Source organism: Carcharhinus amblyrhynchos, chromosome 5 (genome assembly GCF_965287045.1).
Source record: "Carcharhinus amblyrhynchos chromosome 5, sCarAmb.v2.hapA, whole genome shotgun sequence".
In the NCBI taxonomy this organism is placed as follows: Eukaryota; Metazoa; Chordata; class Chondrichthyes; order Carcharhiniformes; family Carcharhinidae; genus Carcharhinus; species Carcharhinus amblyrhynchos.
Genome location: NC_137328.1, coordinates 47,042,818 through 47,331,175, shown reverse-complemented (window position 1 = coordinate 47,331,175; position 288,358 = coordinate 47,042,818). Strand labels below are relative to the sequence as shown.

Below are 288,358 nucleotides of genomic sequence, written 5' to 3'. Positions count from 1 at the left end.
GTCTGGAATGCGCTACCGAGTAGGGTGGTGGAGGCAGGAACGTTGGACTCGTTTAAGATGCAGTTAGATAGGCACATGAGTGAAACGAGAATGGAGGGATATGGTAGAGGCTATTAAATAGGGTTAAACCTCGGGAGACACCGGAAGGGCAGGCTGTATGATTAATATTTTTTGTCTTTATTCCACAGGTGGAGGTCCACCTCGTGTCAAGCGAGGGGCATGCACACGGCGGGTCGTGCGTGGGCTGCTCTTGGAAGTCCAGGAGTGGCCTAGTACTTCATGTCGGTGTGTGTGCTTGATCCTGGACCGATAGACGGGCGCCGCAACAGCTCAGTGACTAGCACTGCTAGCTGTGCAGATACATGGATTTGGGCCTGTGTCTGTGGGAGTTTGCGCATTCTCCCTGTGGATGCGTGGGTTTCCTCCGGGCGCTCCGGTTTCCTCCCACACCCCAAAGATGTGCTCTTAGGCTAATCGGTTTCTACCAAATTGACACTATTTCTTCCCTGAATCTGACTGAGTAGGGTCCCATTCGTAGACATGCAGGGTAGAATAGGTGTAGGGTGATGCGGCGGCGCGGGCTCGTTGGGCCGAAGGGCCTGTTTCCCGTGCTGGGTTGTTCTTTGTTCTTTGTTCTTTGTTCTATATTTAAAATTTTAACCTTTATTTCATCACAGCACTCGCAGCACGAGGAGAAAGCTAATAATGTGGAACAAGAGAAAGTTAACTACCTTCTGCTCAATTACGATAATATATAGGATAACAATGGATTAGGAAATGATAGCAGACAGAAGTCCAACATGAGTTCCTGCACAAACCTCCTGTTGCTCTTTCCATGGTCCTAACCCTTCTCCAACTAAGCCACTTCCATCGCTTCCTTAGTGCTAGGCACCAACTGAGAAACTTCCACTCAGGGACAATTAGGCAGTATTAGTGAGGATGTGGCATTGACTGATTCACAGATTATGAGGAAGGAATGCTACATCTTCCTAGTGGAGGCTGAGGAGAAGATAACTTCAGAGGCATGTCTACCTTTCTGGATGTTCACCTGTAAAAAAGGATGCATGATGAACATTTTGACTGTGCAGATTCTGAGATCAGTTTCATCCATCACCTTAAAGATTCACAATCTCCACCTGTGACACAGTGGCAGCAGTGTGTACCATCTATAAGATGCACTGCAGCAACTCACCAAGGCTCCTTCCACAGACCCTTTCAAATCCAAGGGCTCTAGCACCTGGAAGAACAAAGACAGCAAATATGTGAGAACACCACCACCTTTTAGTTCACCTCCAAGCCACATACCACTTTGACTTGGAACTATATTGCCATTCCATCACTAATGCTGGGTCAAAATCCTCAACTCTTCTGCAGTTCAAGAAGGCAGCTCATCACTATTTTCTCGAGGCGATTAGGGATGAGCAATAAATGCTGGCCTAGCCAGCGATGCCCATATCAAATGAATGGAGTTAAAAAACAATTCAGGAACTGTTCCTTTAGATTAGAAAATTGTACACACCACTTGCTATTTAAGAGACAACAAAAGGAAAATACTGAATTATAGAGCATTTTCTTAATATCTATGGACAGAAAATTGCTAGATTCTACAATTAGGAATAGCATACCTGAACATCTTGAATATTTTCAAACAATCACAGAGAGCCAGCGTGGATTTGTGACATGTGGACCATGTCCAATGAATATGATTGACATTTTGAAGAGCTGTCTAAAGCAGTGGACAGAGGAAAGCCTATAGATGTTATTGATATAGAATACATACAATACCTACAGTGCAGAAGAAGGCCATTCAGCCTATTGAGACTGCACAAACAACAATCCCACCCAGGCCTTGTCGCCATAACCCCACATATTTACCCTACTAACCCCCCTGACATTCCCCCAAAACTATGGAGCAATTTAACATGGCCAATCAACTTAGCCCGCACATTTTTGGACTGTGGGAGGAAACCGGAGCACCCAGAAGAAACCCACGCAGACGTGGGGAAAATGTGCGACTTTCACACAGATGATCACCCAAGCCAGGTGATCAAACCCAGGTCCCTGGCACTGTGAAGCAGCAGTGCTAACCACTATGCCACCGTGCACCCCTTCCAGAAGGCATCTGATAAATGTTCTCATACGTGACTGCTAGCTAAAGCTAATAGGGTGGAAGGAAAATTATGAACCTGGTTAGGAAATTGACTGAATGATAGGAGGTATAGAATATGAATAATGGGCAGGGCAGGGTTAGGGATGTGACTGGTGCTGGAGCTTCCACTATTGATTGGTCAGGATTTTATGAGCAATGCAGAGGTTCAGGAGACAGGGTCGGAAATTGGTGGTGTTGCTTCTTCTGATTTGATCCCTGATTGCATTGCTATTTTGCACTGGCTAACCAATCAATTGCCAGCAAGTGAACTGGCCAACCTTTACAGGATGGAGATAGACATTCAGGCAGTGCCATGATGGAGGCTAGTACTGATGCAACCTCCTCATTCCCAGCAATTCTCCAAAATATCTGCACTTCACTAATTCTAGAATCTATAACGTTTCTGATTTCAATTGTTTCACCACTGGTAACAGTGTTTTCATGTGCCTAGACCCTAAGTTCAACATTTCTTGACTTCCCTGTAATCTGTCTGTCCCTCCATTTTCATTCTTCCTTCAAGATGTTCCTTAAAAGTCACCTGATCTAAAATCTACTTATGTGGCTCGGTCTCAAATTTTGTTCCATAATGCCCCTGTAAAGCACTTTGGAATGTTTTGTTACATTAAAAACACTTTTAAATACAAGATGCTGGAGTTGCTGTTGTATAATGAAATAAAACAGTGTTATGAGCCAGAACGATAGTCTTCTGGCAAAATAGAACAAAACCAAGTACTACTAATGACCATCCTTGCTATGCAGCAGAACTAAATGAGACTGAAAATAAAAATAACCAGCCCTGAAAAAGCAGATTTCAGGTGAGCAGGAGTGAAGTAAATACAAAATACATCCACGGGCATAAGTTTAAAGGTCTCATTCAGAGAGCTGAAAAAGATGGAAAGAAGTAGCTGGCTGATGAACTGGGGAGGGAGCTCCAGGACCTTGCACATTGGGTTAAAATGCCATGATGGTCACATTGGCATTTTGACCAGTGGCCCCAAAATCAGAAATCTGTAAAAACATAAAGGCTTCGTTCTCACCTCTCATCCTATGTCAGGTCATAAAGCAGAATTAGGCCAATGCGCAGATCAAGGAAGGATCAAGTTGTGCAATAAATTGAAACTAAACCATGAGTAAGTCCGATCAAAATTGGGCCATTAAGTAAAGTAAAGCAAAATAAAATCAGCATTAAATAAAATCTATAAATGTATCCGGGAATAAAAATAGGCAGAAATAAATTGCACTGTTAAACAAAATCAAGTGTGAAATTCAACAGTGCACTAAAAAAAATGAGTTGTAAAATGAATCAAATTAGACTGTGAAATATAGGGCAATAAAACGTGCCTGTTAAATGGAATGAAACAGATGAAATTCTTTTCATGTGTTAGGACCTATCTTGTACTTAGCATCTATGAATGGGCTTTACTGAGGCATCCCGAAGCCAGAGTTTGACTGTGCAACATATATGCATAATCTTAAAGGACTAGTTCTTGTGTTAAATGTGTGAGAAATATTATAATTCTTATGTATTGACTAATTTTTTTTTGAGGGTATATCTTCTCTTCTTTTTCTTTCTTATTCTCATGTACATGTTAGCCTAGATATTCAGTTGCACCTTATTTTGAGAATGTGGAAATGCAGAGTTCTACCTCTGCACCAGAATAGTGAAGGTCAAGATATCCCCAATATTTGGGCCTTTTTTACAATGAGATGGGAAAGCTGTGAAGGGTAAGAGGCAGCTCACCCAGCAAAGCACTGTTGAAAATTGGTCATAGCGATGCTAACTATAGGCTCCACTGAAGTCTGGTGATCAGTAATTGCAGAGTGAGGCTTGTTGGCCAGGCCAGTGTGGGTTGGGGCATCGCTAACCAAGTGGAGCAGAGCACTTGGTGATTGGAAGGGGTCATAGATCATTAATAGTTCATTAACTGCATTTAACCGTTAGCAAGTGGTGGACATTAACTGGGGATTCACTCATGTCCCTATGAGTAGGCACTGACTTAAACTGCAGTCATTGGGTTAGAAGGTTCCTGTTTGTAATCTAACTGTGTAAATAGTTTGGGGTGGCACCGTGACACAGTGGTTAGCACTGCTGCCTCACAGCACCAGAGATGTGGGTTTGATTCCCGGGTTGGGTCACTCTCTGTGTGGAGTCTGCACGTTCTCCCTGTGTCTATGTGGGTTTCCTCTGCATGCGCTGGTTTTCTCCTACAGTCTGAAAGATGTGCTGATTAGGTGCATTGGACAAGCTAAATTCTCCCTCAGCATATCTGAGCAGGCGCTGCAGTGTGGTGACTCGGGGATTTGCACTGTAACTTCATTGCTATGTTAATGTAAGCCTACTTGTGACACTAATAAATAAACTTTAAATGTTTATAAAACTGTGTAAAGATAATATCCAGTTAAACCTTCACCAACTGGCTTCCTGGAACATATCACTGGTGGCAGTATAGGGAGGTGATTAGCTAGCAGGGATTAGAACACCATCCCACATGCTTTTAATCTGGGGTTAGGATGGCACTCTGGTTCTCCCAGCTCCAGGTAAGTATGGGGCCTTCCTACAGTTACTGCCACATTATGTTGTGCAAGTTCAGCAAGTGAATCATTGGATAGTCAGAAATCTACCCATGGAACCTGCTGGAAGTCATGATGTGGGTGTGCCGGCGTTGGACTGGCGTAAACAGAGTGAAAAGTCTGACAACACCAGGTTTTAGTCCAACCCATTTATTTGATAATATACTCACACGCTTTCGGGGTTAGCCCCTTCGTCAGGTAACCCCGAAAGCTTGTGAGTATATTATCAAATAAATGGGTTGGACTAAAACCTGGTGTTGTCAGACTTTTCACCTGCTGGAAGTACAGGACCCTCATTTAAATAAATTATTTCCGAATTTTAATGTTCCTAATATATGTGCCTGATGTCAGCGCAACCTTCTGGAAATATCAGAATTGGGTGTAAACTTTCTCTTCACCGTTTGGAGATTAAGGAAGCCTTTTAGCTCCCATTTTCAGTTGACAATTAAGGTAGCTAAGTAACCTGCTTTTAGTTTTCCATTAATGGTATCCTGAGCAAGTAGGTGATGAATTAGCAATTCAGAGCTAACTTTGCTTTTGCTTTATTTATTAGTGCCACAAGTGAAGTTACTGTGAAAATCCCCCATGAAAATCCCCTATGAAATTATTGTGAAAATCCTTAGTCGCTGCAGTCCAGCGCCTGTTCAGGTACACTGGCAGAGAATTTCGCATGGCCAATGTACCTAACCAGTACATCCTTCAGACTGTGGGAAGAAACCAGAGCATCTGGAGAAAACCCCCGCAGACACAGGGAAAACATTCAAACTCCGCACAGTCAGTGACCCAGGCCGGGAGTCGAACCCAAGTCCTGGCACTGTGAGGCCTGGCATTGTGAGACAGCAGTGCTAATCACTGTTCTCAGTTGCAATCACTTATGACAGGGAAGTAGCGGGTGCGATTACCATCTGCTTGCTGCATTATTTAAGCTGACCTTGCCTCAGACCTAGCTATCAATTTTAAATTCAAGATTTGAAACAGCGGTCTATGCTGGTTATGGGTCCTTGATGGACGTCTGACACCAATGGTCAGTGAGTTAAAAAGCCCAGCAAATTACTGCTCCATCAGTCTATCCTCACCATCAGCGAAGTGATGGAAGGACTCATCACCAATGCTTTCACGTGACACTTGCTCACTGACGCTTAGTTTGGTTTCTGCCAGGGTCACACAGCTCCTGACCTCATTACAGCCTTGATCCAAACATGGACCAAAGGGGTGAACTCAAGAGGGGAGTGACTGCCTTGCCACCACAGCACCATTTGATGGAGTGTAGCATCAAGGATGTAAGCAAAACTGAAGAAATGGGAATCAGGGGAAAATGCTCCATTTGTTGAAATCATACAAATAAAGAAAATCATGGTTATTGGAGGTAATCATGGCAGTTCCAGAACATCGCTACAGAACTTTTTCAGGTCAATGTCCTCGGCCCAACATCTTCAGCAGCTTTATCAATGGCCTTCCCTCTGTCATGTGTGTTCATAACATAGCCAAACAGACTGAGTATCAACTTGTAAATCCTTCTGACATGCTAAAATGTAGGTGGACAGAGCGGGAGAGATACCTGGTGAGTATGCTTGCTGATGAGTTGCATAATGTTCAATACCACTCATGACTCTGAAGGTACTAATGCCATTCATTTCCATATGTAACAAGACCTAAACCCATTCAGGCTTGGGATAATAAGTGGCAAATAACATTCGCACCATACAATTGCCAGACATGGATGTCTTCAACAAGAGAGAATCTAACCATCTATCCTTGACATTCAATGGCATTACTATCACTGAATCCCCCACTATCAACATCCCTGAGATTACCGATCAGAACCTGAATTGGACCTGCAATATAAATACTGTAGCTACAAGAGCAGATTAGGTGTTAAAAATTCTGCAGTGACTTATCTCTGGACACAAAGCCTATCCATTATCTACAAGGCACAATTCAGAGGTGTGATGGAATGCATGATTGCAGATCTAACAACACTTAAGAAGCTTGACACCATCCAGGACAAAGCAGTCTGCTTGATTAACGCTCTATCCGTCACCTTAAAAATCCATTCCATCCACGACTGACGCACAATGACAATGTGTATCATCTACATGGTGCTTTGCGGCAACTCACGAAGGCTCTTTCGACAGCACCTTCCAAGCCTGTAACCTCTATCACCTAGAAAGTCAAGAGCAATAGATGACGGGAATACCACCACCCACAAGCTACCCTCCAAATCACACAATCTCCTGACTTGGAACTATATCACTGCCGTTCCTTTTCTGTGGATGTGTCAAAATCCTGGATCTCCTTTTCCTTACAAAACTGAGGATGGGTCTACAACACATATTGCAGCAGTTCAAGAAGGTAGCTCACCATCACATTCCTAAAAGCAATTAGAGATGGGTAATAAATGCTGGCCTAGCCATCTTCACTGACAAGTCTTGAACAAATAAATAGCAAGGAAAGTGGCTGACCAGGTATCTCTCCCACTCTGTCCACCTACCATTTTAGCATGTCAGAAGAATTTACCTGTTTGGCTATGTTAATGAACATACATATTTGCTGGCTGTATTTGCTGTATCTTATCAGCCCATCCTTGGATCACTTAGTGAGAGAGCATTCAGGACTCTTCAGCTTCGCTAGTTTCATCCCTAATTTGCTTCAGTGTTACGTTCACAAGCTGATGCATCTTTACACCAAGATCTTGTGTTTCTCATGACAGTTGAGATAGGGCAGCTGCTAGAATCACTTCTCTTCCTGGCATGTATTTCATGGTGAAATCATACCTCTGAACCTTCAAGAGTAACCGCTATAGTTTTGCTGGTGCTCTGTACAGATTTCTCTTGTAGACCTGCTCCAATTGATGATGTCTACTCCCTGCTATGAATTTTTTTCCTTAAGAGATACGTCTGGAATTTCTCACATCCACACACAATTGCCAAAAGCTCTTTTTCTATGTTAACTTATTTGTCCTCAGTTGATGTTAGAGCTTTGGATGCAATGCTACCGGTTTTCCCTCTTGTACCAGGGCTGTTCCCAGTATTTCTGTAGAAGCATCAACTTGCAGAGTAGATTTCTCTCTATTGTAATATGACAGATTTGTTTACTTGCATACGACCTCTTTGAGATTGATAGAAATCATCTCACATAACTGACCAATTGTACTCAGAATCTTCTCTCATCAGATCTCATCATCTCTTGTAGGTTTTCTGTGTGTTCTGACATGTAAGGTATGAAAGCTCAAGCCAAGGAAACTTCTCAACTCTTTCCTGTTTCTTGGAGCTTCCATGTCAGAGATAACTGTGACTTTTTTAGGACTTTGCTTGGTTACACAATTCTGAAGAACAGGAATTCTGACACTTTGACAATGCATTTGTTACTCTTGAGCTCAATCCCACCTTCCCTGGTTCTCTCCATGGCTTTATGTAGGTGGTCACTATTATCTTTTTAGTCTACTCGACGTATCTGGATATCATCTGCTGTACTTACTGCTCCTTTGCATCACCTGTATGTCTCATCTACTTTCTGATGGAACACATCTTGACTCAATTTACAGCCAAAATATAGATGCAAGGATTTCTATTGTCCATATGTCGAATATTGTCAACAGTGAAGATTTCTTGTTAAACTTCACATTCCAGTAGCCATTCCTGGCATCAAGCACGCTGAAAGCATTGCTGGCATGATCTCTTCAGGTTTGGAGCAGCGTGGTGATTCCACTTATGGCTTGATTTAAGATCTTTAGGATTCAGGCAAATACTTTGCCATTCTTTTGGCTTCTCACTCACAACAATGGAATTCACCCAATCTGTGGGCTCTGTGACTTTGACAATCATTTCCTTTTTTTCTATCTCTTGGAGCTCTCTTTCAGGATTTTCTTTTAGTTCCATTGGAATTTTACTGGAGCCTGAATCACTGGTTCAATAGTCATGCAATAGAATCTTCAAAGTCTCTAATCACCTCTACAAAACATTTTGCATGCATTTGTATCAGAATTCTTTTGCTCCTATGAGAGCAATTTTCAACTTTAAAGTTTCAAAGTTTATTTATTAGTGTTACAAGTTGACTAACATTAACACTGCAATGAAGTTACTGTGCAAATTTCCTAGTCGCCACAGTCCAGCGAGAGAATTTAGCATGGCCAATGCACCTAACCAGCACGTCATTCGGGCCGAGGGAGAAAACCGGAGCACCTGGAGGAAATCAATACAGACGTGGGGACAATATGCAGACTCCACACAGACAGTGATCCAAGCTGGAACCAAACCTGGGTCCCTGGGGTTGTGAGGCAGCAGTGCTAACCACTGTGCCACCATGCCACCCTTCAGTGAAGCCTCCATCTTATGGTTTACTAAGATCAGCAGCAGCTCTTTGCAACTGTTCAACCCCAGGGTAGCACCACCATCTGTTTCAGTGGCATAGAATACAGAGTTAACACCTTATCCTTTGTATGCCCCTCTGACTTGGGTCATTTCTCATTGTCAAATCTCAGTTCTTCCGAATGCTGTCAACATGACATTGCTCACTTTCAGGCATTTTTCTTTGGGTAACCATTTTCATTCAAATTTTCAGGAAAGGCCTTCTGGTATAGTCTAAGTAGGATGAATGTACTCTGCACTCCAATGTGCTTAAACTGGACCATCTCGAGGGCAACATGACAGCTCAGAGACTATCTCTGTTGCTGTGCGGACACATGGATTTGGGCCTGTGTCTGTGGGAGTTTGCACGTTCTCCCCGTGGTTGCGTGGGTTTCCTCCGGGTGCTCCGGTTTCCTCCCACATCCCCCAAAGATGTGCTTTTAGGCTGATTGATTGGGTACTAAAATTGTCCCTAAATTGGACCTCCCTGATCCTCGCACGTTAGGCGTAGACTAAAATCATGAATAGGTCACTGAGATAGTAGGACGGCGGCGCGGGCTCGTTGGGCCGAAGGGCCTGTTTCCCGTGCTGTGTTGTTCTTTGTTCTTTGTTCTTTGTTCTATCAAGCTTCAGATTTAGCTTTTAGAATATGGGCTTATTTCTCATCATTTTCCTGATCTAAATAGTTGTGTGAATTTCTTTTCACTGGGAACTATCACATCCAGACATGTCACGTAGGTGCATGGTCCCTATATCTATTGTATCCTCAATCTCATCATCATCTTCTGAGTCATGAACATTTTGGTTTCTTTGTTTTCTCATTCACGCTATTTCGGTACTTCTCATAACTCCTTTACCATCTTCTTTCTTTGTGCTGAACATCCTTTCCCAGTGTTTGGGCTTCCCAATAGCTCTGCTGGACATTTCCTTCTATTTGTTTACTCATGTGATTGCCCATGGTGCTTGTACATTGTTCTGTCTGCCTGGTAGAAATTCCTTTGCTGCTGTCTCACTGCATCCATCCTGTTGCCTTTCCCTGGAACTTAGCTGAAGGCTAGCCATTTGGCTGGTTATCTGTCTACTCATAGTTTCATGTGCTTAGGCTGTTTCAGCCTGTAATGCTATGAGCTTGTCTATTCCAATTATTTTGGTAGATCACAGTATGAGATTTTGATTTGATTTGATTTATTATTGTCACATGTATTAACATACGGTGAAAAGTATTGTTTCTTGCACGCTGTACAGACAAAGCATATCATTCATAGAGAAGGAAACAAGAGGGTGCAGAGTGTTGTGTTATAGTCATAGCTAGGGTGCAGAGAAAGATCAACACAATGCAAGATAAGTCCATCCAAAAGTCTGACAGCAGCAGGGAAGAAGCTATTCTTGAGTTGGTTGGTATGTGACCTCAGACTTTTGTATCTTTCCCCAGTGGAGGAAAGTGGAAGAGAGAATGTCCGAATGCATGCAGTCCTTAATTATGCTGGCTGTTTTGCTGAGGCAGCGGGAAGTATAGACAGAGTCAATGGATGGGACCTTTTGAAGTTTGCAATGTCTTGTAGTTTCTTGCGGTCTTGGGCAGAGCAGGAGCCATACCAAGCTGTGATACAGACAGAAAGAATGCTTTCTATGGTGCATCTGTAAAGGTTGGAGACAGTCATAGCTGACATGCCAAATTTCCTGAAAATTTCAAATGAGCTGATTCAATAGATAAGAATATAGGAACTAAGTGCAGGAGTAGGCAATTCAGCCCCTCGATCCTGATCCACCATTCCGTATGATCATGGTTTATCTCATCTCAGCCTCAACTCCACTTTCCTGTCCATTCTCCATAACCCTTCAATGCATTGTTAATTAAAACTCTGTCTATCTCCTCCTTAAATTTACTCAATGTCCTGACATCCATCACACTTGGGGATAGTAAATACCACAGACTCTTAACTCCTCTTCATCTCCATTTTAAATCTTCCACTCGTCTTATCCTAAAACCATGACCTCGTGTTCGAGATTGCCCCACAAGAGGAAACATCCTCTATACATCTTCTTTGTTAATCCCCTTTATATATATCTCAATTCAATCTCTTCTCATCCCTCTAAACTCTAGGGGCAGAATCTTACCAAAAAATGGCAGATTGTTGGTTCTGGCACAAAAATTGGAGTGAATCCTGCTGATGGCGCCAGTGTGATTTTAAACCAAATCTTATGCTTCAATCATAAAATCTTTACGCACACAAGAATCACACCAGGCTGGCAGTGTGTTCCCTCTGATTTGCCCACCCTGCCACAATTTATTCACTGCAGTCCCTGGGGAGTTCCATATAAATGGCTCCCCAATACTCCTCAGCACTTGTTTCACAACAGCTGCAGGGGCTGGCAGCTAGGAAGCCTATACTTTGCTTTTCAGAGGAGGCCCAGACCAGAATGATGGATCGAGTTCTACAGAGAGGGGTAAAGGCCTTCCAGCAAGGTCACCAGCCTTGCTTGGGAAGCAGTGGAAGCCCTTATGAACATAAGCACTCTCCAGAGCAGGATGGGACAGCAGTGCCCAAAGAATATGAATGATCTTCTTTGCTCACCTTCTTTGAGGGTAGATAAACCACCTCCAGTCTCCCTCCGGACTGCCTTGCACACCCCTTGCACCTCCAACTCCATCCCTCACCCAGCCATGTTGGGTGTTGCCAACACCAGGCAGGAGATACTCCGCCCCCACCCCCCCCACCCCCGGCCCCCCTGCTCCCCCCCACTCCCCCACAATCACCATGTTTCCTCCAGTAGTTGCTATGCTCCTCACACTGCAGCTCCCATTCAATCCCCATGCTTGCCACACCTCATCACCATCTTCAATTTCAGGACTTTGGCTTACATTCTCCCTCTCTGTGTCATTGAAGGATAAAGCAAGTGGGAGTGGGCGCAGCCAGCTAGAGTCATGCCAGAGTCCTCATGTATGTTGAGGAGTGAGCCCTCGAGCTGACCGAGGAGGAGGAAGATCGCGCCTGCGCTGCTGGTGATGTAGGGGCAGCAGACAAACATGGAATCCTCAGGACACACTGTCATTCCTCAAGTCTCAAGTGAATAATTAATTTTCCCTCCATATCCCCTTTAATGTCCCTTCTCTTGCAGGCCAACCAGCAGAACAGCTGGGCCACTCTCGTAATCCCTGGATCCATAGGACTTCAGCAGATCAGAGGGGAATTCCTCTAAACCCACTGTTGAAGAGGCGTCACAGTTGGCACCTGCAAGCAGCACCAGCGCAGATACTCACACCTCAGTGGGTTCACTAAGTAGACAGGCTTCTGGGTCACTCACTGGTGAGTATCTCACAGCTGCAGATCCACAGTAGGCAGAGGCAGGGATGTCCCAGGGATTCGGCACTTGAAGGGATGCCAGAGGCCAAGACTCTGCTGATTGATCCCTGGGCCGAAAAAGTGCCCCTGGATACAGTCATCCTGTAGCTGATGGAGCTGCAAAGGCAGAGTCATGATCACTTCTCAGCCTTTTGGCTAAGATCAAGTGTAGTATCGACATGCTGTGCTTGGTTGAAGTCATTAGGTTACATTTCAGCTTCATTTGATGCAATTTTTAAAAGCGGCATCTCGGCCTTTTGGCTAAGATGCAAATGAGATCAAGCCTTGGAGGAGGAACTACACCTACTCCAATCAGCTTGGATTATGTAGGTCAAGTCCAAGACAGGAGGTGAGAGCCCTGTCTTGTCAGCTTGGATTGGGAATGGGTCTCAACTTGTTGAGACTTTGAATTGGACTTGATTTGATTGAATTGGAATAAAAACAAAAAGAAAGAAGGGATGGCAGCCTCCCTCCTCAGACTGCAAGGCTGGGAATGTGAGCTCCATGCTGCAGGGCTTCAAATCAAAATCGTTCTCAGAGATGAAGGTTCAAGGTTCATGTTTATATATAAACCTGTTGTAAATGGCGTCAAAGGCTGTGAAGTCACGCCAATACGCCATGAATATCCAGTGAGGCAGCGTGAGTTCCAGAGAGAATGCTGGCTAATGACATCGTAATGTATTAAAGTGAGGTTCCTTGGCCCTGAGGCATGTTTTATACTACTCCTTCAACAGGGAGCCTGGAAGTTTGGAACTCGGAAACTCGTTGGCTCAAATTGTGTTATCTGAGACTCTCCAGATTTTGTGCATGTGCCCCTGATTCCACCCATGAAGACTGTGGGCTCAAAATTGCCTGCTAGAGAGTATAGGCCTAAACTACTCCATCTCTCTTCATAGGACAACTCTCTCATCTCTGGGATCAATGTAGTGAACCTCCTCTGAATAGCGTCCAATACAACTGCATCCCTCTTCAAGTAAGAGGACCAAAACTGTACCCAATACTGCAGGTGCGATCTCACTAACATCTTGTACAGTAGCAGTAACACTTCACTCTTTTATATTCTATTCCTTTAGCAATAAATCCAAATTTACATTTGCCTTCCTTATTACCTACTGTACCTGCATACTGCAATTCATGCACAAGGACACCCAAATCCCTATGCATCAAAGCACTCTAAAGTTTCCTTTCATTTAGATATTAAGTTGCCTACCGAACCTTTCAGCTGTTTCCTGGACTTATACTTGCTAGCTACATTTCCCAATCTTGTTAAAAACATTATCAACAGGCTCAGCTGATTCTTGCCTCGGGCTTTGATTTGATTTACTATTGTCACATGTATTAACATACAGTGAAAAGTATTGTTTCTTGCGTGCTATACATACAAAATATACCATTCATACAGAAGGAAATGAGAGAGTGCAGAATGCAGTATTACAGTCATAGCTAGGATATAGAGAAAGATCAACTTAATGCAAGGTAAGTCTATTCAGAAGTCTGACAGCAGCAGAGAAGAAGCTGTCCTTAAGCCGGTTGGTACGTGATCTCAAACTTTTGTATCTTTTTCTGAAGGAAGAAGGTAGAAGACAGAATGTCCAGGGTGAGTGAGGTCCTTAATTATGCTGGCTGCTTTGCTGAGGCAGCAGGAAGTGTAGACAGAGTCAGTGAATGAGAGGCTGGTTTGCATGATAGATTGGGCTACATTCACAACCCTTTGTAGTTCCTTGCAGTCTTGTGCAGAACAGGAGTCATACCAAGCTGTGATACAACCAGAAAGAATGCTTTCTACGGTGCATCTGTAAAAGTTGAAATTCATGACAGTGGATCCAATAGTCTGACTTTGGCTAGAGATCTCAAAACTTTAGTGTGGGCTTTTCTTATCATCCTCGCTTGTTTTCCAGCTATTAAAAATGTCTAAACCTTTCTCTCTTGTCCATAAAACATGTAACTGATCCTTTCCTCTTCATGAATGCTTTTAAAAAAATGATTGAATATAGTCTTGTAACTTAGTTTAAGCTTCTCAAATTCCTCCACTTCATCAGCCTGCCAGTTGATTGCGGGCAGGAGCTGTACATTCATTACTGCAGCAGCCATTTTGTTTTCATACAATTCACTGATGTTTCCCTCTTTGAATTGGAGTTGATTTTTCTCAATTTAATTCAGCATTTGTTTTGTTTGTAATAGGTTTTACTCAAATACACCTTCTGCCACATGTTATGTATAGCGATTCCTCGAAATAATCATTTGTTCAGGTATAAATACTGGAGTTAATATTGAGTGTATTTTTCACCAGGTGCTGCGGAATGAACATTTTTTCTTACAGTGCACAAACTGTAATGCAATAGTGAGTGATGTGGCATCCTGGACACTTATGTACAAATACACATAACAATATAGTCGTTAACTCATTTTAAATAGTATAACCACAAAACAAGGTTTGCGTGATTTTTGTCTATGTTTGGATATGCATCCGCCTTTATGCATAGCCCACGCTATTTAGATATTTTAGCGATATTATTGTCAAAGAAATAAAAACGGTGCAACACCGCTGCCCCCTGCAGGAAATATTTTAAAGTAAACATTACAACACTGTCAATGTTTATGCGAATTGAACTTAGCAACATAGGTTGGTGGGTGGGATGAGCCGGTAAGATCCTGAGAGAGGTGAAGAATTGCATTTGTGTTCAATTTCTTGCCTCTCACAATCTTACTGGGTCCGGATTTCCAGCCTCACACCCTTCTCAATATTTAAATCAATGCAAATATTGTTTTAATTATTAGTATTGAGCCTGGGATGTTTGCCTTATCACTTACCTTAGTGGCCTCGCCGGTGAACGTCCTTACCAGCAAGGATCACGTATGCTCCCCATCAATGGGGACTTGACGTGATGGCCTAGCTTGTAGGACTGAAGGCCACGAGGCCCCCTTGCATGTCAGGGGCAGCAGGGCAGTGCCCCTTGGGCAGTGCAAGCCTGATACTGTGAGCCTGGCACCCTAGCTATTCTAAGCCAGCAGGACACAAATGGGAGAGGATGGGACCTAAGGGGAGAGGCAGGGCCTGGATGGGAGCTTGGCCTAAGGAGAGGTGGGCAAGGGGAAGCCGCACATTCTGCGGATGGCAATTGACCAGTGTGTGTGTGTGTGTGTGTGTGTGTGTGTGTGTGTGTGTGTGTGGGGGGGGGGGGGGGGGGGGGGGGGTGGAGGGGGGTGGGGTGGGAGCGGAACTGCAGTGATCGGCAGGGCTGGAGATGGAGTGGGAGGGGGAGGGGAGTGCAATTGGCCAGGCATTAGACTTATCAGCTTTTTCAGGACCTAGAGTGGAAGCAAGTCATCCTTGCTCCTGAGGGACTGTCTCAGACAGGCATTTCTAGATTGCAGATGGTTTTTAGACCAACATGAGCTTAGCCGTTGTCCTGGATGCCATCCCATTGTCATTTTGGATTGTTTCCAACCAAAGCAATGTCTTCATGCGGTTTTTGGACTAATCCAGATCTCATCTTTAATTGTGTGAATTACATGTCACAGTTGTGATGAAATTCAACAACTCCAATCTAAACACATCAACTTTGTGACATTAGCTAACATGAAATATTGATATGTGAGTTTTGATATGTGAATTTTACAATTCAAAAGAGGCCCTACGACCCATCGAGTCTGCACTGACATGCGAGAAACACCTGACCTCCCACTTAATCCCATTTACCAGCACTTGGTCCATAGCCCTGAATGTTGTGATGCGCCAAGTGCACACTCGGATACTTTTTAAAGGATGTGAGGCAACCCACCTCCACCGCCATTCTAGAACGTCACCACCCTCTAGATAAAGAAGTTTTTCCTTACATTCACCCAAACCTCCTGCTCCTGACCTGGAACATATGGGCCATCATGACTTCAACTATGGGGAACAGCTGCTCCCTATCCACTTTGTCTATACCCTTCATAATCTTGAACATCTCGATCAGGTCGCTCCCTCAGTCTTCTCTGCTCCACCGAAAACAACCCAAGCCTATCCAACCATTCTTCATAACAAATATTCCACCGCAGACAACATCCTCATGAATCTCCTTTGCAGTCTCCTTCAGTGCAATCACATCCTTCCCATGGCGACTAGAACTGTACACAAAGTACTCTAGCTCTGGCCTCACTGAAATTTTATATATGACTTCTCTGCTTTTGTATCCTATGCCTCATTTCATTAGGGCAAGCATCCCATATGCCATTTTCACCCCTCTACTAACATGTCCTTCTATGTTCGGAAAGGTCTCAACTGTGGACCCATTCTCTGCGTGTCAAGATACATATTTAGCTGTTATGAAAAGCTCACAGCTGTACAAGGAGAATTCACCAAAAAGAAAATTGTACATTGTTAAGAACTCAAAGATCATGAAAGATTGAGTGAATGCTGACTTGACATACAAAACAGATTATCGTCTGACATTCATCATAGTGTATTTTGTACATGTATTAAGATTACAGTTTGAAAATATGAAAAATGTCTACTAAATTCCCTATGGCCTATTTCTGAAATTGAATGTTAGAGCACATTCAATCTGTGCAATACTTGTGGTCCATTCCTATTATTGGGTCTTGTGACGTTCCATGGGATTTCACTGTAAGCTGGAATCAAGGAAAAACTCAATCATCCTCTACAGCCTACAGAATGGAAATGAAAATAGACAGTTGGAAAACCTTGCAAAGCGAACATGTCGCATTTCATAATGTACAGGATATTCTCATTACTGTTATTAGTCTTTTTAGTTCCATTGGAAATTGACTTATGATTTTGTAATTTCTTCTGATAGTTAAGGATGGATATCACCGAATGATAGTTTATGCAATGATTTCATACATTGTGAATTCACTAACTGATGCATTTTAGCATTATTCTAAAATGAAATACAATCAGTATTTGATTAAACATTGCATTTCCTTCCAGAGTATCAGCACTGTGCTAGTATTTCTTCAACTGATCATTCAAATAATTTCTTTCAGCTCTGTTAATCTATTGTCAAAGTTAAATTGGCATGAATAGTGCCAACATACATCATATTGGCACTATTCCAATCATGACAGATCCTTGACTATTTTTTCCATCGATCACAAATATTGATCAAATTTGTCCTTTTCTTCTAAGGCTTCTCTCTATAATTTTTGCCTCTATCTGTTATTTTCCTGAAGCCATTGTGACTCCATTCCATGCTTATTATTCAGCCTTTGGTACATCCAAATGAACATGATCCATGTGTGAGCCATAACAAAGACTGTTAGCAAAACTCTCAACTGTGGAAAGCCACAACTCAATAGTCCACACAAGTGCACTTTTTGCAGTGGTCAACCTGAGCAACAACTATTGTTTCTTCTGCGCAGTTCATGAAAAAAAAGATTTCAACAGCAATTATCACAGCAGCACAAAGGTATAAATGATAGACAGGAAAGAAAAAGGGAAAACAATCAGGAACCTGGTTGAAAGAGAAGGATTTAGATGACTTTTAGAAGCATTTATGCAATGGTTTAAGAGAGGCATAAAGGAATTTGATAACAATGATGAGGAACATTAAATCAATTCACTCAGGTTGGGGGTACAATTGGTAAAGCCAAGTTTGTGAACAGAAACATCACAAGGTTTGAACTGAGCTGCAATTTGTGCATGTAGGAAATCCAGATAGGAATGCATTTGCGATGTGAAGGCTGGAGATAATGTGCAGGAACAGAAGCCTTGCCTGAATTTCTATTCTCTAACTAATGGTCCTAAGCCCCAATTATAATGTTCCTATCACAACCTTATCTATGATTAGCTGACTCACTGCAAACTAGATATTGAATCTGGAAGCTTTCCAGCCTGTATCATATAATTGCAAATTGGATAAACTTACTAAACCACTATGTAGCCAGTTACAATCTTCATTGTGAACATCAACGACTCCATGTTAAATTGGGATAGCGTAATTGAACAACACATCAGGCCTTTCTTTGTGCTTCATGATTCTGTTCCTAAGTGGCCTATGTCTAATTTTAGGATTATGCTCTCTTGTACTGCATTCATCCACAAGAGGAAACATTGTACAAACATCTCTGCGTGGAAAAACTTGGGGAGAAATTTTCGGCCCTAACAATGGTGGGTTTCGTCATAAGTGGGTCTGGAACATTTAGAGGTCTAAAATTTTCCTGCCCAGCCCGCAGCAATGCCCAGTGATGGTGGAGCTGGAAAATCCCAGCCTTTGTGTTTGGTTGGATCAGTAGTAATGGCCCATTATAATAAAGTGTTGAACTTAGTATACCTGCTAAAACTGGAAAAAATATTTTATTTCTAAATGTATCTTTTTTTTCATCATGGCAGCCATTTCACACAGTTCTATGTGCACCAGTATTGCCTCAAAATCTTATTAAGTAGCTCTTCTGTATGTGTGAGAAGGAAAAGAAAGGCTGGCATCCGAACAAAGCTCTTATAAGTGTCTCATGGTGATTCATACACTTTAAAGTGCAGTAACTATTAATATATTGGCAACTATGGTGACTAATTTTTACATAGCAAAATCCTACAAGTAGCAATGAGATAAATGAGCACATTTATTCTGGGGTGTGTTAGTTGTTTGATGAGCCCAGCTTGCCTCCATTCTGCACTCTCTCCTTTCCTGCTCTGTGTATGGTATGCTTTGTTTAAATAGCATGCAAAAAACAATACTTTTCACTGTATACGAATATATGTGATAATAATAAATCGAAGCAAATAGAATCCCTACAGTGCAGAAGGAGGCCATTTGGCCCATTGAGTCTGCACTGACCACAATCCCACCCTGGCCCTATTCCCATAGCCCTCATAGTTACTCTGATCATCCCCCTGACACTAGGGTCAATTTAGCATGTCCAATCAACCCAACCCGCACAGTTTTGGACTGTGAGAGGAAACCAAAGCACCTGGAGGAAACCCATGTGGACACGTTGCGAATGTGCAAACTCCACATAGACAGTGACCCGATGGGTCCTTGGCACTGTGAACTGTGAGATATCGATTAATCACTGTGCCACCATGCCACCCACAATTGTAGACTGACAGTCAACTATGTTATTCATTATGAGGATAATCCTACTGTGATACACTGTCTACCCGTATTCAGGTTCAAGTGGGGACCATTAAATAGTGATTAGATTGGACAGTCTGACTGATCTTCCTCCTTCCCCGGCCCAAATGACATTGAAGACAATTGCAGTACCCTCTTTTAAGACTTAACCTTGTAACCACGCAGTCAACAACTGCTTGGCCACCAGTCACACAGAGACAATAATTATATTAAACAAAATAATGTTCTGCAAGTAAAATAATTCCTTTTGTCACTCCAAAAGTTTAATCTGCAGAAATAAAACTAAAATGTTTGATGGGTTAACTTTGCTTGTTCTACAATTTACAGCCTCACTCTGCTAGGTTTTCCATTTTCACTATTCTCTTTATTTTCCAATTTTGTTGGTGTATCATGAGTAAATTATTTATTTCAAGGTATTTAAGAGGCAAGGCCCTCAATTTTATTTTGAATATCAATGAACTTCATGTAAGGAAATATTGAAAATTGTTGAAAAACTATAACATGTGCCTTCTTATAACGTGTTTTAACATCTGTTTATTGCATATCATGGGGGAGGGTGTCTCAGAGACTGGTTTCAAGTTGCAAAGGAAGATTGGAACAATGGTTTGTTAGTTGTGGCTGAAGTAAGTCATTTTTGTTCGTTCAGTGCCACAAATTAGCTTTACATTGCAGCTGTTGAAAGATAGGGATTGAGATCAAAGGACTATAATGGCTAAAACATTAAAACAGAATGCAATATAAAAGAAAGTAGAGAGATCTAGAGAGATGAAAATGAATAAAAACTGGAAGATAAATTACAATGAACAGAGTGATACATCAGGAAAAGGCAACTTCTTTTGAACGAGTATGAGCCTTTAAAAGCATACATCTTCAGCTATATGCATCACGCAATACCTTATTTACATAGTTTAATGAATTGCATATGTCGCATTTTCATAGATGGTCTTTATGTGGAAGTAAATGAAAAGTGAGGCACAGAGTACATGAAAGTTGAAAAATAGTCTTAGGCATTATGCTGCCAGCAATCATTATTGGTTGAAAGGCATGCAAAAAGACTGCAACATAGAGCCCTGGTGCCATATAAACCTCCAGTATTAGGAATATGTTTATTCTAATATAAGCATTCTAGGAGCATTTGAAGATTATATTACTCAGAGGTGCATGTTCCATCTTATTTTATCTCATATTTGACCTTTATGTTTTTTCTCTCTGCTTTTGAAAGAGCAGGTGCTGACCCATACTGCAATGCTATTCTATCCAGAATCATAGAATCCCTACAGTGCAGAAAGAGGCCCTTTGGCCCATTGAGCCTGCACCCACAACACTCCCACCCATGCCCTATCCCTGTAACTTCCCATATTTTTCCTGCTAATCCCCCTGACACTAAGGGCAATTGAGCATGACCAATCCACCTAACCTGCATATCTACATCTTCCCTCAAGTAGTTCCTCCAAATGAGATTGAAGTACAAGTCTATGCAGAGAAAACCAGGAAACTACTATACAAGGAAGGGTGTCATCACTGAGTTTAGCACTGCCCCATCCGACATCAAAGCCCACAGTTAACAATAGGGACCACTGGATAATGACTGGAAATAGGAACCCTGGCTGGCTTTTCTCTAACCTGGGAAACTGATGCCAATGACAATGAATCAACTGTTAACCAAAGATGAGATTAACTAATGATGAGCAGAATGGAAATCATAGTTAGAGCATCCTGCTTTATATGGCTTCATGTTACTTTGGACTTTACTCACTAAACCAACAGATTATTTAAAATAAATATTCCAATCTTTAGGAACATTAATTTTTGGGTGCTCCCTTAATTGCCGCCATATTTACCATAATATACCATAAAAGACCCTAAGTATGTAAATTTTCAATGCAATAACAAAGAACACTGTTGATCTATATCCCATCATTCCGATTTGGATATTTTACATGGTTGAAGGAATGCCGTTGCTTAGAATCTAGAATTTGTACAATAATTTTTCAGACACTTAGGCTGGAATTTTACTGTCCTGCCCATCCCAAGAATCGAAGCAGGTGAAGGGAGGAGCATGGGAAAGTCTGTTGACCTCAGGCAGGGTTTTACTGTTTCATAAGAACATAAGAAATAGGAGCAGGAGTAGGTCATCTAGCCCTTCGAGCCTGCCCCGCCATTCAATAAGATCATGGCTGATCTGTCGTGGCTCAGTTCCACATTCCCGCCCTCTCCCCATAACCCTTAATCCCCTCGCTTATCAAAAACCCATCAACCCGCGTCTTAAAAATATTTAGCGAGGTAGCCTCCACCACTTCAATGGGCAGAGAATTCCAGAGATTCACCACCCTTTGAGTGAAGAAGTTCCTCCTCAACTCCGTTCTAAACTGCCCCCCCTTTATCTTGAGGCTGTGCCCCCTAGTCCTACTGTCCTTTCTGTCCTTTCTTTCAGGACAAGTGAGGCCATAAAATCCCACCCTTAAATGCAAATACTGGAATGCCAATAGACAGAACTTTTCCTACCAGGAAAATAGAGCTGAGTGATTTTCCATTTCATTCTTAAGCTTTGCAAACTATGAAAATATTTAATCATTCATTTTAATTTCTCATCCAGTTTTCAGCAAACGCTTTGAATTCTTTCTCCATAATTTACACAACATGCTGCATCAAAGTATAAATAATGAGAGGTGAACATGGAATTATAAACATGTCCAACATGGAAAAAGGTCATCGAGCTTATTGTGCCTTCGCCAGCTCTCTGAAAGTAAGCCCAGTGGTTTCTCAGCATCCAATAATTCGGATGAGTTCTGGTTGATATATAGATAAAAAGCTAGTTCATAATTTCATAAGATATAGGAGCAGAAATAGGCCACTTGGTCCATCGAGTCTGCTCCACCTTCGATCATGGTTGATATATTCTTCACCTCCATTCCCCTGCCTTCTCCCCATAACCCTTCAGCCCATTACCAATTAAAAATCTGTCTAACTCTTCCTTACATTTACTCACTGTCCCAGCATCCACTCCACTTTGGGGTAGCAAATTCCACAGATTCACAACCCTTTGGGAACAGTAGTTTCTCCTCAACTCTGTTTTAAATTTGCTATCCCTTATCCTAAGATAAGGATCTCTTGTCCTAGAATGCCCCACTAGAGAAAGCATCCACTTCAAATCTACTTTATTCATACATTTTATCACCTAATATACCTCAATTTGATCTCTCCCTCATTCTTCTAAACACCAGAGACTATAGACCAAAACTGTTCAATCTCTCTCCATACAACAAGCCCCCATCTCAGGAATCAATCTAGTGAACTTCGTCTGAACTGCCTCCAATGCCACTACATCTTTCCTCAAATAAGGGGACCTAAACTGTGCACAATACTCCAGGTGCTGTATGAAAAAGGCTACATTTTGCTGGCTGAACATTCAACAAAATCAATGGTTAAGATTTTAAAATGTTTTACCCATAAAGAGTGAACTGTTAGTAGTGCAGCGAGAGTAAAAGGAAATCTGGAACTTTGACAAAAGATGGGACCAACAGTGTATCTTCTTAACCAAGAAGATGAAAAAGTTGAGAAATAAACAGAGAAAGAGGAATTAGAGTGTGAATTCAACATCAAGGTGAGGGGCAGAAAGAGAAATAGGCCAGAACTTTACCATCCCACCAGCCTTGGGAATCAGAGCCGTGGACTAGGGACAGACCATGGAAAGGTCTGTTGACTTCAGGCAGAAATTTACGGTTTCAGAATGAGCAAAGCCATAAAATCCCCCCAATAGACAGGGGGGGAGGAAAAGATTCAATTATAAGAGGGCTAAAAGAAAGAAAGAAGTGAATTAAGTTTTTCTTTCATTTTAACTTCTACATTTTATAAATCCCCTAAAATTATTCTCAACCTGAAGAAATGAGACCCTACCTCATGATTGTTTACTTTCTGGGCAGTAGAGGTCAATTGGTCATCATTAACAATTATCACATAATTGAAAGGGTACTTATGCTGGTAATTACTAGACTTAACTGTCTGTGCCAAGATTAATGGAGAATTAATTGGAATATGCAGCAATTTCATCAAAATCAAGGAGCGGTTTTCCAGAAGGTAACAGCCAAGTGGCTCAAAACAGCCAGCAACTTGTAATGATTTACAGTTCATGCGGCAGTACTTTCTCGTTACAAGTTATTGGCCAAACTGCACATTAATGATCATGGGCATCGTTCAGATCATTATTCTTCCAGCAAAATTGGAGCAATAAAAAGAATTCTAAAGGGCTCCTGCCTTACTCTTTATGTTAGCTATGGGTTAGTTACATGCATCAGCTCTAATATCATCCAAGCAATTATTTTTCCACAAGCTTTGAAATGTTATTCTGGACCTAGTCTGCAGGCAACATTTACTTATATTATTCAACTGAGGTTCATTCAAAATAAACGATTTTTAACGAAATGGTGGTTTGGGTGCTTCTATTCTCATGTGTCGTACATATATTAATGGTTTCTGATTTTAAGGTAAGAAAGTTCTATCAGGATGAAAAGTATTCTGCAATTGTGGAACATGAACCTAATGTATGAAAACATCATCAAAATATAATTTTTCAGACTGCCACAGATGTAAAAAGAGATTCAGGGAGTTTGACTTTATTTATTCTAACTGGGGCTGACAGTATTGCTGCACAAACATTGTGGGGCCACATCGAGAGTGTGTCACATTTTCTAATAAGCAAAACTCGCAACCTTCCAGCAGCAATAATTTTTCAAGAAGATAAATTTGTTAGTCATAAGACAAACTAACTTATTTCCTCTTCAACTGAGTGGTGCTATCTCCTTGTATTATATTGTTTCATTACTGAGAGATATGCAAGTAAGTTAAGGAAATCTACTCTTTCTTGTGTTATTTCTCATCTATCTAATAATCCTACCATATATTAAATAGTTCCATACTTGTAGGCCTTCTATTTTGAAGTTGTTTGAACACAGGCACGTAGTCACAAAGGCCTACTTCAGGGTTAGTTGCAACTGATTCTCCACAGGCTGCTTTCCGCAAGGTCTCCAAAATATCATTGAATTGGTCTGAGGCAGCAGATGTATCCTGTGCAAGTGTGCACCCAAGGAACTTGAACACTATCATGATTTCACTGACCCAAATGGCTGACGCATTGCCAGGATACAAACTTGAGTCAATGTCTGTGCAGGCATGGTCTTTGCTAATCAGTCCTGAAGCAACAAATATTGTGAAGTAAGGTGACACCTGTATTTAAACACCCACTCAACAGGTTGCTGAAGTGCCTTTTGGGCTTATTTTTGCTGAGCAAAGTTTATGAAAGTACTGCTGTGAACTGCTGGAATAATTTGGAGGGTTTTATTGATCACAGGGAGGAGGAAAGGCCAGCTCCTTATGTATGAATGTGGGTGCTTGCCACTGTCCTGCTTTCTCCACTGCATGAGCAGGACATAGAGAGGGGGAGGCTCAGATGCAAGGTCCTGTGAGGAAGGAAGAGAAAAAGGGGATTCTCCATAGAGAGTATTCCAGGAATGCCACTTCTACTTAGCGATGTGCCAGAAACAGTTCTTGAGGAAGGCATCTGGAATAGGAGTAGGAATAGATCATTCAGCCCCTTGCGCCTGCTTTAATAGATAACATGAGCATGGCTAATCTGATGTAGCCTTAACTCTGTTTACCTGGCTGTTCTGAAAGACAACAATTGTCGGCAAATGCAAAATTCAAATTCATGGTCAGGATTTGGGAATGATGGGGTTGCCCTTCTCTCCATCCAAAGAGTCAGTGAGGATCATTGCCTGCCCACAGCCATTTCACACTGCAACAAGCATGAATCGCCCAGTGATGGGACTTCCACCCATCACCCGGGAGGAAGCCCTGCCTCGGAGAACTGTCAGCCTACCTAATTTGTCAGCAGCTCTCCAATACCTAGAGCACCAGAAGATGCAACGGACAGGGCTAGGACAGTATGCAGTCCACAGTGTCAAGTCCTGGGATTCCAGGAAAGGTAAGCTTTGGGGGTTTCAGAGTGGGAAGGATAGGGAAGGCCTAGGGAATAGGTAGAGGGTGAATTGGGGTGTTGACAGGGAGATGGCAATGAAGAGGGAGGGTCCCGAAGTTATCAGACATAAAATGGTTGGTGGGAGGTACGTAATGTTAAAAGGAGGCTGCTGACGCAGGCACCATCCCCACCACACACTGCTGCCTCACAGCGCCAGGGACCCAGGTTCGATTCCTGGCTTGGGTCACTGTCTGTCTGGAGTTTGCACATTCTCCCAGTGTCTGTGTGTGTTTCCTCCAGTTGCTCTGGTTTCCTCCCACAGTTTGAAAGACATGCTGGTTAGGTGCACTGACCTTGAACAGGTGCTGTGGTATGGCAACTAGGGGAATTTCACAGTAAATTCATTGCAGTGTTAACATAAGCCTTACTTGTGACTAATAAATAAACGTTAAAAAGGAGCTGAACCTGATTATCTTCAGGCTTCTCCAATTCCTCTGAACTCCTCTTGCCAGCCTAAAAACTCACCACTTATGGGCTTCAAATGGGGCAAGGCGAGACAGGCTGGCTGAGGCTTCATCTAACCCAGCATAAAATTGCAGAGAGACAGTGGCAAGTAGGAACCCAGTGGGATCCAATCCAGGGAATTTTACGCTCACTCTCTCACCTACAAAGATGTTGGCAGGGGAGTGTAAAATCCTGCCCCATGCTTCCAAAGACTAGCTAAGAAACATAGACATAGAAAATAGAAGCAGAAGTAGGTCATTCAGCCATTTGAATCTGCTCCACTATTCATTTTGAACACAGTGGATTGGCCATGCTAAGTTGCTCAATAGTACTGGGGGAATAGCGAGGGTAACTGCATGGGGCTATGAGGATAGGGCCTGGATGGGCTTGTGGTCGGTGCAGACTCGATGGGCCGAATGGCTTCCTTCTGCACTGTAGGATGCTGTGTTCAAATCAATATCCTGATCACGCCTTCCCCCTTATCCCTTAATCCCATTAGCCCCAAGAGTAATATCTAATTTCTTCCTGAAATCATACAATGGTTTGACCTCAGCTATTTTCAATGGTATGAATTCCACACATTCCACACCCTCTGGGGGAAGAAATTTCTCCTCACCTCAGTCCTAAAATGTTTACTGTTTATCCTCAAACTATGACCCCTAGTTCTGGACTCCCCCACTATCATGAACATTCTTTCTGAATCTACTCTGTCTAATCCTGTTAGAATTTTCTAAGTTTCTGTGGAACTATTTATTCATTTACTTTTCACAATTCTACGATCATTGAATGAGAGTTCTGAATTCATTGGAAAACAAATATTCATTTCAATTTGCAGCACTTTGTATGCTTCTAGGCTCACAAACCTTGAAATAATGAGAATTAGAAGTGATTATGTTTTGTTAAATAGCCCAGCTATAGAGTTAGATATGAAGTGTTGCTTTTCACAATTTTCTTGCCTCCCATACCTGAGAAGTCTTCCCCTTTTCCCATTTCTCTCTTGAGGAATTCTAAGATACTTTTGAACTAAAATGTCCCCCAATTTCTACAGTCATCTTGAACCTCTTTTACCTTCGTCTTTCCAAGGTTTTGTAGCTGAACATGTGCACAATCCCACTCAGAATAAAATCTCCAACCATTTTGGGGATCTACATCTTGTGAGGCAAACATCCTGGGATGACTCCACTACTGACACCACCAAAGATCATTTGCTCAGCGAAGGCCCCTTAATTTCATATCAGTGGTGGGTACCAGTAAAAGAAACACCAATGGATCCTGCATAAAGTCTGATGTCTGCTGCCAGCTTTCTTGCAAGACCTTCCATTGGCTCATCTAGTTTCTGCCATCCCCTGATAGCCCTTCTTTGTCGGCCTGATGGTTAGGATATACACTTGATTTTCCTGGTCAAGAAACTATCAAGATGTAGTGAGGTGCCCATCCAGTGCTGACAACTCCCCAACAAACTATTAACGAGGACTGGTGAATAGGCACAATAGGTCCATTGCTGATATCATGCCCGTTCAGTTCCACAAACTGAAAGTCTCTCCTACAGTCAGTAGTCAACTGGGTTTTGTGAAGAGAGCAAGTGGCACGAATGCAAAAGCATGGTGGCCACACGATGTTAGTTGAGCAATCTCTATATGGTATATATTTTGACAACATTTGTCTGTGCCACTGCAGTATCTGTTTGTATATATTTTCAAAAACTGATAATCTTCCCTCAATTTATGTTCTTTGCTCCATTCTTTTCAACTGCATTTCTGCCTTAACTTAGTTCTTCTCTTTAACCTAAGCATCTTCTGCATTCATAGAATCATAGAATCCCTACAGTGCAGAAGGGGGCCATTTGGCCCATCAAGTCTGCACCAACTCTCCAAAAGAGTATCTTAGCCAGGCCCACCCCATCCCCATAATCCCACATATTTACCCCACTAATCCCCTAACCTACACTAAGGGCAATTTATCATGGCCAATCCACTAACCTGCACATCTTTGGAGTGTGGGAAGATACTGAAGCATCCAGAGGAAACCCACATAGACATGGGGAGAATGTGCAAACTCCACACAGGCAGTGACCCAAGGCTGGAATTGAACCTAGTCCCTGGTGCTGCGAGGCAGCAGTTAACCACTGTGCCACCATGCCAGGTCCTTCAAATGAAGGAGATATTACTGATGCTGTCAATATGACTGATATTATTGTTGCTTTCTTTACATATGAGGTTATACGCTATATAAATATGCTCCCATACTTACAAAATCCTGTTCACTCCATAACTGAATTTGGCTCTATACTGCTTTATTTCCATCATGGTAGCAATGGCTGCATTTCATTGGCTGTAAAACACTTTAGGAGCTGCAGTGATCTTGGGCCACAACATGTAAATGCAAGACTTTCTTTCTTGCTCTTGTTGAGCTGGTCTCGAGTTCTGTTCCCCACTTTCAGAATTCCAAATGATTTACAGGTTCTGGTACTGGATAAAGACTGCTTTCTAGATTCATGGGTTTTTTTTCAAAATTTGCAAGGATTAAACTACTTCTGACTGTTGCAGGTGTGTTATTATTGGCTGCTGCTTTTACATTGCTGTTATAAATTCACATTCATCACACTTACCACTTAGAAATACCTTCGATGTGACAATTTTATTTGATACGTTAAATATGCTGTAAGCATGATTTCCCCTCCCAACACTGCAACCATTATGCATTATAATAATAAAGTTTGGAATCCTGGCTGGTTCGCTATGAGTAATAAAATGCTTTATAGTTTCAGACGTCATAAAGCACAATAGCAAAGCTATACAGGCATCACCTAAACCACAACTTGTCAACTTGCATGCTTTCACTAAGATGGCCTTTTTTTGTCATTAGTTAGTCAGTCCTATTGGCGTTAAGATTAGAGTTGAACTGACATTGACTCATAACTCTCAGAGTCAATTGTCAGGTTATCACTACGGAATAATAATGTTGGTATGATGAAAGTGCACAATGAGGCATTTGTTTTGCAAGTCTGAGGGAATTAAGAGTCTACTGTATGTTACAATGATACTGTACTATTACCTGGCACTACTCTGAATGAATATATCCTAGATGGACGAGTGGTACCAGTGTGCACTTGTAAAGAATTTAGGCCGGGATCTTCCAGGACTACCATGACCCGCCATGGAAAATATGGCAGGTCATTCAGAAGTCCATTGACTTACAGCGGGACTGGATGACACCGGCAGCAGATGGGGCTAGAAAATCCTGCCCTATTTCTAGATCCGAAAACAATATGCTGGATTGGTAGCAGATTACTTGGTCCAGCTTTTGGTAAAAAGATGAGTACTCGGAAGACAAATTTGAGGTTGCAATCTCTCATGCCTGATCTCCTCTGGAAATTCATTGGCAGCTAAATAGGTGACTCCCAAATGCCCAACGCACCTGTCTGAAACATGCATCATGGAGCTTGAATATGCATATCAGGGTATTAATTCAGTTCAACTGTCTTCAAAATTTTTGTAAAGTGAGTATACCCTATACCGTGCAACCCAGTCATTCCAGGTTTTTAGTGGTGTAACTAACAATCCTTAAAGCTGAACACGAACAAGATTAGTAGTTTTTCCCAATTTTATTTTTGTGGGGCCAGGGAATCCTGGTTACCTTCACACACCCCTACCACCCCTTGCCAACAACCCCCCCTCCTCCCCCCCAACCCCCCACCTCCGCCCCCCAACCCCCCCCCAAACCCCCCAACCCCCCCCTCCTCCCCCAGCCCCCCCAACCCCCCCCCTCCTCCCCCCAACCCCCCCACCCCCGTTTATGATCAGAACTCCCCACTCACCTGACAAAGCAGCACAGCCCCAAAAGCTAGTGGCTTGTGCTACCAAATAAACCTGTTGGACTTTAACCTGGTGTTGTGAGACTTCTTACTGTGGTCACCCCATCCAACGCCGGCATCTCCACATCATGGATGTCATTATCTCAGAGGACTGTATGATTGATGGACATTGCAGAGATAGGAAGATGCAAGACTTTGGAGGGATTTGAAAACATGGTGCCTGGCCAAACTAATCCCATAGCAGTTGGTCATTTCAATTGGGTGGAATAGGAAAGCATGTCATCAAATCTTTTTTGTGCTGGCCAGGATTTCGGTGTTGAATAGATGCTGTCATTGAATCCAAGCCCTTTAACCCACAGTGACACACTAGAAATGCACAGAAATTGGAGCTTTTGAGCCTCATGTTAACTTATTTTTCTTTCTCATTGGTGCCACAGATTGGGAAACTTTAGGAAGGCAGAGGCTAGGTTTGCTGCTGCCTGCATTCTCGCATACAAGCACAAGAGAAGGCGGAGTAGAATGCAATTGAAACACCAGGTTCACTGAGGGAAGAGCTGAACCCTCAAGAGCAAGGGACAGCAGGGACCCTCCCTGTGTGCTGATGAGGCTAACAGAAATGTGGTGTTGAGGCAGCTGTCAAAACCGAGGTCTTGTTTCATCTACATGTGACTGAGTGACAGTGTCACCAATGCCTCATCATGTCTAGTGATACGGTGACTCTAGGAACTGGTGCCATGGGGATTACTAATGGCTCTGAAAGTCACCGCCACACTGAATTTCAATGTGAAGGAGAAAAACAAAGAGAAGTTAAAAGGAAAGTTAAAAAGTTAAAAAGAAAGAGAAGCTAACAATATCTGCTAACATGGGCACCATGGGAAGCTGCTTGGTGAGCAATTTAGTTAGAATAGAATTGAGGTATTTTCAGAGACAAAATGAGCTCAGAGAGGGCAAGGTGGGAGATAGGAGAGAATCAAGGGAAAGATGTGAGTTCAGGGCTCTGGCATTGGGTGTTTTAGAGGAAAGAAGGCTAATGGAAGAAAGGGAAGCAGCAGAAGCAGCTGACTGAATGATCTCAATCTTACTGACAACGTTCATTCCATGAATTCTTGGTGCTTATTGTCGGAGGGGTAGAGGAAGATGGTTCCATTGAGTCAGGGGTTATTTCTGATATAAATTCTATAGTCATTTACCTTAATGGACATTAGCAAATGAAATGATACAAATAGATCAGTTCATGTTATTTTAAAGCATCAAAGCAATTCAAAACCATTTTCGTTAACGATTGTTGTGGCTTATGTTTTACTTTCTCCCAAAAGCTTCTAAACTGGAAATTTCTGTTGCACATATTGACAGGTCAGTGATTACCACATTAAACTGCTATGCCACAGGCTCATTTCAATCCATGACCTGTGGCATTTTCCATAACAAGTACTAATACATCAAGCTGGTCACTACAGCTTTGTTTGTTGGGGCAAAACTTATGTCCATTTTTTATTGGAAAGAAGGAAACAACTGGAAAGGGTCTTGCAGTCTGCCTTTGGCTGAATTCGCAAAGACGAATGGCACCATTAATGGCATCTCTACTACCATGGGAAGAAAATAACTGAAATCCTGTGTATGTACAAGTGATACAATATTTTCTTCAATCAATGTTCCAGGCACTATCGGATCCCTATAATGGAATAATGCAGGCTACTGAAGGATAGCCCAGTAGTAAACATGACATTTTAATCTGTGTCATAGTAGTTTGTCACCCTTTAAAAGAGTATGCCAAAGAGACAGAGTGGAGAGCGAGGCAGAACTGCTGTCCTGTTAGCAATACAGTCTGGAAACTGACAACTAATGAAATAATTGAAGCGAGCCTCATGCATTGATTTGTTCTCTGCAAGAACAGAGCTTTGGGATATTGCTGCAGTTCTTCTGATGTCTGAGCAGACTAGATGGAATCCTATTTAGCAGCCCTGTGAAAGTATTCTAGAACATTTGCGTTTGCTATATTCTGTACAACACTAGAAAAAGTTAGAAGGGCTGGAAAGTGAGCCTAACCTCTGCTTGCAGGAGAAGAAGTTGGGTGATGAAAGAGGAAGAAGGAAAAATTGATCGAGGTAGACTGATATGTCAAGGACTGATTGACAAGTTTAATTAAATGCATCCCCAAGCCCCGGTGTGGGACTCCCTGTGCTCTACTCGCCCCTCACCCCATGTCAAAGATGCCTGGATGAATTCCCTATGCCTTCACCACCATCTTGTGTGTTTGATCCCATTATAATCAATTTTAAGCTCCTTTTAGAAAATAAATCACCGAACATTTCAAAGATACTGCTGTTTATTTCTCCATTCAACTTATGTGAGCCCAGTTTGCCAGTATTCTCCCTTGGTGAAACCCTAGGATAAGTATTATCTGGGTGCAATGAATACCAGGAAATCAGGTGGGACACCATAAGGAAACCCTTGTGATTTATCTCCAATTCGCATAATGTGTCTCAGCATTGTTCCAGGAAAATGTCATTAAGCACATTATAAGTCTAAATTTCACTGTTAATTATCTGCATATAGCGACATGTCAATCATTGATGATCACTTGCAATAAACTAGAGAAAATTGTAGTTTTTAACTCTTTGCTGTAAGTTTCATCTTGGTGTCTGGCATAACAACTTTCAAGAATATTTACAAAGCAGCAATTTCATTTAGTGTTTGGATGATAATTATAAGCTTTTTGAGTGTCACTTTTATGACTTTGTCAAAGCGTTTCAATACCTCAAATTACACTTGCATTTTTGCTGGACCTGGTGGGTTCTTCAAAGTAAGGCATGTCGGTGCTAGGAATGAAATATTTTTCCATATTTGAGGCCAAGTGTCAGTGTCAAGCATTCCTAAGTGAGGCATAAAATGGCACAATAAAAATAATCTCATCCTGCTATATTCCACTAGGGTTCTTTCAACTAATTCGTTCAGGAGAACAATCTTATCCTCCTCCATTACATCCTTGTTTCCATTTCATAAACCAAGCATTTATCTGAGTAGACTATTAGTTCAGTCCTAATGTGTACTAGCTATGGATTGTCTGAAAGGTTAACACATCTCCACCGGAAACACACTAGCTGGAATTCTCCAACCATTCACTCCGGCAGGATTCTCTGGTCACACTGGCAGCGTACCCCCATCCATGGTTTCCTGACAGTGTGGGGTGGATTCTATGGGAAATCTCATTCGTAGTAGTGGGACCAGAGTGTCCCACTGCCGGTGAATGGCACATTGCTTCCTGCTGCTGAGAAACATGCAGATAATCCCGGTCACTGACAAAAATAATCATTTTACATACGATCCTGTTAGCGTATAAAGATGAAATCTGAACAATCAGCAAGTAACCAACAGAGCTACGCCATATGATGTCATGTTTTTAAACAGAAACAAACTTTGTGTATCAAAAAGAATTAAACAAAGCAAGCACCTTTAATTTAACACTGCAACTTGCAAAGAATTGTACTATAAAACCAGTTCTACTTTTTATTTCCCCCAAGAGTCCTCTTATCTTACAAACCTACAAGATTCATTGACATTTCCTCTCTGTGGCCAGACCAAAGGGTGATATACCCTTCTCTAGAATTCACCCTGATTTCTCTTTGTATTCCAGCTATTTGCAAAGGTACAAGATTTCATGGGGGTTCTCCCATTGGTTTTAACTAAGCGACCCTCCAATTCTTTTACCAACCTCACCACTCTGGATTTCATAGTTCCAGGACAGCCCTCCCTGCAACTCCCGTGCAGTGGCTTAACACATCAGAAAACACCTTTGTTTTCCAATAGCCTGCTGCTATGGTTTCCAACTGCAACCAAGCTAATTACTTCCAGAACTCCAACTGCGACAAGGTTAACTGCCTTGTGTTGTGAGGATTACTGTAGATTTCCTCCTTTAGCTTCCAGCTAAACAAATATTCCAGTTGTTTTCCCTTTTTCTAAATTTGTCCTACACTGAACAGCAGCTTCCACAAACAGCTGCGTCATGGACAATAGGTCAAGCATTTAATCTACTTCAGGTGCAGATCATGGCTTTATCTCGTGACTTCCAAGAAGCAACAAGCTACATAAGACCTAAAGCTGACAGTCTTTTTGCTGTTTCTCTCAACCAGAATTGCCTGCTGGCTATGCCCTAAATGAACTCGCAGAGGACTTTTGAAAATTGTGTAAAGTTTGCTCACTAATGGCCCAGAATTTGCTGGAAAAGGTAATGGTTTGAAGGAAGACATGCCACTATTAATATGCAATCAGCCAGCAACTTGTGGTGAGGAAGAGATACCCAATGAATTGTGAATCGCTGGGCTGCATTGTGCCACTCTATCCTTAAGGTTCACAACAGCTAACCTTTAACTTTCATGTCAGCTTCATGAGTCATAGAATCATAGAATCCCTACAGTGCAGAAAAGGCCATTTGGCCCATCGAGTCTGCACTGACAACATTCCTACCCAGGTCCTACTCCCATAATTCCACATATTTAACCTATGAATCCTTCTGACACGAAGGGGCAATTTTGCATTGTCAATCAACGTAACTTGCACATCTTTGAAGGAGCAACATTTGTTTGTTAATTCCCCATTACTCTCTTCCCAGAAAAGTTAAATCCAACAGTTATCCACACAAGGCCTCTTTTAACAGGGTGATAATTACTAATGCCAATAAACCTCACTGGCTCAGAAAGTGACTAATGAAAACTGTGGTGTTTTATTCCTTCTGTTTCAAATTGATATTGGAGGTTTTAAAAATGTCAAATAGTTAAAAAAAATCTACTTTCCCGTTTTCTGTTTTGTCTCTCTGTTTGTCTTTCTTTCCCTCTCTTTATTTCCTTTTCTGTACCTCATTTGTTCTGCATCTGATTTGACACTAAATTCACTCTCATTCTCCATCCCTCCTCTGTTAACATCTCAATCCTCCCCTTGGCTAAGGGGACACACTGTTGGTCTTATTGTTCATGAAGGACCCAGTGCCTTATTACCTTGCAAGAACTCATACTCCCAGCAAATTATAGTGGAAAACATTGTTGAACCAAAGTTGCATTAAAAAGTCTTATATAACCTGGCAATGACACAAGATGCACTGCAAATTCTGGGCCAATATCATTTGTATGTATGCAAAAAGATTGCTCAGCATGCAAATTTCAAGCGTTAAGTAAATGACAGACAGCAACAGGAAAGGACCATTCTTAAACAAGAGGGATTTGAGTTATTACGATATGCTTCAGTTCCTTTTATTCCTTCCCTGCTCAAGTACACCCTGAAGATGACAGCACTGTCTTCCAAAAACTCAGGAAACCAATTAGTTTCCTTAGGGATAAGGAAATATGGTGTGCAACATAAAACAATTTTTATAGCACTGTAAGTTATAGCCAGGGCAAGTTGGAAGCAGGGAAGCAAGAAGGAAATATCAACTGATGCTTTTAATGACCTATAACTTATTGGAGTCTCCAAGGATGACCTCTGTGAGGCCTTCCTCTCTTTTAACATTTTCCTTCAGTTGGCCACCTCTGTGAAAGTCTGTATAAACGTTGACCGCAGCATCAGGAGAACTTCAACTCTTCTTTGACAACAGCAACTTGTATTTATATAGTGCATTTACCATAATAAAACATGCCATGGTGCTTCCACAGGAGCAGCACAGTGGGTGGCATGGGACCACAGTGGTTAGCACTGCTGCCTCACAGCACCAGGGACCCAAGTCAAGTCCACCCTTCGGTGACTGTCTATGTGGCATCTGCACGTTCTCTCCATGTCTGCGTGGGTTTCCTCCAAATGCTCCGGTTTCCTCCCACAGTCCAAAGATGTGCAGGTTAAGTGTTTGGTCATGTTAAATTGCTCCTTAGTGTCCCAAGATGTGTAGGTTGGATGGATTAGCCATAGGAAACGTATCATGTTACAGGGATAGGATGGGGGACAAAGTAAGATATTCTGTCAGAGGGTCAGTGCAGACTTGATGGTCAAATAGCCTCTTCTGCACTATAGGGATTCTATGACACTATAAAGTAAAATTTGATATTGAAACACATAAAATAACATTAGGACAGAGGGTTAAAAGCTTAGTCAAAAAGGAAGATTATAAGGAATGCCTTAAAAGAGGAAAGGAAGGAGGGAGGCAGAGATGTTTAGAGAGGGAATTTCAGATCTTAGTGCCGAGGCAGCAAAAGGCATAGCCAAAAATGGTGAAGTAATTAAAATTGGGAATGTTCAAGAAGCCAGAATTAGATTGCACAGGTATCTCGAGACGTGAGGGCTGGAGCTGCAGGAAATGACAGAGCTAGGGAGGAGCAAAGCCTTGGAAGGATTTTAGACAACGATAAGAATTTTAAAATTAAGGCGTTGCTTGACTCATTGCCAACATTAAGAGGGTTGGAGAAAGTAAGAATATGAGGAGCAAGGTTTTGGATAACCTCAAGTTTATGGGAAGTAGAATGTGAGAGGCTGGTCAGGAGCAGGTTGGTCTTGCCAAGTCCAGAAGCAAAGTCAAGACTGAGGTTTTCAGTAACAGATGAGCACAGGCAAGGGGAAAATCAGGCGATGCTGCAGACATGGATGTAAGAGGTCTGATATGTGCTTGAGGCAAATCTCACAGTCAAATCCAATACCAAGGTTGTGAATAAGCTGGTTTAGCTTCAGACTGTTGCCAGGAAGAGGGATGGAGTTAGTAGCCATGAAACAGAGTTTGTAATGGGGACAGAAGATATTGGCTTCAGACTTTCCAATATTTAATTGGAAGAGATTTCTGCTCTTCCTTTATAGATGTCAGATAAGTAGTCTGATAATTTACTAATACAATGGGGGATTTGAGGGAGGTGCTGGTAAAGCAGGGCTGGGTTGTGTGAGCACAGATATGAAAACTGATACATGTGTTATTTTGCATGTTCTCACCAAGGATCAGCCATGGGATAAGAAATACGAGGAATCCAAAAATAGAAGAGGGATACCAGAGGTAACATGTGGGAGCAGGGAGGGAAACCATTCCCAGTGATACTCAGGGTATGACTCGATCAATAAGAATGGAACCAGATGAGTGCAGTTCACCTCAGTTGGACAATTGAGAAGCATTGGAGGAGGATGGTGCAGCCAACTGTGTCAAAGGCTACATGATGTGGGAACGCCGGCGTTGGACTGGCGTAAACACAGTAAAAAGTCTGACAACACCAGGTTTTAGTCCAACCGATTTATTTGATAATACTCACAAGCTTTCGAGGGGACTGCCTCTTCGTGACGAAGAGGCAGTCCCCTCGAAAGCTTGTGAGTATTATCAAATAAATCGGTTGGACTAAAACCTGGTGTTGTCAGACTTTTTACTGTGTCAAAGGCTACAGACAGGTTAAGAAGAATGAAAAGGAGAAGGATCATTTATCTGTGTTACAATCGCCTAAGATATAACTTGACAAAGTGCCTTGGAATCTTTAGGTCCACCTGAGAGGGGAGAATCTTGTCCAGGCGTTTTTAGGTGCAGAATCAATGTAGAATTGAGTGATTTCTTTGAATTGTTTCCTTTCTCAAACTAATTTTCCCCTTGCACTGTATTGAAATCAATGCTGGTGATACCAATACCAAGAATTCTGAAATCCACTGGTGGCAGTTAACACTCACCATCAACTTCCAGCTCATTTGTCTACAAACATTTAATATCTTGCACACTTCAGAAATAGTCACCGTATGGATGACGAGGAATACAACTTCTTTGATCTCATCTCAGATTCTCAATCAACTGGTTTTGCAAACATTCCAGCTTATCAAGAGCATAAGGAGGTTATGAACTGCATGGGAATTAATGAATGCAGTCTAAAGGCTGATATTAAATCATAGCATTCAAGTTCTGAACACCTGGTTTCCCAGCTAATGGTTGCCTGCTTAACATAGAGATGTCGCGTATAGCTAGGTGTTAAGTGGCAACTGGGACTGTAAACAGTTAACCAAATCAGGGGCACAAAAGCTAATCACAGTAAACTGCTTTTAAACTCGGTAATTTTAACCTGACCTGCCCAGTGGGAAACTAACAGGATTGAAAGCGTTTCTTGTTTTACGGCCAGGCTGATTTTAGTTTCCATTGAAGTAAATGAAAAATAGTCAGGCTGGATGTAAAATGGGTAGCTGATTCGAACAATACCTCATATTCTCACTGAACAAAAACCACCACAGCATTGTTTCAGTGGAATATATTATTGAAAGGGGATTGAGATGATCCCAAACCCTGCAGAGATTTGCTGCAGAATCTATAATCATGGGTGTAGAATGCTGTAGAATTCTAGGGCCCCTGCCTTTAGTTACAGAAAACACAAACAGATGTGAGGCATTCAATTATGATAGCTTGCAAATCAAAACTTCACTTCCTTGTAGCATGAACCTCCTGCATTCACACAAGCTGAAACTTCTTCACTGCTTGTGGGGGAAGGGGAGATTTCTGTCTTTCAGGTGTTCAGGCCCTTTAGGCATTGCAATACCCCTTTTGAATTATTTATTGTTCCTCTCTTAATCGTTTCACCACAGGTCTTGTAAAGCTTGTTCTCAATGATTGAGAACCTTTGTGCGATAATTTGCTTGTGTGACCCGAGGGATTACAGTGACCACGGTGACCTGTATTATATTTTGCTTCACTGTCTCAGTTACATTTGACTGCAGAAGTATCAAATACAAACTGAAGTTTTTAAAAACCAGCCTAACAAAAGTTCCTACTCACAATTGTTGTGCAAAAAGTGAATCGCAAACAAATACAACAAATTATGAAACAGTTGCCAAAGTGAAAAGTATCTTTTGTTAAAAGCCAAATGCCTGCCCCCTTCACCTCCACCTGCATTCAATGACTCGTCTAGAAGCATTAAGCTGTAATGGCAAACAAGGTCCTTGAAATTATTCTTTTGATTTCATTGTAATACAAGGGTCTCTGGCATAGAGTTAATGTGGGACTGAAAAACATGGTTGCCCATGGAGGAAAAGACATCCAAGTGATGTAAGACTTGAGACTAGGGTCAGCCTTGAGCTGGGCAGAGACCTGTGTAGAAGCAAGCATGGAATTAATTCATAGCTTGGGCTATACACTATACATTTGCACATAGTTATGTGTTATCAATAAACACTTAATGTTAAACTATACTAGACTCAGAACCTCTTTGAGAGACTTACTCAACATAGATCCTTTGACTCTGGATCGTTTGACTCCTAGGTCCAAAAATATGCAGATTAGTTGGATTGGCCACGCTAAATTACTCCTTAGCATTCCAAGATATGCAGGTTAGGGAGATTAGCCATGGGAAATGAGTGGGGTTACTGAGATAGGTCCTGGGTAAGATACTCTGTTGGAGAGTTGGTGCAGGGCTGATGGGCTGAATGGCGTCCTTCTGTACAGTAGGGATTCTATGATACAACATGATGATAGCTAATGGAAAAACACGAACCTCAAAGGAGCTGGAGCAGAAATTCAAAATGTAGAAAATGCAAAAAGTCATGAATGTAGCCCAATCTATCATGCAAACTATTGATTCTGTCTGCACCTCCTGCTGCCTTGGCAAAGCAACCAACATAATTAAGGACCCAACACACCTCAGAAATGCTATCTTCCACCTTCTTCCATCCAGAAAAAGTTATAAAAGTCTGAGGTCATGTACCAACTAACTCAAGAACAGCGTCTTCCCTGCTGCTGTCAGACTTTTGAATGGACTTACGTTGCATTAAGTTGATCTTTCTCTACACCCTAGCCAAGACTGTGATGCTACATTCTGCACTCTTGTTTCCTTCTCTATGAACGGTATGTTTTGTCTGTATAGCATGCAAGAAACAATACTTTTCACTGTGTGTTAATACATGCAACAATAATAAATCAAATCAATCAAAATCAAATCAGAAATGCTAACCTCAATGAAAGCACCTGAAATTAACCTACACAGAAAGAGATCACCTGAAAGAAGCTCCATTGCAGAATTGGAAGCAGAAAGGTAGAAGAAAAATCTCCACTGTGCAGCTAAGGACTCCATAAGATCTCACGGAAGTCCATTGTGAATGCCCAGAGGGCAGAGTCAAAGGACCTTGCAAGGACGAGTAAGAAAAATATAGTTCTATTCCAGGACTAGTTAAAAAAGTTTTAATGCTGAAAAAGAGTGAGAGCAGCCCACTTCCTAAGGCACCGCAGCCAGTCTGGGTTCAGTATCAGTGCCGTCCCACTGGTGACAGAGCTTGTTGTAAGTAAAATAGGTGGAGGATTTAAAAACTTCAGCCAAAGCAGGAAAGGTTCCAAGTCATCGATTTCACAAATTGCTACACAAAAGTAAATGCCAAGGCTGCCATTGTCGTGGCAGCCTGCCAAAACATGAAAAGTGTGGGAAGGCTTTAAAAAAATGGTAACTACAGCACCAGCTTTAAAACCCGCATTTCCCCAAACTTTAAAGCAACCTTGGACACAAATCAACATTACCAGACAAATTAAGTTGATTTAAGGGTCAAATCAAACCCAAAATTGGGGTTTTGGTGGAAAAGATTTCAGAGACACATGACAGCTTCAGGACTGGAGGAAAAGACAGAAGCTGAACAAGTGAATGCTCAGCTTTATTCAGTAGGTCTGATACCCAATGATATTATTGCAAGGCAGGGAATAAACAATTCCTCAAATAAATGTGATGAAGTTCTAACATATTTTAATCTAAGCAGCATTTTAGAGAGAAAGTGAAATTCAACAAACGCATCTAACAGCCTGGAGAACAGGTGGACTATTTTATAAGCAGTTTAGACAGATTAATGAAAGGCTTAAGTGGCCTTAATTCAGAGCTCAAGGGACAAAGTTGTTGATGGAATGACTGACGATGCCCTTTTGGATATATTACAGGCCAAGGAAGATCTGATTCCATTAAAGGCCAGCCAAATAGACACTTTGGAAAGCTCTGCAATGTTAATACACCCAGGCAGGAGGAGGACCGCAAAACAATTCAGGAGATTGAGGTGCCACACCAGGCACAGACCCAACCCTGCTTCTTGGGTGAGGTCAAGGATCCTGGATTCTCCTTTTGGAATGCAGGGCGCTTAGTAAACAGTCGCATCACCAACTTCAGTTTACGCAAGGGAGCCAATGTTCTGGTTCTTTCAGATAAAGAACAGTGGCTGAGAGAATTCTGGATACAAATGACAAATACACCGCTCTACAGGGCTAGAGGAATCTGACTTCTGGTCATTGGCATGATCGCTGAATCACTAAGGCATAGCAACAAGATAGTCATCCAAAACAATTCTTTTTCTCTTTTGAACAGAGAAGACTGTGTCACCTTAACCTTCTTCAAATAGCAGAAGATGTCAAGAATTTCTGTCATTAGCAGGTTCTGCACTGCAAGCTCCTGAGAGGTCCATCGGTGAGGATACTCTCAACTGGGACTCTGGAATTGTCTTAACTCAGAGCCACTTTGTCTAATTTCTTTGCAGGCAGCAGAAACTCCTCTTTGATCAGAACAACCAAACTTTCAGATAATAACCACTGTACCTTGAGTGGAGGGACAAACAGGAAGGAACATTACTAGCTACAGAAGAGTGAGCCCAAACCTTAGGGTCCGTTGGTTGCTGTCACACCAGCTGTAAACACCACGGCACAGACACTGCAACTTCCAGTCAATGTGCAAAGCCACAAGACGGTGCTGGAGCAAGGAACCAGCAAGCATCAACGCCTCTGTTGGCCATCCACCAACAAAGCAGAGAGGTTCAACTCAAAGGAGTGGGAAAAGTGTATCAAAAGAAGACAACCAGGTACCAGAAACAAACTACAACTCAGCTCTGAATCAATAAAGATTTCTAAAATCAATAGGGCTGACCACTCCTCTGTATGTGACCAGAATAAGATGTGGAAGAAACATCAAGCCTCCAGACCACCTGAATTTATAGTCAGAGACTTGGGGGGGGGAGGATTTTACATGAAAAATCCTAAGTGTCCACCTAGCGTGTACACAGGAGAGATTCAGATCTGCTTTTTGGGCGAGTCCTTTCTACCAATCTTATGGATTTAGATAATGAAAAAATGGGCCAGATGTTTCCAATCATTGGAGGCAGTGGGCAGGGCTTAAATCACAGCCAGCTTACTCTAGCAGCAGAGGAAGCTATTGTGCATGTGCAGACCTCTGTGGTTGCACATGCACAATTGTAAAAGCAGAGGTTTGACAGAGGGAGAGAGACATATCAGGCCTTTTCTGCTGCAGCCAGCATTCACCCAGTCGCCCCCTCCTCCCCAGTTATTGTGGGGGCTGGCGGACGATTATCAGCCTCACACCATCCACAAGTATTGCCCCCACCCCATTGCCCAGACCAATCGCATCACCTAGCCCACTTGCCCCCCACTGATTGACTGCCAAATGGCAGCGGGGCCCCAAGGCCCCCTTCACTCGCAATAGTGATTGCATGCAGAGTATGCAGCAGACCCCCTCCCTCCCTGATCAGGCTGCCCCATCCTGGTCCCATCCCTTCAGGCCCCGCACCCTGGCACTATGTGGTGGGCAGTACCAAGGTGCCCAGTGGGCAGTGCCAAGGTGACAGGATGGCACTGCCCAAGGGGGACCACCTTGATCTCGATCTCCCTGGGGAGGCTCAATGATTTCCAGTTCTACTGGTGAGGCATCACGACTGCTCCCCATTGCTGGGGACCAGGTGTTTACCAATCCCAGTGAGACCACAAAGGGAAGTGAGTCCAGACAATTGCATCTCGGGCTTGCTAATCACGTGTTAATGATCAATTAAATAAATTCAAATGATATATTCAGCCTCTCGCTGGAAATGGGTGAGAGGCTGATCACGCCAGATAGCCAGTGCTGGTAAGATTGTGAGAGCCAAGAAATGGTGGCAGAGTCCAATATTTGCTCTTTTTTAGATGAAGAATTTCTAGAAAATGTTGCTTGAATGTTAGTAAAATCTTGACAAAGTCTCCAGATGTGCTTCAGAGTTTCCCTTCAAAGTTTCCTCAGCAATGATCATGAAATGGTGAGTATCCCTTTAAGTAGCACATGAAGTCGAAGTCAATACTGTGTTAATTCCCAGACAGCTGGCTACTAGTAGGAGACAAATGTCACTGAGTTATGCTGAGGTTGCAGTCAGCTCTCCAAGGGCAACCACATCAAAACTCTGTACCACTTCCCATTCCCAACTTCCAAGCAGAGACCAGGCATCCTACCTCCCTTACAGTAGTGCCCCGGGGCAGCTGGGGTCAGGACAACATCTCTTGCTAGTTGGAGGGAACCAGGAGTGAGTGAGCCTTTGATCTCTCCAAACATTTAAATGCACCTGAAGGAAAAATTTAGAAGTACCTGGGTCAAACGATTCATTTTACGAAAACAGGTTTGTGATTGTACTAAAATTTTACTTCATGCAGTGTATGAAATCTGATTTCAGACACTCAAGTGAGATTGTTTCACATTGGTGTTCCAAAATGTCGACTAGGAATCGTCTCTATGCTTTTCCCAACTTCAGCATCACAGCAACTTGGAGACCAACTTGCAACAACAAAATGTTTCCTGGGGGGCACAGTGGCACAAAGGTTAGCACTGCTGCCACACAATGCTAGGGGCCTAGGTTCAATTCCTGGTTTGGGTCACTATCTATGCAGAGTTTGCACATTCTCCCATAGTTATGTTGGCTTGCTCGAGTTTCCTCCCACAGTCTGAAAGATGTGCTGGTTAGGTGCTTTGGCCATGCTAAATTCTCCCGCAGTGTACCCGAACAGGCGCTGGAACGTGTCGACAAGGGGACCTTCACAGCAATTTTGTTCCAGTGTTGAGGTAATCCTACCTGTGACACTAATAAATAAACATCTAAAAAAAAGTGCCCTTAATGCTTCAAACTTGGTTTTCTGCAAGTAGCATACTGGTGCATGAATTACCACCAACTTTCTTTTCTTACAATTGGTGTGATAGCTAATGGAATTTTTAATAAGGTGACCATATTGCTTTTATAAAAAAATCATAAGGTCCTTACTGACCTTCACATTTGAGAGTATTGCAAGATAACAGGCCATCTATTAATCATGCAATTTTTGCAAAGAAGCACTGAGTTCATTGACAACAAAGATATTGGCTAGACATTGAATGATGTCAGACAGAAGACTTTATTTTACTCTTTGGTTCCATTACTATTAATGGCAACATGTCAGTGGATCTATTAAGACTCCGTGATGTATGCACTGAATTTGGCCAAATACCCTTTTCTGCAGATATAAAAAAGCTTGAGCAGCTACAGCTGTTTTTCACTCTTTAGGATTTCCTGGCCAATACTGCCACCCCATGGTAAATTGGGTATTGCCAATGATGGGAAAGCATTTTAGCCACCTTTCCCTTTCTCTCCTGAATGTGATTACTGACATGGAGCTTACCCTTTACACATGTAATTAAGTTTCATTCTGCGCAAGGTGATGGTCATGCTCCAAGTACTTCACCTGAGGAACTAGCCTTCAGTTATGTAACTAGACTGTGAGTATTGGCAATTATTTGACTGTGGGACCGCGACAATTTGAGGGTCGGGGCCAATAATAGGTCCACCAGTGCACTTTAAAGCAAGAACTGTTGGATAGCAATCAATAAGAAGACCCCTGATGAACCTCCTGGTCCCTTGCCCTGCTGTGTGGAATTATAGCAGCCTTCACTCTGGTTGAGACCCATTAACTTGGAGCTGGCAATGATTCAAAATGGGAACGTCATGTTTGGGTGATTCAGGTTGACACTGGGTAGTGCTTATCATCTGGGAGATAGCCGAATATAGGCATACATTAAACTCTGAAATTTACCTAAATGTGTATCTGGGAGAGTCTGCAGTCTCTTAAGCATTCAAATTAACATCACAGAAATTTCAACATTGCACAAGGCAATGGTCAGCAACAATAACAAATTGAATTTATATCATGACTTTAACAGAGCAAAATGTCCATGACATTCCACAGGAACATTATCAAATAAAATCTGACAACAAGACACATAAGGAGATATTAGGACATTCACCAAAAAGCTTAGTCAAAGAGATAGATTTTGAGGGGCATTGTAAAGGAGGAAAGAGGAAGAGAGATAGCAAGGCTTACGAGGGCAATTCCAGAGATTAGGTCCTCATCAGCTGAAGGCATAGCCGCCAATGATAGAGCAAATAAAATCAGCTATACGCAAGAGGCCAGAATTGGAGGAACCTGTGGATACCTTGGAAGGTTATAAAGCTTGAGGAAGTTGAAGGAATCCTCTGATACGTATTACAGCAGCTGTGGGACAATGCTGGAATCATAGTCTACATCATGCTAAACTCAAGTGGTTTGAGGATATTGCTTTCAATAGTCTCTCACATTGCTGAGAATGATAAAAATCTATTCATGTACATTCTGAGTTTGTCTGAAACATCAAAATCAGTCAGCTATCAATTGAAGATTCACTATAGATGCTTCATGGGTTTACCTCTCCCCGTTTGAAAATTCTTCAGATGTCTGTTTACTTTCACTCTTCCATTTATTCTCTCCATCTCAACATTGACCTGCCATATAACAGGAATGATAGATAGTGTGCTCTCACAGTTGAATGAAGTGATCTGTCTTGGCCCATCTAACCTGGAAGTGTTTGAGACTGGCATTTGGTATGTGAGAATTGGAAGTGATTAAGCCCTGATGAGCATAGGAAGATATGTTTTCAATGTCAGGAGGGTAGTAACATAACTGAGAAAAAGTATTTGTCTTTTACTTGAAATATTGAAATTAAACACACAATATGTAGAGAATATAAACATAAATTTTCAATAGCAAATTATAAAATCAAACTTAGTATGATTCCAGTTGAAGTCGCAGGTTGCTTTTCTTTTTCCAGCATCAATCTGAGAAGAGTCAGCAGGATGCTTTCTTGTCTTCATTTCAACAGTTCCTAGGTACGTTCTGAGTTAAACTTCTAACTTAGTGCCAAATTAGGGGCAGCTTTCTGCCCATTACAGATTGAACTGAAAGAACCCAAATTCTCCCCTCATTACTCTGAAGCCCAATGCATTAACTCATGGAAATATAGATTGGTAAACTCAACAGATCTGCTCACTGACAGTATATGGCAGGCCAAACAGGAGTCAGCCAGTATAGAAATACCACTTCCATCGTAAGAAATGATTTTTCAGCTAACAGAGGACTGTCATTCTAACTTGTTATCTGTGCTTTGTATCAAAAACGATTTCATAGGCTATGAAGCCCTTTGAGATGTAAAAAGCACTATGTCTTTTTTTTAAAAAATGCCAAACACTTTACTGTCATTTAGATTATTACTAAAATCACTTGATCACTTTAGTACACTCCCTAGCTATCTACTATCATGGACATAACACATGCATTTTTAGTACTTCAAACTGACAACCAGGAGAAATAAATGTACACAAATCTCCATGGAATGTTTAATTAAAAGCCTGTCTCTTTGTAATTTTTTATGGAGAAGTTAGTTTTGAACCTGTAGAAGTTTTTAAATTTATTTTATTTAATGTTTATATTTTATATAATTATTTTATAAAACTTAATGTTTTACATTAAATTGGACACTAATCTAGTGCTATACAACAACTATGTATGCTAATAGTATTGACAACTAGGACGGAATTTTCCGTCTGTTAACGTCCATTTTCTGGACCCATTGCAGTGATTGGAAACTTGACTGAGCACCAAGTTCTCTATCCTGGCTTGCAGCAGGGTGTGAACGGCCAGAAAATTCCGACCATGCGTCTATAATGATTTTATTCAGAGGAGGGAGGGGAAAGAACAATAGGAAGCATTATAAAGTCCTGACATAAATGCAGGAGATAGACTGTTTCTCTTTCTCTACAGGAACAGGAAACAATTCAATAAATTGTTTTGACTGCCGTTGTGACATTAATATTATGTTTATGGATTAAAGATTGATAGTATACATGCGCACTTTACACCTAAAACTCAAAGCTTGATAAGCATAGACATTATGTTGAGTAATTATTGATTAGTTGGAATGCTAAGCAGTATTATAGCAAAGCACAAATCAAAGCAGAAGAGTTGGGAGCTTGAGGCACAATGTCTTCTAATGTAAGGGTGTGTCCATGTTTTCACATGTAAAAGATCTCTATTACTGCCAAGTTGTCCAGCCTGGTGTATGCAAAGGTTCAATAAAACAGAAAGACAAACATTTCAGTAATATCCTTTCATTGGCCTAACGACAAATGCATTGATCCAATCCATTCCTTTATTGCAATGTAATTAGTTGGCAATAAGTTTGTGGTTTTCTTGTGAGTGCTCTCTAATGGCTTACAGTTTTGCAAGACAACCACAATGTTTTTACAGAAGCTCTAGAGGGAAATTTTATCCAAAATAAGTAGCGATAGCTAGTTGTACTCATTCAAGGAAGATTTATCCTTGGCTAAGAGAAGCAGAAACATCACCTTGACATCTCTGCTCTAAAGCATTTGAGAAAATCCCTCTGATAACATTCATTGAATCACCACAGGCCGTATTCACTTCCACAGCATAAAATGACGATGCTTATGCATTGCAACATGTTTAATTACATCTTCATCCAGACAGACAGTAATACCAGCAGGTAGCTCCAATCTGGGGTGTTCTGAGAATTTCCTGTTTTGGTGACAACTACTCTATTCAAACTCCTCGTCCAGCTGACATTAGCCATTGTAATGGTCATTTTGTGAGGCCACCAACAAAAAAAATGTATTTTGTGGAATACTCAATGGAAAAATAAGCATTGAGCATTTTATAAGCTTTTTAAGTAAGTGCTTTTGTTACCATTTATACTCAGGACAAATATCCATCCCACTGACCCACCACCATGTACAAGTACGTGACAGCTGGCCACAGAAAATTTGCAGGTGTTTGTGCATTAACTTGCTCTAATCTAGCATGGCACTTTGGACAAGAGGTCTGTGTGTGTATGACAAGCAATAATGAGGCTCTTCTGCCCATCAGACTGAAGAATCTTCGCTGAGAATGCAGAATTTGAAGTAGGAAGTATAAAGCAGCATATCTAAATTAGATTTAAATCAGGTTCAGTAAAAATTATAGAGGGGGAAGTCACACTTTCAGGTGGGGAGCACAAACAAGATGATGGAGGGACAGAGGGTGAGAAATCTGATAACCACAAGATGGTCGCCAAAGCAGCAGGTTATGTGAATGTTTGGATGGTATAACCTTGTAGGTATACCTCGGTAGTAATTAATCATTATAATTAGACAAAGATATAAAAGCTGTAACTGGTTAATTATATTCACCTGACATTGTTAAAGTAATCAAAACTATTAGTTGTAACTGAATATCAATGATTTCAGAACAAATGTACATCTGTGTTAGGTATGTGTGAATTACTTGTAAGATAAGCATAGGTATAATTGCTCATGCCATGTCTAACTCTGCAAGTCTGTATGCTACCTTATGGAAGCAGACTTCCTTACTATATCTTGAGAAAGGCTGATTTAAAACTTCAAAGGCTTTGAAGGTCTGGTAAGAGTACGAAGTATGAATTTCACTTGATAGTAACAAAGCTCTGTATAAAAATCTATCCTGGGCTTTCTTAATAAACGCACAATTGCGTGATAAGGTGGAACAATGGAGTTGAGAAACATATCAGCCATGATCAAATGGTGGAGCAGATGTGATCAACTAGATGGGCTAATTCTGTTCCTATATCATATGGTCTTATGGACATAAATTATCCCCCAAATTATTGTTTCTCGAAGATTCCCCTTCCCACCAAAGTTAAACTAACCAGCCTGTGATTGCTGCTGGACTTAGCTTTAGTCCTCTGACACTACAAGGAAGACTGGAAAATTATGGCCAGTGCCTCCACAATTTCTATCCTCATACTTCCCTCAGAATCCTTGGATGCATCTTTACTGGTCCTGGTGCCGGCATCCTATCTAATACTTCAGTTATCAATTATAAACCATTCAAGTGTCTGAATTACCTATCCTTTCACTATGACTTGGGAATGAGCAAGGAAGTGGGATAAATTGAATAGCTCCGTCAAGCTGCTAGCATTGGCGTGATGGGATGGGTGGCCTCCTCCTGCACTGCATGATTCAATGAATCAAGAAAATTCCTAAAAGTAGAACATTGAATGTAAGGGGCAGCCACATGAATTATTGGCTCAGATGGCTTTCATGTCTACTTCTCTCCTCTTAATCTCTCGTCTACATTTATCCCTTTTTTATAGATCACCATTTTTAAAGTTTATTTATTAGTGTCATAAGTAGGTTTACATTAACACTGCCATGAAGTTACTGTGAAAATCCCATAGTCGACACATTTTGGCACTTGTTCCGGTACACTGAGGGAGAATTTAGCATGGTCAATGCACTTAACCAGCACATCTTTCAGACTGTGAAATGAAACTGGAGAACACCGAGGAAACCCATGCAGACATGTGCAGACAGTCACCCAAGCTGGGGATCAGACCTGAGTCCCTGGCACTGTAGTTAGCAGTGCTAACCACTGTGCCACCGTGCTGCCCCACACTTCATTACCATTATCATGCATAGACAAAATGTAGTTGATGTGAATGTGTTCTCAGAAAGCTTGTGATATAGTTTCATATTGAAAGAGAGAAAGACTTGAATTTGTATCATACCTTTCACAACCTCAGTATCCTCCAAAGCACATTACTGCTCGTGGAGGTGTGTTGTTACTCCGTAATGTGAGAAACATCATAAGATTAGAAACAGATCACATTGGCAATCAAGGATGAAGGCATCATGGGAAATCATTGTTGGATGGAAAATTAACTTAAAAGATGAAAATAAACAGAACATTTGTAGAACATATAAATAAATTACTTTCCATCAGTGATCTGAACACAAAGTGAAGATTTGGGCCTGCACGCAATTCATTAGAAATTACATCATTTTTTCACATTGAAATGAAACTCTTACCTAGTTTGACCTGACGATTTATAGACTCCCTCAATGATTTCCCAATTCCTGTTCAGTCATTCTGCTCCATTGCAACTGGCCATTTGATATGGAAAATCTATCTTCAGGATAACCAGAATCAATAACTCATCTGGCGAAAAACGTCCAGTCAGCCTGTATAATTGTAATATATATGTATGATTCTGTAGCTCTATACTGGACTGGTTCAATGTTTGTCTTGCCCTTCTACAATTCCAGTGAAAATTTCTGGTACAACTGGATTTGTTCATGAATGAGACAATGGTTGGCAGCAACCTGAATGTCAGAAGTCAGGTGTAAACCAGTTTGACAACTGTGGGAAATCCTGATCATTTCTGATTGGCAATCTGTGAATGACTTGTTCATGGTCTGCACGGTTGAATGTAAGGAGGAAAAAGTTGCACTGCCACTTGTGAAATCCAAATGGGAAATAATGAGGACTTCTTTTCTGACTGGAATGATCTCACCCTCCAACACACTCCAGCACAAAAACTATGTCTGTATTCCATATGTGTAGCTGGCACAATAATACCCAAATAGTTATAAAATTGCCAGATTTTGTACAAATTTAAGTTGACTGTACATTAACAGCAGCAATGTCCTGTTACCAGGTCAAATTAGGGTTTTTTTTGTTCTTTTCTAAGCACAAGGATTTGGGTGGAATCTTTTGGTCATGCCAAAAGCAGGAATCAATGAGGGCAGGGGCATTTATTTAGTTGACAGGGGCTAACTAAAGTGGCATCCTAATAGTTATGAGCCAGCTGGATGTCAATCATGCTCAGTTGTGTTCTCCTGTCTATGGTGAAGGTCAAATGGCAGCAGATTTGTTCCCAACTCATGGGCCTCATAACATCGAGATCCCAGCAATGTCTACTTAGCCATTTTCCAGCTGCTGCAGGTAGAGCCAGGGCTGAAGGAAGGGATGAATAGAGGGAGATGGATGCCTCCAAAGACATGGCTGTTAGAGTAGCAGCTAACTCACAACTCCAAACCTCCATCCTCTTGGTCGAATGGTCATGGCTGACAAGGGTTCATGTAGTTTGTCTTTCTATGCTGTCAAGGTAAAGGTTTCTCCATAGAGTCTCAAGAGTAGTGAAGGTAAGTGTAATAATGTCAGAGAGAGTCTTCTCGCATAAGGCTGTCATCACTCTGATCAAAGAGTAATGTCTCCATGTATAGTCATATATGAACAGCAGAATCACCCATCTCTGGTCCTCCAGAAGGTCCTTCACCTGGAACAGAAGGGCCAGGTGAAGGGCTTATTACTGGCCTGCTGGCTTTGTGATTGAGGGAAACCTGTAAAGGATATACTCACTAAATGCAGCACCACAATTCATTCACAGATCTTGGATGCAAGCTGCAACCAGCATTGGTAATAGCTCTTATCCAGATGAGGGGAAGGAGGGCCATCACAAGTTGGCACAGGACCAGGAATGGAAAGAGCCTAACCAGCAATAGGCAGTGGGGTCTTAAGAACATCAAGATACTGATTAATAGGCAGCATTGGCCGGACCATTGATGTATCGCAGGCAGTGATCTTATCTAAAAGTGAGTGAAAGGCAAACTGCCTAGGTGTTATTTAAATATGGAGCCGGAATCTTCAATGCCATGAGGTCAACTTCCTGCCTGTCCCATTATGAGGTGGAGCACTGTGCCCCGCTGTGCTCCTCCTGGATGCCTAATGACGTGTAGAGCAGAAGATCGCATGTGTTCAGCACTGCTGCCCATCTGGAATAGCTCCAACTTCCCCATCCACTACCAGATTGAACTCCAGAGTGGACAATTCGGCCCTTTATCTTCACATCTTTCTGTCATTCACTTATCCCTCACTACCAACTCATAAACTAAAACAATCTCTGAAAGACATTATTTTCCCATTCAAATGTAATGAACCAGAAATTTGTCTGGAAAGTAATCTGGTGGTTAGATAAATTATTCTACTTTGTTATTTTTATTGTTTGGCTCCAGTCAGTTCAGTTGTGAGTTATTTCACTATTTTAAACAAGAATGCCCAGTAGGAAGCACACTGTATAAACTTAAAATGTTGCATTTGTGCCTTAATCAGAGCTTATCTCCACATGGTCACAACAGTTGCTAGAGTATGAGAGCAGACTTGTGGAAAGCTGTCTGCTGTGGTGAGAACAATTTTTTGTTATTCATTCGTGGGGCATGGGCATCACTGACTGGGTCAGTATCAATTGTTCATCCCTCGTTACCCTTGAACTGAATAACTTTCACATCATTTCAGATGGCAGTTGAGAGTCAGCCACATTGTTGTGCTTCTAGAGTCACATATAGGCCAAACCAAGTGAGGATGGCAGATTTCCTTCCCTAAAGGGCGTTAGTGAACCAGATGAGATTTTCCTGACAATCGACAATGGTTTCACAGTGATCAGTAGATTCTTACTTCAAGATATTTTTTAGTGAATTCAAATTCCACCGGCTGCTGTGGTGGGATTCGAACCCAGGTCCCCAGAACATTAGCTGAGTTTCTTGATTAATAGTCATGCGATAATGCCACTAAGCCATCTCCTCTGCACTGTGAAATGGGGAAGTACATGTTTGATATGCGCCACAACCCAGTATCATCAGGTTGCCATCTGTGAGATTTAATGCATTCCTGGAGGTTTTGTTACATGACTTGCCTCCATGCTCTTGCCATTAGTCATTAACACATTCATTCTAGTGACAGTCTGCTTTCCTACAACAGGAAAGCAAAAAGACTCACTATCCAATTGGATGATGTTTGACTTTTTTGTTCATTTTCAATATTTTTATATATGATAAAGAGAAATTTTCAAAGAAAATGACAAAGAAAACAATGTTTTTAATGTCCCGATGATCTTTCTCCAGGATTACACTTGGAGGTTGACCTTTAGCTTTTGGTAACAAAGTTTGGCAATGCAAGGTGAAGTAAATAAGGGCTGAATGGTGGAAAAGTACTGGGAAGCCTCGCCAGATGGCTCCTGATGCATTCCCAGTACCAAGAAAGTCTTCTAAGGGCAAACTACAAAACAGATTGACTGCCTGCTGAATGGAGAATGGTGGTCAAATTATATAATCAAGATCCCATTTGGAAGGATCTAGTGGACTGTCTGGCATTTTGGCAGTGACAGAGTAGCCCCCTCAGTGAGTGTGGAGGTCATATCTCATGGAGTCAAATACACTGTGGGGGCCCTATATTCCAAAAAGTAGCACACGGATTAAAACATTGCTGTCAAAGGGGTTCCACCATCTCTCATATTCATTCAACTTACCACATACTGGTTATTTATTCATTGATGTTCTGATCAGTGAGGCTGCCTTCAAGTTGAGGTGCACTTGTGCTTTTTAGTCTGCATCAGCCATGCTCCTCTCTCCCTGTGGGGCAGTTGCTCCTCTGACTAGACCAGTGGCATCAATAATCTGCCTGCTGCCTTTAATAGGGTGGTGAACATAGGCACAGCCACTTAAAAGACCTCCAAGCTGGTATCATTGCTAGTATGTGTGGATTCAGAACCATTTGGACCTAATTTGGAGTCCCAAAGCCTGCAGTAAAATCCTATTCCTCGTCATAAGGTTTGAGTCAAGGTTGAACTCTTTGTTTATGTTATTTCAGATCTGAATTGGGTTATGTCATTAAACAACATCAAATATTTGTTATTCTTAATATTTAAAGCTCATCAGAAAGCAGGTATCATTCTAATTGGTAATGTCAATCATGTCAGATTAATCCATTCCATTTAGTTCATCTTATTTTCAAGTTAAATGTTACTGTGCCGCATTTGAATTTCATTTGTATTCTTCACTATTAAAGTGATATAAACTATTTCAGCTGCCCTCCTGTGTTTATAATGCCATCTCTGTTCTCAATATGAAAACATGAATATGTGAGATCGGAACAGCCTGCTCTGTCATTCAATAAGATCATAGCTGATCTGTTATGGTTTTAGTTCCAAAATATTGCCTACCCCTGAAATGTTTGAATCCCTTGCCTAACAAGAATCTATCTATCTGTGCCTTAAAAATATTCAATGATCCCACCTCCACAGCTTTCTGAAGCAGAGAGCTCCAAAGTCTACAAGCCTTTAGAGAAAAAAAACTCCTCAACTCTGTCCTAAAAGAGCAACCCCTAATTTTAAAGCGGAGCCCCCTCAGGTCTGCACTCACCCACAAGAGGAATCCACCCCCGCATCCATCTTATTGAGACTGTTCAGGATCTTACGTACTTTAACCAAGTCATTCACACTCTTCCTAACTCCAGTAGAAACAAGTCCAGTTTGTCTTACCTTCTCTTATAAACAATATGTTAATTTCAGGTATCAATAAGTAAACCTCCTCTGAACTGCGTCTAATGCATTTACATCCTTCCTTAAATAGAGGGTGGCACGGTGGCACAGTGATTAGCACTGCTGCCTCACAGTGCCAGGGACCCAGGTTTGATTCCCACTTGGGTCACTGTCTGTGCGAAGTCTGCATGTTTCCCCATGTCTGCAGAGTGTGCACATTCTCCCTATGTCTGTGTGGGTCCCCTCCAGATGCTCTGGTTTCCTCCCATAATCTGAAAGATGTGCTGGTTAGGTGCATTGGCCATGCTAAATTCTCCCTCAGTGTACCTGAACAGGCGTCGGACTGTGGTGACTAGGTAACTTCATTGAGGTGTTAATGTAAGCCTGCTTGTGACAATAATAAATAAACTACACACAGATTTGAGATGTGGGCTGGTATTTTACGACCTCACTTGGGCTTTTTATGATGGTTTTTTTATGTTCAATTCCTCTCATAATAAAGCTTGGCATTCCATTCGCCTTCTTAATTACTTGCTGTACCTGCACATTAACTTTTTAGAACATCTAGATCTTTCTGCACTTTGTAATTCTGCAGCTGTTCTGCATTTAAATACTCTGCTTTTTTATTCTTCCTGCCAAAGCTTCATCTGTCAGATTTTCATCCTTTCATTCAACCTAACTATATTCTTCTGCAACCTCCTTACGTGCTTTTCATAACATACTTTCCTACCTATCTTTCTGTTATCTGCAAATTTTGCCGCCATGCCTCACTCCCTTCTCCCAGGTCATTGACATAAATTGTAAAAAGATTGATGCCCAAGCACAAATCCCTACAAGATTCCATTTGTCACATCATATGAATCAAAAGAAGATCCATCTCTGTTTTCTACCAGCCAGCCAATCTTCCATTTATGCTAATATGTTACCCACTGCACCATGAGTTTTTATTTTCCGCAATTATATTTGATGTGGCACCTTATCAAATGCCTTCAGTAAATCCAAGTACAGCACATCTACAGGCTCCCTTTTATACACTCCGCATGTTTCTCCTTCAAAGAACTCCAATACATTGGTTGAACATAACTTTCGCAAAACTATGTTTACTCTTCCCTATTACTTTGAGTTCCTCTAAGTGTCCTGCTACAGCTCCTGAATGATCGTTCCTAGCATCTTCCCCATGACAGATATGAAGCCAGCTGGCCTATAGTTTCCTGTTTCCTGCCTTCCTCCCTTCTTGAATAGAGGGATTATATTTGCTACTTTCCAGTCTGATGGAACCTTTGAAGAATCTAGGGAATGTTGGAAAATTAACATCAGCACATCAATTACCTCATTAGTCACCTCTTTTAAGGCCCTAAAATGAAGTCAGTCAGGACCCAGAAATTTGTCAGCCTGCAACTCCATCAGTTTGCGCAATACCGCTTCCCTACTGATTATAATTTTACCAAGTTCCCATTTTCCTTCCACCTCTTGATTTATAGCTATTACTGGAATGTTTTTTGTATTCTAGATAATGAAGGCAGAAGCAAAATATTTGTTAAATTTATCTGCCTTTCCTTACTATCTACTATTAATATCATAAGAACATAACATAGGAACATAAGAAATAGGAGCAGGAGTAGGCCATCCAGCCCTTCGAGCCTGCCCCGCCATTCAATAAGATCATGGCTGATCTGTCGTGTCTCAGTTCCACATTCCCGCCCTCTCCCCATAACCCTTAATCCCCTCGCTTATCAAAAACCCATCAACCCGCGTCTTAAAAATATTTAGCAAGGCAGCCTCCACCACTTCAACGGGCAGAGAATTCCAGCGATTCACCACCCTTTGAGTGAAGAAGTTCCTCCTCAACTCCGTTCTAAACCTCCCCCCCTTTATCTTGAGGCTGTGCTCCCTAGTCCTACTGTCCTTTCTGAGCAGGAAGAGCCTCTCCACCTCTATCCTATCCATCCCATTCATCATCTTATACGTCTCAATGAGATCTCCCCTCATTAATCTAAACTCTAACAAGTACAAGCCTAGTTTATTCAGCCTCTCCTCATAACTCAACCCCCTCAACTCCGGTATCAGCCTAGTAAACCTCCTCTGCACTCCCTCCAAGGCCAAAATATCCTTGCGTAAGTACGGCGACCAAAACTGCGCATAGTACTCCAGCTGCGGCCTCACCAATGCCCTATACAGCTGCAGCAAGACCTCCCTACTTTTATATTCAATCCCCCTCGCTATGAAGGCCAGCATCCCATTCGCCTTCCTGACCACCTGCTGCACCTGCAGGCTGGGTTTTTGCGACTCATGCACAAGGACCCCGAGGTCCCTCTACACCGTCGCATGCTGCAGTTTTTCGCCACGTAAGTAATAGTCCTTCCTACCATTATTCCTACCAAAGTGGACCACCTCACACTTGCCAACATTAAATTCCATTTGCCATTTCCTGGCCCATTCACCCAGCCTATCTCGATCCTTCTGCAGACTCTCCACACCCTCCGCGCAATTTGCTGTTCCACCAATCTTGGTGTCATCAGCAAATTTTGACACCATACACTCGGTTCCCTCCTCCAGATCATCTATATAAATGGTAAATAGCTGACGCCCCAGCACCGACCCCTGGGGCACTACACTAGTCACCAACCGCCAATCCGAATAGCACCCATTAACCCCCACTCTCTGCCTCCTATTTGACAACCAATCCTCTATCCACGCTAACACCCTACCCCCAACTCCATGCCCCCTTACCTTCTGCAATAACCTCTTGTGAGGTACCTTGTCAAACGCCTTCTGAAAATCAAGAAAGACCACATCCACCGGCTCTCCTCTATCCACCGCCCTAGACACATCCTCATAGAACTCCAATAAATTTGTCAGACACGACTTCCCCTTAACGAAACCGTGCTGCGTCTGCTCTATCAAGCAATTCCCCTCAAGATGCCTCGCTATTTCCTCCTTGATGATGGATTCTAACATTTTACCTACAACAGATGTTAAACTAACCGGCCTATAATTCCCTGCCTTTTGCCTGGCACCCTTCTTAAACAACGGCGTAACGTTAGCTGCTTTCCAATCTTCCGGCACTTCCCCGGAATCCAGCGACGTCTGGAAAATAACCACCAAGGCATCCACTATCACCTCCGCCATTTCTTTCAGAAATCCCATTGTATCCCATTGTAACTCTTTAGAGGACCAACATTCACTTTACTTACACTTCTTCTTAAAAACCCATAGAACCCCTTACAACCCTTTTTTACATTTCTAACCCTCCTCCTCTCATACTCTAATTTTTTCACCTGATCAACCTTTCAATCATTCTTTATATTCTGACCAATCACCTGATCTACCACTTAACTTTACACAGTCACATGTTTTTCTCTTAAGTCTGATGCTTTCCCTAACTCCTTTAGTTAGCCACAGGTAATGGGTCCTCCGCTTAAAAGATTTCTTTATAGTAAAAATATACTTATGCTGAATATTTGGAAATATCTCCTGAAATGTTTGCCACTGCTTCTCTGTTGATTAATCCTCTAATCTAGTATCTCACTTCAGTTCAGCTAGCTCAGCTTTCATGTCAACATAATTGCCCTCAGTTAAGCTTAAAATACTAGTCTTAGATCCACTCTTCTCCAGTTCATATTGGACATAAAATTTAATCATATTGTTGTTGCTGTTGCCTTTACTCTGAGGTCATTATTTAATCCTGTCACATTACACAATACCAAGTCCAATGTAACCTGCTCTCTGGTTGCTTCTAGAATGCACTGCTCTAAGAAACTGTCTCAAAAGCATTCTTTGAACTCTTCATCCAGGTTATTACTGGCAACCTTTTTTTCTAGTTTATATGTAAAATAAAATCGCTCACGTTTATTATCATCCCTTAGTTACAAGCACCCAAAATTTATTTTTATATATTTTGTCCTACATTGTGGGGACTGTTCAAAGGCTGCAGACCACTCCCAACATTGATTTCTTCCTCCTACTATTTCTCCTCTCTACCCAAACCAATTCTACATCCTGAACTCCTGACCAAGGTCGGCCAGAATTCTCCAGCCAGTGGGATTCTCTGGTTCTGCCAGCAGCACTCGCCCTGCCCGCGGGTTTCCCACAGACATGGGTGACGTCAATCGGAATTCCCATTGACAGTAGCGGGACCAGAGAACCTCTTCACTAACAAACAATGCACCACCTCCCACTGGCGGGAAACACGTAGCTGGAAGGCCAGAGAATCTTGCCCCAGATCTCTAATTATTGCACCAATGTGTCATTGAAAGGCAACAGTGCCAGCTGATGTCTGCTCTGCTACTTAGAAAAGTGAAGAGAAATGCACTGATTAAAGTCACAAGCACACGTTGTTGTCCACGTAGAATCATAGAATCCTAGAATCTACAATGCAGAAAGAGGGCATTCGACCCATCAAGTCTGCACAAACTGCAATCCCACCCAGGCCCTAATCCCGTAACCCCACATATTTACCCCGTTAATCCACTGACATTAGGGTCAACTTAGCATGGTCAATCAACCTAGCCTGCACATTTTTGGACTGTGGGAGGTAACCAGGGAAACCCATGCGGACACGGGGAAAATGTGCAAACTCCACACAGACAGTGACCCAAGGCCAGAACTGAACCCATATAAAAAAAACATACAATATTGAAGCAGCTTCTTTGTCATTTATGACAAGAAAATGAAGGTGAATATTTCAGGCAGAAATGTTTCTTCAGCACTAGAAGTATAACTCCTTAACAAGGCATCAAACTTGGGGTGTGGCAGTGAGAGCAGCAAACATTGGACCAGCAGGGAAACTAATTCCTTGAGGATTATATTTAAGTTTTATTTTCCTTTTCATCAGCTTTGTCTGCCTTTATGATCTAATGCATCTGCCACTGACTTGGGGGAAAAAAAACTGATTTAAATTGTTTTTGTTTTATTTTGACTACATTCTTTAGTTTATGGATTGTTAACCATTCTGTACATACTGTTCCTGTCTCTCCCCTCTTTCCTTCCTGCTCCCTTCCTGGATGATTGGAACCATCAGATGCTTTGTCTCCTGTTGCTACTTATACAAATATATGACCAAATATCTGAATGCCTGCTTCCAATCAGTGCACAGCTGCCTAAGTTTGGTGCGTCTCATTAAATTCGGCACAGCATTAACTTGCTGAGTTCAGTAAACCATTTAATTCCCATTGCATTTCATGCAACCGTACAAGGAGGGAAAAGGAAAAGATGTTTCGCTGCATTTATGTTTTTGCAGCTGCTCTAGGCTGTTTTGTATTGGGCAACTGCTTCTATGTTTAATGTATGATCCTCCGTTCCTGTTTCTCTCAGTAGTTGCTATCTAGTTTCTGAAACAGAAGAAGGTCACTCAGTAACAACTAAAAGTGTTAGCAAAAACAAACTCTGAAAAAGAGCATTTTGTTATCTGACTGGGACGAAATGTTAAACATTAAATGGTACTTTCTGGTGAAACTCACTGCCACATTGAGACGAGTGAGGTGAAGAGCAAAAGTGTATTTCATGATAAGCCGGATAAACATATGAGGGAGAAAGGAGACGGGGTAAAGTGCATTGGGAGAAAGCTTGAAAAGCATCACACAAATGATGTATTTCTGTGGTTTAAATTCTGTATGGTGAACCTTGACCACATATTTGTCTCCAGCTTTGGAAAGATTATCTCATAGAATCCCTGCAATGCAGAACGAGACCATTTTGCCCATTGAGCCTGCACTGACAACAATCCCACCTAGGCCCTATCCCTGTAACCCCATGTATTTACCCGGCTAATCCCTCTGACACTCAAGGGCAATTTTGGCATAGCCAATCCACTAACCTGCATATCTTTGGATTGTGAGAGGAAACTGGAGCATCCAGAGGAAACCCATGCAGACATGGGGAGAACGTGCAAATTCCACACAGACTGTCACCCAAGGCCAGAATCAAACTCTGGTTGCTGGTGCGTTATCCCAAAATGTTATTTTCTGAAAGAAATATTTATATCATGCACATGAATGAATCAATAATGACTGTTTTCAATATTTGCCTATGGAACATTGTTCCACAGATTGACAATTCATTCATTGAAATTCTGTTCTATTATATTTCAGTAAAACAGGAGGAATCTCTCGTATCTCATACGGTTATGTAAACTTTTATAAATCTAAAAGTTAAAAGTTTTGTTTTTAGTCACTAATAGGCCTATGTTAACACTGCAGTGAAATTACTGTGAAAATCTCCTAGTCTCCACACTCTGACATCAGTTTGGATACACTGAGGGAGAATTTAGCATGACCAGCATGTCTTTCAGACTGTGGGATGAAACCGGAGCAAACCCATGCAGATATGGGAGAATGTGCAGACTCCACACAGACAGTGACCCAAGCCAAGAATCAAACCTGGGTTTCTGGCGCTGCATGACAGCAGTGCTAACTGCTGTGCCACCATGCCATCCTCCAGACGCTCCAGTTTTCTCCCATAGTCCAAAGTGCGCAGGGATGAACTAGTTTCTTACCTTAAGTTTAAGGGCGATTCAGTTGGGAATATCTGACTGAGGGTAATGTGACCTCACTTTCTACAGATAAATAAGAGGAGCTGTAACAGTGCCAGGCAGTGAAGGACGCATAAGTACAAAGTGTTCAAGGAAAAAAAATTAAGTGATTGATGGGGGAAATCTATAAATGAAATTAAAAAAAAGCTTGTTGTGCAAAACCAAAGCAAGAGTGTTTCAAAATCTGCTGTTTATGGGAGATGGAGGAAACTGAAGATGATTGGGATTTGCCTGGTACAATTGAAAATAAAATCAAATGCAATGCTAACCACTGTGCCACCGTGCCACCCCCTCATACTAGAACTGCTGTCCTTCAAACGTCTTTACCTCATCTCATCTCAATTTTCCATCACCCTCTCCTGACTCATTGTCAAGTAAAATTTATGGTCAACAGACATCTTCCTTTAAGGGACTATGCTTCAGATTTGAGGTTAGACAGTTAAATGGCAACAGGTTATTTGACAATGGTAGTGGTAGGGGGCAATCACAACCCAGTGAAATTCTACCCTTACCCTGTGTTCAAGTCCAGTCAGTTTCGAGCAGTATTGGGTACTGGAGCTGCTGGAAAGTAAAGTGGGACAGGGTTTGTAATGGACAGTCAGTCAGATCCCATCAGATCCACCGAGGGGATCCTCTGAGGTGCTGTTCTTCAGACTATAGAATTCTATTTCATCATCTGTGAGACTTATTTTACACACCTGAAACAACAAAACTCACATTGTCATACACTTTCATATTTACTCCTACTCTCATCACTTTGGTACCACCTATCATTCCCCAGTGTTTAATTACTCCCTCTCCTTGCTTCCATCATTGTTCCTACCTCTTACCCTTTGAATGAGCCACTCAGTAATTCTTCACTCTGCCATAATTCATTTTACCGTTGAATATCTTTCCACACTTTTACTCATTTCCCCTCACCATCACTATGAAACTATTTTTATTCTCTCCTGTCTCTTCCTCTATCCTCCATAGAGTTTAGTTTACTTTCAGAATTCATTTTTCTTAATTTGAATCAATCTCAAATTAATATGAGGTTAGACACTCCAACTATCTTCTTCAGTGTCTCAGGACACTGTAAAGTTTTTAAACTTTACTGAAAGCTCTTTGTATGATTGTGAATTACTAGAACTATTTTGTTAAATCTGTGCTTCTGGGAGCAAAGAAATGGATATTCATTCACCAAGACTGTATATCTGAAATAATACAGACCATGATGTCCAAAGCATTCATTCTAATGAATCTGTGGGCATGCACACCTGAATTTTAACTGCAGTGTTGGCAGGTGAGTTTCCTGCTAGGAATGTAACATCAAGATTATATCAGCAATGCCCATATAATGCTCTGGTAGCCAGTTTCTAATAATATACATTGCGTCAACATTTAAAATTACAATTCATAGAATCCCTACAGTGCAGGAGGAGGCCATTTGGCCCACTGAAAATAACAATCCCACCCAGGCCCTATCCCTGTAACCCCTAGTACTTTCCCCACTAATCCCCCAACACAAAGCAGCAATTTTGCATGGCCAGTCAACCTAACCTGCACATCCATGGGCTGCAGGAACACCCGGAGGAGAACTTCACACAGTCATCTGAGGCCGCAATTGAATCCAGTCCCTGGTGCTGTGAAGCAGCAATGCTAACCACTGCACCATCATGCCATGTTATTAAGGGCATATTTCCATTTGATGTCCATAATTTGTTTATTATCTTGACTTGTCCCCAAATTAATATGGTGAAGACTTTATACTGCTGCAATAACACCTCAGTTTTATGCAATTTTTCTCAGTTCACTTTATCTGAAACAATAGATTAAGCGCTGGTATATAATTTCATAATTTTTTTCAAAGCATTACTGATCTCTTGGTAGTTTTTGCATTTCAGTGTGCATTTGATTTTGTTTTCAACGGTACCAGGCAAATCCCAATCATCTTCAGTTTCCTCCATCTCCCATAAACAGCAGATTTTGAAACACTCTTGCTTTGGTTTTGCACAACAAGCTTTTTTTTAATTTCATTTATAGATTTCCCCCATCAATCACTTAATTTTTTTTCCTTGAACACTTTGTACTTATGCGTCCTTCGCTGCCTGGCACTGTTACAGCTCCTCTTACTTATCTGTAGAAAGTGAGGTCACATTACCCTCAGTCAGATATTCCCAACTGAATCGCCCTTAAACTTAAGGTAAGAAACTAGTTCATCCCTGCGCACTTTGGACTATGGGAGAAAACTGGAGCGTCTGGAGGACGGCATGGTGGCATAGCAGTTAGCACTGCTGTCATGCAGCGCCAGAAACCCAGGTTTGATTCTTGGCTTGGGTCACTGTCTGTGTGGAGTCTGCACATTCTCCCATATCTGCATGGGTTTGCTCCGGTTTCATCCCACAGTCTGAAAGACATGCTGGTCATGCTAAATTCTCCCTCAGTGTATCCAAACTGATGTCAGAGTGTGGAGACTAGGAGATTTTCACAGTAATTTCACTGCAGTGTTAACATAGGCCTATTAGTGACTAAAAACAAAACTTTTAACTTTTAGATTTATAAAAGTTTATATAACCGTATGAGATACGAGAGATTCCTCCTGTTTTACTGAAATATAATAGAACAGAATTTCAATGAATGAATTGTCAATCTGTGGAACAATGTTCCATAGGCAAATATTGAAAACAGTCATTATTGATTCATTCATGTGCATAATATAAATATTTCTTTCAGAAAATAACATTTTGGGATAACGCAGGGGATTTTAACAGCAAAAGAATGGTTGGGATCAAGTGTATAATCGAGTTCGACGAGAAATACTCATGACCAAAATCTAGCTTTAATCTGTTAGGTTTCTCTGAGAACACATTTGGTTACTAAAGAACAACATGCTCACCAGAGTCATTGTGGTTATTAGTGCAAGATGGTAGGTAACGTAAAACTCATTCACAACAATAATTGGATGCAAATGAAAGCCTTTTCTCAAGAATTCGTAGGAGACAGGGGCCTTTCACTGGAAACTTGGCTCATTATTACTGTCAAGAAGTCCCAGATGTGAGGAGGGGCAGGCACACTTAAATTCAACCCACAAGACCATCAGGCCTAGACAATGGCCTAGTGGTATTATCGCTAGCCTATTAATCTAGAAATTCAGCTAATGTTCTGGTGATCCGGATTCAAGTCCCATCTGAGCAGATGGTGGAATTTGAATTCCATAAAAGTTATCTGGAATTAAGAATCTACAGGTGAAGGAAATATGCTTGTTGGAAAAATCCATCTGGTTCACTGATGCCCTTTAGGGAAGGAAATCTACCGTCCTTACTGGTTTGGTCTACATGTGACTCCAGATCCACATCAGTGTGGTTCATTCTCAACTGGCCTTTAAACAAAGGCAAGTAGAATGGGCAATGAATGCTGGCCAGTCAGTGATGCCCATGTCCCATGATTGAATTTTAAAAAAGTATATCATCGAGAACATTATTAGGTGAGCTTCAGGTGTGATAAGATGTACTTCAATATTCACCAGTGATGGTCTCCAAAATAATTGTGGTGTGCTGTTTCCATTGTTTTACAGGTCAACATTTTTCATGCTCTCTCTCTGCTTTCTTAACTTCCTCTTAATTTCAACCCCTGCACTTTTTACACTGCTCTGGGCTTTCTGCTGCATTTAGCTCTTGATATCTGACATTAATTTCCCATCTTTGCCTTGTCCTTCTCTGTTGGCTTTTCTACAATTTAGTGTACTTACTTTTCGTCTATCTTTTCCCAAGACTGTCTTAAATCTAATTTATGATCAGTACCACAATATGTTCTCCAGCTGATACCCTTTCACCTGCTCAGCTTAATTTCCTATAACTAAATCCAGAACCACCCCTCCTCTTGTTGGGCTCCTACATATTCACTAAAAAAAAAGCTCTCCTGACACAATCTTAAGAATTCTGTACATTCTATACAGTTCACACTGAGTTTATCCCATTTAATATTAGAGCAGTTGAAATCCCTTATTACTGCCTTACTGTTTTTGCATTTCTCAGCAATTTGTCTATTTGTTCCTCTATCTCCTCTATTTACAGCTCTGTGAAATAAGTCCAGTAGTGTAATTGCCCCTTAACTGTTCCACATTTTAATCCATTTGGCCTCATTTAATGCACCTACTAACATAATCCCTCCTCATGGCTGAGATTGGTTCTTTAGCCATTATTCCCTTCTCTACATCATCTGAAAATCCTGTCACCGGGAATGCTGAGCTGCCAATCTTGCCCTTCTTTAAGTTACAAAGTGCAGGACATCATGCCAGGAGCAGCACCAGGCATACCTAACAATGAGGTGTTAAGCTGGTGAAAGTACAACATTGCTAAACAGCAGAAGCAATCTGCAATAGACAGAATAATCCTACAACCCAAGGATCACATCAAAGCTCTAGGGTCCTTCACAAATAGTCACAATTAAACAAGCAACAGAAGGAGGAGTCTCAATGGACGTCCCTAGCCTCAATGATGCTAGAGACAGCAGTGCAAAGAACAAAACACAAAACTTTTGCAACCAACTTCATCCAGAAGTGTCCAGTGGATGATTGATCTAGGTTTTCTCCTGAGGTCCCTAGCATCAGAGATGCCAGTCTTCAGCCAATTTGATGCTCTCCACATGATATGAATAAATGGTTGAATGCACTGGACACATCAATGGTTTTGGCTTCCATTGTTTGGAGGCCAGCAGGGAAACACAAAGTGAGGTTATTATCATGATAGAAGGGGTGGGGGGGTGGGGGAGGGGGGTGGTGTGGGAAGAGGGGCTGCCCCCCTACTGGACTTTTGCCCCTTCTTCCTTTCCTCCCTTTTAAACAGTTTCCTTTATAAAAACAGTCTGCCCACTCCTGTCCACCAGCCCATGTCAACTGTTTTTTTGGTGTGGGCAGAATTTTATTTTGGTCAGTTGGTTGGTTGCAGACTCAATTGTCCATTAACTATTTATTTAAAAATGGTGATTTCGCTGCTGAATTTGGTTTCTGCCCACCTACCATGTCATGGTAGACTGTTTGCATGTGGGTGGGGACATGGTGGGCTTGAACCCCTTGTATTTTTCATACCCCCTAACAAAAATACACCTGGCAATCATAAGATCCATTCCATGTCTCCAGCTGCACATCAGAAATCTCAGGAGCCCTCTCTTTCTTTCCTGATGCTCCATTTGGTGAGCTTTTCCTTGTAGGCACTCCTTCCTGAGACAGTCAGTAGTAGCTGCTTTGGTAGAAGTTTCTGAAGGGGATCAGGCCAACTTTAATACATGTAGCCTAGAAGATATATGTACCAGCCATGCACGCTCCTTGCTGAATATGCCGCCAGCAGAATGGTGCTGGACTGCCCACTGAAATCGTTGAAGTTAGACCCCCGTGCCTGAAGACGGGCATGCTCGAAATGTTCCCCCCATACATTCTGTGGAAATGATTTGTCGGTTTAATTGTTCACCAGTGTTGGCCATTTTTTCTCATTTGCGTTCAAGAAAATAATTGATTGCCAAAGATTTGTTTGTTCCAGTTTGTTTCACAGGCAAGCACCTAGCAAGATAAATTGTACAGCTGCTGGGTACTATAATGAAACAATGTTGACTGCCTTTTACCTGGATAGGAAGCAGTGGAACAGAGAAACCAGAGCGTTGCTCCTGTTCCTTCTCAAGCCTGGCTGATTTCTATCATTATATGAGTTGTATAACATGAGTAAGCTGACCACAAGCACAAAGCCCCACAACTTTACAAATCTGGCTCGTTCTACTGAGAGTTGGATTTAAACAACATTGAAATAAACTGGGATATTATTTAATTTGTCGCAAACATTTATTTCTGCATCAAAATATTTGAATTTCAATACTGCAGCATGAAAAGACATTTGAGTTATTTCTCCTGTTTTCATTTAATCTTAAGATGTTGTAACATTGCAGCCTCAGTCTCAGGGGTCTGAGTTGAGTGAGCTACTTTCCAATATTCAGTTTTGAAACATACAACCAAACTTCCTGTGAAATGAGTGCACTGTGGGTGTCCTACATTCCATGCACTGACATATTGTCTGTAACATTTTGGCCAGCATAAGCACATGAAGTAGCATAACGTTGCCACCATAATGTCACTAAAAGTATAATAGAGTTGCTTACGCATGGTATTGTCAAGATTCAATACAATGATGTTACCACCAAAAACAACACTGCAGTAGCACATTTCTTAGTCTCAATAAAGCCAGCTGCAGCCGAGAGGTCCCAGTAGGAAATCTGCCTTTCTCACTACTAATCGAAAAAATACATCAAATTTCCATCAATGTGGTCGCCAGCTGTCCCTCCATTAAAATTTAAAGGTTTTTCATTCTTCTTTCATGGGATGTGCACATTGTTAACAAGGACAGCATTTTGTTGCCCATTAATGAACCACTGCTCCTTGGACCACCACAGACCATCTGGTGAGGATACTCCCACAGTGGCGAGTTCCAGGATTTTAACCTAGGGACAACAGAGGAATGGCGATATAGTTCCAAGTCAGGATGGTATGTGTCTTGGAAGGGAATATGCAGGTGTTTTCAAGCATCTGCTGCCCTTGTTTTCCTTGATGGTGGAGGTAGAGAGTTTGGAAGATGCCGTTGAAGGAGCCTTGATAAGTTGCTGTACTGCATCTTGTGTATCGTACACATGTACAGTGCTGTCATTGGTGGAGGGCGTGAATGTTTAATATCCGTGGATCGGGTTCAGATCAAATTTTGTCCTGCATGGTATTAAGCTTCTTGAGTGTTGTTGGACCGACAGTCATCCAATGTTTTGATAAAATATCATCGACCTGAAACCTTGGCTGGAATTCTCCATTGTTGTGTGTCCTGCCAATGCTGCCAGCGAGAATAGAGAAGTTGGCACCCCTAGTTTTGCTCTTCCCCACAAGAGGAAATATTTTCTCTGAACTCACTCTTTCAAGACTTTTCTTCATTTTGGGCACCTCTATTAAGTTACCCCTCAGCCTTGGGGCTTCTTGAGTGTCACAACATTCTGCAACAGATTACTAAGGTTGCTGAGATCTGCCCAGGAGAGTGATATTAGTTCCATGGGGCATGTTGTGCTCTCTCAGGATGATAGTATTTTTGATTCCACTGTTACTACTCCACCAGTGCCCTTGCTACTGCCTATCTGCCGGCCAGCTAGCCTAGATTGCTGCTGGCCATGCTGTGATATTGCATGCTGAAACTGGGCTGTCTAGGCTCAGAGCTACTGAAAGTTTCTCTCCAAGAGCCTTTTTGGTCTCCTTTACTGAAAGTAAGCAGCTTTTCACCAGCCCAACTGCAATCACTGGAGTAGTTCTTTATTGGGCATGCAAAGGCACACAGAAGACAGGCAATATATGGGGATGCACATGGGCTATTAGTTTAAATTAGCAACATAATATGATTTAATCTATGAACTTGGGTTGAAATGTCCATTTTGAGCTGCCTTTTAATTTTGCATTGTGGCCAAGGGGAGGACAATTAACGATGCATCATAACCATTTTTCTGATTTGAAGTTATGGCTGAAATTAGCTGGCATACTGTACTGCTGTAGAACAAAGGCATCATGGCTGCTGCCAGGGTATCAGGCATTAACCTGCATGGTACAGAGCCTATGGACACATGCCAGCACACATTAAAGGTATGCAATCTGCTTTGGTTCAGCCATATGGAAAAATTAACATGAGCTACAGACAGAGCAACTGCCTGGGGTTAAAGGTATCTGAACTATGGAGAAGTTTGCATTTCATACAAACTTTCATGCTCATTTCTCCCTGGGAAGAACGAATTAAATTAATGAGTCAAGAGCCTCAGTTATTTTGCTTGTGCAAAAATCCACTGTGAATAGCAAATGTTGCTCATAACTGCAGCACCATCCTGTAAAGAGCCAGATGCAAAAATGTTCATTGCCATGTTTCCTCTTCACAGCCATTGACAATGTGGTCTTTGTCTTCTTTAACGGCTGTACTCTTAGCTACAGCAGGTGGGAGATTTCAATGAGGATATCCTTAAAGAGGCACAGGTGTCTCACACATTGTTCCTCACTGAGATTAAAGTCAGAGAATTGCTCCCTGGGTTGATATGGGCTCCAAAAGGGAAACATTGTGCCCCCGCCGCCCTCCCTGGGGGGGCGGTGGGGGCACTTTGTCCTGTTCTGCATAGCCTCTCTTTATTTTTCCAATTATGTTCAATTCCAAATAGAATGCCTTTTAGTGGGCAGTGTAATGTTGTGCCAACATTTCCAGCACTTGTTGCTTTTATTGTCTGCAGTGATTATGAATCCAGTGAATTTTAATCTTTGAAAGCTGGAAGCTTCTAAATGTGGTCTGCAGTATGTTTCACCAGTCCTTCACTGTAGTTCTAATGGGAAAGCAACTGAATCCAATGGAAAATTGTGCTGGAATTGTCTAGCTTTCCATTTAAGACAAATGCTGTCTGAGGGCTAAGAACCTGTGATTCTGAGAATTCCAGCTTCTTCAGTGCTGGACTGGAGGCCAATGATGCCTCATGGCCTATGACTGGGCAAAGGGTTTGCGTGTGGGTGCAAAATCTGACCTAGATCCTCAAAAACTGTTAGTTTTGAAAAAAAGTCTTCTTATTGAGATTGGTCCCCTTCAACAGGGGATTGAGGGATGATCTGGAGTGGTCCACAAAGAGTTTCCAGTTACATTGTGCAGGTGGGCACTGTCGGTGAAAGGAGAACCTGCGAGCACCATGCCTTGTTATGGATGTAATCCCAGGTCAACTGCTGAGAATATGGGCCATGAGTTTTTTGGGCTAAATGCCTTTGTCTGGAGTTTCTGTTGTACATATATCTTTGAATTTGTGCCAACCTTTGTTCTAGTTCCTAATTTGCTTATGCATGTGAATAGTTTAATCCAATTTTGACCAATTTAAATTGTTACTCATATGAGCAAATTTAACTGGTTAGTAGATTATAATATCTCAATTATCACGTATCATGAAGTTTACTTTTTATTGAATGTGTAATTTAATTTGCAGGATTAGCCCACACAACTCTTTAATCATTTCAGCTTTAATTTAAGTAAGTCTCTAGTTCTTATCAACTGAGGTCTGTACTTGCTGCATGTTGGTAAGTGTTCAGATTTGTTTGTCTCTCATGTTTGGATTGATCAGCCTGATGCTGACTTAGTCTGAAGGCATTTTATGTATGAGAATTTTCGAGTTAACTTCGTTAATAATGCTCCCTTTTACAAAGTGCCTTATCATGTTGAAACATCTCAACACTTCACAGATTTAATTACATTTGTTTTGCAGTCCACTGATCAAACACAGTAGTCATTCTGCTCCAGCAGCTTTGCATAAGCACTCAATGAGATCAATGCCCAGCACCCGAGTTGGTAGCATTAGTTATATAAATATGGAGATACTTATTTACTAAAGCACATGCAGAACATCCTTTTTTTAAAATGTAATTTAGTGGTCATCTGAACCACTGAACAGCAGAACAGGATCTCAACAAGTTATCTGAAGCATTATTTTCTGGATTGGCTGAAATTGTGTCAATTATGTTTGTGGCATGCGTGGACTTCATTCAGAGTACAAAATTATGGAAATAAGGGCTGATCTATCCTTTCCCTTCACGTTTCCCATGGTTTGCTCCAGAATTGCTGCTTCGCTGCTGCACACTGTAAAATCCAATGGTCTGAAGCACCAAAGGGTTTAAACTCACTTCAGCAGAGGACTAAATAGGCAGCAGCATATCACTGTCCTGAATGACAATATTGCTGTCATTCTGTTCTGAGGTACGCTGGTGAATTTACATCCCAGCTGTTGAGTAATCTCTCTCAAAACAAACAGACCTTGGGAAATCTCATGAGGTCCACTCCATATGCTCACTCTCTCCCAAGCACTGCTGCTTATCCTGAGCAGCACATTACTGCAGGTTTTTATGACCAGGTAAGGAAGGGTTGAATGGATCCCCTTTTATCCTTCTTCTCTTTTGACTACAGCAAGTTTTTCTGCTTTACAAAAGTTACACTTAAGTGCATACTGAAATGGCAACTAACTGTTGACACAATGTAATCATAAAATAACCAATTGGACAGGCTGAGTTTAACAAAGAAAGAGGCTACGTTCTGATGTACGTAAAATAATAGGATACACTCTGATTTCCATACATATTAACGTGTGCATGCACACATTAGAATAGGGGAGACTGGTCATGTTAGCGTTTATATTAAAATAATAAGCTCAGCTTGTAGCTCAAAAGTGGGCAGAATCCACTGCTCTCGCTTTTAGTGGTAAAACTGTAGCTGGGTTTTCCGGCCTTCTGGACCTATTGCTGTGGAATTGAGTTTTTTCTTTTAAAAAATTGTCTCTACTGAAATATAGTCAAATTAGTAAGACAGGTTCCAAGATTGTTAGTTGGGTGGACAGAAAGATAGTCAGGTTGGTATCGCAGCTGATTAACATCAGTACCTCGCCTTATTAACCTGGATTATGCACTAAACTAACACTCAAGCCTCAATCTTTATGTGTGATGGGTAAAAGTGCTATCAATGAACGAAGGCTGATACACAAATAAAATAGTGCTCACTGGGAGACAGACAGTCAATAGTACTTTTTTCAAAAAGTTTACCATAACATTTTACAGCACAACTGCATCATTGGAGATATGTTAGGTAGAACCTCTGTTGACCACCTGTTGAAATCACCAAGGCTCCATCCACAACATCAGGACAAGGTCATTCAAATAACAGACAAGGTATCCAAGCACAGAACTATAAACCAGGGAAGCCCACATTAAGGAGCATGCATAATCTTGGAAGGTGTCATTCCAAAGGAGGAATCAAAGGCCAGATTGGGTTTATCCTCCCCAGCCCTAATCAGAGCCATCATTCAGACAGACCCACCATCCTCCCTGCTATCATTGGCCCCTTCTCTCCCCACCTTCCCTTCCACCTGCGATGGCCATCGCCAGCATCTCCTACTCATCTGTCCGCTCCCAGCCCACAACCACATTTAAATGAACACCCCCCAACCACTCTTCCCCCCACCGAAGCCCTTAGTACAGGTTGTCATTCCCAGGTTGGTACTGCCAAGTTACACAACAAGTGAGGAGTTCATGGATCTTCTTTGTCATTAAGCTTAAGACAATCTGATCAGCTGTTTCTGTTGCTTCCCTTCCTTCCACTAGCCCACCCGGCCAAACTGTCTTTATAAGTGGCAGTGCCAGCAGCATTGCAAAGGCTCTGCATGGCCATGTCCCCCATCCCCCAGGGGCTATATCTACCTTCACGCCCTCAGGATGACAGGTTCACATCTGTGCAAGCCTGTTGTAAATGATGCCAACGTGACGTCACGTCAGTATGGTTTGAAGATAAGGCTAGAAATCAAACAAGGGTGAGGAGCTGTGTCAATTATATTAAAATCCATAGAAATGTATGTAAATCAGGTTCAAATCCACTGATGATTTCACTGGCGAGGGGTGAGAAAGATCCAAAGTCATGTTCTTGCAGTTGAAGGGTAGGGGGTTTTAGTTAAGTTGGATAGCATGGTCGGTGCAGGCTTGGAGGGCCAAAAGGCCTGTTTCTGCACAGTAATTTTCTTTGTTCTTTGAGAATAGCAACTTCAACCCCTGCCAGTGACCTCACTGACAATGAATGCAGGCTCAGGATACCATGTTCAAAAAAATCTTAGTCTGTCACCTGAGAGGAGGTAAGTGACTAATTGGTAAGTATTTTTCCTCTGCTCTCTCTGAAGCTGAGAAATTAAAAATGTCAATCGCGTGACTGTGATAGAAAGTGAATTAATAAGAGTAGAAGCACAGAGAATGTGCAGAGGGATTTACTTTGCTAGGGCAGCCATTTAAACTTGTATTGGGAAGATATATTTGTTTTGGGAACTGCACTTAATTTACAGCTTAACTAGTTAAACTATTTTAAAAACTATAAATAATTATTCAGTGATATTCCTAAGCTTGAACTCAAAGTTAAACACGATAAACATATTACAGCTGCAACACAACACATGACAGCGTATGTGATGTATTGCAGCTGTAATATGTAGATACTGGTGAGCACCTGAGATCCATAGTAACCATATTTGCAGTAAGTGTCAGCAGCTCCAGGAACTGCGGGAAGAGTTGAGCTGGAGTCTGAACTTCAGGTGCTGCAATGCATCAGGGAGGGGTGGGGAGTTATCTGGACACACTGTTCCAGGAGGCAGTCACACCCCTTAGGCCAAGGACTCCATATATTGTCTGTAGTCATGGACAGGAGAGTTTGACTACAACTGAGATAGAGATAGGATCCAATGAAGGAGTCTCAGTCCTTACACTTGTTCAAAAGATTTGATGTTCTTGCAGCTTGTTTGGACAAGAACAGGGGTTGTAGGGAAGATGAACCAATTGACCATTGTACCATTGTGCAGGAGGCCATTGTGCAAAACATAAAAATGAATACAGTTGTAGGATGAATCAGTGTAGTTAATGAAATAGATATTGTTCTCTACAGCTAGAGCAGAAGGCCCAAAGGCTGCCAGTGCCAGAGTTAAGCATAGCTCCTAGGGACTGGAGAGAACTTGGAATGGGGAGAAGGATGCAGTTGGTGTGGCCACACAGGTACCAATATCAGAGGTAGAATTAAGAGGTTCTGTTTAAGGCATATATGCAGGGACTGGAACTATGAGCAAATTGGCAAGGGGTAACTAAGATCAGAGAGCTGAGTGCATGGCTCAGAGCTTGTTATGGGGGATGTAGGTTTTGACTCATGAGGCACTGGTACCAGTACTAGGGAAAGAGGGAGCTGTTTTGGTCTTAATTGGGAGCAGAGTCCTGGTGGATAATAGGAAGTTCTGTCCACTAGTACAGACAAAAAAAACACTATAATTCTAGAAACTAGAAATATAAAAAAAATGCTGGAAATATACACTTGAAAAGATAATCGATTGGTTAAAGGGGCAAATCTGGAAACAAAGGAAAACAAGGCCTAAAGATTTTCAAAAAATGGGCCTTTTGATCAGCAAAGTCCAAGGCATAGTTAATACTGGGTGATGGATCACATTATCACTAATTTGTGGGAACCTAATAGGTGCTCAAGCATTTCAACTAAGAATAAGACAAAGTTCAGGCCAATATGATACCTTAAAGAGGAGTGATGAGAAGGAGAGAAGCAGTAATGAGGGAAGGGATTTGGAAGGGTGAATAGCTATTAACTGTGGTTGGAAAGGGTAACAATAGTACAATGTGATAGTGATTGTCACCACCCCAATCAGTAATAGTGATGGCTCAGATGGTTTTAATGTGGACCAATGAAGGAGCATGGGGGTAAATTTGACTCTGGGCTATAGTATAATACAGGTGAGGGCAAATCAGAATCCTACATCAGTCCAGATATTTTTATTTGGGAGAAGTGTAAACCAGGCTGCTGAGTTTCTAGCACGGATATCATATTTTCGCACAAAATCAAAATGACCCCACAAGCTCCTCTAGGCTTCACATTCTGGTAAATAAGTTCTAAACACACAGCTTGTCAGTTGCAGCCTAGAGCGGTTCCTTTAAGGATCGGCTGTAAGATTGCATATAGACATGCTTTTTCTGAGCACAGCTGGACCCCTCCACTTTGGTCTCCAAGTACTACTTACTCTTCTGTGTAATCTTTTGTAAGCAGATGTGAAAGCAACATATTAGCAAAGAGGACTGTGAGATGAGTTGTTGCCAAATTGCAGAGGAAAACTGGCACTTTATTTAAGTTTCTGAACATCCAGCTGTGAGTAATCCCGCGTTGTCATAATACTTGCTGTTTGAATCTTGACCCATTAATGACCAACATGGACAGCACACTGATATGTCAACATGGCCTAGAGAAATAGAAAACAATGAGCAAGCCTATACTTTTACTGGATCAGCAGTTGGCAAAGTGCTCTGATTTCTACTTCTTTGAAGCTGTTCCAAGGTTGGCAAAACGATCTAGTAAAATGTCATCACATGTTTGCTCATTTATCTTGACAACCTGGATTAAGCAAAGAATTTCTTCCTCACTACCATCTAGGTTAAGGTTAAGGGTCAGATAGCTTCGACACAGGTTCACCACCTCGATTTATGCTGTTAGGCCTATACTTGTTAGTGCTGGGTGGTCCTCCTCTCCACATAGGCCTCCCTGATGCTGCCTTTAGGGCCTTCAGCAGCATGGCCTCCACCATCTAACTGCTTAACCACACCATTCTGTGTTCAGACATTTGCTGCTGTTTGATTTGATTTATTATTGTCACATGTATCAACACACAGTGAAAAGTATTGTTTCTTGCACACTGTAAGGACAAAACATACTGTTCATAGAGAAGAAAAGGAGAAAGTGCAGAATGTCATAGCTAGGGTGTGGAGAAAGATCAACTTAATGCAAGGTAAGTCCATTCAAAAGTCTGACAGCAGCAGGGAAGAAGCTGTTCTTGACTCAACTGGTATGTGACCTCAGACTTTTGTATCTTTTTCACAAAGGAAGAAGGTGGAACAGAGAATATCCACAGTGCGTGGGATCTTTAATTATGCTGGCTGCCTTGCTGAGGCAGTGTGAAGTGTAGACAGAGTCAATAAATGGGAGGCTGGTTAGTGTGATGGATTGGGCTACATTCATGACCTTTTGTAGTTTCTTGTGGTCTTGGTCAGAGCAGGAGCCATTATCAAGCTGTGATACAACCAGAAAGAATGCTTTCTGTGGTGCATCTGTAACAGTTGCTGAGGGTCATAGCTGACATGCCAAATTTCTTCAGTCTTCTCAGAAAGTAGAGGCGTTGCTTTCTTAACTTTTGGTGACAATTCCAGATATAAAGGCAACCAAAAGCCATTTAGAAATCTTGTCCCCATGCTTCTAGTGTATCATGCACTACAGACTCAGAGCAATGTCAAACTGTTCAAACGAGGTCAAATTGTCCATTTCTTTCTTACATGGTTAATACATTATTAAACTGATATGGAATCCCTCATCATGAGTAATTAAATAATATTTATTATACTATATTTAGATTATACAATAATTTATCTTAACAATAGCACACCTTTTTTTCAGTCATCATGACGATGTAACTAATATTAACAGGGTCAAATAAAAGACTGAAGGAGGAAGAAAAAGCCTGTCATAGGGAGCAGTAAGAATTGTCAATGGCTTACCATTTATAAGGAGAAAGTTGCCAGTTGCCACATAAAATAGCTTAGCACATTTAAAAACCTGAATATGGCTCCTGACTTGATCATGCTTTTGCTACAATATTTTAGTGTGTTCGGGTACAGCTATTTTTCATTTTCCCTTCTAAAATCAGAAATTAAACCACGTATAAAACATGGAAACATTGACTGGAATTTTACTGTTCAGCCCGCCATGGGAATTGGAGTGGGCGAGAGATAGACCACAGAAAGTTCTGTTGACCTCGGGTGAGATTTTACGGTTTCAGGTTACCGTAAAATCTTGCCTATTATATTTGGTGTTCTATTTTTGCTAATTAGTAAATTAATAGTCTTCGGCTGTTGTGATTCTGTGAGTAGCAGTATATTCCATGATTTCTCTTCTATTGTTCTATTTATATAATTGTGCATTCTCTACCTTTATTTATTGGCCTTTCCTCCTCCTCTCACCTGAACTGGCTGCTATAACACCAGTGAACAAAAGCTATTCAGCATTAACTAGTGGGAATCCAATATTCTAACGTTCAGGGAAGCCTTTGTTTACGTTTAGAGGAATTGCTTGATAGAGCAGACGCAGCACAGTTTCGTTAAGGGGAAGTCGTGTCTGACAAATTTATTGGAGTTCTATGAGGATGTGTCTAGGGCAGTGGATAGAGGAGAGCCAGTGGATGTGGTCTTTCTTGATTTTCAGAAGGCGTTTGACAAGATACTTCACAAGAGGTTATTGCAGAAGGTAAGGGGGCATGAAGTTGGGGGTAGGGTGTTAGCATGGATAGAGGATTGGTTGTCAAATAGGAGGCAGAGAGTGGGGGTTAATGGGTGCTATTCAGATTGGCGGTTGGTGACTAGTGGAGTGCCCCAGGGGTCGGTGCTGGGGCCTCAGCTATTTACCATTTATATAGATGATCTGGAGGAGGGAACCGAGTGTATGGTGTTGAAATTTGCTGATGACACCAAGATTGGTGGAACAGCAAATTGCGCGGAGGGTGTGGAGAGTCTGCAGAAGGATCTAGATAGGCTGGGCGAATGGGCCAGGAAATGGCAAATGGAATTTAATGTTGGCAAGTGCGAGGTGGTCCACTTCGGTAGGAATAATGGTAGGAAGGACTATTACTTACGTGGCGAAAAACTGCAGCAGGCGAAGGTGCAGAGGGACCTCGGGGTCCTTGTGCATGAGTCGCAAAAACCCAGCCTGCAGGTGCAGCAGGTGGTCAGGAAGGCGAATGGGATGCTGGCCTTCATAGCGAGGGGGATTGAATATAAAAGTAGGGAGGTCTTGCTGCAGCTGTATAGGGCATTGGTGAGGCCGCAGCTGGAGTACTGTGTGCAGTTTTGGGCGCCACACTTGCGCAAGGATATTTTGGCCTTGGAGGGAGTGCAGAGGAGGTTTACTAGGCTGATACCGGAGTTGAGGGGGTTGAGCTATGAGGAGAGGCTGAATAAACTAGGCTTGTACTCGTTAGAGTTTAGAAGAATGAGGGGAGATCTCATTGAGACATATAAGATGATGAATGGGATGGATAGGATAGAGGTGGAGAGAGTCTTCCCGCTCAGAAAGGACAGTAGGACTAGGGGGCACAGCCTCAAGATAAAGGGGGGGGGGGGGCGGTTTAGAACAGAGTTGAGGAGGAACTTCTTCACTCAAAGGGTGGTGAATCTCTGGAATTCTCTGCCCATTGAAGTGGTGGAGGCTGCCTCGCTAAATATTTTTAAGACGCGGGTTGATGGGTTTTTGATAAGCAAGGGGATTAAGGGTTATGGGGAGAGGGCGGGAATGTGGAACTGAGCCACGACAGATCAGCTATGATCTTATTGAATGGCGGGGCAGGCTCGAAGGGCGAGATGACCTACTCCTGCTCCTATTTCTTATGTTATCAGTGCTTAATGGTTTTGAAGTTGTGCTTATTTCTGAAATGCTGTTGTACGCAAAGAAATGATTATCTGTGGAGCTGCTTGTTTTCGGAGCTTGTCTGCTATTGCTCATTGTTAACTTTCATACAAGTATTGAAGGGTTACAGCAAAGGCGGCCATTTGGTTCATCACATCCACGCTGGTTCTCCACAAGAGATGAACTTGCATTGTTCCACTCCCCCATCTTTCTCCTGTAGCCCTACAATATTTTCTCTTTAAATAATTATCCAATATCCTTTTGAAAGCCATGATTGAATCTACCTCCAGCACACATTCAGGCAATGCATTGCACATCCAAACTACTTGCTGCATCAAAAAGGTTTTTCTCTTGTCCTCATTGCTATGTGTCCTCTGCTCCTCAAATCATCAGCCAACGAGAAAAGTTTCTCGCAATCTATGCTATCCAGATCCCTCATTACTTCCAATACCTTGATTAAATCTCCTCTCAATCTTCTTTTCCGCAAGGAGGAGAGCCCCAGTGTCTCAAATCTATCCACATAATTGAAGTTCCTCAGCTCTGGAACTGTTCTCACATATCTTTTCTGCACCTTCTCGAATGCTTCACATCCTTCCTAAAATGGGATATAGTAAAACTACAACACAAACAGGCCCTTCGGCCCACAAGTTGCGCCGATGATATCCTTACCTACTAGGCTTACCTATAACCCCAATTTTATTAAGTCCCATGTACTCATCCAGAAGCCTCTTAAAAGACCCTATCGAATTTGCCTCCACCACCACCGACGGCAGCCGATTCCACTCACCCACTACCCTGAGTGAAAAACTTACCCCTGATATTTCCTCAGTACCTACTCCCTAGCACCTTAAATCTATGTCCTCTTGTAGCAACAATTCCAGCCCAGGGAAAAAGCCTCAGAATCCACCCGATCTATACCTCTCAATATCAAATACACTTCTATCAGGTCACCTCTCATCCTTCATCTCTCTAAGGAGAAAAGACCAAGCTCCTTCAACCTATCCTCATAAGGCATGCCACCCAATCCAGGCAACATCCTTGTAAATCTCCTCTGCATCCTTTCAATAGCTTTCACATCCCTCCTGTAATGAGGCTACCAGAACTGAGCACAATATTCCAAGAGAGGTCTGACTAGGGTCTTATAAAGCTGCAACATTATCTCCCGACTCCTAAACTCAATCCCTCGATTGATGAAGGCCAGTACACCATATGCCTTCTTAACCACATCCTCTACCTGCGAGGCCGATTTAAGAGTCCTATGGACCCAGACCCCAAGGTGGTGCCCTGAACTGAATATAAAATTCCAGCTGAGGTCACAGCAAAGCTTTCACGTTCTTTCTGACAGATTTGTACTCTATTCCCCAATTCATTCAATTATTACATGCAAAAGTGAATTTGATAGATCTGAGTAGGGAAAATAAAACGGGGATATGGGAGAACGGCAGGGACTAATTGGATAGCTCGTTCAAAGTGCAACCACAGATAAGAAAAGCTTAATGTCCTCCTTCTGTGCTATACAACTTAATGACAGGGAATTCCATCAGTGTTTTCATTTCTAAGCATAGAACATTGTCTCACATGTACCTCAGTGAGTTATCTAGTTCTTTTCAAAATAATTGCTTCTATAAAGCTCCTCCATCATTTAGTTAATGCTTAGCAGAGAGTGAAAATAAAAGTCACAACTCAGTAAAGGGATCAAAGCGATCATTTTGACTTATATCAACACATGAATCTCCAAACTGTTAACAGCATGAAATGGCAGCAAACTGTGCTCTCGGAAACAGAGCTCCCAATGTGAAAACAGGTTTTAAAGGAACACATGGAAGTGATATACGAGGAAGAACTTGCTATTGTTTAGTATCTACCAATAAATGCCTTCTTTTTAAAATGATATGAGATAAATCTACTAAAGGCCAAGGAGCAAAATGCAAACTTAAAACAAACAAAGCAAAGCCTAACTGTGAGGTTAACCTTTTACAAGCTGTAATCTTCTGTGATTTATTCTGACATTTTATTAAATTCCAGTCATACAACTCCAAAACAAAATATGGTTCTAAAATTTTATTGAGAGACACAAACATGTAAATGTTTAATAAGCTGCATGAAATTTCTATCTCCACTTTTTTGTACACAGCTTCATTTAAATGAGTTGATATCACATGGAGTAATTTCAGGTCTACTATCTACTTCTTAATCTCCAAATTCCAGTACAGTACAAGATGATGCATAGACAGGTCAAAAGGGTTTGTTTCTGGAAATAATTACTCTTAGTACAATTCTCCTCAATAATATTAACCACGTTATGAATGAATCTAACCACTTACTTTAGATTTTCAGGTATTCAAAATTGTATATAAAAAAAATCCCAGATCCCACTTGTACCACTGTCTGACCTAGGTAACACATTCACATGTAACATATGCTTGGACACTGCCAAGCTTTTCAATATTAATTCACCCTTCACCATTCCCTCCCTCAACAATTCTCCTTGTAGTCCTCCACTTAGACACACACACACACACACATACATATAACAACACATTGTATATTCATGGGGCATGATTTCTTAGAAGAAAATCACCAACCTTCAACATATTGAGAATTTCTTTGCAGTTCAGTTGAACAATACAATATGATACAGACATTTGTTCTTTAACTGATGATGGCCATGAAATTTATCAACCTTCTTCAGTCCATTCCCACATTGAGAGGTGTCCAGAGATGTCCTATTTTATTGGAAAAAGTGCAATGGCATGAAGAATGGGAGCAATGTCCTCATCTTGGGAGTTCATCCCATTTCAGGGCCAGGTAGGAACAGAATTAATTGTTCCAAAGTTACTGATGAAATAAAACAGCCATTTAATTCCATAGATAAATGACATAAATGTTAATAAATGTTAAAGACCTCAGTATACACAGATAGATTCTAATCTAACGTCTGCTCAGTTGGCCATCCATTGATGGACACGTTGACTGGTGGAGAACAGCTCGCATTAAATGAGGCATTTAAACCTAAGAAATGGCCCAGTCTAGGTCAGGCCACATGCTACCAGTGATCTGATGAATAATGCATTCATCCAGACTGAGGAAGACCACGTTTGTTGCACACTGCTGCATACATAAGAACATAAGAAATAGGAGCAGGAGTAGGCCATCCAGCCTTCAAGCCTGCCCCGCCATTCAATAAGATCATGGCATACAGCAGGTCATAATGTCCAGTTTTTCAGGGCAAAGGACTTTTCCAACGAACTCTTGTTGCACATCATAAAGGTAGATTATCAAAACTAAAACTGCATAATAAATTGTCACTTCTGGCATGCGATTGATTATGGCCTGCAGAAATGGAAAGAAATTCATTTCCCATTTAAAATATTAACAACTTAAATTTTGCAGTTCAGATGACAGAAATGTAATACTTTAATACTGGACTATGTGGGTTGCTTCTCTGGCATCTCCCTAAAATGTATTGTACAGTAGGAGGACTAGATAAAGGACCAGAGGACTAGATATCCAAGATGGCACTGGAGCGAAGTGACTTCTTGCAAGCTGTGCCCAGCATACCTTCTAATTCTATCTTTTACTCTCATTCTATACTTACTTTCTGCACTCTCTCGTTTCCTTCTCAATGAACGGTGTGTTTGTCTGTTTGGCGTGCAAGAAAATACTTTTCATTGTACGTTAATACATGTGACAATAATAAATCAAATCAAAAAATAAAGCAAGCATTAAAGCTCACTAAAGGAAGATGGCATTAATAGGCTTTCATATTTGGCTTACTGTAAAGACAGCATCATTCTTGGTCTGAAATACCTATTAATTTCATTCAATTCGACTGCATTTATAAATGATTAATCAATAATTAGAAATTGGAAATACTATAAGTGTGGGTATCAACAAATTATAATTCAATTACCAAATTTAACATCTTTGTCTCAAAGCTTTACTCCAAGGCAGACAAATTTATAGATAGCTTGAAATGAACTTAAGTCTACCAATTCACAATCTCATTGTGTGCCACACATTTTTATAACTTGGCACGCAAGCACATTGCAAAGGCTATAATTATTATAGTAATGATTAAAATTTCCTGGAATGTCTGGGAGACTCCATATCCAGATGCTCCTACTCTCCTGGCACAGTAAGATTCCAACTGCTTAGAACTTTGGATTGGCTGCCACATATCATGGAATGTGTGTTGTGAATGTGCATTAAAATTGAGAATACCATAGAACATTTGATTCAATAACCTCTGAAGCTTATTTTAATCTCAGAGTTGTGCACGGGCTATAATTTGATGCGTCAGGGCAGCTAATGGCATCTGCAATTAGCTAAACTTGCTTGCTCTTGTTTAGGTTTTTCAATTTCTTGAGCAATGTGCTGAAAGCGTCAGCTGATTAGGTTGCAGAAATCAAAACTCAGCATCTTGGATCTGAACAGGGCAAACAATTGCATATCTCCTTAACCAACTAGATTGAAGGACTTTGACATTAACATGAGAACTAAGAAATATAAACCAGTCTGGGTGAATTCAATGTTTAATCAGGTACGGAATGAGAAATAAAGTAGGTAATTTTATACCCCAAAGTGGGTGGGATTAAGTTGGATGGCAAGTTAAATTGTTAAAAAAAAATCTGAAATAGAACCTGCCTTGAACCCACTCACTTAGGATTTTAACTGCAGTTTTAACCTATCAACTCTCAGAAGGTGGGTCAGCTATTAACATTAGATAAAAGCACATTATTGCAGATGCTGGTATCTGAAACCAAAAGAGAAAATGCTGGAAAATCTCAGGTCTGGTAGCATCTATGATGGGTCATCTGGACTCGAAATGCCAGCTCTTTTCTCTTCTTACAGATGTTGCTAGACCTGCTAGATTTTCCAGCATTTTCTTTTGGTTTCAGTGACATTTTTTTGAGGAGGCTGGAAACCTTCATTTTCGTTTGCAAACACTGTTGCTGGGACTCAGGAAGCCCGTAGCAGCTAAAAGGAGGCAAGAAAGGTTGGATGCATCAAGTTAGTATCATTACAGGCCTGCTTTTGAGCCAGAAAGAGGAAAAGAACAAATTTATAACTACTCCACCAACTCCCCAATCTCCACACACTACTGTGATTACTAAAGTGTCTGCCACTGCCCCCACCCCCTCAACCCAGGATCTATTTTTAAATTCATTCAAGAAATGTGGGGGAGCAGGGGGAAATCATGGCACTGGGGTTTAGGCAGTAAGAAGTCTCACAACACCAGGTTAAAGTCCAACCAATTTATTTGATAGTAAACTCACAAGCTTTCGGGGTTTGCCCCTTCGTCAGGCGAATGGAGAGTTCTGGCCTCAGACAGAGCATATAACAGCACACACAGTTTACAGATTACTGATTAGATCTGTAAATCTGTAAACTGTGTGTGCTGTTACATGTTCTGTCTGAGGCCAGAACTCTCCATTCGCCTGACGAAGGGGCAAACCCCGAAAGCTTGTGAGTTTACTATCAAATAGATTGGTTGGACTTTAACCCGGTACTGTGAGACTTAATACTGTGTTTACCCCAGTCCAACGCCAGCATTTCCACATCATGACAGGGGTTTAGGCCAGAGGAGGAGAGAGGCCTGATCTCCAAGGTCCCCAATGGCAGGGTGCCCCAACTCTGAAGAGGCCTTCAGTTGAGGTGAAAGGGGCAGGCCCTGTCCATCCACGTGTGAAAATGTATCTGGGTTTGGACAGAATCCTGTTCATTCAGTTTTATACTCCTATCCCCTGCCTTAGCCAGGAGCCAAAACTCCTGTCCTAGGTCTTTGCTGCATTTAGGCATGGATTGTTTCAGTATGTAAGGAGCTGTGAGTGGTGTTGAACATTGTAAGGGACATTTAGCACTTCCATTTCTGGGGACGGGAGAGATGGGGGAAACAACAGCAGGAAATACCATAGAGGTCCCAAAATGGTGTTTATTGTAGAATCACAGAATCCCTAAGGTGCAGAATGAGGCCATTAGACCCATCAACATCAATCCCACCCAGGCGCTATCTCCATAATCCCATGTATTTATCCTTCTAATCCCGTTGACAATAAAGGTCAATATAGCATGGCCAATCAACCTAACCCACACAACTTTGGACCGTGGGAGGAACTGGAGCACCCAGAGAAAACCCATACAAACGTGGGAAGAACCTGCAGACTCTGCACAGACAGTTACCCAAGGCCAGAACCGAACCTGGGCCCCTGGTAGTGTGAGGCAGCAGTACTAACCACTGTGCCACCATGCTGCCCTGTGCGATGTTGGCAGGATTTCCAGTTTTGATTATACCCCAATCCGCCACTGCCAGTGATGCAAAAGGATCCCCATTTGAATACACTTAAAATTATCAGTCCTTCACACCTGATAGTCCCTCTCACAGAAAAGGCCCTTCGGCCCATTAAGCCTGCACTGACAATAACTACAATAAAGTCACGCTAATCCCATTTTTCAGCACTTGTCCCATACCCTTAAAATGTTATGATGTTTAAAGTGCTCACCCAACTACCTTTAAATTTGTAAGGTTTCCAGCCTCCATTACCTTCCCAGGCAGTGCATTCCGGATTCTCACAAATCCCCTGTCCCTCACACTAAAACTATGCCCTTTCATGATTGACCTGTTACCCAAGAGGAACAGCTGCTTCTTATTCACCCTATCCACACTCCTCATGATCTTACACACTCGAATCACGTCCCCTTCAGCTTCTCTGCTCTAAAAAGAACAATCCATGCTAATCCAGTCTCTCTTTCCAGAAAACATCCTGGCAAACCTCCTCTGTACCCCCACTAGTGCAATCACATCCTTCCCATAGCGAAGTGACCAGAGCTGCACACAGTACTCCAGCTACTGCCTAACCAACCTAATCAGCTCCAATTTTACCCCCTTGCTCTTGTATTGTATGCCACGACTGATAAAAGCAATTGTCTTACATGCCTCAACTATCCTATTCACCTGCTCTGTCACCTTCAGGGATCTGAAAATAAGTATCCCAAGATCCACCTGTTCTTCTGAGCTTCCACTGTCTTCACAGTTTTGCTAGGACTCCTTGATGCCACATTCAGTTAAATGTAGCATGATGGCAAGGGGGCATTCACTCTCACCTCCCCTTGGATCCCCTCATGTGACCGCTGATTCTTATCAACTCTGACTTTCCATCTAATCCACTCAGTATTTCCTCCACTGTCTCCTTGATCCTCCTCTAGCCCCCATTTCAACTGCTTCTCATTACAATTCATGATCATAAATCACGCGCTGTCCCCAACAGCACTAAAGCTCTTGGATTCAGCCTCTTCCACAGCATTCCCCCAGCTGATCGGTAACTAAATCTATCAACATGCTATCTTCAAGGAAGAAATCCTATGCACTGTCACTGTGGAGCTAAAACTCCACAGAGTTCACACATGAATATAAGAAACAAAAGAGCAGAAGCACTATGTATTCAGCCTCTCAAGTCTGCTCCGCTATTCAATAAAATCATGGCTGATCGGTTTGATATCTAATTTCACATTCAAATCTACCCTTTAGAAGTTCTGATTCCATTGCCAGCAAGAATCTATCCAACACCGCCTTAAAAATATTCAGTGACCCTGTCTCCTCCGCCTTCTGAGGCTGAGTCATAAAGTCACACTAACCTCAAAAAAGAATTCACATCACTGCCCTAAAAAGGAACCCCTAATTTCAAAACAGTGCCATCTGGACTCACCCACAAGAGGAAATATCCTTTCCACGTCCACTTGTTGAGACTGTTCAGGATCTTGTCTCCTTCGATCACATCAATCCTCATTCTTCTAAACTCCAGTGGAAACTTCCCCAGCCTGTCCGATCTATCTTCATGAGGCAACTCACTCATTCCAGGTATCAATCTGGTAAACCTCTGAACTACCTCCATGCAGTTACATCCTTCTTTAAAGACAGCAAAACTGAATACAGTATTTGAGATATGGTTTCACCAATGCCTTCAATAACTGAAGCGTATCATCCATATCTTTATGTTCAATTCCCCTCACAATAAATGATAGCATTCCAATAGCCTTAACTACTTGCTGCACTTGCATCTTCCACAACCTTCCTCTGATAGGAATTGTTGCCCTCATAAATATTGGGGTAAGGATTGGGAAGGAAAAATTGGATTATGAGAGAAAAATGGCAAAAAAGTATCTTTAATTAAATTCTTAAAAACTTTTAAAATCTACAACAATGAGTAGCTGAAGACTTGAGAGCCACACTTGTAGTAGTTAATTTTCACATTGTTACCACTGGAGTCTCCCAATGATCTATTCTTGGCTGCTAACAATTTCTCAACATGCTATCATTCAGCACCATGATCCAGAAACATAAGTTTTATACCCACCCTGGTGACACAGATTTCACCATCTCTTGAGCTCATCACCTCCAAATTGTCACGTAGCTTGTTCAACATCCAGCAGAAATTAAATTTCTCCAATTAAATATTGAGGAAACGGAAGCCGTCCTCCTTGATCCTCACTACAAACTCTGTTCTCATGCCACCAACTCCATCCCTCTCCATTTCAGGGTAAACCAAACTATTTGCAACTAATACATGGTATTTTGACCTTGAGCTAATTTTCTGAACCACTCTCCTCTCCATCACCAATATAGTCTATTATCACCTTTACAACATGGCCAGTCTTTGCTCACCTGCATCTGAAACATTCATTTTATCTTTGTGATCAAGAGGCCAGATTATTCCAACACTTAGCTGGCCTCACGCATGGTGCCCTCATGCCAAGTTCTGCAGCTCCAAACATCACAAAAAAATTATTTTATGAATCAATAGAAATTTTCAGGTCTCCTAATGATACAAGTTAATATAAAGTCAACTGTTGGTGCTTTAAAATTCCAATCTTCATTTTCTATCCTTACTGCTTAGAAGCTGTTATGTACACTGCACTGTCCTCTAGAGCCAAAAATTAGTTATTGCAATATTACAATATTTTTCTCAGTCAAATCCATACAGCAGCAAGTGTATGTCATTCTATTCAGCAAAGCTGTCCTATTTTGGTTGGTCATGGCTGCTGTATTTCTTTACTCTTGATTCATACCTGTTCTGCGTATCCCTGAACACTTAAATCACCAACTCTCTTTAAGCAGCTCTATTGACTTTCTTTTATTGTCTTTTGAAGGCAGCTTGCCCACATCTCAGACCCCTGTGTAAAGAGGCTTTCATCAGGTTTACTTTGAAAATAACTACAAAGACTTGCGATTTACTTTGTGTTCCAGTACTAGCAGGGCCAACAATTTACATTTATATAGGAAGAAGTCTCAACATATTATAGCATTTTTCTCATGTCAACCTTGTTGGTAACACAACTGAGCACGCTATTCTCAGAACTTTCAACTTAATGCCTCGAGTATACAGGTAGAAATTTAAGAAGTTATCCAGCTCACAGGCAAGTAGCAGAAATGGCCAGAAAGCAAAGACTACAAAGGTCTTTTCCACTTAACACAAATGTAAATAGTTGAATGCGCTTTGAGTGTCTAGTTTCTTAAGCAGGGAAATAAAGCTCTTGGAAGCTAGGCTTCTGGGTCAGGCATTTAAAAGGAATTTAAATTTGAATCTAAGGGGAGCAGGGTCAAGGGTTATGGGGAAAAGGCAGGAGAATGTGGATGATAAAAATATCAATCATGATTGAATGGCAGAGCAGACTCGATGGGCTGATTGGCCTAATTCTGCTCCCATGTCTTATGATTTACAGCAGAGGGAAGATGTCACATAGATGGAAAATCAGAGGCCTCACATTGTCCCATAAAATGCCCAGTGGGCCAGCTGTGCAAATTAACCCAAATGAAGCTGGAGGAGTAATAAAAACAGAAGTTGGAGACCTGTAGATGCAAGATTAAGTTTTCTTATAAGCTTGGCAAAGTCAGCCATAAGTGAACTACTGCTAGGAATTCTACAAGACAAATCTGGAGGGAATCCAGAGACTAGTTAAAACACAAGGGATGATTAGGGCAGTTACAATATAACATTTAGATACAGAACGACTTCAAATGGTGGATGGAGTACATATGGCTGCTACGAGACAATAGCTGCTCTTTCACAATAGTAAATGACACTTGAAAACCACTACACAAAAGATAGAGGTGCTCATATTGTGGAATATTGCGAAGCATCTGATATTAAGATTACACAGATAGCCATTGCCTAGTATTTGGCTGTATTATTTTGATTGCGCAACTGCAATGGAAGTGGGAGCTTTTTTGTCCATGTCACAATGGCCCAGGTACCAAGGGAGTTCAGGACAACCAATTCAGGGGAGGGGAGATCAAGGCATTGCAGCACTAGGTGGGCCTTCTTGGCTGAGGGTAGGCAACTACATAAGTCCCCAAGTTATATGAAGTCCAGGGCTTCCCACATCTGATGCCACTCCAGAGGCTAAAAGGCATTTCAAGATTATGTCTCACCCGATTGGCTGAAATTCACAGAGGAGCAAAGGGCAACAGCAAATAGTGCACCAAATAAATTTTGGCATTTCAGTCTAGGGATGCCTGGAAAGTGCAAACTGAGGGCAGATGGAGATGGTGCAGTGGCCGATTAAATAACTGAAGGAAAAGTTGATAATGCCAGATGGAAAGGGGAGTTTGTGGTGGGGATGAGTAAGAATAAAGGAGCAATTTGTGATAATACATACCACAAATCAATAGCAGCTGGATATGGTGAATCTGGCTTTCCAGAAGGCATTTGACAAGGTGCCGTGTCAAAAGCTGCCGCATTAGATAAAGGTGCATGGTGTTACAGGTAATGAATGGAGGATTGGTCAACTAACAGAAAGCAATGAGTGGAGGTTAATGGGCATTTTTCTGGTTGGTGATCAGTGACTAGTGGTGTTCTTCAGGGATCAATGTTGGGACTGCAATTGTTTACAACTTACATTGATGATTTGGAGTTGGGGACCAATACAGCGTGTCAAAATTCGCAGATGACACTAAGATGAGCGGTAGAGCAAAGTGTGTAGAGGACACTAAAAGTCTGCAAAGGGATATCAGTAATCTAAGTAAATGGGCAAGGATCTGGCAGATGGAGTACAATGTTGGTAAATGTGAGGTCATCCATTTTGGTAGGAATAACAGCAAAATGGATGGTTATTTAAATGGTAAAAAATTGCAACATGCTGCTGTGCAGAGGGACCTGGGTGTCCTTGTGCATGAATCACAAAAAGTTGGTTTGCAGGTGCAGCAAGTAATTAAGACAAATGGAATTTTGACTTAATTGTTAGAAGGATGGAGCTTAAAAAGAAAGGTTATGTTACAGCTTTATAAGGTGCTGGTGAGGCCACATTTGGAGCACTATATACAGTTTTGGTCTCTTTACTTGAAAGAGAATATCCTGGCACTGGAGGGGGTGCAGAGGAGATTCACTAGGTTGATTCCAGAGTTGAGAGGGTTAGCTTACGAGGAAAGACGGAGTATAGACTGGAACCACATGTGTTGGAATTCAGAAGAAAGACAGGAGATCTTTTAGAAACATAAGATTATGATGGGAATAGATAAGAAAGAAGTAGGGAGATTGTTCCCACTGGCAAGTAAAGCTAGAACTAGGGACATGGCAATATAATGGGAGAAGTTTTAGGATTGAGTTAAGGAGCAACTTGTTCACCCAAAGGGTTGTGAATTTGTGAAATTCCCCTACCCAGCAAGGCAGCTGAAGCTACTTAACTGAATATTTTTAAGGCAAGGCTAGATAAATATTTGAACAGTAAAGGAAGCAAGGGTTATGGTAAGTGGAGCTGAGTCCATGAAAAGATCAGCCATGATCTAACTGAACGACAGAGCAGGCTCGAGGGGCCAGATGGCCTACTTCTGCTTCTAGGTCTAACGCAGAAATGGTTGAACAGCAATATTTTGCGTCACTTCCTTTGTTTATTAGCACTCTTGCCCTCACAATATATTTTGATAGAAGTTTGTTTCAAACAGAGGATATTCTCAGGTCACTTTTGAAGGGGTGTAATTAGGGATACTCTTAATTTTGGTTACAATTAAGTCCATAAATTGTTTGCAGTGAGAAGAGGAAGGAAACAGAAGACTGGGAATCAAAGAGAAAATGGTTGGTATTGCAGAACAGAAGTTTGGAATTGGATCTGCTTCCCATAATTATAATCTTAATTTAGTTTTGTCCAACCCCCTCATGCTTTACTTCAGTTGGATTATTATCACATGTATCAGGATACAGTTAAGTATTATTTCGTGTTCTAGACAAACAAAACATACTGTTCATAAAGTAATGGAGAAGGAAAGGTGAGGTTGCAGAATATAGTGTTGCAGTTACAGATAGGGTGAAGAGAAAGATCAACTCAATATAAGGTAGGTCCATTCAAAAGTCTGATGACTGAATTCAATTGCAATTTATACTAGGCCCTTGGACTTTAGGCTAACAATTACAACTAGTTTGGCTTCCTCCAATCATATCAAAAAAAATAATTTTTATATAAAGATGCACACACACTATATTTTAAAGCAGTTTAATTGAATGCAATGGTTTACAAAAGTGATTCCACAGAATAGCATGTAGTTGCATTTACAAAGTGCACAAGTAATCAAACCAGATACTCCAGGGGTTGCAATATAATTATCTTTCACTTTAATAAATAGGCATCTGTTAATGCTACCAGAAATACCACTCCATTACACATAGTATCTGTAGTATTTAAAACCTGCAACAGACAGACAGCAAAGATGACTACAAAAAGACCATACTGGTACCTGAACCATTTTAAGCACTTGTGCTTGATGTTCTTCTGTGATGCCAGAATTTAATGCGGCTCCAGTTCTTTCAGGTGACTATTTTGTCAGTCAACACGTCTGGATGCTTTTTGTTCCCTTTATTTGTTTAGACTTTGGAAAGCAGCCCAGATTCTGGTGCACTTGCTTTAATGAGGTTTTGAACTTCCTTGAAATGAGGATGATCCTTATCAGCAACTAGTTGCAGGAGCACAGCTTCACTGGTAGTGATTATAATCCCGGTACGGGCTAGACGCTGTGAAAAAAAGTAAAATATTCAAATACAATTCAGTGGTGTCAATTCGCAAAAGGAAAATTGTTATGATTCCTCTCCCTCATCAATTTTCTCCTCTCGTTTACTGACGATAGTAAATTTTGCTAAGGTACAGTTTCAACAGATTCCAGCCACCAAGGACCCATCAAAGCACAGTCTTGCTTCATGTGTGAACCTAGACTATGCAAGCCTGAGACTCAAAGCCATGCCTGATCCTATTCACCCTCAGTCATTGATAGTGCTGAACCATGAATCTCCCTCCTTCCTCAACAAGAAATTCTGATTTCAACTTTGACAGCCAAGTCAGTGCCAAGGCTGGAATCACATGCCCTGCACAATTCAAAGACTGGATTTGGAATTTTCCAGTCCTGGGTGGCTCAATGTACCACTCATGACATTTATTCAATCAGGCATCAGTTTTCAGTCACCAAATTTCCATTTTTTTGTCAATAACTGCTTACTGTTACCCAATGTCTGTACATCTAATATTGACAAGGAAAGGACACAAAGCTGGGTAAATGAGGCCTACCTTGGTTTCTGGTGACTGTAGATTTACAACTGATTATTTAACAGATTCAAGCATGAAAAAATTGAAGTACCAGAAGACACTGTTGGTAAATCAATTTTCATTGACCCTGTCCAGTTGTTAATTCTCATGTTACGTAAAACAGCTTTGTTTGAAAGATTTTATATATGAAGACAACATTAGAGAGCTTTCAGATTTGGCAGTTAAATCGCAGAATCCCTACAGTGCAGAAGATTCAGCCCATCGAGTCTGCACTGATAACAATCCTACCCAGGCCCTACCCTCGTAACCCCACAGATTCCCCCTGACACTACAGGGAAATCTTACCCAGACCTGGTTTCTGTAACTAAGTATTTACCCCATTAATTCCTATAACCTACACATCTTGGGACATTAAAGGGCAATTTAGCATGGCCAATCCACCTAACCTGCCATCTTTGGAGTGTGGGAGGAAACCGGAGCAGCCGCAGGAAATTCACGCAGACACGGGGAGAACGTGCAAACTCCTCAGACAGTGACCTAAGCCAGGAAACAAATCCAGGTCCCTGGCTCTGTGAGGCAACAATGCTAATTACCGTGCCATCGTGCTGCCCAAAATGACAAATTAATTTAACAGAAAGATGTGAGGTTATTCAATTTGAGAGGGAAAATAGAAATATCATCTACACATTTGAAAATAAGAACTTTACTGATGCAGGGGAGCAAAAACATCTTGAGCAACAGGTGAACAAATTATTAGACATAGCATCACAAGGCAGTAAAACAATTAAAAATGTTAATAAAACATTAGGATTTATTTCTAGTTGTATAGAATTCAAAAGCAATGAGGTATGTCAAACATCTTATTCAGGACCCTGGTCAGGCCACACTTGAGTACTGCACACATTCTGGTCTTTGCACCTACAGCTGTCCCATAGAACATTGAAAAGATATAAAAATATTTAAAGGATAGTTTCAGAATGGGGAGATTCTAGCTATTGGGAAAGATTGAACAGTTTGGGGCATTTCTCCAGTAAGACTTCAGTGTTGATCTGACACAAACTTTTAAAGTGATGAATGACTTCAACAGAATGGAAATAGAGGGAATGTCACAACTGTGGAAAAATCCAAAATCTGAGTCCATGCATATCAGATAGTTACCAATGAAACTATTGGGGAAATAGAGATACTTCACTCAAGCATGGGTTAAAATGTGAAATTAGTATCACAAGTAGTAGTTGAGGCAAACAATTTAGATGTATTCAAGAGTAAACTGCATGAGTACATAAGAAAAAGAGAACAGTAAGATATGCCAGGAGGCCAAGATGATGTACATGGAACGAGAAGAGACATATGTGACATACGAGCATCTGAACAGCCAAATGACCTATTTGAGCTGTAAATTCATTGCCATCTTCAAAATTACATAAGGAGGAATTTAAAACAAAGGCGAGAGCAGTTACAGCAGTAAGGGCAGTATTCATTAAACAACTAATTATACAGCTAGCTAAAATAACCAGCCTCACTGACGCTATAAATATTAACACAAACAAGTGCTGTCATCTCTGGCATGTAGCCCGTCACTTTTGCCTTTATAGCAGGAATTCAGTTTCTTCCTGAAGTATTAATTTTTAAATATATTGAGATTAATGAGTCAGGGAATCACAGAGAAATTTAGATTAGCATAATGATAAATTATTAAAATATTATAAAGCATTAAGTCAGGTATATCAGCAGCAGCCATGCAGGAGGTAAATCAACACACAGGGACTTATTGCTGAATCATAAATGTGCGTCTGGAAATCACTGCTGCCCGAGAGGTTTGAACAAATCTTAACAAGATTGCTTTATTTAGATATCAAACATTTTTTTAATCCTACATTATTTTTATTCTTCAGCTGGGAAGAGCTACTGAGATGGATTCAGCATTTATTGCGTCAGTTAATATCTTTTGCCAAAGAGGTTTCAAACTTTCAACACAATCCTGTCAGTGCAGGTACAATCTAACAACTCATTTCTCCAAAGGAAATTTATATTTGACTTTATCAATACAACTATAGTTTTAACTTCCCCAGCAAGAAGAGGTATGGTAAATAAAGTGGAATAAAATGAGAAATATTTCAGTCAGTTCACATTAGCATTCAAACCATTGAGTATTTAACTTCGGAACGAGTGTGACAGAGTTATAACAGAAGGAAAGGGGCCTCCTCTTTTTCCCCACTTCTGATTCCCTCCAGTAAATACAATACTGAGATGCGAAGGTAAATTTTCAGACTTAAATCAACCCGGTATGGTCTACTGCACACAGTTCCAACCATTTAAAATTAATGGCCAGATGACCGTCTGCCTGAATTTCTGACTCACATTGTGGATGAGGCTATTCACTGCAAGCTTGAATTCAGGAAAATATTTCAATGCTGGACATTTTTTTTTTAAACCATGCCTGAACATGAACAAAAAGAATAAAGGACAGGATAAATTATGGGCTGAAATTTCATGAATGCAAACAAGGAGCTTTGTACTTTCACCCGCTGCCTGAACTTTGTGACTATAGACCAGTTTTATCTTTATGGATCATTTACAAAATACAGACTGGGTACTTGGCAAGATCTCAACCATCAGAATGAATTCCTTTACTAGTGAAAAAGTGAATGTGGTGATGGGGTTCTAAATGTGTTCCAAAGATGGTGAATGATTGTGTTTAACAGAGGGCCTGGACTGGAAAGAGCCCAGAATGGAGGGAGGGAAGGAAAACCTCTACTAGGCCCTCTCCATTCAAACAAAATCATGTTAAACCAATTTACTGGAGTTCTTTGAGGGAGGCACATGGGCTGTGAATAAAAAAGAACCTGTGAATGTACTGTACTTAGATTAAGCTGCCACATTAAAATGAATTCTGAAAATAAAACCTTACGATGTGGGGTTAGCATTGGCATGGATTGAAGATTGGAAAAAGAGTGTTGGCATAAATGGGTCTTTTTCTGATTGACAGGATAGGATTGGTGATGTCACAGGGATCAGTAGTAGGACCTCAACTTTTACAATTTATACATAATACTTGAATGAAAGGACTGGAGGTATTTTCCAAATCTTTTGATGACACAAAGATAGGTAGGAAAGTAAGTTGTGAAGTGAACATAAGGCAGCAACAAAGGGACATAGATTAAGTGACAGGGCAAAGATCTGGCAAATGAAGTGTAATGTGGGCAAATGTGAAAATTTCCATTTTGGCAGGAAAAATGAAAAAGCTCTCTAAATGATGAGGTATTGCAGAGTTGAGGTTCAGCGGGATCACAACAGATTAGTATACAGGCACAGCAAGTAATTAGGAAAGACATTAGAATGTTATTGTTTATTGTGAGAGGAATTGATTACAAAAGTAGGAATGTTATGCTTCCCTGGTAAAGGACATTGTTGAGACCACATCTGGAGTATTGTGTACAGTATTGATCTCCTAATTTAAGAAAAGATGCAGATGCATTAGCAGTCCAGAGAAGGTTTAGACTAATGTGGGTGGGTTGTCTTCGAAGAAAAGGTCGGAATAGGCTGGGTTTGTATCCACTAGAGTTTAGAAGAGTAAGCGGCAACTTGATCAAAACCTTTAAGATTCTGAGGAGTCTGGACAAGCTGGATGTAAAGCAGGTGTTTTATTTTTGTCAGAGAATCTAGAACTAGGGGTCATCGTGATCCTTTGGAACTCTCTTCCTGAAAACGCAGTGGAAATGGAGTCTTTTGATATTTTTAAAGCAAAGCTAAATTCTGGATTAACAAGTGGTGAAAGGTTATTGGGGTACGCTGCAATGTGGGGTTTAGGTTACAATAAGATGAGCTATGATCTACTTGAAGGATGAAGCAGACTCGAGGGGCCAAGTGGCCTATTCCTGTACCTAACTTAACTGTTTGTGTGTAAAATAGGGGCTTGCCATCACTAGTCAAAGACCACTGCTACCTCACTGATCATTGGGTGTTGGCTGCATCAGAGGTGGCAAGATGGCAGACAAGACAACTTGTAGGATTCTCCCTCCCCACGTTCATTTAAAGGCAGCACATTGATAAATGACAACCAGTGGCTTTGTCACCACCAGCGGGGAAGAAAAAGGCAAAATCTGGCAGTTGGTCTCCCCTGATTTGGGATGGTATAGTTAAAGAAAATCCAAACCCATAAATCCTTATGTAAGCAATATACTAGAACCACAATCCAATCTTACTATCCAATCCTAGCTTCGTTATGAAATACATCAATATATTTATGAAAATGGAGTTGTAATGTTATTGCGTGATACAACCATTAAGAATGATTACAGAAGCACCATAGAAAGCACTCTTTCTGGTTGTATCACAGCTTGGTATGGCTCCTGATCTGTGCAAGACTGCAAGAAACTATAAAAGGTTGTGAATGTGGCCCAATCAATCACGCAAACTAACTTCACATCCAGTGGCACTTCCCACTGCCTCGGAAAAACAGCCAGCATAATTAAGGGCGCGACGCACCCAGGACATTCTCTCTTCCACCTTCTTCTGTCAGGAAAGGGATACAGAAGTCCGAGGTCACATACCAACCAACTCAAGGACAGCTTCTTCCCTGCTACCAATAGTCTTTTGAATGGACCTATCTTGCATTAAGTTGATCTTTCTCTATACTGTAGCTATGACTGTAACGCTAATTCTGCATTCTCTCATTTCCTTCTCTATGAATGGTATGCTTTGTCTGTACAGTGTGCAAGAAACAATACTTTTCGCTGTATACCAATACATGTGACAATCAAAATCAAACTACAAATTAGAAATGCAACATAATTGAAGACAGATCAGTTTTAAACAGTGCTCAAACTTATGGCATTTTCACATTAATCCAAAGTAGTTAGAGATGCATAACAATGCAAAAGTGGCATGTACAAGGTGGACGTTCCAGGTGATGCATATTGGCAATAGCAGGCCTCTGGCAACACTTAGCTAACAGTCTGCAATAAGCATTATTCCCGTTTCACCTTGTAGAGAAAGCATTGTGAAATCATACAGAGGTCTTGGAAATAAGAGGTGAGAAATTTTAATCAGGGCCCTCACTGCTTTTGAGAAATAGTAAGAAGTCTCAACGCCAGGTTAAAGTCAGGGTTTGCCGGGGGCAAACCATGAAAGGTAGTGGTGTTTACTACCAAATAAGCCTGTTGGACTTTAACCTGGTGTTGTGAGACTTCTTACTGTGTTTACTCCACTCCAACGCTGGCATCTCCACATTTTGAGAAATAGGCCATTACTATGACCAAAAGCCTGAATGGAGATGGTGAGCCAGGTAGGTGAATCCCAGTGCAGAGTTTGCATGCCATTACTTATTTTGGGACACTGTAATCTAACATTATCAGAAGAGGCTGTGCCATATCAGATGTCTATTGCAGTCAAAATAGTCACTTTCAGTTCCTTATTTTCGCACTGTCCTTTTTACAGCTTTGCAGGATGTTCTCAGGCTTCCAAAAAACTGATATTTTCTGGTACTCAACTGGAAGCAAATCTCATGAGTAGTAACAGTACACCAGAAACCCTTTTGCACTTATCAGCTCAAACCCATCCATCCTCGAAGGTTTAGGCACTGAACAGAGGATAGCATGAATAGTGAGCTGAAGTGGTGGATAGAGGTAGAATCACATGATGGAAAAGCAGCAGGAAACCCATTGTGAGAAGGTTAAAGTTGTAACCCTTTCCATCTAACAAGGTCAGAAAAACTAGAACCACAAAACGCAGCTCTATAGCACCCAATGACTTCAGGCCAGTTCTAGTGTGGTCCACCACTTTTGAACTGATCTCCATGACTATCTTCTCCTATTCCCTTCAGAGTGAGCACCTTTGGACCTCAAAGCCCCTTGCAAAAACATGGTCTCTCTCCTCCTTGCCACCTCCTGGACTATGGCCTCTACTGCTAGAAACTGTGAAATCATTCAATTATTGTGCAAACCCATCTGGTTCATTAATGTCCTTTAGGGAAGAAAACCTGCCATTCTTACCTGGTCTGGCTACATGTGGATCTAGCCCCACAGCAATATGGTTGAATCTTAAAATGCTCTTTCAAAGTGAGTCACGCATTTCAGGGACAATTACAAACGGGCAACAAATGCTGGCCTTGCCAGTGATGTTCACATCACACAAAATAATTTTTAAAAACACAGAACGTAGAAGAACTCACTCTGGTTTTATTTCTTCTTTGAAGCACTTTTGGAGACAGTTTCTGTAAAACCTTTATGAAGTACAAGGCTAGCTTTGACTGATGGTAACCATACATGTATCTGAGCCACCTGTTGATCACAAAGCCATTCAACAGCACATACAGCTCTGGGTTGCACAGCCCAACACAGCATAAAGTTTCAACACTACCTGCATTACCTCAACTGGACATAGGGTACATAATCCCCATTCTTGCTAACGAACCTGATTGAAATTTAGCCCCAGCTCTCAATGGTTTAGCTTTCAAGAGTAGAATATTATCTGAACACAAGAGGTTGATGGACACATTAAGTGACCCATCTTGAAACTTTCAACGAGTGGCAAGTAAGGAGGGATGCAGCAAATGCAGGAGCGAAGTACCAAGGGCTGGCAGAATCTACAGACAGCAACTAACAGCCATTTTCATCTATGATCTACAGCAGAGTCCAGTAAGAAAAACTGCAACTTCTGCCTTTTAGGGTTGGACTGTATGCATGCAACATCAGTGGGCAGAATTTCTGATGAGTTTACCCAAATGAGACACAAGGTAAGAATTAACTTTCAAGATTGGATTGTTACCATCTCTTCATGACCTATGATCTGCAGGTGCAGTAACATGGAGGTTCTAGCAAGGAGTGGGGGAATGCATCATCTCGCAACTGGCGGCAACTATTGCTCAAGTCTGAAAGTGGTTCTGAGAATAAAGATCCCTCTAAACTCAATGTTTTAAATATTTAAAAAAAAACTTACCTCCAAAGCAAACATTCGGTCCATCATACTTCTTGAAGAAGTGGCATCAGCTATAATATGGACTTCAAGGCCTCTTCCAATCAGATCCAGGGCAGTCTGTTGTATGCAGACATGAGTCTATGTTGGAAAAAAGGGGAATTAGTAACAACTTAAGCATCAGTAAATCTACAATTTTATAGAGAAATTGCAGATTATAAAAAAGGGATGGAGAATAAATGGAAGGATTTAAATAAGAGGAGAATGTCAAATTTGAGATTGTGGTGTTCCAGAAGCCAATGTAAATCAGCAAAGTTTGGTATGATGGATATAGGGCAGAATGAAGAGGTGAAATTAACAGAGGATGAAAGATGGGAAGCTGGTCAGAAAAGCACTGAAATGGGCGAATCAGGAGCAAACAAAGCCACGGATGAGGTTTCAGTGACAAGTGAGCTGAGACAGGGTGGAGACATTAGGGATGAGCAGGTGAATTCAAAGGTTCAGTTTGAAGTCCATCAGGCACTAAGTATGTAAACAGCCTAGTACAACCCAAGGTTAGGAGGGGGTGCAATTAGTGCTGAGTGCACTGAATCTATAACACAGGGTCCAAACACAGCCTTTTTTCCAATGGTTAACAATCCAATATTGGATATCACAAGTCATTTAATAACACTGAGGCAATGGAGCACCTGAGAGTCTGGGTGGAACATTAAGGACACAGCTGATGGCAAACATCAACTTCTCCCAAATCCCAGAAGGGAAACTTGAAACAATATCTCTCAACTTACTTTTGAAATTTGGCATAATATGAGGTAGACTTTGAAATCCAGAAAATTAAGTCCCAGACATTTTGTGATAATTTTAAATAAATGTTTATTACACATTAAAATAAACAATAAAGTATACCACAAATACACTTGACTAATACAATGGCTATACACAGCATCACTAAGTTTACACAACAATTTTACTTCACTACCTTCAGAACTAATACTCCCCCAAATGTTTCACAACTTATAGATTTAAAAAGCTTTAAAAATCCAGTAACAGTTACCACACCAGGCAGTCACTTCCCTCTGGACTTGCTTCTAAGGTAGAACAAACATTTGGCTTTTCAAGGCAGGCTTTCTTCACAGACACTGCTTGGCGCTTAAACAGTTATTTCTGCTGTTTACTGAAATCAAATAACCAGCTTCCCTGCATAGGTGTATTCATCCCCATATATACAGTCTTCCTCTTTGAACTTCCCTTACGAGCTAACTTCTTCGAAGTCACATGTAATTACCTTCATTTATTGAGCGTAGTTTTGAGTGGAAACACACAGTGCATTCACTTTATGACCATTTCTTCATATCTTGTCCCTTCCTTTGAATCTTTAACCCCTTCTTCAAATTCCTTCCTTTTCTGTTCCCCAGTGTTATCAACTTGCCTGAGGTAAGCATCTATTGCAGTGTTGATAAATTCGTCTACATCTCAGAGGCACTAGTTCTATTAAGATAGCCAAGCTATTTCTGTCTTAAGCCACTTACATTTTCCTACAATTTTTAAAATATAAAACTAAGAGAAAATATTAAAAATTCTTGAATTTCCCTGATATTTTCACGTCATCACTATTTTCCTGGTGGGAGTGAGGGAGTTGGGTGAAATTAGTGTACCTACGCAAGTTGACCCCATGTCTGCTGATCGATATCATCATCAAGTAGCTGCCGCATGTAGGTGAAGAGGAGCTGAAGGCCAAGGACTGGTCTATTGTGAATTCCAGAAGTAATGGTCCGAGGTCAGAAAATGACGCCATTAATGAAGACGTTCTGGATATGATTGGAAGATTGATCAGAGTGGATGCAAGCAACGGCAATGGCTGGATTCAATTTTTCATGAGCAAAAAGGATAACTGAGCTAGATAATGAAAATAAGTTGTTGATAGGATGGCAAACTTTATCAAAGGTCAAGGAAGATGGATGGAGTCCTAGTAAATGTCATTTGTAACTTTGACTGGGATTGCTGTGACATGGAAAAATTGAATTGCAAAGGAGAGCAACAAGGATTTATTCATCTGAATGTGAACAGAGAGGAGTGGAAAGTTCAAATTGTGGCAGCAGTTTGCCAAAACAGAGGTTTTAATTTTTTTTTGTAAAAGCAGAAGGAGTGATGACAAGTTATTTGAAAGCCACAGGGATAATACTACTACTAATAAACAATACTACTAATAAACAATACTACTAATAAACAATACTACTAGGGAACCAGTTACAATGTTAGCTAGCATGGGGGTCAGCAATGAAGTTGACTGGTCAGCAGTCTAGCTAAAATGTATGTCAAGGGGGCGAGAGTTGAATTTTATGGACAAGCTGAGTCATTTTTAAAAATATATTCACAGTATGTGGACATCTCTGCCAGACCAGCATTTATTGCCCATGAGAAGGTGGAAATGAACTGTCTTCTTGATCTGCTGCAGTCCATGTAATGTAAATACATCCACACTGCTACTGGGGAGTTGCAGCATGGAGAAGGTTCGAGACAGATGAGACAGGAAATATAAATGTTTGTGAGTGGGCCTAGCTTTCTTTTTGTCTGCAGTGATACATAACTGACACTAAATTATACAACAAAATGAACTGATGCTGCACCAAACCAGTTTTTTCAGGAAAATGGATAAAAATCATGGAATCCTATTCTCAAAATACAAGTAAAATCCAGGTGTTTCATGATATAAAGACAAATTTGGCCTTTGGCCAATGAACGTGGAAACCCAACAAACAAAAGATAAACTGAAATCATATCACAGGGTGTCAGAATTAGACATAATACCAGGAGTGGGCAAAAAGGAACAAACACAGGAAATATAGCTAACCTCTGGAAAGTTGGCTCACCCAATTTAGTTTTGCTAATAAGCACATCAGCAAATAAAGACCACGTGATGCAAGTGCCTTAACTGTTCAGGTTTCAACATGATTAATTTCTCCACAGTTGAATAGCCCGGGTGGCTATACAGTATAGGACTGAATGCAGGGGAGTCCCAGATTTGATTTTCAATCCTCCTTTGGCAAGCTGATCTCAGCTGGGGCAGTGCTATAATTTTCTTTTTGACTATTGGTGAGGGAGAGCATACAATCTTATTCTGCATGTTGAGGGAAGCAGATGGATTAATTTTTAACTTGAATGCCCCCCCCGCCCCCCCACCCACTCCTAGAAACATAATACTGACTGGAGTTTGGGAAACAGGTTATTTGCTGGTCTTGATAAAAAAAAGTTATATATGACACAAAGAAACATAAAAAGGCAAAAGGATGGTTTAAATTTAAGAAGGATGAAAACACATACATACTCTGAACCATGGCCTTTTTTTTGTAATTCAATAGACCACGTGGTTTTAATCTCATCTGGAGCAAACTAAAAATAACAGAAGCCAAGATGCTTATTATAAAAAAAATTAGAAAAGGATCTTGGCACGAAGAAAATATATGGCAAGTAAAGGGTAAAATAAATATACATAAAACCAGATGGCTACATACCTCTACTCCAAACAACACAACACTTTGAACCCCTGGCATCTCATTAAGAGCATCTTCCACCTCTGGCACAACCATTGAAAATTTAGTTTTCGGTACAACCATTTTTGCTGTTGTGACATCTATTTCTGCTACAGTACTCCCAAGTCCTTTTGGATATTGCTCAGTGACAATAACAGGAATTCCCAAAATGTGGGCACCCTGAAGCTGAAAGTGTGTTCAAAATAATATTAAGTATACATACACACAAGTAGATAGCACAAAAATATTTCTTACAGTACAATTTAATAACAATGCCATACATGACACATTGCTGGAGACACCTAAACAGATCCTAAAAATATGAAGGAGCACTGTTAGCATCATCAAAAATATAGAAACTCCATGCAGACTTCTATACGCGAAACGGAACAATTAAGCATCAATGTTAAAGATCTATTAATGCCCAAGACTACAGCATGAGCAATGTGTCATTAATCACATTCATTTTGATTATTGGTCATTTGAGTTCTAACATTAACCTGGATTTTGGGGTAGTAACGTCAGTGAAACCAGCGGCGCTCACCATCATTTGATACCAACAGAACAATTCAGAAATTGCTGTCAATGAATCCATGCTTCTCCATTGTTCACACTGTTGAAGTAATCCTACACAGCACTCAACTAAAATTCACTGTATTGACGAGAACTTGCCCTTTAACAGTATTAAGTCTTGCTGGTAAAACCTTGAAAAAAAGTTATAATTTGTTGTACAAGGAGAAACTGCGTTTTTAAAGGTGTACTAATTTCATGACTGCTGATAAACCTTTTTGGAACATTCCTTATGAGATCTATGCAGTAATTTATAAAGGCTTCGCATAACTTTCCTGCTTTTGAACTCCATTAAATCCCAGTCACCTCCAAAGGTTTCTGTATATCTTGTGGGTCTTCTTGTCCTCTAAATATCTTTAGTTACTTAGTCCCACCTACCATAGGGCATGGCACATAATATTCTTGGATCATGTGGTTCTCACTGCATTCTCACCATATTGTGGCTACTAAGGTCTACTGCACAATGATTTAAGAATTCTTGCACTTTGAATAAATACAATGCAAATGAAATTTCAAAGAAGAATCTAGCAACTGCAAACGTGATTCTTATAAAGAATCCATTATGGAAATAATGCCACTATGGAGCACACAGTCTCTGAAAAGATTTGTATCACTTCTGACAGGAATAGCTGGTATTCCAGCAGCATTATTACCGGTGGGAATTTGCTCTGAACATTTTCCACTTTACTGCCATAACAAATGCATAAAAATTGGTTTCTACCAATCCTCTGCCAAGGTTATAAGGGGAAATTCCCAAGGAAATATCCAGTGCATGAGTTTTTGTTGAGTGCTGCTACAGGACATGAAGACAGTATGAAGTCTCACAACACCAGGTTAAAGTCCAACAGGTTTATTTGGTAGCAAAAGCCACTAGCTTTCGGAGCGCTGCTCCTTCGTCAGGTAAGAGGGAGTTCTGTTCACAAACAGGGCATATAAAGATGCAAACTCAATTTACAAAATAATTGTAAGTACAGACAACAAGTGGAGAGAGGGTTAAGCACTGGTTAAAGAGAAGTGTATTGTCTCCAGCTGGGACAGTTAGTACGATTTTGCAAACGCAGGCAAGTCATGGGGGTTACAGATAGTGTTACATGAATCCAAGATCTCAGTTAAGTCCGTCCTCATGTGTGCAGAACTTGGCCATCAGTCTCTGCTCAGTGACTCTGTGCTGTCGTGTGTCGTGAAGGCCGCCTTGGAGAACACTTACCTGAAGATCAGAGGCCGAATGCCCGTGATTGCTGAAATGTTCCCCAACAGGAAGAGAACAATCTTGCCTGGTGATTGTCAAGCAATGTTCATTTATCCATTGTTGTAGCATCTGCATGGTCTCCCCAACGTACCATGCCTCGGGACATCCTTTCCTGCAGCATCTCAGGTAGACAACGTTGGCCGAGTTGAGAGTATGTACCGTGCACCTGGTGGATGGTGTTCTCATGTGAAATAATGGCACCCGTGTCGATGATCCAGCACATCTTGCAGGGTTGTGTGGTTTCGTGGTCACTCTTCTCCTGAGGCTGGGTAGTTTGCTGCAGACAAAGGCCTGTTTGAGGTTGTGCGGTTGTTTGAAGGCAAGAAGTGGGAGTGTGGGGATGGCCTTGGCAACATATTTTTTGGCTTCTGATCTTCGGGTAAGCGTTCTCCAAGGTGGCCTTCACGACACACGACAATGCAGAGTCGCTGCGCAGAGACTGATAACCAAATTCCACACACTTGAGGACAGTCTCAATTGGGATCTTGGATTCATGTCACACTATCTGTAACCCCCATTGACTTGCCTGGATTTGCAAAATCTCACTAACTCTCCTGGCTGGAGACAATACACATGTTTTTAACCTAACCTAACCCTCTCTCTTCTCACATTGTCTGTACCTTGAAGATTTGATTACTTGTAAAGATTTGAATTCCAACCACTATTTTGTAAACTGAGTTTGTGCCTTTATATGCCTGTTTGTTAACAGAACTCCCACTTACCTGATGAAGGAGCGCTCCAAAAGCTAGTAGCTTTGCCACCAAATAAACCTGTGGACTTTAACCTGGTCTTGTGAGACTTCTCACTTGTTTATCCCAGTCCAATGGCGGTATCTCTACATCATGACAAGATATGAAGGCCAGTAACAACTGAAAGAAGCAAGCATTCTGAATTCAGCAAGATTCTTTGGTGGTTCACAGAAATCTTTCTACAAGCACTAAGAAACAAAGACACCAATCAAAACAAACTTCTCTCATTGAGAATTGACAAAAACAGCCACGAAGCAGGTATTCAATGATTTCAATAAGCAATTGGGTCTGTTGTCATGTTGCTTTGGTCATAGTAAGACTTAGTAGCAAGGGAGGAATGATGTTACTTCAGATGGGATACATCCAAGCCCTTGTGCTAACATTTTCTCCAGCCTTTGGCAATGCCAAAAAATGTATAACAGACCATGGCTGCAGTTGTGGAAGATCCTGCAGCTGGTACAAGTTAAGGCATAATAGCTGACTGGGCCTGAGGATGGTGGGAAGGAATAATCACCTCAAATTCAAGCCAACCATGACAAATACCGCTCTTAAGGTAACACCTAGATAAAGCAAAGGATCAAATTTTCACTGACAAACATCACCTATTGTCACCAAGGGGTAAAAAAAATGCAGAAGCAAACAATAGACACTCTCATATAACACAAGCAGTTATTAAAACATTTCTTGCACTGAAGCTGAATGTTTGAACAGGTGGCAAAAATAGAAGATGTGGGAGTTCAGTGTGAGATTTAAACATTGTCGGTAGAAGGTATATTAGTGGAAAGCATGGGGATGGTGTAGACAGAACTGTGAAGGCAGTGGGCATATTTCCAAGCTACTTAGTATTATATCAAAATTAATACATAGTCACTTTGTGAAGTTCATTGAGTATTGAAATAGCAACACAACAATAATTAACACAATAGCTCCTGAACACTATTGTGGAGACAAAGAAAATGTATAGAAATAGGGACTTCTTATGGCATTATAGATTGCATGCTGCCTCTGAGCTAGATGCTTCAGGTTTCAGTCCCACTCCACAACATGATGGTCACGAAGATAGCTTCATAACCCAGCTGAACAAGTTGATTGTCAACTTGCGAATCCTTCCAATGTGCCTATGGCAGGCAGTAAGAGGGGGAGGGGTCCCTGATCAACCATGCAGGCACCCTTCAAACAATGGAATCTGGCTTTAGGCAAGTAATCTGCTCCAGGAAAAGCGAGCTATGGAAACCAGGGGTTAGCACATGTCAATCTTCCTCATGCATCTCTAGCTGCAAGGAGTCTTCCAAAATTGATAGAACTAGCTTCCTACAAATTGTCATATTGGGCTGATAAATCGATTTTCCAACATCTCTGGATTTCCATGCTGGTGAACAGTTAGACAAAATCAGCAGTATGCTGGTGAAAAATCACAGACTGACATAATTGGGACATTATCCCCATATATATATAAATGGGGAATCTGAGACACTCAAAAAATCCGTCGAAAATTTTGTGCATTGTACCGAACCAGTGACGCAACATTAATAGGGGCAGCACAGTAGTTAGCAGTGCTGTCTCACAGCGCCAGGGACCCGTGTTCCATTCCGGCCTCGCTGACTGCCAATTTCCTCCAACACTCGAAAGATGTGCAGGTTAGATGGATTGAGCAGAGTAAATGCATGGGGTTATGGGGATAGGGTGGGTGGGGGGGAAATAGGGTGGAGGGGAGGGCTTGGGTGGGATGCTCTTTTGGAGAGTCAGTGCAGACTCAATGGGCCAGATGGTTCTTTCTACACTAGGGGGGTTCTGTTGCCAGCACTTGATGCTGCTGGTTAAACCCAACTGCTCAGAAAATCTTGATTAGTTCACCAGAATTGCACCAGTCTTAAACTATAATCCCTAAACTAACAGCCAGTTTGATTCAACAAAAAAAAAAGGGTTTTCCATTCCCGCTGTCACTAAAGACTTGGAGATAGCAATGTTTGCTAACACATTAATATATTTTCAAGGAAATTGCATCACAAGATTATATTTCTGATATATTCATGCAAACAATTATATGGCTGAAAGTTGTCCAAAAAAATGAATATTTGTCAGGATACTTCAATAACATACATTCACTGCACAACAAAGGCTGAAAAAAATTGAATGCAGAAGTTATAATTCAGGTAAAGTGTAAATATATTGCTGGAAGGATTCAGAAAGAAAACATTTATATGTTTGAGTAACAGTAAAAAGTAAACCCGCACCAACATCAGGACTTGAGAGTCTAGATACAAAGATCATTAAAACATCATAAGAAGGTACAGGAAATAAATCAGAAAGATTAATGAACAGCTGGATTTTATATCTAGAGCTCTAGATTACACGCGTTTAGAAGTTCAGCTATACAAAGCCTTTGTTAGACCACAGTTGTAGTACAATGAATAGTTCTGGGCGCTATACCTTAGCAAAGATGTATTGCCCATGGAGAGATTGCAGTACGGGTTTAACAGAATGATAGGTTAAATTACAAAGAGAGATTACACAAACTAGAATTGGATTTAGGGAATTTAGACGGTTAATGGGTGATTTGATTGAAGTTTAACATATCAAAGGGGCACAACTAGGGATAACAGTGCAGATAGGAAAAATCTATTTCTGCTTATTGGAGAATTAATCTAAAAAGTAGAGCTGATCTTTCAGAGTGGAAAGAGGAAACAATTTTAGGCACATTGTGGTAGAAGTTTGGAACTCCCTTTTGTAAATAGCAATTAATGTTTCAGTTAACAAAGGCAGTTGGTAAGAGTAGTGCTGTTGAGATAGTTATAATGAGCTTCTGAAAGGCATTTGATGAAGTGCTACATAACAAGATTGAAGCCCAGGGAATGAGAAAGGACACTGGCGACAGAATGAACACGGGAGTTAATTTAGTGACAGGAATCAAAGAGTAGTGGTGAGTGGTCATTTTTCAGAATCAAGGAACATACAAAATGAGACTCCCATGCGTCAGGATGAAGACCACTGCATTTCTTGAGTCTGTGTTAATGACTGAGCCTTCAGAATACCGGGCACAACTTTAAAATTTTCAGACGATATAAAAATTCAGAAGCATTGTGAAACGTGAGGAGGATAGAGATAGGCTTCAAGAGAACCAACAGGCAGTAACATGGCAGATGAAACTTAAAGACAAGTAGTTTTTTTTTTAGGAAGAACAAACACACATCGAAGGTGGCAAGAAAGCAGTAGCTAATAAGCCATATGGGATTCTGAGCTTTATAAAAGAGGTATAAAAGTACAAAGGAAAGAGAGTTGTGATTTACCTCTACGAAACACTGGTTCAGCTTCAACTGGAGTATTCTGTCCAATTCTGAACATTGCACTTCAGGAAGAATGTGATAGCATTACAAGACTGTACAAGGGATTTTTAAAAAAGTATACTCCTTCACAAAATGTGGGCATTACTCATTCGTCACTGTCCTGAAGGTGGTGGTAAGCCACCTTCCCAAATCATAGCAGACCATCTGGTGTTAAGATAGGAATTTGAGGTTTTTGATCCAGTGACAATGAAGGAACAGTGATATATTCCCAAGTCAGGATGGTGCATCCGCAACTCTTGTCCTTCTAGGTGATGGTCACGATCCCGTTTGGAAGGTGCTTGGGCAAGTTGCTGCGGTGCAACTTGTAGATGTTACACATTGCTGCCAATGTGCAATGTGGAGGGACTGAATGTTTAAGATGACGTATAGAGTGCCAACCAAAGCTAGTGTTGAGCTTTTGGCATGTTGTTGGAACTGCACTCATGCAGACAAGAACATTACAACATTCCTAACTTATGGATGGTGAACAGGTTCTGGGAGTCAGGAAGTAAGTTACGCAACACAGAAATTCCCAGCTTCTGTTGTTGTAGCCACAGTATTTAGAAGTCTCATTCAGGTTAACTTCTGGTCAATGGTGACCCACAGGATGGTGACAGTGGGGAATTCAACAATGATAGTGCCTTTGAATGTCAAGAGGAGGTGGTTAGATCCTCTCTTGGACATTGTCTGGCACTTGTATAGCATGAATGTTACCTGCCACTTATCAAGCCGGAATGTTGTCCAGGTCCTGATGCAGTTGGACACGAACTACTTCAGTAACTGAAAAGTTGCCAATGGTGTCGAATATGATTTGCTCATGATTGCATAGCCACAACTGACTGGGGAAGCAGCGTAAGATGCTGTGTTTGGGGCACTACTTGGAGGAGCTCTCTATAGTGACGTTCAGGGGCTGAGATGACTGACCAACAAGACAGTCATCTTCCTCTGTGCTAGGTAGGATTCCAACCAGTGTAGAATTTTTCCCGTTTCCCATTGATTCCAGTTTTGCTGGGACTCCTTAATGCCACACTCAGTCAAAAGTGGCCTTGATGTCAAAAGTAGTTACCCTTGTCTCACCACTTTGAATTCAGCTCTTTCTTCTGTGTCTGGGTCAAGGCTGTAAGGGCCGAATGGCCCTGGCAGAACCCAAACTGAACATCAGTGACCACCTTATTGCTGAAAAAGTGCCATTTGATAGCACTGTTGATGACACCTTCCACCACTTTGTTGATGATCAATAGTACCTCTATTGATCGGGTTAGATTTGCCCTGTTTTTTGTGGACAGGATGTGGGTATGCCGGCGTTGGACTGGCGTAAACACAGTAAAAAGTCTGACAACACCAGGTTTTAGTCCAACCTATTTATTTGATAATATACTCACAAGCTTTCGAGGGGACTGCCTCTTCGTCAGGTGAATGGAGAGTTCTGGCCTCAGACAGAGCATATAAAGCACAGACAGTTTAGAGATTACTGATTAAAATGTGAATCCTTACACCTAACCTGCTGTTCAAGACCTGAAGTGGCTGATAATGTGAGTGGAAGGAGCACTGATCACAGTTTAAAGAGATGTGTATTGTCTCCAGACAGTACAGTAAGTGAGGTTTTGCAAACCCAGGCAAGTCACGGGGGTTACAGATAGTGTGACATGAACCCAAGATCCCTGTTGAGACCGTCCTCACGTGTGCGGAACTTGGCTATCAGTCTCTGTTCAGCGACTCTGCGCTGTCGTGTGTCGTGAAGGCCGCCTTGGAGAATGCTTACCCGAAGGTCAGAGGCTGAATGCCCGTGACCACTGAAGTGTTCGCCAACAGGAAGGGAACAGTCTTGCCTGGTGACTGTCAAGCGATGTTCATTCATCCGTTGTCGTAGCGTCTGCATGGTCTCCCCAATGTACCATGCTTCGGGACATCCTTTCTTGCAATGTATCAGGTAGACAATGTTGGCCGAGTTGCAAGAGTATTTACCATGTACCTGGTGGATGGTATTCTCACGTGTGATGATGGTATCCGTGTCACTGATCCACTTCTTGCTTTCAGACAACCACACAACCTCAAACAGACCATTGTTCACAGCAAACTACCCAGCCTTCAGGAGAACAGTGACCACAATACCACACAACCCTGTCACAGCAACCTCTGCAAGACATGCCGGATCAGCGACACGGATACCATCATCACACGTGAGAATACCATCCACCAGGTACATGATAAATACTCTTGCAACTCGGCCAACATTGTCTACCTGATACGTTGCAAGAAAGGATGTCCCGAAGCATGGTACATTGGGGAGACCATGCAGACGCTACGACAACGGATGAATGAACATCGCTCGACAGTCACCAGGCAAGACTGTTCCCTTCCTGTTGGCGAACACTTCAGTGGTCACGGGCATTCAGCCTCTGACCTACGGGTAAGCATTCTCCAAGGCGGCCTTCACGACACACGACAGCGCAGAGTCGCTGAACAGAGACTGATAGCCAAGTTCCGCACACGTGAGGACGGTCTCAACAGGGATCTTGGGTTCATGTCGCACTATCTGTAACCCCCGTGACTTGCCTGGGTTTGCAAAACCTCACTTACTGTACTGTCTGGAGACAATACACATCTCTTTAAACTGTGATCAGTGCTCCTTCCACTCACATTATCAGCCACTTCAGGTCTTGAACAGCAGGTTAGGTGTAAGGATTCGCATTTTAATCAGTAATCTCTAAACTGTCTGTGCTTTATATGCTCTGTCTGAGGCCAGAACTCTCCATTCACCTGACGAAGAGGCAGTCCCCTCGAAAGCTTGTGAGTATATCATCAAATAAATAGGTTGGACTAAAACCTGGTGTTGTCAGACTTTTTTTGTGGACAGGACATACCTCTGCAATTTCCCAAATCATCATGTAGATACCAGTGTTGCATCTGTACTAAAACAGCTTGGTGGAGGGTGCAGCTAGTTCTGGAGTACAGGTCTTCAATACCATTGCCAGAATGTTGTCAGGGCCCAGGGACCTAGCAGTATCCAATACATTCAGCAATCTCTTATATCATGTAGAGAGAGAAACAAATTGACTGAAGGTCCGTGATGCTAGAGACCTTTGGTGGAAGAATTGATAGATCAACACTTGCCATTTCTGGCTGAAGATGGTCGCAAATACTTCAGCTTTGTCTTTTGTATGAATGGGCTGGCCTCCCCCATCTTTGAGGCTCGGGATATTTGAGAAGCCTCTTTCTCCAGTTAACTGTCAGCCATCTTTCGTGACTGAATGTGGCAGGACTGCAGAGCTTAGGTCTGATCCTTCGGTTATGACATCAGTTAGTTCTATCTATTTCATGCTGCTTCCATTGTTTGGTTTGTATGTAGCTTAGTCAGTTTGACACCTCATTTTTAGGTGTGCCTGGTGCTGCTCCTGGCACACCCACTGCACTCTTCATTGATCCCCAATTTGATGGTGATGGTAGGATGGTGGATATGACGGGCCATGAATTTGCATATTCTGGTTGAATACAATTCTGCTGCTGATGATCCACAGCTAGATATATTTGAATCTATTCATCATGGTTGTAATACTACATACTACAGAGAGTATTGCTCAATGTGAAGATCGGACTTCATTTCCACAAGGACTATGCTGTAGTCATTCCTAACAACACTGTCATAGTGAATCAGTGTGGAAAGGTAAAGTAGGATTTTTCCCTATTGTTGGTTCCCTCACCAGCTGCTGGAGACCCAATCTAACAGTTGTGTCCTTTAGGTTTCAGTCAGCCTTCACTAATGGTGATGGATATTGAAATCCCCTACCCAGATTATTCTAGGCCCTTGCCACCTTCCTTGCTTTTTCCAAATAGTGTTAAACACGGAACAGTACTGAATCACCCGCTGAAGCTGGGTGAGTGGGAGATTGTAATTGGCAGAAGGCTTCCTTGTCCATGTTTGACTTGACACTGATTTACAAGAAGGGTCTCAGGGATGAGGGATTTTAGTTATCTGGATAGATTGGGCTGTTTTCCTTATGGAGAAGGTACGATAGAGGTGTTCAAGATCATAAGGTGTCTAAAGGGAGAAGATAGGAAGAAGTTGTTTGAGAACCAGAGGACACTGATTTAAGGTGATTGGCAAAATACTTTTAAGCAGGAAATTATTAGGTTTGCAATGCCCAAGAGTGTGGTTTTGAAAGATTTAATTATGACTTTCAGAAAATGAATTGGATAATGTCTGAAGACAAATAAGATGGGAGAAAATAGAAAAAAAGGTCAGAGGAGGGGCCTAGTTGAGTTGTATTTGCAGAGAGCCAGCACTGAGATGACAGGCTGAATGCCTTCTTTTTTCTGTAACCATTCGATAAACTTTGAAATCTCAGATTGATAGTGCCTTCAATTAATAAAAACTTATGGAACATGATGTAAAGATCTACGTGGAATTAAATTGCATATTGGCTATGATCTCATTTAGAACAAGGGGGCTAAATGACACATACTTGTTCCACACTCTCAAAGCTCTTCATAGATAAGGTACCTTTTGGATTGTAATCACTATTATAGTTTAGGATATGCACCGGCCAATTTGATCACAAGATCTCACAAACAATTAGGTAAGTAATCGGAGAGCATTGGGAACAGAATTTCATTCAATAACCAATTTCAAGAAAATAAAAATTGCATATCATTTCAACCCATGGAACAACTTTTAAAATTCTGAAAGGTAAGGATATTACTTTGTTCAGAATTTTATTCACAATCACCATGATAAGGGACAAATCATTTTTCTCACTTTGTTGCAATTTAGTGCTCAAACAAATTTGGAATGAACAATAATAAACTTCTGAAAACTCACCAGCCTGTGTCCTACACTTATGATATCTCCAAAATACTTGATTGCGGGCCTGAACCTTTCTTGCATATCACAACAGAAAAACACGGTGCTGGAAGCCACCAGGTTTCCAAGTGAAGTTATCTGGTAAAACAAATTTTAAAAATGTCAGAATTAACCACTCCTTTTTTGGTCTCTTCAAGATAACTTACACTCGATATGCAATAAGGCAAGTGATGGAAATGGCAGTTATAATAACCATAATGGATCAATAATGTATAGAATTTCTTACATTGTCAGCTCAGGATATTGAAGACTAGGACAATAAGGTAGATTGCTCATGCCCAAAGTTTTTTTTAAAGGGTTCATTGTTAATAATCAGAAACTTGTAGTTCACTGGATCAGCAGACACTTTTCTGGATCAGCACTCAATAGCTTTATGCTTCATGGATATGCAAATAAATTGTAATAACAATTGCTAATTACAAAGAACAATACAGCATAGGAAACAGGCCCTTGGCCCTCCAAGCCCGTGCCGCTCATTGGTCCAACTAGACCATTCTTCTGCATCCCTCCATTCCCAGTCTGCTCATGTGACTATCCAGATAAGTCTTAAACGATCCCAGCGTGTTCGCCTCCACCACCCTGCTTGGCAGTGCATTCCAGGTCCCCACCACCCTCTGTGTAAAATACGTCCCTCTGATATCTGAGTTAAACCTCACCCCCCTCACCTTGAACCTGTGACCCCTCATGTTTGTCACCTCCGACTGGGAAAAAGCTTCCCACTGTTCACCCTATCCATACCCCTCATAATTTTATGCACCTCTATTAGGTCTCCTCTCATTCTCCGTCTTTCCAGGGAGAACAATCCCAGTTTACCCAATCTCTCCTCATAGCTAAGACCCTCCTTACCAGGCCACATCCTGGCAAACCTTCTCCGTACTCTCTCCAAAGCCTCCACGTCCTTCTGGTAGCGCAGCGACCAAAACTGGACGCAGTACTCCAAATGTGGCCTAACCAACGTTCTATACAGCTGTAACATCAGATGCCAATTTTTATACTCTATACCCCGTCCTATAAAGGCAAGCATGCCAGATGCCTTCTTCACCACCTCCTCCACCTTCAAGGATCTGCAGACTTGCACACCCAGGTCCCTCTGTGCGTCTATACTTTTGATGGTTCTGCCATTTATTGTATAGCTCCCCCCTACATTAGTCCTACCAAAATGCATCACTTCGCATTTATCTGGATTAAATTCCATCTGCCATTTCTCTGCCCAATTTTCCAGTCTATCTATATCTTGCTGTATTCTCTGACAATGCTCATCGCTATCCGCAAGTCCAGCCATCTTCATGCCATCCGCAAACTTGCTGATCACACCGGTTACACCTTCTTCCAAATCATTTATATATATCATAAATAGCAGAGGTCCCAGTACAGAGCCCTGCGGAACACCACTGGTCACAGACCTCCAGCCAGTAAAAGACCCTTCCACTACTGTTCCCTGTGCAGATACATGGATCTGGGCCAGTGTCTGTGGGAGTTTGCGCATTCTCCCCGTGCTTGCATGGGTTTTGTCCGGGTGCTCCAGTTTCCTCCCACACCCCAAAGATGTGCTCTTAGGCTAATTGGTGTAACTATTTGTCCCTAAATTAGTATCCCCTCAATCTGGTTTCCAATGTGGAGTGCCGTTAGCATAGGCAAAGGTCACGGGTGGAAGAGGGATTCACAATGTTGAAATGGCGGTGCGGGCTCGTTGGGCCAAAGGGCCTGTTTCCCGTGCTGTGTTGTTCTTTGTACTACCCTCTGTCTTTTGTGACCGAGCCAGTTCTCTACCCATCTAGCCACCTCTCCTTTTATACCATGAAATTTTACCTTTTGCACCAACCTGCCATGAGGGACTTCGTCAAATGCTTTACTAAAATCCATTACCAAAAACATTCCTGGCTGTAGCATCAATACGTCATTGATGAGTTTATTAAATGAGCTTTCCCCGACACAATAATACATTTGAAATCTTGTGTGTTCAATAAAAGCTAACAAAATTTATTTTATGAGATTTAGCTCAATGCAGAAGTGACATCTGAAATATTCCTTAGATTATTACTGAAGTAGCATGATAATCATGGGTATTGTCTGTCCTTTGCATGAAAATTAAATATCCCCTTTTTATATTTACTGTTTTGATTTTATAAAATTACAAAAGATAGATTTCATATGAATACTATTTAGGGAATAGAAATGATTGGAATTTGAAAAATAAGTTGTATTTGGATCACATTTGGATGACACATAACACACATCTAATACCAAGAAATTGGATATTCTGATTCATTGCTTCTTCACTTAACAACTGTGCGAACATTAAGCAATCCATTTGGAAAGTTATAATTATTCACATCAGCTATTGTGCAATGTGTCTGCAAAAACTGGACATAGTCATTTCATTTTTTTCCTCCAGCTGTAGTTCTTAAGAATGAGAAGCCTCAATAATAATTTAAATTATATAAGTTAAGGCAACATAAACATTTTAGACTGTTATCAATGTAGAAAGATAATTACATAATTTCCTTCAATCAAAATAAAAAAAAACAGAAAATTACTGCCAATTTTTTGAGTGAGAAAAACCAGCACGTTCTTAGAATCTGCTGATTGCTACATACCATTTTTAAGTTTACAAGAGAACAATATTAGCTTACCAACATGTCTAGTTATAAACATAATCCTCATTATCTAGTGCCTATGATCATAATCAATTAATCTGCTTGAAGTAAAATTAATTATGTATGGGTTATCTTTCTTCTAGGAAGGAGTGTACTGTAAACGCTGCAGTCTGAAGAGTCCAAAGTTAATTAATACAGTCATTATTTCAAGTTTCCATATCTTATTCTCTGATTACGATAATGAAATAGAAACCTGTTAAGGACAGCCAATCACCAGCTTCAAAGACAATTAAGCATGATTGCAGATCGCACGCTGCAATCTTAAACCACAGGTCTTGACATCAGTGGGAGGATAGGATTTTCCATGAAAGCCAGGCCAAATTGTGCTATGCAAAAAAAAAGACAAAGGGACACTGAGAACAATGGACCTGCTGTTCAGCCACTGCATCATCATTACAGCACAAGGAGGACACTGGGGAGATACATCAAGTCATTGCAGTGGCACGGTGCTACTTGATATATAGAACAGTGTGGCACATTAGTATCTATACAATTTGCTGAGGCACAACTAGAGAATTTTAAAAGTTACATCCTTTCCCAGGATGTGAGCATTGCTAAAGGTCAGCATTTGTTGCCCATTTCTAATGGTTATTGAGAAGATGGTGATGAGCCACTTTCTTGAATCACAGCAATCCAATTGGTGTAGATACCCATAGTGCTGTTGTAGAAAGAGTTCCAGGTTTTCAACCCAGCAACAGTGACATAGCTCCAAGTCAGGATGATGTGCGGCTTGGAGGGGAACTTGGCGGTAGTGGTGTTCCCACGCATCTTGTTCCCTTGTTCTTCCACGAAGTAGGAAATAAAGATCACGGGTCTGAAACGTGTTGCCGATGAAGGCTTGGCCAGTTGTTATTAGGTAAGCTAATAGTGTATCTGCCACTGTGCATCAGTGGTGAAGGCAGTGAATGTTTCAGTTGGTGAAGGGACATCAATCAAACAGGCTGCTTTGCGTCAAAAGGTGTTGAGCTTCGAGCGTTATTAGAGTCGCACTCATCCAAGCAACTGCATAGTATTCCATCACATTACTGACTTGTGCCTTGTGAATAGGTTTTGGGGCATCAGAAGAAGATGAGCTACTTGCCATAGAGCTCCCAGCCTCTAACATGCACTTGTGGCCAGTTTATTCATTCACTCGTTCGGTTCAGTTTCTGGTCAACGGTAACCACCAGGATGTTGGTAATAAGGGATTGTGATGGTGGTGCTGGCATTACCTTTGAACGTCAGAGGAAATGATTACTCTCTTGTTGGAAACAGCCATTGTTTGGCACTTGTGTGGTGTGAATTTTACTTGCCACTTAGACCAGGTCTGAGTGTAGTACAAATCTTACTGCTTTTGGGTCCATTACTTGTCTGCCAATGTCACTAATAAGAAATCTCACAACAGGGCGGCACAGTGGCACAGCAGTTAGCACTGCTGCCTCACAGTGCCAAGGACCTAGGTTCAATTTCAGCCTCAGGTCACTGTGTGTGGAGTTTGCACATTCTCCCTGTGTCTGTGTGGGTTTCCTCTGGATGCTCCGGTTTCCTCCCAAAGTCCAAAGATGTGCAGGTTAGGTTGACTGGCCATGCTAAACTGATCATAGTGTCAGGGGAATAGCAGGGTAAATATGTGGGGTTACGGGAATAGGGCCTGAGTGGGATTGTGGTCGGTGCAGACTCAATGCGCTGAATGGCTTCCATCTGTATTGTCAGGATTCCATGATTCTATGAACACCAGGCTAAAGTCCAACAGGTTTATTTGGTATCATGAGCTTTTGGAGTGCTGCTCCTTCATCAGGTGAGTGAAGAAGAGAGGCACTCACCTGATGAAGGAGCAGTGCTCCAACAGCTCATGACGCCAAATAAACACGTTGGGACTTTAACACTGTGTGATTAGACTTCCTACTTCCACCCCAGTCCGTCAGCATCTCCACATCACGATTTCACTAGTCACAGACCAGCAATACTCCTTGCAGCTTCAAAATGTTGCTGTGGTGTTTCTTTGATCTATCTGGAAGATAGTTTGCAATGGTTTTGAAACCAGTAATTGGGTCACTGTTGGATCATATTCAACACCTCTCCATGATCATTTGAGTAATGGGGCTTCCACAGCCTTGCATCTAAACAATTGCAAACTTACTAGAAAACACAGCTTTAGAAAAAAAATTTAAAATGTTAAATAAACATAATTTATTTCTTGCATGCACACTTTTTTTCACTTACAAAATAAGGTACTAGATAATTAGTATTGAAATATAAGAAAAATGCATATTTACCCATGAAATTTCATACAGCTGTTTGGCTGAACAACTATATTTTAAAATCACCTTTGTCCAGTGCCCTCCTTGTTCCTTTATCTATTTCTCTGTTCATGTATCACATACCATTTGAAAGCCTGCAGTAGGTTTCCTCTTTACTGTCTCCAATGCAGCTGTTACACTTTCCAGAACCTTCTACATCCTCAGTCTCACCATCATTTAACACACTGACATAGAAGATAATTTACTGTGTTCTAATTGAAAGATATAAACTTATTTTCACCACAAAACAGCAAATGCAAAATTCTGCCACGTATACATCCAGATTACCGAAATCAATATAACGCAAATGATTTAATTGCACATAAAAATTGCTTCATAATGTACAGTACATTGAGATAAAAATATTGATTTTATATATATTCTGTAAAGTATTAACATTGTTGATTTAAGCTTGGAATGGTAATGAATTCTAATCCAACTGCATTTTACAACATTGAAATGGTTCATACTGCCAATCTAACCCATAATATTTGGCTAAATTATTGCAGTTGACTAATGCAGATTATCCTCATTTTGAATTCTGCAACATTCTAACAACACAACCGTAAAGGTCCTCTTACATTCTACAATGCATCTTTCTATTAGCATTACCAACAAAATCATAGCATCATAGAGTGCAGAAGAGACCCTTCGGCCCATCAAATCTGCACCAACACATTAGAAACACCTGAACTCCCACCTCATCCCATCTGCCTTGGCCCAGAGCCTGAATGCTATGACGTTCCAAATACTCATGCAGGTACTTCTTGAAGGATGCGAGGTATCCTGCCTCAACCACCCTCCCAGGCAGCTTTCTCCAGACTGTCACCATCTTCTGGGTAAAAACGTTTTTCCTCACATCTCCACTAAACCTCTTGCTCTTCACCTTGAACCTATATCCCCTTGTGACTGACCCTTCAATTAAGGAAAACAGCTACTCCTTATCCAATCAGTCCATGTTCCTCTTAATCTTGTACAGCACCCATAGAATAAATGATTTATTTTCTCTGATTTTCCATACAAGCCAAAATTGAAATGAAACACCTAATTACAATCAAGATGTATTATGAGGTTGTCACCTTGTAACAACTTTCAACACGGAAGTCCTGTCCCCATTTTGCAAGCCTTAGAGTAGATACAAGGGCCAGACCAATAAAAAGGAACAAAAGCATTTGTAAACATATATATCAATAAATTCAGTATAAAGCTGAAAATAGTCAATCAAGGCCTCTAATTTTACATCCATGGTTTATTAAAAAACAGAATAGTTGTTTCATCTAAATAAATTTTAAGTAGAAGCATCCATTTTAGTTAACACTCCTGGGCATCTGTAGTCCATCTGTTAACTTTGTGGCTGGAGTGGGAGATGGCACAGTGTATCTTTCACAGCATTATGGATAGCCAGTGAAACTGAGCTGGGTTTGGGGACAGGCAGCTGCAGTTCCTATTACTATAAACAGAAACCTCAGCAGGATGGATGCTGTCTAAAATAAAATGCATTATATTTTAATTGGTGTATTGTTGGCAATAGGGCTACAATATTAGCAAAACCACAGTGAACCAAACTGACTAATGAAACAACTTATTTAAGCACATTTATAAACTACATTTTTGACAAATTCTGATTTGTTTTCATAGTAATCAAAAATCTTAATTCCAGCAATTCTTTCATAGTCAATAAATTGAGACTTGCCTCCTTTTAAACAATTTGTTTGCAATGAATAATAACACCAAATTCTGACGTGTTATTTTGTGCAGATGTATCATCAAATCCAAGTTTGAAACCAGTTACACAAGGGCCAGTATAAGAAGGAATATGGTAGAATCTATTACTAATGTAATCGTGTTCAATTTGAACAATTAGAATCAGCGCTGCTGACAACTACTGACTTTTTTCTAAAAAGTAAAATCGAATGGACAGTCAGCACATCCATTTATACAAATATACAGGTTACGTGACAGTGTTAAATTGCTATATATGTTAAGGTGCATTGACATAAGCTCTGTGTCTCTATTATTAAATATGCGACCCAACGCCTGTCTCTTTCAATGGACAGTACGCGGCTTTGGGCATTTTTTTTGCTGTGTCTGAAGAACTGATGGCTGCAACATGTAATAAACCTGTGACTGTGGTAATATCAATCCTTATGACTGGAGCATTGCAAACACCTTTCACCGACACAGACATGGGGCTGATCCGGAGCCGGGACTCACCGGCACTTGCAGGGACACCAGCCGCAATTTGCACCGCTCATTGACCACAAATCCCTTGGGCAGGTCGATATACTCGCCCCACTCGGCCGAGTACAGCTGGATCAGGAACTTGCGGTGGACGCCGATCAAGCCGCCGTAAAGAGCCAGGAATTTCTGGATCAGCACCTCATGGCCCGACCCAAGCGGCACGGTGGAGGCTCTAGAAAAGGTGGAGAAACAGAACAGCACCGGCACCTGAGCCTCCGCCATGTTACTGGACCGTAAATAACCACCCCGTCAACTTTAACCCCGGTCTGGCACAGGAGCCCCGCACCGAGAATGAGCGCGGAAGATGAGAGGAGCCAGAGGGGGAGGAGTCTAGGAAGGGGAGGAGCCAAGGGGATGGGCGGGGCTAGAGGATGGGAGGAGCTAGAGGGGATGGGGCCAGGGAAGGGAGGAGCCAGAAGGGGAAGAAGGCTGGCGGGGGTGGAGCTTGGTGGGGGGGAGGGGCCTGGTGGGGGCGGAACCTGGTGGGGATGGAGCCTGGCGGTGTCGGAGACTGACGGAAGGGGAAGCCGGGAGGGGAGGGGGGGCGGAGACTAGGGACGGGAGGAGCTAGAGCAGGAGGGGAGGAGCCAAGGCAAGGGGAGGAGCTAGAGGGAACGGGGCCAAGGGAAGAGGAGGAGTCATCCTCACTCAGCGCCCCGCCCCCTCCCTTCGCTCAACGACCCCGTCCCCGCACAAATCCCCGTCCCCGCACAAATCCCCGTCCCCGCACAAATCCCCGCCCCCTTTTTGGCCACGCCCCATACTGGCCCCGCCCTCTGTTGGCCACGCCCCTCCTCAGTGGACTTGGTTTTTTTACATTATCATTTGCCGCAGGTTGCGGCTGGTACCGGTTTGGACTGGCGTCTACAGGAATTGGCAAGCACTGTCCAGAACACTGGTGTGTGCAAAATTGGAGATAAACCTCAGAGATAATATATATATTAAACAATTCTCTATAGCAGCTATAGCAATATTGAAAATGGGGGGAAGAGTAATTTAGATTGACAGTCAAGCTTCATCCGGTTGGGAATTGACTCATTTTGCTTCCAATTGGCGCAGGGAGGCAATGGGTAACAAAGATGATGTGTTCACTGAACTAGTGGCTTAAGTGTGCGTTCAAGTCCTATGAATAAATCTCCAGGAATACATAATCACAGTTGGCAACCCGAGTAGAAAGATCAATATGCTGATCCTTTCATATATAGGACCGGCAGCAATACACTGATTACTCTGAGCCCTTGATTAGGACAGCTGGAATATCAAGTTTGCAATTGAAAGTAGATTGAATTTTTAAAATAAAGATATTGAAAATGATTTGGCAATCTGCAGGCGACTGATCAAGCCATGATTGTAAACTATGAATACTAGTGATCCCAGCACCAATACCAACCCTTACAGTTCAGTACACTTAATGTATGCTGCTTGAACTTTTCAGCAAATTTGAATTGCATTTCTTGGTTTTATTTGCCCACATCTCATTGTATTAACCTTTCCACTTTACAGCAATGTTAGACTCAGGGCTTGGCAGTAATATCATTTCATTAAGGAAGAGGCAAACTCTGGGTTCAAATCCTGCCACGGTAGGTAGTAGAAATTGAATTCTGGCCAGCCTGTGATGCCCATGTCCCATGAATGAATAAAAAAGATATTGATGGCAATGGTTCATTATAGGCTCAACAGACAATTCTCAAATCTTGCATGTAGTGATGGAATACCTGATCCTTGAGGCAATGTACCTAGTGTGCACAATTAAATGGTGGTGTCTCCAGTATCACAGATGTTATTAGGAATTCAAGATTTGAAGTATTTTTTAACATTTATTTATTATTGTCACAAGTAGGCTTACATTACCATGGCGATGAAATTACTCCTAGTCGCCACACTCTGGCGCCTGTTCAGGTACATGAGGGAGAATTTAGCATGGCCAAAGCACCCAACCAGCGCTTCTTTTAGACTGTGAGAGCACACAGAGGAAATCCACGCAGACACAGGGAGAACATGCAGACTCCGCACAGACAGTGACCCAAACCGTGAACTGAACCCAGGCCCCTAGCTCTGTGAGGCAGCAGTACTAATCATTATTCCAACATGCTGTAATAGTCACAATAGGTCTTCTGGCTCAGTGAATAACACCACTGCCTCTGAAACAGAAACTGGGTTCAAAAGCCATTCCATGGCTTATTGGTCACAGAAGGAGAATTGACGATGTAGTCACACAGATTGATAATCATCCTGATACTTCTTCCAATACGACCATGGCAGGTGGTTAGAACAGAAGAGATTTCTGGTCTGCTATTTTTGACAATGTACTTTTCCAATGTGTCAGTATATGGCAAGATTCCCTAGTGTAAAAGGCATAAGAAAGGCTATACCCTACACTGGAAAGTCACAGCCAAAAGTAGTCAGAATTTCAGACAACAGAATTTTACTTTATGATTAAAATATTCTATTCCAGCTATTTTAACAAAACTTTATCATACTGAAGAAGGGATACCACACAGGGATTTCTATCTTTTTAATGAAGTGATGGAATTAAAAAAAATCTGTAATCAACTGTGTTCTTCGGACCTCCTTATGAGGTTCCCTGTCACCTGCAGCAAGGTCATTATACCGGCAACCAACATACATGCACAGCTGCTTTACAATTATTCTCTTCAACTTACTTTGAATTCTTTCCAAAACCTTTTAGTCATATTTAATGCAAAAGTCACTTCCACAGACTTGCATTGGATTCCTATGAGATTCAACTTGACTTGGTGCACAGACTATAGAGGGATAAGGAAGCAGAGTTAACATGAATAATTACAAATCATGCAGCTTAACATCTGTCTGAGGAAAATCTGGACAATATTTAATTAAAGGTGAAAGTAATAAATATCTAGTTTAAGAGAAAATAATTAGAAGCAGCCAACACCAATTTCAAAAGGGAAGATCATATCTGACAAATCTGATAGAGTTATTTGAGGAGATATACCATAGGTTAAATGGGAGAATGCACTGCATATGATTTTCGTGCATAGGCTTCAGAAAACTGACAAGATGCCACACGGGTAACAATTAGAGAAGATTAAAGGACAGGATCTCCCAAACTGGGTTCCTGACCTTTCTTCGGATACATTCAGGGATTCTATGATAGGCCAGGCTGGAGTATAAAATTTGGAAAATGCTGTGAAGCTGATTGTTTAATCAGAGGCTGGTTTCTCCTTGCATTGGTTGAGTGAGAAGACAGCCTCCAAATAGAGAAGCTGGAAACAGCAGGGAAGTAATTCCTCAAAGGTCAAGGCCAGAGCAAGAGCAAAGAGGAGAGTGGGCAATGGAGCGGCAATGGCCATGGGGCAAAGGAGAGAGAGAGAGAGCTGAAAGAATTTGTGTGTGTGAGCACGAGAGAAGTTAGTGGGAGAGTGGGTTAGCAAGTGAGGGATTATGGGGGTGTGGGGGTGAGGAATGTGTGTGTGTGTGTGTGTGTGTGTGTGTGTAAGAGAGAGCCAAGAGTCTGACTGTGCATGCGTGAGAAAGAAAGAGAGGTATGTGAGAGACAGAGGTGGGAATATGTATGAGAGTGAGGTGAGAGCCTGAATGTGTGTGAGATAGAGAGACACAGAGGTAGGAATGTGTATGTGTGTGTGAGAGAGAGGTAGAATATGTGTGAGAGAGGTGAGAGTGATCTCTATCCACTCCAACCAATTTTGCATCATCCTCCTTAAATTTGGAGAACTCCTGGGTCAGCCATCCCTTTAATCAGGAATCTCTCCCTTTCATTGTGGGCAAGCTTGACCTGCAGGAAGACAAATGGATGAGATGTGATGAGACAAATTAGAGCAGAGATTCGGAAGCATGCCTGGCTATTGTGTGTGCTCAGTTCTCCCCAGTAAGGGCTGAGGATGGAGGCTACGCAGGGCAATAGGTGAGATGCTGGTGAACAGGCTTTCAATGCTGATATCTCCCCCACCAACATTATGAGAGATCCCTGAGCTGTGTGACGCTTTGATTGCACATTGCCATAAGGAGTGTATGAGTTTGGAATGAGCTGAAGGTTGACTTACCCTTGTGGTGCGGATGGGATCATTCATCCTCTTCTCACACTGAATGGCATTTCTCTGGTGGTTGCCTATGGAGCTGATCTTCTTTGTGAGGGGAGGTTGGTGGAGTTCTTGGATCCATCTAGGCTGATACCGGAATTGAGGGGGTTGAGCTATGAGGAGAGGCTGAATAAACTGGGCTTGTACTCGTTAGAGTTTAGAAGGATGAGGGGAGATCTCATTGAGACGTATAAGATGATGAAAGGGATGGATAGGGTAGAGGCGGAGAGGTTCTTCCTGCTCAGAAAGGACAGCAGGACTAGAGGGCACAGCCTCAAGATAAGGGGGGTGCAGTTTAGAACAGAGTTGAGGAGGAACTTCTTCACTCAAAGGGTGGTGAATCTCTGGAATTCTCTGCCCATTGAAGTGGTTGAGGCTTCCTCGCTAAATATATTTAAGACGCGGGTAGATAGATTTTTGGTAGGCAAGGGGATTAAGGGTTATGGGGAGAAAGCGGGAATTTGGAACTGAGCCACTTCAGATCAGCCATGATCTTATTGAATGGCAGGGCAGGCTCGAAGGGCTAGATGGCCTACTCCTGCTCCTATTTCTTATGTTCTTATGTTCTTATCTCTGTGAAAAAGAACCTCCTAGTGCTGACAGACATCTCTATTTAAAGCTTCCAGTGATCCATGGCTACATGCTTCTTGTTCCTTAGAGCCATTGCTGCAACTTCTGACCACACAGCTGGGCTGCAGAGAGTAATGTATATGTTTGGGTGCCATCTAAATATGGTGCAAGGAACTTCAAGCCCATGAGGCGATGGCAGTCAATAAGTCAGTGTCTGCTGCAACTCATGAGTGAGAAACTCTTCTATGTATAATTAAGGAGGTTTCAAACAGAGGATTGGGCATGAGAATCCAACCTTTTGTTCAGTGGAAATCTCACTGCTAATTCTGTCCATCACTATACTTGGTCTCTGGTGTGGAAAATTTCAGCCTTGCTTAATATTTAAAAATATGTAAGATAAAAGGCTGAAAGAAAGGGGAAAGGGTTATGGGAACAGAGCAGGCATATGGGTTCAAATGGACTGATTTAACGGAACAGTCTGTTGCTGTGTCGTAATTAAAACTGGCAAACAAGTAGATTTCAAAGACACAAGTGACATTAGTGATTCTCAAACCTTTAGCTCAAACCAAAATTGTAAGAATTTTGTCTGTAGGATTTTGCCATCATAGTGGCTGTTACTGTGCTATTTTCTATTAATTAGCACAATCATGCAATGTATCAAGAACCAAAAGCTAAAGATACATTTAATCAATTGATAACCTAATAAACAATATTAATCATTTATATAACATTGATAGATTTTGTGTCTTAAAACTCTTGTAAGCAATCAATAAAGGTTAGTCATTTCTCTTGTATTTTTCTTCTGAAACATGTATCTATATCACAAAGCTGTGTTCTTTATTTTCTCCGAGTACAGAATGGGTAAGTAGAAATTGGTTAGCAACCGACTGAACCACATATTTGAAGATTAAACTCATAGATTTCCCAAAATTGATCCTCAAACATTGTAACATTTCCAGAGGTAGCTAGACAGTCTCTGCGGTGCTAAATTGGTCTGGCTGCTTTATTAGTCAGTGGGTGGGGGGGAGGCATAACCTAGCATGGGCAAGAAATTGTGCCCAATCTCAAAGGCCTGGGAAGGGTTGCACAGAATTTGCTGGGGGGAGGGGTGTGGGGGGAGTGATTGGGGTATCAAAGGTCAACTTGGGGATGATGGTGGTAAGAGGGTTGATCTTGAGTTCCAAAAGGGTCAGAAGGAAGCTTCTTGCCTGAATTTAAACTTTGTTCAATTTTGGGTTTCTTCCCCCCACATTCAATTTATCATCTGTGTCCCCAGTTTAAAATCTGAGGCTGGATGAGAAAAGGTCCTTAAATGGCCATTAAGCTTCCAGTTAAGATGTTTAATTGGGACAAGGGTGGGCTTCCTGTCCATAACAGCACTACACCATTTCCAACTCTTCTCCAACCCAACCAGTATCCATCAATCCTAACCCTTTATTTGCTGGATGTCACTCAACTTTCTACCAATACTGCTTCATTTTGTCTCATACAATATGTCTAAATTTGTTTCCTGTGAGGAACCCTAGAAACTGCTTTGTGAAAATCCATTTGCTTTGCATTTACTGCATAAATAAGTCTTCAGGTGATACCAAAATAGGTTATTGATGGTGAGGAAGAAAGCAGTAGACAGAAGGAAGCTATCAATAAACTGGTCAGATGTGCAGAAAAGTGACTAATGGAGTTCAAATGGAAAGTAGATAATGTGGTTCAGAAAGCATTTGGGATTTTTGTTATCAGCACTGAATATAAGAGAGGGAAAGTTATGCTTGAATTGTACAAAATACTTAGTTATGCCATAGCTGGAGTACTGCATGCAGGTCTGGTCATCACATTTCAGGAAGGATGTGATCACATTAGAAAGCATATGGAGAACTAATGAGGATGTTGCCAGCAGTGGAGAATTTTAGTTAGGTGGAGGGATTGGACAGAGGAAGCTGAGAGGAGACTCAATTGAGGTGTATAAGATTCTGAGGGGCCTACTGAAGTTTAAATTTAAAGTTTATTTATTAGTGTCACAAATAGGCTTACATTAACACTGCAATAAAGTTACTGTTAAGCTGCCACACTCCGGCGGTTGTTCGGGTACACTGAGGGAGAATTTAACATGGCCAATGCACCTAACCAGCATGTCCTTTGGACTTTGGGAGAAAACACGGGGAGGGAATCCATGTAGACATGGGGAGAACATGCAGACTCCGCAGACAGTGCCCCAAGCTGGGAATCAAACCCGGGTCCCTGGCACTGTGAGGCAGCAGTGCTAACCACTGTGTCATCGTGCCACTCTACAAAATAGATAGGAAAGACCTGTGTTCTTTAGCAGAGAAGTCAACAGCTGGGTGTGTAAAATTTAAAGTAAAGAAGGATTAGAGGGAGTGGCCATAAATAGAGGCATCGCATTTTAAAAAATATTTATATATGTACTTGAAAAAAATGCTGTAATGTACTGGGCTATAGACCAAGAGCTGGAAAGTAGAATTAAGCTGGATGTTGTCAATTGTTGGAAAAACTCATCTGGTTCGCTGATGTCCTTTAGGGAAGGAAATCTGCCATTCTTTCCTGGTCTGGCCTACATGTGACTCCAGAACAGCAATGTGGTTCACTCTCAATTGCCTTCCAAATGCAACTAGAGATGGGCAATGTGGCCAGCCAATGAAAGCCACATGCCATGAATGAATATTAAAAAAAAGTCCAATTATTGCTGACACAGACATGATAGACCAAATGTCCGCCTTCAATTTTCTATTCTTCTTTACCATCCATTTCAACAACATATTCATCAAATGACTTTATTAACTTTGCAAATCATGTAACAAATCTATGCTGATTATCCCATTCATGTCTATATGCTCACTAATATGATCCTGGTACTCATTTATTCTGGACACAGCTGTACCTTCAGTTACATTATCACCAATCTGTTTTATCTAGGAGATTTTATTTATGCTAGATGTGGTAAGGCTGAAGAACCCTTGTCATCCTCTTCCTCCAAAACAGTTGTACATTTAAATATTTTTCTGCTGATGTTCCTGATTGCACTTCTTTGCCCAAAGTAAAAATATTTTTCAGCTTTCTCCTTCCCCTTTATATTCATATTGTTGGTTACTTCTACCACATCATTCATCAGAGGGACGTGAGTGCTACCCAAAATAAATTATGGGCCAAATATTTGTTGATGGAACACAGATATCAAAGTGTAAATTATAAAACCCAAGAACTGACAGCTGTGAACAGCCAGAAAGTGTCCAACTGGAGGAAGATTACTGGTCAAAATGGCATTTGTTAAAAGCTGTGAATGGTGCCCAGGCTTTGCAAACAAACAGCAAATACAGCTTGAGAATTTTAATTAAACTTTGAAGAAATCTCCTTTATATCCATACTGGCACAGCAGAAGCGGTTACTAAAAAGCAGAAGTGGTGAGTGATTATGAGCATTTGTGATGCTGTGTTGGGAGAGGAAATCAAAATCTACCAGCAATAGCAAGAGAATACAATGTGGGTAGAAATCTCTAGACAGCTCAACAAACTCGTAAGGAGACTGCGTTCTTTGATAATTGCCCTTCTTTGGAATGCAATACCTTATTATATGCACTGCTTGATTGAATCAGGGGGTGGTTTATTTACATAAAATTAAACGATGTTTAACAACCTGCCCTAGACTACAGAATTATTATAATGGGGCCTATTAAAATTGTGACAAATTATAGATTTAGCATCGTAATTATAATTTGTGTGCTGGTTTACAATTTTACACCATATTGATGGTTGCACTTAATTAGTTTTTAGAAATGTTTTATAAGGTGGGAGTAGATGTGGGAATAGGTTAGTGTCAAGCAATTATTTTAAATCAAAATTGTATTTTATCTTTGTTCATTATTCAGGTTTCAACTAACAGTCTTACTTTTCATTTCCTTAGACTTAGACACAAGGTTTCTTATGTATAATTCATTACCACTGAATTATAGCAAAATAGGAGATTATGGTACAAAAGTTTTAACAGGAGGGACAAGCTTACAATAAAGCTTCTTAAGCAGTTTAGTTGCAAGAACCCAGAGATTAAAGGACAGACTTTAATATCACTCTACAATATTGTTTTTCATTTTATACGTATACTTTTTTTAAAAAAATTAAGAGCAACATTTTTTGCCCATACTTGCCAATCATGAATGTAAATACAGATACCAAATATCATTTTACTTCACGATCTTAATTCATGTTGATGTTGATGTGGAATATTAACTGTTTATAACATTACTTAATGGAGGCCGTAGCGTAATGATATTGTTTTAAGTTTAATTATTAGTGTCACAAGTAGGCTTACTGCCATGAAGTTACTGTGAAAATCCTGTAGTCACCACACCCCAGCATCTGTTCGGGTACACTGAGGGAGAATTTAGCATGGCCAACGCACCTGACCAGAATGTCTTTTGGACTGTGGGAGGAAACTGGAGCATCTGGAGAAAACCCACACAGCCACAGGGAGAATGTACAAACTCCACACAGACAGTGATCAAAGCCAGGAATCGAACGTGGGGCCCTGGCACTGTGAGGCAGCAGTGGTAACCATTGTGCCACCCTCACAGGAGTAATCCAGAAACCCAGAGTAATGTTCTGGGGACTTGGGTAGGAATCCCTCCATGGCAGATAGTGAAATGTGAATTCAATAAAAATCTAGAATTAAAAGTCTAATGATGACCATGAAACCATTGTCGATTGTCATACAAACCCATCTGTTTCACTAATGCCCTTTAGGGAAGGAAATCTGTCACCCTTACTGGTCTGAACTACATGTGACCCTAGAGCCACAGCAATACGGTTGATTCTTAATTGCCCTCAGAGATAGGCAATAAATGCTGGCCTGTGATGTCCAAATGCAATAAATGAATAAAAAAGTAAAAGTAACTGTTATGTCTAATATACAATCCAGTATTTATTTGCAAAGCACAAGCACAAGGCATTTCTAAGGCTAGGATTTTCCGTGTCTGATCGGGTTGGGCGTGTTTGTGAGACTGCGAGAAGTCCGAGGTGCACTTCCCAGCAATATAAAACTAGGAAGCAACTGACCCCTCTCTCATCAATGGTAGGTCATGTTTCCTGCTGCTGAACATATTAGCATTCATTTGCATCTCATTATTGTGGGCACATGCCAGAATCTCCCTGGACATTAAATTCAATGCCAAGTTGATGTGAATCGAGAACAGAGCAATTTACAACTGACAATTTACAACAGTCTGAAGAAGTCGTATGGATTCAAAACGTTAACTGAATTTTATCTCTCCGCAGAAGCTGTCTGATCTGCTGAGTTTTTCCAACATTATCTGTTTTTTCTTGATGCGATACTGGTGTGTAGCTGAGATTTATGGCCTTGTCTGATATGATGGAACCTAGGGATTACCTGGACACACCAAAACAAAAATGGTCAAAAGCCCGCATGATAGCTTCCTGTGTAAGAGCATAATGGTTCAATTTAATCCTGATTAAAGGGCATTTTTAATATCTTATTTGTTGCCTTGCAGAGCAGTTTTATACGGATGGAGCAAAAATTATGATTATTCTATTACATGAGACAGGTAGTGTAGAGCAGCAATTTTGTTATCCAATTGAATATTTTACTGGGACATGGTTGAAATGAAAGATAATAATTTCAGTCTAACCTGCTTGGCAGAAACCAACAGGGTGTTTTGTTACCCAATTGAATATTTTACTGGGACAGGGTTGAAATGAAAGGTAATAATTTTAGTCTAAACTGCTTGGCAGGAAACCAACAGGGTTGGATCAATCACCCATTTTATATACCCATTTTACATTCTATTGATTTTATTGGAAAATAAAATTAAACAGAAAATAAAATAGGTAGTCAATCAGATCCCATCAATTTTTCAGATAAATTAGAATAAAACTACTTCCTACCTCTGGAATTTTTTCAAACCATCTTAATGGTTGAGATGAATATTTAATCATAACCCTGTCTAGGAGAAGTGTGACGTTTACATGCGATTGTTTTAAAATGTGCACATTAACCAAATAAGATTAATCTAGTTGTTATATTTATGGCCACGACTTCAAAACTTTGGACTGTTTTTATTAAGGTAGGAGAGGTAATAGTGTGATACATTTGGTGATATTTTAATGTTATGAAAGGAGAGGATAGATAGAAACAGACCTTGTGCTGTGGTTAAGCAGCAGAGTAAAAGAGATCAGTTATAAACTAAATATGAGATTGGAACTGAGAAAAAAAACGTGCTTTTGTACATCACTTTTCATGACCACCAGATACCTCAAAGCACTTTACAATCAATAAAGTAATGGTTGTAATGTTCAAAATACAGCTGCCAATATGCACATTGCAAACTCCCATAAATAGCAATGTGATAATGACCTAATTTTTTTTGCGAGATAATTCCTCTGTTCTTTTCAAAATGGTACCATGGGACTTTTTATATCTACTCAAGTAGTTAGCTGGGATGAATTCAATAAAAATCTAGAATTAAAAGTCTAATGATGACCATGAAACCATTGTCGATTGTCATAAAAACCCATCTGTTTCACTAATGCCCTTTAGGGAAGGAAATCTGTCACCCTTACTGGTCTGAACTACATGTGACCCTAGAGCCACAGCAATACGGTTGATTCTTAATTGCCCTCAGAGATAGGCAATAAATGCTGGCCTGTGATGTCCAAATGCAATAGATGAATAAAAAAGTAAAAGTAACTGTTATGTCTAATATACAATCCAGTATTTATTTGCAGAGCACAAGCACAAGGCATTTCTAAGGCTAGGATTTTCCGTGTCTGATCGGGTTGGGCGTGTTTGTGAGACTGCGAGAAGTCCGAGGTGCACTTCCCAGCAATATAAAACTAGGAAGCAACTGACCCCTCTCTCATCAATGGTAGGTCATGTTTCCTGCTGCTGAACATATTAGCATTCATTTGAATCTCATTATTGTGGGCACATGCCAGAATCTCCCTGGACATTAAATTCAATGCCAAGTTGATGTGAATCGAGAACAGAGCAATTTACAACTGACAATTTACAACAGTCTGAAGAAGTCGTATGGATTCAAAACGTTAACTGAATTTTATCTCTCCGCAGAAGCTGTCTGATCTGCTGAGTTTTTCCAACATTATCTGTTTTTTCTTGATGCGATACTGGTGTGTAGCTGAGATTTATGGCCTTGTCTGATATGATGGAACCTAGGGATTACCTGGATACACCAAAACAAAAATGGCCAAAAGCCCGCATGATAGCTTCCTGTGTAAGAGCATAATGGTTCAATTTAATCCTGATTAAAGGGCATTTTTAATATCTTATTTGTTGCCTTGCAGAGCAGTTTTATACGGATGGAGCAAAAATTATGATTATTCTATTACATGAGACAGGTAGTGTAGAGCAGCAATTTTGTTATCCAATTGAATATTTTACTGGGACATGGTTGAAATGAAAGATAATAATTTCAGTCTAACCTGCTTGGCAGAAACCAACAGGGTGTTTTGTTACCCAATTGAATATTTTACTGGGACAGGGTTGAAATGAAAGGTAATAATTTTAGTCTAAACTGCTTGGCAGGAAACCAACAGGGTTGGATCAATCACCCATTTTATATACCCATTTTACATTCTATTGATTTTATTGGAAAATAAAATTAAACAGAAAATAAAATAGGTAGTCAATCAGATCCCATCAATTTTTCAGATAAATTAGAATAAAACTACTTCCTACCTCTGGAATTTTTTCAAACCATCTTAATGGTTGAGATGAATATTTAATCATAACCCTGTCTAGGAGAAGTGTGACATTTACATGCGATTGTTTTAAAATGTGCACATTAACCAAATAAGATTAATCTAGTTGTTATATTTATGGCCACGACTTCAAAACTTTGGACTGTTTTTATTAAGGTAGGAGAGGTAATAGTGTGATACATTTGGTGATATTTTAATGTTATGAAAGGAGAGGATAGATAGAAACAGACCTTGTGCTGTGGTTAAGCAGCAGAGTAAAAGAGATCAGTTATAAACTAAATATGAGATTGGAACTGAGAAAAAAAACGTGCTTTTGTACATCACTTTTCATGACCACCAGATACCTCAAAGCACTTTACAATCAATAAAGTAATGGTTGTAATGTTCAAAATACAGCTGCCAATATGCACATCGCAAACTCCCATAAATAGCAATGTGATAATGACCTAATTTTTTTTGCAAGATAATTCCTCTGTTCTTTTCAAAATGGTACCATGGGACTTTTTATATCTACTCAAGTAGTTAGATGGGATCTTGGTTTAATATCTCATTCAACAGTGCAGCACTCCCTCAATACAACACTGGAGTGATTTTCTACTTAAGCCCTGGAGTGGGACTGAGATCTAGAATGTTGTAATTCCAAGGGAAGAGTGCTTGCAACTGAGCCACGGCTGACATTTTGAGCAATAGAAGCTATTTTTATATCATGTTGTGAGGCTATGAAAACAATTACCGGACTTACTGTTTGAAGTAGGGACCACGTCAATACCTGAGAATAAGTTAGGCAGGCTCCAAGGACTGAATAGTCTACTCCTATACCAATGCTAATAAAGGGATATAGAAACAGGGCAGGTATATGAGATTAGGATTACCATTCATGTGGAGGATGAACACGAACAAGGATTAGGTAAGGACAATGTCATGTTTCCATGTTGTAATTTTATTTAATTCCCTTGAAAACAATTGCTTAGCCTCATCCCCTGAGGTAAAAGAGTTCCTTTCAGAATGCAGAAGTAACATTCCATTATAAGAATGCAGTGCTTGGCCAAGCTAAACATTATATGGAAATATATCATCCAGGAACATTATGATGTGAAGTTGGAGGCAGTTCTGCTTTTGAGATGAACTTAATAGCATTCCAAAAATTTACTGCTTTCATAAATAAATGCACTCCACACAATTTTTAATGCACAATGTAGCTGATGAAATGCTTATTTCAAATTCTTTAGATTCACATTTCCTCAGTTTCAAATTTTTTATTCAGCCATTAATCTTCTTTATTTAAAATTGTCATATTATGATTATAGCTATTTAGAGGAATAATAGCAAGGAAGCAGATATCAATTGCAGCCAAATGTATGATCATGTATACAAATTCTCTCAATAAATAATTGGTTTCTGTAGCACATATGAGTTTTCAATCATTCACAATGACAAACGGATGTCCACTGCACTTCCAGCGAAGTAATGTATTGGGACAGGAGGCTCTCCAAGAAAGTTTCTGGCCGTCAAGATTACATATAGGATTTGCAACAGAGCTCCTATTTGCTGCAGTAAGGTCAACAGCTATTTAATGTAGCTGGCAGAACAAATGTAGTGACTGAGTGGGCTGTTTACACAATGCTGGGTATTGAGAAATTTTGCCAGTTGTTAATAATAGAGTAAGACAGAGTTGGAAATTAGTCTGTTTTCAATGCAAATAAAAATTGGGAGATATGAACCTGGTTAGCCACACGCTATATCTATTTTAAACTACCACGCAAAGCCAAAAAATACCCTGTTAAGGAGAAAAGGATTACAAAATAAAGTGTGGTATTACTTGGAAATGAAGGGAAGTATCTTGTACTTGGAAGTGATGGAATGGCAAAGATAACCACAAGTAACTTGTCTCAGCTTTTGCAGAGGGAGAAGAAAATGAAATTGTAAGGATCCCAGGGATAGATGTGGAGGTTCCACTACTAAAAACATTCAGAAAGGAGAATGTATTACAAAAATGTAACAGGAACTCTGGCAGTAGGCAGCGATGGGGATGGGTAGGGGAGGAACACCAAGCATTGGAATCTGTCGACCCACATGTGCTTCTCTTTGCAAAAGGACAATAGCAAGCTGAAGGCAGAGCCAGATTCCATGAGGCAAGGGAGAAAGCAGCAAGGACAGATGGGTAAGAGTTGTGAGTGGTAGTGTGGCACCTCGAAGCCCCTGACAGTGGCTAAGGAGCCAGAAAGGGGTGTTGAAGACCTAGTCAACTAACAACATCCATGAGTCTGAGAAGTCTCATGGAGAGAGAAGGGACCAGGACTGAAGGCAAGAGCTGGGCAGCAGAACAAAACTGGTGAATCCCTGCGTTGAGGAGCTGAGGCCATGAATGGGGCAGAGATATGGAGCATGGTGGTGAATATTGTTTGTAAATGGTTTGCTTCTTGGAGTTCCATTTTCCATTGAGTATTTATACAGTTTTGATGCCAATGGGATAAAGAACATAAGAAATAGGAGCAGGAGTAGGCCATCTAGCCCTTCGAGCCTGCCCCGCCATTCAATAAGATCACTGCTGATCTGTCGTGGCTCAGTTCCACATTCCCGCCCTCTCCCCATAACCCTTAATCCCCCTGCCTATCAGAAACCTATCAACCCGTGTCTTAAAAATATTGAGCGAGGCAGCCTCCACCACTTCAACAGGCAGAGAATTCCAGAGATTCACCACCCTTTGAGTGAAGAAGTTCCTCCTCAACTCCGTTCTAAACCACCCCCCCTTTATCCTGAGGCTGTGCCCTCTAGTCCTACTGTCCTTTCTGAGCGGGAAGAGCCTCTCCACCTCTATCCTATCCATCCCATTCAACATCTTATATGTCTCAATAAGATCTCCCCTCATTCTTCTAAACTCTAACGAGTACAAGCCTAGTTTATTCAGCCTCTCCTCATAGCTCAGCCCCCTCAACTCCAGAATCAGCCTAGTAAACCTCCTCTGCATCCCTCCAAGGCCAAAATATCCTTGAGTAAGTGCGGCAACCAAAACTGCACACAGTACTCCAGCTGCGGCCTCACCAGTGCCCTATACAGCTGCAGCAAGACCTCCCTACTTTTATATTCAATCCCCCTTGCTATGAAGGCCAGCATCCCATTCGCCTTCCTGACCACCTGCAGGCTGGGTTTTTGCGACTCATGCACAAGGACCCCGAGGTCCCTCTGCACCGTCGCATGTAGTTTTTCGCCACGTAAGTAATAGTCCTTCCTACCATTACTCCTACCAAAGTGGACAACCTCACATTTGCCAACATTAAATTCCATTTGCCAGTTCCTGGCCCATTCACCCAGCCTATCCACACCGTCTGCACAATTTGCCGTTCCACCAATCTTGGTGTCATCAGCAAATTTCGACACCATACACTTGGTTCCCTCCTCCAGATCATCTATATAAATGGTGAATAGCTGAGGTCCCAGCACCGACCCCTGGGGCATTCCACTAGTCACCAACCGCCAATCCGAATAGCACCCATTGACCCCCACTCTCTGCCTCCTATTTGACAGCCAATCCTCTATGAAATGTTTTCTTAATCTTGGTGTGGTCGATGAACTTCAATTGCATGTTACAAAAAATTAATGAGACCAAATATTAAACAGTTGCCAAGCCCAGATGATGTACATCCCAGAGTGTTGACAGAGATTGTGAAAGACACAGAAAAGTAATTAATCATGGTTTTAAGGCACACGTTAACTATAGATGGTTTTTACTTTGGGCCAATTTCCTGAATGGGAACTGCTGTCACAAAACTTTACTCCTTGAATACACACAGGATGAAGTCATTCATGTATGTGTTCCCCACAATCCAGAAAAATAGGGCAGTAAAGGAAAGTATACTTCAAATGGTAAGAATTTTAACAAATGGGGTAAATGAAGAGGTGGAAGCAGATGAAAAGTCTATTAAAAAGATAAATAGTTTTATACACAGGAACAATGAAATTAAAAGCAAGTGATGTTGAATTTGCACAAGGCATTGAGGAATACTGGCTGCAGTTCTTGCTATGCTATCAGAAGACAGATATTAGAAGTATAGAAAACGTACACGGAAGATAAATGAGGAAGATGCCAACAGATTACAGTTATGCAGATAGACTATTTATCTCATTGGAATGTAACAAGGTTTCAACACTTGGTTTCAGCATCTCCAGCTCCCTATTCTGCACAAAAGGTACCCAGCTCAACTCAAAACATTATTGTACAAGTAGCATAATTTTCCTCCACTTCAACAGACTTATTTCACTACGTCTGTTACTTTTCCTTTCCCATGTGTTAAGATGCCCAAAGAAACTGATAACTTTTAGCAAAGGTATTTGAATTCCACTGACTTACTGAAAAGATCACAAAAGATTTCAAGTTGTGAGACTTTTACTGTAATAACTAAAAGTATTCCACTCTGGTCCAACGCTTTGTTTCTTTACTACAACCACTACCACTCTCTTTGCCATTAATTCCATGGCATAATTATTTAATCCCTCCTGTCCTTTAACTCATACTAGACCTTTCCTTTCATTCTAATTCCCATTCTCCCCTTTCAACAACATAAACCTCTTCACATTTCTAGGTCCTTTCAGTTCTGAAGTCATATTCAACTTAAAACTTTCTCCCTCTACAGATGTTGGCAGATGTGCTGAGATTTTCCAGCGCTTCCTGTTTTTATTTCAAACTTCCAACATTCACAGTAATCTGCTTTTAATAAATTTAAACAAGACTGTCTAAGCACTATTCAGTGGGCATATTCGAACCCACAGAAAAGATCCTCCATTTAACTGTTAAAAATCTTGAACTATTCCTGGCCACGGTTGTACATTATACTCGTTCATTCTCCAGGAACCAATCCAAAGCTCTTCTCAGCTCCCATTGGCTTACCTCCTTTGCCCTTTTATAGTCAGATAACTTCTAATCCCTGAACTGACTTTCATTCATTCCATCTTGGAGTTAAATAGACAATTGAAAGTATTCCCCTTCATAAAAGCTGTAATTCCTAACACCTCCTGGGGCTTGGAAACTAACAGCTTAACCACCAACCTAACCATCAGTATAACTGCCCTGCTCATTGCTTACAGTTGCGAATACCTTGTATCTTCTTAGTAAAAAAATCCTGGGCCCCCTTTTCATTTTTAACATCCCAGGTTTGTTGTCAGACAAGAATTCAGAGCAGGTCACCCTAAACTAAGAGGCAGTCCCAAAACAGAGCACTCATACTAACTTCATATTTGTAACACATAGCAATTGGTTGTTTATTCGTTTAAAGTCAGCCGTCATTCACTGATCTCTTTGCATATTGACCGCATCTTATTATCTTCACTTTTTTGCAGAATCTCAGGACTGTTTTGGGTCAGGAAGCCAAACGGGCCTTCCTTCTAGTTGTTCATTCCAGAAGGCAACCTTTTTTTAAAATATATCCATGGGATGTAAACATCACTGGCTGGGCTAGCATTTGTTACCCATCCATAATTGCCGCTGAGTGGCTTGTTTGGCCATTTCAAAGGACATTTAAGCGCCAACCATATTGCTGTGGATTTGGAGTCACATGTAGGTCAATCCATGTGAGGATGATAGTTTCCCTAACCCAATGAGATTTTACAACAATGTTTCATGGTCATCATTAGACTTTTAATTCCAGATTTAGAAAAAATTGAATTCAAATTTCATTATCTGCCATCCTGGTATTTGAACCTGGATCCCCAGAGCTTTACCCTGGGTATCTGGATAACTAGTCCAGTGATAATATCAATATGCCACAATCTCCCCCACCGCAGCCTGGCCCTGGGCTTGTCCAACCAATCAGGGAGAGTGGGTTCAATGACGTGAGCATTTTATTGGGAAATAGCTTGTACAGTTCCATCAGCCATCTCCACTGAGGCTCTACGGCATCCCTTAAAGGGATTATAGTATGTTACAGAGACATTCATCAGCAAGTGTTCTTCTCCCACTGCAGCATCCTCAGAAATGGAGAATAGCCACTCTCAAGATCGCCTGCTGTTACCTGGAGGCCTTAGAAAAGTGAGCTCTCCCAAAGATCAGAGGAAAGGAACAACCTCTCCAACCAAAAAAGTATAAATGAAAGTGGATGAGAAAATGAGAAGCAACAGCATGTCCTCTCCAACCTGGAGACTGTGTACCTTGGGAATCCAAGACTTCACAAGGACATGACAAGTGATTGGCATAGCATCTTTAGCTGCCAAGTTCCACATTCTAACTTTCACAGCATTTTCCTATACAGCACTCCATCAAATAGCTCAACTCGCTCCTCCCCTTCCATACATCTCACATCCCCATCTGAACAGCCAACACACACACTCAACCTCACCCTATTTCCCTCATGCCTCAGACATGCCCTCCACAATGGGCACCTTCATTGCACTGTAGCCATTACAACCATTCACACTTCCCTGATTTTGCTCCTTGTAGAAGAGAGAAGGGCCTCCAATGACAGGCACCTTGTCGGTCACTGCCAATGAATGCCTGCCTAACCTGCTGGGAAGATTATCTAACACCATGAACATGCAGGTGTTAGTTGTAACCTACTGTGACAGACCCTATCCTCCTGAGGCATTGGTTTTCACGATGTGGGTCTTCTGCCTTAAACCCTCTACTGGGCGTCTCACCTTCTTCCAGCTACTTGTTAACCATCAGTTTTTCCATGGGGAGAGGCCTGTTGCTGCTTCTGGTGTTGTTCCTGATGCTATTGGAACATTTAGCTGTGGTAAGTTGTTGTCCCAGAGCCTCAGCGTAACTGTATAAGCTGTTCTGATGTCACTATTAAGGCTGGTAGATAATAGGTGAAGTGTCGTTCAGGTGAAGTGTCTTCCAATGAACTGGCCATGCCCTGATATGCATTGATGGGACTCTTTGACTGAAGAAGTACTTTTCAAAGCAGCCACTCATCTGGCCATATTTGCATATCCCCAGTGTATCTAATCAAAGCCTTCCCACCTTGTCAGTTGCACTGAGGGAGTCCATCTCCCTGTGCTTTTCAAACCTGCCAAATTGACCAGATGGTGTGGGACCAATCCCTTCTTGAAAAAGATCTATGCGAAGAAAGCTCTTTTAATTTTCTGCTTAACCACTTTAATTCCCTTCCTACCTCAGCTGCCGGACTTGATTTCATTTCTGCCTGCCCCAGATTAGGCAAAGGCAGCAGTGGCACATTAGGATAGTGGCTTAAAGAGAATTGTCAATTTTCTCCTCCCACCTCCAAAACTGCCTCCACCAACCTGGGAAAATTCTCCCCATTATGCCCACCAAAAGCAGGGCACCAGATGAAACTTTCCTATCCCATTAAACTCCTCATCATGCAAAGCCAGCTTGTGAGGCGGTACTCAGGCTTTGCAAGCAGGTTGTTCAGTGAACACCTGCACTGTAACTCTGGCATCCATGTGAAGCATGCTGCACACAGATGTAACCTTGCAGTCCCTTCCATCATCTTAATTCCAAGGATATGATTTTTCACCCATTCTGATCTTCTACTTTCCCAGTATGATAGACTGGCTCTCAAGACAGCAGCACATGTCATGCCTTCAGTGATTTTTCCATTACAGATCCTCACCCGTTGAAGGCGTAGAAAGTTATCCGGGGGGCATCTTGCTTAGATTCGGCCAGCATTAACAGCATGTCAGGAGGCAAGAGACTAGCACCACTTCACTCCCATAACTAGCAATGAGAAGCCAACCACACTGAACAGTCTGTCCTTCAGGTGGAGCCACGAGCATAGATTCTCATACGGCATTCTCCTGAATAATCAAATGTTGTGAGAAAATTACTTTGAACCCTGCCAGAGGCTAGGCAGCTCTAGCCTAGTGAGCATTAAAAAATGAATGTGGTCAGTGAACAGGACCAAAATGATTAATTATAGCAATGAAATAGGTACTGCACTGAATATTATGCCTATGCAATTAAAAAAGATTATTGTAGGTCTTACTGTAGGGAATTAAAAAATCAAATGTGCCTGGTAAAAAGGGCAGCATTCCAATTTTGAACGTAATAAATGGAATACAAAGGATAATTAATCAGAGTGGGAGCATTTTTATCATGCTACCTTGTTCAATTAAAAAGTCAATTAAAGGGCAAATACAGGTTTTCTTAACAGCTTAGAAAGTACAGCTACTTTTAACATGTGTTTTTATATACACATATATCAATCATGTTTTTGTTACAGAGATACAAATTAAAATTATTTACAAGGCAAATTAAAAAATATTTCCTGCAAAAAATAGACCTTCAGATAGAATGTATTAATAAAACATAATTGCTATTAAAATTAATGCTCTAAAATTATGTGTTGAAAAAGTGATCATGTTGGATTCCCATAGACATATAGTAAAATGTTCAAATTACAAACAATGGCTCATAATTTTATCTTGAATGACAAAATTTGGTTGTAAATTTGTTCTGTCATTGAAATGTAAGATTTCACAGAAGGATCCAAGAAATACAATGGCCCTGTTATTATTGCGGGATTAAATGCCTCTTGCACCAAATTTATTTTTTTCCTCTTGAAGGTTCCAGTCATCTCCATGGATTCCTAAGTTGTGATGAAACAAATACAATTAGTTTTAAATTAAGCATTTCTGGAGGGAAGTCTCAGAAATTATTTTCTACTAATATATGTTTTTTGCTTTGGTAATGCATTAGTCTCATTGTCTTCTTGATCAAAGCCATCAATATTCTGACCTATACTTTCATACATACTTGGGGCATGCGTCAAAAATAAAATCTAGTCCATTTTAAATCTCAATCTAAGATTGTAAATGCAAATGCCACTTACTTATGACAGAACATATTTAACAACTACATTTAAACTTCCTTATTCCCGATGGAATAACAAATATTGGCAAAGGACTGCCATGTAGAAGGGTGGTAGAGATAAATCAGGGTGAGGAAGTGATCGGGTGAATAGTTGATGTAATTTATATGGATTTCAGCAAGGCCTCTGACAAGGTCCTTCATGAGACTTGTAAAGGTTAAAAAAAAAGCTCGTTATCCAGAGTAATTTGGCAAGTTGGATCCAAAACGGGCTTAGTGGTGGGAGACAGAGGGTGATAGTAGAAGGCTGTTTGTGTGACTGGAGGCCAGTGTTCAAGGGACTGGTGCTAGGTCATTTATTGGCTGTGATAGATATAAATGATATAGGATCAGGCTATTGAGTTGGAAGCCATGATCATAATGAATGGTGGAGAAGACTCAAAAGGGCCAAATGGCCCACTCCTGTTTCTATTTTCTACGTTTCTATGTCCAGTGTCAGACTATGTAATTGACTCTTAATGTCATGTGCAGTGCACTAGCAGCAAAAACAATTATCCCTGCTTAGCTTCCTTAAACAAGAAAGCAACATTGGCTATTCTCCAGTCCTGTGGATCCTCACCTGTGGTTAACAAGGATGTGAAGATATCTGTTACAGCCCCAAATGTTTCTCTCCTTGCCTCCCGCAGTAACCTGGGATAGATCCAACCTGGCCCTAGGGACTTGTCTGCCTTAATGCAATTTAGTAAACCCAACACTTCTTTCTTCGATATATTTGACATTCTCTAGAGTGTTCACACGTATCCCTGAACTCAACATCCATCATGTTTTTCTCCTTACTGAATGCCGATATAAAGTACTCATTAAGGATTTCATCACTTTCTGTGGCCCCACACATAACTTCACTCTATTGTCCTTGAGTGGACCTACTCTTTCTCTTGCTACTCTCTTGCTTCTAATATGTGCATAAAAAGTTTTGGGATTTGACCCTGTTTGCTAAAGACATTTCATGGCCCCTTTTAGCCCTCCAAATTCCATATTTATGTTCCTTCCTACTTTCACAATACTCCTCAAATGCTTCCTCAGTTTTTAGATGCCTAGACCTATCGTATGCTTCTTTTTTCTATTTGACTAAGCTTACAATTTCCCTTGACATCCATGGTTCCTGAATCCTGCCATTTCTATCCTTCATTTTTATGGTGACATGCCTGACCCATAAGAACATAAGAAATAGGAGCAGGAGTAGGCCATCTAGCTCTTCGAGCCTGCCCCGCCATTCAATAAGATCATGGCTGATCTGAAGTGGCTCAGTTCCACTTTCCCGCTTTCTCCCCATAACCCTCAATCCCCTTGCCTACCAAAAACCTATCTACCCGCGTCTTAAATACATTTAGCGAGGTAGCCTCCACCACATCAACGGGCAGAGAATTCCAGAGATTCACCACCCTTTGAGTGAAGAAGCTCCTCCTTAACTCTGTTCTAAACTGCCACCCCCCCCCCTTATCTTGAGGCTGTGCCCTCTAGTCCTGCTGTCCTTTCTGAGCGGGAAGAACCTCTCCACCTTCACCCTATCCATCCCCTTCATCATCTTATACATCTCAATAAGATCCCCCCCATCCTTCTAAACTCCAACGAGTACAAGCCCAGTCTATTCAGCCTCTCTTCATAGCTTAACCGCCTCAACCCCGGTATCAGCCTAGCGAACCTCCTCTGCACTCCCTCCAAGGCCAAAATATCCTTGCGCAAGTGGGGCGACCAAAACTGCACACAGTACTCCAGCTGCGGCCTCACCAGTGCCCTGTACAGTTGCAGCAAAACCTCCCTGCTTTTATCTTCAAAGTTGACCCATAGTTCAAACAACTGGCCTTTAAAAGCCTCCCACATGCCGGACGTGGAATTGCCCTCAAATAGCCACTGCCAATCCACATTCCCCAGTTCCTGTCTAATTTGAATGTTGTGGCCCTCACCCAATTAAACATCCTCACCAGAGGGCCACTCTTGTCCTTATTCATGTTAATCTTAAAATCTGTGTTTAGTTGTTAAACTGAGGAGGGAGTAAAGGAATATTGTATCATAATGTAATTATTTTATATTTTAAAAACATTTTTCCTCATGTTAAAATTAGCTAGTGGTCCTGTAATCCTGTTCTTTTATATTTTACAAAAAAAGTAAAAGTTATTCTTTTGAGATTCCATTCTGGAATCTCCCCATCCAGTTATAACGACTGGGATTGTAACCAGTAGAACCCCCAAATCCCTCTGCATCTTGGAATTCTGCAGCCATTCTCTGTTTAAGTTAAACTTTGCTTTTTTATTCTTCCTGTCAAAGTGAACAACATTTCTACATTATACATCATCTGCCAAATTTTGCCCTCACACTCAACCTAACTGCATCTGAAACCTCCTTATGTCCTCTTCCATATTCTTCCGACCATCTTTGTGCCATCTGCAAATTCAGCTACCATGCCTTTGCTCCCCTTGTCTAAAACATTGATATAGATTGTATAAAGTTGAGCTAATGAATTAATAGAGCAACAATCATGATCAGATACAGTTAATTCAATAGAAATGACTTGACTATGTATAATAATGGAAAATATATTATTGCGTAACACTCCCATCAATGGTGGTCTTGCTTAGCTCCTAAATATTTTTCTGCACTTGATCGGAGTGCTCTTTAAGCTTTCATTTTTAATAGAATATCATATTTTTGAACTGAAGATGATAATTTACCTGTGCAACTTTACTCAAGTGAAGTATGCCATATTCATGTTTACCAAGTCCAATTACCTCTTTAAGAAGAACTTAAACATCATAAAAATGTTAAATTGATTAAAGAAATAATAAATATTGACCTGGATCCTTATAAAGCGTGGGTAGGCATAGCTCGGCAGATATTTCACAACATGACTGTACAATTCTTTTCCATCAAACTCTTGAATTGGTTTCAGGATGATAGCTGCCATTCCTATCTTACCTTCATACCCTGGCACAAAACATAAAAATGCTTAATTAAAATTTGTCTGACAAAGTTAGAAATTGAAATAAATATACATTAAGCATTGCTTCATATAGATTTATTACACAAATAATGAGTTGCTCAAATTTCAGTTGTTGTAAACATAAACACAGTGCATTTAATTATCTTTGAAACAATTCCCATTCATAAATAAGAAAGTAATCATACTTCTCAAAGCTCTTTGATGCCACTTTTCTTGTATAAACTTCTTAATTCTTTCTCATCCCCCATTAAGATGTTATGAACTACCTAACTAACAGGAAACAGTGGGGCAGGATAAATGGTTCATTTTTAAGTTGGCCCACTGTAACTCAGGAGGTACCACAAGGATCAGTGCCGTGACTCAATTTATTTACAAACTATGTTAATGATTCAGATGATGGCAGCAAGTGTACTGTAGCTAAATCTGCTGATGGTACGTAGGAAACATGTCATGAGGAGGATATGAAAAGTTTGCAATTGGATATTTCTAGGTTATGTGAGTGAGCAAAAACTTTGCAGGTGGAGAATAAATGTGGGAAAACGTGAAGTTGTCCATTTGGGTGGGAAGAACAGAAAGGCAGAATATTATCTGAATGGAGAGAGATTGCAGAATGCTGTGGTATAGAAGGACTTTGGTGGCTTCGTACACAAGTCACAAAAATGTTCACTTGCAAAAACTATGAAGACAAATGAAATGTTTGTCTTTAACAAAGGGAAATGGAGCATAGAAGTTGGGGAGTCTTGTTACAATTGTTCTGCATATTAATGAGGCTACATCTGGAGCACTACATACGGTTTTTGTCCCCTTATTACTTGTTTGAGAAGCAGTTTAGAGAAAGTACATTAGGTTTATTCCTTTGCTTTTATTCTTTCACGGGTGTGGGCATTGCTGGCAAAGCTAATATTTATTGCTTATTTCTAATTGCCCTCGAGACAGTGGTGGCAGGCCCCTTTCCTGAACCACCACAGTCCAGTTGGTGAAAGTACACCCACAGTGTTGTTAGGAAAGGAGTTCCAGGATTTTGATCCAGCAACAGTGAAGGAATGTTGATCCAGTTCCAAGTCAGGATGGCGTGTGTCTTGGATGGGAACATGCAGCTTCTGATGTTACCTTGTGTTTGTTGCCCTTTTTCTTCTAGGTGATAGAGATTGAAGGTTTGGAAGGTGTTGTTGAAGGAAGTGTGATGACTTGCTGCACTGCACCTTGTATATAGTACACACTGCTGCCACTATGCATCGGTGGGAAAGGGAGTGAATACTTAATAGGATGCTGATAAAGCAGGCTGCTTTGACATGATAGTGTCGAGCTTCTTGAATAATGTTAAGGCTGCAATCACATAGGCAAGTGGAGGGTATTTCATCACACTCTTGACTTGTGCCTTGTCGTTGGTGGAGAGGATTTGAGGAGACAGGAGATGAATTACACAATATAGAATTCCGAGCCTCTGACCTGCTCATATAATCGTAGTATGTATATGGCTGACCCAGTTCAGATTCTGGTCAATGGTAACCCCGAAGATGTTACTAGTGATATAACGATGGTAATGCCAACGAAAGTCAAGGGGAGGTGGTTAGATTTTCTTTTGTTGAAGATCTTTTCTGGCACTTAAGAGGAGGGGGTGCCACTTATCAGTCCTAGCCTAAATGTTGTCCAGGATTCTTTCCTCATATACATAAGGACTGATTCAGTATCTGAAAAGTTGCAAATGTTGCAACATTGTGCAATTCCAACATCCCAACTTATGATCTTATGATGGGGGAGGTCACTGCTGAAGCAGCTGTAGACAGTTGGGCCTCAGGCCATATCCTGAGGAAGTCCTGCCATGGCGTGCTGGGACTAAGGTTGACTGTATCCAATAACCACAGCCTTCTTCTTTGTGACTCCAACTAGAGAACTTTCCCTAATTCCTACTGACTATAATTTTGTTAATGTTACTTGATCCACTTATGGTCAAATGCTGCCTGATGCCCAGGTCAGTGTCAGTTAGAGTATCATTGCTGTGCAAATGCCATTTGATTACACTGACATCGATACATTCCATCACTTTGCTAATGATCAAGTGTAGACTTACAGGATGGTAACTGACCAGACTGGATTTCTCCTGCTTTTCTTGGACAGGCCATACCTCGACAATTTTCCATATTGTCAGGTAGATGCCACTGATGTTGTTGTATGGGAACAGGTCAATTAGGGATGCAGTAGTCTGGAGCACAAGTCTGCCAGGATGTTGTCAGGGTCCGTAGACTTTGCATTATCCTGGGATAAAAGGATTGTCTTCATTGGAAAGGTTGAGCCTAGACTCACTGGATTTTAGAAGAATCTGAAAAGAACTTATTAAAATATCTAAGATTCCAAGGGGACCCAGCAGGTTAGATGCTGAAAAGATTTTTTTCTTCATGGGGGAATCTAGAACTAGGGGGCACAGTTAAAAATAAGGGGTCTCCCATTTAAGATGGTGAGGAGGAGGAATTTCTTCTTAGGGCATTGTTAATCTTTGGTATTCACCAGTACCTTATAGAGAGCAATGGAGGCTGGGTCATTAACTACATTCACGGCTCAAGTTAGTCAAAATTTTGATTTATTAGGGACTCAGACGATTGGGGAGAGGTAGGAAAGTGGAATTAAAGTAGGTTAGCTCTGCTCTTACTGACGTACGGAACAAAACTCAAGGGACCAAATGGCCTCCTCCTGTTCCAATTTCTTATTCATTTATAAGTCATAAGTATTGATTTCCTGACTTGCCCAATTGCTTCTTACCCACTCATTTTCAGATGCCTCTACTAGTTTTCCTATAGAATTAGAAGCTTCCTGTTAAAGTTCAGCCCGATTTTCTAAAGAATGTGGAATTTTTGCCTTGCATGTAAGACGAATTTCCCAAGATTATTAAGATTGCTTTTGCCCTTCAGTGACCTTAATGACACTTTGCTCAAACACACGGAGGTGAAGGTGAGCTGATTTCAGGATAATAGCCAAAATTAGATCGAAAAACAGGAAAAAAAATTAGTATGATGAGGATGAAACAAAAGAATGTGGAAACGATGAATATGGTTGAACCAAAGTTCCTATTTTCATGTTGTAAATGTAGATGCAATCCTATGAATTAAGAAAGATTGAAACAAAAACAGAAAACGACAGAAAATCTCAGCTGCTTAGACACACTAGAGCTAATCAGTCTGGATGTCCAATCAGATTCTAGCATCTGCCATAATTTGCTTTTAAGAAAGACTGAATTTAGAGGACAAAGTCAAACATTAAAAATGAGTAAAAATGTAATGATAGAGGGGAAAAAATCAGCAATACGATATTGAGAATAATGAAAGAAAAATCAGAAGAGTAGTATTAAACTCCAGACCAGGTAACTTCAACTCTCCTCTCAACAGCCTCTCATTTTCATTTACCATTTTCACAGGATTCCTGGGAACAAACCTCAATGAAATTCAACCCCACGTTCTCCAAAACTTTTTCCAACCCCACCCCCCTGCCCAGATTCTACTCATTCTGTGCTTTCAAAACCCTTCAAAAAATTTCTCCACAACTGTGCAATGGGCTCCCAACTTTCAATTTCTGTTTCAGCTCTTGCCTGGTTCTCATCTTTCTTGTGCCCATTATATGCTTGCGAAGTGTGGCATAATTAGATGTACAAGCAAGACACAAATGCCATAATTAGAAGACCAACTCATTTTTTTAAAAGTCTAAAATTAATGAAAGACTGCTATTACACAGTCATTCTTCACCTTTGATAGCTACTCCATAGACATTAGCTTCTTCTACAAAGTCCAGCATTCCGATAATTTCAGCTACTTCTGTGGTTGCAACATTTTCCCCTTTCCATCTAAAAACAAAAACATTTAGACCAATGGTTACATCGCCCACATGGGAAAGGTTTACCTACTTACTCAAAGCAAACAGTTTCACGGCTAATGCTTGTTTTCTAGTTGAAGTACTGAGTATGTATTTAGAGTAGTTTTGTTTCTGTAAGTATGTATAATTCTTTAAAGGCAGAGCTTGGCTCATTAGAAGTAGGTGCTTTCTGATCAAAGCATTTAAGCTAATTTCTCTCTTGTGTAATAAATATAGTTAGAACCCATTTTCTAATCTGTCGGTAGGTGACACCTGACGTGGCCTTTTGGCCTGGCATAGAGCATTCAGTAAGCATGCTGCTGCTATTAAATGTACTTTTGTTATTCACTAAACAGCACATCAATTCTGTTTGTAGTGAAGTCGATCCAAGTCAGAATCAATACTGCTAACACTTGGTAATAGCTAAACTAAAGTCAAATCACAAACAAATTTGAAATCAACAATTTGATCTTGAGGATTTCAAGAGAAAATCAGAAACATTTGCCATCTTGGATTCAAATGAACCCCATTTTTCATCCTCAATGGAATAAAGGATGGAGGGGTTTCACGTTTAATATTGCTTACCTAAAGGTGTCCCCAATCCGATCACGGAAGTAAATATAGCCATCCTGGCTCTCGGACATCAGATCCCCAGTGTTGAAATACAGGTCCCCCTTTTTAAAAACATCTTCCAGTAGCTTCTGTTGTGAAAACTTCTTGCTTCCAGCATAACCACTGAACGGGTTCCATTTAGTCACTGGAGATATGAGGAGTCCAGTCTCACCTACCATAGGAGGAGAATAGACTGATAATACCAGTTTACAAAATAACATAATAACAATGCAGCCAAAATTTGGGCTATAATGGATAACGTTGTGCCTGCACTGCGCACAATCCAAACACCCACTTGTGTTTGGTCTTCACATGGTAAATAAGAAAGAGAGAACTTGCATTGGTATGCAACCTCAAGATATTTCGAAGTGCTTCACATCCAATTAAGTATGTTTTCAGTGTAGTTGTTGTTGTAATATAGAAAATATGACAACTTATTTAGACGCAATGAGGATCCACAGATGGAAAAAGACTGCCCATTAATAATGGTACATTTACAAAGTACTGACTGACAGGACTCTGAGCGTAACTTTTACAATACGAAACAATGAGGGAAAAATATACTTGATGCTTTCCTCACCAACCTGCTTGCCACAAATGCATCTTCTCACCAGAGTGTTGGCAGGAGTGTCACCTCACAATCTTTGTGGAAACAAAGACCCATCTTTCATCATATTCTGTGGCATTACTACCATGTAAATGGGATAGATTTTGAACAGATCTCGCAAATCAAGACTAGACATCCAAGAGACACGCTGGTCCATCAGCAGCAGTAAAATCATAGAACCCTACAGTGCAGAAAGAGGCCCTTCGGCCCATCGAGCCTGCACCGAACACAATCCCACCCAGGCCCTACCCCCATATCCCTACATATTATATCCACTAATCCCTCTAACCTACATATACCTGGACACTATGGTGCAATTTCTTAGCATGGCCAATCATCCTAACCAGCACATCTTTGGACTGTGGCAGGAAACCGGAGTACCCGGAGGAAACCCAAGCAGACATGAGGAGAATGTGCAAACCCTACACAGACAGTGACCTGAGTCGGGAATCGAACCCAGGACCCTGGAGCTGTGAAGCAGCAGTGCTAACCACTGTGCTACCGTGCCGCCTTGTATTCAAGCATCACCTGTAACCTCATGCCCAGCATATCCTCCACTCTACCATCACCTTCAAGCCAGGGAGCAACACTGGTTCATTGAACAGTACAGAGAGGCATGCCGGAGCAGTACTGAACGTACCTAAAAATGAAATGGATCCTTGATGAAGCTACAAAACAGGACTAATTGCACGTCAAAAGCAGAAGCAGCATATGATAGACACAGCTAACTGATCTCACAACCAACAGATCAGGTTTGCAATCTTGTCAAATTCAGCCATGAATGTTGGTGGACAGTTGTACAACCAACTGGAAGAGGAGGCTCCACAAATATCTCCATGTTCAATCACTGGGGAGCCAGCACATCAGTGCAACAGAAAAGGCTGAGGTATTTGCATTCATCTTCAGCTAGAAGTGTCATGTGAATAACCTTCTCCTGAGATCTCCAGCATCACAGGTGCCAGTTTTCAACCAATTCAATTCTATTCCACATCAAGAAATGGCTGAAGACACAGATCCTGCAAAGACTATGGGTTCTGGCAACATTTTGACAATACTACTAAAGACTAGCCATATCCCAAACCAATCTGTTCCAGTACAGGGACAACACTGGCTTTTAACTAACAATGTGGAACATTGCCCAGGTATCTCCTGTCCACAAAAAACAGGACAAATCCAATTCAGCCAATTACCGCCCCATCAGTCTGCTCTCGATTATCAGCAAAATAATAGAAGGGGTCATTGAGAGTGTAATCACGCAACATTATTCAACAATAACCTGGTCACCAATGCTCAGTATGGATTCTGCCAGGACCATTGAGCTCCTGACCTCACTACAGCATGGGTCCAAACATGAACAAAAGAGCTGAACTCAGCAGGGCAGGTGACAGTGACTGCCCTTGATATCAAGGTAACATTTGAACGAGTGCGTCATCAAGGATACCTGGCAAAATTGAACTCAATGGGAATCAGGAAGAAAACACTCTCTACTGGTTGGAGTCATATCTAGTCCAAAGGAAGATGATTATGATTGTTGGAGGTTAGTCATCTCAGTCTCATGACATTGCCACCAGAGTTCCTCAGAACAGTGCCCAAGACATAACCATCTTCAGCCCCTTCATCATCAGCTTTCCCTCCATTATAAGGTCAGAAGGGGGAGGTGTTTGCTGGTGATTTCACAGATTCTGAAGCAGTTCATACCCAAATGTTGTGGACAGTTAACTAATTAACAAGGGAGATGCTCCATGAGCATTCCTATGGTCAATGACGGTAGAGCTCACAAAAGTATAAAAGGTAAGGCTGAAGCATTTGCAACCATTTTCAGCCGGAAATGCCAAGTTGATGATCGCTCAACTTCCTCGTGAAGTTCCCATTGCAGAATCCTGTCATCAGCCAATTGATTCACTGGTTATCCAACTGATACCAATGAATGCACTGGATACAACAAAAGGCTTTGTGCCAGGACAATGCAGCTACAGTGCTGAAGTGCTGCAGAACTAGCTGCTCAGCTGGTCAGAATTCTGGAGGCTGAAATTCTGTTAGTCCCATTTTTGGGGCACTTGAGTCACAATATCCTACATGTCCAACGTGGGAAAGATGCAAATTTGTTGCAACCACCTCACTTGAATGATTGCAGCATTAACTCAAGTGACTTGCATGCTGCTGTCCACGCCTGAACATTGCCTATTGGAACCCGCAGTAAAATGATGCAGCCGAATTTTTTATGGACCACTGATAGAGTCAGCCTGAAATATCTTAGGAAGGCTATATCTTAGGAAGCTCCTAAAATGTAAATCATTGCACAGTGAATACCAGGGCAGACAGAGGGATCCACACTGATGCATTCAGCACTGGAGGCAGTGGTGGTGCAGTGGACAAGGAGCAATGGCACGTTTGGTCTGTGAGTACCCAGAAGACCCTCAAAGACCACCCTCAGAAGGAAGTGGGAGCAAGTTGTCAAGAATTTCAACTCCCAGAGTCTGGAACTTACAAGAGATCTCATGATCTCATGTCAGTAGTCAACATTAGGTCTTTGCAATGACAACTTCTACCCATCACACTGTCAGCCTCTCACGCTGCTCAGTGTACCAACATTCTCATCGCTAACCCAGCAGCACTCCCCTGGCAAGCAATACCATGTCTAACATCTGGATACTCTATCTCTGTTTCACCCACCAAGGCTATAAGTCTTAAACCCACCTCTCATTGCTTTCATATAGCTCCAGCTTTCAGGTATGGCAGGCATGTAGTGCAAACGCAATGCAATATAATCACTGATATTGTGTGCTCTCTCTTGCAGGACAAGATGGAACATAACACAAGGGAGCAGACTAGAATAGGCAGGGAACAATGGCAGCTGCATCTCCTTAGGCCTACAGAGGACATGGTGACATGGTTCTCTGCATCACGGTGCTGGCTGCAATGGGCCTGTGGTATCCATCATCGCTGAGAACTGAAGGTGATGACGTCATCCTGCCTTATGGGCTTACCTGTAAACAGGGTGTCTAACCCTTTAAATAACATTACTGATCCTTTTTTCAGCCTCCCACCTCTTTTTCCTTCAGTGAATAATGCAGATTCTGCCCACACATTCGTTACCCAAATTTGTTATATTAGCTGTATGATGTCAGAATAGTGCCAAATCAGAGCATTCCACAAGATGGAGGAATCGAACTGTGTGTGTCATTAATCTCCAGAACTCCCAACATGTTCTTAACCTAATATCCAGAATGATGAGCAAGCTGCAGATGGTGTCATCATGGATGTCTTGCTCATCACCCACACCCTTTCCCTTGCTCCAGTCTTCCCTTTTTGAGTTCCTGCTTTGAGATACCCAGGTACTGCAGTTCCAGCAGGAGGAGACAGCAACAGCACACAATCCAGCATTAACAACAAGGACCCTTCACTTAATCTAAAACTCACAACTACCAACTCAGATACTGCTACCTAAGAGCTTTTGGAGCATTGCTCCTTCATCAGATGAGTCTCATCTGATGAACAACAGTCTGAAAGCTCATACTATCAAATAAACCTGTTGGATTTTAACCTGGTGTTGTGAGACTTCTTACTATACATGTGCCAAGTAAGTTAGTATAGAATTGGGATTAGCAAGCAATGTATCAACCAGGCAAGAATGACCTATTGTCAAATGAGGGGTAGTCGATGGTTTGGTTGCTAGCTTGCCAGAAGGTGAGGTGGAAAATGAGTACTGCTGCAGAGAACTCAAATGAGGACCTTCATGGGGCAGCATACAGGACAGTACTGAAAGGACATGCACACCAAGATGCAGAGTGCATGGACTGGCCTACTAGACAGTCTCCTGCCCATTTCACACTCCTATTCCATTTTCCTGTTGGGCTACAGATCCAAAGGTCAATATTTCCCTGATTACTGTAGAAGTCTGTGCGTGAACAGACTGACTACTCCTCTGGCCGAGCGTGACTATGTGGTATATCCAGGAAATCACCACAACACCCCTACAAAGACTCCAAGTTTCTCCACACACCTTGCAATAGAAAAAGTTCCAAACATTGGACTTACTTGTAAACAGGGTGTCTGACCCTTTAAATAACATTATTGATCCTTTTTTCAGCCTCCTACCTCTTTTTCCTTCAGTAAATAATGCAGATTCTGCCCACACATTTGTTACCCAAATTTGTCATATTAGCCAGTGTAGCTGTGTGATGTTAGAATAGTGCCAAATCAGAGCATTCCACAAGATGGAGGAATCAAACTGTGTGCGTCATTAATCTCCAGAACACTGCATGTATTGCACAGAACATGATTACTTGTAGCAAGGCAATTTCTCACCCTTGAACTCCCCACTTAATTGCACTATGGATGTACCTACGCTGCACAAACTGAAGAGCTTCAAGAGGGTGGCTTGTCATCATCTCCCCAAGAGCACTTAGGGATCAATAAGAAATACTGCCTTTGCCTGAGCTGCCCACATCTCACATTTTAAAAAACAGAAACTGCTGGTGAAACAGGGCTATGATAACTTGGCCTTTGACTGTGCTTTTTAAATGCATTTGCACTTGCACCTTTATGAAGCACTTGGGACATTTTTCTCCTTTAATAGCACGGAATAAATTGTTATTATAGAATTCCCTCTAAACATACCTTTGCCAACCTTTTCACATTGCCCTTGTTCATTCCTAATGGGTGCTTCCTTTTGAGCATCATATTTCACCAGTTTATATGGTAGAAATGTCTGAAGAATTAAAGATTTGGAAAGAATTACTTTCAATATAATTACATCTGATACAAAAGCAAAAATAACAATTCCACAATTGCAATAACTGGTTCTGTAGAGTTCAAGAAATCCTCTTAAATACAGAAATTCAGTAAACATTGGATCACATATTATTGGTATCGTTCTCCTCATTCTATGAATGCGTCTTCAACAATCACCTTGGGCACTGCATGTTTGAAACCTTTGTGTAATTTTGAAAAACAGCCTTTCTCTTCCGCTGAAGTGTGTAAGCCTTTCTGAACATCATTTTGATTCTGTTGGAGAACAGAATCTGATCATGTGAATAAGCTTTAACTAGTTCCAAAACAGAAAGGAAATATTTGAACGTGCTAGATAAACTACATTTAAAGAATGAAAACTCTAGCTTGGGTAAGCCATTTATTGTTCGTCCACTTCTGTTCATCCTACATACAAGAAATATCCTAAAGCCACATTTAGAAAAAGGCAGAAGTTCTTAACACTGAAGCCAGTCAAGCTGTGCATAGCCATTAGGAACTGTTATCAAGAATACTTTACAAAAGCAAATGTGTTATTCTCAGAACCTGCACTACAGACTGGCGAGAAAAGCACTTCACATGTTTGCCATAATATAGCCTATTAATGTGCTTCACTTTCTTGCAAATGGATTTATGTTACAGAAACTTATTTAAATAAATTTGTCTGGTGGTGTGTTCTTTTACATTGATAGACTTTCCAACCAAACATCAAAGATAATAGGAATAAACAGGAAATTGTGAAAATGTACTGCATTAAACTGAAAAAGATTAATAGAGAGCTTCTTATTGGATATACAATTTCCCACCTGCATAAATGAAAGTCCAAGTATTCAGCACAATATTCAAGAGGCTATGATATGCATGGCAAAATCCTTCATAGTTTCTGGAAGTGGCCAGAAATGTAACTCTAGCAGCAAAGCATGCTGCATATAACCTCACAAAATATAGTTACAATCAAGACAATACCATGCTTTCTAGATAATGTGATTCCCCATCAGGATGGACAGGATTTCTTTCTAGCCACTGAAGTAACAGAAAATAGATAAACACATCCAGCTAACTTGGCTTAAGATGCTTTAAACGATAGCCCTTTAAACAAAAATTTCCACAAACTTCTTCAAATTGTTTTGTGGTTGAGTAGGGGTGTAATTTTCAGTAGCATTTACAGCAAAGAACCATAAGAAACCTGACAACTAGATAATGGATAATCAAGGATATATAAACAGAGCTAAGCAAGAATTGGATCAAAATTCTGTAGCCCTGCCACATTCAATCATGAAGGTAGTTGGCAATAAAACTAACTGGAGGGATAAGCTCCACAAAAATGCAAAAGTTCAATGATGGGGATGCTCACCCATCAGTGCCAAAAACAAGACTAAAACACTTGCAACCATCTTACCACAGAATTCCTCAGATAATGAAGTGGTCTTTGCCTGCATGCAACACAACCAGGATAACATCCAACTAATAAGTGACCAAGAACATTTCAATGCCAGGCAATGACTACGTCCAATAAGATAGGATCTAATCATTTTGCCTTGACAGTCAACAGCATTACCATCCCTGTCTGAATATCCCAATCAACAGTTTGGGAGTATCATTGGTTATGTTCTTCTTTCAGACATAAACATACTAATCACAAACAAGGATTGATGAAACAATAATGTGGGTCCTTAACTTGAAGATAAAACTAAAATAGAGAGGACGTTCACTGGGAGCTAAGTATAGTACACCTGGCTTCTACCACTGCTGTTCAGTGACTGCGCACCAAGTCATAGGATTGATACATCCTATTGAGGTGGGTTGTGATTGACAGTAGTTTGTAAAAGTGCACGCAGAGCATATCACAACATCCCCTTTTTTGCTAATCAAAAGGTTCACCCTTCAAGTAGCAAACTATTTACATGATGAAGGCAAATAATGTTGTTTCCAAATGTAATTTAACACAGAAGTAAATTTATGAATTTTAGAAATGGATTGCTTATTTGCTTGTCCATCCAGCTTTCATTATGAGGATGTTTGCTGGAGGCTGCTGCATGTTTTCAGAGTGCTGGTCAGGAGTACTTTGTTTCTGTTGCACCTTAGACCGTGTTCTAGCCACAGCTGGTTTGCTTGGTTTTGGCCTTATCCTGATGCGGCATCTGTTTCATCACACATTTGGTGTTTGTATTCAATATGATCTTAGTTCTGGGCGTGTGCTGATGATTTCTGTTGAATTCCAGGTGCCATCAGTTGGATGTTGTACTCAAGCTTTCTGTCTGGTGTTCATTTTGGGTAATTCATTACCCACAGAATAGTTTCGGGTATTTTTCATCTTCCCCTATTTTTTGAGTAGCACATCACATAATCCTGGGAAAAATTATGAGTGATGGCTACTGAATATCAATTCTGAGTTGGACTCACAGTAGGAAGTTTAGCAGGTTTGAAATGTGCATACATATTCAATTCAAACATTGTTGTGTAGCCTGTTGGCTGAATAGGTGATATTCTCCCAGTGTAAGCACAGGTTTTCGAATGGTGCCCCTTGTGGTCTGTAAGCCTCTTGTGACAGCTACCTCTGGTCCTTGCTCTCAAATGTCATAGCGGTATCATCTTCTAGGTTATGTTCAATTGACTGTAATCTTGTTATCCAAGTATTCTGTTGAGCTTGGTCTTGTTTTCTCTTGATGTCTGAGATTCTCTCCCTTTTATTCTGCCCAGAGACTGTTCCATTGCACTGTTAGACTAAAGTTGCCTCTGGTCAGCATAATTGGGCCTGAATTACCTCATTGTTCATCAATGGTCATGCCTTGAGTCAACACGTAAGCCTTCCCACGGATGTTTCCTGTCAGTCCCCAAACTGTAGACCACTTAAGACTCACATGTCTGCTGCATCGACCATTTTCTGTAATTTGATATTTTGTCATTTTTATTACTATCACAAGTGCAAGCATAAATGAGGAAAAACATTTTCCAACCTTTACTCAAAGGTCAAGATCCCTTCTGAGTTCATACATTGACAAATAGGGATATATCTTATCCTACTTGTATTCTTAATACTGCTTAAGTTTCCTCTTAGTTAGTTCAATGTTTTTATTAGTGCAAAAAATCCTTATATTAAATCAAATATTAAGAAAGAATTCACTTAACCTTTGCCTTACACACAGCTCAACTTAAAAGACTTAGACACTCAGCAGCATTATCTCACTTCTCCTTTTGCAAATATACTTGCAGCATGTGCAAAAGCATTTTGAGCATTTTCTGAACGGTCTTACCCATTATGCTTTGCTGATTAGACTTTAGTCATAAGACAGATTTGTGCAGCTATTACACTTATTGATTAAAACCAACTATCAAAAATATGTCAGTCATATAGAATGCAACATGGAAGGATCTGTGCACCTGCACCAGTATCCAGTTTGCATAGAGATTATGCTAACTCTGCATCTGTGGGCATATAATCTGGATGATGGTCAAGTTTCTGTTGCTACTACTGTGCAATACATACTTTGATGTTCCCGGTGCTAAACGTCAACTAAGTTTGTGTGTTGATGGTCTGGCAATCCTTATCATCTGGCCACACGGCTTGGCTAGACATTCTTTGGATCTGGTATTTTCGTAGCTTGGTACATGCTCTTGGTTGATTAGAATACCATAGTTTAACTTTATTAGTGTCACAAGTAGGCTTACATTAACATGGCAATGAAGTTACTGTGAAAATCCCCTAGTGGTCACACTCTGGTGGCTGTTCGGGTACATTGAAGGAGAATTTAGCATGGACAATGCACCTAACCAGCAATACTTTCCAAATGTGGGAGGAAACTGCGGCACCCAGAGGAAATCCATGCAGACACGGGGACAACATGCAGGCTCCTCACAGGCAGTGACCTATGCCGGGAATCGAACCCAGGTCCCCGTCACTGCGAGGCAACAGTGCTAACCACTGTGCCACCATGCCACCTGTCTGGCTTCTCGCTGTGGTTTCACTTGATGTCACATCACTTTTTTGGCCCTTGATTTTTGCACCGGAGCTTCCAATGTCCTGTGGTGCCAGTGCCTTGCATTTAGCATTGAAAGACAAGTAATTATTTTGTGCATGGATGAGGCTGCATCACTTACATTGTTCACTAGGCTTATCTATACTGGCTATCGTGCCTATGGTGGATGAATTGCACATTGCCTGTAGACTTGTCTATCTGTGAATAGGGCAACACTTACTAATATGTAGTAGTGTTTCCACAGTGTAACCTTTGGGTCTGTCCAAGATGTCTTTCTTGAAATGTTTCCATTGGAATAGATGCTACCATGAGCTCAATTATTCTGTTGGCTAGCTCTGCTGCCTTGATATGACAATCATGACCTTTGTCTCTGCATCTACTTATAATTTGGTCAATGGCCTCTGTTGATTGTTGCCTGAATTCTAGACAGTGTATTCTGAAGCTCAGTTGCATTCCAACTGAGTATTGGAAATGTTGTGGCTGTCTTTTTGCAGGATCTTTAATTCCATCTGGAGCTTTTGACAGCTACTAGGTTTCATCCAGTGTTTTTAGAGTCAATTTGGCTCTGAGATGCCATACTTTATTGGCCACTACTATTACTGGCCATAACTTATTGCTTGACTGCAAAGACGTTGCTGTTGAGCTGTTTCAGAATTTTCCTCCCCATTTTATTGAATCTCCTTCCACAAAACAGTGATTTTGGTGTAAATATGATCACAGGGCTTCTGAAGTAAATTTAAACAGTTTTTTTTTGTAGGCATCTTCAAGCTATCTAGAGTTGTTACTGGATAGAATCTTCTTCCCAGCCCAATCTACAGTATTTACCTTCAAGAGTAATTAATTCCCCCATCTGCGGAGTTCTACTTAAAGTGAGGTCTCATTCATGACTCTGTTATTTAATTTCTGTTCCTGATTAAACTTGGCAGCAGTTATACTTTCACTGATTAAGATTTGAAGAATCTTATTGGGACCTGATTCCTGCTGGTTAGAGTGAGGTGTGATCCCAGAATGAAGGTACGGTGTGTTTAGAGTTCCTGCATAGCTACATGATGAGGCTTGATAGTTGTTTCACTTTGACACCAGTTGATTTCTTTGGATGCATGTGAAGGATTGAAGCTTTTATTCTGCTTAATTTTCAAAAACATTCTTCCATTACTGCCACTATGTTACGGACAATGTACCACTGTTACCAGTGTTACATTTACAAATAAAGGACGAATGTATCAATTATAAGCGAGGATGGGTGAAACAATAATGGGGATTCCTTATTTGAAGGCAAGACTATGCACAGGGAATGTTCACTAGAGTCTAAGTATAATATATCTTACTCCAAATTCTGCTGCTCGTAGCCTGCCTAACAAGTCATGGAACTAATACATCATATCCTTGAGATGGTAGCGATGTAATTTAAGGTATGCTCCCTTAAAGATTCATGCACATCATATCACAACCCCAATGAGAAATTTAACTGGGTCAACTATATAAATACAAGGATTACAAGAGTAAGTCAGAGGCTGGGAACTAGGTGGCAACCTCCTGACTGCCCCATCCACAAGACACAAGTACGTAGTGTGATGGAATACTCCCCACTCACGTGGATGAGTATAGTTCAAAGCTTATCATTCATAACAAAGCAGCCTACTTGATGGGCAGCACACTCACCATCTTAAACATTCACTCCCTCCACTGTCAGTGTACAGTGGTACAAATGTATACTACATATGAGATGTGCTGCAGCAACTCAGCAAGCCCGCTTCGATAGCATTTTCCAAACTATTTTCCTCTCTCTCTTGCTGTGATGGCTCACCTATCCTGGAAGTATCAATCGCTGGCTTCCCCTGCTACCAGATTGATGTGGACCATCTCAAAAGATCTCAGCTTTGCCTTCTTGTCACTGTTCCAATAAGAATGTTGATTTGGCCACTGTATGGTGGGAATTAGACTTAAAAACCGATAAAGAGTTCCTGCAATGGTAGGTTTTTCAATCCTTTTCAACTCCCACTCATCTCTCCGTATCTCTCCCTGTGACCATAATTGTCATAGCCAAAGAGCTTGTCTTGGGTCACAAATTAAAGAGTGGTCAATTAGATGATTGTTGCCAGGGCTGTAGGCTAGATTTTTCTGTCCATTACCTGTGATTGGGTGAAAAATTGACCTGAATCTCACTAAGGCTTTCCGAGTGGAGAAAGGTGAAGGGGAGACAAAGGATAAATCTAAAATACTTCAGGCCTGCAGCTGCAACCGTGAGTGCATGGGAGGTCTGAGGCTGTTCTGAAATTGGGCCTCATTAATATTATTTGGACAAATCACTTGTGACAAGCAGCTTGCCTAATGCACAACAGAAAATGTTGGAAATACTCAACTGGCCATGCTTTGGAGAAGGAAACAAAGTTAATGTTTCAGTTTGACAACCTTTCATTGGAAACGTTGGAAGGTTTAACAATGAATGTTCGACTGATTGGTTCCAGGAATTTTTCCCAAGGACCAGGTACATCACTTATGAAGGTGGATTGGAGAAGTTTGGAGAACAGAATCAAAGAGGAGATTGATAGACGTTTTCAAATCCGTGAGGGACCTGGACAGAGTAGATAGGCAGAAACTGTTCCTACTCATGAAGGGGTTGAGAACAAAAAAGGGAACAAATATAATTGGCATAAGAAGCAAGACAAAACAAAACTTTTTTCACACAATGAGGGTTAAAGTCTGGAAAGCACAGTTTGACAGTGTGGGAGATACGGGTTCAAAAGAAGCATTCAAAAGCAAATTTGACCATTATTTGAAAAGGAGGATTATGCGGGGTTATGGGGAAGATGGTGCTGGGTGAATTGCTCGTTTAAAGACCTGGTGCAAACACTTTGGGCTGAATGGCCACCTCCTGCACTGCAACAATTCTGTGATTTTGTGATACGATTGATTGATGGCAGGACCTATGCTAAGCAAAACTGGAAGTAAATTGGGTTCCCCAGGGTGGGAATGAAGGCAAGAAGAGTGCTCCTCCTTTACCGGGCCTCATATCAAATTACATTTTGGCAGCAGCCATATCCACACCTGTTAAAAAAAGCAGATGAACAGACCTGATCCTATTCCACTTCTATTCGGTTCAGCCCAAATTTTCTGACAGGTTCTAGAGCAGGTATTGATAACAAGTTAGGCCCCTGTTTTATTTCACTTAACCAGAGGCTTGAAAAATGGACTCGCCTAATGTTGCTCACCCAAGATTTTGTAAAACATTTTACACTGAAAACTTGAAAATTGCAACATCTTAAGATTGAATCTGAGAATCCTCAAACATTTAGATTTAAGTCATATTTTAAGGGGTTGGAAGTTTGTCAACCTTGTGGCACAGACAAGTTTTTTTGTTTCTGCTGCAAAGAAGTATCAGCGGTGAAAAGGTGAGGGAAGAGAAAAAAAACTGGTATCCATTAAAAATGAACAAAAATTCAGATTTCACTTCTGTACTTCTTGATTTTAATTTTATCCGTGTCCAGAAACTGGCATAAACATATGGAAACTGTCCAAAAAATGTAGAAATCTGCTATTCTGCTATACCCAGCATTGATATCTTCTGTTAATCCTGAATGGATTCTTGGGTAAAAAGTTTCAGACCAAATTTTTTGATGACCATACTTAAATTCCCTGATTTTGACTAGAGCAGGCAAAAAAAAGCCATTGCATAGAATTTTAACTCAAGTATCTCAATTTGAGTAGCACTTATCTGTCATCTCCTCAAACTGAGAATAGGAGTGGTATCATGGCCGGTGTATAACAGCAGTAATTGTTCAGGGATTACTCTTCAGGTTCTGTGAGGAAAAGGATGGTCAACTGTGGTTGAGTTATTGGCAGAGATTGACTACGTGACACTTTGGCCTTGTGATATCAGATTATGTGGTGTCTGCATTTTTTTAAAGTTTAAGTTTATTTATTAGTGTCACAGGAGGCTTATATTAACATTGTAATGAAGTTACTGTGCAAATCCCCTAGTCACCACATTCCAACACCTGTTTGGGTACACTGAGGGAGAACTTAGCGTGGCCAATGTACCTATCCAGCTCATCTTTTGGACTATGGGAGGAAACCAGAGCACCCGAAAAAACGCACGCAGACGTGGAGAGAACGTGCAGACTTCACACGGAGCTGGGGATTGAACCCATGTGTCTGGTGCTCTGAGGCAGCAACATCTGTTACAGCATTACCTTATAAAGGTCAGTCCTCCTGCAGTTGTCTATCTCTGTTCATAGTTTTACACCAACCACTATTCTGCGGATGTTCCAAGAACCAGGAAGCCTTCCTCAGAAAGAGAAGCAGGGAAACTATGGGTGGGTAAAGAGACAACTAATGGTGGCAGTGTGGTTCACAGAGTAAAAATCAGAAGCGTGTCCTTGATCCCACCAGTAACCAATAGTAATTAACTAAAATTGCACAATAACTATATTAATACTAACAATATTCAAACTCCATTCATAGCTAATAGTAATGGAATAACTCACTGGTAGTTCATATGTATCAATCTCATTATTGAACTATTGTTAATTCTATAATATGTTGATATTCATCTTTTAACTACAGCTAGAAGCTATCACAATGTTTGGTCAGGGAGTCTAGTTGGAGCCACTTGTAATAGGCCCCTTATTGTTATATATTTGTCTCTTTTGGCTCACCATGGAGCCCTGCTGTAGTAATGTATGTAAAGAAGCGACGCAATGCATTGTAGAGAGGGAAACAGAACCAGAATATGAGAGAAAACACAACACAATAAAGTTCTGTTAATTTATCGAGTATTCCTAAGTGTCATTCTCAAAATATACAACAAAACTAGTGATGAGGATAATGGACAAGCATTTGCTCAATCACATGGAAGAAGTTAAACAAAGGAGAGTCAGAGAAAGAGATTGCTGCTTACGGGGAAAGTCAATTGGCTAGTGTGGATGTGAGTAAAAAATACTATGAAAATAGATTCTAGAGCTGGCTGTAGTAAATGATAGACTGAAGTTCAAATTAATGTCTTGTGTAAATAAGAAAACCAAAGTAGCGGCTGGAAATGTGGTTGCAAAATATCATACAGGAAATTTGTATGAATAAAAATGGCAGGAGTTTTCGGCATCTTGGAGCTTTTGATGAGAGTGGGGAGCTGTGGAATTCTTACACTGAGCATTTTAATTATTTTGCACTGGTGTACAAAATAGATGAAGACATTATGGTGCCCATCGTGTTCAGGAAAATGGGCATCATAATGTCTTCATCTATTTTGTACACCAGTGCAAAATAATTAAAATGCTCAGTGTAAGAATTCCAAAGCTCCCCATTCTCATCAAAAGCTCCAAGATGCTGAAAACTCCTGTCATTTTTATTCATACAAATTTCCTGTATGATATTTTGCAACCACATTTCCAGCCGCTACTTTGGTTTTCTTATTTACACAAGACATTAATTTGAACTTCAGTCTATCATTTACTACAGCCAGCTCTAGAATCTATTTTCATAGTTTTTTTATTCACATTTTCCTGAACATGATGGGAGGAAAATTGTTTAATCTCTTTTGCATTCTTGCGCAACTTGACAAGCCAAGCACTAAAATGTACAAGCAAGTTGTGCAAATTTTGCAAGCACATTTTTCACCAAAATCAATAGTGATTGCAGATCACTTTACATTCCATAAAGAAACCAATCACAAAATTTGTTGCAGTACTTAAAAGACTTTCAGAATATTGTGAATTAGGAGATGTGCTTAATAACACCATTTGTGACAGGCTTGTTTGTGATCAATGCAGTGAAGCACTATAAAAATGTGGTGAAGAGGTATTGTTAATGGACTAGTGAACTAGAGACCCAGGGCAAGGTGTGGAGACCTGGGTTTGAAGGGACCTGCGTTTGAACCATACCATGGCAGATTGTGAAATTTGAATTCAATTAAAATCTGGAATTAAAAGTTGATAATGATGGCCATGAAACCATTGTCAGTTGTTGTAAAAACCCATCTGGTCCACTAATATCCTTAAGGGAGAGCTAAGTTCCCGGACCAGAACCTCAAAGTATATTACAAAGCAACAATTGGCCTCCAGTGCCTCCATTTTCTCTTATGTAGAGCCATTCCTCCTGCCACTTTCTTTTTCAAATATTTACCTTTAATACCTTCAATCTCTTTTAGATATTTCACTTCTAACATATTGTGAAGTCCGCAAGTTTAATTCATCCAGAATGTTTACAACTTTATTGCCATCACTCCCACCCACCATGTTGTTGAGACTACTGCCAGCTCTGCTCCATAGCCACCATATTGCTCTCTCTTAGTCTAGCCTCTTTGCCCAAACCACAACCATCCGTGACTGACCCCACTCTCTCCTTTGTAACTCCATCCCCAAACACAATCCTGTCTCTTGCATCTGCCCCAACTCCCCATGTCCGCTATTGCACTCTTTCCACCACCACCACATCACTCATCCACTCACCCCCAACAAGCTCAAACCACATACACAGAGTCAATTCACCCAAACATCAGACCTCCCTCTGCTTCACCTCAACAGTCCAGATTGTTTCCCCAGTGGCCAAACCAGTTTCTGGCTAACTCTAAGCGGGAACAAGCCCTGCAGACATGTACTTCACTTCTTTGGAGTCTTTTCTCATATATCTGACCAAAATCTTTGTTGTGCCTTCTGCCCATCCCTGGCTTCAATCTCATTTCTTTTAGACAGCAGAGAGTGGCGGAAAATTTAATTGTAGTATGTGAGTTAAAATGGCCTGTGCCTCAACGTGAACTTTCTGTAGTTCCTCCCATCCCCAACTCTTGCTTGTCCTTGCTTGAAATTGATCCTAATGTGTTGTAAAATCTTCTCTCAAATGAACATTTGTCTTAGTTGGAGTTTTGAGCCAAAAACAGGAAGCAGAGCACAAACCGAAGCAAACAGCTATGAACAATAAGCTCTTTATAGTTCCCTATCACACGACACAATACTCAAGTCATTCCTGGTGCAAGTGGAAGAACAAAATATGCAACATTATTCTCTTGCCATCAGTTGACTCAGCTGTACCAGGTTTCACATTATTTTCAAACTGCAGCATGGCTTTCAGCTTAAGTTTGAAAAATCAAAAGGGACACAAAGGCTGAGCGGCACAGCAGACTGCAGTGGGTATTCTTTTATTTAGAATTGCAGCAGGCCAACAAAGAAGCAAGCAGTGTTAAACCAGCTCTTTGCACATTAAAAAAGTTGAAAAATTAAACTTCAATTATCCCCAAGCTTTCCAACATTTTAAGATTTCACTTTACCAGAAGGGAAGCTGCTGATATCAAATGACACAAAGTATGAAGTTAAAATTCCACAACACCCCACACCTATGTAAGCCACTCTGTTAATATCCAATACGATAGATTCTGGTTATTCATATTGCTTTGCACGTAGAGTCCCATACTCATTGATGACTAGATGTTACACGATAATGCTAATAATGATAAATAATGATTGCGCAACTCAAATCTTTAGTCCACAGGACGAAAGAGATGCTCTTAATTCTGACACCCCAGCGGAAATTCTTACCATCTCCAATCTCTCGGAAATCGGACATAAAGTCATACATAGAGGGCAGAAAAGGACCTTCGAGTCTGCACCATCAAGAAGGTAGTTACAATGAACAAAGGTACAGAAGAATAATGGAGCAGGTAATGGAGTGAAATAAAGTCAAACCACTGTTAATGAGAGAAATAAAGAGTTGGAAAGATTTAATTGAGAAGGAGAAAAAAAAGAGACAAGGCGGAAAATTAAAGAACAAAATTGAATTGTAAAGATCTCTAAAAATCATTTGCAGGAATGAGACTTCACAGTTTTAACTGTTTACTTTCTGGGCAGAAACAAAAAACACACTGTTGCACTGTTAACAAGCCTGAGCTTTCGGTGGTGAGTTTAATTGTGAAATGCAACAATTTCTTGAGCCTCGAGTGGTTGATCACGAGCTGCTGTTTTCACAAGCCTAAAGGCAGAGTGATGCAAATCATCCAGCAGTTTGTGGCAATTCATGGCCCTCTTTTCCTCATTTTGAGTTGCTAAATGATTTCCACACCAAAAAACCATGAAACTAGCTGTTATTTTTCTTGCATATTTTGGATCAACATGCTATTTGTGACTACAGTCCACACACAGTATCTAAATTTGTGTGTTTGTATGGTGTTTAATAAACAAGCAAAATTTGTGGTCCAACCTCAAGAAATAATTTGCTGATTAAATTAAATATCCAGTGATGTTAAATAGTTGACAATACAATCAAGTGCTGTTTAAAACAGTTCCTAAATTAAAGACAAAATTTAATTATCTAATACTACACCAGACAATGCATGAATAGATTCCCTGAGCTGGTTCATTTATCCCTTTAGTGGTGTTGTTGTGTTACAGATCACTCAGGAAGTCTCAGTTGTTATGGCAACATGCCCTTATACATGTATGTTGTAGTCTGGAGCTTTGGCTAGTGATGGTAGAGGTTCCAATGTTCTTTCCATCATATGGCTAACTAGGAATTTCTCCCACTCTTACTGTCTGCCATTGTGTTGGAAAAAATTGCAAGTAGATAATCTGTTTGACCTTCTTTGGCCATTAAGTTTGTGAGGTATAAGGGTCTGGCACATATAAGGTTAAAATGGGACTCAAACAGCACTGGGAAAGCAGAAAGCAATCAAATATTTGGTAAAATTGTGAAACAGGTGGGTCTGAGGGTTCCACTGCTGAAATGCAAATTTCCATATACGTCAGTGTGAGCAGCTTGACCAGCGAGGGAGGAAAAATGCAATGGAGATGAACACAGCATTCATCCAGCCTGAGAAAAAAATGAGCTAAGTTACTAACTACCTATCACAGCAGTCTGGAGTTAGGCAGAACTATGTGTACAAGCTAATGTGGACAGAGATCTTACCTTGAGCCCTTTACTGTAAATACGTACTATTTCTTGTAGTTAATAAATGCATATTGTTAACCCACTTAAGACAACAAAGACTTCAGTAAGCCCTACCAAACAGCATCCAACATCTTATGGCAGTCCTGGAGTGAGACTTGAACCTGGAGCTCCTGGCTCAGAGGCAGGGAGTTGCACCACAAGACCTCCTCATCACAGCAGTAACTCTCACCTATTCTAACACTGGTCTCCAGTGACCTTATCTGTTCTTCTGAATATAACAGTCAATCCCCCCTGAAGGATTTGGTTGGGATTTAAACACCCTTGGAGATTGCTTGTGCCACCTTTTCAGCAACTGCTTCACCATATAGAGCTGCCCCTTGTTGATGTAACAGTAGTGATTACATTTCAAAAAGTTATCAAGTTCATGAAGGATTTTGGGATATGATCATCTATTATACAAATGTAGTTCTAGTTCACTTGCACAAATATGCGAATCGCAAGTAGTCATTTTCTGTTTTATAAATGAAATTTATTTCCTTGCTTCTAGTTTCCCCAGTTGCAAATTATAGTTTTTTTTTAATTTCTGCATTACTAGTAAATATAACCATTTTCCATAAGAATGCAGAAATGCAAACATATTAACAGCATCAAACAAACAGATGTAGGGATTAACTCACCAATGTACGATCCAGATAAATAAAACTCCAGTTAGTTTCTTACATTACAGATTCCCTCCATCGTCAAATTTGCAACAAGCTATCGATGGGTATGCAGGGACCAGGACATTATATCAGAAAGCTAGAAAGTGGAAATCACTCCCTGTTCCAATCATCCAACACAATCAAATTTACTCCCAAAATAATCAGGATTCTTAGAGGCAGGAGATTAAACCAGGCCATCCAAATAATTTCCAATTTTCATTCCTACAGGCTCAATTTTAACTCACCTTATATAGGTAACTGGTGCGTCCCACAGCTCCCAACTTGCCTGTGTAATTCATGAAGAAAATATTTCCTTCTGTTGCACCATAAAACTCACACATCTTAATATTGCCAAATCGCTCTAGAAATTCTTTCCAGACCTCAGACCTCATACCATTTCCAACAGCCATGCGCACCTGGTGATTAGTTTCTCCTTCTATCTGTAAAACAAAAAAAGAGTTCAAGCTAAATATACATGTACACTGATGAAGTAGCAATGAAAAAGCAGCCATCACAAACAACAGTGTGGGTTTTATTTTAAAAGTAATGTCCGTTCGTTCCATACAGTGCATGTCTGCATGAGTTTCCTCTGGGTGCTCCGGTTTTCTCCCACACTCTAAAGATGTACAGGTAAGCTTAATTAGCCATGTTAAATTGTCCTCAATATCCCAAGATATGTTGCTTAGTGGAGTAAATATGTGGGGTTCCAGGGCGAAGGCCTGGAGAACATGCTCTGTTGGACAGTTGGTGCAGACTCGATGGGCTGAATGGCTTCCTTCTGTAAGAATTCTATGGTCCTAATTTTATGAATCAGTGACTTCAGTAGAACTTTAAAAGTAGTAACTTGCGTTTTTTTGTTGAATTAATTTACGTTCACCCTTCTCGTACTTCTTAAAACGATAAGACTATTTAATAGCATTAGGATATTGGGCGGAATTTTATGGCCTTGTTCTTCCTGAAACCATAAAATCCCACCTGAGATCAACAGACCTTTCCATTGTCCGCCCTGCACCCACTCTGATTCATGTGGCGGGCAGGGCATTAAAATTCCAAGCATTGTGCTATCCTTTATGTTAACAAGACTGAATTGTGAGCAATTGCAATAGATTCCTTTTACAAAAATTGCATGCTCTTGGAGATGGGTTAGCCTGCTGAGAACATAGGAAAGGGATGACAAAGGAACACTGCACTTCCCTATTTACAACCAATCTGAAACATGATAAAAAATTAAACAAATAAGTTAAGTTTAAATCTATTAATATCATATCAATGTTATAATTAGCTAGATTTAGAATTTGCTGCCATAATATTCAAAACTCTTCTTAGATTTCAATAACTATAAAAAATCCAAATACTAAAGCTCTGCTAGATTTATGAACTGTTGAATAATTGTAATCGAGGACAGTATTACATTTCCCACATCAGGTCAAGTCTTCATCACTCCTTGAAAGGTTTTCACACTCCAACAGTCATATACCAGAATCCACAGGGTGGAAGAAAAAAAACTTTTTAACACAGTTCATTTCATAAATTGTAACCATTGCAAAGGCAGTCTTCCATCTCTTAAAAGATCCGTCTTTCTTTGTGCTAGCCGATAAAAAAGTCAGAACAGACAACCACAATGATGTGTGAAGGCATTTAGTATGAACCATAAAAGAATGTGAAGCACAAATATTCAAAATTCAATAGCTTAATATTTTAACATTTAATTCTCCTGAAACAAATCTCCTTTCTACTGACTGAACTCAACAACAGTAAGAAGTCTCACAACAGTAAGAAGTCTCACAACAGTAAGAAGTCTCACAACACCAGGTTAAAGTCCAACAGGTTTATTTGGTAGCAAACGCCACTAGCTTTTGGACCACTGCTCCTTCATCAGATGAGTTGGAGATCTGTTCATAAGCAGGGCATATAAAGACACAAATTCAATTTACAGAATAATGATTGGAATGTGAGTCTTTACAGCTAATCAAGTCTTAAAGGTACAGACAATGTGATTGGAGAGAGCATTAAGCACAGGTTAAAGAGATGTGTATTGTCTCCAGACAGGACAATTAGTGAGATTTTGCAAGTCCAGACAAGTTGTGGGGGTTACAGATAGTGTGATATGAACTCAAGATCTCGGTTGAGGCTGTCCTCATGTGTGCAGAACTTGGCTATCAGACTCTGCTCAGTGACTCTGTTGTGTGTCGTGAAGGCTGCCTTGGAGAACACTTACCTGAAGATCAGAGGCCGAATACCCGTGACCGCTGAAGTGTTTGCCAATAGTAAGTGTTCCCCAGTATCTCTCAATTCCTTCTCACTTTACAACAGTACTTTTCTGTTTCTTATTTGTCGTAGGAATGTGGGCCGTGATTTTCCCAAAAGCGCTGAATTGGTGGGAAAACTGTTTTAGATCCTCACTGTTTTTGTCAGTTCGGTTTCTCATTTGAATCTCTGCACTCTGTGCACTGCAGAGGTCCCAATCAGGAATCTCATGAAAAACCCAGGAGCCTATTCTTGCCGCAGTCTGACAGTTCTAGAAATCTGTGCGTGTGCACTAGTCCTGATCTGTCAGATTCCCCGTTTACTGGCCAGCCCTATCACTGGCCAGCGTGAGACTCCCACAGTGCTGCACCTCCGGTCCCTCCCATGGCCTGATCGTGGCCCCACAACAATTCCCTGGCCAGCCCTGACCCTGCCTGCCCCAGAACACCCTGATATCCCTCTCAGCGGTGGCAATGCCCCCAACCCCCTCACCCCAGCAAACCCACCCACCCCCTAACCTGGTCAGATCTCTCCCCTGGGATGCAGCTCCCCCCGATGGGTAGTGCCATGGTGCCCCCTGGGCGTGGGCACTTTGTCCCTTGGGCAGTGCTAGGGGCACAGGCTGACACTGCCAGGATGCCCTGGCACTCAACCTCGTTGGGCCCCCCAATTGCCCTCCCTTCATTCTGGCGGGGTCTCCCGTTAGTTTCCACAAATGTGGGGAGTTCCTCTAAACCCCGCCAGAATGAAGTCCTGGCGGGGTGGGAGATTCAATTAGGACCAGTAAGTTCCCGATAATGAAATGTAAAATACATTTAAAACATACTAAAAAAAGATTCAAATTATTTAGCTGCCTTACCACTGGTTTCCAGCGCCGCCTGGCCTGCGACAATTTGTCGACTCTGAGAGATATGCATACATTCCTGGTGCATGCGCAAATCCCAGAACAAGGCCGGCGACACACATTTCCCATCCTGACCTGCCAGAAAAGTTGTGGGTTGGGATGAGATAACCACGGCCATGGGCCATGCTGGCAAGACAATATTTACTTCCTAGCCTTGCATTGAGAACCAATCTGGTAAGGAACATAAATAGGTCTAGGAATGGGAGTAAGCCATTCATCCCTTTCAGCTTGCTCCAGGGTATTCAATAAGATTCTGGCTGAACAGGCTGTGCTTTCAACTCTGCTTTTCCATCTGCTTCACACAACCCTTGACTCCCTTGCCTATCAAAAATCTATCTCGCTTTGGCTTGAATAAATTCAACGACCCAGCCTCTACTGCTCTTTGAGGAAGAGAATTCCACATATTAATGACCCTCTCAAATAAAAGGATTCTCCTTCTCACTATATTAAACAGTAGATCTCTTAGGCTGGAAAGACAGGAATCAGAGCGGGCGAGGGGGCGGACCATGGAAAGGTCCATTGATCTTGGGCAGAATTTTACAATTTCAGGACGAGTGAGGCTATAAAATCCCGCCTTATTCTTAAACTGTCCCCTGGTTCTAGTCTGTCCCACAAGTGGGAACACCCTGCCTATCAACCCCCTTTAGAACTTTACATATAATATGAAATTGGAGTCACATAAAAAACAGGGGTTGGGGTAATGGTCTGAAGTTCCCTTTCCTGCATGTCAGTTTTTAAAACAATCTGGATTCTTTCTTAGGATAGAATCACAGAATTTAGGAAATAATGTCATTTGACCCATCTTGTCTCTATTGGCATTTTGAAGAATGACCCAATCTGTTCCCTCCTCAGCTCTCCCTCAAAACCCTCCAAATGTTTCCTTTTTGAAGTATATGTCCACTTTTTAAAGTTACTTTTGAATCTGCCCCCACTACTCTTTCTGGCAAAACATTCCAGACCATAGTATCCCTCAGAGTAAAATTATTTTTTTATCTTCCCATACCCCCAGCTGTTTTGCCAATTTCCTTCAGTATGTGTCCTCTAGCTATATAGTAAAGACAAGTCATGTGGAATGTCATGCTCATCAAGTCATGCTCAATCATTTCCACATGACTTGTCTTCACAGAATATTACGCATCCGTTAGCAAGACGAAGTACCAGACATTGAAGTTCTCTCTAGAGCAAGACTACCATCAGTTCACACACTGCTGATGAGAGCGCAGACCCGATGGGCAGGTCATGTCATCCATATGTCAAACGAGCGCATACCCAAGCAGCTCCTTTTTGGGGAACTCTCTGCTGGAAGACTCTCGCATGGAGGGCAGAAGAAATGTTTCAAAGACACACTCAAGGCCTCCCTGAAGTCGCTTGACATTGACACGACCACGCTGGCACAAAACTGCCCTACCTGGCGCTGCCTCATCCACAAAGGCTGTCAAGCTTATGAAGCAAGGTGTATTGTTGAAGCACAACTTAAGCACAAGCTGCGCAAATCCAAAGCCACCAGCGCAACAACTACAGTGTCTACACAAGTCTGTCCAATATGTGCCAGGACATTCCATGCCTGAATTGGCCTGATAAGTCATCTTCGAACACACCGCAACCAGCCTCAAAGTGACTAATGGTGTCGAGGTCCTCATCGATGACGATGGACGAACAACATATAGTAAAACATGAAAATCTCATCATCTCAGTACTAAGTGGCTTCCCCTCTATTTTGAAACTGTATCCCTGAATTGTAGACTCCCCAGACCATCTTTATTTGTATCTACCCTGCTTATACCTTTTAATATTTTGTAGGTTTCAGTGAGATTACCTCTCATTTTTTGAAATGCTAGAGAATACAATCCCAGTTTCCCCAATCTCTCTTCATAAAACAGTCCTGCCAAACCAGGAACAAGTCTAGTGAACTTTCATTGCACTCCCTCTAGGGCAATAATATCCTTCCTAAAGTAAAGGGGCCAAAACTTAACACCGTACTCCAGGTTTGGTCTATGTATGGATACAACTGAAGCAAGACTTTGCTACTCCTATACTCAAACAGTAGCATTCAGTGACTTATTGATGAGGACACCTAGGCCCATTTGCACACCTACACTTTCTAATTTCTTATCATTTAAGAAATACTTTTGCGCATCCGTTCCTCTTACAAAAGTGGATAACCTCACATTTTCCCACATTACATTCCATCTGCCATGTTCCATTCATTAATCTGTTCAAATCTCCTTGAAGCCACAATGCATCTTCCACACAACACACATTCCCATCTAGCTATGTTTCTTTGGTGAATTTGGAAATATTACCTTTGGTTCCCACTTCCATACTGTATACTGTGAATAGTTGGGCCCAAGTACTGATTCTTGCATACAACACTCATCACATCCTCCCAACGCGAAAATTACCCTTCATTCCTGCTTTCTACCTGCTCTAGATTACTGAGGGAGACAAGAGATGAAATTGCAGGGCCTCTAACAGAAGTTTTTGTTTCTTCATCGGACACAGGTGAGCTCCCAGAGGGTTGAAGGATAGCAAATGTGGTCCCGTTATTTAAGAAGGGTAGCAAGGAAAACTCAGGTAATAATAGGTCAGTGAGCTTGATGTCTGTGGTACGGAAATTGTTGGACAGGATTCTTAGAGATAGAATCTATACGCATTTAGAACAGAAAAGTCTCATTAGCAATAGGCAACATGGTTTTGTACAAGGGAGGTCATGCCTCACAAATTCTGTTGAGTTTTTTGAGGAGGTGACAAAAATGATTTAACGAGGGAAGGGTGTTGTTTACATGGATTTTAGTAAATCATTTGATAAGACCCCTCATGGCAGGCTGGTGCAAAAGGTTAAATCACACGGGATCAAGGGTGAACTAGCTAGATGGATTCAGAACTGGCTTAGGCATAGAAGACAGAGGCGAGCAATGGAGGAGTCTTTTTCTGATTGGAGGTCTGTGACTAGTGGAACGCCGGCATTCCCACATCATGACTAGTGGTGTTCGGCAGAGCTCTGTAGTGGGACTCTGCTGTTTATGATATATTTAACGATTTATGTAGCTGGTCTGATTAGTAAGTTTGCGGATGATACAAAGATTGCTGCGTTGCGGATAGTGATGAACATTGTCAGAGAATACAGCAGGATATAGATAGGCTGGACAATTGGGCGGAGAAATGGTAGATGGAATTTAATCCAGATAAATGCAAAGTGATGCATTTTGGTAGATCTAATGCAGGGGGGAGCTATACAATAAATGGCAAAACCATCAGGAGTTTAAGCATACAGAGGGATCTGGGTGTGCAAGTTCACAGATCCTTAAAAGGTGGCAACACAGGTGGAAAAGGTGGTGAAGAAGGCATATGGCATGCTTGCCTTTATTGGATGGGGCATAGAGTATAAAAGTTGGCATACGATGTTGCAATTATATAGAATGTTGGTTAGGCCACATTTGGAATACTGCGTCCAGTTCTGGTCACCACACTACCAGAAAAACGTGGAGACTTTGGAGAGGGTGGAGAAAAGGTTTACTAGGATGTTGCCTGACATGGAAGGTCTTAGCCATGAGGTGAGATTGAATAAACTAGGGTTGTTCTCTCTGGAAAGATGGAGGTAGAGGGACGACCTAATAGAAGTTTATAAAACTTTATAGAAGTTTAGGGCATAGATAGGGTGAACAGTTGGAAGCTTTTTCCCAGGTTGGAAATGACAAACACAAGGGGTCTCAAGTTCAAGGTAAGGAGGGCAAGGTTCAATACAGATATGCGGGGGACGTATTTTACACAGCGGGTGGTGGAGGCCTGGAAGGCACTACCAAGCAAGGTGGTTGAGGCAGACACGCTAGATCATTTAAGACTTATCTAGATAGCAACATGAACAGACTGGGAATAGAGGGATACAAACGGATGGTCTAGTTAGGATCACATAATCGGTGATGGCTTGGAGGGCCGAAGAGCCTGTTCCTGTGCTGTATTGTTCTTTTGTTTGTTCAGTATATTATCTCCTGTCCCATATGCTTTAATTTTGCTTCCAACTTCCAATGAGCAACTTCATCAAAAGTCTTCTGAAAATCCAAGTACATTAAGTCCACTGACTCTCCTATATCAATTCTGTTAATACATCTTCAAACAACTCCAACAGGTGAATCAAACATGATTTCCCATTCATAAATCCATGTTGAGTATCCCAACAAGATTATTTATCACATTATTTAGAAATGACTATAATGGCCGAACCATCGGGGAAAATAGAGCTAAAATGAAAATATCGGGGAGATTCAATACATTGGAATGTTTTCTGCTGGTTATTTATATTTTTTAAACTATTAGAATTGTAGGCTACTTAAAGGCTGCGACAATTTGACTGTGTCAATGGAATTAGTGTTTTTGATATGCTGATGAGCCAAGCAATACTGCAAACCGATGTCTACTCAATGCAAGCTGGTAACAGTGGAGAACAGAGCATAAAAGGTTTGAATAGGATTTTAAGAGGTTAAAAGGAAGAGATAAGGTGTGAACTTTGAATACAGGTTCCAAAAGGTAGACTCATGTTTGATTGCTGAAGAGGCTAGTCAAGATAAGGTGAAGTTCAAAAGAGAAAAACTGTATATCAGAAGCATTCAACATGTTCAAGGGTAGTTGTGCAAGGCCACAACGAACAGCAGGAATAACTGTTTTAATTCCTAGCAAGCCGTGAGTGTGAAGAAAGCCTGCTTTGAAAAAACAATTGTTTTGGTCTACCTCAGAATCTATGCCAGAGAGATAATCGCTGGTGCGATAAACATTTCTGTATTTTGTTCATAGTTTTTAAAAACCTATAAAATGTTATAAAGGCTTTGGGGGGAATCTTGTGAGTTCTTTCCCATGACCCTCATCCTGCCCTCACTCATCTGAACCAGCAGCAATCTCTGGTGATGTCCCTGCATCATTACTGACAGCAAACACACTGCTCCCAGTGGCACTGCTAGCGATGGAGAGCTGCTGGTCTCTGACTGGTCAGCGGTTCTTGATGGGCAATAATTCCACATGGGCAATTGCCTCCACAATTAAGAGGCACTTAATTTTCTAGGGCCTCCCATATGGCGTTGGTTTCTCACCAACTGTTGGGCAGGATCAACTCTAAGAATATTAAATCCAGCCCTCTAACTCTTAGCCAATCTTCAATCCATTCTGCAACTGCTCATTTAACACCAAGAGCTTCAATTCTGTTAACAAGCATAAACTCTGGTTCTTAATGAAATGCTTTTTGGAAGCACATATGCACAACATCAACTGCACTGTCCTCATCCACCATCGCTGTTGTGAATCAAATTTAATTATCTTAGAGAAACATAATTTGCTGGCTTTTGTATATTATTCTCAATAGCATCCAATATCCCAGCAATCATCTCATTTACCATAGCTTTATCAATAGAATATGTCAGGATGCTTATCATTTGAATAATTATGATGACCCTAACAGTGTTGTAATGTGTCTTTATCAGTTTGAGGGAAGTGCATCATGTGATCCAGCCTCAGTAACCCATCAGTTTAGAGCTGAACACAGTCTGCACAGCCCTGCTCCTGAGCCTGCAAGCTTTCTAAGCTCAAAATGGACAATGAGGTTATACATCATCAGGTTCAGCTTAATCTGACCAAGCAGCAAGAATTGGAATGAGAGCAGAAAGTTAATTGCCATGTCTGTTAATGTTGAGTAATGAAAAATTCTGGCATGATCAGTTGTGTACTAATCACACAGCTGATCAACATGACAACTACTGTGGAAACAAGGATTGTAATCGAGAGATAAAATTGAGCAGACGTTAATTTCACTGACAGGTATACAATGACCAGTCTGGGTACTGATAACATGACCAAAAAGATACTTTTATGAAAATCCTGCTAAGTTGTACCTCAAACACACAGTGGCATGATCAAATCTCATAGGCAGAATTTTCCCAAAAAATACCAGAGCAGAATTTTCCCATCCTGCCCACCACGGGAATTGTAGCGGGCGGGACATAGGCCGTGCAAAGGTCCGTTGAGCTCGGGTGAGATTTTCCAGTCCTGGGGCGAGCGTGGCTGGAAAATCCCGACCAGAGTGTCGTTTTTGGAGAGAAAATCAGTGCGATTCCCACCAGCCCTTGTAGTGGAAGCTGGATCGTAATCTTCAGGTATTTTGAAAAAATGTTTCTCGTACGTGAAAAACATTGTGCGGCACAAAATATCTGATTCTCCTCCACCTCCCCAGGGTCATCTGAGCACTTCAATAAAGGGGATGGCACATTTAACATCTCCACAACACTTGACCTGATTCAAGCCAGGAGAATGGCAGCAAGGAAACCAGCTCCTAGATCTACAGAGGGGACCCTCTGTATAATTCCTGTAAAAAGGATGCATTTTGGTGCCAGATTATTCGTTCAAGTATTGATTTGCACAGTCTTGCAAAATCAACAAGATTTGATGTGTTGTCATGTGATAAGGCGTTTGTGAATTGAAGACATATCCCTTTGTTTGCAACTTGGGGAGAAGGGGGTCAGGCTATGGTGCCAAAGGCACACAAATGGAAAGTTTTCAGAGATACCCTGTGTTCATCAGGTCCCTGGTATTAAACCTCTGAATTTTAATCATCATGGTGGCCTACTCCATTCAATTCTGGTTCCACCTGTGTACTCATCTCAAATTGCAGCCCTTTCTGAAGGCAGGCTAAAACTATTCTCAAGGCCCCCATCAATTGCAATGTCAGTTCAGGAAGAATGGTCTTAACACTCTAGTGGCCTCTCAATGACTAGTCCAGTAGAGGGATATGTCTCATTGTTGGACTGTTCTACTGTTGCTCAGGCATCATTAGACATGGGAGCATAGGATAGACTTTGTCACCCAGAATACATCCACTGATTTGATTCTCTTCTATCAAGAGATTTTGGAATGCTGGACTATGAATATTGAAGGCATCGTGATTGCTTCCTGCATGTTGGGTGTTCATGTGCAGGATCCTTTGATTATTGCCTCATGTAATCTGAACATTGAGAGAATTTTGCTGTTGACATCATTCACTAGGTATCCTTTGAATATCTATAAAGCAATGTGAGTGCCATCCACAGCACCTCCTAAATCACAGGAAGCCATCAACCCTATACAACTGTGGAGCTGTATCTTGTTGTTGCCTCTCTGCAATCCTGAATCAAAAATACTAATGTAGAGTTGTCTGAATTTGCGCTACTATAGACAGAAACTATACTGTGGAGGATCCTGACAACATTTAGCCTATAGCTTCTATAAATTTCCACTTAAAAATGACCAAAAAGATGAGTAATACCTACTATAGTTGGACTCAAGCCTAACCTATGGGGTCTCAAATGCACGTGAGCCTTGAGCTGCACATTTAAGATCATTACACTAACCTGAAGTACTGAATTTGAGAGGCAAATGAAATTTACATTCAGACAGTATTTCTACAATGGCCAACAGTTATTCAGCAAGCAATCCACTGTACCATTATTGCCAAATGGTTTTAATTTACAATGACAGTAGGGTTAGCAGCAGAATTTATGTAAAATTGAATCCTTCGTATTTCAAAGTTCCACTGGGCAGAAATCAGGTCATCATCAATACACAAAGCTAAATGCAAATAGTTCCCTCGGTCATAAGGTCAGAAGTGGACATGTTTGCTGATGATTGCACAATGTTCAGTACTATTCGCAACTCCTCAGATACTGAAGCAATCCATGTCCATATAAAAGAGCTGGACAACATTCAGGCTTGGACTGATAAGTGGCAAGCTGCACAATTGCCAGTCAATGACCATCTCCAACAAGACAGAATCTCCCCTTGATATTCAATGGCATTAGCATTGCTGAATTCCCTCACTATCAATGGGGGTTACCACTGACCAGAAACCAAACTGGAATAGTTATATAAATATTGTGGCTGGAATTCTGTGTCTGCATTGGCAGTGAGTGCAAAAGGCAATGCAGTGAAAAATCCCCCAAGAGCTGGAAAAGGAGAATCTCGTTGATGAGATATCGTTTTCAGATTTCCCCATGCCCCCGCCACTGACATAATGAGGATCATATCCCAGAAACCTGAGATCCTCATTTCAATTAATTATGATATAAATAAGTTATATTAATTATAAATAAATTTTAATTGTAATTTAGAAAGTATTATATAACCCCCCACAACAGCTAAAATTATAGCTGGGAAAGAATTCTGTCAAATAAAAATTACCTTTGGCTGATTACACAGATAGCGGCAGAGTTCTCCAATGTATTGGAATACTGTAACATTGTACTTTCGACAGTCATTCCAGAACTGGCTAGCTGAGAATTTCCTCTTTAGCACCAATGTTGCACCTAAACACAAAAATGCACCTTTCAAACATTTTGCCGAGTGACAAAATAAATGTTCTCCTAATCAAGTACTGTGAATAAACTTGAGTTTCTATGGCAATTACGATTACAAGGGTCAGCAGCAGAATATATTAACACATATGGGTGGGTAGAAATATAGCCACAGAATTTCAGAGCATAATTTTCAAGTTAAAATTTGGGACCATCAGATAGCTCATTGCGAAAATGCACCAACTAATACAAGGATTGAGACACACCAAACTTAAAACAGAAAATACTGGAAGACATGGCAGCTTTTCAGAATCTGAAAAAGAAGCTAGATTAGCATTTTTCAGGATGCGATGATTTCAATCCAAAATGTTAACCCACCTCTTCTCTTTTCAGGGTTGAAGAATTTACTTCCAACTTTGGGTTTTATTTCAGATCATAACTTGCTTCTTCCTTCTTTTTCCTCATTAACTTTCTCCCTTTCTCCTGAAAATGTTCAATTCTTGTTGACATAAGGTCCACTGGGTGCCAGTTACCTTATACCATATCCAAGTTATCATTATTCAATTAATCAAGTGTGAGTATGGTTCTTGCCTCTAGTAAGGTGTAAAGACCTGTAGTGTCTAATATTTGGGGTGGGATTTTACAGCCTCGTTCAAAGTGAAATTGCAAAATCCCACCCAAGGTCAAAGGGCCTTCCCATTGTTCTGCCCCTCAATCTGAATCCTGTGGCGGGCAGGCTAGTAAAATTCCAGCCTTGATCTTTAATCTATGTTTGATTATTCGATCCCAATCTGAGTAGTGCTGAAGGCTTTACATTGGTTTCACTCACAACAATACTTAGAGAAAAGCAATATCAACTAATGCCCCTTCTTGATTGTTATCCACTCTTTCCTCCTGGGAAGTGCACATGCAGATGATGGTAAGGAGAATATTTCTGGTCTAGATTTACCTTAGGTGCAGGGAGGGAGGTGGACAAAAATTGGAATGCTAGCAGCAAGCTGCCTTTGGATACACAACTAACTTTTAAAGGTTAAGAGCTTTATGTCATCCTTGGGAGAATGACAATATTTGAAGGTGTTTCATAGACAAAGAATGTTTTAAAATCATACAGCTACTTTCAATCAATTTACTGTTTGTACCATCTTCCATGAGTCTTTCACATTCGTTTGAATCATGAGAATAGGTAGGCACCTTCTCCAGAATTCTGTATTTGAATATCAATCAAATTTATGAGCACAGATCCTGGTTAAGGACAAGACCCAAAATCTTTTGACCCAAAGGTTAATATTGTCAATTGCAACAAATAAACATGTTTAAAAATAAACATCTATGATTTAGACTGGTGCTCAATAGTTTTAGAGTAACTTGCTACTTTGGGCTGCATTTTCATTTTGGAGATGGGTAGTGGAAAAATACCCAGTTTGACCTACCCACTTCAGAAGGAAGTGCCAGGAAGGATAAGATTTAAATTTTTAATTCTGGGGTGGGGTGGGGGTGGTTGACGGGTGCAGGCCGCAGTTGGAACAGCCAACCATTGTTTAAAAGGCCCATCTTGGTGCCTTCATCCCAATTACGATAAAAGACGACCTCCAGCTTGCATCTACTTGTCCCCCATACACTCACCATGCCCCATCCACGACCAAAACCACTACCCATGGCCGCTCATACTCCCATGCCAAGGTATTCCCCCCTACCCATCTCCTCTAGCCCTGCATGCCAAGCATATATAAATGAGACTTGGCTAAACAGTCCATTGGACTGTTGAAATATCCAAGTTCCAAGGAAAATGTTGCTTGATTGACAGTTCTGGCTTCCCAATCTATGCTGTCAATTGCACAATGTTTATTTACACACAAAAAGGATAAATTTCAAGTGCTTGCAATTTCAGCAAAGATACGTTAAAGGATCTGGATGTTTGACACTTTTATTGGGTTATTGTAAAAATAATAGATTTTAGGAAAGTGGATAGTTATCAATTAGTTACTTTTTTAATAAAAGCTTCTTTTTAGTACATCCTATTGTCACAGCAGGTTTCATTGCTTCTTCATAATATATAGTGGGTGAATGGGCAGAGAAGTGCCAAAGATTGGCATGTTAGACATGAGGAGCTATGGGGATTTGTTTGTGGGGGGTATATTTTGGCATAGGGGGCATGGGTGCCCATGGGGAGGAGTGCGTGGGAGGAAATAGGTTGGCTTGGGGGCATGAGGTTTTAAGGAGGGGTAGGGGGCATAGCATGCATGGAGTCACAGGAGGCATGAGGGGAAATATGGGGTGAATAGAAGCATATCTTGGCATGGAGGGCATTAGTTGGATCTTTTGAACTTAACATCTAAACGATTCCCTTATGCAGCCTATGGTTCCTGACACCACTGAGATGCTGTGAACCATGATTTTTTGATAAGCTGGCCCATTTCCATGAAAATTGCCAAGCACTAAAATATGCCTATCCCTATCACTGAGCCAGCCAGGTTGGGTGCAGGCTCTTGACATGAACTAGCCTGCCTGGTTAGCCTGCTGCCTCACAGCGCCAGGGACCCAGGTTCGATTCCCAGCTTGGGTCACTGTCTGTGCAGAGTCTGCATGTTCTCCCAGTGTCTGTGAGAGTTGCATTTGGATGCTCTGGTTTCCTCTCACAGTCTGAAAGATGTGCTGGTTAGGAGCATTGACCATGCTAAATTCTCCCTCAGTGTACCCGAACAGGCACTGGAGTGTGGCGACTAGGGGATTTTCACAGTAACTTCATTGCAGTGTTAATGTAAGCCTACTTGTGATACTAATAAATACACTTAAAATTTAAACAGTAATTGCCATTTAATTCAGAAGAAAACCTACCTAACTCAATGCAACCACAGATGCCTAAAAGAGAGGCTGCACCGTGATATAAAGGAAGTGGAACATAGATTATGTCATCCGTGGTGACTCCAAACATCCCAAAGCCAGCACTCGCTCTTAAGCATTGTAGCTGAGTGATCACTGCAGCCTTAGGTAACCCTGGAAAATTTAAGGATTACATTATGCTGAAACACCATTCAACTTTACATGAAAGAAAAAGTAACGAATTATCAAATTGAAAGACTACAAAATTACATTAACCTGGGGAAATTTCTTCTCCAGACATCCAAAATGAATTCAAGGCTTACACAAATAGCAGTGTTCTTCATAAGCATAAAATATGCCTGATTTATAACAGGGATGGCCTCAATTTTAATTATTTTCCCATCTTTCATATCAGATTTAGTTATGGTCATACCTTTTTTTTGGTAAAAGTTCAATATTTATTCAATCATTGGCTGTGGACTTCACAGACAAGCTTAGCATTTATTCCACATCCTTCATTGCCTTTAAGAAGCTGTTGGAGCGCTGTCTTGAACTGCTGAAGTCTGTTTGGTGCAGGTACCCTAGGATTTTGACTCAGTGACAGTGAAGGAATGTCAACATTATTCCAAATCTGAGTGGACGTGACTTGGAAGGAAACTTGCGGGACTTTACCCAATTAAGTGGCAGAGCTGACAGATTTGTAAGCAGCTGAAGAAACCTTGATGAGTTGCTGCAGTGCATTTTGTAAATGGTACACACTGCTGTCACAATGCATTCATGGTGAGGAGAGAAAATGATAACATGGTGGATAGGGCGCTAATCAAGCAAATGCCTTGCCCTGTCAAGTTTCTTGGAGCTGCACCCTTCGAGGAAAATGGTGAGTATTCCATCAAGCTGTAGGCGATGGTCAAGAGGTGCCACAGGTTCACAAGATCTGATCAGCTCTTGTAACCACAGTATATCTGTAGCTTGTCTAGTTAAGCTTGTGGTTAATGATGACCCCCTCAAAACACTGAAGTTGGGGGGTTTGATATTAATGACAATGGGAAGTGATTAGACTCTGCACTATTTGAGATAATCATTACCTGCCACCTTGCAGAGTGAATGTTACTTGTTACTTATCAGCCTAAGCTTGGATGTTGTCCATGTTGTGCATGCAGGCATGGAATGGTTCATTACTGAGGAGTTGTGAATGGAACTAAATGTCTAGGTCAAGAAGCATGTTAAAGAATATTTGTATTTGCATAAAACTTCATTCCCCCCTCTTTGCCTAAAACTCAAAAATGAATGAATAGAATTACAGAAATTAAATCACATTAAAGAATATTTGTATTTGCATCAAACTTCATTCCCCCCTCTTTGCCTAAAACTCAAAAATGAATGAATAGAATTAGAAATTAAATCACCTAGTTTTCAATTCTGATCAGCAGTTTGCACCCATTCCATCCTGGAGTCATATTTTCTCCCAGTTCCCTGCTCTTTCTCTGTACTGTTTTAACACTTTTGCAGCATTTATCTACATCTCTCTTAAAAAAATGAATCAATGTTAACTGCCACTTGTGGTTGTGCATTCCATAGACTAATCATCCGTTTCCATGAAAATTTCTTTGGCCAGCATCTTCCAATCCCCTTGAAATTCCCACCCAAAGTCAAATGGACGTCTGGCTAACTCTCCAAATTTTCTATCCCATCTGTAATGAGTCCTGCCCTCCCTTTTTGCTTTGAATATTAAGCCTTAATTTTGTGCATTTGGTGCTGATTCTTTGGGTGGAATACTACTCACTCGCAAAGTCTCTCATAACTTTGAACAAGGCTGATGCATCTATCTTAACCTTTCACTAAGTCTCCTGCCTTCTGCTCAGACACCTACTGCATTGCATTTATGTTGCAGTGACCCATATACCCTTTCATCTCTCACATTTTGCCTTTTGTAAACATAAAAGCAACTGGCTGTTTACTTGCATAGCTATAGAGCTTTGTATCTTCCTGCCATTAACAGCAAGACTTGGGTTAATCTGTGCATTTATGCATGGACTTCTTTACATTATACAGTTCTAGTGCTAGACAGCAGTCTAAAGAAAGTAATTGACCTGATTATCCCTTAATCTATCTCACCGTGATATTTGCTGAATAGTGTGCATGATGTCAATATAAAATCATACAATGCAGAACAAGGCCATTTAATCCATCATGCCCATGATCATTCTTTGCAATTAGTCCCACTCCCCTGCTCTTTTCCATGCAAAGAAACACAGAAATTAGAAGCAGAAGTAAGCCATTCGGCCCTTCGAGCCTGTTCCATCATTCAGTATGCTCATGGCTGGTCATCCAACCCAATAGCCTGATCCTGCTCCCCCCTCCACGTTTTTTGTTCCCTTTTGCCCCAAGAGCTATATCCAACTCCTTCTTGAAAAAATACAATGTTTTAGCCTCAACTGCTTCTGTGGTAGAATACACAGGCCCATCACTTTTTGGGTGAAGAAATTTCTTCTCATCTCAGTCCTAAAAGGTTTACCCCTTATACTTAGACTATGACCCCTGCTTCTGGACCACCACCCCGCCCCCCACCCTCCATTGGGAACATCTTCTTGTATCTACCCTGTCTACTCCTGTTAGAATTATATAGGTTTCCATGAGACCATCCCCCTGCCCCCATCTTGAATTCCAGTGAATATAATCCTAACAGATTCAATCTCTTCTCAGGTAAATTGTTGTTGCGCTCCCTCCAGAGCCAGAACATCCTTCCTCAGATAAGTGGAGCAAAATTGCATACAATATTCCAGATGTTGTCTCACTAAAGCTCTGTATAATTGCAGAAAGACATCCTTGCTCCTGTACTCAAGATCTCTCGCTTTGAAGGCCAACACACCATATGCCTACTTCACTGCCTAATGCTCCTGCATGCTTACTTTCAGCAACTAGTGTACAAGGACACCCAGGTCTCATTGCACATGGCCTTCTCTCCATCTATAGCTATTCAGATAATAATCTGCCTTCTGTTTCTGTTACTAAAATGGATGACCTCACATTTATCCACATTATATTGCATCTGCCATGCACTTGCCCACTCACTCAGCTTGTCCAAATTACACTGAAGTTTCTTTGCATCCTCCTCACAGCTCACTCTCCCACCCAGCATTATGTCATCTGCAAATCTGGAGATATTGCATTTAGTTTGCTCATCTAAATCATTAAGATACATTGTGATTAGCTGGGGTCCCAGCATTGATCCCTGCGGTACCCCACTAGTCACGACCTGCCTTTCATAAAATGACCCATTTATTTAAACTCTTTGTTTCCTGCCTGCCAACAAGTTTTCTATCCATCTCAATACACTATCCCAATTCCATGCACTTTAACTTTACATCCTAATCTTTTATGTCAGACTTTGTCACAAGCCTTCTTAAAGTGCAGATATGCTACATCTACTGGCTTCCTCTCATCAACTCTACTCGTTACATCCACAAAGAATTCCGGTAGATTTGTCAAGCATGATTTCCCTTTCATAAATCCATGCTGACTCTCCACAATCCACTGTTTCCCAAATGTTTTGCTATAAAATCCTTGATAATGGATTCTAGAATTTTACCAACTACTGATGTCAGGCTGACTGGTCTATAATTCCCTGTTTTTTCTCTACCTCCTTTTTAAATAATGAGACTACATTAGCTACCCTCCAGTCTGCAGGAGCTGTTCCAGAATCTAGAGAATCTTAAAAGATGACCACCAATGCATCCACTATTTCCAAGGCCACCTCCTTGAGGCAGATTATCAGGTCCAGGGGGTAATCTGGAAATTTCCATCAATTTTCCCAATACCATTTCTCTACTAATGCTGATTTCCTTTAGTTCCTCCCTCTCACAAAACCCTGTGTTCCTCAACATTTCTGGTACATTATTCGTGTCCTCTTTAGTGAAGACAGAACTAAAATATGTACTTAGTTGGCCAGCCATTTCTATATCCCCATTATAAATTCCCACAATTCTGATTGTAAGGGACCTACATTTGTCTTCACTAACCTTCTTCTTTTCACCTACCTATAGAAACCTTGACTGTCAGTTTTTATGTTCCCTGCAAGCTTATTCTCATGCTCTGTTTTGTCCTTAATCAATCCCTTGATCCTCCTTTGCTGACATTTGCAACCCCTTAACAGAAGAGCACTGGCCAAGCAAACTAAGCGCTCAAAGTCATCACTGTGCTTTTTTTTTGCCTCTAGCCAGGGATTTGTAAGTGATATTTGTAGAATCCCTGTGATAAATACTACAAAAATATTTAAAGATATTTAAAGATATTTGTAGAATCTCTCAATCTGTTGCCCTGAAAGGTGACCAACGTCATGTTTGTCAAGTTTTAAAATTTTGCTTGTTTTTGTATGGTCAGTCTTTCAATGCAAAGTATCTTTAAATATTTTTGTAGTATTTATCACAAGGATAAGGCTTGCATTGTAGGTTCCAGGCTGTGTGGCCACTCGTACACTCAGTTTAGTGGGAACATCGATTTGCACTTATGTGCACATCTCAATTGATGAGGCCAGGTAGACTGATTGGATGCCTAGATTTGCTACTCTAGCTGGCTTCCCATTGGTCCAGGGAGTCATTAATTATACACATGGAGATCAAGGTGTCCCTAGATCATCAACAGCTCTGTCAGCAGAAAGCACTTCCACTCTGTCAATGTTCAGCTCAAATACACCCACAGAAAGATCACAGGCATGTCTGCATGATATTTCCCAGGGTCCTGTCATGAAGCTTTCATTCTGCACATGTCAAGCCTCCCTGAGATTGACATGCCTCAAAGTACAGTTAGCAGATGGCTCCTTGGAAACAAAGGCTACCCTCCAAAGACCAAGTTAATGTCACCACTGAGGAGCTCAGTCAATGATACCCAGGAGAAGTGCAAATAGTGTGACCACCAGAGCTGCGATAGACATGCTGTTGGGATGCTGAAGTACTTGAGATGCTTGGACAGATCTGGGGAACGCTTCAGTACGCACTAACCTAGGTAGCCAGAATGATAGTGCTCTGCTGCATCTTGCACAACATGGCAGAGCAACAAAACCTAGGAGTTGTAGGGAGAGAAAGATGATGAGCACCCTGCCTTTTCAAAGGAGGAGAAACAACAGGAGGAAAATGAGCATGACTGCGTGAGAGCACCAGCATCTGTAAAAATAACTGTGCAAGGTGGTCAGGATGTCTTCATTTAGGCAGGTTCACTTGGAATGAGATAGTGCACCCGTCAGGCTGCCTAACTCAGAATCCACTTGCCCTCCCCTCAACCCCCAATCCTAACCTCCAGCTCAAAGCATTCCCCAAATCACCAATTCATTCCCTTCACTGATACCATTTAACTCTTAACAACATAAGAAGTAGGAGCAGGAATAGGCCATCTAGCCCTTCGAGCCTGCCCCGCCATTCAATAAGATCATGGTTGATCTGAAATGGATCAGTTCCACTTCCCCACTTTCTCCCCATAACCCTTAATTCCCTTGTCTGTCAAAAACCTATCTACCCGTGACTTAAATATATTTAGCGAGGTAGCCCCCACCACTTCAATGGGCAGAGAATTCCAGAGATTCACCACCCTTTGAATGAAGAAGTTCCTCCTCAACTCTGATCTAAACTGCGCCCCCCCCCCCCCCCCCCCCCCGGCCCCTTATCTTGAGGCTGTGCCCTCTAGTCCTGCTATCCTTTCTAAGCGGGAAGAATCTCTCTACCTCTACTCTAACTATCCCCGTCATTATCTTATACGTCTGTATAAGATCCCCCCTCAGCCTTCTAAACTCCAACGAGTACAAACCCAGTCTATTTAGTCTCTCTTCATAGGCCAACCCCCTCATCTCCGGTATCAGCCTAGTGAACCTCCTCTGCACTCCCTCCAAGGCCAATATATCCTTGCGCAAGTGTGGTGACCAAAACTGCACACAGTACTCCAGCTGTGGCCTCACCAGTGCCCTGTACAGTTGCAGCAAGACCTCCCTACTTTTATATTCTATCCCCCTCGCTATAAAGGCCAGCATCCCATTCGCCTTCTTGATCACCTGCTGCACCTGCAGACTGGGTTTTTGCTACTCGTGCACAAGGACCACCAGGTGCCTCTGCACTTTAGCATGCTGCAGCTTTTCACCTTTTAAATAGAAATCCCTCCTACTATTATTTCTGTCAAAGTGGATAACCTCACACTTGCTAACATTATACTCCATCTGCCAGGTCCTCGCCCACTTGCTCAGCTTATCCAGGTCTCGCTGCAGACTTTCCACACCCTCCACACAATTTGCTTTTCCACTCATCTTCATGTCATCAGCAAATTTTGTCACCTTACACTCAGCCCCCTCCTCCAGATCATCTATATAAATGGTAAATAGTTGAGGCCCTTGTCTTGCTAGTCCTTACAGGATCGAGGCCACCAGCCAGGGCAATAAGGAAGATGAAGTCAACATATGCATTTTATCATATGGGAAAAATGAACAGTAAATTAACAAGCTAACTGTGTTAAAAAGCAACATCCTTACCATTACAAAAAAGCAGTGGTGTACCATCTACAAGATGCACTGCAGCAACTCACCAAGGCTCCTTTGTCAGCACCTTCCAAACTCATGACCACGACCACCATGAGGATGAGGGTAGCAGATGTATGGAAACACCACTACTTCAAATTTCCCTTCCAAGTCACATATCATCCTGACTTGCAATCATATCATCATTCCTTCACTGTCACTGAGTCAAAATCTGCAACTCAAAACAGGGTGTACCTACACTACATGGACTGCAGCAATTCAAGAAGGCAGATCACAATCACCTTTACAATAGCATTAGGACAGGTAATAAATGCAGGCCTGGCCAGTGACAGTCACATTCTGTAAACAAACAAATAATTTTTAAAAATTGTGCAATTACAATTCCTTTGGATTACTTCTACGTAGCACAACCCCTACGGCTTCAGCATGAATAGATGCACGGTATATATGTTATGGCTCTGACTGCTCAAATGTTGATGGTCCAATGTTCTCTAGATCTTGGAGATCATGAGGGTCTTTCCATAGAAATGCTACACCAGAATGTTGGCAGATTCAACCATCAGAATATATGGCAGACTGTGTGGCTCTGAATGAGACACAAGTTAGAACTGATCAAAAGTCACCATTAAGCACATTGCCTTGCTTCAGTGTTTGCCGACATCTAGGCATCATGATTGAGTGTTGTGGGGTATGTGGGTGTGTGGTATTTAATTCTGCCACTTCCGTCTATGCAAAAACTCGGTTTATCTCCAGTATCTCCTTCTCTGAAGCTGTCAATATAAAAATGGCTCCAGAGCCACATTCTGTCCACAGCCTTACCCCACTAATCTTGCTGACCTCTTCCAGCTTTAGCCCATGATGATGGAGGTGATTTCAGTGGAGCCGGATTAGCACAATCTGTGCTGGGCATCTGGCCCCGAGCGTCTCTCCCAGTGCCGGATTTCAGACACTGTTAGCTCCGCACTAAAGTTAGGAGCCAAGGTACTCCCTGACTCTTCCCAAGGAGCAAAATGCCAATGTCCAGGGGGCACCTTGGCACTGCCCATCAGGCAATACCAAGGGGGTGGGGCCTAATAGGGAGTGGCACCTGATGGGGGCAGAGCCTAATGGGGGGCGGGGGGGAATTGGTGGGGGTGGGGTACCCTGCTGCCAATCTGCACTTTGGATTGCAAGCAGAAGAAGGGAGGCTAGCAATCGGGGCTAGATTTGGGGAGGGGGGGTTGTGGTGGTGAGGGGAGGGGTGTGTCAGGACTTGGCAGTGCAGGATCGGGGGTTGTCAGCAATCTCGGCACTGACAACTCGCAGTGCGCAGTGGCCCACTCAGCTCTATGCTACCAAGCTCTCCAGTGGGAATAGGCTCCACCCAGTGATTTACACTGGCGCACACAGCAAAGCACACAGAGTGTGGGAGATTCTTCTCTGAATTCACACTGAAAAAAACCAGCGTGAGTTACTCCAGTTTTCACACAAATTCAACATTTGGAATTTTTTTGGGAGAATCCCAGGCAATACCTTCACTGCATTTCCCACCACCAATCCTCCCATGCCTTTCATCACAACTGTAGTGGAAGAACCTTAAACCACCTTTGTCTTCTCTGGAATTTTCTCCCTACATCTCTCCACTTTTCCTTAGCCAGAATTGAGAAGCTTTTCTTTTTGCTCAAACAATTTGTTAACCTTCCCAATTTCTTGATTCGTGATTTAGTTTCTAGTCCCTTAATCCTTTCCACTGATCTTTGTCTTCTCTTGAAAATTTCTTGGGGCATTTTGTTTCAGACAAAGGTGCTTTACAAGTGCAAGTTATTGTACTGTAATGTTGGAACAGGATACATCGTTTCTTTACATTCTTCAAATAAAGTTATCTCTACAGAACAAATAAGACCATAGGCCATAGAGCATAAGATGCAGGAGCAGAAGTAGGTCAAGGAAGAAATGAAACAGAATCCTGAATACCTGTTGTGCCTGAAGTGAATATATAGAGGAAAGTCGACTTTAAGTAGATTGTAGATTTCCACGGTCTCGGCACAGGGGTGTCTGGTGCTTCTTCTACTTTATCTGCTAGGGTATTCACCCCACTGACAGTACAACTTTTCCCCATAACCCAAAGAGATATATTATTCTCTTGGAGATTGGCAAGAATGTCCTCCACAACATCAACTAGATCTGCAAGTTATAAAAAAAAATTTATAAAGTTGAAAATCAGGCATCACAATATTTAAAGAACATTATTTATTTACAAAATAATAATTGTGCATAGGCAGCAAATTTAGAATTACAGAATAATATAACAGTGAAATAGGTCACTCAGCCCACCACATCTGTGCCAGCTCTTCAATAGAGCAATGGAACTTGTCTCATTTCTCAGTACTTTCCCATATCTCTGAAATATTTCTGTTTCAACAGATTATCTTTTGAAGACTTTTTTTTTCTAATTTGGTTTTGGAATAGGGGTGCTGTGGGCAAGGCCATCTGTAATTGCCCTTGAGAAGATAGTGATGAGTTGCCTTCTGAAATAGCTGCAAATCACATGGTGTAGATACACCAAAGAGAATTCCAGAATACGTCCCTCATGACAGTGAAGGAGCAAAGATATATATCCAAGTCAGAATGGTGTGTGACTTGAAGGGGACCTTGCACAGTCTGTTGCCCTTGTCATAACAGATGCTAGAGATTGTGCATTTGAAAGATGCGGTCAAAGGACTCTTGGTGAGTTGCTGTGGTGCACATTCAGATGGATCCACACTTCTGCCATTGTGGTTGTGGAGAAAGTGATGTTCAACTGGTGATGCGGTACAGATCAAGTGTTTTGTCTTGGATGGTGCTGAGATTCTTGAATACTGTTAGTGCTGTACTTCCATCATATACCTGACTTGTGCCTTGCAGATGGTGGACAGGCTTTGGGGAATTAAGAGGAGAGTTACTCATCACAGAATTCCCAGCCACTGACCTGCTCTGGTAGTCACAGTTATTTTAGGGATGGCCTAGTTTAGTTTCTAGTCAATGGTAATCCCCACAATGTTGATAATGGGAGATTCAACAATGGTAATGATAATGAACATCAAGAGGAGATGGTTATACTGTCTTTTGTAATCAAATGTTATTTACCAATTAATAGCCTAAGCCCAAATGTTGTCAAGGTCTTGCTGCATGTGCATAATATCTGAGGAGTTGCAAGTGATGCGGAACTCTTGTCCAACCATCTTCATTGCTCCACCATTATGACAGAAGTAGGGACATTTGCTGCTAGATAAAGACTCTGCCTTAAGAAATTCTTGCAATAATCTTGTTGGAATGGGCTGGGTGGCCTCCAACAACCAAAACTATCATCCTACATACTAAGTAAGGCCCAACCAGCTTACGGCTCCTCCCACCCCATTCCCAATTTCCTCTGGTTAATTTTGCTAGGGTTGCTTAATGCCATACTCGCAGTGTGAGGAACTTGCGAGTATTGGAAGCTACATACATTAAACATAGGGTCCTGTTCTTTGCACATGTATCAGCTAAAGAACCATTTGCTGGTTCATCCCTCAGGGCAATACCTTGACTGATCAAGCTATATTAAAACAATGCGTGGCTCAGTGTTTTGGAAGGATAGACAGAAAGAAAAAGGAGTGGTGTTGGATCAATGCTGTAGTGAGAAATTATATTGAAGAGAAAGATATAGAGTGAAATTTTCCAGCTGCGCTCACCCCAAAACCGAAAAATCCCACCCAAGGTAAACAGATTTTTTCCATGGACTGCCCCTGGCCTACTGCGATTCCCGTGGTGGGTGGAACACGAAAATTTGCCCCATAGAATCAGTCTGGATAGAAATAAGAAATTGTGAAGGCAAGAAGTCCTCAGTGGGAACAATCTATAGGTCTCCTAATAGTAGCTCCACAGTAAGACATAGTATAAGCCAGGAAATTTTGGGGGCTTATAAGAGAAAGATATGACAATAATCCTGGATGTTTTTAAATACATACAAACTGGATTAATTAAATCAGCAAGGATAGTCTTGAGGGAGAGTTCAGCGGGTGCATTGGAAATTGTCTTCTGGAACAAAATGTTGTCAAACCAGGGATTTAATTTTTTTTAAATTAAAGTTTATTTATTAATGTCACAAGCAGGCTTACATCAACACTGCAATGTATGGGGTTAATTAATGATCTTGTAGTAAAGGATTCTCTAGGGATGAATGATTGTTGCGTGCTTGAATTTCAAATTCAGTTCGAGGGCAATAAACCTGAATGTTCTGGTATTAAACCAAGGTAATTACATTGGCATGTGGACATATTAAGGGATAGCAGATTTAAAGCAGAGGTGACAAGGAATTATTTCAGTCAAAGGATCATGAAGCTGTGAAACTCACTACCCCAACAACAGTGGATGCTGGAGTACTAAATAAACTTAAGGAGGAGATAGATAGTGATTCCCCATTCGCGGACTGGACTGTCAGCTGCAGAGATAGTCGGCCAATGAAGACTCCCTGGGATGCCCATGAAAAACTCCTGGAGGGAGTAGACCTCTATGTGATGGGGGAACAGATGCAGAATTATTTGAAGCAATTAACACTTTCTCTGAAGTTTCTCCACTCACAGGTAAAACAGGCACATCTCCCAGAGACAGCAGGGACAGCCAGCTCCTGCTATCCATTGTCAAACTAGGAGATTATGTACTGGTGAAGAACTGGGATAGAAAGAAATTAGGAGCGGATCTTGTCAATTACTACTGACCACAACGACTTCTGTCAAGCTTGAAGGACGTTCAAGTTGAATACATTCATCCAATTACAAGAAGATTGTCTCCAACCCAGATACGAACACAGGATGAAGACGTTCATTATATTTTTCGGACTTTGTGGGCTATTTGGACTTAATGGACACATGGTAGTAAAAAAACGAGTTACCCAAAGACTGCATGCTAATATCTATTTACATATGTCATGTATTTATGCTGAAAGAAGGAATATAAGCAAGTGTTGGATTTGTAGCTACATCCCCGTCCATTCGAGGGAAGTTATACCTCTCCAATCCCTCCCATTCCATATAGCAGAGACAGCTGAATGGATTCTATGTCAAAACCGAACAGGGATCAGGGGAGATATGATAAAATGGAAATCGGCTAGCTATGAAATGTCCAGGTTTTCAGCTTGGTACCAGCCAGTTTATAATCATACCTTGCTTCCACCCTCCCTTATTATCCCCTCAAATGATGTGTGAGGTTCCCTATGTTTTAGTAAATCAGCGAAAGGAAAGTTGATGGGGCAAAATAGATGCAACCTTACAGCTGAGTGGCAAGGACCAGTAGCAAATCTATCTAGCAAGGGTATGTTTGTTCTTGGTTGGTCCAAAGTATGGAATATAACCTCTAATAACTCGTGGGCACATACTTCCCCAACACCCTGGATGACATTGGCTGATGATTTTACAGCTTGTAATGGAACAATTGACAAAAGTAACAGCAGCAGAAGCCAGGACAACTGGACAGGCACTGGCCAAGGTCTTGGCTGAGCTGGTGGCTGTCCGGACCATGGCATTACAAAATCGATTGGCTTTGATTTATCTGTTAGCCTCGCAGGGAGGAATGTGCGCCATTGTAGGTCAGGAATGCTGTACTTATATCCCAGATGCCTCTGAAAATATCACCAACCTGGCCGAACATACTAAGTAACAGGCTGCTCAAATTCAAAAGATTGGTCGTGACTTTCGTGATTATGACCCACCGGGTTGACTGGGATGGCTGGGTCATAGATTATTTAATTGGATCTTTAAGGCCTGCATACTATTGCTACTAGGGGTAGGATTGCTTGGTTGCTGTGTAAATGCATTTTTAATCGAGTCATAGATATACCTATTTAATTGGTTGTCATGATATGACAAAAGGAGGGGATGTGAAGTTGTATGAATGAAATAGTGGCATGATGGGAAAATTGGTCAGGTATTTGGTACAAAATAAGGAACACTGACTCCGCATAACCTAAGACATGAATAAGACCGAGACGGTCAAGAACTGATAAGGCTGATTCTACATGACTTTGTGATGTATGAGTAAGACAAGATAAGGTCAGAAATGACAAAGTCATTGGCCTTTTTCTGTTCTATCAAAAGGACAAGATAATGATATTATTGATGAGATAAAAAGAGGTCTCGGAAGTCACCGGGTTATAACACAATTAATGATGTTGCTGTCGTTTGTATTACTAATCGAATTCCTGAAGTCATGTAAACTGATCAGAAAAAGGTACAACTATTGAATTGATTCTTGGAGTAAGGGCGGACTTGAGAGCAGAATTAGCAAGTCGTAACGACAGCTCTCTGAACTCAAGTTTTTGCCAATACTGCATGCAGTCTTTCGGAAATAATGATAAGTTGATCTGTTGGAAAGAATTTTGTTGAGTCTCTCTACCACGGTCAAGAAGCAAGAAAAATTTCCACTTCAACAATACCATAGTGGGTCAGACCTCAAACAATGACGAGACAGAGTACAGGAATGAGATATAGAATCTGGTGAACTGGTGCAGCAACAATAATCTCTCCCTCAATGTCAACAAAATGAAGGAGATTGTAGTCGACTTCAGGAAATGTAGAGGAGAACATGCCCGTCTACATCAACGGGGACGAAGTGGAAAGGGTCGAGAGCTTCAAGTTTTTAGGTGTCCAGATTACCAACAACCTGTCCTGGTTCCCCCCATGCTGACACTATATTGAGAAACCCCACCAGCGCCTCTACTTTCCCAGAAAACTAAGCAAATTTGGCATGTCAGCTACGACTCTCACCAACCTATACAGATGCACCATAGAAAGCATTCTTTCTGGTTGTATCACAGCTTGGTATGGTCCTGCTCTGCCCAAGACCGCAAGAGACTACAAAAGGTTGTGAATGTAGCACAATCCATCATGCAAACCAGCCTCCCATCCGTCGACTCTGTCTACACTTCCTGCTGCCTCAGCATTCTCCCTTCCACCTTCTTCCATCGGGAAATAGATATAAGTGTCTGAGGTCACATACCAACTGACTCAAGAACAGTTTCTTCCCTGCTACCAACAGACTTTTGAATGGACCTTCCTTGTATTAAGTTGATCTTTCTCTACACTCTAGCTGTGACTGTAACACTTCATTCTGCATTCTCTCGTTTCTTTCTCTGTGAACGGTATGCTCTGTCTGTAAGAAACAATACTTTTCACTGTATGCTAATACATGTGACAATAATAAATCAAATCAAATGATTGTTAACCTGCCATCCCACCTTCAAAGGTTTATGCATAATGTAGCCCTCCACCAGTTAACTATTTTTACACTGACGTGTAGATGTCCCCAGTTATTAATTCTATGTAATTCTTAATTTTTCTGTAATTCCTCCTCAGGGTGGCACAATGGTTAGCACTGATGCCCCACAGTGCCAGGTACCTGGGTTCGATTCCCTGCTTGAGTCACTGTCTGTGAAGAGTCTGCACGTTCTCCCCCTGGGTTTCCTCTGGGTGCTCCAGCTTCTTCCCACATGCCCAAAAGATGTGCCGGTTGGTACACTGGCCATGCTAAATTTTCCCTCAGGGTACCTGAACAGGCGCTGTAGTCAGCGACTAGGGGATTTTCAAATTAAAGTGTTGATGTAACCCTACCGATGACATGAATAAATAAACTTTAAACTTAAAAATTTGCCCACTATTTAGGTGTCCTATAGGATACAACAGTTGTGCAATAATTCCTCTAGTGTACCTTATTTCTAACTTTCAGTCTTTGACTCTTCAACTGCATTACCTTTTTAAACTACTCTAATAGTTTTTTTCTGACTGCCACACTTTTTTTAAGTTTGCTATCTTTCCTGAATACTTTATATCCAGGTCATTAAGTTCCCAATCTGCCCCTTATTATTGTAGATATTCCACTTGCTGCGTAAAGCTGCTCCCAATGGCTCAATTGATTTTTTAATCACGAAATCAAGAATTCTCATGGAACAAAGTCCATTCCAATAGCAAGGTAGCAGAGTTAGGTATGAGTTACAGTCAATACCTGCACTGAGAAGGTCAAAGAGAGGTGCACAGTAATTTTCCAAGACCTGATTTAGTGTCCGATTGCAAACCCATCAGCTTTTGAACAGAAAGGTAAGAAGTACATAGATTTGTTTGGATGATACACACCTGATATCAATTTGCCCTCGACAGCACCCACCCCTTCACGTGCATACTTGTTTAAGGTGAAAAAAGATGAATTTTGTGATTTCAGTCAAGAGTACCAGTGCTAAAGAAAGGGAGTTGCCCATTTTTTAACCCAATTATCACTTTGGAAATCACTCAAAATTACAAGCGGCATGAAAAAATGGTTTTCCTTGACTTCTCCAATAATGTACCTCACTTCTAACTTAGAAGAGCACATTTTACTGCACAAATATTACAGCATGACTTAATTTTATGTCTGCACCAGTGTGTTTGTTTGAAACAGTTTTTATATTGTGACAGGCTTGGTGGCTCCCAATGTGAGTGTCGTGCAACCACAATCAACCCTGAAGTAAAGCCAAGTAGTTGACGATTCAATAAAACCAACTTCACATAGACCTGTTTTTTTGGATTATAAAAAAAAATCACCCACCACGCCTCAGCCCATCACCCATCCCATTTTAATTTGTGAGCTCTACCTTTGTAAGGCCCATCCCCCATCTGTCCAGATCTGGTCACACAGGAGGGCATTTAAACTGGTGTTTAAATAGTTTAATTGAGGAGAGGCTTTTGCTGTGGACGCCAAATGAATTGAATTTTAAAATCTCTATATCTTTGGGAAAGGGAAAGTTCATTGCTTTAAACAATACTTCATTCAATTCCAGATGGAGGGGAGGGAAATACAGAATTAAATCTCACGGTTCAGCAAAGAAAGAAACCAGCACACGAAACCAAACACTATTCACACATCAGACATCAAATACTTTGAACGATCTGTGGTGCTCTGTTGTATTAAGAACATAAGAAATAGGAGCAGGGATATGCTATTTAGCTCTTGCGTCTGTACTGTTTTGGTGACATGTAAATCTCTTTTTCTTCTGTGATTCAATCGTTTAATTGAGGCTTTAAGTATTCTGAGTTTTAAACAAAAACAAATTGCGCACTTACATGAAACCATTCCAAAGGCAAAAAGAAAACAAACTACGAAATAAAATTTGATTAAATACATTGCTGGTCCATCAGCAGCTAGATGTGGGAAAAATGAATATTCTAACTGCATATTTTTCCACTAAAATGAATGAAAGTTTCACACCCAAAAAATAACATATTTTCTTGCTATCACTGCTGATTGATCCACAATATAACTTAAATGCATTTTGTGGTTTTATTCCATTGCTGGGCAAACTAGTCGTATTACAGATATTTATTTCCTGATATAAACTTACCCTGTTTCCTTGTACAAACTTAAATTTGTGTACCAAGTAATAACTCTATTCACAATACAAACCTTTAAAAGAAGGTGATTATCAAATATTAAGCCAAGATAAATGAAGATCAAATCACTCATACAGGTTAGCTGAATACCAAAAGTAGACTTTGATACAAAACAGCTGTAATTTTTTTCTTAACTCATGTAATTTTTTGGGTGAGGTTTTTGCTGCTTATTCCTCATTCTCTCCTTTTCTTTCCCAAAGACACTGCTTATCCTTCCATATCTTACCCAAGTGGCTGCCTTTCGCATGTAGATGTTGACTTAATTTGTAATTAATTTGTAGATGTTGACTTAAAGATGTTGAGTAATTTAACTGTGCCAAACTCGATCCTGCACTTGACCAATCTCTGCATAAATCTACTCTTCCAATGAGATCATTGCACAGCTATGAATAGTAAGAAACCCTCCATGATATTTAGGAGTAAGAGATCAATTGTAATCCTGTCCAACCAGCTCCACTGACATCAGTTAACTCAGAACAGAGTGAAAATTGAACTCCAGGAGTTTCTATTCTACATAATTCAGTTCTGAAAATACGGTCACACGGGACTCGAAATGGGAACTCTATTTCTCTTTCCACAGATGCTGCCACACCTGCTGAGGTTTTCCAGCACTTTGATTTATCAGTAACCACGGACCTTGTTATACTCAATACACGTCTTGATTTGATTTGTTGTCACATGTATTAATATACAGTGAAAAGTATTGTTTCTTGCGCACTACACAGACAAAGCATACTGGGGGAGAGTGCAGAATGTAGTGTTACAGTCATTGCTAGAGAAAGATCAACATAATATCAAAACTTTACTGGCTGCAGGGAAGAAGCTGTTCTTCAGTCGGTTGTTACGTGTTCTCAAACATTAGTATCTTTTTCCCAAAGGAACAAGGTGGAAGAAAGAATGTCTGGGGCGCATGGTGTCCTTAATTATGCTGGCTGCTCTTCCATGGCAGTAGGAGGAGAAGACAGTGTCAATGGGCGGGAGGCTGTTTTGAGTGATGGGCTGGGCTTCATTCATGACCCTTTATCATTTCTTGCAGTCTTGGACAGAGCAGGAGCCATATCAAGCTCTGATACAACCACAAAGAATGCTTTCAATGGTGCATCTATAAAAGTTGAAGAGAGTCGTAGGTGACGTGCCAAATTTCCTTAGTCTTCTGAGAAAATAGTGGCATTGGTGGGCTTTCTTAAAGATAGTATCGGCATGGGGGAACTAGGACAGGTTGTTGACGATCTAGTTCCCGAGAAGGTTGAAGCTGTCAACCATTTCCACTTCGACTCCGATGACGCAGACAGGGGCATTTCCTCCACTACACTTCCTTAAGTCAATTAGTATCTTCTTCACTTTGTTGACTTTAAGAGAGAGGTTTTTGTCATCACATCAGTTCAACAGATTCGCTATCTTTTTCCTGTACTGTGTCTCGTCATTGTTTGAAATCTGATCCATTACGATGGTGTCATCAACAAACCTGAAAATTAAGTTGGAGGGGAATTTGGCCACACAGTCATAGGTGTATAAGGAATATAATGAAGGACTGAAGACACAGTCTCATGATCGCGGAGGAGGTGTTGTTGCCTATCCTTACAGATTAGGTTAGGAAGTTCAGGATCCAGTCGTAGAGGGAGGAACCGAGCCCCAGGCCACAGAGTTTGGAGACGAGTTTCGTAAGTATAATGGTGTTGAAGGCTCAACTGTAGTTGATAAATAGAAATCTCACAAAGATGTCTTTGTTGTCTAGGTTTTCCAGGGTTGAGTGCAGGATCAGGGAGATGGTGTCTGCTGTGGACCTGTTGCGGCAGTAGCGAACTGTAGTGGATCCAAGCAATCTGGGAAGCCAGAATTGATTCATACCTTGACTAAGCTTTTGAAGCACTTCATAATGATGGATGTCAGAGCTACCGGACATCTCATTTTGCAAAAGAATAAACAAAACCTTGAATCCACATTAACCCAATCCTTTAAAAGCTTTCCAGTATTTAGCAGCTGATGAAGAAGAAATGACTTGCTGCCTATGCTTGTGAGAATGTGCAAAATGTTATAGACCTGCATCAGATGTTGCTTTAGCTTTTACATAAAATTACTGCAGTATTTTGTTTAACAGGGGTCATATATATAAAAAAAATCACTAAAGACCGTTAGCATATTTGCTTGTTACTCTGGCAATGTTTTGTCCTTTATTTGGCAGCATATCCATGCAGCATTAATCGAAGAACAAATCTGCTGGAAGGACAACAACACTGAATTGTCTTTCGTTTACAGTCTGAAATGAGTAGAATTGAAACTAAGCAAAGCTTCCAAAGACTAGCAGCACTGTCATTCTATCGAGTTTGTACCAAGTTGTCAAGAGCATTACTGAAATCTATGGAAAAATATTCAATGCTTGAAAAGGCAGCATTTACTACAATAAATGAATAATAATTACAATTGCACACATACAATTTGGGAATGAAGCTGGCAGAGGCAGATGACATAATAGCAGGTTAATAGTTTTCTGAAAAAATGAATGCCACCTTTAACAAATGATATGTCCATTTTCGAGAAAAAAAAACACTTTTGGTTTAGACATCTCATTCAAATATTACACACACAAAATGCTGGAAAATCTCAGCAGGGCTGACAGCATTCGTGAAGAGAGAACAAAGCCATTGTTCTGAGTCAATTTCAGTTTCTTCCTGACTTGAAATGTTGGCTCTATTCTCGCTTCACAGATGCTGTCAGATCTGCTGAGATTTTCCAGCATCTTCTGGATTTATTTAGATTCCAGCATCTGCAGTATTTTGCTTTTAACTGTTCAAACATCACGTTTCTAATTCCCACATGAACATAATATTTTTCAGGTAACAAAAGCAGAACATATACTTATATCAGTGGAAACTTAGTCAGAAGAAAATAAACAGATTAATTGTATATTAAACATATTACTTTTTGTTGAATACAAAATGGTTGATTTGTTTGCCTATGATCACTCCATTTCAAAGTCAATAATGGTGTGAAGCACTTTAAAATATTTTGTTGTATTAAATATTTTAAACAATTATAAATATAACACCATGCTTTAGGGCACAGAAAGTTCTTCAGGGACTATAGCAGCACCCTATACTGGACTTAATTTTATTTTGAATTGCCAAATAGCATATGTTAATTCTATTTAGAAACCTCTAACATCAAAATCAAATAAAGGTAATCAGAGAGTGACCTGGTTAAACTGAACTCGCACGCTTTTTTTAAAAACTTCTGATGACCATTCTAGACGCAATTAAACCACAGTGAAATCTGTAGGGTCATTAATTTGTGACTGGGTAGGTGAGATTTTCCTCTTTGTTCCATTAGCTCCCCAGGCTTTTAGTTATGATTTGGGAATTATAGCCCATTACCACAGCAGGAAATTGTTAGAGAAAGGGCCATTAACAGAACAAAACCTATCAGAAATGAGAAGCTTTATTTTTTTTCCCTTGTCCACATTGTGCTTGCTGGTGGCGGGAGGTAACATGCTGCTTGTTGGCAGCGGGATCTTATAGTCCCACTGTTGTCAATGAGGTTTCCCAATGAATGCACCCCTCACTGCTGAGAAACCCATGGTGGGGATGCACCATTGGCAGGACCATAAGATTGCTCCTATGTAAATACTAGCAAGATTTTGATGGTTATATTCAAGTAGCAATGAAGGTGCCCGGAGACAAGTTGAACTAATACATGGCTAGATTAAGTTTATGTACAAATGATACAAGCATAAACAAAATGTGTAAAAATAACATCTGGCAATTTAAAAACTATAAACAAATTTCAAAGAAAAAAACAGAGCTATAAGTATCACAACAATTATGAATGGGGAATTTAATGTGGAGACTAATGTAAATTAAAACAGAAATAGATAACTTTTTAAAAAAGGATTTCGGGACAAGGTGCATAAATGAAATTAGAATGTATTACTTCATTTGCGGAACCTCCACACGGGCAATGAAATAATGCCCTCCTTCAGGGCTGTAATTTGTGTCTTTTACTTGACATTATAATCTAGGACGCATTGGCTGAAAGGCTGGTGGAAGCATATAGTAACTTACAAGTGAGTCAAATATATACTTGAAAAGTAAAGATTTACTGGTTTGGGGAGAGAGCAAGGAATTGAAATTAATTGGATAGATTTTTTAAAACAGTACAGTCAAGGGAGATTGAATAATCCTTCTTTGAGCTGCAAATTTCTATGATTCTAGATCAGTGGGCAAGGTTCTCCAATCTTGTAAGTTGGAAAATGGGAATCCCAATGTGCTGCAGAATGGGGAGTCAGCCAAAAATTGGGATACCCACAGCCAGCAGCAACCAATAGTTATGCAAATCCACTAATTACAATTAGCAGGTTTGACGGTCCATTCACCAGCTCTCTGCCATGCACCCGCCACCCAGCAGGAGCGGCACCAGGAGGGCTTTGGTGTTGCTAATCACAAGAAAGGATGTGGCGTGCTGGACCCTGAGAGTCCAGGAGAGCATCATCAACCCCTCATAAAAGAGGGGCATCCTCGTCCCCTTCCCTCCCCTCCCTTATTATTCAATTCACAGATCACCCATCCCACACCACACAGGCATGACATAACCGGTCCTCCGCACACCTTCCCTCAGCCCCCCGCCCCCACCCAACCAATAAATGAATGAACAAACTTAGAGGAGATGCTGAAGAGATCTTAAGAGGTTGGAGTTTGCCTCAAGAAAATGTACTTTGCATGTGACTGAGGCAACCTAGCTGAAGTATCTCATAGGTGCAAAAGGATCACACCCTATGGAAGACAAGATCAATGCAATAAAAGAGGCACCGGCCCCCAAAAACACTCAAGTCGTTTTTGGGAATGGCAAATTACTATGGGTGTTTTTTTTAACCAAACTTATCAACATTATTGGCCCGCTTGTATATTTTGAAGAAACACCAGCGTTGGTCTTAGAAGACTCCACAGGAAAAAGTCTTTAACAGAGTAAAACAATTATTCCATTCTTCGAACTTGATAGTACATTTTGACCCATCTACGGAGCTAGTGTTGACCTGCGATACCTCTCCATTAGGCGTTGGTGCGGTGTTGACCCATGGGATGCACGACAGAGCTGACAGTATGTCTCAAGAACTCTATCAGAGGTCAAAAAAGGCTACTCACAAATTGAGAAAAAAAGGTTATCAATAGGTGTCAAGAAATTTCACCAGTATGTATATGGTAAACACCATCATTTCTGATCACAAGCCGCCCTTGGGTCTTTCTAAAGACAAGGCTATTCTGTCAATTGCATTGGCAAGAATTCAACATTGGGTGTTAATTCTGTCTGCCTACGAATATACTTGTGAATGTGGATGCACCTAGCCCCCTGCCTTTACAGGAAAGTTTACAGCTGCTCAGTATCATAGAAAATTGTCATATGGTTTAATTTTTTGGACACTTTGCCAGTCTAAGCAAAGCGATCAGGTACTGGATCAGTTAAGATCCACCTCTGTCCAAAGTGAGACACAATACTTACAGGCTGGCCAATGGTCCAGTTTCTGAAGAAGTGAAAACATTTGTTACCAGTAAGAATAAATTGAATTACCAGAATGGCATCATACTCAGGAAAGCAAGGAAAGTTGTCGTCCCTGTGCTGCTAATGGAATTACACAATGCTCATCTGGGCATCCCAAAGATGAAGATACTCGCCACAAGTTATGAGTGGTGGCCTGGTAATGGTGCCAACCATCAAGAGTCCAGACAAACACTGTGAACAGTGCCAATTGCAACAAAAGTTGCCTGCTGCAGCCCACTGCACCCTTGGGAATGTCCTGGCAGACAATGGGTATGAGTTTTGATGCATACTCTAACAGAATGGACACTTTTGAGGTGAAATTACCTACATTACGTGCTACCATAGAAAGGTTACACCAATGTTTGTCCACCAACATTGGTGGACAATGGAACAGTGTCCATGAGTCCTCAAGATAAAGGGGGGGGCAGTTTAGAACGGAGTTGAGGAAGAACTTCTTCACTCAAAGGGTGGTGAATCTCTGGAATTCTCTGCCCGTTGAAGTGGTGGAGGCTGCCTCGCTAAATATATTTAAGACGCGGGTTGATAGGTTTTTGATAGGCAAGGGGATTAAGGGTTATGGGGAGAGGGCGGGAAAGTGGAACTAAGCCACGACAGATCAGCCATGATCTTATTGAGTGGCGGGGCAGGCTCGAAGGGCTAGATGGCCTACTCCTGCTCCTATTTCTTAAGTGTTGAATTTCAAAACTTCACCACACTCAATAGTATAAAGCACATTAGAACTGGACCTTACCACCCAGCATCCAACGGACTAGCTGATTGAGCTATCTAAACTTTTAAGTCTGACCTAAAAGCAGTCAGGGGGAACCCTCGAGAGCATAATCTCAGGCTTCCTTCTTGGCTACTGGAACACTCCACATGCAACAACAGGAGTCCCACCAGCAGAGTCGTTAATGAGCTGTCATCTCAGAATGAGACTGAGCTCTTGTTCAAATATGCCAGGGAGGTAGAGGTCAACCAAAACTGTCAGAAGACAAGACCTGATTCATGTCAGTCAAAATAGTCATTTAAGGTGGATGATATTGCGTTTGTGAGGAATTTTGGTCGTGGGTCAAGTTAGGTCCCTGGAACTGTTGTCTTTCAATCTGGGCCCTTTCTTATCAAATGGACATAGAAGAATCATTTGAAAACACATAAATCCTTTGAGAAAAAGAGAGAGATGCCCCAGCAGCCAGTTTTCCCATCAGGAAATGTTGCCAAGGGGTAATTAACCATGGCCAATCAACCTAACCCACACATCTTTGGAGTGTGGGAGGAAACCCACACAGATACAAGAAGGAAGAGCAAACTCCACATAGTCACCCGAGGCTGGAATTGAACCCAGTCCCTGCTGCTGTGAGGCAGCAGTGCTAACCACCATGCCACCATGCTGCTGCGCTCCCCACCCCCACACCCCACACATATGTATACAAAGACCTCACCCAGCAGAAATGACAGTGCAAAACATGCTCCCTGCGTTTGTTTGGACAAAGCGTCAGAAGATTTGGAGAGAAAATCTGCTTGTTCCTCTGGGGAGAAACATGCTGGTTTTCAGCCAGAATCTAACACTGCCATTTTTTGGGAACTTGTAAAGATATTGCTGATTTGGCAAAGCACAAATCATCTTCTTGTTCTTGTACTGAGATCTTTCCAATCTTTTGTTTCTAGTTTTAATAAATATTTTATTTTCTATGTTAAAAATTCATCAGCACTCCTATGAATGTGTTCAGAAACTTTTCTCCACGGTTTCTAAAACTAACAAAGTTAGGATCTACTAAGTCGAGTTAAATCTAGGATCTAAGTTGTCCAATGTTAGCATAAGCTGTACAAAAATATACATTTCTCTACAAACATGTCAAAGAAAGTAAGAGATATAAATTTCTAAATCACGTGAAGAAGGAGGAAACTATTCATCCCCTCAAGCCTGCTCTGCCTTTTAGTTACATCAAGGTTGATTTGAATCCTAAGTCCATCTACTGCCTTACTTCTGAAACTTTTAGTACTCTGGACTAATAAAAATGTATTGATTGCGTTTTGAAAATTTCAATTAAATCAAGTCTCAAAAGCTTTCTGGGAAATAAAGGCCACAATTCTTCCAAAAGTGCTGAATTGGCGGGAAAAGTGTTCTAAATCCCAACTTATCTCTCTGACAGCTCTGGAACTCTGTGCATGCACAGTGGCTACGATCTGTCAGTCTCCCCATTTGCTGGCCAGCTTGATCGCTGGCGAACCTGGGACCCCCTGCAATGCTGCCCCTCTAGCATGCCCCCCACCCCCCACAGCCCAATTGCAGTCCCCACAACAATTCCCTGGCTAGCCCTGATCCCCACCCCATCTCAGAGCAGTCCAGTGTCCAGCCCAGACCCCCAGCAGTGGTGATTCCCCCTAGCCCCCTTCACCCTGGCAGACCCTCCCCCCTGGGGTCAGATCCCCCCCTCCCCAGCTCACCCCAGTTGCTGGCCTCCCTCCAATCCATTTACCATGCAGAGTGGCAGCAGAACCCCCCACCTCCATTGATTGCCCCTAGGCCCCACCCACAATAGACCCTGCCCCCTTGGCACTGCCCAATGCCTGATGGGCAATGCCAAGGTGCCCCCTGGGCATGAATATTTCACTCCTTGAGCAGTGCCAGGGGCGTAGGCTGACACTGCTGAGGTGCCCATGCCCAGGGGGCACCACCACCCCCACCGCCCCTGAAGGACCCCGATTGCCCCCTTCATTCCAGCAGGATCACCAGCTAGTTTCCCGAATGTGAGGATCTGGTGTAAACCCCACCGGAATGAAGTACTCTTAGCTGGGTGGGAGATTCAATCACGACCTGAAAGTTTCCGATAATGAACTGCTAAACATATTTAAAATCCATTTTAAAAAAGATTCAAATTACTTACCTGCCTTCCCGCCGGTTTCCAGCTCTTCGAGCTTGCTCCACCATTTAGTTTGATCATGGCTGATCATCAAATTCAATTTCCTGATTCCCCTCTTCCTCTCATAATCCCATCATCCCTTTAGCTCAAAGAGTTAGAAACCGGAAGTCGTCACTAGGGCGTCGACCGGTAGTTGTAGTTTTTTTCGGGTTTAAAAGCACTCACCACTGCGAATCGGCCTCATTGTTCCGTTGGAGCAGAGTCGAGAGGCAGCGATTTTTGTGCGAGTAAGGAGGCAGTAAAAAGGTGCGGTTTTTTTTCTGTTTATTTTGCTTAACTGTTTAATTCTAGTTTCAGTTGCGAGTTTTTTCGGCGTTTTTTTTTTAAAATTAGTTAGAAACCGGAAGTCGTCACTAGGGCGTCGACCGGTAGTTGTAGTTTTTTTCGGGTTTAAAAGCACTCACCACTGCGAATCGGCCTCATTGTTCCGTTGGAGCAGAGTCGAGAGGCAGCGATTTTTGTGCGAGTAAGGAGGCAGTAAAAAGGTGCGGTTTTTTTTCTGTTTATTTTGCTTAACTGTTTAATTCTAGTTTCAGTTGCGAGTTTTTTCGGCGTTTTTTTTTTAAAATTAGTTAGAAACCGGAAGTCGTCACTAGGGCGTCGACCGGTAGTTGTAGTTTTTTTCGGGTTTAAAAGCACTCACCACTGCGAATCGGCCTCATTGTTCCGTTGGAGCAGAGTCGAGAGGCAGCGATTTTTGTGCGAGTAAGGAGGCAGTAAAAAGGTGCGGTTTTTTTTCTGTTTATTTTGCTTAACTGTTTAATTCTAGTTTCAGTTGCGAGTTTTTTCGGCGTTTTTTTTTTAAAATTAGTTAGAAACCGGAAGTCGTCACTAGGGCGTCGACCGGTAGTTGTAGTTTTTTTCGGGTTTAAAAGCACTCACCACTGCGAATCGGCCTCATTGTTCCGTTGGAGCAGAGTCGAGAGGCAGCGATTTTTGTGCGAGTAAGGAGGCAGTAAAAAGGTGCGGTTTTTTTTCTGTTTATTTTGCTTAACTGTTTAATTCTAGTTTCAGTTGCGAGTTTTTTCGGCTTTTTTTTTTAAAATTAGTTAGAAACCGGAAGTCGTCACTAGGGCGTCGACCGGTAGTTGTAGTTTTTTTCGGGTTTAAAAGCACTCACCACTGCGAATCGGCCTCATTGTTCCGTTGGAGCAGAGTCGAGAGGCAGCGATTTTTGTGCGAGTAAGGAGGCAGTAAAAAGGTGCGGTTTTTTTTCTGTTTATTTTGCTTAACTGTTTAATTCTAGTTTCAGTTGCGAGTTTTTTCGGCGTTTTTTTTTTAAAATTAGTTAGAAACCGGAAGTCGTCACTAGGGCGTCGACCGGTAGTTGTAGTTTTTTTCGGGTTTAAAAGCACTCACCACTGCGAATCGGCCTCATTGTTCCGTTGGAGCAGAGTCGAGAGGCAGCGATTTTTGTGCGAGTAAGGAGGCAGTAAAAAGGTGCGGTTTTTTTTCTGTTTATTTTGCTTAACTGTTTAATTCTAGTTTCAGTTGCGAGTTTTTTCGGCGTTTTTTTTTTAAAATTAGTTAGAAACCGGAAGTCGTCACTAGGGCGTCGACCGGTAGTTGTAGTTTTTTTTTTCTTCAGGCCTCTAACCCTATAAATTAGTCCAGAGAGGATACCCGATTCTCTACACTAGTAGAGAATCCCACCCTCCCACCTCCTCTAACCTAATTATAAGTGTGGGGAAGTTTTTTTTTATATTTTTTACTCTTTTTTTTTGCTGTTACCTGTTTCAGGGATGGCAGTTCGGGCAGTGTGCTGCATCTCCTGTGGGATGTATGTGGTGAGGGACTCCAGTAGTGTTTCAGGGGATTTTACTTGTAGGAAGTGTCTTAGATTGAAGCTTCTGGAGGAGCGTGTTAAGGAGCTGGAGGTGGAATTAGATGAGCTCCGCATAATTCGTGAGGCAGAGAGAGACATTGATAGGAGTTTTAAGGAAATAGTCACTCCTAGTAATCAGTCTTGGGTCAATGTCAAGAGGAGGGGAAAGAAGCATGTGGGAGGAGAATCCCCTGGGGCTGTTCCCCTCCAAAATAGGTTTTCGGTCCTGGAGGCTACAGTTGAGGAAGCATCAACTGGGGATAGCCAAAGGGAGCAGGACTCTGGGGGTGAGCCTATTGTAAAAGCTCAGGTGTCTAGGGGATGCAAGAGATTGGGCCTCGTGATTGGGGACTCTACAGTTAAGGGGACGGATAGGAGAGTTGGTAGTAAGGGTAGGGACTCAGGGCTGGTGTGTTGCCTACCAGGGGCTGGGGTCCGGGATGTGTCAGAGAGGATATTCAAGACTCTTAGGGGAGAGGGTGATCAACCCCAAGTTATAATTCATGTGGGGACACATGACATAGGGAGGCTAAGGGAAGGGGATATTAAGCAGAGTTTCATGGAGTTGGGATGGAAACTAAAGGCCAAGTCAAACAGAGTGGTTATCTCTGGACTCTTGCCTGTGCCACGGGACAGTTTAGAGAGGAATAGGGAGAGGGAAAGTTTGAACTTGTGGCTGAGAGGATGGTGCAGGAGGGAGGGGTTTAATTACTTGAGCAATTGGGGCTCATTCTGGGGAAGGTGGGATCTCTATAAGAGTGATGGTATACATCTGAACCAGAGGGGAACAAATATCCTGGGGGGTAAATTTGTGAAGGCTATGCGGAGTGGTTTAAACTGATTCAGAGGGGGGGTGGGATCCTGGGTAGAGGGGGTGAAAGTGAGGGGGGCATAGAAGGGGACGGCATTGCACGGCATTGTGGGGGTGGGGCGGAGCGAGGTTTGAAATGTATATACTTTAACGTGAGGAGTATTCGCAATAAAGTGGATGAACTTGCAGCGTGGACCAGTACCTGGGACTTTGATGTTGTGGCCATTTCAGAGACGTGGATAGAGCAGGGTCAGGAATGGATGTTGCAGGTGCCGGGATACAAGTGCTTTAGTCGGAGTAGAGAAGGAGGTAGAAGGGGGGGTGGAGTAGCATTATTGGTCAAGGACTATATCACAGTCTCAGAGAGGAAGTTTAATGAGGACTTGTCTGTTGAGGTAGTATGGGCAGAAATTAGAAATAGGAGAGGAGAGGTCACCCTGTTGGGAGTCTTTTATAGACCTCCAAAAAGTTCTAGAGAGGTTGAGGAAAGGATTGCAGAGACGATCCTGGTTAGGAGTGAAAGTAATAGGGTAATTGTTATGGGGGATTTTAACTTTACTAACATTGATTGGAATTGCTATAGCTCTAGCTCGTTAGAGGGGTCAGTTTTTGTTCAAAGTGTGCAGGAAGGTTTTTTGACTCAATATGTAGATAGGCCAACTAGAGGTGAGGCTATATTGGACTTGGTGCTGGGAAATGAGCCAGACCAGGTGCTAGACTTGGAAGTTGGTGTGCTTTTTGGTGATAGTGACCACAATTCGGTTACGTTCACCTTAGTGATGGAAAGGGATAGGCATGAACCTCGGGTCAGTAGTTTTAGCTGGGGGAAGGGTAATTATGAGGCCATTAGGAGAGAATTAGGAAGCATTGGTTGGACTAGGAGATTACAGGGACTAGGAACGTCTGAAATGTGGAGTTTTTTCAAGGAGCAGCTACTGCGGGTCTGTGATAGGTATGTCCCTGTCAGGCAAGGAGGAATTGGTAGGGCTAGGGAACCGTGGTGCACAAAAAAAGTTGATTTGTTGGTTAGGAAGAAGAAGGAGGCTTATGTTCGGATGAGGCTTGAGGGCTCGGGTAGTGCAGTAGAAAGCTTTAGATTGGCTAGGAGGGAGTTGAAGAGGGAGTTAAGAAGGGCTAGAAGAGGGCATGAGATGACTTTGGCTGATAGGATTAAGGAGAATCCTAAGGCGTTCTATAGGTATGTCAAGAACAGATGGTTGGTTAGGGCAAGATTAGGGCCAGTTACAGACAGTAGGGGGAGGTTGTGTGTGGAACCGGAAGAGATTGGAGAGGCATTGAACCATTATTTCTCTTCGGTGTTCACGCAGGACGATATGAATGTAGCTGAGGAGGTCACTGGGGTGAAGGGGTGTAAAATAGAAAGTATTGCAGTTGATACAGAGGATGTGTTGGATATTCTAGAAGGGTTGAAAATAGATAAGTCCCCTGGTCCAGACGGGATTTACCCTAGGATTCTATGGGAGGCAAGAGAGGTGATTGCAGAGCCACTGGCTCTGATCTTCAGGTCGTCGTTGGTCTCTGGTATAGTACCGGAAGATTGGAGGACAGCGAATGTTGTCCCATTGTTTAAGAAGGGGAACAGAGACTTCCCTGGGAATTATAGACCAGTGAGTCTTACTTCTGTAGTGGGCAAGGTTTTAGAAAGAATTATTAGGGATAGGATTTATAGTTATTTGGAGAGTAATGAATTGATTAGAGATAGTCAGCATGGTTTTGTAGCGGGAAGGTCGTGCCTTACTAACCTTATTGAGTTCTTTGAGAAGGTGACCAAAGAGGTGGATAGGGGTAAGGCAGTAGACGTGGTATATATGGATTTTAGTAAGGCGTTTGATAAGGTTCACCATGGTATGCTTCTGCAGAAAATGCAGATGTATGGGATTGGTGGTAATTTAGGTACTTGGATCAGGAATTGGTTAGCAGATAGGAGACAGAGGGTGGTGGTTGATGGTAATTATTCATCATGGAGTTCGGTTACGAGTGGTGTGCCTCAGGGATCTGTTTTGGGGCCACTGCTGTTTGTAATCTTTATTAATGATCTGGATGAGGGTATAGTTGGGTGGATTAGTAAGTTTGCTGATGACACCAAAGTCGGAGGTGTGGTAGATTGTGAGGAAGGGTGTCGAAGTTTGCAGGGTGACTTGGACAGGTTGCAGAGCTGGGCCGCGAGGTGGCGGATGGAGTTTAATGCGGAGAAGTGTGAGGTAATCCATTTCGGTAGGAATAACAGATGTGTTGAGTATAGGGCTAACGGGAGGACTTTGAATAGAGTGGAGGAGCAGAGGGATCTAGGTGTATGTGTACATAGATCCCTGAAAGTTGGGAATCAAGTAGATAAGGTTGTTAAGAAGGCGTACGGTGTCTTGGCGTTTATTGGTAGGGGGATTGAATTTAGGAGTCGCAGCGTCATGTTGCAACTGTACACAACTCTGGTGCGGCCGCACTTGGAGTACTGTGTGCAGTTCTGGTCCCCACATTACAGGAAGGATGTGGAGGCTTTGGAGAGGGTGCAGAGGAGGTTTACCAGGATGTTGCCTGGTATGCAGGGGAGGTCCTATGAGGAGAGACTGAGGGATTTGGGGTTGTTTTCACTGGAAAGAAGGCGGCTAAGAGGGGATCTTATAGAAACATATAAGATGATTAGAGGTTTAGATAGGGTGGATGGTGATAGCCTGTTTCCTCAGATGGAGAAAGCTAGCACGAGGGGGCATGGCTTTAAATTAAGGGGGGGTAGTTATAGGACGGATGTCAGGGGCAGGTTCTTTACCCAGAGGGTGGTGAGGGACTGGAATGCCCTGCCTGCTGCAGTTGTAAATGCGCCTAGTTTGGGGGCGTTTAAGAGATTGGTGGATAGGTTTATGGACGAAAAGGGATTGGTTTCGATTAGTGGGTCAATGTTTTTTTTTTAAAATAAGACTGGTCGGCGCAACATTGTGGGCCGAAGGGCCTGTTCCACGCTGTAATGTTCTATGTTCTATGTTCTAGTTGTATCTAATTTCTTCTTGAAATCAGACAATGTTTTGGCCTCAACTACAGTGTCGGTAGTGAATTCCATACATTCACCAGCCTCTGGGTAAAGAAATTTCTCCTCAGCTCAGTTTCTCCTCAAACTATCAGCCCCAGTTCTGGACACCCCCACCATTGGGAACGTTCTTACACACTTCAAGGCTTTGCACAGATTTACCCAGACCAGAATAGTGCATATTGATACAGAAACATCCAACAGAAGCACCAAGGCCAATTCAGCTTTTGAGGAAACCAGGAACAAGAAAGGGATCAGCCTTCAGACTGAGCTCAAAGTATAGAGAGAGTTGTTGATCTGATAGCCCTGCCCTGCCCTGTCTATGAAACGTAAGCATTCCTGTAAAGTAAATTCTATGCAACACTAACACAATGTCAAACTAAACAGAATCACTTTCACCTCAGCTACTTGAGATAACTAATGAAGATAAGATGGTAAGACAAGATTCCTGACATTGAAGCTCTTAAAGCAAAAGCAAATACGCCAGAAGGAGATGCCTTGATTATGAAGGCATAGCAATACTGGTTTGATCATGTGGTGGAAGCTTCTGAAGTCACCCTGATAGAAAATCTTTTATGGGGCATTGATAACTGGGAGGCAATCTCATGGTGGGCAGCAAAAGGGATACAAAATAAAAACAGAAACTGCTGGATTAACTCAGCAGGTCTGTCAGCATCTGTGGAGAGAGAAACACAGTTAACGTAGAAATATTATTTTGCTTTTATAGAAGCAATATAAAACTGTTTAAAAGTGACTCTGAAACAATGTAAATTAGACATCCTCATGTGGGGTCAACTTCCTCAAGTGGAGAACTTCCATGGAAGCATCCCCAACTCTTGAGGCCCAACTGCTGCTGATGAAGGCTCACTGAAAAAAATCAGGATCACCAATCTGAACAAAAAGTGCCCTCACCAGTCCTAAAAAAACTGACTGTTTCTGACAGTCAGTCAGAAACAGATGATGTTTTGACTGTCTTCTTCAATGTTTAAAAACAAGCAAAGGAAGGAGGAGCAGTTTGAGTCAAAGAGTTTAGGGTTCAAGCCTTAGTCAAGGAACATGACCATATAATGTATGATACCTCAGTGCAATGCTGAGATACTGCTACATGGATGGGAAGCCTTATCTTTTGAACAGGATGTTCCTGTTTCTCAGCTCAAGTAGATGTCAAAGTTTCAATGGCAACATGCAAAGAAAAGCAGCGATCTCCCCAGTATCCTGGCTAGCATTCACCTCATCCAACACAAGGTAATGATGTGGTCATTGACTAGACGCTGGGCAGATTAGCTGCTGCATGCTCTACATTAATACAGTGACTGAACTGAAGTACTTCACTGACTGGCAACATAATCACACAGTGGTTAGCACAGCTGCCTCCCAGCACCAGGGATCTGGGTTCAATTCCCGGCTTGGGTCACTTCTGTGCAAAGTCTGCATGTTCTCCCCGTGTCTGTGTGGTGTTTCCTCCAGATTCTCCAGTTTTCTCCCAGTTTGAAAGAGGTGTTGGTTAGATGCATTGGCCAATGCACTGAACAGGCGCCAGAGTGTGGCAACTAGGAGACTTTCATGGTAACTTCACTGCAGTGTTAATGTAAGAATACTTGTGCCATTAATAAATAAACTTTAAAAGGACTTTAAACTGTCAACAACTCTGGGCCATTCTAAGGAGGCGAGAGGTGCTAGAACGGGACAAAAAATCCTCCCTTGTGTGCTGAGGATGAGTCATCCTGACTCAAAACTTTGGCTCTACTGACACGGATGACATCATCTCATGTGAGAACACCATCCACCAGGTACACAGTACATACTTTTGCAACTTGGCCAATGTTGTCTACCTGATACACTGCAGGAAAGGATGTCCCGTGATACACTGGGGAGACCATGCAGACACTACAACAACGGATGAATGAACACCACTCAACAATCACCAGGCAACACTGTTCTCTTCCTGTCGGGGAACACTTCAGTGGTCACGGGCATTCAGCCTCTGATCTTCAGATAAGCGTTCTCCAAGGCGTCCTTCATGATACATGGCAGCACAAAGTCGCTGAGCAGAGGCTGATAGCCAAGTTCCACACACGTGAGGATGGCCTCAACCAGGATCTTGGGTTCATGTCACACTATCTGTAACCCCCACGACTTGCCTGGACTTGCAAAATCTCACTAACTGTCTTGTCTGGAGACAATATATGTCTCTTTAACCTGTGCTTAATGCTCTCTCCACTCACACAGTCTGCACTTTTAAGACTTGATTACCTGTAAAGATTTGCTTTCCAATCATTATTTTGTAAATTGGGTTTATGTCTTTATGCGCCCTGTTTGTGAGCAGAACTCCCACTCACCTGACGAAGGAGCAGCCCTTGCTCCTTCGCCGTTGCGGCTTTTGCTACCAAATAAACATGTTGGACTTTAACCTGGTGTTGTGAGACTTCTCACTCTATTCTCTCCCCACAGGTGCTGTCAGACCCGCTGGGATTTTGCAGCATTTTCTCTTTCAGATTCCAGCATCCGCAGTAGTTTGCAGTAATATTTAAGTAAAATCCTTCCTTACCTGCGCCCACGACGAGGGTCTTGGCCCCGGAGCTGGCCAGGCAATGCAAGAGAGAGCGTGTGCGGAGGTTAGTGTTGAGGAAAGCCACGGTGCAGCCCAGCTTGGACAAGCCGAACCAGACGCACACGAAGTCGGGCTCGTTGTTCATGAGCAGCGCCACCGTGTCTCCCGCCCTGAGGCCGGGCTGCCGCTCCAGGAAGACCCGAGCCACCCGGTTGCTCCGAGCATCCACGTCGCGGTAAGTGTACGGGTGGCCCTCGAACAGCAGGAAGGTTTTGTGTGGGGTGGCTTCCACCCGCTGCGCGAAGCGCTCCAGCACCGTCAGCACCCGCTTGGTGAGGTAAACTTTTAACAACTTCGTGACGAACTTGCTGGCTCTGAGCATGAAGCGGATATCTTCACGCAGAGAGGGGAAACTGAGGTTCAGGAGGAACAACAAGGCAATTGCTCCTGCCACTGCTGCTGCGGCCACAGACAACATTCTCCCAACCCTTGTCTGCTCCAAAATATTAGCAATACCCCGATAGGTTTAACACCGAGCCGATTAACCTTCTTGCACTTGTTTTCCCCCTTGGGCGCCTTCCACTGGGTCTCACTTAAACCCTCTTCACCACTTTCAACATGGAATGATTTATTTTCTCTCCTGAAAGATAACGATAAAGGACAAGTGCAGTGACTATACAGTGAATATGAAATGCCTTCCAGCACCAAATAAGGCGGGACATCCTGAACTGCCTTGAGCAATGAATGTTCAACCTCTATTTAACATTGTCAAACTATCTGGTGCTGGAATTATCCCACGGAACCACGTTGAAGTGAGTTCTTTCAAAGGTGTCACACAAAGTGTCAGTCTTCAGGATGTCGCCAATCTGGCTTGCTTCAAATGGAGAATAGGCTGGAAATGTTTGCTGATGCTTTCCAAACGTGGTCTGCATTGGTTGTGTGGGGTGCACCCTGCATATCTGATGGAGTTGGCAGAGTGTCTTGGCCATTTTCATTGAATTTCAATCAGCAAGTGCCAATGCTAATAAAGTAGGATTTGCTTTTATATAATGACTTTCACAACCTCAGGACAATTCAAAGCATTTGAAAACAGGGCACAGACGAACAACACCTCCCCCTTGCAGGAAGAGCTACCACACAAAGGAAGGAAGCATGTGAGGTAAGCAGGAGGTCCTACCTCTATAGGTGCCAGGGCTGATGGATGAGGTACTACTGACATCAGTGACAAAGTAAAAAGTCTGACAACGCCAGGTTTAAGTCCAACTGATTTATTTGATAGTAAACTCACTAGCTTTCAAGGTTTCCCTCTTCTTCAGGTGAATGGAGAGTTTCCCTCTTCTTCACCTGAAGAAGAGGGAAACCTTGAAAGCTAGTGAGTTTACTATCAAATAAATCGGTTGGACTTAAACCTGGTGTTGTCAGACTTTTTACTGTGTTTACCCCAGTCCAACGCTGGCATATCCACATCATCAGTGACAAAGGCAGACTTCATTGAAAATGCCAGCTGGAGACCAAATACTGCGTTTGAGCATCCTCCAGTCTCTCCTTCTACTTAACTCTCTCACTCACTTAGTTGCAAACTCAGCATGACAAACTCATGATTAGCTTTGCCTCCTTTTTTTCAAGAATCTTCAGATAACTTGAAACTTGCTGTCACACAGACTGAAAGCAAGAACACCTCAAAGATACAGTGTTACTTTCTCTGACACTTCCGACATTAGCACAAATACCAGCACCCCAGGTGACATGGAAAATGAGTTAGGAGGGTCTTATCTGGGTGATACACTGATTCAGGGAAGAAGGACCAAATGTTGTGGATGGGACAGCCCAGGCAACTGGAAGGCAAACTCACATTCTAAAATGTCAAAAATTCTGGAGACGTATTTCAGTTGAAAATGATTAAAGCTTTTCTTCTGGTAAGTAGGACCTTATTTCCTTGCTTAATGCAAGCATGAACTACAGACTAACTGATGTTACCAATAGACCCAGCAACGAGGCCAAGAAGTTCACAACTGCAGTGTCCTTGCCTGCAACAGGCAATGTTATACTAACTATGATAGTTGACTGCAGGACATGATAAAATTTGATTATAGATCCCTGGAGACATGCAATTCATCAAAGATAGGTATGTTAACCTCGGCCTATAAACCTTGTCAAGAAGGGAAGGTTTTCTGCAAGCACTCTTTTTATTTGCTTTTATTGCAGCCATAATGATATTTTCTCCTTCTTCCTGCAGCTGTTGTTTCTAAGCCTCTTGCCAGGTTGGACTCCCATGAAGAAAAGATTGTATTGCCAGAAAACCCTTAAAATCTTAGAATGTTATACCACATTTGAAATCATTTTAAGTAGCAAAAACTGTACTGTAATTCAGGCAACATGTATCCCAAATTATTCACTTCTTTTAGTTAAGAGCAGATAGGAATCCATTAAGAATCTGCAAGAGTGGCATGTTGGCACAGTGATTAGCACTGCTGCCTCACAGTGCTAGGGATTCAGGTTCAATTCGGGCCTCGGGCCACTGTCTGTGTTGAGTTAGCACGTTCTCCCTGTGTCTGCGTGGGTTTCTTCCAGATGCTTTGGTTTCCTTCCACACTCCAAAGGTGTGTGGGTTTGGTCATTGGCCATGCTAAATTGCCCCTTAGTGTCAGAGAGATTAACAGGGTAAATACAGGGGGTTACAGGAATAGGGCATGGATGGGATTGTTGTTGGTGCAGGCTTGATGGCGAAATGTCCTTTCTGCACTGCAGGGGTTCTATAATTCCATTTAATAATTGTGGACAATCTCTATGTTACTTACTATGGCTTGTAGCTGGGGAAAGAACTTTAGGCAGCAACATGGGCAAATGAGCATGCATTTAGTAGGACCTTGCTGACATTGAGCAGTGGTTCTAATCACCTAGATTGAAACCTTCAGAAAATTCCCAATGGATGAACATTGTTGTTTCCAATGTAATTTTGATCCCTCCACTACCCCATTTTTAGGCACAAATAGAGTGACAGAGACAATAATTACCCCTACCACCCTGCCATTTCTCTAAATTGCTTCATGCTATCTGACTGCCTATCATGTTTAAATTTAAGTTAATTTATCTGCATCACAAGTAGGCTTACATTAACACTGCAATGAAGTTACTGTAAAAATCCCCTAGTCGCCTCGCTCTGGCACCTGCTTGGATACACTGAGGGAGAATTTAGCATGGTCAATCCACCTAAACAGCAAGTCGTTCAGACTGTGGGAGGAAACTGGAGCATCCAAAGGAAACCTATGCAGACATGGGGAGAACATGCAGACTCCGCATAGATAGTGATCCAAACCAGGAATTGAACCTGGGTCACTGGTCTGTGAGGCAGCAGTGCTAATCATTGTGCCTCTGTGCCGTGCATACATGACATCTTAGATGAGTTAAAACATCCTCCAGGATAGCATTAGAAAGCACAAAATTGAATCTGTGTCACCACTCAGCTTCCACATTCTTCACAAACATACCAAATTCTGCCACTGATTTTATCCCCTTTTTTGGCTATTCCTTTAATCTGAACCCGAGTTGAGCTTTAAACCACATATCCAAGCCATTCAAACAACTGCTTACATCAATGCCTGTTGCATTGCCTACCTCATCTCAGCAATTTTTTTCTGGCTGGAACACTTAAAGATAGCTGCCTTTACAGCTGTAGACTGGCCAACGTAACCACACCCTTTACTGGTGCCTCGTCCACCATCCTTCAGTTTCTCCTCCTGGGTGAAGTTGTACTGGACTGGGAAGATTTCCTGGCCAACCCAAATGCTCCCTGGCTTAGCTCTTCATTCACTGATTACAAGTGCTTCTCAATACACTGACTCACTGGTGTGTATCAGTGGTGTGTATCATTGCCTCCAGTTCTTCCTGTAAACCTGTTTCTCTGTTCATCATTATCTGAGGAAAGAACACCATTAAGAATCTCAGCTAATAGAGGAGTCATAGGAAGGGAAGCTTAGTGGTCAGTAATTTAATGGGAAAATATTCAAGGGAGCAGAAGATGGGTCCCATGAACAAGATTGGCTTGGAAGAGCATGAGAAGGGAAACTAGAGAAAGATACAACTTCAGGGCAAGGGTGAGGGAAGCCTAAGAACAAGAATGGTCAGTGTACTAGTGAAAGAAAGAGAAGTAATAGAGGCAGCTGATGAGTAGGTCTCAATATTAATGACAGAGAAGTCTGCAAGCTTCTCACACTTGGATGAAAGGAGTAAATTGGTTTCAGAAGATGGTGTGCACTAGAGAACATGTGGTCAGGAGCTTTCTGCATTCCAGGATGATCCTGAAATAAAAGAACAAAGAAAATTACTGCACAGGAACAGGCCCTTCGGCCCTCCATACCTGCCATGCTGCCTGTCTGAACTAAAACCCCTCCTTCCAGAGACCATATCCCTCTATTCCCATTCTATTCATGTATTTGTCCAGACGCCCTCTGAAAGTCACTATCGTATCTGCTTCCACTACTCCCCCTGGCAGTGAGTTCCAGGCACCCACCACCCTCTGTGTAAAAAAACTTGCCTCATACATCTTCTTTAAACCTTTCTCTTCGCACCTTAAACCTGTGCCTCCGAGTAATTGACTCTTCCACTCTGGGAAAAAACTTCTGACTATCCACTCTGTGTTCAACCCTCATAATCTTGTAGACTTCTAAGAGGTCCCCTCAACCTCTGTCATTTTAGTGAGAACAAACCAAGTTTTTCCAACCTCTCCTAATAGCTAATTCTCTCTACACCAGGCAACATTCTGATAAATCTTTGTGAACAGTTTTGACAGATGAGAGCAGGACGCAGTTGTGACTTATATGGTCTATCCCAGATCTGAGATAGAGCAAGGTGTGATGGTCTCAGTGGGGCAATTGATGGAAGGAATAGCTGGTTGGAAAGGTTGCATTTAGGTGCAAGCTGTAATTGTTCCTCAACCAAGTTTCATCAAAGCTTTGATAATGCTGCAATTTTCCATGATAGGCTCATGGATGGGAAGGGCTTTGTTCACAAGTATATTCTGGTGGAAATATGGAAAGAGAAGCCGGTGGTAGCTGATCCATTGGCAGTAGCGTGATGCCCTGTAGAAAGGGACATGGAGTAGGCAAGAATTATTTGTTGAAATTTTACCAGCCCCTTGGTCATTGGCTGGGAGAAAAAAAGGCTGACAAAATGGCACAGCGAGGTATTGGGGTGGTGGTATGGGGAGCCATGCCAAATGTCTTCCTGCTGTCATGCCATTTTGGCGGCAGCAGGAAAGTTGGCAAAAGTGCTGTCATCTAGGAAGCCCTATTGACTGTTTAGTAGCCAGTTAAGAGCCACCCCCCATCTTTGTGGGCATTTGCCATGGTGGGGTACCCATTACTGCATGGGGGAACCATCGAGTGAACCTGGTACCCTCTTATTGAGCTCCAGGGAGTGGGGAGCCCTTCCTTTGGTTATTCCATGGCTCATGGAGGGACTCCGCTGGCAGCAATGGCCATCCCTATTGCAATGTCTCTGCCTACCACCAGCAACCCCAACAGTTGATCACCAGCACCTCCATATATGGCCCCAGTGTCTCCAGACACACCACTTCAAGGGGCCTGACTATCAATGCACCCTCTTCCTGCACCTGCAACCTCAGCAACGGTCAACACTAACCATGGCACCATGAGTCTGCTGAGCTGCCAGCCCTCTATTGTCTCGGCAGCAGTGGGTGGCTGCCATCCTTCAATCCACAACTCAGTGTTATCGATGATCTGATTTTCTTCCTTCCTCTTCTCTATTTGCAATTGATTTTTCCTACAGTTGTAGCCAGGCCAAGATTGTCAAGTCATTGTTTCCAATATCTGTACTTGGCTGTCTTTTTCCCTCTAACTATGCTTAGCAATCCTTTCAATTCCTAAACTTTTAGTCTTGATCAAACACAATTATTTGTCTTTCTATCGATCAGTGACTGTGAGAACCCTCCATCATTCCCACATTTCCAAAGCTTTTAACTTTCTCTCAGCCTTTTTCTTTACAGTTCCACACTTGCATCCATAGAATCAACACTCCACACTCATGACTGTACTCAATGCTTTTTCAGTTTCATGCTGAAGCTACTTAGTCAATGCTCATGCCACTTGCTTCAATAATCTAACCTGAGTAGCATTCATGGATGTAACTTTGGTGTTTATCATGGAGCCCCAGTACTTGAAATTGTCCACTGACTCCATTGCGGTGTTTCCAATCTTGATTTTTCCACTGCCATTTAGAACTTATGGGTGGGATTCTCAGATCTTGTGCGTGATTGCCCCATTGCAAGTTAGAATGGAGAATTTGGTCAGGTCGGGGGACATCCCATGATGGGAAATGGTGTGGGAGTGGGGGGCAGAGGGAGGGCAGAAGAGGGAAAGTCAGATCATTGGCAGGGGGCAGGGATGACGGGAGGAGAGATCAGTTGTATAATTACTTGGGAGTCACACTGGGATTCTCCTGTCTAACAGTTCCTGGTAACTATTCAGGCAACTAAGTCACAACCATGTGAAGTCACTGACTCTAAATCAGAGTTGTATACTTTTTCAGAGAGTCCCAGGGAGCAGGGGAATTGCCCATCAGAAGTTCAGACTTCCTGGGAAATTCCCATCTAGACATTGCATTGGGACTTCTAAGGGTTCCTGGGGCACAGATTCTAGGAAACTTCCAATGCTCTGGAAACCAGGAGATTTACAAACAGGCTGAATAAGGGGAGAAATATTACCTCCTCCCATCTTCAGTGGCAAAGATAATTTTATCTCCCAGAATACAACAGCTTAATTTATGTCACATGAGATTCCATTGTAATTTCACATGTATCCAGGGAAGAATACAATAACAGTAAATATGGGAGATTATTTTCAACTTGGGCACCTGGACAGTAATCTGATGAAACAGATCGTCCCCAAATTGTTTTGAACGGAATGAAATTTGAAAAGGGTGGGTAATGCAATCTGCCAGGTTAGTATTTAGATGGCAAGATTCAAAATTACCTCCATTACATCACAAATTCCAGGATTGAAAGTTACTGGGACAAAATGAAGCTTCAATCAACATCCCAAACATGGATGTTACAAAGCATTCCAATTGCAGCAATTTATGAATGAGAACAGGCTTTATCATAATGTAAGCTGATTCATTGAGATAAAATGGGGCTAAGTGCCTGCCCCATTGAAATATTTAATTGGGAATCTGGCCTTCAGGTAGCGGGTTGGCTGGCCGTCCCTTGTCCAGCCTCCTTTAAACTCAGAGGTGGGTGAACTAGGATTCGGTTTTAGAGTTCTAGTTTTAACATTAGAGTCAACCCTAACTAATCCGTTTTTGGGAGTTGAGGTTCAGTCCTTTGTTTCAGTTACATTTTGATGATTTTTTTCGTGTCAACTTTACCAACACAATTTCAATATCTTTAGATAACCTTTTAACTTGCCTTGAAATTGAAGCTTTTTCCATTCATATTATGGAGGCTGAAGGGAACAAAGTGGACAGTTCCTTACTTTCCTTTTCATCAAATATGACGACAGTGCTTGAGATATGAACACTATGCAGCAGAGGCCTACTTTCCATTTACACTATGTTAGTGAAACTTACCTCCAATGACTGAGATTACATTGCTGTGACTGAGGGTGAAAGATCTGTCCATAGGAAGCCCTAACCTTAGGGTGTGTGAAAGCAAAATTTCAAGATTCCACTTACTGCTGAAGTTTGGGAAGACTCTTCAAATTGCTTTCATTATCTTAAGTGCACATGTTTATTTGTATCCAAAATATTTAACTTACTAAGTGTATGGGGAAAAAAAAGCCTATTAAGATTTTTCCCCCTTACATGAAGGAATGAGCGGGTACAGCAATGAAACTATTAAATGATCAAATATATGTTTTTTAAAGTCACCTTCAGTTATTTAAAATCAGGTTACTCTCTAATGAAGTAGTAAACACTCTTATTACAATACTTACTTTGGTGATAAACCTCTATTAATAAAACTGCACCAGTTACCAGTCTCAAATTAATCAATGAATGTAGTTCAATGGAAGTAAACAAAATGAAAAACTATCCCCAATTTATGCTGCCCAATTGCATTGATTCATTTAAGATTTATGTTTTTGATTATACAAATGAATTTTAATGGAAAACCACTCACCTGGTAAAACCAGTGACATTTAAAACATATTTTGTCTACAATCTCCCAATTGCACCCAAAATGGACTCTCTGCCCCAAAATGTTTGACGATCTAGAGCGGCAAGGGAACAACAAAAAGCTTAACACGTTATACATCAACCTACGGAATATTTGAAATAAAATCCATCATAAAAGTCAAGGTTACTGCTGCCTAATTACAAACATTTTATTAATATTTAAACTGCATTCTTTGCAGATACATAACACATCATTTACATGCTGTTAGCAAGCCTCCCCCACACTCCAGGTCGCTAGATACAACTCTTTGTTAATTGTTTCTGATCACTTAAAAAGTACTCCTTTGTTGTTATTTCAAGGCTGATGTTAATTAGGTTCCCAGATAGTCAAGAACACTCCTTTTCATTTTCTGAGCGTCCGGAAAATAGTTACATTTTTACTAGGTCAATGTAATACAATTAAAAATAAGTCTATAACCCATCATGTTAAAGGTTCTATTCATTTTTTGCAACTACAGAATGGATTATAAAAAATGCAAGGAGCAATTTTAAAATTGCATTATGGTGTAAAATGGGCAATTAAGTTATCCAATATGCTTGGCCATACATTCAAACTGAATTCAGGAATGTGCAGGGTGGGAGCATAACAAAGTTATGGAGATGGAAAATGTAGGAACATAGGATCAGGAATAGGCCATTCGGCCCCTCTGCCATTTAACCAAATCATGGCTGGTCTTCTACTTCAATTCCATCTTCCTGCATTACGTGGGTTGTATAATATGATGAGTCAAAAAAATTCTAGTGAAGCAAAAATTTTTACTTGCCAATATTTTAACAGTTGCAGAAGTAAAATTTATTTATTAGTCACAAGTAAGGCTTAACATTGCAATGAAGTTACTGTGAAATTCCCCTAGTCACCACAGTCCAACACCTGTTTGGGTCAGTGCAACTAACCAGTACGTCTTTCAGAATGTGGCAGGAAACTGGAGCACCCAGAAGAAACCCATGCAGATGCGGGGAGACTGCAAACTCCACACACAGTGACCCAAGCTAGGAATCAAACCCAAGTCCCTGGCACTGTGAGGCAGCGGCGCTAACCACTGTGATACTGTGCGAAAATTGCAAAACAAATGTGCATATATTTATCACAGATGTGACCTCACATGTGTAATGCCAAGAAGACTTGAAAGAAGATATATGCATCTGTATCATCCTGAGTACTTTTTTTTTAACATAATGCACAAAGATTTTACACTGACTGAAGCCATGACTGGCTACAACTCACACCAAAGGAATTTCTAGCCTTCAAAAAGCCATATCATTGTTATCTCTAAAGATGTGCTAATTCCCCCTGTGACTGTCAAAAAAATTCCATGGATGCACAAAGGCCCTTTTTGCATTTCAGAGGTAAAGCCCTGGCCAATGGATCCATGTGTGAGAAGGACAAAAGGACCCTGAAACCTCTGGTAAGTACATTAATGCTTGAAAATTTCACCATCTCAAGAGGTGGTACAGTGGTTAGCACTCCTTCCTCACAGCGCCAAGAACTGGATTTGATACCCAGCTTGGGTCACTGTCTGTAAAGTTTGCACATTCTGCCCATGTCTGCGTGGATTTCCTCTGGGTGCTCTGGTTTCCTCCCAAAGTCCAAAAATATGCGGACTAGCTTGATTTTCCATGGTAATTTGACCTAATATCAGGGAGATTAGCAGGATAAATGTGAGGGGTTACAGGAATAGGGCCTGTGTGGGATTGTAGTCAGAGCAGACTTGCTGGACCAAATGGCCTTCTCCTGCACTATAGGGATTCTATGATGATTATATTCAATGAATCCAGACCAATATATATCCTTTGCTTAAATGAAGGGGAAGAAGTGGGAGTTGTATCACATGATCCACCAAGCTGCCAGAACCTGTAATATTGCCTTGTGAAGCTGAAAGAGTTAGTCTACTATCTTTCAACAACCAAACAACAGCAGAACTAAAGGACTGTCCAGATTTATATTGCTTGGCCCACATATACACTGTTTCTTTGAGAACACCTGAATGTCTGTACCACTGCCTACTAAATGACTAATCTTTATGTGCTGCTTCTATCATGGTAGTCAGCACTACTGGACAAAGCATTAACCCACGTCAGCATCAGCCTGCTAATTTCTCTGAAGAAATGCACTGTTGGTCTATTGATTCTGGACTCATGTTAAACAATAACTCTTACTTTGTCTGGTCTTTGACCTGTAACTCTTCATTTCCCTTTTCCCTCAATTACTGAATGAATGCAAAAAAAAAAGCATTTTGAATGTGTGTAAAATAAACTAACCTGATCCCAAGTTATTAATAGAGGTTCGGATCACTATGAAATGGAAGGATTGGGGAAAATACACCATCACTTATAACAGAGGAAATCAAAACTCCAAGACACCTTTCTGCTTACTGACGTGACCACAGTTGAATCAGGTCTGTTTAAAATCAAACTTCCTCTTGTCTGTAACAGTAATTGAGAGCTCAAGAATAGGAAAATCCTATTTCAGTTTGACCAGAGTCCAAGTTATGAGACCAGTCAAATCCGATATAAAAGAGTCAATTGGAAGCTAAGAGGAAAACTTGGTGGCTGGAAGAAATTTTAAAACAAAAGAAACTTAGCACAGCAAATTCCTTTTTACCTGAAAATGCAATGTTTGATGCACAGATATTTGTTCAGCCAGGAAATTCAAACGATGTCAGTTTGGGTGGGATTCTCCAGCTACACTCACCCCAAAACTGGAGAATCAAAAAAGTTTATTTTATTAGCCACAAGTAAGGCTTACATTAACACTGCAATTAAGTTACTGTGAAAATCCCTTAGTCGCCATACTCTGGCACTTGTTTGGGTCAATGCACCTAACCAGACTGTGGAAGGAAACCGGAGCACTCAGAAGAAACCTCCGCAGCCACATGGAGAATGTGCAAACTCCACAAAGACAGTGACCCAAGCCAAGAATCAGACCCAAGTCCCTAGTGCTAACCACTTTGTCACCATCCCGCTCAAGGTCAATGACCTTTGCGTGGTCTACTCCTTGCCCACTACGATTCCCTTGGTGGGCGGGACAGGAGAATTCCCCCCTTTGGCAGCCCTTGGTACAGAATAGTTGAAAGCTGTAGCTACAGCGAGGCAGTTAAAATTACCCAGTAAAATCAGAAGATATGAACAGATCCAGTTATTGGTAGAAATTTGAATCTCATGTTACCAGTACAGCACATTAATGCAGAGCACAATTGTGACCCCTAGCCAATTTCAAGATGAAAAAGCTCAGGTTACATCTAGAATGTCAGGAGAGGATAATAGAGAGAAAAGGGAAGCTCAGGAAGGAAAGAGAAAGAGAGAGAAGAAGGGAACAGGAAAGGGAAGGAGAACTCCAGCTCTGAAAAATTGGAAATGGAGCTCACAGCTCAAAGGGTGAGAGAGCAGACAATTGGAAGCGTGAGGTAAAATCCCTCTCAGTAGCACCACTTATCCTTCTAACCAGGAACCATTCTCTGACACTCTCAAGTATGCTAGATTTATTCCCAAATTTGAACAGAGTGACATGGAATCAGTTTTTGCCACTTTTGAAAAAGTGGCAATACAGCTAAAATGACCTTCAGATAGCAGAGCATTTTTAAATTCATGGACTGCTGTCAGGGAAAACCCAAGAGGTCTACTCCGAGCTGCCTCTGCCTCCCAATGTGTGCTTAATTAGACATGGACTGAGGCTGTCATCCGAAGTGCCCAAGAGTTAGCCCAGAGGCACACTGCCATAATGCTCATCAAAAGCCAACCCAAGCTTACATTGAGTCTGAATGGCTAAAACAAATAGCAACCAATGGATAACATCCTCAAAAATCCAAGGCACTGACGATGGATTTTGTGAGCTAGTACTGTTAGAGAAATTCAAAAATTGCTTACCCGCCAACCATGAATACACCTAAAGGAACAGAAAATTCTCACAGCCAGGAATGCAGCCATCATGGTGGTCAGCTATGATCTTACCCATAGGTCTGGAAACTTGGGCAAATTCTTTCCAAACCATTCCCATGAGAATTGGAAAAATAAGTGGGGTGACCTAGATAGAAAAGGCCTTCCCACCCAGAAAATAACACATGAAAGGGTGCGAGAAATCCCCAGGCACCCTGAAAAGACAAGTCCCGGAGGCCGCAGTGTTCACATTACAACAAAATAGGCCATTCTAGACCTGAATGCTGGACACTGTGTGGCAAGCTAGTTAGTCTAGTTGGGCTTCATATGAGTAGTCCTTGAAGGATGCCCCAATGGGTGGTGCCACAGAACAGGTTGGGACAATTGCTCCAGATACTTACCCTTTAAAAGATGTGATACTGTGTTTTGTCTGAGCTGCACAAACTCCCAGTAAGCTTCTGAAGTTTTGTCCTTTCAGTAACAGTATCCCCTTATCCATCCCAAACATTAGGAAGTCCATGGTACTGCACTGGCATACAGTGGCCACTCAATCCTTAATCTTAAAAAGAAAATTACCCACCGTGTGTTTCCTGAAGGCCAAAGCACTGATGATTGCTGTGGGAGGAAGGTCCCATTTGCACTCCTCCATAAGGTCCACCAAGAATGTGACCTTATTTCTGGCCCTGTGACAGTAGTCCTAAATTACCATTAGCAGGGATTGATTTCCTCTTGGAAATGAGCAAGATGCTAGCCAGTGAAAGAAGAGAAGCCAATGCTAACCAGCAGAAATCTGCAGAGGGGCAGAAAGCTGGGGATGGTCCCAAGGCACAAAAGGAATAGCACTCATAGGCCTCGAGCTCATAGGTTGCAAGGCCATAGCCAAGCCAGTAAAATTTAAAGAGGTCCGGAAAAGGCTCCTAGAACCTAAAATAAATTTCCCAGGTAACCCCGATTAAATAGGGACCAGAGAAGTCATGCAGCAGGGGGAGATATAGTGAGGGAGATAACCCATTTGCCAAAGAGCTTGAGAGAAGGGTGATGATTATGCCTGGAAAGGATTTGTCTGATGTATAGCTAGCAGAAACTTTCTTTCTGATGGTTAATAGGGACCAAGGGGGAGTTCTTAGGTAGGTGAGTATATTGGAAGTGAGAGGCCTCCCCCAACCAAAAAGCAACCAAGAAGTGCAACTGGAACTGTCCCTCCACTTGAGGGAAAAAGTGTTCCAAGGAACATAGAACGAGGTAGGAGAGCACCACTCCCAAACCATTTGTTGACTTAACCAGTAGCTTTATGAAATTAAAATGTGGACTAGAAAAGTAGTAAAAAGTCTGACAACACCAGGTTTTAGTCCAACCGATTTATTTGATAGTAAACTCACAAGCTTTCGAGGGGACTCCCTCTTCGTCAGGTGAATGGAGAGTTCTGGCCTCGGACAGAGCATATAAAGCACAGACAGTTTAGAGATTACTGATTAGAATGCGAATCTTTACACCTAACCTGCTGTTCAAGTCCTAAAGTGGCTGACAATGTGTGTGGAAGGAGCACTGATCACAGGTCAAAGAGATGTGTATTGTCTCCAGACAGCACAGTGAGTGAGGTTTTACAAACCCAGGCAAGTCACGGGGGTTACAGATAGTGCGACATGAACCCAAGATCCCTGTTGAGACCATCCTCATGTGTGTGGAACTTGGCTATCAGTCTCTGCTGAGCGACTCTGCGCTGTCGTGTGTTGTGAAGGCCGCCTTGGAGAACGCTTACCTGAAGGTCAGAGGCTGAATGCCCGTGACCACTGAAGTGTTCGCCAACAGGAAGGGAACAGTCTTGCCTGGTGATTGTCGAGCGATGTTCATTCATCCGTTGTCGTAGTGTCTGCATGGTCTCCCCAATGTACCATGCTTCGGGACATCCTTTCTTGCAACGTATCAGGTAGACAATGTTGGCCGAGTTGCAAGAGTATTTACCGTGTACCTGGTGGATGGTATTCTCACGTGTGATGATGGTATCCATGTCGATGATCCGGCATGTCTTGCAGAGGTTGCTGTGGCAGGATTGTGTGGTGTTGTGGTCACTGTTCTCCTGAAGGCTGGGTAGTTTGCTGCGAACAATGGTCTGTTTGAGGTTGTGTGGTTGTCTGAAGGCAAGAAGTGGGGGTGTGGGGATGGCCCTGGCGAGATGTTCGTCTTCATCAATGATATGTTGAAGACTCCGGAGAAGATGTCGTAGCTTCTCCGCTCCGGGGAAGTACTGGACGACGAAGGGTACTCTGTCCACTGTGTCCCGTGTTTGTCTTCTGAGGAGATCGGAGATTGTTCACAGCAAACTACCCAGTCTGGGGGGGAGCGGGGGCGGGGGGGGGGGGGGGGGGGGTGTGGGGGGGGGGGTGGTTGGGCCTGTCGGAAAGTAAGCTTTAGCTTGGGTTGGGCCTGAGGAAAGGGTCAGATTGATTTGATTCGGGTTAGGACTCTAGGGGTGAGGAGCAGCAGTCGGGTTAGGATGCATGGGGGAAACCTGTGCCAGTGGGAGGGGAAAACAGACGACTGCTTAAAAAGAGGAAAATCAAAAATCAAAAACAACTTTCTGTTTACAAGTGGGTGATCACAAGATAAATCAAGGCTGTTTTAAATTCACCCTTCCCTAATCTATAACACACTATTGATGCACATTAAGACCTTAATTGATACAAAGCTCGTGCAGGAACATTAGTTTTTCATTCTAGCTACATGGCTAGTCTGTGTTATTTCAACCTGTGAAGAACAAATTGGAAACTGAACCTGACCAAGCACATGCTGCAAGAACAGGTTCATGTTTAGTGGTACTTTCCTATTCTTTTATAGATATAGGGTGGATCTTACCAAAAAAACCTCTAAGTGCCAAACAAGCATGAAAACGTGAGTGAATCACGCCCATTTTGGGGGTGAGCTCCCAGAAGCAATCGTATAGCACTTAGTCCAAAACAACAGGCAAAGTTTGTTTCATGCGAGTAGAGGGAATGGATGGATTCTTGCCAGGAAGCAGGCTGCTGGCTCTGAGGTGCAGAATTGCACATGCACCTTGATCTGTCAATATACTGTGTAAAATGTACACAGTCACTGAGAGATCTGTCATTCCCTGCACCCCCCCCTCAGATACTGTTCCCCCCTCATACCATCAGACATCACCCCCCCCCCCCCCCCCCAAAACAATCGCTGGCCTCTCTGGCCGATTGCTGGCCTCCCCGACATTCCTTGGCCAATTGCTGCCCCTTCAATGCTCTCACCGATTGCAGCCCGATGTTCGCACTGGCCGATCCCTGATACGGAGTAGTCCGTGCCTCCATGTCATTGCCCTGACCCCATCATTACCCCACCCCTCCCATTAGGCCCCACCCCTTGGCACTGCCCGGTTGGCATTTCCAGGGTGCTAGGCTAGTAGTCTCAGTATGCTCAGTAGGCAGTGCTATGATCCAAGGTTGGCAGTGCCATGTTGCCACCTGCCCAGCTTGCCCATGACCACCTGCCATGTCTCAATGACCTCTGGTCCCACCAGTGAGGCCATAACGTCTGGACCTCATTGAGGGACTTCTACCAATGAGGCTGTAAAGGAAAGTGAGCCCAGACAATTGCATCCTAGCCTCACTAATAGTATTTAAATTACTAAATGAATATTAAAATCAGCCTCACGCTATTCCTGGGTGCAAGGCTGATTACATCGGCAAAACGCGGCCAGTAAAATCGTGAGAGGCAAGAAAGCGGGCACAAAGCCAATTCTTCACCTCTTGTGCAATCTTACTGGCTCGCCACATTGATCAGTGTTATGAGCCAGGAAGATCATCCTGCATCCATCCAAAATAGAAAATAATGAATGGCATATTGAACATATTACAGCTGTTTCTAATCTCGTTGGCTGTAAATATTGGAAGTCTTTTAACCTGATTATTAAAGGAGCAGTTATGTATTTTTTGACAATGCATTATCATTTTACCCTGAGAAGTATAATAGGAAGAGTGTTGATGAATTGGGAATTAAGAATGAAAACTCAAGGGTGCAAAGGGCATTGATCAACATGGTACCCAGGACAAAGAAAGACAGGCTTGCATTTTCATAACCACAGGACATCCCAAACACTTTGCAGCTAATAAAGAGCTTTTTTATCGAGTGTCCTCTGTTGTAATGTAGAAAAAGTGGCAGCAAATTTGAACAAAGTAAGCTCCCATAAACAGCAATGTGATAATTGTGCTAATGTGAATCCTTTAAGGGGGCAAGGAGGGCCACAAATATTAGTCAAAATCATTCCTGTTCAATCCACAATGAGCTGTCTTCAAATTTACTATGCTGGTGACAAGGAAAGTCCATGTTAATCATTGGGAAATCGGAGGGGTGGGGGAGGAGGAGAGAGTTCATCGAAGCTAAGGTACAGATGCCTTAAAAATGTCTTTAATCAAGAAGATTTAGCCATTTGATCCAGAAGTTGAGAGCTGGGAGGTCAATACACAAAAAATGTAAGATAGGGTGAGAGACAAAAAATTGGGTTAAATTTTTTGTGCATTCCTGCCTGCTTCATTCTGCACCATGCTTACAAATGATCCTTCCCCTTGCAGGGGAAATATGCGTAATTTATGCACTGGCACGTTTCTCCCCTTCACTGCAATTCAGCTCCCACTCTTGGTGCTGGACTCCCCTTCTCAGGATCTGTTGTGCCCTCATGCGGGCTGCTCTATGTAGAAGCTGCTTCCGTGCTTTCTTTGTAGCCTTATTTCTTTGTAGCTAATGAGATCACAGCAGAGGAAAAATGAAGCGTGATACCATACGCAGTCTGTGGCCCACAAACGTACAGTATATTGAGGAGCCTAACATCTCCTGACGCTCCAGACATTTTGACCAGATAGTGAAATTGGTCAAAAATCATTTTAACCCCCAACCTCCAATCATCATGTTGACGTGTAAATTTCATTCCATTGCCAGGAACCCAGGAGATACCATCTCGGGATTCATGGCCAGAATGAAAGAGATAGCAGAGCACTGAAATTTGGCCCCACCTTGGAGGCCAGGTTAAGATATGGTTTGATCTGTGGAATTGGAAGCCTCACAACACAAAAGAAGCTGCTGGCTGAGCTAAAACCTTTTTGGAAATAGCCATAGGGATGGCCCAGGGGACTGAATGCACTGAGCAATGCACAATTGAACTGCAAGGCGTGCCTAACAGGGTGATCTGTTTGTGGTGGGAAGCAGCTTCTACATAGAACAGCCTGTGTGAGGGCACAACAGATCCTGAGAAGCAGAGTCCAGCACCAAGAGTGGGAGCTCAATTGCAGCGAGGGGAAGAAACGTATCGGTGCATAAATTACACATATTTCCCCTGCAAAGGAAGGGTCATTTGTAAGCATGGTGCAGAATGAAACAGACAAGAATGCACAAAAAAAAATTAACCCAATGTTTTGTTTCCCACCCTATCTTACAGGCTCACCATGCTAATGGACCAATGACAAGTTAATAAGATCGCAACCAAAAACTTGAATTGCACGGTACCCAGTGTTGTCAAAAGTTAGGAGGGCGATGATGATATGTGAGGATGATGTGTTATTGTAGGGTGCTCATGTTATAGGGCCACCTAGGGGCAATGGCTTTTATTACAGAAATTGCATGATGCACACCCCGTACTAAGTCAGATGAAAGCACTAGTCCAAAGTTATATTTGGTGGCCATGCAGAGAAATCAAAAGAATGGTCAGCCAGTGTCCAAGTTATGAAGACCAGCAGTCATTGCTGCCACTGACGAATATGCATCTGTGGAAGTGGCTGAGTAAGAAGTCTCACAACACCAGATTAAAGTTCAACAAGTTTATATTAACTTGTTGGACTTTAACCTGGTGTTGTGAGACTTTTAACTGTGCTTACCCCAGTCCAATGCCAGCATCTCTACAAAATAGCTGAGTCAGTTGTGATGAAGATTGCACATAGACTTTGCAGGACTGTTCGTGAGGCATATGTTCCTCATCTTGGTTGATGCAAATTCATAAAGGCTGGATGTCCAATTGATAATGTCTACAATGACTGCAGTCACAATTGACAATTTTTGGCAGATTGTTGCCATCCATGATATCCTGGAAGTCTTAGTGCCAGACAATGGCATAGCATTTACAGTGGAGAAATTTCAAAAATTTGTCAGGTCAAACACGCCATGTTTGGTCAGCCCGTACCATCCAGCTTCTAATGGCTTAGCAGAATGAGCTGTACAAGCATTTAAAGCAACCGTGAAAAGCTAAGTTCAAAGGCCACTCTATAGGGTTGGCTAGTTTCTTGTTATTGTATAATAATAACACGCGGAATGTTTTCACAGGGGTTATGCCAGCTGAATTATTAGTAGAACACCGCCTACAAACCACTTGGATTTGGTATTTTCAGACTTGACAGAGAAGGTGGAGGCTGGGTAAACGTCCCAGAAAGAAAATTTGAAATTTGATTTGAGAAAAAAGGGACAGAATATTCCAGGTCGATGATTTAATTCTGACCAGAAATTTTGGTGAAGAACTGACATGCGTGACTGGCAAAATTGTGGAAAGAACGGGACCAGTCTCATATGTTGTTGGTCACAGTATAAAAAAAGTGAATCATTTGAGGAAAGGAGTTGGGCTTGATACAAAGGACCAACACAAGTTCTGCAGTGGACTTATGTAAGCCAGATACTGAATCAGGAATATCTGCGGTTAATGTGGACTCAAGGCAATCAGCAGTTTCCAAAGCTGAGGAAGTAGAAGCACTGAGGAAGATGTTGACCCCAGATTAATGAGTACCCTTTTTGCATCTGCCTGCCCAGACTCTTTGGTCACTGAATGACTAGAGGCTTTGACCTCTCTAAACTTTGTGGATGGCAATAGTTTGGAGTCATAAACCAAAATGTTATCACCACACCCACCCCAGAATCGGGGCAAGTGTGGCTCGCAGAACAGAATTCTCCATTGGCTTTGGGTGGGATTTTACGAGCCTTAGCCAAGCGAGCTCGTAAAATACCAGCCATAATCTGCAGTTCATTGCTAATCTGGACTTTACCCCTTGTTGTTACACTCCTTGTATGATTTTGTGATGTTACTTATCATGTTCATAAGGGTAATCTAGTATATGAATACTGAGGAAAATTTTGCCTGTTATCCTTTGAAAACTAGGGACATTCATTTGTTTATAATGGAATGCATCCCTCAGTGTATTCCTTTAATTACTTCAAGTTTAAATCATAGATTTGATCTTACAATATAGACACAAAATAGAGGTTTAGTATCCATAAAGAACTTGAGGGTGCTAGGGAGTGGATAGGTTTTGTGGCATTATCTGTTTTATTTTTGTAATCCGTTCATTTATAATGGTTTATATGATGTGGTATTCTTTATTCTTGTTCTATCTTGTTAATATGAGTAATACCACTACAAGCTGGAGAGTGGGTGTTTTGGTGCAGAGGTTGTGGGTATGGCCCAATGAGTCCTCATAGCTGGTGAGGGAACTGCCCCCCCCACCCCCAAAACTATTGATTTCATGAAGTTTGTTCCTGTATTTTTGTTAATTTGGGTGTTGATGAATCTCCGATGGACCCCTGTAAAGGTGCAGACACAGCACATATCCGGGGAAAATACATTGTTTTGTATCATTGGCACCCCTGATATAGCTGGAGATGGGTAAGTATTGTAAGAAGGGGCTTCCCTCTGGTGTCATGTACTGAGCTGAACTCAGCTAATGCAAAGACTTGCAAAAGACAGTATGCAGTCAAAGATGATCTTTATTGACCATTATGCATTGGAAGAGACACAGCTGGGAGACTCCAACTTGAGTGGTACAGTACATGTGTAAAACAGAAATACTTTTTCGAAGGTTGGGCAGGAGAAAGAAACCTATCATTCAAACTGGATGATCCAATTACATCAGTGCATTATTTATCTTGGTCAATAGCATTCTACTTTTTAGCAGAATTGGGAATTCATTGATCAACCAGACCCAGAAGTTCTCCCCCTCTACACCATTGCCTAACAACCTTACCTACACATATCTGGTAGGTTCAAGGATTGCCCTCACCACCTGCAAACCATGGGAATGGAAAGGGAGTCATTTCCCCCTGCGTGCTAGCTATCCTTATCAGTAGAAGCTGAATGTTTCCATTTACTGCAACTAGAAGCTAAATACGTGCATTCTTTTTAAGCCTTGGCAACTTGCAGCTACATGGTTTGCTACTGATAATAGAGAATATATTCTGTACCTTATTATTTCCAAAGAATGTGTCCTGAGTAGTTCTGCTCGTTTCCCATTATGCTTTGGGACAGGCTGCATCTTGGCCAAAGTTAACAAGACATTTGAAACTACATTTTAAATCTACAATACTTATTCAAAATTCACTACCATTGATTATATATGTGTCTATTCAGGCAAAACCTTTGCATTATATATATAAATATATAAAATATATATGAGGCACTTTGTGATTCTTTATGGTATATATAAGGCATACTGTGATCTCTACTCTAAACCCTTCTACAGTTTGCTTAGATGTGTGCTTAGACATGGTGTGAGAAGCATCGGCTGATCAACTTTTTTTATACTTGTATCTCCTTGGCTGAATATGCAATACCTACTTTAAAAATCCTGAAATGTAAGTTACATGGTTCTATCCCTAGTATCCTATAAGCAAGGGTATGCATCGATATGCAATGTATTCATGACTTTATCTTATTATCCTGCTATCCCCCAATTTCTGAAACATCCTTTCATTGTTTGTATCTTTGGAGGCACCATTTGTAATAAATAATGAATAATCCAAACCTATTGCATTGGTGCCCTCTTGTCTCTTTCTGTACGTATATGTGCAAAAATGATAATGCTGTACTGCACCAATCTTTGGGGGTTTGTGTTGTTTGTAAAAATGGGAAAACTAAAGTGTCATGGTATCTTTTTCAGTCAATGGACATCCAAATGACAACATTTCAGTGGTGCAGCACTCCCTCAATACTGGAAAGTAAGCCTTGATTTTTGTACTTAAATCAAAGAGTTGGGCCGGAACCTACAACTTCTTAAATAATTCTAGCAAATGTTGGAATTGTATGCCTGAGAAGTGTGAGCAAGAAGAATACTGGTTAATGGCACAAAGTGGCTGACAGCAGGCTCTATGATCACTCAATTCTTAATTACAGACTCTGGTTGAGGATCAGAGCTTACCTGAAAACACACTGAGCTTCTACAGCAGAAAGCTGATCTTGCATGACATTGCATGGCTTCTGCTTCTGCTGAAATGGAAGCTGAGATACTAGCCATCAGATGCCACATCATTGATGTGTCTGCAATTGCACTAATGGAGTTGGCCTCTGTTTCTATACTTTAAAGGCTGAATTCTATGCTCTTCTCAAAGCCCAGTACCAAGAATAAATGGAATTCTCTGTATGGATAGACGATTATCATCTCAGGCCACCTGCAATAGTCTTGTTGCCTGGCATAGCCTGGCAGCCATTTGTACCTGGCTTCTCATCACATGTAGATCTGCCTTTAAGTATTCAGTATGTCAATGTTATGTTCTTCTCCTTGACATAAATGTTCCAATCAGACATTGAAAATTGGCGAAGCAATAATATGGGTTCTTTATTTGAAGGTAAGGCTATATACAGTGGGAGTTAACTGGCGGCCTAAGTATAATACATTTGACTTCCACTGCTGCTTTTATAAACTGACCTCAAGTCATAGGATTAATGCATCGTATCCTGATGAGTTGGTAGTGATTGACAGCAGTTTAAGATACACCACCTTAAAGGTACATGTACCTCATATCACAACAGTCAGTATTCGAGTAGGTGGCTGTGAGTCTGAGAGTGAATAAAGTGTTTATTCTGTCTCACTGTCTTTCTTCCACCTTTCGCTCTTCCACCACTGCCTGCCCAAGTGTTGGTGTTTTGGTGAGTGAGGTGGGGAAAAGCAAGTGGTGCATGAAAGTGCTTCTATCATCTGAAACTTGTAAATCAGAAGAGACTGTGGGATGAAGGAGGAGGTGTGATGTGAGGAGGAAACAAAGAGGAGAATAATGCTATTTTGTACAATTTCAGTCCCTCACCTTCCACCAACAAGGTAAGGATGCACACCCATGGTGATCCTTCTCTGGTTAGGTCCTGCTGTCTCTAGTTATGTACCTTCTTGTTCTGCAGTAGTCAGGGAAATGTATTCTGGAGTGTGGTGCAATCTGATTTGATTGTATGGTTTAGATAATTAAGTAATTGGCAACATGTGTAAGCATTGAGATATGTGTGGAAATTGTGACACTGTATGAGGGTGAAGAGAAGCTGTCAGTTTTAAATATAAGGCATGGTTGACAGAGGTTGTTGTTAAATGAGTCACGGGGAGTGGTGCATTGAGTGATGTATGATGCTAGTGCTGCAGTTGGTGGGGTATGGCATTTGAAGCTACATTCATTTTTCATTTTATTTATTTGTTTATGGGATGGGAGTGTTGTTGGCTAGGCCATCATTTATTGCCCATCCCTAATTGTCCTTGAGAAGATGATGGTGAGCCATCTTCTTGAACCGCTGCAGTCCATGTGGTATAGGTATACCAACAGTGCTATTAGGAAGAGAATTGCAGAATTTTGACCTAGTGATAGTGAAGTAGCAGCGATATAGTTCCTAGATAGGATATTATGTGACTTGGGAAGAAAGTTGGTAATGTTCCCATGTATCTTGTCCTTCTATTTGGTAGAGTTTGCAGTTTGGGAGGAAAATAAAGTCACGGAACATATTGCACAATGTATCAATGTCCTCAGGGCTGCATTCCTACATTGACAACCAAGGCTATCTCGTCCTAATTTCTTTGTAAAGTTTGTCTGGATGGCCTCCATGCACTCTATGGATAGTTGATATAGTTCCTCCCCATGTCCTGTACCAAGGTTTCCACTGCAACAAAGAAAATTCTTAGATTCTGCTGTCTGTTACATTGTGCCATAATTGAGTGTTTACAGGATCAATATCAGGACTTCACAATTTCCAGCAGCTGCTCCAGCAACAATGAACCTCCCCTTTAAGTCGAGCCGGATATCATTAAGTTGTGATTCTGTATTCCTATATACTTATCAGGAAAGACCACACCAACTGGGTCTCATTTCACTTGACAAATGAAGGCTGAAGAGTGACCTAATAGAGGTCTTTAAGATTTTACAAGTTATGAAAAGAATGGATTCAGATGTTTCTTTTTCTAGGGAAGCGAATGGCCAGAGGCTATCAATAAGATAGTCACCAAGAAATCGGTAAGAAATCTCACAACACCAGGTTAAAGTCCAACAAGTTTATTTGGAATCACGAGCTTTCGGAGTGCTGCTCCTTCATTAGGTGAGTGAAGATAGGTTCACAAATGTGGCATATATAGGCAAAGACACAATTTAAGTTTGGAATCAAGTCGTTGCAGGTGCAAACAGCGTATGTGGAGAGAGATAATCACAGATAAAGAACTGTCTCAAGCCAGGACAGTTAGTATGATTTTGTGAACCAAGGCAGTATGGTGGGGGTAACAAGTATTGTGACATGAACCTAACATCCTGGTTGAGGCCACCCTCATGCACGCATAAGTTTTTAAAGTTTCAAGTTTATTTATTAGTGTCACAAGTAGGCTTACATTAACACTGCAATGAAGTTGCTGTGAAAATCCCCAGGTCGCCACACTCTGGTGCCTGTTTGAGTACATTTAGGGAGAATTTAGCATGGCCAATGCATCTAACCAGCACATCTTTTGGACTGTGGGAGAAAACTGGAGCACCCGGAGCAAAGCCATGCAGATACAGTTAGGACACGCAGACTCCACACAGACAGTGACCCAAGTGAACCCAGGTTCCTGGCGCTGAGGCAGCAATGCTAATCACTGCACCACCATGCCAGGCTATCAATTTTTGCTCGGCGATTCTGTGTTCTCCTGTGTCCTGAAGGCTGCCTTGGAGAAATTTTCCGAAGATTGGCGGCTGAATGTCCTTTACTACTGAAGTGCTCCCTGACTGGAAGGGAACACTCCTGCCTGGCAATTGTTGTGTGTGTCTGTTCATCCATTGTCATAGCATCTGCATAGTCTCGGCGATGTACCACGCCTCAAGACATCCTTTCCTGCAGTGTATGAGGTAGACAACGTCAGCCGAGTCGCCTAAGTATATACCGTGTACTTGGTGGGTGGTGTTCTCACATGTGATAGTAGTAGCCATGTCGATGATCCGGCACATCTTGCAGAGGTAGCTATGGTAGGGCTGTATGCTGTCATGGTCACTGTTTTCCTGAAGGCTGGGTAGTCACCTGCAAACAATAGTCTGTTTGAGGTTGGGCAGTTGATTGAAGGCAAATAGTGGGGGTGTGGGGTTGGCCTTGGTGAGATGTTCATCTTCATCGATGACATGTTGAAGGCTTCGAAGGAGATATCATAGTTTCTCTGCTCCGGAGAAGTACTGGACAACAGAGGGTACTCCGTAGATCATGTCCCATGTTTGTCTTCTGAGGAGGTTGGAATAGTTTTTCGCTGTGGCACCTTGGAGCTGTCAATCGATGAGTCGAGCGCTGTATCCTGTTTTTAAAGGGCATCTTTCAGCAAGTGTAGGTGTCTGTTGTGTTCCTCCTCGTCTGAGCACATCCTGTGTATACGGAGGGCTTGTCTATAGCGATGGTTTATTTAACATGTTTAGGGTGAAGGCTGGAGAAGTGGAGATCATGAGATTATCTGTGGGGTTACGGTAGAGTGAGGTGCTGAGGTGTCCGTCCTTGATGGAGATGCATGTGTCCAAGAATGCAACCGATTCTGCAGAGTTGTCTATGGTGAGTCTGATGTGGGATGGAAGAAATCCAATAGAGGATTCAGAAGAAATTACTTTACCCAAAGGTGAGAATGTGGAACTTGCTAGGAACTGGGTGAAATAAAATTGTTGGGAGACATTTAATGAAAAGCAAGACAAATATGTAACAGAATTAAAAGGTGATGCTGATAGATTCATGTAAAAATCTATACATATGAAGTAAAAGTTACCTTTTGTATTTGAAGTATCATTTGCCTGTTGATTAATGTTTAATTTGCATTGGATCTGATTCATGTTAAAGTTAAAAGTTACAAAAAGTGCAATTTTTTGATAATTTGTTCATTTGGGAGTCATTTAATAAATTTGGTTATCTTGGTTTATGGTTCCTCCACAGGGATTATAACAGATATTTTAACTTAAAGGTATTGCCAAGGACACTTGCTCCATGTAATCAGTAAGACAGGGAAGGTATTTTCTGAGTTTAATAGTACATTGATTTATGATTTTGTAAAAGAGCCAAGGGGAGCCAACATCTTGAATTTGGTTTGCATTATAAGAAAAATCTATCCTCTAATACGCAGGTAGGTGAGACAGTGATTGCAGTATGACCACATCTGACAGTAAAATAATTGGAGAAGTTATTAAAGCACAAATGAAATTGCCAATTATTTTTAAGGGGACGAACATTGTGCCCTGGACCAGTCTTGTTAGAGAGAGCCAAACGGGTTTGAATATGACTAAGACAGTGGTGTTCCTTCAAGCAAGCGATTTTGACCACATGTGAACAAAATGTATATCCAACCAAAGCAAATGGGACTGCCAAGCAACATAATGAAAATAATCGGTCACTTAAGGCCATGAAGGAATATGGTGCAGAATTATCATGAATTCTATATCAAAATATATGCTAGGGGTTTTAAAAAGATATTGGGTGGAATTTTTACCAAAATATTCTCAGCATCATAACGGCAAGAAAAAAAGAGTCTGATGCTGTGTGAACTTGCAAACATCGAGGGGAAGGGGGAAGAAAAATTCCAATTCGTCCAGGCCCACAAGAAGTACTGTCTGTTATATTCTTATGCTAACATAGAATATTCACAGAGTCTGCTGAGGTAAGCAAAACATTAATTTTATTGGAACATCTCTTAATATGTCTACATCTTCCCACGAGACCTATAAGAGAGAGCAAGATCGTGAGACATTGTATCACTTCCTGTGATGATGCATGTTGTGTCCCATAAGCATGTCACACAGTTAGAATTAATCCGACAACATGGTGAAATCACTTTCTCCAAAGTTGTCCGCACCTTTATTGCAGCTGTTGGCTTCCCAGTGGCCCAGGAAACCCAAATAGCCATAGATAAACCTGCCAAGCACTTCAGAATTTATTTCTCCAATACTTACAGCCCTGCCTTCAGCTGCCTAGGTCCCAAGTTCTGATATTTCCTCACGAAACCTCTTTTCTCCACCTCCTTCTTCCTTGAAGACATTCCTTCAGAGCTACCTCTCTCACCAACTCTCTCTTACCAACTTGGTCATCTGAACATAAGAACATAAGAAATAGGAGCAGGAGTAGGCCATCTAGCCCTTTGAGCCTGCCCCGCCGTTCAATAAGATCGTGGCTGATCTGAAGTGGATCAGTTCCACTTTCCTGCTTTCTCCCTTAATTCCCTTGTCTGTCAAAAACCTATCTACACGTGACTTAAATATATTTAGCAAGGTAGCCTCCACCACTTCAATGGGCAGTGAATTCCAGAGATCTGCCTAAATATCTCCTTATGTGACTTGGTGTCATTTTATTTTGTCACCTTCTGTAAATGCCTCAAGACACTTCATTATGTTAAATCACTGTATAATTAGAAGTTGATGTTGTCTTGACAGAAATTTTGCTCAGATCCAGCAACAGGTTTCTCATCATGTAAGTGAGATAATAACAATGATAAATATATGTTTAACTATATGAAAGTTTATGAAAAATACTTATGTTGTGTTACAGGTGTCCAAAGAATATTTTATAGAATATAGGGCGGAATTTTCCAAAGTTGGCAGAGTGGCACAGGGGGTGGAAAAATGACAAGGAAGCTGCCAGCCCCAAAGACAGCTTTCCCCACTGTGTTGTTCAGCTTTGGTGGGGGTGGGGGCAATTAGCAACATAAGGCACATTTTGGGACTCCCACGGGATTTCCCACTCCCATTGCTCATCTTGTTCCCCCACAAACGGGAGTGGAAAAACCCCCCATATTTTTTAATGTGAAGCAGGTGTTGCTGGTTTGGCCAGAATTTATTACCTATCCCTAATTTCCCTGGAGAAGTTAGTGGTGAGTCTCCTTTTCGGATCACTGCGGTCCGGGTAGTGTAGGTACACTTACAGCACAGCTAAGAAGGGAACCCTTGTACAAAATCCCAATAATAAAGCAGCAAGAGAAATAAAGGTGATATAGTGTTCAGTACATTTTCTTGTCTGGAGGTGGAGCTATTTTATCATTTTACACTTATTTAGAAGTCAAGATATTGTACTGTTCAAATTGTGCTTTAAGTGAGTTTTCAAATTATGGCAAGCATAAATGTACAATGTAAATGGATCTGAATAATAGAGTTAGAGAACAAAATATCAGCTGTTGCACGTGCAGAAGTAAGTTGATGTGTAATAAGGCAGACTTGATTAAGGAACTTAAGGTGAAGGTGGTCTGAACCGTGCTGGGACCAGAGTGCTGGCGAATCGAGTAAAGAAGACTGTAGACAGGGCTTTAAACTAATTGGGGGGGGGGGGGAGGGTGCGAGGGTAGGTGACGTTACGAGGTCTAAAGTTAAGGAGAGGGTACAGGTAAGGGAAGAGGCCGAGGATGTCCCAATAATAGAGGGAGTAGGGGACGTGAGTATGGTTGGTGGCGTTACGGCAAATAGGGTCCAGGTGAAGGCTGGGATGAAAGCGCTTTATCTGAATGCACGAAGCATTCGGAATAAAGTGGATGAGCTGGTGGCGCAGATCGACACAAATGGATACGATCTGGTGGCCATTACAGAGATGTGGCTGCAGGGTGACAGGGACTGGGAGCTGAATGTACAGGGCTATCAAGTGTTTAGGAAGGATAGGCAGGAGGGAAAAGGGGGGGGCGTAGCTCTGCTGATTAAGGATAGCATCACGGTGGTAGCAAGGGATGCTATTGGAGCCAAGGAGCAGAGGGTGGAATCGTTGTGGGTGGAGATTAGGAACAGCAAAGGGAGGAAGACGCTGGTGGGTGTCATCTATAGGCCCCCGAATAATGATCTGGAGGTGGGGCGGGCTGTTAACACGCAAATAAGTGCGGCGTGCAGGAATGGGACAGCCGTAGTTATGGGGGATTTCAATCTGCATATTGATTGGTCGACCCATGTTGGACGCGGGGTACTCGAGGAAGAGTTCTTGGAATGCTGCCGGGATAGTTTCCTCAAACAGTGTGTGTTGGAGCCAACGAGGGAGTGAGCTATCTTGGATCTGGTGCTGTGTAATGAGGCGGGTAGAATTAGGGACCTTGTGGTGAAGGATCCTCTTGGGGAGAGTGATCATTGTATGGTGGAGTTTCTGGTGCAGATGGAGGAGGAGAAAGTGGGTTCCCGGACACGCGTCCTCTGTTTGAATAGAGGGGAGTACGGTAAGATGAGAGAAGAATTGGCGAATGTGGACTGGGGGAGTGCATTGGAGGGAGGGTCTGTTGAGGAGCAGTAGAGGATCTTTAAGGAGATCTTTCTTGGTGCTCAGCGGAAATTTATTCCGATGGTCAAAAAGGATAGTAGGAGGAGAGGTAATAAGCCGTGGATAATGAAGGAGGTGAAGGAAAGTGTTAAATTAAAAGCGGAGGAATTTAGAGTAGCTAAGAGTAGTGGGCGAGAAGAGGATTGGGAGAGGTTTAAATGTCAACAAAGATTGACAAAGAAGTTGATAAAGAAGGGTAGGGAAACTATGAAGCTGGGCTAGCGCTTAATATAAAAAAGGATAGCAAGAGTTTTTATAAATATATAAAAAGGAAGAGGCTGGCTAGGGTGAATGTTGGTCCTTTAGAGGATGAGAAAGGGGACCTAGTGGTAGGGGATGAGGATATGGCTAAGGAATAACTTTTTTGTTTCTGTCTTCACGGAGGAGGACGTGAATAATTTGCCGGGTGTTAGAGATGGAAAGGTGGTAGGACTGGAGGGTCTCGATGACATTACTGTTACTAGAGAGGCGGTGCTCGACAGACTGGAGGGGCTGATTGTGGACAAGTCCCCAGGACCGGATGGAATGCATCCGAGGGTCCTGAAAGAAATGGCGGAGGTGATAGTGGATGCCTTGGTGGTTATTTTCCAGACGTCGCTGGATTCCGGGGAAGTGCTGGATGATTGGAAAACGGCTAATGTTACGCCGTTGTTTAAGAAGGGTGCCAGGCAAGAGGCAGGGAATTATAGGCCGGTTAGTTTAACGTCTGTGGTAGGTAAAATGTTAGAATCTGTCATTAAGGAGGAAATTGCGAGGCATCTTGAAGGGAATTGCTTGATAGAGCAGACGCAGCACGGTTTCATTAAAGGGAAGTCGTGTCTGACAAATTTACTGGAGTTCTATGAGGATGTGTCTAGGGCAGTGGATAGAGGCGAGCCGGTGGATGTGGTCTTTCTAGATTTTCAGAAGGCGTTTGACAAAGTACCTCACAAGAGGTTATTGCAGAAGGTCGAGGGACATGGAGTTGGGGGTAGGGTGTTAGCGTGGATAGAGGATTGGTTGTCAAATAGGAGGCAGAGAGTGGGGGTCAACGGGTGCTATTCGGATTGGCGGATGGTGACTAGTGGAGTGCCCCAGGGGTCGGTGCTGGGGCCTCAGCTTTTTACCATTTATATAGATGATCTGGAGGAGGGAACCGAGTGTAGGGTGTCGAAATTTGCTGATGACACCAAGATTGGGGGAACGGCAAATTGTGCGGAGGGTGTGGAGAGTCTGCAGAAGGATCTAGATAGGCTGGGCGAATGGGCCAGGAAATTGCAAATGGAATTTAATGTTGGCAAGTGTGAGGTGGTCCACTTTGGTAGGAAGAATGGTAGGAAGGACTATTACTTACGGGGCGAAAAACTGCAGCAGGCGACGGTGCAGAGGGACCTCGGGGTCCTTGTGCATGAGTCGCAAAAACCCAGCTTGCAGGTGCAGCAGGTGGTCAGGAAGGCGAATGGGATGCTGGCCTTCATAGAGAGGGGGATTGAATATAAAAGTAGGGAGGTCTTGCTGCAGCTGTATAGAGATTTTGGCCTTGGAGGGAGTGCAGAGGAGGTTTACTAGGCTGATACCGGAGTTGAGGGGGTTGAGCTATGAGGAGAGGCTGAATAAACTGGGCTTGTACTCGTTAGAGTTTAGAAGAATGAGGGGAGATCTCATTGAGACGTATAAGATGATGAATGGGATGGATAGGATAGAGGTGGAGAGACTCTTCCCGCTCAAAAAAGACAGTAGGACTAGGGGGCACAGCCTCAAGATAAAAGGGGGGCGGTTTAGAACGGAGTTGAGGAGGAACTTCTTCACTCAAAGGGTGATGAATCTCTGGAATTCTCTGCCCGTTGAAGTGGTGGAGGCTGCCTCGCTAAATATTTTTAAGACGCGGGTTGATGGGTTTTTGATAAGAGAGGGGATTAAGGGTTATGGGGAGAAAGCGGGAAAGTGGAACTGAGCAGCGACAGATCAGCCATGATCTTATTGAATGGCGGGGCAGGCTCGAAGGGCTAGATGGCCTACTCCTGCTCCTATTTCTTATGTTCTTATGTTCCTATGAACCCCTCGGGAGCAGTGACACAATATGATAGAATTTATTTGAGATGGAGTAGCTGGAATTAGATGTAACAGTATTACAACTAAATAAAGGTAACTACAAAGACACAAGGGCAGAGTTGATTGGAAAGGGAGCCTAGCAGGGAAAACAGTGGAATAGCAATGGCAAGGGTCTTTGGAGGTTATTCGGGAGGCACAACAGAAATTCATCCCAACGAGGAGGAAACATGCTAATAAGGGGAGGATGAAGCATCCATGGCTCTTGAGGACAGCATAAAAGCAAAAGAAAAAGCATAAAAAGTGGCAAGAATTAATGGGAAGCCAGAGAATTGGGAAGCCTTTAAAAACGAGCAGAGGACAACTAAAAAAGCAGTGGGGGGGGGGGGGGAGATGAAATATGAGTGTAAGCTAGCTAGTAATATAAAATAACATAGGAAGAGTTTTTTTCAATATATAGAAGGTAAGAGAGAGGCAAAAATAGACATTGAACCATTGAAGAATGAGACTGGAGGAATAATAATAGGAAACAAAGAAATGGCAGAGGAACTGAGTATTTACTTTGCATCAGTCTTCACAGTGGAAGACACCAATGGGATGCCAGAGCTCCAGGATAATCAGGGGACACAGATGAGTGTAGTGGCCATCACTATATAAGATGATGAATGGGATGGATAGGATAGAGGTGGAGAGACTCTTCCCACTCAGAAAGGACAGTAGGACTAGGGGGCACAGCCTCAAGATAAAGGGGGGGCGGTTTAGAACGGAGTTGAGGAGGAACTTCTTCACTCAAAGGGTGGTGAATCTCTGGAATTCTCTGCCCGTTGAAGTGGTGGAGGCTGCCTCGTTAAATATATTTAAGACGCGGGTTGATGGGTTTTTGATAAGCGAGGGGATTAAGGGTTATGGGGAGAGGGCGGGAATGTGGAACTGAGCCACGACAGATCAGCCATGATCTTATTGAATGGCGGGGCAGGCTTGAAGGGCTAGACGGCCTACTCCTGCTCCTATTTCTTATGTTCTTATGTATTAAGGAGAAGATTCTGGAGAAACTGAAAGGTCTGAAGGTGGATAAATCATCTGGACTAGGTGGACTATACTCCAAGGTTCGAAATGAGATAGCTGAGGAAATTGTGGAGGCATTGATGGTGATCTTTCAGAAATCACTGGAGGCAGGGAGGGTTCCAGAGGACTGGAAAGTAGCTAATGTGACACCACTATTTAGGAAGAGAGGGAGGCAGCAAATGGAAAATTATAGGCCAGTTAGCCTGACTTCGCTCATTGGCAAGATTTTAAAGTCCATTATTAAAGATGAGATTGCAGAGTACTTGGAAGTGCATGATAAAATAGGACAGAGTCAGCACGGCTTCATCAAGGCAAGGTCACATCTGACAAATCTGTTAGTGTTCTTTGTGGAGGTAACAAGGAAGTTAGACAAAGGAGAACCAGTGGATGTGATTTATTTAGATTTCCAACAGGCCTTTGACAAAGTGACACATAGAAGACTGTTAAATAAGTTAAGAGCCCATGGTGTTAAGGGTAAGATTCTGGCATGGATAGAGGATTGGCTGACCAGCAGAAGGCAGAGAGTGGGGATAAAGTGGTCTTTTTCAGGATGGCAGCCGGTGGTGAGTAGTGTGCTTCAGTGGTCGGTGCTGGGACCACAACGTTTCACAATATACATTAATGATTTGGAAGAAGGAACTGAAGGCACTGTTGCTAGGTTTGTACATGCTACAAAGATATGTAGAAGGATAGGTAGCATTGAGGCTGCAGGAGGGCTACAGAAGGACAGGTTAGGAGAGTGGGCAAAGAAGTGGCAGATGGAATACAATGTGGAAAAGTGTGAGGTTATGCACTTTGGAAGGAGGAATGGAGGCATATGCTATTTTCTAAATGGGGAAATGCTTAGAAAATCAGAAAGGGACTTAGGAGTCCTCATTCAAGATTCTCTTAGGTTAATTTGCAGATTCAGTCAGCAGTTAGAAAGGCTTATGCAGTGTTAGCATTCGTGTCAAGAGGGCTAGAATACAAGAGCAGGGATGTACTTCTAAGGCTGTATTAGGCTCTGGTCAGACCCCATTTGGAGTATTGTGCACAGTTTTGGGCCCTATATCTAAGGACGGATATGCTGGCCTCAGAAAGAGTCCAGAGGAGGTTCACAAGAATGATCCTTGGAATGAAGAGCTTGTCATATGAGGAGTGGTTGAGGATTCTGGGTCTGTACCCGTTGGAGTCCAGAAGGATAAGGGGGGATCTTATTGAAACTTACCGAATAGTGTGAGGCCTGGATAGAGTGGACGTGGTGAGAATGTTTCCGCTAGTAGGAAAAGCTAGAACCACAGTGAATGTTGGACCCTTGGAGTACGAGAGGGGGGATTTAGCGGTGAGTAACGAGGAAATCGCTGAGGCTTTAAATAAGTTTTTTGTGTCGGTCTTCACGGAATAGAACACAAATAGCTTACCGAATATTAAAGATAGAGGGATGGTAGGAGATGAGGTCCTTAATGCAATTACTGTCACTAGCGAGGTAGTGCTTGGTAGACTAACGGGACTGAAAGTAATCAAGTCCCCGGGACCGGATGGAATGCATCCCAGGGTTCTGAAAGAAATGGCAGAAGTAATAGCAGATGCCTTAGTAATTATTTATCAAAATTCCCTGGACTCTGGGGAAGTGCCGGAGGATTGGAAAACGGCTAATGTTACGCCGCTGTTTAAAAAAGGTAGCAGACAAAAGGCAGGGAATTATAGGCCGGTTAGCTTAACGTCCGTAGTTGGAAAAATGCTAGAATCCATCATCGAAGAAGAAATAGCAAGACACCTAGAAAAGAACGGTTTGATCAAGCAGACGCAGCACGGATTCATGAAGGGGAAGTCGTGTTTAACGAATTTATTGGATTTCTATGAGGATGTGACTAGTGCGGTAGACAGAGGGGAACCGGTGGATGTGGTGTTTTTAGATTTCCAGAAGGCGTTCGATAAGGTGCCTCGCAAAAGGTTGCTGCAGAAGGTTAGGGTATACGGAATTGGGGGTAAAGTGGATTGAGGATTGGTTACCTAACAGGAAGCAGAGAGTTGGAACCAATGGGTGCTTTCTGGTTGGCAGTTGGTGACTAGTGGAGTGCCGCAGTGATCGGTGCTGGGGCCTCAACTGTTTACCATTTACATAGACGATCTGGAAGAGGGGGCTGAGCGTAGGGTAACAAAATTTGCTGATGACACGAAGATGAGTGGAAAAGCAAATTGCGTGGAGGGAGCGGAAAGTCTGCAGAGAGATCTGGATAGGCTGAGTGAATGGGCGAGGACCTGGCAGATGGAGTATAATGTTAGCAAATGTGAGGTTATCCACTTTGGTAGAAATAATAGTAGGAGGGACTGTTATTTAAAGGGTGAAAAGCTGCAGCATGCTACAGTGCAGAGGGACCTGCGGGTCTTTGTGCACGAATCACAAAAACTCAGTCTGCAGGTGCAGCAGGTGATCAAGAAGGCGAATGGAATGTTGGTCTTTACAGCGAGGGGGATAGAATATAAAAGCAGGGAGGTCTTGCTGCAACTGTACAGGGCACTGGTGAGGCTGCAACTGGAGTACTGTGTGCAGTTTTGGTCCCCTTATTTGCAAAAGGATATATTGGCCTTGGAGGGAGTACAGAGAAGGTTCACCAGGCTGATACCAGAGATGAGGGGGTTAGCTTGTGAGGAGAGATTGAATAGACTGGGCCTGTACTCGTTAGAGTTTAGAAGGCTGAGGTGGGATCTTACAGAGATATATAAGATAATGAAGGAGCTAGATAGGGTAAAGGTAGAGAGATTCCTCCCGCTTAGAAAGGAAAACAGAACTAGAGGGCACAGTCTCAAAATAAGGGGGGGGGGGCACTTTAGAACGGAGTTGAGGAGGAACTTCTTCACTCAAAGCGTGGTGAATCTCTGGAATTCTCTACCCATTGAAGTGGTGGCGGCTACCTCGCTAAATATATTTAAGTCGCGGGTAGATAGATTTCTGATTGACAAGGGAATTAAGGGTTATGGGGAGAAAGCGGGAAAGTGGAACTGATACATTTCAGATCAGCCATGATCTTATTGAATGGTGGGGCAGGCTCAAAGGGCTAGATGGCCTACTCCTGCTCCTATTTCTTATGTTCTTATGTTCAGAGGGCACTACTTCAGACTAAAGGGACGTTCCTTTAAAACAGAGATGAGGAGGAATTTCTTCAGCCAGAGAGTGGTGAATCTGTGGAACTCTTTGCCGTAGAAGGCTGTGGAGATTAGGTCATTGGGTATCTTTAAGCCAGAGTTAGACAGGTTCTTGATTAATAAGGAGATCAGGGGTTGTAGGGAAAAGGCAGGAGAATGGGGACGAGAAAAGTATCAGCCATGATTGAATGGCAGAGCAGACTACTCCTATGTCTTATGATCTTCCCCTGTTATGTTGTCATTGCTGTTTGCTATGATACTGCAGCCAGCTTCTTATTCATTAATTAGTGTCACAATTAACACTGCAATGAAGTTACTGTAAAAATCCCCTAATCATCACACTTTGGCACCTGTTTGGGTACACTGAAGGAGAATTTATTATGGCCAATGCTCCTAACGAGCGCATCTTTTGAACTGTAGGAAGAAAATGGAGCACCTGGAGGAAGCCCAGGCAGACATGGGGAGAATATGCAGACTCTGCATAGACAGTGGCCCAAGCCATGAATTGAATCTGGGTCCTTGGTGCTGTGAGGCAGCAGTGCTAACCACCATGCCACTGTGTTGTCCACATTTCGAGTTTTCAAATTCTGGATCCATTTACCTCTGTTTGCGATAAAAGGAAATTAAAATATGTTTTTGTAAATCTGCCATTTTCAAAGCAGTTGTGACAATATGGTACCACCCAAGGATCATAACTAACTAATCAAAATTAGGAAGAAGCACAGATAATAAAGAAAAAAAGTGGAAATGGTAAAACAAGAAGAAGAGATCAAAATACTAACTATGTTTCTCTTTCTACGGATGCTGCTTGACTGGCCGAATAATTTCTGCATTTCCTGTTCTTATTATTGTTTTAGGTGAAGAATTTGCCTTTATGTATATCAGGTGAGATTCTCCCCAAAAAAGTAGAAATGTCAAATTCACATAAAAACTGGAGTAAATCACATGGGTTTTTTTCAGTGGGAATTTCTGCACTCGCATGATTCCCTCCAGAAATCAGTGGGCGGGGCCTATTCCCGCTGGAGATGCCAGCAGCATAGTGCCAAGTGGGTCACTGCACACGCACTGATTTGTCAGCACCGAGATTGGTGCATGAACAGCAGCCCCTTTCTGCCAGCCTCCTGATTCAGCTCGATTGCCAGCCAGCCCTGCAGGCCCTGCGTCGCTGGCCATCCAAACCCCCACCCCCAGGCCCAATCGTTCACCCCCTGAACATGCCCAAATTCACTCCTGACCCCCCCGCTTGCAGCCCCAATCTCCACACCCTGCTGATTCCTGCCCTCTCCCTAATCATGTCACCGCCCCCCCCCCCGTGGTGGTGACTCCCCCCCGACCCTGCATTCCCAACCCACCAGCAGGCTGTCCCCACCCTGTCCCTCCTATCCTAAAGGCCAGCCCCAATCGCTGGCTTCCCTCTCTTCCCAATTGAAGCCTACTGCAGAGTGGCAGTGCGATCCCCACCCCCCCCCCGCCGCATCCCCACCGATTGCCTCCCCCAGGGACCCTGCCCCCAATTAGGCCCCATTCCTTCAGCATCGTTTGATGTCTGGTGGGCAGTACCAAGATGCCCTGGGCATTGTCATTTGCTCCTTGGGCAGTGTCAAGGGGCCAGGCTGGCATTGCTAAGGTGGCAATGACCAGGGGATACCCCTCCTTGGGGGTGCCCAACCCTCTAGGGGTTCTCAATTGTCCCCCCTTCATTCTATTGGGGCCAGGCTGCCAGCTCCCCGCAAGTGGGGAGCTATAGTAAACTCTGCTGGAGTAAAATACTCCTGGTGGGGAGGAGAGGAGAGGCTAGCAGGCCCAGAGATTTCAGTCCTGGGATGGCTAATCATATTTAAAATAGATTATAATAAGCTGTTGCATATATTAGGCAGCTCTGCGCTGATTGCTGGTGCAGAGCTGATGGCACTGGAAATCTGTCACAAATTTGCCGCCACTAGAGTCTCCTGACTCACAGTGCTAAAAAAGTATGCAGTGGGATGGGAGAATCACCCTCTTTTCCTTTTAGTTGCTCAAGTCATCCCAAAGCACCGCACAGTCACATACTGTTTAAGTGCAGCCACTATAATCATGGGAAATGTACCAGTCAATTTGCACTCTTGCTGACTAATTTTGACTTCGTATTTAATGTAAAAGAGAATATTATGATTTGACAGCCTGTTTTATATCTCATCCAGATTTCATTTCCACTGTCTTCAAAATCACCCTCCTTGTCCCCATGCACAGTAATGAATTAAACAAGTCCATAATCTGGTTTTAGTGGTACTGGGTAAGGAACTACTACTGGTTGGGACACCAGAAAAATTCTGCTGCTCTTTTTCAAATATTGCCATGATAAATGGGCTTAGCTTAATATCTCTTCTAAAAGATCGCAGCTTCAATAGTGTTAAATGCAAAACATTTTTGGATTTAAATCTTACACAAGACTTAACCTACCTCAATATTGCACAGAAATGACGGTTTAGCTTTTGTGTTCAAGTTTCTGGAGTGAATTTTCTGACTTTTGACTCCATGGTTAGAGCACCAGCACTAAGGCAAGGCTGACACGAACCTGAGAAATTTGCCAATTCACAATGAATCCAGCATCTGAACAAAAGAGATTACTGCTTAAGGTGTCTTCCCATAGCACATGTTGCCTCAAAGGGTGTACATCGACATAGCAATCTGTATTTTTGCTCTTTTGAAATGCCAGTGAACTTGCTGCTTATTTCCAGAATTTTCTGTTTTTATGCAAGATGTGCACTTATCACTGGTGAAAATTGATACTCACTGTCCCTCTGTATTGATAGACATTCTACCACAAAATCAGCAGAAATCCAAAACCTCCGTTGACTGAAGCCAGTTCAAAACACGAAACAGCCAAAAAGGAGTGCCTCAGATAGTTTTCCTTTAATTACGCTTCTTTTAAAACTCAAAACAAAATTGAGCTGATATTCTGCTTTTTCTTCTCCTTGAGGGAGTTATATAATTGCACAATTTCTTAAAATCTATTTATTAATTTCAAGCAGTTTTTAGTAAAATAACAACCTTTTCATTTAAATATAATCAAATGTATCCAGTTAATTGAGGGGGTACAAAGAAGGGTGCAATGGATGATCTCACAACTAAAGGGGATATGTGATGAGGGAAGATTACCTATCCTGGCTCCTTGTGTCTTGAACACAGAAAATTGGGAGGGATTTTAGAGAAGTTTTTTTTACTTTTTCCTCTGGGTTACTAAAAAGGGGCAAGTATGGGTGTGAGGCCAGTATGTTGTTGCCAGTGCAACATGTGGGAGGTCTTGGAGGCTCCTGGTCTACCAGACATCCACACCTGTGCTCGGTGTGTGGAGCTGCAGTCCCTACGGAACCAGGTTAAGGAGCTGCAAATGCAGCTCGAGGACCTTCGGCTCATTAGAGAGAGTGAGGAGATAATTGACAGGAGCTATCAGCAAGTAGTCACACCAGGGCAACGGGAAGCAGGCACTTGGGTAACTATTAGGAAGGGGAAACCTCAGGTGATGGAGAGCATGCCGGTGGATGTCCCCCTTCAAAATAAGTACTCCTGCCTGAGTACCGCTGGGGGAGACAGCTCATCTGAGGGAGGCAGCAGTGGCCAGGTCTCTGGAGCTGAGCCAGTATGTCAAAAAATTAAAAAAGAAAGCAGAAAGGTAGTATTAATAGGGGACTCCACAGTGATGGGGGCGGACAGGCGTTTTTGTGGACGTAGACGTGAGTCGCGGATGGTGGTTTGTCTCCCTGGAGCTGGGATCCGGGATGTCTCTGGGCGTGTCCCAGACATCCTGAAGGGGGAGGGTGAGGAACTGGATGTTGTAGTGCATATAGGTACTGCTGACGTAGGCAAGAAGAGGGAGGCAGTCGTGAAAAGGGACTATAGGGAACTGGGTAGGCAGCTGAGGAAGAGGAAAGCGAAGGTAGTAATCTCAGGATTGCTGCCTGTGCCACGGGAGAATGAGGGCAGGAATGGAATGAGGTGGAGGCTGAATGCGTGGCTGAGGGATTGGAGCAGGGGGCAGGGATTTCGGTTCCTAGATCATTGGGACCTCTTTAGGGGCAGGTGTGACATGTACAGTAAAGACGGGTGGCACTTGAATCCCAGGGGGACTAATATCTTGGTGGGAAGACTGGCTAAGGCTACTGGGGGGACTTTAAACTGGAAAGGATGGGGGGAGGGAATTGTGATGGGGAGACTGGGACCGAGGAGGTTAGCTCCCAGGTAGGGAAGGACTGAGAGGGAGGTTAGACAGGGGGTGGAGAAGGGATATGCCCAGACTGAGGGGCTGAAGTGTATCTATTTTAACTCCAGGAGTGTAGTAAATAAGGTAGATGAGCTTAGGGCGTGGATTGCTGCTTGGGAATGTGATGTGGTGGCCATTACGGAGACTTGGATGTCTTAGGGACAGGACTGGGTACTTCAGGTGCCAGGATTCAGATGCTTCAGGAAGGACAGGGAGGGAGGCAAAAGAGGTGGTGGAGTGGCACTGTTGATCAGGGACAGTGTCATGGCTGCAGAGAAGGAGGATGCCGTGGAGGGACTATCTGCAGAGTCTCTGTGGGTGGAAGTTAGGAACAGCAAAGGGTCGAAAACTTTGCTGGGTGTATTCTATAGGCCGCCCGATAGTGACAGGGAAGTTGAGGTGCAGATAGGGAAACAGATTCTAGAGAGATGTAGTAATAACAGAGTTGTCGTGATGGGAGACTTCAATTTCCCAAACATCGATTGGAATATCCCAAGGGTAAGGGGTTTGGATGGGGAGGAGTTTGTTAGGTGTGTTCAGGAAGGCTTCCTGACACAGTACGTGGATAAGCCTACGAGAGGAGAGGCTGTACTTGACCTGGTACTGGCGAATGAACCAGGACAGGTGACAGATCTCTCGGTAGGAGAGCATCTTGGGAATGGTGATCATAATTCTATCTCCTTCACAATTGCATTGGAACAAGATAGGATCAGGCAGGCTAGGAAGGTGTTTGTCTGGAGTAAGGGGAAATACAAAGACATCAGGAAGTTAATTGGACAAATAAACTGGAAGGAGGCGTTCTTAGGGAAAAGTACCGAAGGAAGGTGGCGGATATTCAAGGAATGTTTGTCTGGAGCTCTGCACGACAATGTTCCGATGAGACAAGGAGGTTTTGGTAGGTCGTGGGAACCGTGGTGCACGAAGGCTGTGGTGAACCTAGTCAGGAGGAAAAGGAAGGTGTACAAAAGGTTCAGGGAACTAGGAGATGTTAAGGATCTTGAGGAGTATAAGGATTGTAGAAAGGAGCTTAAAAGGGAAATTAGGAGAGCCAGAAGGGGTCATGAGAAGGCCTTGGCGGGTAAGATTAAAGAGAATCCCAAGGCCTTCTATAAATATGTGAAAAGTAAAAGGATGAGAAGAGAAGGGATAGGACCTATAAAAGGTGAAGGGGGAAAGGTCTGTGTGGAACCAGAAGAAATGGCAGAGGTGCTTAATGAGTTCTTTGCCTCAGTATTCATGGTGGAAACTGATCTGGGAGATTTTGCTACAGATTTGCAGCAGATGGAAAAGATTGAGTATGTGGATATTAAGGAAGAGGATGTGTTAGAACTTTTGAATTCTATCAAGATAGATAAGTCGCCGGGACCAGATGGGATGTACCCCAGGATACTGTGGGAGGTGAGGGAGGTGATTGCAGAGCCCCTGGTGATGATCTTTGCATCGTCAATGGAGATGGGAGAGGTTCCGGAGGATTGAAGGATTGCGGATGTGGTTCCTATTTTCAAGAAAGGGAACAGACATAGCCTGGGAAATTACCGACCGGTGAGTCTGACCTCAGTGGTTGGTAAGCTGATGGAGAGGCTTCTGAGGGACAAGATTTACGAGCATTTGGAGAGGTTTGGCATGATCAGAAATAGCATGGTTTTGTCAAGGGCAGGTCGTGCCTTACGAGCCTAGATGAGTTCTTCGAAAATGTGACTGAACACATTGACGAAGGAAGTGCAGTGGATGTGGTGTACATGAACTTCAGCAAGGCATTTGATAAGGTCCCCCATGCAAGACTTCTTGAGAAGATGAGAGGGCATGGGATCCAAGGGGCTTTGGCCTTGTGGATCCAGAACTGGCTTGCCTGCAGAAGGCAGATAGTGGTTGTGGATGGGTCTTTTTCTACATGGAGGTCAGTCACCAGTGGAGTGCCCCAGGGATCTGTTCTAGGACCCTTGCTGTTTGTCATTTTCATAAATGACCTAGATGAGGAAGTGGAGGGATGGGTTAGTAAGTTCGCCAATGACACGAAGGTCGGTGGTGTTGTGGATGGTCTGGAAGGATGTCAGAAGTTGCAGCAGGACATAAATAGGATGCAGGACTGGGCAGAGAAGTGGCAGATGGACTTCAACGCGGATAAATGTGTAGTCGTCCATTTTGGCAGGACCAATGGGATGAACGAGTACACTATCAAGGGCAGGAGTCTTAGCAGTGTGGAAGAGCAGAAGGATCTTGGGGTCCGGGTCCACAGGACTCTTAAATCGGCCTCGCAGGTGGAGGATGTGGTCAAGAAGGCGTTTGGTGTACTGGCCTTCATTAATCGAGGGACTGAGTTTAGGAATCGGGAGGTAATGCTGCAACTTTATAAGACCCTTGTCAGGCCTCACTTGGAGTACTGTGCGCAGTTCTGGTCGCCTCACTATAGGAAGGACGTAGAAGCTATTGAAAGGGTACAGAGGAGATTTACAAGGATGTTGCCTGGATTGGGAGGCATGCCTTATGAAGATAGGTTGAGGGAGCTGGGACTCTTCTCCCTGGAGAGACGAAGGTTGAGAGGCGACCTGATAGAGGTTTATAAAATGTTGAGAGGAATAGATAGGGTGGATTCTCAGAGGCTATTTCCCCGGGTTGAAATGGTCGCTACGAGAGGACACAGATTTAAGGTGCGGGGAGGCAAGTACAGAAGTGACATTGGGGTAAGTTTTTCACTCAGAGGGTGGTGAGTGAATGGAATTGGCTGCTGTCAGTGGTGGTGGAGGCGAACTCGCTGGGGTCTTTTAAAAAACTTCTGGATGAGTATATGGGATTTAATGGGATTGGGGGTTATAGATAGGTCTATGGATTGGTAGGTGTTGATGTGATCGGCGCAACTCGTGGGCCGAAGGGCCTGTTTGTGCTGTAGTGTTCTATGTTCTAAGTATTTACAAGAATGAGAGGTTTGATAAATTAGACTAAATTACTGCAATGTACAGAATTTAACTATGAGGGGTCATATTTGCAAACTAAGATTAACAAATGAAATTGAAAATACAAGAAGAATGGTGTTACACAAAGGGTATTAAGTACGTGCCGCATAGTTCTGGCTTGCCTAGTGAAATATCGAGAAGGAACTATGAGTCCAGGGATATTTGAAATACACCGAGCAAATATGTGGGTTAGATGAACAGAGGAGCAAAAATCGATTTTCCTTTTTGGGGAGTATGTGGGATTTGATTAGCCAGTGCCCTATCACATTGACAAAAGCAAATTACTGCAAATGTTGGAATCAGAAAAAACAGCTGGAAAATCTCAGCCAGTCTGCCAGCATCTATGGAGAGAGAATAGATCCAATGTTCTCATGTCAGGATGACCGTTTGTCAGAACTGTTCCATTGAACCAAGCAGCATGCAAACTTCATGCTGTTTCCATGGGTGAATTATTGTAACATTTAGTTGAGCACAAGCCATGTTTCTGTCTGACTGGCTGAACTTTCGACAGGACATCTGGCAGTTCATAAGGTGACCATATGTTTCAGCGAGCCTGCAGCTCCAAAATGCTGTCTGCTCTTTTAAAGGGGAGCTGCACTCATTATAAAGTGAAGGAAGCATGTGCATCTCCAACAGCTAAATCCAGTGGAGGCCACTTTGCCCAGCATTGGATGGCTGTGACAGAAGTCGTTGCATCTTCTGCCACCGAGAACCTTCATGTTGTCGGTGTGGTCCTGCTTTATACCCCTTCTTAAACCCTTTCTCACCCTCACCTTGTTTTCTGGCAGAAGTACAAGCAGCCGATACTATGGAAGTCTTGTTTTACAATCCAAATTTCTTGCCCTGCACCAACCCTCCCCTGCTGACTTTCTGCTTTCAGATGCCCAAGAACTATCACTGGGCTGACCAGTGTAGATTCATGAGGAAGGGTAAAATGTACGACTGATATTTGTTAAGAAGCACTCTCACGTGATCTAACACTCGCAGCCACTAGCTCAGATACTGGCACAATGCACATATGGCTCCAGGATCTGCACATGGTGTGTCACCAGGTACAAGTGGGTGATGGGAGGTTTGCCAGTTCTCTCGGGGTGTGATTCCAGATGAGTTCAGAGGACCCAGATAAAAATTTTGATGGGATGACATAAGGAGAATGCGGCCGATGACACACATCAAGATGTTTTGTTCATTAGCAGGTGTGCCAGATAGCTTCCTATCACTGTCAAGGACAATGATGCAGTCCAGTGCCAACATGAAGCATGAAGCCCATTCTTTGCAGTATGGAAATGGTGGCCAGCTCCAAAATAAGCAATTGTTGACACAATTATGATGGAGAATCTATTTCACTGTCTCAGCTTTCAGTGCAGCTGGATAGAACCCATCCAACATCTCAGTGCTGTAATGGCAGCTCACATAAAGGTCATTAGATCCATGCTTGCAGCCCTGCTGGCTCACACTACTACCGTCACAACTAAGGCTTTCAGTGCTAAAAGGGACATGCAGCTTCTTGCAGCAGTACAGAAACCTCTCCTCCAACAGATTCTGAGGATTAGTGAAGTCTGATCCAGGTGAGTGCCAGCGGTCCAATGATCCATGAATCTGCTGTCCTCTCTCAGGATGATAGCATTTGTCCTCCTACCCTGGCCACTCCACTGTGCCTTTGATGTTGTAAGTCAGCCCAGGCTGCTGCGCTTCAAAATGGTGAAGTCTAAAGCCACATCCAAAGGGCCAGAGCTGCTCAAGGTCATCCTGCAAGACCTTCTATAACCTTTCCCAGTGAAAATCAGTAGCCTTCCACAAGCCATGCTGCAATTGCTGGCGTGACACTATATAGGAACACTAAACCTAGTAAAGGTACCCTTAGACAGGCATTAGTGAGATGCACAAGTTGCAGTACTTCCATTTTGTATGCATTCTTGAAAGTGTTTTTGGATAAATTTTGTATGGAAAGATATTTTGTTGATGGCTTTTATTGTTGGATTATGGTCAAGAGGACATTTGAGGGAGTGTAGCAAATGGATTGAATGGTGGGTAATTGTGAAGCAATGTTAAAGAAAGGACACTGTTGGAAGGGAACCAAAAGCAGCCCATCTAGTGCAAAGTATTTAACCTTGTATGCCCGCACCATCATAACAGCAATGGAAAATGCAGCAGACCACCACAAATTTGGAAGCAAGCTCCAGTGAGGATTGTAAAACTTTCCTCCATCCTTGTGGTCCAACAACTGGCACCATTGATAACACTGATGACCTGCTTCACAATGTTCCTGTTTGCAAGATGGCTCTCATTGCAGGTGAGTTGTCCTAACATGGTCAAATAGTGGAAGGAACTCATAAGTCAAGTGTATAGAGCAGTGATGGGAAATCTGGGCTGGTGAATGGGCTGCATGAGTGACCCTCCGGCATCTCAGTGGGCCTCAAAATTGAAATTGGGCACGTTCACTGACTGTGACCCTTGAATAAGATTGAGTACGTTTAATACCCACTGAACATTTCATAACAAGTTAGAGAAAATGCTTAGTCTGAGAGGATGTTTGACACCATGGTCTGCCAAGGCACTCCCACATTAGCAACCTTACCGGTTGGGGCACAGCATAAGCATGGCTGAAAGTGATCAGAAGAATTGCACCCATCATTTGAAGGAGCTCCAGCTTCTACAATTTAAGAGGCACTGAGCCAAATTTTGTAACCAAGATGTTCTCCTGCTTGGAATAGTTTTGATGTTGCGATGTTTCTATCATTTGAAGCTACAGACGAATTTCCCCATTGTATCATTTACCAGGTTTACAGCAGTAGAAGAGGTCATACCATGAGAAAGTCTTGGCATATATATATCAAAAAATAATAAACTAAATCTGCCTTGAGTACTGGACCTATTTCCAAAATTCTGACACAGCTCCTATTGTAATATAATTGTATACTGGGAATACAGTCTCCCCATTGCTTACAGTGGAACATGCCTAGAATCACATCTGTTCAAATCAGATGACAAAGTAGTTCTTCACTTTAATGACCATTAAGGTCCAGAATAGCATCATTTCTTTTCTTTGCTTTCATTATTAAGTCAGTTTTCTCTCTTCCCTGCTAAAGCGGCCTCTGTTACCCAATCCTACACTAAAACTGTCTAAGAGTTGCTGTTGGCTGATTCAATGACATAAGACTCATGTCATTCTCCGAAATAAGAGATTAGGACATCAACCATCTGCTTCTCAGCTGACATCAATGAGACTCCAGTAAACGCCTGTTCAGAAGCATATGAGAGAAGCTTGGAGTCTCACTTAGGTTAATGAGGAGCTGCTGAGTTTTGACAGACACATTTCCTGTCATAAAGAAAGAATTTGCATTGATATATTGCCTTTCATTATTTCAGTACATTCTAAATCACGTTACAACCAATGAATTACTTTTCAAGCACATAGTAAGCAAATAAAGCAGTCTATTTGCATATCAAAGATCTCCTGAAAAAGCAAGAAGATAAATAATAAGATCCAAAAGACAACGGTGAATTTGATGTGGGGGAGGGGAGGAATGGTGGCTTAGCCCCTGGCGTAAAATTGGGGACAAGTCCACCTCCACTTGGCAAGGTCATCCCACAGCAATTTTACTGTCATTGGGTTATTAATTGGATTGTGGTGAGATCTCCATCTCCATTAAGGAGAAAGAGCCACCTCTGAAAGCTGCCAGTCAGTAAAATAGCTGGCAACTCTCTGGTCCCAGCAGTGTTGCTGGAAGATGTGATGTTCCTGAAGATGAGGAGCCAATGGAGCTCAAAAAGTGTACAGCCCACATGCATTCGCTGCTCCCAATGTGGTCTCCTCTATACCGGAAAGACCAAATGTAGACTGGGTGATCGCTTTGCTGAACATCTTTGGTCTGTGCACAATGAGGAGCCAGACCTTTCTATTGCTTGCCATTTTAACATATGATCCTACTCGCTGCCCACATATCTGCCCTTGGCCTGCTGCAATGTTCCAGCGAAGCTCAACGCAAACTGGAGGAACAGCATTTCACCTTCCAGGTAGGCATGTTAGAGCCATCTGGTCTCAACATTGAATTCAACAACTTCAGATGATTTGCTCTCCCCAATCTCGACTCCTTTGTTTTCATTTTATTTAATTTTTAACTGTTCTCTACCTTATATTTCTTATAAGGTATTGTCTTCCTCTATTTTTCTCCCCCCCCCCACTCTTTCCCCTTATTTTATCCTTTCCTTACCTTTTCTCTCCCTTTGCTTTTCCTTTCCTCCTTTGACCACTCCGTCTAAGGCTTACAAAGGTACTGGAAACCTCAGATTGCTCTTGAACAGCACGTCCCCAGTTCAGAGCAAAAATGTAGAGGATCAGCCAATATGAGCCCAGTAGAATTCACAGTGAGGTGAACATTGCTCACTGATGTTGATATGGAAATCCAACATGGCAATCAAGAATTTCCTCTCTGGGATTCCCTGCCCTTCCAAAAGCTTCCAGAAAATTGCATTTCATCATCTGCTTCACTATTCAAATACATTAAACAGTGTAAATATGTACTTATCTTGTAAGTGTTAACTAAACTCACCAGTTAGGGCTTGCTCCAGTCCAAACTAAGGGGGTGATCTTACCAGCTCATCACGCCGATTGGCTGGTTTCTTGTTTCTGGTGAGGTCATTTGCCGTGTTCTGCCAGTAAAATCCCCTACCCAGGCATGAGACTGACTTAGATATTCCTAATTTAGTTTAAATGTTATTAATGAGTTCCGGACACAATCATCCAAGTTCACTTGTCCTTACCTGCTCATTAGTGGAGGTCCTCACCAGTCAGGATCACATTTGGTCCCCACCAATGGGGACCTAATGTGATGGCTTCGCTGGTGGAACTAGAGGCCATTGAGGCCTCCGGGGTGCACAGGGACGAGGGTGGGTTGTGCCCTCTGGGCAGTGCCAGCCAGGCACAGCCAGCCTGGAAACCTGGCAGTGTGAGCCTGGCACCCTGGCACTACCAGCCTAACATCCTTGCAGAGCCCACCAGGCACCCTGGCACTGCCCATCGGGCACTGGGTAGTGCCAAGGGGTTTGGCCAAGGGGAGGGGTGGGGCCTGAAAGGACAGATTCTGAAGGGGATGGGACCTGAAGGGCCAGGCCCATAATGGAGAGGCAGGAGGGAGCTCTATAGGGGGGGTATTCTGCATCAGGGGGCAATATGTGGGGGGAGGTGCAAGTGACACAGTGCATTGGAATATTAGGGCACTTGTGCAAAGGTGCCCCTGGACCTCAGCAGGTCCTGCTTCCTGATGTGAATAGGCTCCACCCACTGGCAAGAATGTCAGTTTGTCATACAATTGTAGCTGGGAGCTCACCTAAAAGGTGGGCACAATCCTCTCCCATTTTCACGCTCATTCGGCACTTATAATTTTTTGGGAAGAAGTAAATTTTATTGGCACATTACAGTTTGATTATTGTCAAGCAACATTTATTGCTCTGAAAATTAACTTTCAAAAGTGTGGAATCTAATTCCTTCAGTGTTTACTTACTGGGGGAGATATTGATTTGCATTTCATCCTTGATTGGTTCCCAATTGCAGCCCACTCCAATAGCATTCCAGAACATTTCTAATAGGCTTCTATCTGTGAAGCAAACACCTGACTCCCACAATGCACAAGTTGCCTGTAGAGGATTTGATAGATGCTGACTGCTCTTGTATATAATTCTCAGGAGGCTCAGGCACAAAGTAAGTTTAGCCTTTAGTTCTTGGGCTCAAGCACTTGCCAACCTGCCTTATTTATAACATAGTCGAACAGGAGAGGGAGCTCTATACCAATGAAAGAAAAGTGTTAATTTAAGAGATGCATTTGAAAAGTTTTATTTCTCTTCAAACCTCTGACTTGAAGTAAAGCTTGGTTTACTGTCAGTCCTAACCATTAATTTTAATCAAAAGCAATTGTTACTTTTAATCAACCCCCTTCAGTAAGACACCATATTTGGGACCAAAAGAGAAAATGCTGGAAAATCTCAGCAGGTCTGGTAGCATCTGTAAGGAGAGGAAAGAGCTGACGTTTTGAGTCCAGATGATCCTTTGTCAAAGCTGGGTCATCTGGACTTGAAACATCAGCTCTTTTCTCTCCTTACAGATTTTTTTTTATTAACCAAAAATATACTTTATTCATAAAAAAAAACTCTATTAATCTATTTCAAATATACAGGGCTTTGAGCAGCAAACACAACGTGGAATCAAAACACTTTTACAGATCCGTACAAACTACAATGACTACATTTCAAAACTTAAAAAACTATATCCATGCCTCAATATTTACAGATTTGTTCTGATTACAATGATTACATTTCAATACCTAAACCTTTCTACATGCCTCAATTAATTACTGTGTGCCATTAGTGCTCAGATTGGCACACAGCTCCGCAGGTCGAGGGTATTCTGCAGTTCCCGGGCCCTCGGTCTGCCTCTGTTAAAAGGCCTTACAGTGTGGCCTTTCCCCACTGTGCCTTTGCGGCGGCTGCCCCAAGCTTCAGCCCGTCCCTCAGCACGTAGTCCTGGACCTTGGAATGTGCCAGTGTGCAACACTCGGTCGAGGACAGTTCTTTCTGCTGGAAGGTCAGCAAGATTCGGGCGGACCAAAGTGCGCCCTTCACCGAGTTGATGACCTTCCAGCAGCAGTTGATATTTGTCTCGGTGTGCGTCCCCGGAAACAGCCCATAGAGCACAGAGTCCTGCGTCACCGAGCTGCTTGGGATGAACCGCGACAAATACCACTGCATCTCACTCCAGACCTTCATTGCAAAGGCACATTCCATAAGGAGGTGTGCGACCGTCTCATCAGCCCCGCAGCCGCTTCGAGGGCAGCGTGCGGTGATGTTGAGACCTCGAGCGTGCATAAAGGATCTGACGGGGAGTGCCCTTCTCACCACCAGCCAAGCCAGATCTTGGTGCTTGTTTGTCAGTTCTGGTGATGAGGCGTTCTGCCAGATGACACTGACAGTCCGCTCAGGGAACCTTCCGACAGGATCCACCGTCTCCTTTTCTCTCAGGGCCCCAAGGACGTCACGCGCTGACCACTGCTTAATCGCCATGTGGTCAAAGGAGTGTTCCCGGAAAAATTCCTCCACAAAGGACAGGTGCTGTGGTATGGTCCAACTACTCGGAGCGTTCCGCGGCAGTGTGGCCAGACCCATCCTTCGCAACACTCTCCTTACAGATGCTGTCAGACCTGCTGAGATTTTCCAGCATTTTCTCTTTTGGTTTCAGATTCCAGCATCCACACTAATTTGCTTTTAACCATATTTGGGACAATATATTAAAAGTGAGAACTTTAGAATGCATCTCAAGTCGTTGATACTGAACTAGATACCCAATTACTTAATTCAAATTATGGTTTATTTATTCTTCCTTCAATACCTTCATTTTTTTCTCACTTTGTTCAGAACTTGTCCTCTAAAGCAAAGTATCCATTGTATCCTGTCACAGAATCATTTGATAATAAACATTGGGTTATTTATGAAAACTTTCAGGTACACCATTAATTTTTCAGCATGTTCCATTCAATTAAGGAAACATGTGGGACCACATGTGGATTCTAATGTGTGATGACAGATGCAAAATGCAACATGTTATATAAACTTCACTGTTAAAAATCAATGCGTTCTGAAGCAAACTCCATCAGCCTGAATCATGCATGTGTCATGCTTATTATATTCTAATAAATATTTATTCCAACCAGCAGCTTACAAATTAGTTAAACCATTTTTCAAGCCATTCATTCATATCGGGAATGGTCCCCATGCATGAAGGCAGAAACACAAGGGTCGCGACAAATTGTTCTTTGGGCCTCAGCCACATAATCATGTTCTACTGAAGAATTCAATTTCAGCCATCTGCCTCACTGACAGCGGCCCTCAAGTAAGTTGGGAAGAAGGTAGTGGAAAGGAATCAATCGCATCTGGCAGTAGTTATCAGGAGCGATGTGGAGCCTGGAAAATAATTCCTGTTACTTCTGGCTAGACATCAATTTAAAACACAATTATTACACTTACCTTTCCCATGGTGACTATTAGCTGGTCTGTATCCAGGTCCAGCACACAGAAGAGCAAACCTGCCATTTCCACTATTCAAAGCAATTTGATAGAGGTGGTCCCAAAACTGCCATTAGCTTGCTCATTCTGCTTTAGGTGACAACTCCAGATACCTGAAAAATATTCCGACTCATCTCAGGTTGCATATTTTTCAGGCATTCTTGGGATGCAAGACATTGGACTGCGAAATTCAATCCCATTTATACCTGTAGAGTACTCAATGAGGTTCTGTTTCGACCCCATTATATTTATGGAAATCGTGAAATAACAGGAAGCAGCAACTTTTCCACATATAAGTTAACAAAAAGGTAGATGATCCTGAAATACTGAATTTAAATCCATTATGTGGTAATAATGTGTAAATGTGCTGAATGTGTACTTTCATATTTATTGATGTATAATCAGAAATTAAATGTAAGGGGTCCACCCAAATTTCCATCCGTTAAAAATAATAGATAGAAAATTGGATTGGCTACATAACAGGAGCTCAAACCTCTTTATCCAATACTCTGGTGTACTGAAGCTCTAAGTGCAAAGTGGATCATTTACGCTGTTGGTTTCTTTGTGACTGAATGGTTACTATTTAGTGCTATTTCCCCCTTCCCCTCCTCTACTGAAGGCATTGATTCCAGCTGGGCAATGTTCCATCGGTCCTGGCTGCACTTTGTTATTCCGCCCAAATAATGATTTCCAAATGTCTGAACTGAGTTAGTGAAGAGGGAAATCTAAGGAGTGAGTGTGTTCGGGCTGGTATGGTGAGGATGAAAATTGGGAAAAATGTGAACATATTGGGAAGCCAGCTCCAAATCGCCAATTCCCATGTTTAACTGGGGTACATTCAATGGCTTGGGCACAATGCCATCAGGACAGGTAGCTTGTCTATCAATGTATGCTCACTTGGAGTGGAAAAAATGCAGGAGCAGATGATGTGATGACCAATGGAGAATCAAGCCTCACAAAAACTTTCAAAAAGCACACTAATTTTTTCAATGGAGGATTAGGAAGCATGAAGGACAGTATAGTCAAACTAAAAATAAAAGACAGAAGCCAAACAAAATGTTTCAAGGTATATGGCCTATAACATATGCAATTAGGCCGAAGGTGAAAGCTGACTTGGAGCGGCTTGTGAAGATTGGAGTTTTGGAACCTGTCAGTACTAGCGAACGGACCAAGCCAGTTGTCAAGAAAGATGGCTCTGTGAAGACTTGTGGGAACTTTATGGTCACCACAAATCTAGTGTCATGCGCTGAACAGTATCCATTACCTCACACTGAGATCTGTTTGTGGGATTGATGGAGGGCAAAATTTCAGAAAAATTGACCTGACCCCAGCCTACTTGCAGATAAATGTGGACAAGAAGTCACGGGAACTTTTGAAAATCGTGACACACAAGGGCTTGTTCTGGTGCCAAAGGTTGCCATTTGGTATTCTATCTGCTCCTGCATTGTTTCTGAGGGCAATGGATCAGATCTTGAGTGGACTAAACAGAGTCCAATGCTAGCTGGATGACACCTAGTCACTGGAAGAGATGAAAAGGAACACCTTTGAAACTTGGATGCTACTCTCCAGAAATTGGAAAAACTATGGTCTGAGAGTCTGTAAGGAAAAGTGTGAGTTCTGCCAATGCTGGGCATATGATTAATGCCATCAGCCTTCGCAAATATCCTTCTAAGGTTAATGCCATCACATAGAACCACAGAATAAAAGCCCGTTATATTACTTCCTGGGATTATTGAATTATTATGAATGATTTGTCCCAAACTTGGCAACAATTCTGAAACCCAACTACTGCAGGAGAATGGAGCTGTCAGTACAGTCAGAATGTCTTCCATGAGGGCTCAGTGTTATCTCACCATCACTAAGAAGATGGGTGTTAGAGAAACTACCTGAAGGCAGAGTTGTACGCATGAAGAAAAGGGCAAAAAAGTTATTTCTGGTGGCCTAGACTTGATGCTGAGTTCAAAGAACAAACTAGAGCATGTTCTTCCTGCGTAAGAGTAAGTTAGCTGCTACACTTAGCATCCCTGCATATACGGAAGTTGCTTTAAGAATCTTGGCAATGTGTACAAGTGGATTTAGCAGGACCTTTCGAAGGACATGTGTTTTTAGTAATTGTTGATGCTTACACCAAGTGGCCAGAGGTCACTGTAAAGACATTTACCTGACCTGAGAAAACCATTGAGAAGCTGGGAGAAATATTTAGTTGCTTTGGATTTACAGAACAACTGGTGAGTGACAAAGAACATAAACTTGTCTTGCAGGAATCTGAGAACTTCCTACAAAAAAAAATATTTAACACATTATATCCATGCCATATCACCCTGCTACTAATGGATTAGCAGAAAATTTCACCCAAACCATGAAACATACTTTAAAAATAACCAAAGAACAAGTTCGCTTATCCAACACTTCAACAAATTATAACTGGTCTATCGGAACACCACACCTGCCATGACTCATGAAGCATTCTTCATTTGATCTTCTAAACCCTCCAAAACCAAGGAGATTGTGCAATAACAACAACAAGCACATGGAATGGTGGGAAAGCAAGAGAAAGGAAAAGTTTTCCACTACAGACATGGAGTTTTGGCTCAGAATTACACCTCAGGGGAGAAATGGGTGTCTGCCACCATCCTTGCACAAACTGGACCTGCTTTTTACACTGTCCAGACTTCAGGTGGCATTATTTGATGTGAAGACCAATTGGGAAAACAGTTCTGCTAAAATTGGAGCTTGTTGAGAGTTTAGATTCAGCTTCATCAAGTCAGGACTTTCCTGCCACCCCTACACCAGACAGGGCCGAGGAAGTCAACGCCTCACTCTCTGTTCAGGCTTAAAGACAACCTCCAGTTGCCATGTCAACGCCAGTTAAACCAGCCACTGCTGGTGTGAAGGTGAAAGTGCCAGCAGTTCCCATTAGTGTGAAGATGGAAATGCCAGAGATTCACTATAGTGCTGCTGGTGCTGCTGGCCATATTGCTTCTCATCTGAGATCAAATTCAAAGTGACATCCATCCTAATGGGATTCAGAAAATTCAGAAGTTCAAACTATTCAGGGAGCAACGACCTCCAGAATTTGTAGTAGTGACTAACCCATTGCCTATTGTTCATTTTGAAGTTGTTGTAGGGACATTCAAATTAAAGGGGAGAAGACGTTATTATATTTGTCTCTTCTGGCTCACTGTAGAGCCCTGCTGTAATAAATATACAAGAAGTGATGTAATGCGATGTAGAGCGGGAAACAGAGGAGCAACAGGAATGAGTGCCATTGTCCAAATACACAACGGGAGAAATGTTTTAACTTGTTTTTAAATTTAATATTGCTTCCAACAATATCCCAAGCTTCTTGAAACTTGTCTGAGAAAGCAAAGCATGAATAGTGATTCAGGTTGCTGAATCAAACTCATGGATATATGCAATAAATACTCAGCATTCATAGCCATATTCTTTCTACTACTGGAAAAGCCTATGTTCACAATACTTTTGTGGAGAGTTTACTTTCTACACGTTGGAAGTTTTCTGAATCCCATCAGGATGGATGGCACTTTGCTTTGAATTGGATCTCAGATGACAGGCAATCTGGCCAGCAGCACCAGCAGCAGCAGATGAGAGACCTGTAGCTGAAATTCACAAAGGGCAGCAGAAGCAGTTGTGTGCTGTTCAGAAACCTGCAGTTGGATAACAGTAGAAGCAACAGAGAGATGCAACTCATAACAGGCAATACCGACAACTCAGAGTGCATAAAAGCAGAGGGTGAGATTCTTTGACATGTCAGAACAGCAGTTTTTCAGGGTGTTCAGATTGTTGTGTCAGATAATGGCAGACATCTGCACGCAACAAAAAAACGTTTGTTTCCTGCTGAGCATGGTGACCATGCATTGCCAGTGTTGCAAATATCTCACTCATAATTCATATGTTTAGGAATGTAGGTTTTAATTAACGTGCTAAATGGAAAAGTCTGATTAAGAATCTAGGAAACAAGTTTAAAGTTAACTGCAATTAAAAACCAATCTATGCTTAACTTCAAGGTCAGAGTTATAAGTGTATACACTGAACAATGGATGACCTATCTCTGGACATCTTGATAGCGTCACGGTGTCTTATTACCATATTAGCATACAAGCTAAAAACTAGAAATTTTGGGAAGAGGGTCATAAAACTCAATTAGAGATAGAAATTATGCATGTGGGTTGCAAAATCAAAGACTTATGTTAAAGGTAAAATAATTTGTTTGCATATTTGTTTGAATCATCCCAAAGCATGCCACATTGCCATAAAATAGTAATTCAATCTTGGGTGGAAGTTTATTTTGTTCATTTTATCATGGCCTCAGTTTGACATCCCATTTGAAACACAGAACCTCCAGTGGCAAGGTATTCCCTCATTATTGCAACGGAGTGTTAATTTCAACTTTTTCCTCAAGTCCTGGGCTGGAACTTCAACTCACAATCTTCGCATTCAAAGGTAAGAGTGCTACCAAATAAGCCACAGTTGAACGTGGTATGAGGGATGAAATTGACGTGATTGAACTAAAAAACATAATGTTTTCTCAAATACCTATGTGCAACTACAGAGCTTTACTCTTCCTTTTCCTATCATTCAGACACATTGCAACAAAGATGGTTTCAGCAGAGACAGAGGCTGGCTTAACAAATCACTTCCCTGAATACTGAATTCCTTTAGTAAAAGTTCTCTGAGCTTTGGAGGCCATGAGGGTCCTGCTAAAGGCTTCTCTATCTCCAGCTGTGTAGAGGCAGACACGACGATCAATGCACATGGCAGCATCTTCAGTCCTAATTGCGGCAGTAGAGGGGAAGCAACAATGCAAGGTGGCTGCAAGTGGAGCTCCCATCTCCATATTCCCTTTCAGCATCAGCCCTCTGATTCCTAAGCTGCAATTGTCTGCTATTCTACTGGAAGGCATTAGAGCAAATCAGTATGACACTGTAAGGCCAAGACTAATGCACCTGTCATCCAATGTTCCCTTGAATTCCTCTTTATTCTGCGCAGAACGCTTTTTAAGCTGCATGCTCCCTTTAAGATTGCCATGGAATTACAGAAGGTCACATCTTAAAGGGAGCTTTGGTTGTGGAAATCCTATTTGCTCTTTATGTGGCACAGTCTGGATTCCTGTTTGATTGCACATGCACACAACTTAGAAGAAATGTTGCTACCATCCTATTTAGGACAAAAGAAATAATGACAGTTGATGCTCTGAAGAGGCTGCATGGTTTCATTCTATATCTGTGTTTGATGCTCCACTGAGTTGCCAGTCTATCCATTGAAATATGGAAACTAGGAGCCAACTGGCCCTTCAATCCTACAATTGAAAGATAGGTGTGATTGGTGGGGATTGAGGGATGGGGGGGTCCCCCTGCCACTCTGCATTGGGATTGGTCTGGGATGGAGAAAGAGCAGCAATTGGGGCAGACCTCGGGAGGGGTGCGGGGGGGGGGGCGGGTGGTGTGCTGTTGGGGAAGAGGCTGCCTCTGGGAGGGGGCTGATCCCAGGGACGAGGGTCAGCAGGGGCTTCTGCCACTGCTGGGGTTCCTGTTCAAATTAATTTCAGAATCATTTATCATCCCTGTTTCCACCACCCTGGTAGGGAGAGAATTCCAGTGTGCGCTTCAAAGGCCTGTTAATACATCACATATTCCTTCTACCTTCAACCTTCTTCCACCATTTCATCCACAGCCCCAGGTATTGCATTTATATCCAGCTGAGTGAATCTGGAGAGGGCTACATCCTCTGACACAGACCCCGTCACTGCCGTCGCTCCCACCAAACATCTGCTTTTGCTCACTTGTGAAATGAGTCACCAAATGAAAACCTAACTGCTTCCACTGAGTATCTGAAATGGTGCCTGATAAGCATGAACACTGAGACTGTAGGCCTTCAGAATGAATCAGTTCTTCTGAAGAATCATTCTCCACAATCTCCGTCAACTCATGCTGCAAGAAGGAAGGGGCAGGCCCAGATAAAAAAATGAAGTAAAATGTGCTGTGACTGAATATTATCTAGTTGTGTCACTAAGTAGCTGGAAGGTCCTGATCTCCCCACCTTTGACAGCCTGGGCTGCCTAGATGTCCAGTCTCTCGCCTTTCATCCTCTGCATTGTGAGCTGAGAAATCTATGGAGGTTCTGTGGTTCTCTCCCTCTCCCTTCTGCTACAATGGAGAAAAGAATAGATCCGTGAGTGATGATAATACCATGTATTTATCTGATAGATACAGCACATTTGGTAAGGATTGTGATCGGGGAATGGCACAAAATTGTGTAAGCATGAGAGTGAATACCAGTGGTGGATGGTTTGAAGAAGACCTAAACAAGCAATCCACTGAAAATCCTTAGATAGCACCTTCCAAACCCACAACCACTTCCATCTAGAAGGACAAGGGCAGCAAATACATGGGAACACCACCACTAGCAAGTTCCCCTTCAAGCCACTCACTGATTGCCACTCCATCGCAGTTGCTGGGTCAAAATCCTGGAATTCCCTCCCTAAGGCATTGTGAGTCAACATGCAGCACATGGACTGCAGTGAGTCAAGAAGGCAGCTCACCACCACCTTCTTAAGAACAACTAGGGATGGGCAATAAATTCTGGCCAGCCAGTAACACCCATGTCCCATGAATGAATTAAAAAAGAGCACAGAAATAGATGGATGGATGCATGTGTAATGTTAGTAAACGTGAGGAGTGATGTGATAGTCAGCTTGATAAGGCAGTGAGGGGATGGGACAAGGCACACAACAGACTTTTGGTGAATGTAAAACCACACTCACCTTTCCTGACTTGATAAAGTTACTAAAGCACTTCTTATGCTGCATCCAGGAGTGTGGTGCTATGTGCCTGCTCAGGCCTCAACAGTTCCCTCCAGCTATGCCATTTGTGGCAGCAACTGACTTCTTCTTCCTGCGTTCTGAAGATAGGTCATATTGAACTCAAAAAATCAACTGCGTTTATCTCTCCACTGATGCTGCCAGATATGCTGAGTATTTCCAGAACTTTCTGTTCTTATTTCCAATCTCCAACATTTTGCTTTTATTCTTCAGACCAATTCCAAGAAAGACTATCTTTTTCCAGCTTCTCACAGCACATCAGATGAAGCGTCGTTAAAGAGGAGTGTAGCCTTTCATCACCTTGATTCCAATTTTGAAGTCCTTCCTCCATTGACTCCATCTCCAAGTTCCTGCAAGTTGCATTCTTGGACTGGACCTTTAAATACTGGAGTTGCGAGTGTGTCGTGCAGATCATCATGTGCACTGTGGTGTATCTGTTGTCGGCCCAGAAGTAAAATATTAATGAAATGGCAATGTTAAAGTGCCACAGACATGCTAAACTTATTTTCTAGATCCTCATGCAATATTGGACCATCTCCATTCCGCTCTCAGTGAGATCCAAGTCTATGTTGAGTTCTGAGTATTGGTCAGCCATCTGGGCAGGGAGGTTGAACTGGATCCTCCCTTATCTGACATCTATGCACATAATTGAATGTAATAGTAGAAATCACTGGGTAGTGATCAGGATTGGGAAATTTGACTTTTTCTTTCTCTCTCAGGCAGTGTCAGAGCTAATTGTAGCACTACACCTGCTCCAGTTAGCGTAACTTCAGATTCATGTTGTTGTGGACTAGTGTTAAACTGCAACCTTCCTGTCAGTTCCACACAGCATTTTCCTTGCGAGTAACTGAAGTGATTTTACAAAGGTCAGTATCGTCATCCGTCGCCTGACATTTATGTAGTCCGTTCATTTTCATAGCTAACTGCTCTGAGGATGTTAATTGTGGGTGGTCGCCTGCAGCATAAATGGAGAATAGTGTGGGACTAATTTACAGACAGCAGCAAATATAGCTCAGACCTTATCTCTGCAGGAAAGCTGGTATGTCTCAGTGCAATACATAAAAAGCAGCTGCTGACTGAATTCTTTCTAGTCTGAGAAACTCATATCTGTTTTTCTATTCCTTTCCAACATGTATTTTTTTCCCTATTAAAGATAACCATTCCTAGCTACTGCTGTAGATGACCTATCAAGTTCCAGTTTAATTTTAACATTGTTATATTGAACTGTATATCAAAACAGTAGGAAGTAATAAGTGAAAGCCTTGCTCCAATTGTTCAGTATTTCAGACCTTCCTTTAGCAAGGTGTCAGTTTTGGTGACTCGAACACAAAGAAGATTGAAGGCAATGCAGAAAAGTGCACAAAGCTAATTCTTGATTCAATTTGATTTATTATTGATACAGTGAAGAGTATTGTTTCTTGCACACTGTGCAGACAAAGCATACCGTTCACAGAGAAGGAAATGAGAGAATGTAGATTGTAGTGTTACAATCCTAGCTAGGGTGTAAAGAAGGATTAACTTAATGCAAGGTCGGTCCATTCAAAAGTCTGACAGCAGCAGGGAAAAGGCTGTTCTTGAGTTGGTTGGAATGTGACCGCAAGAGTTTTTTATCGTTTTCCCGACAGAAGAAGATGGAAGGGAGAATGTCCGGGGTGCATGGATCCTTAATTATGCTGGCTGCTTTACCTAGGCGGCGGTAAGTGTAGACAGAGTCAATGGATGGAAGGTTGGTTTGTGTGATGGATTGGGCTGCATTCTTAACATAAGAAGTAGGAAAATGAGTAGGTTATTCCACCATTAAAACCTGTTCTGCTATTCAGTAAGATCACGGTCGACCATCTATCATAACTCCATCTTCCCCATACAGTTTCTACATCCTTTGATATCTTTAGAACCCAAAAATCTATTGATCTCAGCCTTGAACCTACTTAACAGTCACAGCTCTCTGGGGTAGTGCCAGATTCACAGACTTCTGACTGAAGGAAAGTAATCTCAGCCCTAAATGGCTGCCCCTTTATTCTGAAACTGTGACCCCACATTCTAGAGTCCCTAGTAAGAGGAAGTAGCTTCCCACATCTTATCTGTTAAACCCCTTAAAAATGTTATATGATGCAATTAGACCATGTCTCATCCATCCAAACTGTAGGGAAATAAGCCTAGTGAATTCTATTTCTCCTCACAGAACAATCCCCTCATCCCAGGGATCAGTCTGGTGAACCTTCATTGCACTCTCTCGAAGGCAATTATGCCAATCCTTAAATAAGGAGACCAAAACTTTATACGGTTCTCCAGCTGTGGTCTCATCAAGACCCAATATGAGACTTCTTTACTTTTATACGCTAATTCATTTGTAATAAATTGGTTAACATTTCATTCATTTCTTAATTATTTGCTGTACCTGTATGTTAACTTTCTGTGATTTGTTTACAGTGGGGCCCAGCCTCTCTGATTTTAAACATTTCCCAATCTCACACCATTAAAAGAACATTGTCCATATTTTCCTTCTGAGGGAAACATCATCCTGATACTCCAGCTTGCCCACTCACTCAATGAGAGCGATTCTCCCATCCCGCTTTGCTGCTTTAGCAGTGCAGTCGGCCAGAAGACTCAAGTGGAGGCCATTTAGTGGACTCACCGCTGGGCACCACAGCCTTCGCGCATATCTGGCCGCCAGATTTCTGGCATTGTCAGCTCAGCTCCAGAAATTGGAGTGGAGCTGTATAATTTATTGAAATTAGAATTTGAATCTCATTAGTGGACCTGGGACTGGAGTCTCTGGGTCCGCTGCCAGGAGTGTTTCGTTACAGCGGGGTTTACATCAATTCCCCACTTGCGAGGAGCTGGCGGACCAACCCCGCTGGAGTGAAGGGGGCCCGTCGAGGCGCCCCCAGGAAGTCAGGGGTGAGGGGGAATGCCCCCTGAGCTTTGCCAGCTCAGCAGTACCAGTCTGGCCCCTGGCACTGCCCAAGAGGCAAAGTGGCAATGCCCTAGGAGGCACCTTGGCACTGCCAACCAGTCATCAGGCAGTGCCAAGGTAGTAGACCTAATGGGGTGGTGTCTATTGGAAGAGATGGTGGGGGTGGGGATCCTGCTGCTACTCTGTTCTTTGGGATCAGTGACAGAGGGAGGGAGGCCAACAATTGGGGCTGGCCATCGGGGTTGGTGGGGGTGTCAGCCTGTTGGGGGAAGTGGGGAGAAGAGGTGGAAATCTGGACTGCCAGGGAGGGGGTGGGTTGGGGGGCGGGGCAGGGGGGGAGATCGAGACAGGGTTGGGGGCAAGAGGTTGGGGGTTTCGAGGCTGGCCTGGACACATCCGGGATGCCAGTGATCAGGGAGTACGGGGGGTTGGAGTAACAGAATGTTAGGCTCGCAGGGCTGGCCAGTGATCATGACGTTGGCAGGCTGACAGATTGGCGCATGCATAGTGGCCTGCTCAGCGCTACGCTGCCAGCCTCTCCATCAGGAATAGGCCCTGCCTCTATATCTTTAATGAGGTTCATGCCAGAGTACTCGCCAGTGCACAGAGTGTGGGCGATTCATTTTGAAAATCCTGTTGAAAAAACCAACAGGATTTACTCCAGCTTTTGCACAAATTCGACACTTAGAATTTTTTGGGGAGAATCCTACCATATGGCTGGAATTTTACCGACACGCCTATTCTGAGCCCGGATGCAGGCGAGGCTCGGAGAACGACATTCTCCGCTGGTCTCGGGCGGGATCGTACGAACCTTGGGCAGACGTGCAGGTAAAATTCCCCCCTAAATGTCTTTATTTCTTTGCAGCTTCTTTCAGGGAGTGCAGAGAAGGTTTATTAGAATGGTACCAGAGATAAAATATTTCAGCTTTGTGGAAAAAACAAAGAAATTGGGGTTGTTCTACTTAGAACAGAGGAAGTAGGGGGGGGATTTGACAGTGTTCAAGTTCTTGAAGCATTTTGATAGAATAGATAGGAGAAACTGTCTCCAGTGGCTGAAGGGTCAATAACCCACTCTAAGGCCGTAACATCTTTCCTAAGTGTGGTGCCCAGAATTGGCAATAATATATTAAAAAAGTTTAGCATTTCTTCCTTTGTACTCTCTGCCTCCATTCATGCCTCTTTAATAGCCTTTTCAATGTTTCCTGCCACCTTCAAAGCCATATGCATACATATATACACATACATATACGTGGCGATCCCTTTGTTCCTGTGCCTCATTTAAAATTGTAACCAAAGTGCTCAGATTTAAGGTACTAGCATAAAAACAGAAGTGACATTTAAATTAATTTTTCTGCAGTGAGATGTGATCTCAAATGCACTGTCTGCAAAATTATTGGAAACAGATTCAGTAATAACTTTAGTGGGAATTGAATAAATATTTGAAAAGGACACATTTGCTGGGCTGTGGAGAAAGCTAATATATGCATAATGGGCTAAAAGGCCTCCTTCTGTGCTATATTATTCTATGATTCTATAATTCTGTTGTACTTCCTCTTTTATATTTTGTTTTCTGTATCTGATTTTAATTATTGAGATGTAGGCTGAAATCTTACCGGCCTGCCCACCACAGGAATTGGAGCGGGTGACGGTCAGAGCATGGGAAGATCTGTTGACCTCGGGTGGGATTTTACAGCTTCGGGACAAGCGAGACTGTAAAATCCCACCCATACCATTTGCCCCATTGTTGAGCAAGTCACAGATGCTCTAGTTCTCTCACCACTCTCTTCATATGATTATCAGCTTGCACCTCCAGCAATCTTTTGGGCAAAGAATTTGCATGAAGGAGTCCAATGAGCAAGATGCCTTGCTCCATCAAAATCTGCCCTATTGAGTACAGTGGCAGGGCTAATGACCAAGTTGACTTTTCTGTCCTGAATGGAGTTGAGATTTGAATTCCTTTGACACATTGAAAGAATAGAGAAGCATGCGGTGAGATTGATCTTAGGCTCTCAGTACTAATCATATGACAATGCCTTGCATGTCACAAAGCTTGAAACTCTACAAACAGGAACAGTGAACATTTGTATGAAGTTTAGAAAATCCCTTATGCTATCTATTCAATTTCAGAACTGGTACCATGTCCAGAGCAATCAAGGCAACTCAGGGGCCTGACTAAATTTGAGCACATAAGATATAAGATAGAACGATACTACTGTCCCCCTACTCCTTACAGAGGATACTCTGGATCCTCAATGAAGTGCTTAAAAGATGAAATTTATGTGTATTTCAGGGCTGATAATGTAAGAATGGTTTCTAACTTTTACTATCATTTTAATTCAATAAGCTTTAATATCCCATCCACTGTTTCCCTATTAACTACTGAATTTGTTTGTCTATATTTATTACTACAAGGTTGTCACATATTTTCATGTTTATAACTTGATTATTTAGATTATATCTTAGTTTTTTGATGTATGTTATAGTGTAATTTATCTACTAGACTGCAAGCATGTTTCCTAAGTAAAATACTATTATTATTTCTGCCACTGAAAGGTAATGTTTCCACCAGTTTGTTAGTCCATGGAAGAACTGATTAATTTTGATGAAGGTGCGGATCCAAATCCAGATCCTGGAATTTTTTTTAATGTATGTATTAACACTGGGAGATCAGAAAAATTGTCTTTTTTTTTGGAAGAATGTTGTGGCTTGTTTTATTTAGAATGTTATGGATTTTCTTAGCTGCTGTGTTGGAATTTGTCTCAGCAGTCAAATTGTGAACAGAGTTTTCAGAGCAGATTGTTGGATGTAGATAGGTCTGAAGTCTCCTCAGCGCGATGGAAGATGGAAGGGGTGGCACAGTGGCAAGTGGTTAGCACTGCTGCCTCACAGAGCCAGGGACTCAGGTTCGATTCCAGTTTTGAATGATTGTCTGCATGCAGTTTGCACGTTCTTCCTGTGGCTCATGGGGTTCCTCTCGGAGCTCCAATTTCCTCCCACAATTCAAAAATATGCAGGTTAGGTTGGATTGGCCATGCTAAATGTATAGTTTAGAGGGATTAGCAGGGCAAATAGATGGGTTATGGTGATAAGGCTTGGGTAAGATGCTCTGTCAGAGAGTCAGTGCAAACTTGATGGGCCAAATGTCTTCCTTCTGCACTGCAGAGATTCTGTGATTCCAATAAAACTATTCATTTTTTTCAACTGTGTTGTTACAGATCATCAATTATACAAGGAGTAGCCTCAAGGACGAGCTGCATATATAATAGAGTTACACGTTGTGAAGGAAGTGTGTGGTCTACTGAGTGTCCCCTTCACTTTTTATTATTATCTTGAGGATATGATAAATTGCTATATAAATGCCAATACCTTTTTCTTATTGCAGAGGTGATTTTATTTGTAGCGGTTGTGTAACTGAGCCGGTTTCCATTCTGCCAAATCCTCCCAATTAGTCTGCATGATTAATTCAACAAGAGAGCAAATGAGCATGCATAACTTCTGGCAGCTACTCAGAACTAACAAATGTAACTTGCTCTGTACGCTGCATCTTCCTGATGTACAGGAAAAGTTGGGACAGACTAACAATGTAGTACGCTCGCTGCTTGGCTACGCATGCAGACTGTTAGCTTGCAGCCAGAAGTGAGGTGATGAATGTGACAGAAAGTCTTGAAGTGCAGGAGCCAATACATTTTATTGATGTCCACAGCAGGATCCCCCCTTAAAGACAACTTGGTGTTGAAACAGGAAAGCTTTTAATTAAAGGTCCATGTGTAAAAACAACTCATTAATATTTTCAAAATCTTTTCCAAAGGGGAAACATTGTACAATTGTCACCCACTAATAGACTATTGGTGGCTTTTCCCAGCTTTTTGTTATACAATCACTCTGAAAATTTTGATTTATTATTCACATGTATTGATATACAGTAAGAAGTATTGTTTCTTGCGCACTACAGACAAAGTGTACCGTTCAGAGGGAAGGAAAGGAGAGGATGCAGAATGTAGTGTTACAGTTATAGCTAGGATGTAGAAGGAGATCAACTTGATATAAGGTAAGTCCATTCAAAGTATTACAGCAGCAGTGAAGAAGCTGTTCTTGAGTCAGTTGGTACGTGACCTCAGACTTTTGTATCTTTTTCCCAACAGAAGAAGGTGGAGGAGATTATGTATTTTGTATTGTATTTTGTCACTTGAAAAACTAGATGTACATTTTTTGCATAGAAATATCTCTTGTTCACCTTCGGAACAAAGTAGAAATACACAGTAAAATCATTCTAATTGTTTTCCAATATGTTATTATTCTTTAGTACATTTTCCACACTCATGTACAGCGAATTCTTTCCAGTATATAAAACAATTACATTGGCAGTAATAAACTCTGCTCAAACCTGACTTATAACTCTAGTGGCATAAGGGGTTAGAAAATCTGGAAATTTGAAGAGTTTCCAAACAATTGGCTCTATTAGTGCTTTGACTCTATTGGCAGTCAATATTTAATGATGAACTAAGCCTATGCTGGAAAATATGACATGGTTTTAGCACCAAGAGTGTAATTTCCATCTTGGCATTACAATAGTGCAGAAATTGGTCATGTCCAGCTTTATATTCAGTTTATGGTATAATTTTTGAATCATTGCTTTGCCACTGCTATATCGCACAATATAATTAGGTAGGAAGCTATGGGTTTAAGTCCTCTATTACTATTTCTGGGTTGTTGCATTGCAGTTGCTAGATTTTCATACACAATAGAAGTCACTGAACTGCATAAGTAATTCATCCAGTGAAACATTTTGTGATGAAATAATTATCATTGTAAGTATAAGTTTATTGCTGTCATGCCATTGACACTATTTGACATGGATTGATGTGTTTGTCATGGATCTTTCTCTAAAATCCTGGTTAGAGGTTAAAAAAGGCAGCCGCAAAAACCCCAATGAGGCAAAACAAAAATTGCACTTCCTTTGTGAGTTATTCTATTCCTTCCATAAGACTGCCAACAAAATGTACGCAGACACTAAGGCAGGGCTTTTCCACCTGCCTGTTTGCAGTGGGTACCATGCAGCGGGAGTGAAAAAAGTCATGAGAAGGCCAAAAATCAGTTTCACATCATTGAGAGCATGGACATGATCATTGCTACTGTTCTATTTTCAGCTCTGCCACTTCCAGATAATACTGCATCATTGCACAGCTCACTCACATTTCTCTGATGCCTTGAAGGATGAGGATGCCTCAAGGGCTTGTGTCAGTCCTGAGATGAAGTGCTATCCAAAGGAGGTCATTCCACCATCAGACATCAGAAAGTGCTGCCTCCTCGAAGGTTCACTTCATCCAGCACCCCAGTCACAACATCACCCTACAACATTGACGGGCACTTGCACAATGATGAGTAGGATCAATAAGAACTTTCACAACACCATTCTAACAGGTTTATTTGGAATCATGAGCTTTCGGAACACTGGTCCTTCATTAGGTAAGTGGAGAGTTGGGTTCACAAACATGGCAGATACAGGCAAAGATTCAATTGCAAGATAATTACAGATTGGACTGTGAAGAATGGTTGGAATGCAAGTCTTTACGGGTAATCAAGTCTTTACAGGTACAGACGGTGCGAGTGAAAACAGAGTTAAAGGGATAATTACAGGTTAAGGAGGTATGAATTGTCTCAAGCCAGGACAGTTAATGGGATTTTGCAAGCCCAGGCCAAATGGTAGGAGTTACAAATAGTGTGACATGAACCCAAAATCCCAGATGAGGCCGTCCTCATGCGTGTGGAACTTGGTTATCAGTTTCTGCTTGGCGATTCTGAATTGTCGTGTGTCTTGAAGACCACCTTGGGGAATGCTTACCCGAAGATCAAAGGCTGAATGCCCTTGATTGCTGAAGTGTCCCCCGATTGGAAGGGAACTCTCCTGCCTGGTGATTGTTGCACAGTGTCCATTCAGCCATTGTCATAGCCCTCATAAGAACAGGATTTATCATTTTATATCACTTCGCCTGACTCATCGATCAACTGCTCCAGTGCACCACAGCTAAAAACTGCACTGATCTCCTCAGAAGACAAACATGGGACATGACCAACCGGGAAGAATATTTGTGTGTGTTGCTTTGTCACCCAGTAGAGCAGTATAAAGGGTGAGGCTGACAGTCAAGCGGAGTGATTTAAAGAAGGAGACCAGGAGTGGAGAAGTGTTGAGACTGAGAGCTTGTCATAGCTGACTAACTGCAGGTATATGGAGCAGCAAGATATGGATGTCAGGCGATCAACATTCACGATGTCCAAGGGTGAGCTGAAGCACCTGAGCAGGCTTGTGTCCTGATTATTTGAGACTGATGATGTGTGAGTGATGCGAGTGTGGTGCATTGAGCACTCTGAGGGGTTGCTGATGCAGTGTAGATGTTATTTGAAAATGTATTCAGTGACCTTGACCACCCACATGAGGTCATTGAACTTCTTCTAACACTGCTGCCAGGTCAGACTCTGGAAAGTGACCTCCCTTCATTTCCTGCTAAGAGTATACCTTGAAGACCTCTTAGTCATCTATGGAAATATGGACTCTTTCCTCCTGGTCGAAGGTTTTCAGCACCATATCAGAGAACTTGGGAGCCCTCCCTCTTGCTTGTTGCTCCATCTGGTGTTCATCTTCTGATAGAACCACTTACACTACATGTAATCAGCAGCACTTCCTTTATTAAAAGTGCAGCTCCTCTTTAAGACGGGTGGGCTGCCTTTAAGAAGGTACAAGTTAGCACTTTGCTGGGCCACCTGCTGAATGTTCACCCAGCCACCTGTACATGCTAGGGTTTGCACGCTGAAAGGAGTAGGCACATGCTAATCACAAATTGCACCCAAAGCATCCGAAAACGGGAGAATCCAATTTTGAACTTATTTATGAGCAGATACATTTCATGGTACAATAGCAGAAATCACTAAAAGCTCATCGACTGGGTATGAAAAGAAAATTAAAATCTAATGGGATGTTGGTCTTTGTCACAAAGGGACTAGAATACGAAAGGTTGAATATGTTACAGTTGATGAAAGCTCTGGTTAGGCCCACTTAAAGTATTGCATTCAGTATAGGCACCACTCATCAGGAAAGATATATTGGCCTTGGAAAGAAAGAGTACACATTCACTTGAATGGTGAAAAGAGTTAAATTACAGATAATAAATTGTACAGTAAGAAATCTCACAACACCGGGTTAAAATCCAACAAGCTTCTTTGGTATCACAGGCTTTCAGAGCGCTGCTCCTCCATCAGGTGATCACTGGCATTTCCACATCATAACAAACTGTATAGACTAGGTTTGTAGTCTCTTAAGGGTAAATGAATAAGAAGTAAACTGATTGAGTTGTTTAAGATGATTAAATGATTTGATAGGCTTTAAGGGGAAGCAATGGTGCAATAGTATTGTCATTGGGCTAATAATTCAGTGTCCCAGCGTGATACTCTTGAGGTCCCAGGTTTGAATCCCACCATGGCAGATTGTGAAATTTGAATTCAATAAAAAAAATCTGGAATTTGAAAAAAAAATGAAACTAATGCCCTTCAGGGAAAAAAATCTGCCATCCTCATTGGTCTGGCCTATATGTGATTCCAGATCCATCCTAAATATTGGTGACTAGTTCAACCAGTGAATAAAAAAAGATAGATGGAGAGAAGTTTTCTCCCTCTGATGGGGGAACTCAAAAGTTACATTTAGGGGAATTTTAGAAAGTATTTCTGCTCACACAGGATTGTGGAAATCTAGAATTCTCCCCCTCAAAATTCTGTTCAAACTAGAACAATTTGAAAATTTTGAACTGAGATAGAGTGGGCAAAGATTATGCAATCAAGGCAGATAGATGGAGTTGAGATGCAGATCAGAAACAAGATTGAGTGTTTGAATGATGTTTTACTATCCCTATGTTGTTATGAACAGAAAAAAAATTACAAACATGAAGTGGTAGTGGGAAAATAGAGTCACTAAAGGTTTATGATTTGCACTTGCCACTAAGTTACACAACTAGATTTAATATAACAAAAATTCATAGAATTCCAACAATGCAGAGGGGGCCATTTGGCCCACAGACCTGCACCAAAAACAATCCAATCCAGGCCCTATCCCTGTAACCTCACATATTTACCTTGCCAGTTCTTTTGAAACTAAGGGGCAATTTAGCATGGCCAATCAACCTAACCCGCACATCTTTGGACTGTGAGGGGAAATCAGAGCACCCAGAGAAAACCCATGCAGGCATGAGGAGAACATGCAAACTCCACACAGACAGTGACCCAAGGCCGGAATTGAATCTGGGTCCCTGGCACTGTGAGGCAGCAGCGCTAACCACTGTGCCACCATGCCACCCAATGCTTCCAATAATTTTAAACCTTAATATTGTTTGAGAATATACATCTTACTATTTAAGAACTGTACAAAGATTCAAAAATAACATAATTCACTTCTTCAGCGGTGCAACTGGCAAAAGCAATAAATAACTGAGCCTTGGGGCTAAGAAGATTCATAACCTGATTTGCAGTCTCATTGTTTCTTCCAGGGTACTCTTAAAAAGTTTCAGTGTCCTTAGATTAGAGAACAAAATGTCATCCACATTTTGATATTAATCATTACCTTGTTTTTTTTTTCATTCACAGGCTGTGGGCATTGCTGGCTGATCCACTTCAGAGGGCATTTAAGAGTCAATCATACTGTTGAGGATCTAAAAACCCATTCCATTAAGATGGCAGATTTCCTTCCTGAATGGACATTAGTGAACCAAATGGGTTTCTACAATAATAGACCATGGTTTTACTGTCATAATCGGGCTTCTAATTCCAGGCTTTTATTGAAATCTCACCATAGTGTAATTTAGAAGCTGGGTGCCCAGATCTTGCCCTGGGTTTCTGGATTACTAGTCCGATGACAATACCATTACGCCACCGCCGCCCCTATAGCGATCACTGCATAGGAAGTCTTCTGACTCCGTGGTAGCAGCCCTACCACTGGATCAAAAGATCAAGATTTCAGTCCGACGCCAGGACTAATTAGCCACACAGTTCAAAAGGCTGATAATCAGCCCAGAAATCCATTCACCACTTCCCCACTATTCCCCAAAGAGTAAAACAAACAGCATAAAAACTGCAACTGTGTAGACAGTGGATGAAGACAGGTTTGGTGCCATGTTTGAGGTACCAATTGCGTGTCCACTGACACTTCTTGCCAAGACTCACATATGAAAAGTAATCACTGAATTCAAATAATAGTGACTGGCACATATTTATTTTAAAGTTTATTTATTAGTCACAAGTAAGCTTACAATAACACTGCAATGAAGTTACTGTGAAAATCCCGTAGTCGCCACACTCTAGCTGTTCAAGTACACTGAGAAAGAATTTCTCATGGTCAATGCAACTAACCAACACATCTTTCAGACTGTATGAGAAAACCAGAGCACCTGGAGGAAAGCCATGCAGACACGGGGAGAATGTGCAAACTCTGCACAGACAGTGACCCAAGCTAGGAATCAAACCCAGCTCCCTGGTGCTGTGAGGCAGCAGTGCTAACCACAGTGTTGCAAATATGGATCTTCAGCTAGAAGTGAATGGCCTTATAAAGTTAGAAAAAGTGCAGAAAACTGTTTTGGCACAACTGAGTCTGTTTTTTAACCAGTAACTCCTGGTAGAGACCAATGTTTGCAACTCAAGTATCCTATTCTTTTCCTATTCATTATAGTTGTTGTTTTTGATTTAAAAAGTAGGTGCCAATAATATCAATAATGGAAGAATGACTGAACCCAAAACTATATGGCAGCTGAAACAATATACTGTATATTATTGAAATTGAAGTACTCCTGATAATTTAATTGATATCAACTGTTTAAATTTCAAAAATTTAAATAAGTCGATTAAACAAAACTCAGAATCTTAAATGTAAGCGTTGCCCATAGCTAGTTTCGCTGATGGTATCACTTTTGTAACAATAAACTTTTTGAATAATGTGAAATATGTTATTACTTATGTGTAATTTTTTGGCCCACTCCCTTCCCTCATACAGTTTAGCTTGTGTCAATATTCAAATCACATAAGTGAATCTGATTATTCATCTCACAATACAACAATTTTAATAACTGGCCTCAAGTGTACAGAGAATGAAGCCCTAATGTTAACTTGGATGGGAATTGCGCAGGTGAAGGTCAGTGAGAGCAAGAAGTCATCATGATGCTGTCAGCATAAGGCCAGGTTTGTTTTAACTCCCAGGCCTCAGAAGGGTGGGATGACCTACCAGTCACCTACTGTGTGTAATTTACAGCATAATTTCCAAGGGCACTTAAAGAAAGGATACATTCATAAACCAAGATTCTATCATATGCTTGCATTTCTTAATGATCTACCATGGGAGTTGGCAGCAGAGGTTGTATGTAGAGGTGCCTCCCACTTTTTCTGAAGATTCTCTGAGGGACTTGGTAGAAGTAGTGAGAACCAGTAGGTGGGTTCTCTTCCCCAGGAACTTACCCAAGGTCACTGTCAGGTAGGCCTGGATGGAGGACACTGACAGGGTCAATATCAACTGTAATATCTCTAGGAACTGGGTGCAATATAGAGAAAAAAAAAGGATGAATACTGCTCTTTAACTTTCTCTGTCTAACCTATCCCAACCACTAACTCCTCTCCATCATATATTTCAACACACTGTGCAGTAAAATACCTTGCATGCTTATTCCACGAGCAGTCACCTTTTCCTTTCCTCTCGTCTTATTACTCACTAACTTTTCTCATTTACGTCTCATACACTACCCTTTATATTCACCACTTATATCCAACTTGCTTCTTCTACGCTTCTCAACATATTCTCGATAAGTGCCAAACTATCAAATCTACAGCAATGTTCTCAACAAATTTTCACCCTCACTTAAATCAAGGCAATACTATGTACTATGCCAAGAAGGGAAAGACACAAGAGATATCTGGAACATCACTGTCCCTTAGGCAAAATAACTAGCCCTGGATAAATTTGGCTTAGGAAGAGTCATAAGTGGGGGAGAAGGTGAGGCTGCCAATGTCCCTAAACAGAGGTATCACATTTCTAAGAAAAGTAAAACACTACTGTTGATGATGGCAAGAATTCTCCAATCTGGTGTACCATGCCATTACCGCTAGCAAGATCAGAGAATTTGGCACTCCACCAAAACTCCATCCGTTGCAGTGGGACTGGAGAATCTGGCCACGGGTAAGGTCAGAGAATTTCGACCCCAAAACAAAATCAGAAAATGCTGAAAATACTCAACATTTCAGTCAGCATTTGTGGAAGAGTTAATTGACTTCTAACTAAGCATAATCAACCTGAAATGTTAACTCTGTTTCTCTCTTCACAGATGCTGCCTAATGTGCTGAATATTTCCAGCAGTTCCTGTGTGGTTATGATCTTCCTAGAGTCTGTTAACCTACAAAAAGAAATTCAAACTTCCAGTGAGTAGCTAAAAGAAGGACATGATGAAAGGTCACTTTTTACAAGTTTTACTTTAACAAGCAAACTAAAAGCAACTGGAACTAAACAAATGAAGAAAATAACTTTTCCTTTTAATTTTTGCCATGACCAACAACACACTCTACAGTTATAGCTCCCAAGGGTTACACCCATTTTATCTCTTTCCTAGCAGCGTAACTTTTATCTTCATAACTGTCTTTCATGGTGAGGGGTCCATATCCGCCCCTCAAGATATTCTTCTTCTAGCTGAAGCTTGGCAATTCTTTCATCCTCAAACTAAATCCTCACAAATTTACAATGTGAGCATTATCTTCAACTCGCGTCCCAATGTGATGAACCATAGAGACTGGCTACGTTTAACTGCTCTCTCTCAGATCCTGGCAGACAAACTTGTCTGAGTTTCAGGGATATCTTTAGAAAGCCTGTAACTTGCTCCCACAGATAGCTTCCTATGGATCCTTCCCTCTCAAGATCCATCTCCATCGCAATTTGAACCACATAGATCTTATAACGAGATAGAAATACGAATTAGCTTTCCTTTAGAATCCCATCTCCATTCTCTCTTGAAACTAAATAGACAGTTAAATTATTTCTCCCCCTCTTCAGGCACCATATCCAATTGACAACTCAGGACTTTCACTTGATTTGTTTAAGTCCATGGTTGTGCTTGGAAAAAAACTGCAATGGTTTTCCTTTGCCTTCAGCACTGACCACTTTTATATCTGATATTTGGAGGATTTACAAGCAACTTGTTTTTGACCACATTATGAATGCAGCCTCCATAACCAATGACTCCTGAAGTAGAACTCAACCCAATCAACTGTGACGCAGTGGGTAGTGTTCCTGTCTCTCAGCCAGAAGCAAAGTATAACTGCTATAAAAATCTAACATTCTTAACACCATCAAAGTTTGGAGGCTGAGGCCTGGATTTTTGTTGAGTTGGGTTGAAGCAGAGCATTTTAAAAATGGTGGACAGGTCCCTATTCTGGGATTCCTGACCCCAATCCCAGGATGTGTAATTTTCAGGAACGCCTTTAAACGGTGTAGCTAGTTTCTGTCAAAAGCCTGCTTCTGGCACTCTGAACCTGACATGTTTCAGGTAGGCATGTCCTCCACCTCAATAATTTTCATGAAGTTGGATCTGGTTTTTAAAGACTTCTATTTCATACTCCCTTAGAAGGGGCATCATAGAATCACTGCACTACAATGCAGAAGGAGGCCATTTGGTCCATCGAGTCCACAGCGACAACAATCCCATCTAGGCCCTATCCCCATATTCCATGCTAATTTACCCTGCTAATCCCCCTGACGCTAAGAGGCAATTTAGCATGGCCAATCAGCCCTACTGTCACATCTTTGGACTGTGGGAGAAAACCAGAACACCCGGAGGAAACCCACACAGACACAGGGAGAATGTGCAAACTCCACTCGGATATTGACCTGAGGCTGGAACATCAGGAGTTCCTCAGGGTAGTGTCCTAGGCCCAACCATCTTCAGCTGCTTCATCAATGACCTACCTTTCATCGTTCCTCAGATACTCGATAGTCCATGTCTAAATGCAGCAGGATTTGGTTTACAGAGTACCTCCAAATAACAATCTTCATTACATTCTTTTATCCTACACTGCACACATCCTACATTAAAGACTTCAATCATGTCATTGGCATTCTGGCAATGCAGATGCAGAGGATACATACATAATGAGGCTTGATGCATGCATCAAAGAACATGAGGCTGGAATTGAACCTGGGTCCCTGGCACTATGAGGCAGCGGTGCTAACCACTATTACACCATGCTGCCCCAAAAAAAGGTTCCCTCATATTCCCTATGCCAAGTTATGCCACTATCTACACACCCCCTCAGACCTCACCATCCCTCTGCTCCAACATCCCCATAGCTCTTAATGCATCCTATGCAAAGCTATGGCACTTCCATACCCATTGAACCACTGTACACTTTGTAAAACAAACAAACCTTATAGTATACAGCTGATATCAGCTTAACACTTGTTTATTAGTATTACATCTAAACATGCTACAGGTTAGGCATTTTGCTCCAGGGTATGATTCAGCCTCTATCTCTTTCTCTCTAACACATGACTAACTGATGTCAGTGGTACATCATCATCTACAACAGTATAACTCTTTATACTATGCCTCCCCCAGGTATACTATCCCATTTTCAACAGAGATGAGGTCAGTGTGACTGCCCTTGAAACCAAGGCAGTATTTGACCAACCCTGGCATCAAGGAGCTCCAAGCGAAAGTGGAGTCAATGGAAATCAGGAGGAAAACTCCCCACTGGTTGGAGTATGTAAAAGAAAATTAAAAACGTAATACATTGAGAGTTTTCTCCTCTGGTTGAGCAAAGTCTGCAACACAAGCTAATAAAATGTTAATCATTCAGGCCTTTTGATGTCTCAAAACCACAAACCATAAACCCTTGAAACCACCCAACTTAACATATTGAAACGTTGTGAAATTGACTGCATACATCAAAGAATATGAACTGGAAAACAAACAATGGTTCCTGTGGAAAGTTGCTTTTGTATTATAAAAGCTTTCTGGGCTCTCAACCAAGCCTCATTATTTTTGTATCCTCTGCATCTGCATTGCCAGAATGCCAATGACATGATTGAAGTCTTTAATGTAGGATCTGTGCAGTGTGGGATAAAAGAAAGTAACAAAGATTGTTACTTGGAGGTATCTTTGTAAGTTCTGTAAACCAAATCCTGCTGCATTTAGACATTGAGTATCTGAGGAATGATGAAAGGTAGGTCATTGATGAAGCAGCTGAAGATGGTTGGGCCTAGGACACCACCCTGAGGAACTCCTGATGACAGTGATGTCCTAGAGTGGAGATGACTGACCTGCAACTAACACAACCTATCTTCCTTTGTGCCAGGTATGACTCCAACTAGTGGGGAGTTTTCCTCCTGATTTCCATTGACTCCACTTTCACAGGAGCTTCTTGACGCCAGGGTTGGTCAAATACTGCCTCGGTGTCAAGGGCAGTCACACTGACCTCATCTCTGTTGAAAATGGGATAGTATACCTGGGGGAAGCATAGTATAAAGAGTTATACTGTTGTAAATGATGATATACCACTGACATCAGTTAGTCATGTGTTAGAGAGAAAGAAATAGAGGCTGAATCATACCCTGGAGCAAAATGCCTAACCTGTAGCATGTTTAGATGTAATATTAATAAACAATCTACACTCTAACTACTAACTAAGTTGCATACCTAAAGTCAAGGATAGAAGGACACATCTCAGAACAAAGCTGACCAGATGGCCCTCTTTCCTTTTCTTTATCCACAACTTCCTTGCCCGCTGATGACAGTAAAAAGC

General features: G+C 41.9%; 3 protein-coding genes and 1 non-coding gene across 4 annotated transcripts; 2 read left to right on the top strand and 2 right to left on the bottom strand.

Annotated features, from left to right (window-relative positions):
- Positions 1–12,546: 12,546 nt before the first annotated feature.
- LOC145343616 (U2 spliceosomal RNA) lies at positions 12,547–12,738 on the top strand. The gene has a single exon (XR_013886757.1). It is a non-coding gene; the product is annotated as a U2 spliceosomal RNA (small nuclear RNA).
- A 77,218-nt stretch (positions 12,739–89,956) lies between these two features.
- On the bottom strand, positions 89,957–119,710 carry isoc1 (isochorismatase domain containing 1). Its single transcript, XM_080188738.1, has 5 exons — positions 119,361–119,710; positions 112,169–112,288; positions 101,441–101,644; positions 97,953–98,069; positions 89,957–90,487 (listed from the first exon to the last, which is right to left on the bottom strand). Exons 1-5 carry the CDS (start codon positions 119,607–119,609, stop codon positions 90,341–90,343), a joined length of 837 nt encoding a protein of 278 aa, XP_080044864.1. The 5' UTR covers positions 119,610–119,710; the 3' UTR covers positions 89,957–90,340.
- Positions 119,711–136,236: 16,526 nt separating this feature from the next.
- On the bottom strand, positions 136,237–214,462 carry slc27a6 (solute carrier family 27 member 6). Its single transcript, XM_080188737.1, has 10 exons — positions 213,773–214,462; positions 189,642–189,851; positions 181,190–181,348; positions 178,242–178,366; positions 167,143–167,337; positions 153,217–153,307; positions 147,963–148,161; positions 147,272–147,369; positions 143,391–143,521; positions 136,237–140,318 (listed from the first exon to the last, which is right to left on the bottom strand). The coding sequence occupies exons 1-10, from the start codon at positions 214,251–214,253 to the stop codon at positions 140,142–140,144; spliced, it is 1,866 nt and encodes a 621-aa protein (XP_080044863.1). The 5' UTR covers positions 214,254–214,462; the 3' UTR covers positions 136,237–140,141.
- A 163-nt stretch (positions 214,463–214,625) lies between these two features.
- On the top strand, positions 214,626–277,596 carry LOC145343432 (uncharacterized). Its single transcript, XM_080189661.1, has 4 exons — positions 214,626–214,934; positions 223,311–223,371; positions 234,751–234,808; positions 277,500–277,596. The coding sequence occupies exons 1-4, from the start codon at positions 214,825–214,827 to the stop codon at positions 277,571–277,573; spliced, it is 303 nt and encodes a 100-aa protein (XP_080045787.1). The 5' UTR covers positions 214,626–214,824; the 3' UTR covers positions 277,574–277,596.
- The last annotated feature ends 10,762 nt before the right edge of the window (positions 277,597–288,358 follow it).

Excerpts from the sequence above, each read along its gene's own strand:
- slc27a6 (XM_080188737.1), bottom strand. The coding sequence starts at position 214,253 with ATGTTGTCTGTGGCCGCAGCAGCAGTGGCAGGAGCAATTGCCTTGTTG. Across the intron at positions 178,367-181,189 it reads CTGTGGTTGCATTGAGTTAG|GTGCAACATTGGTGCTAAAG; the intron begins GTAGGTTTTCTT and ends TTTTGTGTTTAG. Across the intron at positions 147,370-147,962 it reads CGGATTGGGGACACCTTTAG|ATGGAAAGGGGAAAATGTTG; the intron begins GTAAGCAATATT and ends TTTTGTTTTTAG.
- LOC145343432 (XM_080189661.1), top strand. The coding sequence starts at position 214,825 with ATGACTTTCACAACCTCAGGACAATTCAAAGCATTTGAAAACAGGGCA. Across the intron at positions 214,935-223,310 it reads AAAGGAAGGAAGCATGTGAG|AGGTAAAGCCCTGGCCAATG; the intron begins GTAAGCAGGAGG and ends TTTGCATTTCAG. Across the intron at positions 234,809-277,499 it reads CACTCCCTCAATACTGGAAA|ACAAAGTGTACCGTTCAGAG; the intron begins GTAAGCCTTGAT and ends TGCGCACTACAG.
- isoc1 (XM_080188738.1), bottom strand. The coding sequence starts at position 119,609 with ATGGCGGAGGCTCAGGTGCCGGTGCTGTTCTGTTTCTCCACCTTTTCT. Across the intron at positions 101,645-112,168 it reads TAAGTGTAGGACACAGGCTG|CTTCAGGGTGCCCACATTTT; the intron begins GTGAGTTTTCAG and ends ACACACTTTCAG. Across the intron at positions 98,070-101,440 it reads TTGTGTTGTTTGGAGTAGAG|ACTCATGTCTGCATACAACA; the intron begins GTATGTAGCCAT and ends TTTCCAACATAG.